General features: G+C 41.0%; 3 protein-coding genes across 4 annotated transcripts; 2 read left to right on the top strand and 1 right to left on the bottom strand.

Moving 5' to 3' along the window:
• Nucleotides 1–106,467: 106,467 nt before the first annotated feature.
• LOC124601623 (protein hairless) lies at nt 106,468–191,424 on the bottom strand. Of its 2 annotated transcripts, none has more exons than XR_006978580.1 (5): nt 190,866–191,424; nt 188,942–189,091; nt 146,560–147,891; nt 124,108–124,192; nt 106,468–107,160 (listed from the first exon to the last, which is right to left on the bottom strand). XR_006978580.1 is itself a non-coding variant. In XM_047136258.1 (5 exons), exons 2-5 carry the CDS (start codon nt 191,065–191,067, stop codon nt 124,158–124,160), a joined length of 1,719 nt encoding a protein of 572 aa, XP_046992214.1. In that variant the 5' UTR covers nt 191,068–191,216; nt 191,300–191,345; the 3' UTR covers nt 122,945–124,157. The 2 variants fall into 2 exon arrangements, 1 of the variants encoding a protein (XP_046992214.1); XM_047136258.1 differs by lacking the exon at nt 106,468–107,160 and having other exon boundaries at nt 122,945–124,192; nt 190,866–191,216; nt 191,300–191,345.
• A 27-nt stretch (nt 191,425–191,451) lies between these two features.
• On the top strand, nt 191,452–243,001 carry LOC124601644 (eukaryotic initiation factor 4A-III). Its single transcript, XM_047136259.1, has 10 exons — nt 191,452–191,651; nt 197,446–197,648; nt 207,346–207,478; nt 232,218–232,351; nt 232,475–232,563; nt 239,120–239,258; nt 241,311–241,426; nt 241,538–241,645; nt 241,800–241,927; nt 242,164–243,001. Exons 1-10 carry the CDS (start codon nt 191,507–191,509, stop codon nt 242,178–242,180), a joined length of 1,212 nt encoding a protein of 403 aa, XP_046992215.1. The 5' UTR covers nt 191,452–191,506; the 3' UTR covers nt 242,181–243,001.
• Nucleotides 243,002–256,177: 13,176 nt separating this feature from the next.
• On the top strand, nt 256,178–259,013 carry LOC124623053. The gene is made up of 2 exons (XM_047148848.1): nt 256,178–256,283; nt 256,391–259,013. The coding sequence occupies exons 1-2, from the start codon at nt 256,220–256,222 to the stop codon at nt 258,682–258,684; spliced, it is 2,358 nt and encodes a 785-aa protein (XP_047004804.1). The 5' UTR covers nt 256,178–256,219; the 3' UTR covers nt 258,685–259,013.
• The last annotated feature ends 29,345 nt before the right edge of the window (nt 259,014–288,358 follow it).

The following is a 288,358-nucleotide window of genomic DNA, read 5'->3' as shown; positions in this document are numbered from 1 at the left end:
AAATGTCTTACAGTTCAATACCTGATTCCTAAATCTCTGTCTTACCATTATATAATCTATCTGATACCTTCTAGTATTTCCAGGATTCTTCCATATGTACAACCTTCTTTTATGATTCTTGAACCAAGTGTTAGCTATGATTAAGTTAAGTTTTGTGCAACATTCTACCAGACGGCTTCCTCTTTCATATCTTTCCCCCAATCCATATTCACCTACTACGTTTCCTTCTCTCCCTTTTCCTACTCTCGAATTCCAGTCACCCATGACTATTAAATTTTCGTCTCCCTTCACTACCTGAATAATTTCTTTTATTTCATCATACATTTCTTCAATTTCTTCATCATCTGCAGAGCTAGTTGGCATATAAACTTGTACTATTGTAGTAGGTGTGGGCTTCGTGTCTATTTTGGCCACAATAATGCGTTCACTATGCTGTTTGTAGTAGCTTACCCGCACTCCTTTTTTTTTTAATTCATTATTAAACCCACTCCTGCATTACCCGTATTTGATTTTGTATTTATAACCCTGTATTCACCTGACCAAAAGTCTCGTTCCTCCTGCGACCGAACTTCACTAATTCCCACTATATCTAACTTTAACCTATCCATTTCCCTTTTTAAGTTTTCTAACCTACCTGCCCGATTAAGGGATCTGACATTCCACGCTCCGGTCCGCAGAACGCCAGTTTTCTTTCTCCTGATAACGACGTCCTCTTGAGTAGTCCCCACCCGGAGATCCGAATGGGGGACTATTTTACCTCCGGAATATTTTACCCAAGAGGACGCCATCATCATTTAACCATACAGTAAAGCTGCATGCCCTCGGGAAAAATTACGGCTGTAGTTTCCCCTTGCTTTCAGCCGTTCGCAGTACCAGCGCAGCAAGGCCGTTTTGGTTAGGGTTACAAGGCCAGATCAGTCAATCATCCAGACTGTTGCCCCTGCAACTACCGAAAAGGCTGCTGCCCCTCTTCACGAACAACACGTTTGTCTGGCCTCCCAACAGATACCCCTCCGTTGTGGTTGCACCTACGGTACGGCCATCTGTATCGCTGAGGCACGCAAGCCTCCCCACCAACGGCAAGGTCCATGGTTCATGGGAGGAGGTGTCAGTGAATTCGCATACACAGAGTTTGAAAATGCATCTCAAACAAAAAGCCTCAGCGAAAACATTCCATATCGCGTAATTACGGTGTGCTGCGTCCAACGTTCGTGTCTGCACTAACAAGTAAGCCGTAAACTGTAATTGTCGCTGGGCTTTTGTGCTATGCATGTAATTGACCACTGATTTAAAGTGTCCACGTTAATACACGTACAACGGAACAAAGCTTATGGACACGCAACATTCGGGTGAACTGACAGCTGTTGAGCTCTCTAGATGAGCAATTTATTCTCCAGAGTGAACTTTCATCTTTGTCTGAATTTGCATAAAGTCGTGTTATTCCTATGCTATGAACGATGTCCAACAACTTTTTCCAGTTGATAAAATACGATAAAAAGGTGGATAGTTGTATATTATAATCTGATGATGCTACCTATTGTAAAGAAATTGATCTAATATTTATGCATTGTAAATGTATTTCTCTATGTATTTTAATTCTGTATGCACTAAAGAAGTGAATACTTACAAGAAACTAATATCACTATACAAAAGTCCACGTCATGTAGGAAGGTGGCCCAATTTTCAGCCATTCTGCGCATCCCCCTCCATTAACCACTGGCAGCCCATTAAGATTCATTCTCTTGCCGAGCGGCTAGCTGCGAGGTACAACTAGACGATGAAAATCTCCTGCACGCTGTAGTGTTGCCGTACTTCGCGACAACCGAATTATTCATTCAACAGTTGGTGATACTTATTTCTTGTAGCTATATTGCTGAGAATGTGTGTCTGTAAATGTTTTAGTGAGGTTAAAAAATGTCAGGTGAGGGCAATAAACACGAAGTGCTTCACAAGCACGCGAGGGGAATTATTTACCGTATTTATAGCGTTTTCAAACGTCAGTTTTCAAGTGGGCCTCCTACTGTTGACATATGAAGACACAAGAATCGACTACAGAATCATGTGGCGTTGGCAAGAAAACTGTGAAAGGAAATGTAAGCGGAAGTGTTAGAGAGGAACCTATGGAAAAAGTGGTTTTGTGTCGTCTGAAACGTATCGAAATCGCAAGTAACCTGCGACACAAATGGATGGTTTCGTTAAAGAGTCTTAAAGCGCTACATATGAATGGTGAACACCCGACATCTCAAAAACTTGTTACAATTACGCATGGCTCCGAAGATCGCGCTTGTTCGGTGTAAAGGATTTTAAAAGACATTTGTTTCAGGTACATTAACAAGAGAGTTTATAGTTGAAAGAAGGGACATAGTCACAGCACAAACCACATCTCTTATAAAACTGCATGATACAAGAGAAGAAGGTAGTTCAACAATGTATTAACCTGATGAAACACGGGTGAATCAGAATCATTCCAGGTAGACCTGCTGGAAAATGGCTGTTGGGATTGGCGGTTTTAAAGTTCCCATAGGAGTAGGAGTAGTAGAACAAAGTGTGTCCTGAGACAGATAATTTATTTATAATGACGGCTAGGTTCGCCCCACCCCCGCACATAAACCCACCCAAAATGTGGAAAGGACAGGAAATTTCAAATTTTGGCAGGAAATAGATCAGATGGCCTACCTCCACTAACCTAGCTCCCTAATCTCTCTCCCCATTGCTACGACATCATCCACCTTTCTCCACCACCATCCTGGCCCCTGGAAATGACAGGAAATGGCCAACTCAACTGCCAGAGAGTGACGTTAGGTTAGTATACTTTATTTATTTTCTGTATTCTCTACCACCCCTTCCTCCACTTCCTGCCGCCCTTGCACCCACTTTCGATTTTCAGCTGCTTGTTTAGAGACATCATCAGAGAGAAAAAAAATTCAGAGTTATACAGCTACTTTGGTATTCCACACTCTTCTGAAACACTGAGTGGGTTTAGCTTATTTTCACTGCTGTAGTCAGGGATGTTAAGGCACTTGTTTTTTATATTTTTCACTTTCGCAAGTACAATTCTACAAAAAGAAATCCAGCCTGGTGTTGAAGCATTTAAGAGAAAATCTTAACAATTACAGTCTAAAAGTTCACGGTATGTTTCGAAACCCCACTACAAATCGAGAAAAGAAACAGATGAAGCAGATCAGATGTCTAAAAGATTATCCTAGGATTCAAAGTACTGTCCTACAGACGGGAACAAAGGCTGGAAATTTCTGTGAATTTTCGATGTGTTACACCAGTCTGGATGTCTGGAGATGCTCTAAGACCACGGTGGAGAGTAGGGGACAGCATCCCACATGTCTGAACCAGAGGACGCTGATCAGTCTGGACTTCTCTCTGAATATTCGAACAAAGAGTATATCATGTGACTCTGACATAGTGGAACTTTCTGTAGATGCCTAGTTCAGACCCTGACCTTTTTGTACCAGTCTCTATAGACTCCTGTAGCCCCCACAAAGTATGTCTTGTAACCCTCTGATGTCATGGAACTTCCTGTGAATGGAATGTCCCGATGGCTTCTAACTGAATTTACCCACCGAAAAGCTGCTGCTAGTGTGGGAACACTGTCCACTACTTTCTACAGATGGACAAATTATGAGAATTTCAGAGGAAAACTATTATGTACAGATCGAAAAACATGTAGTACCCATATTAAACCATGAAAATGTGGTCTACAGATCATGAAATAAGGGACTATTGCAAAGACACCTAGTCAATTACACTACTCTGCTAGTGTCGAGGAAAGTTTGAATTTTTCGGCATGAAACCGATCTCCAACCAGGCTATATAACCCAAACGATTGTACCACTATACCATATTGTTACATCGCAGTTGTAAGAAAAAAGTCGTATCCTACACAATACAAAATCACCACTTCTGAACCCTGCATATAGCCATACACTCCTACACACACCGCAAAGACACACAGATCTCAAAAACAGAACCACAAGCACCGTATATAGTCGCAGAACTAGATATCCCCCACCAACGAAAGCATTTCAACAGCAAGGTCAGTCGGTCATCTACCACAGCCAACGACTATGAGGCAACTGACCCTGCATGAACTGGCCTAATGGGTGATTGGGATGCCCTGTGCAGATGGTGGTAGTAGTAGGGTAATGGCGTTACCAGTACAGTTTGTTTGTGTGTGTTACATTCATTCAGGGGCAATAAAAGCTTCAGGCGCAAGCCTATTGTTACGGTAATTGACTTACAACCCCCAGGAGATAATCAGTGCTTCTGCAAAACCCCCAATTTCTCCCCCTCCTCCTCCTACTCCTCTTCGTCCCCCTCACCTCTAGGAAATCCCCAACGCTCCACCTCTCCCCCGCACCAATACAAACAATTTTGATATCAAATTAATTGAATAATTAACTAAATTATTCAATTAATTACTGCCTCCTCTCCTGGGAAATTCCCCAGCCCCATCTCCCATCACTTCTCTTGACCTCCCTCCCCACCTCCTTTTGTAAACTGGCGGGTAGTATATGTGGTCTATGCTCAGCAGCTGGAGAGGAAGGACATAGGGTAGTTTATTTTCCTTATTTTGGGAGCGACTCTGTTGTAAACTGGTAAGAAAAGCTTATGCCCTCCCCTGCTTTCCCCTTCCCACCACCTTAACAGCTGCAAAATTGGCGGGAAATGCTCAGGTTGTGTGAGCTGCCAGACTGGGAAGATCAATAGAGTATTTATTTAAACAATTTCATACTGTTTATTTATTTATCTAAACAATTAGGAATGCCACCACCAGAGGGTGTCCCACCCCTCCCAAAAAATGGCGAGAAAAATCGCCCAGTCGGTGTTAGACTGTTGAAATAGGAGGATCTCATGACAGTAGGCTAACATATTTTGTCAATCACATGTCATTAAACAATTTAAGGCATTGGAATATTGTTTAAATAAAATCACAATACAGCTTGATATTGGTGATGTCACACAACTGGTGTTAAAAAAATTCACAGTACCACTCGAAACCAGTAGCAGGCAGACTCAAACTCTATAGAGAGTGCTCTCTTTCACCAACAACTCAAAGTAAATAAATAAATATCTCTGTAACTCTAAATTGGATGCCCACCACTTTTCGAGTTTTAGCTGCTTGTTTGAACGCACTGACAGAGAGAAAAAAATTTCAGAGACCCACAGCTGTTGTAGTGTTAATCACTTTTCTGAAACGCTGACTGGGCTTAGTTTATATTTGCTGTTGCATTTAGAGATGTTAAGGTACTTCTTTTTTACTTTCCCCACTTTTCGAAGCACACTGGCGTTTAAGCACAGACTGGAAAATCAGAACAATTATGTATCTAGATATTCATGACATATTTCGAAACCCACAAGAAATCTGAAAAAAAAAACACAGACACACTGCAGATCGGATGTCTAAAAGATTCTCCTAGAATTCTAAGTATTGTTCTACAGACGAGAAAAATGGCTGGAATTTTCTGTGAATTTTTGATGTCCTACAACTGCTGGTCTGGAAATGTTCTAAAGCTACAATGGTGGATAGCATCCCACCTGTCCGAACCAGAGGAGGCCCGTCTGCCTGCAGCTGTCTCTGAACACTAGAACAAAGAATATATACATGACTCTCCGACATTATGGAATTTTCCGTAGATACTTTGCTCTTCCGCCATTTTGCTTGAAGCAGTCTGTACAGACTCCTACGCCCGCCACAAAGGATGCTTGTGACTCTCTGATGTCATCGAACTTCCTGTGAATGGAGCATTCTACAGACAGACAAACTACAAGAGTTTCAGCAATAAACTATTCTGTACAGATCGAAAAACATGTAGCAGTCATATTGCGCTAACTGTTAAACCGTGTATAAGTGGACTATAGATCGTGAAATGCAGAAACTGTCGCCAAAGACACTTCATCAATTACACTGATGTGCTATTGTCTATAGGTACTGAAAACAGAGAAATTATCCTAGAACGTAAACACACCCCCCTAAGGCTACAGGGTTCTACACAAAACATGCTATAATGCTAGAATTGTGTGGTTTCCGACCCATTAGCTGTGTTGAATGCAGCATTTTTAATGTTCCAATGTATGCAATATATTTCCAGAGTGTGACATACACTCTACCTGCAAGTTTCTCTCTGATAAACTGTGGCCACAAACTGTAAGTTGGTAAAACAACTACCATGCGCATCAAAGAAAAAAAATCAGTTCATTATATGCAAACACTACATAGATTTCCGCAGGTGAATGACATATGCCGCCTATGAAGTTCAAGCCTGATTACAGTCGAAAATTTTATGCCCACAACAGTCATATAATTAAAATGCATGCAAAAAAGAGCGATATGTTATGAGGAAAAGGACACCGTGATACTTAGCCACAGGGCAAGTAACAGTCAGACAAGTTGTTGTCCAATGCTAGATTGTATTGCTCATGTGTGGCATAATATGGTCGTTTCGTCCTGACATCATATCTCTAGAATGTCTCCTGTTTCCAGTAATAAAGTGTGTGTGCGTGTGTGTGTGTGTGTGTGTGTGTGTGTGTGTGTGTAGCATCAGTCTATTCTTCTCCTCCAGAACACCCAATTTTATTGATTTTGGTCAGTACTCATTTCATTGTAATTTTTTCTCTAATTTTATGTATTCTCGGTCAGTTTCCATAATTTTGGTAGGTTTTCGGGATTTTACATATTTCATCGTATTTCCCTCAGTTTTTTGTGTTTCATGTCAAATGTTCGTGATAATAATAGGTTTTCTTCGAATTTTACCGATTTTAAGTAATTTTTCGACGTTTGGTGCTTCGACGACCAATCCACCTGTCATGAAATATGCTATTCAATACCGGCTCAACTGCACGCGAGCTATGTGCCGGATATCCATCATCTTGGAAGTACATCGCCATTCTGTCACGCAGTGAAACATCTTGTAGTAACATCGGTAGAACATTACATAGGAAATCAGCATACATTGCATCATTTAGATTGCCGTCGATAAAATGGGGGCCAATTACCCTTCCTCCCATAATGCCGCACCATACATTAACCCGCCAAGGTTGCTGATGTTCCATCGTGGATTTTCCGTAGCCCAATAGTGCATATTATGCCGGTTTACGTTATCGCTGTTGGTGAATGACATTTCGTCGCTAAATAGAGCGCGTGCAAAAAATCTGTCATCGTCCCATAATTTCCCTGGTGCCCAGTGGCTGAACTGTACACGACGTTCAAAGTCGTCGCCATGCAATTCCTGGTGCGTGGAAATATGGTACGGGTGCAGTCGTTGTTGATGTCCCATTCTCAACACCGACGTTTTAGAGATTCCCGATTCTCGCGCAATTTGTCTGCTACTGATCTGCGGATTAGCCGCGACAGCAGCTAAAACACCTACTTGGGCATCTTCATTTGTTCCAGGTGTTGGTTGACGTTTCACATGTGGTTGAAAACTTCCTGTTTCCTTAAATAACGTAACTATCCGGCGAACGGTCCGGACACTTGGATGATGTTGTCCAGGATACCGAGCAGCATACGTAGCACACGCCCGTTGGGCATTTTGATCACAATAGTCATACATCAACACGGTATGGACCTTTTCCGCGATTGGTAAACGGTCCATTTTAACACGGGTAATGTATCAGGAAGCAAATACCGTCCGCACTGGTGGAATGTTACGTGATATCACGTACTTATTCGTTTGTGACTATTACAGCGCCATCTATCCCAAAGCGAAAAGAGTGGTCCGACTAAAACATTCATATTTCTTTATGTACTACACGAATACGTGATAAAAATGGGGGTTCCTATTAAAAAAAAAAAAAAAAAAAAAAAAAAAAAAAAAAAAAAAAAGCTGTTGATACCCTTTTGACCTATGGCAGCGGCACCTAGCGGACCAACCATAGCTCCATCTGGTTTCCCCCTTCAAGCTAGACAAGTTTCGTTCTTTGTTGTTTTTTCGTTTGATGCTTATTTCGTGAGATATTTGGCCCGGTCACTACCAATGGACCACCCTGTATATGAGGCTCAATGAGTGGCGCAGATGATGGATGCATTAGAAACTCGAAGTCAGAAAAAAATTCCGTGTACCATTCTGCCAATCAGAGAACTTGTCTACAGACCCATGCCGTGCTGCACTTGATGGAAACTTAAAGTTTGGAAACAGTTCTGCATGTTCATTTTACTTCCACTCCATCATGCAGGGATTTGACATGCATGCAGACCTGACTTCTGCTGCTACTCAGGGCATATTGTATATGCTCTTATTGCTTACCAGATGTGCTTTGTTATTTCTGTTTATACCTTCCACCTCTGATACATACTCTCAACCCTGTCAGGACATTTACAAACTGTAACTTTTGGGTATTTTTTTTTTGTTTCGCCAGTAATAAATTATTTGTTAGTCAACTGCAAGTAGAAGCTTGGTCCATAAGAGTTTCCATTCTCTTTCTAGCTACAGAGTGCGTCTCTCCAGCAGCATCATTCATAGATGACCAGTTAACAAGTTGTGTGTCAAAACCACAGCCATCGACCGCTGACAGCTCTACACCCATACACTTAGAGACTGTGCATGCATATTACCAACCGTGAAATCCCGATTTCAACCACTTGTATATTGTTTTCGACTGTGCTACAGCTCTACAAATAGCGAAATACCAATATTTGTAATAAGATTGTCTAGGTTCTCCAGTAACAACAACCATCCAATGTGTCAAGCTCCCCTTATCACACATCCTTCTGTACTCTAAAGATCCATGATGATGGTGCATGACCACCCCAATCACGCTTTTTGTGTGCTAGGTGTCTGTTGGATGGAGGGAGATAGTCCTCCATTAGTATTATTCTTTTGTATGAGATAAAACAGCACATTAGTTGGATGGTATAGTATAGCACTGTACTCGAATGCATCCAACGACATCTTCTACAGTTGCAGTGCATTTGGTCTACTTCCTGTATCTCTGTGTTTGTGCAAGTGTCAAGGATGGCTCTTATAAACCTGACCCAGTCCTCCCAGTGGTGGATCCACTTTTGCACATAGAACACATCTCTGGATGTAACCTGTGGTGAATTCACCTTCAAACCCTACCCATGAAATAATGCATTGTGGATCCACATCTAGACACTGTTCCAGACATAACTCCTGGTGGATCCAGCTTCAAACACTATCCTGAATATATTGTATTGTGGATCTGCCTCTGAACATCGCTCTGCATATAACACACGATGGGTCCACATTCAAACACTAACTGAGGTCGACTGTGGGTCATGGGAGCCATCCACATCACACACACAGGCAAAGATATACACAAAATAGAACAAATGCACTGCAATGGTAGAAGATGTGGTTGGATGCATCTGAGTAGAGTGCTATACCCATCTGACAAATGTGTTGTTCTATCTCGTACATAAGAATGATACTCGCGAAGCACTGTCTCCCTCCATCCAACAGACACCTAGCACAAAAAACAGTGTGATTGGGGTGGTACATGGAATTGTTCCTGACTTCGAGTTTCCAATATATCCATCATCTGCACCACTCGTTGAGCCTCATATAGGTATGAAGCAACGGTTACTAAACTTTTCATGATCGACCTATCCAAAATACATGCATGTTGATCATCAGTAAGAGGAGGTCTTAAGATTTTTTCGTACATTGATGTACAATGCACACAAATATTCTCGTAGAAAATCAAACAATACAGGGTATGTCAGCAATATGACAATATACATATGGAAAACTGTCGAAAAAAATATAAAAATGACATAAAATCGGAAAAATTCGAGAAAAACGTGGTATAATCAGGAAAAATTGATGCGAAATACGTAAAATTTAGGGAAATACTCTGTGACCAAAATGGTACTGAAACAGAGGATGACAGACTAAAGGCCGAAATACTAAATGTCTTTTTCCAAAGCTGTTTCACAGAGGAAGACTGCACTGTAGTTCCTTCTCTAGATTGTCGCACAGATGACAAAATGGTAGATATCGAAATAGACGTCAGAGGAATAAAACAATTAAAATCGCTCAAAAGAGGAAAGGCCGCTGGACCTGATGGGATACCAATTCGATTTTACACAGAGTACGCGAGGGAACTTGCCCCCCTTCTTGCACCGTAGGTCTCTCGAAGAGCGTAGCGTTCCAAAGGATTGGAAAAGGGCACAGGTCATCCCCGTTTTCAAGAAGGGACGTCGAACAGATGTGCAGAACTATAGACCTATATCTCTAACGTCGATCAGTTGTAGAATTTTGGAACACGTATTATGATCGAGTATAATGACTTTTTTGGAGACTAGAAATCTACTCTGTAGCAATCAGCATGGGTTTCGAAAAAGACGGTCGTGTGAAACCCAGCTCGCGCTATTCGTCCACGAGACTCAGAGGGCCATAGACGCGGGTTCACAGGTAGATGCCGTGTTTCTTGACTTCCGCAAGGCGTTCGATACAGTTCCCCACAGTCGTTTAATGAACAAAGTAAGAGCATATGGACTATCAGACCAATTGTGTGATTGGATTGAAGAGTTCCTATATAACAGAACGCCGCATGTCATTCTCAATGGAGAGAAGTCTTCCGAAGTAAGAGTGATGTCATGTGTACCGCAGGGGAGTGTCATAGGACCGTTGCTATTCACAATATACATAAATGACCTTGTGGATGACATCGGAAGTTCACCGAGGCTTTTTGCAGATGATGCTGTGGTGTATCGAGAGGTTGTAACAGTGGAAAATTGTACTGAAATGCAGGAGGATCTGCAGCGAATTGACGCATGGTGCAGGGAATGGCAATTGAATCTCAATGTAGACAAGTGTAATGTGCTGCGAATGCATAGAAAGATTGATCCCTTATCATTTAGCTACAAAATAGCAGGTCAGCAGCTGGAACCAGTTAATTCCATAAATTATCTGGGAATACGCATTAGGAGTGATTTAAAATGGAATGATCATATAAAGTTGATCGTCGATAAGGCAGATGCCAGATTGAGATTCATTGGAAGAATCCTAAGGAAATGCAATCCGAAAACAAAGGAAGTAGGTTACAATACGCTTGTTCGTCCACTGCTTGAATACTGCTCAGCAGTGTGGGATCCGTACCAGATAGGGTTGATAGAAGAGATAGAGAGGATCCAACAGAGAGCAGCGCGCATCGTTGCGGGATCGTTTAGTAATCGCGAAAGCGTTACGGAGATGACAGATAAACTCCAGTGGAAGACTCTGCAGGAGAGACGCTCAGTAGCTCGGTACGGGCTTTTGTTAAAGTTTCGAGAACATACCTTCACCGAAGAGTCAAGCAGTATATTGCTCCCTCTTACGTATATCTCGCGAAGAGACCATGAGGATAAAATCAGAGAGATTAGAGCCCGCACAGAAGCATACCGACAATCCTTCTTTCCACGAACAATACGAGACTGGAATAGAAGGGAGAACCGATAGTGGTACTCAGGGTACCCTCCGCCACACACCGTCAGGTGGCTTGCGGAGTATGGATGTAGATGTAGTTGTAGAAATATGTAAAATCGCGAAAACCTTGCAAAATTACAGAAACTGACTGGGCATGCATAAATTAGAGAAAAAATACAATGAAATGAGTACTGAGCAAAACCAATAAACTTGCGTGTTCTGGAGGAGAAGAATAGACTGATGCTACACACACACACACACACACACACACACACGCGCGCGCGCGCGCGCGCGCGCACGCACACCTTAATACGGGAAACAGGAGACATTCTAGAAATATGCTGTCAAGACGAAACAGCCATATTATCCCACATATGAGCAATACAATCTAGCATTGGACAATGACTTGTCCAGCTGTTACGTGCCCTGTGGCTAAGTATCATGGTGTTTAGTTCCTCATAAGATGTCATTCACTTTTTGTATGCATTTTCTGTTGCTGATGATTATTTAATAGGACTGTTGTGGTCATATAATTTCCGAACTGTAATTGGGCATGAACTTCATAGACAGCAGGTGTCATTCACCGGTAGAAACCTACGTAGTGTTTGTGTTATATAGAACTGATGTTTTCATTGATGTGCAAGGTAGTTGTTTTATCACCTTACAGTTTGTGACTAGTTTACTGGAGAGAAATCTGCAGGGAGAAAGTGTGTGTGTGCTGGAAACATATTTCTTACATTGAAATATTAACAGTATTGCTTTCCACACTGCTAATAGGTTGGAAACTGCGCAGCTCTGGCATCATAGCATGTTGAAGTGTAGAGTCCTGTAACCATAAGGGTGTGTGTTTATGCTCTAGGATAATTTCTCTGTTTTTAGTACCTTCTTGATATAGACTCCTTACACTAGCACAAATTCAGGAATTGATAAGCTAAGTTATTTACATAAAGCGATTCAAACATCATCCATCTGGACTCCCATCATGCATAAACTACACGTTGCTTTTCTTCTGCTCCTCCTTCTTCTTCTTCTTCCGCTACTTCTTAACTGTTAGTTATACCACCACAGCACTGTCAAATATTTTAGGCCTATACACCAAGAGGGACTACTAACCTACTCAGTGATACCGCATCTGGAGCGATCATGTGTACTTGGATGGGTGCTGTGAGTAAGACTGGTACCGAACAATCTTTGCTGAATGGTATTTACGCCACTGGGACAAGAATGCTGATCTGTATCATTGGTGTCAGTCGTTTGCGCCAGTGTGAACACTCATTATGCTCTTTCAGAACCAGGATATGGGAGTGTATTCATTACCTCTTCCAGTTTCCATATGTTGCAGTCTTCCACATTTTGTCAATAAGAAACACTGCCTCTTTCTTTTACAATATTTTCTACCACCCTGTGTGTGTTGGAGCAGCTTATCTTATGCTGTTCAATGTCCAACTGTCTGTGGTAACCAATGGATCCAAGTTCGCCCCCGGACAAGAAACCTCTGTTTCAAATGACAATCTGTCTGATACAGTCTTCTCAATGCAGGCGATGAAACTTTACACAGTTCTGTGGGAGCGACTTTCTCTAATATATCAATACTTCCATATTTAATGGGATCAGAACATATGCTTGATGTCAACATACAGACTATATTTGTTTTCGATACAGTGGAAGAGATAGACACAGAAAAATCTCATCGAGTTCTCTGCCAGGCGACATTAGCAAAGTGCTGTTAAATACATGGTAGGGTGCTTAAAAGTTTGGTTCGTAGTCTTTCTCTGTTGGATGATACAAAATAATGAGGAAAGAGAGTGATATAAATTTTTTGTGAATGCACCCTGAGAGACGCACATCTCCTTTGGACTGCAGTATTTGTATGTAGTTTGGAAATGCATGGCAGTGCAGTAGCAAAATTCTCGTTCTTCTTCCCATATGATGTGAAGTCTTCCTAATTTTCGCTATAAGAAACACTACCGTAACTGCTCATACTGTCTTTTCAACTACCTCGTGTTCCAGGAGAAAGCTTCGTTTGACGCTGGCCTTATACATTGTACTCGGTTGACGGAGCTATGACAACATGTTCCCATTTCCACCGAGTAGCCATTTATCCCAGCTCACCCTGATTCTGCAGAATGTGGCAGATATAGTGCTCTCTGATTTCCACTCACTATCAACTTAAACTGTAACAATCACATGGACAAGCTGCAGGGAGCGTGGGACTAAGACTGAGGGACTGTTATAAGATGGGAGAAAGACGTCTAAAGCTCACTAGGGTTTTGCTGCATGGGGTCCTTATCAGGTAAGTTCGTAAAAGGTGACTCGTTTCGAGACATGAGAGCGCCACAAATACACTCATGTCCAATTAAATCAACAAACAAAAATTTTGCAAGCTTGCGTTTATGGTGCCACAAAATAGTATAAACAGGTGGTAGTAAAGTAGAATCAGTGGGAAAATTACAGAGCATAATCAGTTGCAACTTACATAACGGTAGACTAAAAAGTTCTTCGTTTTTTCCAACTTAACAGATCCGCACACACTGGTTAATGTGCTCAGTATGGCATGTGACCGCCTCTGGCATCAGTACAGGCCTGACAATGACAGCACATGCTGTGAATAATGCCATCAATTTCAAGTCGAGGCAATAACGCCCATTTTTCCTCTTCTGTTTCCCAGATGTTTTTGATTATTCTGTGTATTTTGGGTGTAATGTTTTAATGATCTAATTTTCATATTTCTGCAAATCAGTCCATCTTTTCCTGGTACTCTGTTATTTTTCAATGATTTTATTGTTTTATCTATTTCTTCTTGTGTTGGAGGTTCGGAGTCCTGGTTAGGCTCTGGGTTTGTAAACTGTAATCTTTGTTTTGGCTCATCGCAGTTGAGTAATGTGTCAAAGTATCGAGCTAATATTTCACAGTTTTTCTTCGGATTTATCTCCAGTGTTCCATTTTGTCTTTTGAAGTATAAGCTTGGAGGTTGATATGCTGTCATATTTTCTCGGAATATTCTGTAAAAATTCCGTGTATTGTTTCTGGTGAAGTCCTCTTCTATCTCCGTCAACCTACTGTTTTCGTAACCTCTTTTTTCTCTGCGGATTATTTTTGAAGTTTTTTCCTGTATCCCGTTGAATTCTTCCCATTTTTCTTGTGTTCTATGGCTGTTAAATTTTTTCCAGGCTTGTGTTCTGTCTTCTATGGCTCTGTCGCACGTCATGTTCCACCATCGATGTTTCCTTTTTCTCGGTGGTTGCCCCAGTTTTTTCAGTTATCTTATTTTTTCCGACAGTTTTGTCCAGTTGTTGCTGTTGATTTTCGTAATTTCTTCTATTATTTCTTTCTTGTTTAGTTGCAGGCACTCTAGATCTATTCTGAAAGGTCTGTTGGTTCTCTTGATTTGTCTGTTCGGTATAAATTTTGCTTTGATTTGGAGAAGGTGATGATCAGACTCAAAAACTCCTTTCCTAGTTCTTACGTTCATTATTTCTCTAGCGTGGTCTATCTGAAACTCTCCTAGAGCATTGTTGGGGGATTTCCAAGTTACTAGTTTTCTGTGTGGTTTCTGGAATTGCGTTGACATGATGTTCAGCTCAGAATTCCTGCAGAAATTTATCAAGTTCTCTCCATTTTTGTTTGTTCTCTTGTGGGCCGTGTGTTTCCCTGTCGTGTCTCGGAGTTTTCTTTCCTTGCCTAACTAGGCATTGAAATCCCCTAGTAACACTTTTACGTGATTCTTGTGGATTTTGCTGGCTGTTTCTTCCAGATCTTCGCAGAATTCCTCCATCATCTCTGGGTTCTTCTTGTTGTAATTATTTGTGGGGGCATGTGCACTAATTAGTGTATAGGCTTTGTTACCACACCGTATCGTGAGTGTTGAATTTTTTTCTGAATTTGAGGTGAAATCTATTACATATTCCAGTATCGATTTATGTACTACAAATCCTGTTCCGAAGAGTTTGAGATTACTTCCTGGAATGGTTATGGCTGGTTTCCCCTTATATATTCCATAATTTTCCGAATCAAAGTGGTTCTTATCTGCGAATCGCGTTTCCTGTATTGTCATAATTTTGATGTTGTATTTTATCCATGGTGTTTGTTAATTGTTTCAATTTACCTGGCTTCAGTAGTGTGTTTGTGTTGAGTGTTCCCGTGTAAAATATTCTCTTTGTCTTGAGGGTTTTTGACAAGCTCCGATTCTTCTCTTCATGACATGCCTGATCCCCTGGAAACCAATGATCAGGTCTATTACCCAGTCTTACTGACTGGGGCCCAGGGTAGTGGATTTTTTCCCACTGTTCTGTAATCATTATTGGTTTGTGTTGAGGTTTTGGTGGTGAAATCCCCAAGGATCTCACATAATTTCGATTGGAGTTTTGAGTTCCAGAGGATTCAGCCAAGCTCACAGAGCCGACAGACGCCGACCAGAATACCAGTGGCTATCACACAGACGTGTGATGGATTTTGGAGCTTGCATGTTATGCATATACATTTGCCATTTGAAGCGGTTGATTCTGTTGGCTTGCGTGTCCAACGGCAGCCGACGCGCCGGAATTTGGTTGGCTACCCTGCGTATTTTGCATGGCGCTGGTGTAATGTGTGTATCAACCATGGGTGTAATCATTGTAGCTATTGTTTTGACGTACGGAGCGCTGATCCTCGTAAAGCACATCGACAGAATCGAGCACTGTGGGAAAGTACTCTGCGTCGTTGTCTGGGATGTGCAGAAGTTTTTCTTTGATATTAAACGGCAGTCTTGCCTTCAATGCGCGGAGGATGTCGCGCGTTGCAACCGGCTCGTCAAGGAAATGTGTAATATTTAAATATTTCTCGAAATACCGGCCCAAATTGCCGTGCTTGGGATTGAATGGTTTAGGATCCACAATCTGCCTACGAAGTCGTTCCTGTACAGATTGTGACCAAAATTTAGATAGAAAGGCTCTCTCAGATTGTTCGTGCGTGACGCATCTGTCGGCTTCATTATACGCCCGTACAGCTGCGTCGCCTTGGATATAACCAACACTCCACGTACGAGTAAATGCATTTCTGAAGGCTTTAAGAAAGCCTGCTGGATAAGATTTAATCTCAGTAACTACAGACTCGCAATTTTTTACTTAGATTGTTCACTTGTGCTTGCATGTCTGTCACATCTTTATTTGTGTTTTCTTGTTGTAATGAAAGCTCTGAAAATTTCGCATTGAGGGCGGACACTTGTCCAGTCAGTCTGTTACTTATCTCCTCGACACAGTTACACGTGTCGTTTGACGTTTTAAGTGCAGCTAAATCCGATTTAATTTCATCATGTCGTGCTTTCCTGTCATCATGAGCTGTTTTCAAAGTGGCGCGTACATACGTCATCTGTTGGTCATGTTGTGTCATTTTTTTCATAATAGCATCGAACATTCTGGCAATACTAGTGATGTGCAACTGTTCCGCCTCCACCACATCGTTAGACATGACGTCAGACACCAAAATGGGTTTGGAACTAGATTTAGGCATATTATTGGTAGACACGGGCGCCGCCTCCATGCGGCCTGAGGGGGCGCGAGCCCCTCAACAATTCGTTTGGGGCGGCGGACCTCCCCCGATAATTAAAGAAAATTATTAGTTGTATTATACTTTGTAAAATAACAAAATTATGTTGGAATTTTTTATTTTCCTTGTTTAACGATAGTTATCTTTTAAAATACATTCAGTAATGAGTTAAAACAAATAATTATTATGGTAGTAACCATGTTAACTGAAAACGAGTGGTGTGAATCAAAAAAATGGCTCTGAGCACTATGGGACTCAACTGCTGAGGTCATTAGTCCCCTAGAACTTAGAACTAGTTAAACCTAACTAACCTAAGGACATCACAAACATCCATGCCCGAGGCAGGATTCGAACCTGGGACCGTAGCGGTCTTGCGGTTCCAGACTGCAGCGCCTTTAACCGCACGGCCACTTCGGCCGGCAGTGTGAATCATGATAGTGTTACGGTGCTGTGGGCACACTTAGAATTTGTCCCGGTGCGCGAACATTCAGGTAAAGTCTGCGTCAGAGACCTGCGTCAAAAGGAGTGGAGCAGATGCGCCTCGAACCCTCCGCCTCGCGTCGCCTTGACACTTCCAGACATTACGACGCTGCGGCTATATAAAGCCCACCCTCCTGTTGCAGTCATTCAGTGTGGATAGTTTCGTTCAGTGCATGCTGCAGACGTGTTTAGCATTCCGACTTTGGTGTCTAGTGGACTATTTTATATGACTGTGTTTTATTCGTTTACTTTAGTCTCTTAGTGTATTGTTAATTAAGTTTGCAATGGATACATTTGTTACCAAAAACGCGCGCTTGGAAGTTGATGATACTGCAAGTCAGCCTCCAACAGTTATTGTGTCCTCAATTGCTTCGTCGTCTTCAGGCGAGAACCGTTCACAGTCGAAATCTGGACAATCCAGTAAGGGAAGAGCATTTCAGAAGTCTTGTTTGATCAAATGTACATGACTAGAATATGAAGCATCTACCGAAAAAGTTTTTTGCAAAACCTACAAAGAGGCAGGTGCTAAAAATCTATTACAATTTTCTTCAAAAAAAGAAAAAGAAGAAGATTCATTTACTTCCATAGGGTTTTCTAACTGGAAAAAAGCTTTGAAAAAGTTCTGTCTTCATGAAAATATGTTTACACATAAAGAAGGTGTACTGAAACGAAATTCTATCACTAACCGAAGTGTGGCCTCCCAATTGAATGAACAGTTAGATAGTGATATGAAGAAAGGTTGTTTAGCTCTTGAGACAATTTTTACTACCGTGCAATTTCTATGCCGACAAGGACTGGCAATTAGAGGGCACGAAGATTTAAACTCAAATTTTTTTCAATTGTTGGAACTCCGAAAGAATGACATACCTGAGTTTAACGATTGTTAGAGCATCTGGGTATAAGTGGACATCCCACCGATGTTCGAAACGAGATCACTGATCTACTAGGAAAGTCTGTGTTGAGAAAGGTATTGGCTTCAGTCAAGAAGACTGAACGTTTTTCTATTTTGATTGACGAAACAAGTGATTCTTCGATTCATGAACGAGTGTCATTTTGTACTCATACTGTCGATGATTCCTTAATCATCAACGATGACTTTATTGGCTTGTACGAGACCCCCAACACTGAATCACAAACTCTGTTTAGAATTTTAAAAGATTTTTTTGCTCGTCTTGATCTGTCAATGGACAACTTAAGAGGTCAGTGCTATGATGGTGCCTCGAATATGAGAGGTAAGTTCAAAGGACAAAAAAAGTTAGTTTTGGATATACAACCAAAAGCACGTTATGTGCGCTACACTGCTAACAGTTTAGACTTGGCAGTTGTAGACTGTCTCCGCCGCCTTACGTCTATGAAGGATTTAGCCAAGGACTTGATAAACACCATAAGAGATCCAACAAAAAGATGGGACTTTTCAGAAGCATACGCTGTAATAGCGCCAACGACCAAGCTGGTCTACGACCCCTTTGCCCGACTCGATGGACTATGCGACTTCTAGTATCTTGAGACTACTGAAAAACTTTGAAAAACTTCTAGAGTTTTTTGAAACATTTTCTGCAGAGGACAAAACAGAAGCAAGTTACAAATGTGCAGGCTACCTTGAGTCAATGTTACAATTCAAGACTTATTTCTTTTTACATCTTTATTGCCATGCAATGAACCCAGTAGAGGACGTCAATGAAAAATGCAATGCCCTCATCTAAGTGTTGCTGATCTGGAAAAAATGGGCTTGATTTGTGTATTGAATGGAAGGCGTGATAGTTTTGAACACTTTTGGGAATTGTGTTTAAAAGAAAAATCTTAACAAGTTGATGATCCTTCACTTCCTCGGAATCGAAGTATACCAAAGCAATATGAAAACAACGAAGCCAGCTCACCGCACACTTTCAAAACCCCAAAAGAATACTACAAAGCTATTTACAATGAAGTTGGTGAAACGGTGCACTCATGTATTACTGAGCAGTTTGCTTCAACTGGACTCAAACAGGTCATTGCAGTTGAAAAAGAGTGGATGCTTTTAGTAAACAGAGGTGAAACAAATTTGGAAAAATAAACTGAGTTTTTCAAAGATGACCTAGACATTGAGAGACTGCACTTACACTTGAATATGTTAGCCGATATCGCTAATAAAAAACAGCTGTCTTAAAAAACATGCTTGATGTAAGAAAGTACATTACACAAGAGCTTGCAGTTGGAGAAATGTTATGTGAAGTAGTGAAGTGCATTAAGCTTCTCCAAGTAGTACCAATTACGACGGCAACAGCAGAACGGTCATTTAGCGCCCTTAGACGTCTGAAGTCATATCTCCGATGAACAATGGAACAAAAGCGATTGAACAACTTGGCTGTTCTTCACGTCCACCGAGATGCTTTGCATGAATTGGATATCCGACCAGCCATCAACGACTTCAATTCAGTAATCCATTTAGACGGTGGACATTTGCATCTTTCTAAAGACACTCTAGCCCTAATATTGGTATTTAGTGCAATATTAAAAACCTTTATAAAATAGAGAATTAAATACATACATAATGTTAAATTTTAAGTTTCGAAATATTAGTACTAGTTTAGCACTGTGTTATTATATTGCTATAGTACTCTATTAGTTATTTTCAAATACTTAAATATTTTTATGGGGTAGCACCCAATTAAAAGCCGCTATTTACATACTTTTTGCCTAAAAGTGTTAGGCATACTGTATTAACTTTATTTTCTGTATTAAAGTATTAACTTTGAGATATTGTTTCTATTTAAAGAACCCGGAGCCTTATTCAAAGTAAGCTTAAATGAGCTATTAATCTTATTAATCAAAGTGCTATTACTGTGTGACAGCAATATTTTGCGTTTTATTTTTTTAATAATAGTTTAGGATTTATTTAAATATAATTTCAGTCTTTTCAGAGCTATATATTCACTGCTCTGTTATAGTCTATAAGCATGATTATAACTGTAAATTAAATTAACATTTTACGAAAATACCGTGCGTGTTTATGTTTTGGTTCTTTTTTTTCAGTCCGCCTCTGTAGCGTAAGGGTAGCGTTACCGTCAACCACGCAGGGAGCCCGGGTTCGATTCCCGACTAGGGACTGGGTGTTGTGTGTACATCATCATCATTGATTCGCAAGTCGCCGAAGTGGCGTCAACTTCCAATACGGCGGTCGAACTCCCGCAAATGGGGCCTCCCGGCCAACAATGCCATACGATCATTTCATTTTTTTTTTTCATTTCTTTTTTCAATGTCAAAAAATGTGTCAGGCTTGTCGAGTTTTGCAGAGTGTCGAGCTAGCGAGAGTCCAGATTTCGGGGTTATAATGTTGATCATATGACTCTAAAATCGTTTAAAAAACTTAAAAACGCACTATTTTTCATCTAAAATTTAGAAAATTTACCGGGGCGAGACCCCCAGTATGTTCCCCTCTCACCAAATACTTTTTATAAGTCGGCGCTCCTGCTGGTAGACGGTCTATTTTCTAAATTTGCGTCACCAGAATAGTCAGTAATATGTCGCTCGTTACTATTCGAGTCAACCGTAATGTCACTTTTATTATTTAGTGGCATGTCAGCGTCGTATTTCTAGGTCTCCCAACTCTTCTCCCCATGTAGTACTCCCCTCATCTCTGCACAAGTAGGCTAAGATGGTATGGGCATGTGCAGAGAAGAGGGGACTACTACGTTGGGAGCAGAGTAGAAGACTTAGCAATCGAAGGATTAAGGAGAAGAGAAGACCGAAACTGAGGTGGAAAGACAAAGTAGCAGGGGACCCACGGGAGAAAGGATGGCTCCGAGATGAAGCACTGCCGGCCGATGTGGCCGAGCGGTTCTAGGCGCTTCAGTCCGGAACCGCGCTGCTCCTACGGTCGCAGGTTCGAATCCTGCCTCGGGCATGGATGTGTGAGATGTCCTTAGGTTAGTTAGGTTTAAGTAGTTCTAAGTCTAGGGGCTGATGACCTGTCCGCAGCTCGTGGTCGTGCGGTAGCGTGCTCGCTTCCCGCGCCCGAGTTCCCGGGTTCGATTCCCGGCGGGGTCAGGCATTTTCTCTGCCTCGTGATGACTGGGTGTTGTGTGATGTCCTTAGGTTAGTTAGGTTTAAGTAGTTCTAAGTTCTAGGGGACTGATGACCATAGATGTTAAGTCCCATAGTGCTCAGAGCCATTTGAACCATTTGAACCATTGACTGATGACCTCACATGTTAAGTCCCATAGTGCTTAGAGCCATTTTTAGAAGAAGCACTGGATAGACATTTATGGAAGAGAAGGATCCAGCAAAGCAACGCCGACCCCACATAACGCGGGAAAAGGCTGAGACGATAATGACGATGATGATGATGATGTCAGAGTCGGATTGCGTCTGTGTTTGCAGTCTCTGGTTCTCTGTCTTCGCTAATTGTTTTCTGGTCAGTACCATGCCACACGTAATGTACGACACAATAAAATTTTAAACTCATATGTGTAGTCAGAATAAACGTAAAAATTAATCTTGCGATGCGACAATGTGTGAACAAGAAAATTAATTGTCGAAAGTAATGGTGGAATTTTGAATACTAATGGCTGCACGCCATATTACGTTGCACAGAACTGAAGTCGGCCATATTGTGAACTGATAAAATTCTATTCTTGCACTGTATGAATAATGAAAATAATTTTGGAAACCGCGAAGTAGCGTAAAATCACTGCTATGGAAACGGAAAATTGTGATGGATCTATCAAGCAAGCTACGATAATACAAAGTGCTTGGGCAAGATTGCTGATGTAAAGATGCGGTGCCTTGCCTTGTATCCGCAATTGAAACGTAATTTCAGGTGTCGACATAGAATCCAGTAATTAGTCTTACTTCAATGTATTCCGGTCTCGTATCCCGTATGTCGTTTGCAATAAACATGTAACAAAAGGAAGACAATATAGTACGTATAACAATTCGTCCAGAGACGAAGTCACCAATTAATTAATTTTTTTGTTTTTGCTCATTCGTAACTGGATCGAGACCACACAATGAATTATAGTAATTAATATTAAATATTTATTTATTACTATAATTAATATTAAATACCCGTGTGGAGTTGCTAGTCTCCCATCGGGCGCCTCCCCAGGTGGCGGATAGGGAATGCCCAACAGATATGGAGGGTACCGGGGAAATAAAATACACGGGGTGGACCAAAACTAGCAACTACTGCCTTGTAGTTTAGGTATTGGATTACCAAAGGCTAAAGGAAGAAAACCTTGAGCAAAAATTACCTGGTCCTCCAGGTTGGGGGTTAATGCGATGGGCCAACTCCCCATTCATTGGAAAAACCTCACTGGTTAAAAAGCCTATAAGATTACACCAGGACGGATATAATAGGAGACGAAAAAGGCTAAGAAAACGGACTGTCTTAATTGGTGTATGGAATATACAAGGATTACATAATAAAGTAGGAGAAGTGATTAAAGAAATGGAGGCTAGAAATCAAGATATTATTATACTCCCAGAAACTAAGAAAAAAGGATGAGGTATTGAACGAATAGGATCATATACACATTTCTATAGTGGTGTCCCAAAAAATCAAAGAGCAAAACGGGGGATATCGATATTGATGAAAAACAAATTCAAAAGAATGGTCACAAACTGGGAACCTATTGATGAAAATCTGATTAAAATTGATATTGATATTCATGGATACAAAATTACTATTATAGGAGTATATGGAGTAAGCGAAGATGAACCAATTTGTAAAAAGGATGATTTCTATAATAATTTAAATGGAATCATAGAGGATATCGGGAAAACCAGGGAGATTGTTATTGCAGGGGATTTTAACAGTAGAACTGGAAGTAAAATTGGAAATAAAATTATAGGACCATTTGGAGAAAATGTTATAAATGATAATGGTAACAGACTTATTGATATCTGTGAACAAAATTCATTGAAAATATTAAATGGCTTTTATCAACATAAAGAAATACATAAATACACATGGCATAAAGATACATTGAATCAAAAATCAATAATAGACTATATTATAATTAAACAGCAAATGAGGATAAAAATACATGACATAAGAGCATATAGAGGGGTAACTCTTAGCGATCATTATTTGGTAAATTCCAAATTTTCATTCCCCTTCAGAGGAAAAAGCACTGAAGAAAATCGAAATTGTCCTATAGAAAATATACAAACAGAAATCAAAATTCCTAAATATAATTTGAATAGTTTTGAGAATGAAAGCGCAATATGTTTATATCAAAAGAGATTAGATGAAAAACTGGTAGAAACAGAGTTTGATAATACAGAAGATCAATACCATTATATTGTAAATAAACTACATGAAGCCACCAAGGAAGCTTTAGGAGAAACAGAAGAAACACGTACAAACCATCCATTATACTACTGGAATGAAGAAATTAAAAAGGAAGTGAAATTAAAGAAAGAAAAATATTTAAAATGGTTAAATACCAGAAATCTTCAAGATAAAATAGAGCTTAATGTGCAACAAGCGAAAATCCGGAAAAAGGTTGCAGAAGCAAAAAACAAAGTTTGGGAACAGTCATGTCAAAAAATTGAATCCTATATTCGTGGTAAAAGAAACACAGAAGCTTGGAAAACTATAAAAAATTTAAGAAGGAATTCCAAAGAAACAACACATATTAAATATATTACTCATGACTCTTGGGAAAAACTTTTTTAAAAGTTTATTAACAGAAAACAGGGAAGAATACTTGGGAAACCCTGAATATAATGAAATGATAGATCTACAAGCAGAAAATTACATCCGTTTGGAAATAGAGACAGTAAAAACTGCAATAAAATCTTTGAAGAATGGAAGGACTACAGGCATTGGAGGTATTCCTGCAGAATTATTAAAATTAGGAACAAAGAAATTAATGGAATTGTTAAGAAACCTTTTCGAAAGATGTTTAAATGGGGAAGATGTCCCAAATGATTTGAAAGTAGGATATATTTCAGTGATACATAAAAAAGGACCGAAAGATGAGTGTAAAAATTATAGGGGAATAACAGTGACCAATACCTTCAGTAGATTATATGGAAGAATTATTAAATATTTGTTAGAACAAGAATACAAAGAAAAGGAGGCTGAAGAACAAGCAGGTTTTAGAGCTGGAAGATCAACAATTGAACATATCTTTTGCCTACAACAAATTATTGAAAAAAAAATGGTTCGGGCACAATCTATACATTTAGTATTCATAGATATAGAAAAAGCCTATGATAGTTTGCCTTTATCCAGTTTATGGAAAGCTTTAATATCAATAGGAATAAATCCAAGAATAATTAAAGCAATTCAAAATTTATATAAAAATTCTATTTCAAAAATAAAAATTGGTAAATATCTATCACATGGATTCCAAGTCACAAAAGGATTACATCAAGGATGTAGCATCTCACCTACATTGTATAAAATATATACAGAAGTAACTTTACAGAATTGGAAGAAAAAATGTCATGCTATGGGAATACCAATAAATGATAGAACAATATACTCGTTACAATTTGCAGATGACCAACTGATTATAGCCCAAGACTATGAGGACATAGAGTATATGACCAGAAAATTGATTCAAGAATATAAAAAATCAGGTCTAAATGTAAACATGAATAAAACAAAGTACATGGTAATTGGTGGAGTGAATGGAGACTTAATATTAGAAGAAGGGATGGGAACAATAACAGCTACTGAGGAATATAAATATTTAGGTGTGAAAATTACAAATGATGGGAAACAGGACAAAGAAATTAGATCAAGAATAAATTCTGGAAAGACGACAATCTCTTTATTGAATGGAATTCTCTGGGACAAACACATAACAACTGACAACAAAATAAAGATTTTTAAAACAATAGTTAGGAGCATTATTACATATGGTTCAGAAGTGTGGACAACAAAATGGCAACTGAAATCAAAATTATTAGCCACAGAAATGGATTTCTGGAGACGTTCAGCAAGAATATCAAGACGAGAAAGAATAAGAAATGAAGTAATCAGAGACAAGATGAAATGTAAAAATTCAATTATGGATTTCATTGATCACAAACAACTTAAATGGTATGGACACATCAGACAAATGGAACAGGAAAGGCTACCAAAATGCATAATCGACTGGGTACCAATTGGAAGAAGAAAAAGGGGACGACCACCTGATACATGGATACAGGGAGTTCAGTCAGCAATGAGGAAGAACAAAATTTCTGAAGATTTATGGACAAATAGAGAAGAGTGGAGAACAATAATTAGTGACTTACTGTAATCTAGAATAGGTGCTGGAAAAATGTACTCACATTGTAAATCCAGAATAATAATAATAATATTATTAAATAGAGATCAATTAAGTTTACAGTTTGGTAGTATATGTTTCATGCAGACTCTTGTCACTTGAGCATGGCTTTTTCTGTTAAAGGTCCGTTCATGTATTTTTAACCGTGTTTCTTTTCTCTGTTATTTCTCTAATATCGGACTTCGTTATCAAACAGCACCGGAAGACGACGGTGGATCGAGCTGGACGACTTTTTGCTTTAAAAGTACGGAACATTTTCCATGCCAAGTCACCCAACAATCTTACAATGACTAAAGATATGAAATAAAACATATATAGGGTACTAATAACTATATTCTGAAATAAAAACACAATTTAAAATTACTACACTTACATTGTGACTTGAATTATGCAATTACGAGTGCCGTTTGGTTGTAACTTGTGAATAAAATAATGAAATAACATAGTATTAATGGCGGTCTGGCCAAATACGTCCGATCTGAACAAGACCTAGAAAACAAAAGGTGATTCTTCCTCTTTCGCCAATAATATGACGATCAAAAGTCTTCAAATGTTTCCAGCGGCTGCATACAATATTTATACAGCCGTGGACTATATCTATGGCTTAAATTATTTCTTTTTTTTTTTTTCTTACAATTACGTTTTCCGCTAATGAAAGTTCAGCATGTTAATGTGCCTTTAACAGGCACAGTGGAAAACAGTTAGATGAGTGCAGATCAACTTGCCTCCATTACTCTTGTAACATTATGCAAGAAGTCACATGTGATAATAGAGCTTTCCAACCTAGGCTGTCAAAAGGCAAATCTACTGGCCAATTTGGGAGTGGTTTTGTGAGAATTTCCATATTCATCTAGTCATATACTGGTTCTGGGCTACAGTTTACCTATATAACCTACAGTTTACCTATACGGTTTACCTATATAACCTATGTACCTTTCAAAACACATTTTGTTCAGCATTTTTTGTGCCAGTCAGCATTAAAACATGGAAAGCATGAAAGTGCTTCCATTAAAATAATCAAATGATTAGTCTTGTAAGCAGAGATCATGCCTCATGGTCCGTTACGATTTAGAGATTTTGCGTGCTGCATAATGAATCCTCACAGGACTGCAGGCACCTCTCTCTCTCTCTCTCTGTTATGGTATACTTCTGGGCCCATTTAGAGCCTTGCTTGCGAATGCAATGGTTTTTATGTCGTCAGGATCAGGCTCATCTATTTCATACAATGCACATCCAATCCAAACTCCAAAATGTCACGGGCCAAGGAAAACTCCTTCGTCAAGTTTAGACATAAATGTAACTACGGAATGCACATATGTCACTAAATCTCTTCAAATGTCTCTTAGTATTCTTCAGTTCATTGCCATAGCATCTTGTTATTTAGTAAGTTCCACAGATGTGGTTGTTAAGTGGTCGACCTCTAATGAACTAATTCGCGACACATGCACAGACTTAGACATTTAGAAAACAGAGCAAACGCAACTGTGGGATCTGTGGTTGGTGATGACTGGATGCATCTGAATACAGTGCTATACTATACCGTCCGTCCAGAAAAATAGTGCCTCTGCGCTAGGTGTTGGCAACTGTACTGCATTTACAAGCAATTTTAGAATATGGAACGATTGCATGGGTAGAAATGACATAAAATCGCTAAAATTAGGAGAATTGACGTAAAATATGTATAAAATTGAAGGATAATACGGTGAAATGATGGGATATTGAGAGGGTACTTGCATGTCTTTTACAGGACAATTCTTGTACATGGGAACGTGCATGCGACAGCAAGAGCAATACCAGAAAACGTTGACACGGAAGCGCTGGGAACCAGGAAAACAGTCATTCTTCGTCGACAGCGATAAAACGGTTGGAATAGAATGCTTAACGTGGATGACCGCCAAATGTAGAGTAATAAATTTAAATATGTCGGATCACAAGCCCAGATGTGACCCCAAAGCTATCGGCTATCGCCTTATAAGTTTTTATAAAGTGTCCTTAGCTAAAGAGCGTCGTATTACCGGCTGGGGTGACTGCTGTATACAGCTACAGAAAGTATCGCCTGTTTGACCCTGTGCAGGATTATTTAGGTGTTTTAAACCCTAACAAACAGTAATACAATGTGCTTCTCTGTACTCTCCGCCAATCACAACCTTGCGGCGTCGGCTAACAAACGGTTTGCTGCATGGCAACATTCTACTGTATGTCTATTGAGGTAATAGTGGTACATGCAAGTCGACTGTTGTCTTTGATGTGTTCCTGGAAAAGAGAGCCATCTGCCTCTAAACTTACATGGATCTGCGTTAAAGGACGATAGAATGTAGAGGGAGTGACCGGTTGAGAGGGAGGAGTTTCTGCAGCCATTTATCGTGCTTTTAAACATTTTTTTTCCGTTATTCTCCCGGCGTGCATCAGTTTTCGTGGTATAACCTGCGACCGACACTTATACAACTGTGTGTTCTTGTGCGACTTAGAGCACTATCTACCCGCGGTCGTTAACAGCAAACATTTCCAAACCACAGTCATCAAAGGACTTCTAACTCATGTGTGACGAAACACGTCCATCGATGAAAAATCTGTTTCGGTACCGTCCTCTAGACGAACGAAGATGTATGCAAAGTAGCCCATTTCTCTGCCACATCTTGGTCATAAATCGAGTCTACAATGCCATATAGTTACGAAACGACTGTTACTATACTTTCCATGTTCGTCCCATCCGAAATGCAGGCAAATGAGTCATCGAGGAGAGGACAAGTCATACACCTCTGGTAACCTATGTAGCGTATGTGTTACAAAGAATCGATGTTTTCTTTGGTGTGCTAGGTTGTAGTTTTATCACTTTAGAGTTTGTCATCATAGTTTACCGTAGAGAAACTCGCATGGAGAATGTATGCCATGCGCTTGGGATATATTTCTGATACTGAAGTGTTAACAGCGCTGCATTCTGCAGGGCTAATAGGCTAGAAGTCGCAGTGCTCTAGTGTTATAGCGTGTTTTAAGTCAGAACCGTGTAGCCGTAGAAACGCTCGTGTTTATGTTCTCTCTTACTAATAGCTTCTTGGTACTGATCTCAGGCACTAGAACAATACTTCTGAATTGAAAGCGTAGTAGATTTACGGAAAATGCTTCAAACCATGTCCGTCTCGAGCTCCATCAACTGCATAAACCACACGTTTTTTCTTCATAACTGTCTGTTATATCATCACAACACTTTCATATCTACTATACACCGATAAGGGCCACTAACCTACTCGACATGCGCGCATCTGGGAAGATCTTGTGCACTTGGGTGGGTGCCGTGCGCAAGATTGGTGTGGAGCAGCAGTTGCGGACTCAGCCCGCTCTGCTCCTCCACGAAACGGGGAGTGTAGCGGTTGTGACGTATAATTTTATATATATATATATATATATTCGGTGCCTACAGTGTCACGTCTTTCAGTGTCACACAAATTTTTATTTTTAAAGGGGATCACTTAAGACTATTTCCATGGGTTCGCCCCTCAAATTTCTCCCTCATATCACAAAATTGTCGTCTGATGTAGTACAAACTGAAAAAATAAATTCCTTTTAAAGCACAGTTGCGTTTATAATTTATATTCAAAACCTTACACCTGTGTCACAGAACAAATCCTACATCGAGAACACTTTACACAAGTTTAAGGGAAGAAATGCTTCCGATAATTACTACAGTATTTAAAGAACATCAAAATAGGAACAGGCTGAAATGAACAAACAGTACATGAGACTATGTTAATCAATTCAACTGTAAAAAGCTAAGGAGCATACTATTAGCAAAATGAGAAATATGCAAAAGTGGAATGCCAAAATGAGCACTTCTCAATTGGGAATAAATCAAAACAATCAGAATGGCTGAAAGAGATCACAATAACATGAGCCATAAACGAATAAGAGCTAAGCAACTAAGCAAATAAGAGAATAGACAAAAATGAGATGCTAAACAAAATGAGAGCTGGCCGAACTCCGTCGGCACTTATATACGGTTGCGCTCGTGGCGGCGCCTGGCGGCCCGTACGCAACACGCGCGCCTGCGATAGCAATGCACTCTTAAAACGCTCGCGGCGGCGTCTAGCGGCCCGTACGCAAGTTGTGCGATTGCTGTCGCAGATCGACCCTTAATCTATGATATTACACGGTCTATTTCTGGACAGCCGCAAATTAAATCGGCGGATATCCTCAGTATGCGAGAATGCTCTGAGACTCCCATCCGCATAGGGAAAGATTGTAAACTATACCCATTGATCGGGGTGCTAGGAATAAACTATGTGATCAAAAGTATCCGGACACCTGGCTGAAAATAACTTACAAGTTCGTGGCGCCCTCCATCGGTAATGCTGGAATTCAATATGGTGTTGGCCCACCCTTAGCCTTGATGACAGCTTCCACTCTCGCAGGCATACGTTCAATCAGGTGCTGGAAGGTTTCTTGGGGAATGGCAGCCCATTCTTCACGGAGTGCTGCACTGAAGAGAGGTATCGATGTCGGTCGGTGACGCCTGGCATGAAGTCGGCGTTGTAAGACATCCCAAAGGTGTTCTACAGGATTCAGGTCAGGACTCTGTGCAGACTAGTCCATTACAGGGATGTTATAGTCATGTAACCACTCCGCCACAGGCCATGCATTATGAACAGGTGCTCGATCTTGTTGAAAGATGCAATCGCCATTCCCGAACTGCTCTTCAACAGTGGGAAGCAAGAAGATGCTTAAAACATCAATGTAAGCCTGTCCTGTGATAGTGCCACGCAAAACAACAATGGGTGCAAGTCCCTTCCATGAAAAACGCGACTCCATCATAACACCACCGCCGCCGAGTTTTACTGTTGGCACTACACACGCTGGCAGATGACATTCATCGGGTATTCGCCACACCCACACCCTGCCATGGGGTCGCCACATTGTGTACCGTGATTCGTCACTCCACACAACGTTTTTCAACTGTTCAATCATCCAATGTTGACGCTCTTTCCACCAAGCGAGGCGTCTTTTGGCATTTACCGTCGTGATGTGTGGCTTATGAGCAGCCGCTCGACCATGAAATCCAAGTTTTCTTAACTCCTGCCTAACTGTCACAGTAATTGCAGTGGATCCTGATGCAGCTTGGAATTCCTGTGTGATGGTCTGGATAGATGTCTGCCTATTACACATTATGACCCTCTTCAAATGTGGGCGGTCTGTGTCAGTCAACAGACGAGGTCGCCTTGTACGGTTTTGTGCTGCAAGTGTCCCTTTGCGTTTCCACTTCACTGTCACATCGGAAACAGTGGACCTAGGGGTGTTTAGGAGTGTGGAAATCTCACGTACAGACGCGTGATGCAAGTGACACCAAATCACCTGACTACGTTCGAAGTCTGTGAGTTCTGCAGAGCGCCCCATTCGCTGCCTTTCCCGCAATTAGCGGAAACTTCTTCTCTGCCCTGCAACTGGTCTGCATTTACTGTACACTAGCGAGAGTTGACTTCCATTGTTTCCAGCTTGCACGTTTTCTAGATGTCTTCTTCCTTCCTCCCATCGGGACTGAAAATTCTTTCTTGCTCGAAAGAACAACAGCGCTATTGCTTCACTGTAGTGAGAACTGCGGAGTGTAAGCACAACTTCATTGTGAGAGAGTATGGCTGACTGCTTATGAGCTGGCGCCGTGCTTTTCTCTCTTTCTTAACTGTTGCTCTGTTCGCAGTTGGCGCCCAGGTGTGCGAGCCCATCCAGCATTTCCCCTCACGCCAAACCATGACTCAGTGTAAGGTTTGCGCCCAGAATACCGTATTGACGGGATCTTCGATGTTGCTCCACCTGCAACTAAAGTCGATTCATTGTGGGATATCTCCTTCCTGTTCTTAATCAGATTAAGTGCAGACTCCGAGGCCTTGCTAAGAATATGGCCACTATCACGAACGACCAGCAGTTCCCTTACGCGACTCTCGATAAATTCTTTAATGGCACAGACCCAGATGTTGGACGTCTGCGTCAGAACCTTAGCATAGTCATAATGCATTCCGCTTCGTTCCGAAAAGCAATGTTCCGTGACTGTCGACTTGTTAGTCTGGTGTGCCATTGGTGTTCTCGGTAACGATCTTCAACAGAATCCACTGTCTGACCTTCACAGGGTGTGGCAGCCAAGACAGGCCACCCTAAATTATCCAGAATTAATAAATATGCCACTGTCAGAAGAAGAAGTTCCACAAACTTCTGTCCTATTACACCAAACGTAAGCAAGCACATAACTCAGGTTCGTGTTTTTATCATCACAGCTATCATACCAAGTGCTCAAAGTATTAACCTTGATCATTGCATACGCTATAAAGTGATTCTAGGGAACAATACTCCTTATTGAATTTCGTGAGGAGTTAACGGTAGCACAGGCCCCTGTTATAAGGCATCTCATGTCTTCGGGAGTCGCCCGTGTTTCTTAATAGACCTTTTGTTTCGGTTTTCGTCTCAGATAAAAGTACAGAAGTGTTAAATTTGGTGAGTATGCAGACAATCTGCATTTTCTGGACGATTTTTCCACTGCCCTCCAAATGTTCTCTGAAGAGGGTCTGTCATTACATGTACAGAATGGGAAGGACATCTGTCATGTTGGTCCCACAATGATAGCCCAATGTCCAGTAGGATGTCTTCCAATAACTGCAGCAGCAGTGTATCTTAGGAACTCGAGATACTTGAAAGTATTTAGAGTCCTATCAGTAAAAGGGATCAGTGATGCGGATCTTGAAAAACACACACCAATCATTGATAGACCAAGAGCGTCGTTTTTATCCTTTTCTTTGAGTCAGCATGGAATTTCAACCGACGATTAGCGAATATTGCGAATATTGACATGCCCCTGATTTTTAAACGATGCTTCTTCCCTAAACGAAATTTTGCATGGACATGATGCATCACTTTGCACTTTTAGGAGGTGGAAATTAGTGTTTAACGTTCTTTCGACAATAATGTTGTAACCTCCCCACCGAAATTTTGAAAGACACAAAAAATAATAAATGGGAGCCAAGCGTAACCTCCCTAGCAATTAAATTTAATGACAATAAGAATGAGAATCGCAATCTGACTCAAGGTGTAAGCTCTCACGAAAATAATGAAAGATATTCAATGCTAACGAAACTTCAGTCACAATGTAAACTCAATTAGACCGAAATGTCGGTCTTTGGCCCTGTGCAAAAAATCAGAATTAATTTCTTACCTCATTGAAACTGCATGTCAAATTTCTGCTCTTATTTTTGGCCATGGCTTGGAGGAAATGCGTCGCAAGTAATATTTTTTTTTTTTTTTGAAATTTAACTGAAACTTTTCTTTAAAGGAAATGGAAACAAATCGTTCGTTCAATTAAATAGTTCTTTTGTTAAAAAAATTGCTTTGAAATCAAAATTATTATTGGGGCAGTTGTTGAAAATTAATTACAATGAATAAACTTTACATTATATGATGTGCGCAATGCAGCTTGGTTACCTTAATTAACAATATACCTCATTCAGCATCTTGACCAGAGAGAGCCATGTCGACGCCTGCGACTGCATCCCGCTCGCGACTCTCGCGCGGTCAAGAGCAGACTAGGAACGACAAATAGCTCTCTGGTCAGAGACTCTGCAATGCCTCGCCATCGCCGCCACACAACATACGTGTTTCATAACCCTCCACTGGGGGGGGGGGGGGGGGGGGGGGGGGCAAAAATTTGGCAGCGATGGTGAGTTATTTGGACTTGCCATCGCAAGAAATTTTTTTTTTTTAACTAATTAACTTTACAGTTACAGCATATATACAGATATAGTACATGAATTAAATGTGGTGCACATGCAGCGAGTACAAAACATTAGACAATGACAAAAAATGTATACAATGAGTACAGAGCGTATCAGCAAATCAGAAAATGTATATACAATATAAAAGACAAGAGTGCACATATACTGTACTTCAGAACAAATCGAAAAATGTCTTTAGCATTTTCACAACAAATAAACATAATGGCAAAAAAAATCATGTCGACAAGTGACATAAGTGCACATGCACTGCAGTTCAGAACATATCAGCAAATGAGGAAATGTATATACAATAAGTAACAAATGACATAAGTGCATACACACGGAAGTATTGAACATATCAGGAAATCTCAAAATGTATACAGAATGAGTACAAATCATATTGAAAAATGAGAAAAGTGCACAGGCACTGAAGTTCAGTAGAAAGCATATTAACACATGACATAAGTGCACATGTACTGTAGTTTAGAACATATCATCAAATCAAAACAAATGTATAGGTCCTGAATATAAATGATGTTAGCAAAAAATGATCTTCACTATGTGACAAGAATTAGGATAGGAAAGGGAAGGATTGCATCATGGTTGTAGCACTTTAGATTGCACATAGCTGCTCTGAAAGTCCATATCTTTGCACAGAAGTACAACACCAAGTGACACAATTTGAAGTTCTTTTTCCATTAGTATTTATCAGCGTAGCCAAGACACTGAAATGTCGTAGTAATCTTCCATGTTATCGTTTTGGCGGTACCTCAGGTACACCAAACAGTGGGACCATAATAACGTCTCCATCGCTCACGGTGGTGGACAGCATGTCGTGTCAACATCACGCTCTTACAAGGCACAACAACGTAGAATTAGTGCAAAAACCAAATATAGTGCTCCATGCAACGTAGAATTAGTGCAAAAACCAAATATAGTGCTCCATGATCATGAGGATGGACAAGACAAACGGATATTACAGTAATTCCAGGTAGTTAGGTCAGAAGGTGAAGGACATTAAGTCACAGACTAGTCTTGATTAGTAATTACATTAGTAGTTTGCGGCATTCATAGCCCAGTTATTGAACATTTCTGTACCATGTATTTAGTATTACAGAATAATGTTCATAAAATTAAATTATTGGCATCATGGGTAATCGTATTACAATAAACAGCGGCAGTCTTTGGCCAGTTACAAAGCATATTTAGTATGACAGAATAATGTTCATCAGAAGTCTTCATTGAAAAGAGAGAGAAAAAAAAAGTCAATTATTGGCCTAGCATTAACATAATACATTGAGTTATACAAATTATTGGCACTCATTGGCCAGTTACCATGAAAAGTCATCATTGAAAACAAGAGCTGATTCATTTAGTTAGATTAATTATTGGCACTCAGTGGCCAGTTACAGTACATAAAAGCTCACAATTCATTTAGTTAGATTAATTATTGGCACTCAGTGGCCAGCAAGTATTGAATAGTATAAAACATTGTTCATCATTCACTATTATTCAGATCATTAAGAAGTCATTATTAAAAATCAGTTAATTACAATCATAGCATTAATAATCATGGGCATTATAAGTAGTTTCATTACAATAAACAGTGGCAGTTATTAGCCAGGTACAAAGCATTATATATATATATATATATATATATATATATATATATATATATATATATATATATATTTGTATCATTAAGAAGTCATTACTGAAGTGACATACTATTCAGAGCTGATCAGTATTATTCAGAATTCTCTTAAACTAGTAACATTATTTGGGACTGGTAATACATTTTTTTTTGTTTCTGTGCTAGATAGTTAGCAATGCATTGCTTTGGGTAATTATAAGGGAAAGGAAGAAGAAAAAAAAGAAAAAAAATTGCTTCTAGGTTGTTCCTGTAAATGAAAAATGTGTAACATCATTCGTCATGAGTCAGCTGTAGCAAGGTTGTGACACAAGGCAGTATATGTGATCACATTTGTAAATTATAGACACAAATGGGTAAAAAATAAAATTGCAAGTACTAGAACAGGTATAATAAGTAACAAGTTTAGTAAGTATCATGAAAAGCTTCTCCTGAAAAAAATACGAAATGGATTATTGAGCTGAAAGAAGAAACGCATACTATGCTGAAAAGTAGTGAACTTCGAATTAACAGGTAGTGAAATGTGTATAAAAAATGTGTTCCATAGCTGTCCTTTCCAAAACCTTCAGTCATTATACTATGCAATATAACACCTGCTGCCAAAACGAACTGCAACAAATACTTAAATAACTACATAGCGTAAACATAACTTCAACATTATCCTCATCTGCAAAGAAAACTTCATTATCCATATCATCATAACTCCATTATCACCATCACCTGTAAAGAAAAACTTCATTATTCATAGTAGCATATTCTTCATCATTACTCTTCATCAGTATTCATTATCATCTGCAAAAAAAAAAAAATCACTTCATTACTCATTATACAACTATTCCTTATTTCTAGCATATTTCATCACTAAAACTAAGATGTGTAGTTCTGTCTGACAGACTGCATCAATCACCTTGTATTCTGAAAGAAAAAATTAGTTAAGACTGCTATTCTACGATGTGTATAGTATATTCTTGTTAATGCTTGTTAATTCTGATCCATTTACTCTTCCTCATAAGGTATTTGTATCTTCTTTTGTCTATTCCGTAGTTGAAATTCCCATTTCTGTTTAATTTATTTCCTTTACGCATCATGTCCTTCTGAAATTGATGAACAAAGATTAATGCCTTGCATTTAAATCATATACCCACTAAATAATGACTGGTTAATGATGGCACAATTAAGCATACAGCATAACATGACAGAAAACGTAATATGTCAAAAGCATAGACAGTGTTCAAACGCAAAAATGTACAGAGAATATCACAATGCAGCAGCAAAAAATGTAAAACAGTCACGATCTTGAGATGTCATAAGGCAAAAAATGTCGAAGTCGACTGGTGTTTGCTATGTCTTCACCATTTCATAATGCATACGAACAAAACATGAAATAATCGTATATATATAAGAAAGAAAAAATGTGACGTTCGTTGTGTTCAGCTTGTATGTAGTGTAGTTAATAGAGGCGAGAATTAAAGACTTTAATGGAGAGAGAATTTGATAAAATTAATACGTCACTACATAGAATTGCATAATTATTCATAAAATACGTAAGTTTGTCTGGAAAAATATGCACGGTCTGATGTGTAACGACAAGAAGACCGACCTGCTAACCTTACCTTGGCGGGCACTTGCCAAGAAAAAATGCGATAATCATCAGTAATTAGTCATGTGAATATAATTGCATAAGTGGTCATAAAGATTAGTAAATGGCATCATAGCATGTTACATCATAAAGTGGTTTCATTCAATAAACGGTTTAATGTTTGAGATATGGTGATTGCCTTTCGATTTTCTGGTTCTCAAAGTTTCGACGTGTACGACATTGGGGTGAGGGATGCTGTGAATCCGATATGGACCTGCGTATAGAAGTTCAAATTTACTGCACTTACCTTTTATTCTGCTGGATAAATAGTGTGTACGTACTAATATCTTCTGTCCAACGTGAAAGTCTCGGTGCGTACAAACCTGTTTTTGTTGTCTTCTCCGGCGCTCTGCGGCACGTTTGATGTTGTTCAGTGCAATGTTAATTATTTCATGGTGTCGTAGGCGACGACTTGTAGGGAAGTTTACAAATTCTGTGATTTTGTTAGGTGGTTCAACATTTTTCAGTATCACAGACGGGGATAGCATAGTGGACTCATTCGGAATCGAATTAATTACATCTTGGAATGAAAATATGTGTGTGTCCCAATCAATATGTTTTTTGTGGCAGTATATTCTACACAGTTTACTAATTTCTTTCATTAATCTTTCACAGTGGTTCGAAGAAGCGTGGTACTTGGATATATAGATCGGAGAAATGTTTCTAGCTCGTAACATACGTGTCCATATAGCAGAACGAAATTGTGATCCATTGTCAGAAATTACTTTCAACACATGCCCTACATGAGGTAGAAAATGTTTTACAAATGCTTTCGAAACAGTTTTAGCTGTAGCTTTGCGTAACGGAGTGAAAGTAACAAATTTTGAAGTGAGCTCAACAGCGACAAATATGTAGCAAAAACCTCTGTTAGTTCTCGGAATCGGACCAAAGATGTCTACAGCGGCCATATGTTTTAATTAAACAGGTACAATGGGATATAAAGGAGGAATATGTGAAGTGGTGTCTGACTTTGCTTTCTGGCAAATTTTACATGACGCTAAAACTCGTCGTATACGTTTTTCCATGTTGGTAAAATAACAGTTCTGTCTCAGTATAAGAAAACATTTTCTTGCTCCGTAATGTGCGTAACTTAAATGAGTGTACCAAATTAATTTGTTAATCAGTTCGTCAGGAATGCATAATAACCAATAGTTGCTGTCAGGATGAGAGCGGCGAAACAAAATGTCATTGCGTACAGTGTAATGGTTTCTAATCGTAACATTATTCTTATCTTGCCAGAGGTGTTTAATTTCTTTCCACACGTTGTCTTTATTTTGCTCTTGTGCTATGTCCTGTAATGACGACGAAATAAAATTTTCAAATGCTACTTGTTGGATGTATATAACGCTGAAATTTGCTTTGCAGAAGTTGGTTGCGACGTCTTGCTGATTGTTGCTGAGAGAACGAGATAGTGCGTCTGCTACAACATTTTGTGTGCCGGGAATGTGAACAATCGTAAAATTAAATTCCTGTAAATATAGCTTCCATCTACTTAATCTATAGTGTGTGAATTTAGCCGAAAGTAAAAATTGTATCGCTCTGTGATCTGTGTAAACGGTGGTGTGTCTGCCATAAAGAAAGTGCCGAAATCTCGTAAAAGCCCAAACAACACACAACGTTTCCAGTTCTGTAACAGAATAATTTCGTTCAGCAGGTGACAGAATGCGGCTTGCAAATGTGATGTTTTAATTACTGTAGAGCCATCTTCTTCAATTTCCTGAAAAATGTGTACGCCTAAAGCGGTGTTAGAACAGTCGGTGGCAACGGAAAAATTTCTGGTAAGGTCTGGGTGCGATAAAAGTGGAGCATTCAACAGAGCATGTTTCAGGTTCATGAATTCAGAGTGTGCTTGCTTATCCCAAGACCAAATACTGGTTTTACCTGTTAATTGGCATAACCTAGGCGTATCTAAAGCGGAGTGATGAATAAATTTACGAAAAAAGTTAATTAAGCCCAAAAAACTGCGTAATTGTTTCTTCGTCGTAGGAACAGTAATGTCACGTAGAGCTTGAAGTTTTTCTGAATCAGGCGCAATGCCTTCTGCTGAAATTACGTGTCCAAGAAGTTTTATAGAAGTTTTGCCAAAATGCGATTTACTGAGATTAACTGTGAGTCCTTGTGTATGGAAAGTTTGTAACAGACGTTCAAAAATCATATTGTGTTCACACCAGTTAGCTTCTGCGATAAGAATGTCATCTACGTACGTCGTAATTCTGTCCTTAAGTTCTGTCGGAAGTATAGTGTTCAAACCGCGAATAAAAGCTGCAGAAGAAATAGTTAAGCCGAACGGTGATTTACAAAATTGATAACAGTCCCCAAAACAGAGAAAAGCTGTATATTTTCTGCAATTCGGATGAAACTGAATTTGCCAAAATCCCGATTTCAAATCTAATGTGGAATAAATAGCTGTACCGTGAAATTTCTGCAGTAGTTCTTCTAATGTCTGTGGTCGATCTGTTTCATTAATAATTATGTCATTGATGTGACGTGAATCAAGTACGAGGCGAAGTGAGCCATCTTTTTTCTTAACAATATGTAGCGGGTTTATGTACGGACTAACTGCCGGTTCTATAATTCCTTGGTCAAGCATATCCTGCAATTCTTTTGTAACTTGTTCTCTATGAATATATGGAATAGGATAATGCTTAGCTTTAAATGTGTCGTGCTGTTTGACTTGAAATTCATACATAAAGCCGGACATAGTACCAGGAATGTTGTCGAAAACTGGAGCTTGCTGTAAAAGAATTTTGCGTAATTGCGTGCGTTCGTCGTCTGTATTTGCACTGCTTTGTTTAACCTTATCGGAAATCATCTGCATTACGTCGTAGTCAGTTTCGTCTGGAGTATTATAGTTATGTACGTACGTATCTGTGAACAATGTGGAATTACAGTCTATGTTACGTGATACAGAAATGACCTCTGTGCGATTAATTGTTTGTTCTTCCGCAGATAGTGAGTGTTGAAATTCTATAGCAAATTGTATATTTTCATCCTTCAACATTAAATAGGAATTCTGAAAATCGATAACTGCGTCGTGTTGTACCAGAAAATTCGTACCTAAAATAACGTCTGTTGTCAATAAAGGAACAATCCAAAAATTTGAGTGAAAAGTATGACCTGCAATACAAAATGATAAATGCGTCTGTAATTTAACGTCTACTCCTTTACTCGATACTGCTCCTTTTACTTTCGTTTTGCCTAGTGGTAATGTGGGATAGGTATTCTCTTTGTTGCACTCGTTAAAAGTCACCTCATTTATAACTGACATAGGTGATCCGGAATCGATTACTGCTGAAAATTCCGATGAACCAATTTCAATTTCAATGATAGGGTGTGAAATAGTTTTCTGAACAACTGGTCTTTCCTGTAAAAGAGTGTCTCGGATGTCGTCGAAAGTAATTACATTTTCGTGAACAACATTTTGCGTGTCTAAAGTAGTGCTTGTGTTACTGGAAGATGCGATCTGTACAGTATCTAGTCAGATTCTATCTGACGTGTTACTATTATCAGGAGGATGTTGTGGCATTTCTACTATTTGAACTGTTCTATTACTTCCTCCAGACGTATTACGTTCTGGATGGTACCTACTGTCGGGTTCATTCATGAGAATATGTTCTTGCATATGATTTTGCTGTTGGTGAGACCGACTGTTATTATATGTACGCTGATAATTATGCTCATCGTTTTTACGTCTGTCGTGATAGTCATTCCTATACGGTGCATTGCGATAGGAACTGAAATACTGTGTTTTCCGTACGTAGTTGTTCCTTTGCTGCCGTGCGTTACTATTTGTTGGATCTGGGACTATACGTGCACGCGGCGGAACATCAGAGCTTGGTTGACCTTGTGCATTCCATTGTTGGTTAGGTATACTAACCGGCTGGTTTTGTTGCTGTTGTTGTGAAAAACCTCTATTGTTACTAAAATATGGTTCCTGCTGCTGATGATTTTGACGGAATTGATAGTTGGAATTTTGTCTGTTATTAAAGCTTTGGGAGTTGTCATTCCTAAAGCGTCTGTTACTTTAACTATTAAAATTGCGTGACTGATCGTAGTTACTGTAAGTTGGATGGCCCTGGTTATTATATGAAAAATTTTTGTTCACAAAAGAATAATCAGATTGCTGTACTTCCAAGAGCTGTAAAAGATCTCTGAATGCTGAAATGTTTTCTTTTTGCTGGCCCGTTAGAAGTGACACTCGTAATGACCGTGGTAATTTGGAGATACATAATTGAATGAGTGCAGATTCACTATATGGTTCACTTAGGTATTGGTTTTGTTGCACCATGCGTTCAATAATTTGCGTGACACTGGGAAAATTTGAGTTCTCGTAATTCGGCAAACTAATTAACTGATCTTTAATTCCGCGCTGTGTCGTCTTCGACCAATACGCTGACAGAAATGCATTCTGGCATTCTTCTACCGAGTAACATTGTCTCGCGATCGGTCTCATACGAGTTGCCGGTTCGCCTTCCAAAAAACTGCAAATAAATTCTAGTTTGTGTGTAACGGGCCAAGTCGGTGGAAAAGCAAAGCTAAATTGCTGTATCCAATCCAGTGGGTGAATCTGTGTTCTGTCATTCCTAAACACTTTAAATTTCCTTACTGATAGAAAATGTTTGTAATCGAAATTATCATCTCTGTATGACGGAACAGGTTCATGATTGTAAGAGAATCTGTTGAACTGTGGTTGCTCGGAATCTAAGTCCCGTACTCTGTGAAGATTACCCAAGTTATACGCGCTGCGTGAGTCTGACAAATGTTCACTAAGTGACGTCTGCTGTGATGTGTTATTAACTGAAATATTTTTTATCTCTGTTACCTCTTGCTGTAAACTTGACAATTTTCTACGCAACGTGTTGTTAGATGAATCTATCTCATTAATTGTCTGTTGTAGGTTTTGAAATTCGGGTGTTTGATTAAATGAAACCGGTGAGGTATCGTCTGATTTACTGTCATTACCACTCTCAATAACATCAATACGACTGGCCAATTCATCATATTTTTCAGTCAGTATTTTTACCTGCTCATCAGTTTTAGAGTCAGAGGCATCAATCTGCTTTTGCAATTTACGTGCAGCTTCGTTCAGTTTTTTAACGTCAGCTTTGACGACATCTGAATCCTGTGCTAGTTCTAATTGTTCGAGTCTGTCAGTCACTGTTTGAAAATCGGTTGTGTATGTGTCTGTTTTTGATTTAAGGTCAGAAATCTCGTCGCGTAATTCTGTGTTCGACTGTTTGATGGAATTAATTTCGTCGGACACTGTAGCAATATTGTTGTCTACATATGTCTTTGCCTTCGCAAACATTTTACGTTTATCTTCTTGTCTCTGTGCTGTGATTGTTTCCATTACTTGTCGTTTGACTTTATTTTGATCCTGAATAAATTTGCGGAAACGCGTGTCACTGTTTTGTATGTGAAGACTAAGACGTTCGTTAATTTGAGAGTTCTGTTGCTCGAATTTCGCGTCTATCTTTTCATCCATTGTGCGCGAAAGTTCTGCTGTCATTGTTTTAAACTCGTCGCGTAATTGTGTAGCTTTTTCAGAGCATTGTTTAGCGACTGTACTAATTTCCGCTCTAAGTGTTTCTGTTGCGGCTGTTTGCATTTCCCTTAATTCTTGCGCAACAGACTTAATTTCTTCGCTACTTTTTCTTGAACAAGCCTCAATTTCCTCGCGTAACTGTTCCTTAGTGTCATGACACTGCGCGGCAACGGCTCTTATTTGTTCACTAAGCTGCCTGGAACTGTTGTCTAATTTTTCATTTAACTGTCTGTTCTGTTCACTAAGTTGTTTGAAATTTTCATCATAGTTGTCTAGTTTTTTATTAATTTCATTGTTGTTTGTTCTGTTCACTAAGTTGTTGTTTGAGATTCTCACTTTGTTGTTGTAGCAATCTTGCCGTAATTTGTTCAAAGCCAAAGTTAGCGTTTATACTCTCTGTGCTGTTTAGTGGTGGATCTGGAATTCTCTCGCTTACTGTAACCATTTGGTTATTCTGAGATTTACAAAAAGGTTCGCCAGTCAAATATACACTGTCAGTCACTGTTTCGGAATTAAATAAATCCGTCGTACTTTCACTACACTGACCATTTTCATTCGAAAAATTTGTCTGTATGTTACTTGAATTTTCCAAACCGATTGTGTTAGGCTCGGCAGCGCTCATTACAATAGACCGCTCCGCGTCATCAACTGTCGTCAAATTAACAGAAGAGACAATTGAGTTCGTTTGTTCATTATTAAGGTAAAAGACATCATTATTGGTTGGAATGCACTGATTGTCAGTGATCGCAGGATTGTCATCATTGCATTGCGTGTCTCAAGTCCTATCGGTGAAGTTGTTTAAGTCGGTAATTTCATTCATAATACCTCGCGATACACTATTCACAGTCTTTCGCGGCATTTTTGCAATAGTCACAATTATTCACAAAACAAATAAGCACAGTGCAAAAACAACACACAAATACAACAGAGCAACGAATTGCCGTTGACCTATAGAAAGAAAGTCACAATATTAGTAAAAGCGTTGCGCCAAATCCTAATTATATCTAAGCAAATAAGAGCAGATATCTGACTGTTTTTCAAAAGATTCTCAACGAAATACGATCCTGGACTGGGTGTCGCCAAGTGTAACCTCCCCACCGAAATTTGTAAGACTTAATAAATAATAAATGGGAGCCAGAGCCAAGTGTAACCTCCCTAGCAATGAATTCTACTGACAATGACAATAAAAGTGTGAAAATCGCAATCTGACCCAGGTGTAAGCTCTCACAAAAATAATGAAAGATAATTCAATGCTAATGAAACTTCTGTGACAATGAAAACTCAGTTAGACCGAAATGTCGGTCTTTGGCCCTGTGCAAAAAAATCAGAATTAATTTCTTACCTCATTGAAACTGCATGTCAAATTTCTGCTCTTATTGTTGGCCACGGCTTGGAGGAAATGCGTCGCAAGTAATATTTTTTTTTTTTTTGAAATTTAACTGAAACTTTTCTTTAAAGGAAATGGAAGGAAATCGTTCGTTCAATTAAATAGTTCTTTTGTTAAAAAAATTGCTTTGAAATCAAAATTATTATTGGGGCAGTTGTTGAAAATTAATTACAATGAATAAACTTTACATTATATGATGTGCGCAATGCAGCTTGGTTACCTTAATTAACAATATACCTCATTCAGCATCTTGACCAGAGAGAGCCATGTCGACGCCTGCGACTGCATCCCGCTCGCGACTCTCGCGCGGTCAAGCGCAGACTAGGAACGACAAATAGCTCTCTGGTCAGAGACTCTGCAATGCCTCGCCATCGCCGCCACACAACATACGTGTTTCAATGTCTTTAGAGGACGAGCAGAAGCTCGGGTTAGGGAAGGATGGAGAAAAAAATAGGCCCTGTCATTTCAAAGGATTCATTCCAGTATTTTCCTTAAACGATTTAGGGAAATCACGGAAAGCCTATATCAGGATTGCCGGACGCGGGTTTGAACCGTCATCCCCCCCCCCCTCCACCCCCCAATGAGTTTGCAGTTTTCGTAGATACTATCTGAGCAACTGTAACACATTTTGGAAGTTATTGCATAAAGCTGTAGATGCAGCGAAGTGCGAAGAGGATGAAATGTGATTGCATGTATTATTCGCAGAACACTTATTTGGTTGATCCCTTTCGTATTCCGACATACATCTCAGTGACATTTGGACTCTGCGTTACTGCTGCTAAAATGTTAGTTTCATTTCTTTTATCAGTTGCTCTTGTTTTACCTTAGCGTATTTTATTCTCCATGCTTGCTGCTTCAAGAACTTTTTTATAATGTTCGCAAAGACACGATCTGGGTACTCTTCAGTGGACAGCCGTGCTTCTGCTCCAGTACTTTGGCGACATTCACCATAAACGACATTCACTTTTTCGACTACTGTAATACAGTGAACGACTCAGTAGCTTTACGAGCAAGTTATCTAATTGCTACAACAGCAGAACGCAGCTGATGAGCTTCAGCTCTACAGGTAAACACAAGAACCGTCCCTGAGTTAAGTGCTTGCTTACGTTTGGTATAATACGGAAGTCATTTATGATACTCCTTCTACTGAAGGTGGTACAGTTCTCTGCAGCGCATTTATCTCGAAGCTTTTTGATCAAGTCCCATACGTGATATGTCGTTGAAGTTCTCTTAGAAGCTTGTTTCAAATGACGCAAGAAAAAGTGTATAGTTCCTTTAGAACACAGCGAAGTCTCTCTCGCAATTCGGCGACTATAAACGATAAAAACTACTTGCCAACGTCAGAACATTCGTCATATTTTCCGCTATAGCTTGACAAAAACCGCTCCTTGCTATATTATTCATTCCGCATATATTTCAGGTGACCTGTCTTAGCTGCCTCACCATGTATGTCTCACGCCACATTTCATGGTACATCAAATGGTTCAAATGCCTCTAACCACTATGGGACTTAACATCTGCAGTCATCAGCCCCCTAGACTTAGAACTACTTAAACCTAACTAACCTTAGGACATCACACACATCCATGCCCGAGGCAGGATTCGAACCTGCTACCGTAGCAGCAGCGCGGTTCCAGACTGAAGCGCCTAGAACCGCTCGGTCACATCGGCCGGCCATGGTATATCATAGAAGCCAGATTTACATAGTCTGAGGCCATGCTTGACACTACCAAGCAGTGTTAGTTTTTTTAGTTAGTGTGTGGAAGACCGTGTTCCATTGATATCTCCAGAAAGTAAGCCCTGTCTTTCTGGATAATGCGCCGTTAGAAGGAATAAACATAATGGCTGCATCCTTTTGAGGTTTCTCTTCTGTTTCTGTTGTATTCTCTTTAGACGCTTTTATGTTGTCTTGTTGTCTCTGTAGAACTGTTCCATGGGAAGCAAAGAGAGACTGTTGGTTGGCGGCTGGCATCCTCGTTCTATAACACAAACTGCACGCAATTAATAACTGGGTTCATTATTAATAAACAAAGAGCTACTCAACTTAGGTTTCCATGTACTATGGTACAAGCTCTCTTCTGCATAGTCCACGTAGCCTCAATGCTGTTCAAGAAGAGGTCCTCTATGTTCACTATAAGGTTGCTATGTGCTGCCTGTCTCTGTGCTAGAGTTTAAGTCTGCAAATCCATCACGGTGACACGCCGGGACTCACATGATGTATAGACTCAAACTAGCGTGTGTAACAGGCTCGAACTAACTGGCTAAACTGAGCTAACTGTCCCTCCAGTCCGTGGCGGCGATCCTAAATACTGGCGGCTGAAAGGGCATTGGCGGCGTGTTTCCAGCGAGTCTTGTCGTTGGCCTCTTTCGATACTCTCATAACCCCCCCCCCCCCCCCCCAGATACTGCACCGTTGTCGTGTATTGAGGTTGCAAACGACAATGGGGAGGGAGGCAGGATGCTGGATGTCATGTTGGGCCAGGAGACATGACTGCGGAGGACAGTGAACTCCTGACCATACCCCGCCATCTGGCTTGCGAGGCAACAGAAACATCCTCCAGAAAAGTGCTGCCAGGGCACACGTCCAGGCCTGGGGGCGTGTGCTGGGGCGATGACGGCGACGGCGATGGTGATTGCGATGGCGGGTCCCGGTCCATGATGTTGGCGAGCAGGAACGGCGGAGGAGAGGGCGCATCGTCCGTCCGCTCCCCCTGGGGTGCCCTGATGGCACCAGCGGGCGGCTGCAAAGGCCGCACGTTCCCGTCAAGCCGTGAATCTGGGGGAAGAAAAGCAGCAGAATCACAGGGAGAATGACGTGCGCGAATTTGGTTCTGGTGGCGGCGCTGCAAACCATCGGGACATGGAATTAAGTACATGTAAGAGCCAATGAGTTCCTGGATTACGTCTCTGTCCCAGCGTCCACGGTTACCATAAACCCTGAAAAGAACAAGATCGTGTGGCACAAAGCGATACTTGCGGACCATTGGCGGCGCCAGATGCTGCAGTGGGTGGAGCATGTGTAGCATCATCAGACGGCGGCGGCCACGCAGAAGTTCCGCTGGTGATGGTCCGTCTCGTGGGTGGGAGCTATAGGGGGCGAGAAAGAGTTGCAGCACCAGTTCCCGTGTGTGTGTGGCGCAAAGCTTGGTCATCTGTTGCTTGAAGCGTTCTGCTTCTCCGCTGGACTGCGTGTGAAACGGAGCACTTGTTAGATGGCGAATGCTGTTGCGTACACAAAACTGTGCAAAGCCGTGTGAAGTGAACTGCGGTCCATTGTCTGACACAAGTACTTCTGGCAAACTTTTGATGCAAAATATTGAGGACGACGCTTGAATGGTGCTATGTGATGTGGTAGAAGCAACAGGCACCGCAAATAGGAACATTCTAAAAGAGTCAACCACTATGAGCCAACGAGTGTCCCAAAATGGTACTGCAAAATCGGTGTGCACTCGTCGTCATGGCGATTGAGCCTTAGGTTAAGCTGAGAATGTCTGTAGCGCAGAGGATTGGTGTTCCGCGCGTGCGTGATACTGACATGTCATCTGTTCAATGTGGGCCTCCATGACCTGCCAAGTACAGTGCCAGTACGCTGACTGTTTAGTGCGAACAATTCCCCAAAGTCCTTGGTGGGGCAACCACAACACATTCTTTTGCAGCACTTTGGGACTAAGCACACGGGATTGTCCACTGTCATTTTGTACTAGAATTGAAACCTCCCCTTAGAAAAATTTATGAATGATTGTGCTGATAAACCCCTTACGTTATTTGATTTTCAAACAGCTGAGCAAAACTGAACGTGCACAGACATTTCTCTCTTTACTTATTCAGATCATCAATAAACTGACACACAATATTTTTAGCACAACGCAGTCTGACTTTCAATAATCCCTACGAAAGAATGGCCCTGACTAACAATAACCTATACCTTTCGTGAATCACTTACCTCACAAAAATCTTCGCTACTCGAACTACTGCAATACAGCGAGCGCCACTACTGCCAGGTAAATAAAAGATTCAAACTACTGAAGGCACTAACTACTGATAGGCATACTTAGCAAATGAAAGATTTTGATAGAGAACAAACAATGTATTTACCTTAATAGTGTTCAAAAGTCATAATATATATCAGTTCATGACATCCAGTCTTACAAATTTACTGTCTCTGATGGACACACGTCCAGATCATCCGCTCTCAAAACTCCGCCATCTCTCTCCCCACATCCAACACTGCTGGCGGCTCACCTCCAACTGCGCAACGCTACGCGCTGTTTACGTCCAACTGCCCAACACTACAATAGCGACTATTCAAACAATGCCAACCAGCCACAGACTTCACACAGCACAGTCAGTGATTTTCATATAGTGCGCTACGTGGCGTTACCAACATAAAAACCTAAACAGCCTACTTACAGAATCACACCTTGTTGAACTGAAAGGCTATGCTGAGTTGCAAAATATAGACGCACAACTGAGTTCTGGATACTGTTCAATGAACGAGGCCAAGACTTGCGAATATAATGCAACAAAATATTGAGATCTGGTCTGCTTCCGTAGCCTGTGCAATTTTTCCTGTAGTTCCAGAGAAAAGATTCCAGCAGTTCAGAGTCCTATGCATAGATCCGACAACAAGATGTGGCAGATGCATCAAAATCAGAGTCTGGGCCACTCGGAAGGCGAGATAGGGCATCTGCATTGCCATGCTTTGTTGTAGGTCTGCACACAATTTCATATTGACACTGCGAAAGCATCATTGCAATATTTGAGCAGTGCGTGTAGGAGCCAGCTTTGTTGGGTGAAACAAGGGCTGCAAAGGCTTGTGATCTGTCACTAAGTAGGACTTGCTACCATACATATAGTGATGAAATTTTGCTGCAGCGTACACAATAGCAAGAGCTTCTTTTTCTATTTGAGAATATGTGCACTGAGTTTGAGTGATCAATTTTGAAGCAAAAGCAATAGGTATGTCTCCTGCACCAATTCTGTGCGAAAGCACAGCGCCGATTCCTTAGGAAGAACCATCGATTTGCAAAACTACCGGCTGGACAGTGTCAAAATGCACTAAACATCAGCTACTAAGCACAGCGTTTTTGAGTTTCTGAAACGCGTCTTAACAGTCTTTAGACCACACAAATGGTACATCTCTGCGACATAAGCTGTGTAATGGAGCCGCGATCTGAGCGGCAATCGGTATGAACCAAATGTACACTACTGGCCATTAAAATTGCTACACCACGAAGATGACTTGCTACAGACGCGAAATTTAACCGACAGGAAGAAGATGCTGTGATATGCAAATGAGTAGCTTTTCAGAGCATTCACACAAGGTTGGCGCCGGTGGCGACACCTACAACGTGCTGGCATGACGAAAGTTTCCGACCGATTTCTCATACACAAGCAGCGGTTGACCGACGTTGCCTGGTGAAACGTTGTTGTGATGCCTCGTGTAAGGAGGTGAAATGCGTACCATCACGTTTCCGACTTTGATAAAGGTCGGATTGTAGCCTATCGCGATTGCGGTTTATCGTATCGCGATATTGCTGCTCGCGTTGATCGAGATCCAATGACTGCTAGCAGAATATGGAATCGGTGGGTTCAGGAGGGTAATACGGAACGCCGTGCTGGATCCCAACGGCCTCGTATCACTAGCAGTCGAGATGACAGGCATCTTATCCGCATGGCTGTGACGGATCGTGCAGCCACGTCTCAATCCCCGAGTCAACAGATGGGGACGTTTGCAAGACAACAACCATCTACACAAAAGAGTTCGATGACGTTTGCAGCAGCATGGACTATCAGCTCGGAGACCATGACTGCGGTTACCCTTGACGGTGCATCACAGACAGGAGCGCCTGCGATGGTGTACTCAACGACGAACCTGGGTGCACAAATGGCAAAACGTCATTTTTTCGCATGAATCCAGGTTCTGTTTACAGCATCATGATGGTCGTATCCGTGTTTGGCGACATCTCAGTGAACGCACATTGGAAGCGTGTATTCGTCATCTCCATACTGGCGTATCACCCGGCGTGATGGTATGGGGTGCCATTGGTTACACGTCTCGGTCACCTCTTGTTCGCATTGACGGCACTTTGAACAGTGGACGTTACATTTCAGATGTGTTACGACCCGTGGCTCTACCCTTCATTCGATCCCTGCGAAACCCTACATTTCAGCAAGATAATGCACGACCGCATTTTGCAGGTCCTGTACGGGCCTTTCTGGATACAGAAAATGTTCGACTGCTGCCCTGGCCAGCACATTCGCCAGATCTCTCGCCAATTGAAAACGTCTGGTCAATGGTGGCCGAGCAACCGGCTCGTCACTATACGCCTGTCACTACTCTTGATGAACTGTGGTATCGTGTTGAAGCTGCGTGGACAGCTGTACCTGTACACGCCATGCAAGCTCTGTTTGACTTAATGCCCAGGCGCATCAAGGCCGTTATTGCGGCCAGAGGTGGTTGTTCTGGGTACTGATTTCACAGGATCTATGCACCCAAATTGCGTGAAAACGTAATCACATGTCAGTTCTAGTATAATATATTTGTCCAATGAATACCCGTTTATCATCTGCATTTCTCCTTGGTGTAGCAATTTTAATGGCCAGTAGTGTAATACGTCATCTTGCCTAGTAGTGACTGCAGTTCAGACACATTGTGAGGAACAGACAGGTCACGGACTGCAAGCAAATGGGATTGGAGGGGGTGCACACCCTGACTGTCTATCGCATGACCTAACTACTGTAGTTCAGTTTGAAAAAAATTCACTCTTTTCGAGACGACACTCGAGTCCTACCTCTGACAACACTCGAAAAAGAGCACGTAAATTGGCAATGTGTTCCTTTGGCGTACGACCTGAGACGACAATATCGTCAAGGTAGTTTGAACAAAATGACACTTTTGCAGTCAGCTGTTCCAAGCAACATTGAAAAATGGTGGGTGCGGAAGCACTACCGAGGGGCAAACACAAATACTTGAACAGTCCTAAATGTGTGTTTACAACAAACACTGTCCGTGATTCTTCATCCAATGGAATTTGCAAATAGGCATCACGCAAACCTGTCTTAGAAAATTAACGTCCTGCACCAAGCCCATCCATGAGTTCCTCAGGGTGAGGTAACGTATAAGTGTCAACTACTGTCTGTGGGTTGACTGTAGGCTTGAAGACATCACAAATGCGAATGCGACCATAAGGCTTAGGCAACAAAACCAGCAGACTTGCCCATTAACTAGCTTGAATGGAAGCAGTGACACCATTATCTTGCCATTCTTTCGATTCACTAGGTGCTTTGTCTCGTAAAACAATTGGAATGGGGTGGTCCCAAAAAAACTTAGTCTGTGCATTGTCTTTCAATGTAACATGCGCTAAAAAGTTATTAGTTTCTCCCACTGCTTTGGAAAACAGTTCAGGGAATTCTTTAAGCAAGCTAGCTACATTGGCTTTCAAATCAAAAGACAATGGAAAGTACATTGTCTTGGATGCTGAGGCCAAACAAATCAAAGGCATCTAAACCGAAGATGTTCACACTGTCTCTTGATTTCAACACCACAAAATTCACTTTCCTGGTGTAAGATGTGTACATGGCAGGCAAACTACACTGTCCAAGCACTGGAATTTCCTGTATGTTGTAAGCAGTGAGGTGCTTACTAGATTTTTAAAGGCGTGGTGAGCCTAACTGTTCATACGTGGCACGATTAAGCAAGGTTATGGAGGCACCTGTGTCTAACTGAAAGTTCACACGACGGCCAGCAATACGTAATGAGGCAAACAGTTTGTTAGAACGTCGTTGCTCAGCACTAGGACGAGAACGAGGCACAATCTGAATCTTACGTTTGCCAAAACCTGTTGTAGGTTTGGAAAACACAACGTTCACTGCATGTGCATGAGCCTGTTTTTTCTGAGAGTGCGCAAAATTGGCGCTTCTGTGCCGTTGCAAACAAACTGCTTGGACATGGCCTTTCTTTCCACACGTGTAACACGTAGCGTTACGTGATGGGCAATTTTATCTTTTATGGCAAGCAAAACATCTAGGGCTGGACTTCACTAAGTTCACAGGTCTGTTTACATGTTTACTTTGCTGTCCACGTGGCTGTGTACGCCCTCACTTTTGTCGCTGCTTGAAGCGGTCGCGAGCAAGAGGCGACTTGACGACAAATCAGGGCTTGGTCAAACATAACGGACTCTATGGCACCTGAATCATATTGCTGTAAGATTTGCAGCACTTGAGGAAGTGAAGAATCAGAGTACTTTAGGATCTGTTCCCGTATGCTGCTATTGGTGACAGTGAATGTTATAGCGTCTCGAATCATGTGGTCACTGTAATAGTTGCCACAACTACACTTAAATTTGCACTTCCCAGTAATGCCCATCAATTCTGTGTACCACTGACAGTATGTCTGGGCGCTACAGTCTGGAACCGCGAGACCGCTACGGTCGCAGGTTCGAATCCCGCCTCGGGCATGGATGTGTGTGATGTCCTTAGGTTAATTATGTTTAAGTAGTTCTAAGGTCTAGGGGACTGACGACCTCAGAAGTTAAGTCCCTTAGTGCTCAGAGCCATTTGAACCATTTTTGAACAGTATGTCTGTTCTGGCTTTTTCTGCAAACGAAAAAACTGAAACCTGGTTGCAGCTCCTTCTTGAACTTGTTGCTCATAGTACTTTGTTAATGTAGCGATTACTTCGTCATAACTTAGTTCGTTAGGAGATGCAGTTGGGAATAGTTTTTGTATTAACCTGAACACCGGGGATCCCGCAATCGAAAGAAAGTATAAGAGCTTCACAGTACCTTGACGCGATGGACTGCACAATGAGCTTGGAGCTGTGTCCGGTATTTGTGCCATATCTCTTCTGTGTCGTTAAATTGCCAGAACATAGGTATTCTGGGCTGCGGCACTTGTTGGGCGTGTCTCTACTGTCGTCAGCAAGGCAGCAATTTGTTGGTTCTGAAAAGTTTATGTTAGATCCAGTACAATGGCCGTCAGCGGCTGAGGCACGCGGGCAGGGGGTGGAGGGGGCAAATACTTATAGCAAAATACAAGCAAAGCTTAGAAACCCCTGCAATCTGAAACAAGAGAAGCAAGCAAATTTTTCTTCACTGAAGTTTTCTCGTCGCCATTGTTGTATTCTCTTTAGCCATTTTTATGTCACCTCATTGTCTCTGTAGAGCTGTACCATGGGCAGCAAGGAGAGGATGTTGGTTGGCAGCCGGTATACTCATTCTATAACACAAACTGCACGCAGTTAATAAGTGGATTCTCTATTCATAAACAGGATGCGAGCCCTATTTACCACCGGTTTGAATACCCCTTTCCTCTGCGCTATGAGGTGCAGTTGTCTGCGAGTATGTATAGGTCAGTATGTGTCTTCTTACAGTAAATGCTGTGGTACAGCGTAACGTCCGCTTTTCTTTTTACCAGAACTTTCAGAGGACACTCCATCCACTTCAACTTCATGTTAAACTTGATGGTCTGATATATCGAACTGAGATGTATGAAGAAATCATTTGGTTTGCGTCTGCCATGTTGCCATTTGAACGAAGGTATTGTCAAAATACCGGAAATTACGAGTACTGGTAAGTTTCCACTGGGCTGGTTCCAGGGCTTCCTCCTCGAAATGTTCCATATTCATGTTGGCGATAACTGATGAAAGTGAACTCCCTCCATGGCTGCTCGTTCCCTCTGATCATAGTAACCACTGTCGAAAAGAACGTATGTCAATGTCAAGAGATGATTAAAAAGGTCGGTCGGCCTTATGTCAAGTTTCTGGCCAATAATTTCTAAGAATTCTTGTAAAGACAGTCTGATGTAAAAGAGAGACAGCGCCAAAGCTCACAAAGATGTCAGTATCCTTAAGCTGAAAGTTGTTAAGACATCCAACAAAATCTGCAGTGTTGTGAGCACGATGTGGACGAATATGATAAAACGGCTGAGCATATCCTCCAGGTATCTAGCGACTGAGTACGTCACGTCTAACAGTGCGGTATAAAAGCGTTCCATCTTTGTGAACTTTCAGAAGTCCATTAACCCTCGAGTGGGTGCGTTGGCGCACGGAGTGCGCCACTCTTTAAAAAATCTCTATGAAGTATAATCAGTTGGTACCACTGTGTTCTTCTCTCGTGTAGTCCTTCATTGTTGTCTTGACTTCTGCTGTGAACAATCGTTTCTGTCTGTGATTGTTACAAGTGGAGTTACTTCACATTTCTTCCGCCTGTGTGTAGTTGGCGCACAAGTGCGCCGCGCGTCTGCTGGTGTCCCGATACCAGTAAGTATTTTTGTTTCGTTTTACGTGCTGTACGAAACCTTGTCGTTATAGTGCTTAATTGTTTTACATATTTTTTAATTATTATTGTTTTCATAGGACTAAAAGATGCCTTAATGACGCCGAGGTTGAGTGGCTACTCAATGAGGATCTAGATTTTCTCGTATCAAATTTCGAGTTCGATGACTGTGAAGATGAGGACGAAGAAGAAGTGATCACACAGAGTGACCGTGATTCAACAAGTGAGCAAGAATGTGCCTCTGAACCCGAAGAAAGTGATGTCGAAACTGTTTCAAATGACAAGTATTATATGGGAAGGGATAAAACGTGTAAGTGGAAGAAATCTTGCAGTAGAGCTGCAACAAACACAAAAAGTAAGAACATTGTGAAGATACTTCCTGAACCGAAAGCCATAGCCAGGATGATATAAGTGTGTTCACTGAAGTAATCAGCACTGACATGTTCGATGAGTCTGTCAAATTATAAACATGTAAATTCAACATAAAAAGACTAGTGTAACTTATGTGAAAGAAAACTATGCCAGAGACACGACGAGAGATGAAATAATGGCGTTGTTTGGACTGATCTACATCTTAGGAACGAAGAAGGCTAACCATACAACTGTGAATGAACTTTGGACTACTGATGGATCAGGCATGCAGATACTTAGAGCTGTGATAAGCTCCAAGCGTTTTCTGTTCCTTTTACGGCGTCTTGGATTTGTTGATAAAAGAACACGACAAGCGAGACAAGAAACGGACAAGTTAGCCGCTACTAGAACAATTCTTGACGAGTTTATTGGAAACTGCAAAAACAGTTACAGCGTGAGCGAATTCGTAACTGTGGATGAAAAGTTACAAGCATTTAGAGGACACAGTAACTTCATTCAGTATATCCCAAAGAAACCATCGAAATATGGAATAAAAATGTTTACTCTCTGCGATGTGAAAACTTTTTACACCAGTAACTTGGAGACCTATTGTGGCAAGCAACCTCAATGGCCATATGCTGTTTCAAATTCTCCTTCAGATATGGTCAGCAGGCTTACCAGTCATACTGAAGGAAGCAATAGGAATGTGACTATGGATAATTGGTATACCAGTTACGCACTAGCACTCTCCTTACTGCCCATGAAACTCACATGCATTGGAACAACGAGGAAAAATAAACGTGGGATTCCGCCAGAATTTCTGCCAAAGAAACACAGAGTACAAAATTCGTCTTTATTTGAGTACTTAAAAAATAAATAAATAAATAAATAAATAAATATTTCTTTGGTGTCCTACGTACCTAAAAAGAAAAAAGCTGTGATTCTCCTATCTACGATGCACGATACTGGAGCTATCAGTAAGCGAATTAACAAGCCTGAAATCATTATGGGCTATAATGCCACAAAAGGAGGAGTTGACACTGTTGATCAAATGTGTGCCTCCTATTCTGTAGCAAGAATTACGAGAACATGGCCTTGGGCAATATTTTTTGCGCTCATGGACATTGCAGGTATCAGTGCCCAAATAATCTAACATGCAAACTTTAAGCATCCTAAAATCCCAAGAAGAATATTACTGAAAGGCTTGTCATATAGCCTAATGAAACAACATCTGCTACTGAGAGCTAAGATTCCATCTCTACCATCTGACCTTTCAGCTTTCCGTCAAAATTACAAAAAAGCAGAAGTAGCAAAAGTTTTCTTGAAAGAAACGTGGACAATGTGTAAACTGCAGACGTGCTAAAAACATAAACACTACAATCAAATGTGATTGTTGCCGTAATTTCGTCTGCAAACGGCATGTGACTATCAGATACACATGTGAAAACTGTAAACATGTCGACTCAGAATAAGACGTTACAAAGAAATGTGTGTGCATTGTTCACTTTCATAATAATGTAAAGTTTTATAGTTGATTATTACGATAAAGAAATAACATTGCACTGTCTCTATGTAATATTTACGTAAGACATGGAATAGAATCTTCTGCTAACCCAAATCTATGTGTTCTTTTTTTTATCATTCATAAATCCATGTAAATAGCAATAAAAATACAAATGAGACCTAAGAAACAGAAAAAAGTGCCCGTTCACGTATTTAATGGAAGTGCGCCCGCTCGTGGGTAAAGCCTTGGTGGGATCCATACTCTCTGTCATAGCTTCTTGACACCTTAGTCAGGCAAGCAGGGTTCTTTGAGAAGTGCCATAGTCTTTCTCTCCACCCTCTTGGTAGGATCAGTGTTGTTCTTTCATTATGCACTATATTCTAGCAGGGCCCACCTTCTCTGAATGTAAACCTGGTGGGATAGGACTACAGTTGCATTGTCTTTGGCGACTTGATCTTCTCTTAGTTCCCATATGGCTATCTCTCCCTGCTAGTGATAATCGGTTCCATAGAGTTTTTTTTTTCACGTAAGAGCAAGACAGGTTTCGTGATATACTTCTTAGCTGCCTCAGATGGAAGCTCTGCAGCTGCCTTTCCATTGTGCTGATGATGTCCACGGTAGTAGCGGATTTAGGAGTGGGTGCAAAATTGAGTACTTTCTTAAGAACTGAGGCCACGTTCTCCTCTAGTTACTTGGCTGTGAGACTGATAATAGTTTTGAAGAGCACATCAGAAGGCTGTCAGACATACGCTAGAGTTACGTTTGATGTCCAGCGACCTTCCTTTGTACAAAGTCCGCTGTGGTCCTTGTGATGTCATCAGTCCATTCCTATGTGTAGGAAAACAAATCTAGTCTGTCAATTCAACTAAATACCTAGGAATTACAACTACGAACAACTTAAATTGGAATAGTCACATAGATACTGCTGCAGAGAAGGAAAATCAAAGACTACATTTTACTGGCAGATCACTTCGAAGGTGCACCAGGTCTGCTGAAGAGACTGCCCACACTACATCTGTCTGTCTGCTAGAGCAGTCCTGTGCGCTATGGTATCCTTACCAGATAGGACTCATGGAGGAAACTGGAAAGAAGTCCAAAGAAGGGCTGCTCGTTTTGTATTATCGCGAAATAGGGCGAGAGCGTCAAGGATGTGTTGAGCGAGTTGGGGTGGCAATCATTGAAACAATAATAATCAAATGAGGTATAATAATAAAATAAGGGGTACTGAAGCTCATATGGAAATATTTAAGTGTTCATTTTTCCCATGCACTGTTCCAGAGTGAAACAGTAGTGACATAGTCTGAAGGTTGTTCAATGAACCCTCTGCCAGACGCTTTTGTAAATTGCACAGTATTTATGTAGATGTAGATGTAGAAGGCTGGCCAGCTGTAGATATCGTAGTTCTTTGTTAGTCAAGGCCAGGCACCAGCAAGTAAAGTACTCTTTTCCTACCATGGCTGGGCTGGTACATTTGTTGATTCTTCTTCCTCCCACGTTACCTTAGTGAAATTTGGCACCACACATTCCTCGCGGTATCATAAGGAAAGCAAAGGCACTCAGCAAACAGTTCCTCCAGTGGTGCAGCTTATCATCTCTTTTCATGCTGTATGAGGCGTGATTATTTAGCTTCTCCCAGCGTAATGATGAAACCCTTCATGGGTGAACGGCTGAATGACAGTGTCCAATGAGAACAATATTTCAGGAAGCGATCACATTGCCATCATCAGATGCGTTGATGAACTGACAGCTTTGGAGCTGGCCCGACACTTTTATATCTTTCTTCCCTCCGTCTGACAATGGAAATCTATATTCTATCAGTTACCCTGCCAATGAGACAAGACATATGTAGGTGAGTCAATGTATATTGTTAAATATTGTTGCCGAGACCACCAACGGCACAAGAGACTGCAGCAGCCTAACAAGTCAGCAGTCAAGGAACGTTAGCTTTCGGAGACATGTGGAATGGATTACGACCACACAAAGGTTCTGACACACAAATCCAACTTCTGGAACTGAGTCATTAAAGAATGTATCGAGATTTGTGTATGTGGCACTATTCATCAGTCTTAATATTGGCTACATCCTCAGTAAAGCCTGACAATCCACACTTAGTCTGATCAAGAAGAGGAAGGAGATATCCCACGATGAACTGACTTCGAGGGTAGATGGAGCAGCAACAGAGATATAGCCAGCTTCCATCCCTGGGTGCGGTGCATGGTCAGAATAACATGCCTGCAGCCACATAATACTCTGGAACTCGTCTCCACCTCTGGGCATAGGCCATAGGCAGAGCAACAGCTCCAAGGGAAACGGGAAAATGTGCCACGCTAGCTTCTAAACAGTCAATTCATCACCACAGCTGATGGCGGCAAAGTAGCCACTTGCCAAAATATGATCCCAATTGGACACTAGCATGTAGTTGTTCACATGTGAACTATTTCAGCACATACAGGGTGTTTCAAAAATGACCGGTATATTTGAAACGGCAATAAAAACTAAACGAGCAGCGATAGAAATACACCGTTTGTTGCAATATGCTTGGGACAACAGTACATTTTCAGGCGGACAAACTTTCGAAATTACAGTAGTTACAATTTTCAACAACAGATGGCGCTGCAAGTGATGTGAAAGATATAGAAGACAACGCAGTCTGTGGGTGCGCCATTCTGTACGTCGTCTTTCTGCTGTAAGCGTGTGCTGTTCACAACGTGCAAGTGTGCTGTAGACAACATGGTTTATTCCTTAGAACAGAGTATTTTTCTGGTGTTGGAATTCCACCACCTGGAACATAGTGTTGTTGCAACAAGACGAAGTTTTCAATGGAGGTTTAATGTAACCAAAGGACCGAAAAGCGATACAATAAAGGATCTGTTTGAAAAATTTCAACGGACTGGGAACGTGATGGATGAACGTGCTGGAAAGGTAGGGCGACCACATACGGCAACCACAGAGGGCAACGCGCAGCTAGTGCAGCAGGTGATCCAACAGCGGCCTCGGGTTTCCGTTCGCTGTGTTGCAGCTGCGGTCCAAATGACGCCAACGTCCACGTATCGTCTCATGCGCCAGAGTTTACACCTCTATCCATACAAAATTCAAACGCGGCAACCCCTCAGCGCCGCTACCATTGCTGCACGAGAGACATTCGCTAACGATATAGTGCACAGGATTGATGTCGGCGATATGCATGTGGGCAGCATTTGGTTTACTGACGAAGCTTATTTTTACCTGGACGGCTTTGTCAATAAACAGAACTGGCGCATATGGGGAACCGAAAAGCCCCATGTTGCAGTCCCATCGTCCCTGCATCCTCAAAAAGTACTGGTCTGGGCCGCCATTTCTTCCAAAGGAATCGTTGGCCCATTTTTCAGATCCGAAACGATTACTGCATCACGCTATCTGGACATTCTTCGTGAATTTGTGGCGGTACAAACTGCCTTAGACGACACTGCGAACACCTCGTGGTTTATGCAAGATGGTGCCCGGCCACATCGCACGGCCGACGTCTTTAATTTCCTGAATGAATATTTCGATGATCGTGTGATTGCTTTGGGCTATCCGAAACATACAGGAGGCGGCGTGGATTGGCCTCCCTATTCGCCAGACATGAACCCCTGTGACTTCTTTCTGTGGGGACACTTGAAAGACCAGGTGTACCGCCAGAATCCAGAAACAATTGAACAGCTGAAGCAGTACATCTCATCTCCATGTGAAGCCATTCCGCCAGACACGTTGTCAAAGGTTTCGGGTAATTTCATTCAGAGACTACGCCATATTATTGCTACGCATGGTGGATATGTGGAAAATATCGTACTATAGAGTTTCCCAGACCGCAGCGCCATCTGTTGTTGAAAATTGTAACTACTGTAATTTCGAAAGTTTGTCTGCCTGAAAATGTACTGTTGTCCCAAGCATATTGCAACAAACGGTGTATTTCTATCGCTGCTCGTTTAGTTTTTATTGGCGTTTCAAATATACCGGTCATTTTTGAAACACCCTGTAGATAGTACTTCAGTGATGATCTTTGTAACTGGAAGGTCAATTTCCTGGTTTTTATTGGAGTGCTACCAGGTTTGCATGCAGGTTTCTTTCCCCTTTTTTTGGATTTCCATACAGATTCTTGCGACTTCACAGTAGATGTGTATAGTTATATTAACCACATGCTTTATAATGGTGTGCAGTTAATATCCTACAGTGTTTTGGCTGCAAATACACTAATTAATGAAAGTATGTATGCGTCTCATTCTGCATGTGAAAGAGGCTTTTCTGGCACCCATTGAGAGAACTAGGTGCAGCGTACTCAAGCCTGTTGACACACATTGCGACTTCCAACGCTTGCCATCTAGGCCCTAAGGTCGTTCTTGTTGTTGAAACAGAGACTGCAAAAGTTCTGTGACAAGCTAAGCTGAGACTTCCTAGTCCTGCACAATATGGTTGAGAACTGTAGAGTCCCCCTAAATGGGTCAAGTGCGCACTACAAATAACTTGCTCCTACCCACATAACTGACTGTGTGTGGTGTGTACATAAGTATTTTTTTAACTCAAACAATCCTGTTGGAAGAACATCCGAAACTGAGCTTTATACCAGAGGTTGAAAATAGCGCTTACGTTGTAAATTTCTTTTACTATCACGACCGGTTCCGGGCTCTCATAAGCCCATCCTCAGGTGTCGCAACTGTGCTGTGGCCGCCGAGCGCCGCACCCATCGCACAGCACAGCACAGTTGCGACACCTGAGGATGGGCTTATGAGAGCTCGAAACAGGTAGTGATAATAAAAGAAATTTACAACTTAAGCAGTATTTTCAACTTCTGGTATTTTTTTTTAAGTTTAAGTGACACTCCTTCCACTTCAGATAACGATAGCCATAGGAGAACAACATGTGTTTGATTCAAAGACTTAAAATCCTACTGGTTAACTGGCGAAACATTCGCAACAAAATGCCAGAAATTGAACCGCACCTGTAGGCAAGCAGGCTCACATAATAATAGGTACAGAAAGCTCGTTAAAACCCAAAACAAACTACAGTGAGATTTTTGGGGAAAATTTAAACATATAGCAAAAGGGTAGGCTAATGGGATATTGAGGTGGTATATTTGTTATAACAGACCAGAAACTCAAATCCACAGAGACAGAAATTGAAACTGCAGGCATGATTGTTTGGGTAAGACTCAGTATCAGGGATGGGCATAACTTATAACCCGATCCTTCTATCGACCACCAGACCCCCCCCCCCCCCAATCCCCCTGGTCTAACTGAAAACTTTAGAGGAAATCTCAGTTCACTAGTATGTAAATTCCCCAGTCAAACTATCATCATTGGAGGAGGCTTTAGGCATCCAACAATAAAATGGGGCAGTTATAGTTTTGTTAGTGATATTCGTTACAAGATATCCTGAGAAACATTATTAAATATCTTCTCTGAAACTGTCTAGAACAGATAATTGTAAACCTCTCTCATGGAGGAAACGTTATGGATTTAATGGCAACAGACCTGATTTCTTTGAGAATGTCCACATTAACGTGATTGTAGATGCAGATTGAAAGTGGTATCAGTGACCATGAGGCAGTCATAGCAACAAAGATTAACAAAATACAAATGGCAACTAAAAGAAGTAGACTCATTCGTATGATCAACGAACTAGATGAAAATACGGTAGTATCATATCTCAATGAGGAATCAGAAACATTTAGCTTAGGACGAGAACATGGCTGAAGTTTAAAAGACTAGTTGACGTTGCACTGGACAGATATGTACATAGGAGAGCGGAAGTCATAATGATAGCGACCCTCCATGGTATAAGTCATTGTTACGCTTCCAAATAAAGGGACTACTATATAAAAGGTGTAAAACTAAGCATTGGGCTATAGATAGAGAGTTGCTGAATGAAACGACTTTTCCTGCCAAGAGAGTAATGCATGGAGTTTTCAATGACTACCATGGCAGAATATTATCGAAAGATCTCTCACAAAACTCAAAGAAATTTTGGCCCTATGTAAAGGCTATTAATGTAATCAAAGTAAATGTCCAGACTCTCACGGACGAGACAGTAACTAGAATTGAGGATAGAAAAGCAAAAGCAGAAATGCTTAACTCCATTTACAAATTTCCTTTACAATGGAAATTTTAGGAGTATTACCACAATTTAATTCTGATACCGCTGCAGATTTGAATGAAGTACACTGCCTGACAAAAAAAAGTGAAGCACCCACAAGACATGTTTGGATACCAATGTAACTTTGCACACATACTCACCATTGGCGGGCATGCAAATGAGCTGCAATTCTGTGTGGCAGGCAGAGTGGCCAAAAGAGTACATTAGTGTTGTTCATGTTTAATGCTGTTATCATGCGTGGTAAGGTATTTAAGGGACTGAACAGAGTCAGGTGCTAAATGATCACTGTGAAGGACATGGAGATGTTGCATACTTGATTGAGACAGTATTATCAGCTCAGAACAGAGTTTTAAAGAGACCTTACTGCGGGGCCCCAGTTCTCCAGATTTGTGGGGGATTCAGATGTGGCAGTGGCCTGATGACTGACTGCATGGGATCGTGAGGGCAGACATACCCATTGTCAAAGCTCCAGGCGACCATGTCTGACTACCACAAGCGAAGGTCGCTGTGCTGTTCACCAAGAACATTGCAAACCCTTCAAATCTATGTCTGCCAGCCAAGAACAAGTTATGTACAAGCAACAACAGGCTCCCTGCAACATTCTGTGCCTCCTGCACCACCGGTTGGTCATTAGCAGCAGATGAACTAGGAAATTAAAACCCTATGTATAGGCTGCTGTTAACACCACAACACAAATGGCTGCGTTTGGAATGGTGCCATGACCAGGAAACACTGCATTCTGTTCAGCAATGAATCATGGTTCTCTCTATCCCAGATGTCTGTGTTTGGTGAGTTTGGTCGTGACATGGTAAAAGATTCCATTCTTACCATGTTTTGAAGTGGCACAGTTGTGTTATTCCTGGCATCGTGGTGTGAGCGGCCAGTATTTCTTCAGGTCTCAGCTGATAGTCATTGAGGAAAATCTGATGGCACAACAGTACATCTTGGACATCCTGCGTTTTCATTTTACACCTCATGCAACAGTACTCTGATGACAGTTTTCAATAGGACAATGCTCGTGCTGTGCCTCTATGAATTTTCTGTGTGATAATTAGATACTCTTTTGGTCAAAAGCTGTCCACATCTGTCACTGATAGAACGGGTGTAGAACAAGCTCAGTTGTGAACTCTATGCCAGTGTCAATATCAAGGTGTCAAGGACCTCTGGAGAGGATACAATGGCTTTGTGACACCTTTCTCAGCAATACAAGTGCAGCATCCATGCCAGAGGAGTACAACATCATATTGATAAGTAGGTTCTTAGAGCCAAGTTCTTTGTAAATTTTATCTGATTTTGTAATCGCTGAAATAACATCGCATACCCTCTGACAACTAAAATTTCATTTAGTTTCCTCCTCCACTTGTGTGTGCTTCACTTTTTTGTCAGTGTAGTTATCAATGTCAATGGTGTTGAGAAACACCTGAAATCGTTAAAATTGGACAAAAACTCTACTGCTTAATGTATCCGTATCAGATTCTACTCTGAATTTGTGGCTGAGTTAGCCCTTCTGTAACCATTATATTCTGTAGATCTCTTGAACAGAAACTGTGCTCAGTGGGTGGAATTAAACAAAGGTCACACTTCTCTACAAGAAGGACAGCAGAAGTGGTCCACAAAATTACTGTCCAATATTCTTGACACAGATTTGTTGTAGAATCCAAGAACATATTGTGAGCTGAAATTTAATTAGGTATCTCGAACAGAAAGACTTCCTCCATGGCAACCAGCACAAATCCCAAAAACGTCGATTATGTGAAATCCAATCATGTGTTTCTCACATGATATCCTGAATGCCATGGATTAAAGCATTCAGGTAGATGATGTATTTCTTGCTTTCTGAAAGGCATTTAACTCAGGACCACACATACGCTTATTACTGAAAGAACAACCATCCAGGGTATCCAGCAAGATTTGCAACTTGATTGAAGATGTCATGGTGGGGAGGATGTAGCATGCATTATTGAAGGATAAGTGATCAACAGATGTAAAAGTAAGTTCAAATGTGATTTGTTTTGAGGAGTTGAAACACTTTCACTCTCGTAATCCTCCTGGCCCCGATTTCCATTTACCCCATACATTCTACCCGACAGTTTTCCCTTCCTCTGCTCTGTCAGCCCCATCCCAATTGACACCTCCATGTCATTGTCATCATGTGCTCCGTGAACTCACTGGTTCTGGTGTCCATGAGTCGCTTCCTGGCTTGTGCACCTGCTGTCTCTCTCTCCCACATTCATCTCACACACCCTCCACCTCTCTCACGCCCCCACCCAACCCTCCTTCTTGCTCTTTATCCCTCTCTCTTCATCCCTCACCCGATACAGCTCCCAAGCAAAGTCCACCTGCTGAACTGCATTCCTGGCATTGACTGCTCAGCCAGTACAGTGACTGAGAAAGAGAGAGAGAGAGAGAGAGATTTTCTCTCTCTCTCTCTCTCTCTCTCTCTCTCTCTCTCTCTCTCTCTCTGTGTGTGTGTGTGTGTGTGTGTGTGTGTATGTGTGTGTGTGTGTGTGTGTGTGTGTGCAGACACACGTGTGCGTGAGTGCTCTTGTCTGTTAGAAAATTCGTCTCACAGCAAAGTTTTCATTATTTTTTGTGTTCATATGCATGTCGAGAACCCAACATTTCTAATGCTCGGTGAGTGGTCTCCTTCATTCCTAAATTATTTATTTTCTGCCAGAACATTCCTAAGCACATTTATGAAGGTTTTAATTTTTTACCTTAGGATGTAATTTGATTGATTACTGAACACTGGGTAATTGAGTTTTTTAATAGTCTACTTTCATCACTTATTTCTACATTTTCATTGTATATTTTAATTGTTGTATATTATATTGCATGTGTGGGTTTTAGATCAACATTACATAAAACCTTGATGGTTTGTGATATTTCAGCCAAATTAATTTAGCAGTTACTTTTCTAGCAGTAAAATCAGTGATTCTGAGACGCTAATATTGACAAATGCGTAATTCTTGTGGTTTTTCAAATGAATTTTAATCACAATGATGTATTTTGCACTTTAATACTTGTCACTGTATATCAGTAGGAGGACAAGGCAAGCACGGTGGAGTTTTGTTAGTGTGGATTGCCTACAACAGAGGCAAATATGCACTCATGGGCAAACCTGTTGTTTTCTTTTGATTGACAGGTTATGACCTCCTGGGGTAGTCCATCCTTTTCATTGACCGGACCTTAACATATTATTCTCCCGCCCCTCTCTCTCGCCTCCTACTCCTAACACCTCAGGAAACTTCCAACCCTCCCCTCTCCCCCTCGCTGATACAGGTACACTTTTCAGGCCTGAGTTATTCGAATAGCGAACTCTCATTATTATCGATTTAACTGACTGTTTAATTAAATTTATCAATTAATTAACTCCCCCTCTGGTAACCCCCCCCCCCCCCAACCTTCCCCACCGCCTGTCACCCTCCCTTACCTGGAAATTGCCGCCTCTGTGGTGGAGAGGAAGGATCCCATGACAAGAAATTCAATTACTTATCAGAGGGTATATTGTTTATTTAAACAAAATTCAGTTTGCAGGGGTTGGATTAATCTTGCTCATCATTCTCGCGTGTTTGGGAAGCCGCAAGTCTTGTAACGAACGATTACATCAATTGCTCATTTTTTATTCTGATCGCAAAAGGAATTACGTCAAGAAACACGTATCACATATTAGTTAGTTACTTAGTTATTTGGTTGCGTGTTCTATTGATCAATCCCACAGTACGGTAGCCATTATGATGTGGAGCGTGTCAAGTTCACAAGAAATGCACATATAAAAAAATTTATTAATATATTACATTACAGAATTAAAGATTAATATTTCTATTATTTACCCTATTCCCTTAAATGGCACAAAATGCATATACTATATTTATATATTTATTTATTCCTATTCAAGAATTCATCTATGGTATAGAAGGAGTTGTCAAGCAGATATGATTTCGATTTATTTTTGAAGTTATTACCGTTGTCTGTCAGACATTTTATTTCATCTGGTAATTTGTCGAAAATTTTTATAGCAGCATATTTTATCCCTTTCTGTGCCACAGATAGGCTGAGCAAAGGATAGTGTAAGTCTTTCTTTTTTCTGGTATTGTAATCATGAATGTCACTGTTGTTTTTAAACTGGTCCATGTTGTTGAGAACAAATTTCATTAGTGAGTAGATGTATTGTGAGGCTGTTGTAAGAATTCCCAATCTTTTAAAAAGATGCCTACAAGATGTGCGACTATGAACCCCACACATTATTCTAACCACTTTCTTTTCAGCAGTGAATACTTTTTGTCTAAATGTTGAGTTACCCCAAAATGTTATTCTGTATGACATCAGAGACCTTATTTGTATCATTTTCAATTGGACTTTCTTTTACTGGATTAATAATGATGCTTGTATCATCAGCAAACAGTGTCAGTTCAGCTTCCTGTTTCAGATAGGAAGGGAGGTCGCTCACATATATCAAGAACGTAAGGGGACCTATGATTGAACCCTGTGGAACACCTAATGTAATTTCACCCCAGTTAGATGACGTGGTAAACTTCTTTAAATCATTTGACCCATATAAGGAAACTTTTTGCTTCCTGTTCTGTAGGTATGACTTAACCACTCATATGCTATTTCATTTATACCATAGAATTATAATTTCTGTAACATAATGTCATGGTTCACACATTCAAATGCTTTGGACAAGTCACAGAAAATTCCTATTGGTGACATTTTCCTATTTAAAGACTCTATTATGTGGACAGTGAAATTGTATATTGCCGTCTCAGTGGAACAGCATTTTTTAATCCGAGCTGTGATTTACTAAGTATACCATTACTGTTGAAATGGCTAACATGTAATTACCCTGTTAAAAATCGTTCGATCGCGAAGAACGCAGCGTCCGTCTTCCTCTGTCCACTGGACCACGCCAGTGCCAGGCCACGCCATCACACGCGCAGCTCACTCGGGTTGTGCAAAGCGACGTGCCAAACGCCTGTCCAGGAGTGACCGCTAGGACCCTGTGACTGACAGACCGGATGTCACGCTTATCCTCGAACGAAGTGTCCGAGAAATTCCTGTCGAAACAGGTGCTCTCTCTGTTTCTCCTCGTGTCCTGCCAGTCCTGACACTACGTCGGTCGCGGCCGCACTGAACCGCAAACAAAGCAGTGTTTACCCGGTAAACCCGAGCAGAATACCGATGCACGCCAAACGCCTTCCTCCCAAGGCAAATTCCTGACTGAGAATTGACTCCGCTATAGGCTCTAAGTTGCTTTCAATGCTGCAGAGAAAGGAAGTCACGAAATGAAATTAAATTATGTGACATAGAATATACTGTTTATTTATAAAATTTCAATTTCCAGGGGCTGGTTCTCACTTTTATTTGGTGGAAAAGCACATATGAAGCAACTATATGTTCTAATTACGTAATTAGAGTGCGGCAATTTGAAGGTGTCGTCTTATTAGAAAATTTTCCTGTGTGAACTCACCTTGCCATGCAGGGATGGACTGAACTAGTGGACAGTGCCATCAACAGAGGACGTTCCAGCACCTCTACCCCTCGCCCCTCCCTCCCCACCCGCCCAGAAAATATTGGTCAGAAAAAGACTCACGCTGTGCTGGAGAATAAGGAGCTCACGTCACGAAATTTAAATCAAAGTCAATAAACTAATTATACATATTCTTTATTTAATCAGTTTGCGAGAGACGGGATTTCCCCACTTAAGTAGACATCATTACTGAACCCCGCCAACCTTGCTCCCGACGACACAATAACTGTAATTACAAGAGAATGAAATGAAGTGCGATATGGTAGTCACCGTCTAGGGTCTGCCACGTGTGTTTCGATCATCAGGACGCAATTTTGGACACAATACAACTATTGGAAACAATAAATTGATCCATTGGGAATTTGACGTCCCGATTGGGTTTTCAAAAGTACTATAGACTTTCTAAGTTGGTTCTCTATGCTGCATTTGGAAGGAGGAAGGAAGGTTCTCTTCATGACAGAATAGACGCAACAGCAGATACCACGGCAAGACAGAGTTCATAGCGATAGCAATAAGACGTTAGGGCTAAATGTCGGAAACAGCTGAAAACACTCCCGTGTCGCCGTGAGCCTGTCCCGAGGCACACACGCGGCGCCTCATCCCACATGTACACCGCTAGCGCCGACGTAAAGAGGACACTGAAAATTTCCGCCGCAGTCGGGGATGAGAGTGTATGCCAGAGTGCTCCACCCCCGTCCATGGAGAGCATCAGGAGTTGTAGGAATTCGGATGTTATCAATATGTACAGCAGTAACGTCCATCATTTTGAATCTTCTCTCACGTAACACACATGCGTCCGCTTCTGTCGCGTTCACCCAGCACACTGGTCACTTCGCCAGCCCTCGGTGCCGCGGGCAAGAACAGACAGGCAGCCGCAGTCTTTGTACACGTCAAAGGCTGAGCTAATACGTTACTACTGGTTGCCAAATCCTCGTGACCCCCGCTTCAGCCAGTCGCAGTGTACCGCCAAACAAGCAGCTGCAACTTGGACATATACAGTAGTTCTAAACAATCCACCCCGACATAGACCCACCAGTGTAAGAAAAACGACTTTACCCAATCAGAAGCAACGATGTTGTTACAATACACCTCGAATTTGTCACGAGCAATGTATATTCGTCACGTTTCAACGAGTTAATTTCAAAGATAGAAGAAATCGGACAATACACGAGTTTTCACTTCGATAAAGTATTGTTACCTACTGTGAAAATGCCGTACAGGACTATGGCATGGACTATATTCCCTCTAAGTTTTCATTCAACAAGCAGAAAAATATCATTCCTTATCTGTCACGTCATGCATCTCAGTACTAGAATATTAAACTCTTTTTTTTCTCAGGACGGTGTGCTAAGATTTACCACTGTCACAGGACGCCCACTCACTTTCGAACTATCTCTTAAGGTAACCAAATGTCACGCCACATAAGGATTCTTTTAAGGTAACAGCACAGAGAAGCTGTAAATATAAGTTTTATACTACATATCACTCTATAAATACGGTATTACATCTGATTTTATTATGATTTTTGTGTCCCCTGTGTAACTGGACATTGAAAAATCGTTAAAAGATATCGCTGCAACAAAGAAAACACCAAGGGAAGAATTATATCCGTGGTGTCCTAGCCATCACCTACAAGCGGCAGGCGGCATGTTATTGATATCGAATTGATTGGCTAATTAATTGAACTGATCATGAGAGTCACCTTGCACGGCGAGTCGGATTACACTCACCAGATAGTTCAAATGGGAATCCCTGGAGGGAGGACGACGTTCTTTTCGAGCAACACTATTGAGAACCGACATTTGAAGCTGACCACAGAAGGAGTCTACTGCCGGCCAACTACACTACACGCAAGGACCGTGCTACTAAAAACGCGATCACCAAGGCTATGTTACCGTCACTCTGAATAAAAAGCTGTCTTGTTTCTACAGGTAGACACAAGAGTCGGTAATAGTGTTACGCTTTCTGGTAGAAATGTTGTAGGCGATTTGGAAACAAGTTTTTCCATTCAACCACATACCCGCGTTGGATCCTATAGACATTTCTTTTAATGATTACAGCCACTAGTGAATCATAATAGTGCCACTCTCAAAAATCGAAATAGGGTCACCTTTGTCGAACCTATCTGCTACAGTAAAACTCCAACGTGGCTTTGGACAGTCCCTATGCATCTTGTAACTGATCCTCGGTCTCCCCTTCCCACCCCTGCAGCTTTGCAGGGGACAGCAAAAGTCGGAGAGCACTATATGAAGGGCTTATTTCAGTAGTGGTACAAGTCCATTTTTGTTCATTCTGAGATACAGAGTCCTAAAGTTAAAAGAGCGCTGAAAAATCTGCAGAATGAACAAAATTGGAGTTATACCACTATTGAAATAAGCCTTTCATATCTACCACCTTCTGCAACCCGCACAGAGACAGGTAAGCTGAGTTAATGCGAAAGGACATGTTCTGACCACTCGATGGAAATGGAAGCATGTTGTCGTAGCTCTGCCAACAGTGTACGATGTGTAAGGTAAGCACCAAAACGAAGCTTTCTCCTGCACCACAAGGTAGTGTAAATGACAGTACGAACAGTTACGGTGGTGTTTCTTATCAGGAAAATTAGGAAAACTCCATATCACACAGGAACTGGAAAAAGGACGAGGATTTAGCTACTACATTGCGATGCGTTTTCCAACTACATACAGGTACTACAGTCCGAATGAGATCTGCGTCCCTTATGGTACGTCCACGTCTATCACCCAGACATTCTATCATATTTTATTTTGTACCATCCAACACAGAAAAACTACAAACTACACAAGCTCCGCTAATTACATCCAACAGACAACTCAATAAGATTTTACTGCATCCTTCTTTTCCGATACATCGAAAACAAATACCGTCTGCATGCCAGCATCGAGCACATGCTCCGACCCCTATTAAATATACAGGTTTTGATCCACTCAGTGATCGAAGCTGCCTGCACAGACCAGTGCAAAGTTGCATCGCCTGTAACGTAGGAGGAGTAGACCCGAGTTAGCCTTCGAGTGTGGATTCGCCGTGCAGTATATCTGAAGCGATGTTAAGATACAGATCCACATCCATGATAGCATTTGAAGGTGCATCTGCCGCGCTATAAAATTATAGCAAGTGCGATGTTCAGGGACAGATGTACAACACGTCACATCTAGGACAGGGCTCGAAGGTGGACCAACCACGCGTTACGTCTGGAGATGTGTTCTATTTTTGAAGTTGGATCCAGCAGCGGGGGTGCGGGGGACTGGGTCATGAGATCCATTCATGACACACATATCCAGAAAACAGAGCAAACTCACTGCAACTGTAGAATATATGGTGGAGGTGACACAATGCATTTGAGCACACTGCTATACTATGCCGCCTGACCAGGAAAATAGTGCCTTTACGCTAGGTGGTGACGACTGTGCTACATTTACAAGCTATTTTAGAATGAGGAACGAGAAGTGATGCTTTGATCTCATAGGTATAAGTGACAGAAAGTCGACAAAATTACGAAAAATGGCGAAAATTCCTGAAAATTGGTGGTGGGGGGGGGGGGGGGGGGGGGGGGGAATACCTCGAAATGCGGTGAAATTGAGGGAGTACTTGCGTGTCTTCTGACTCGTGCATAACAATTCGTGTACATGGGACGAATAAGCAAGAGGAACATGAGAAATCGTTGACATAAAAGCTCCCGGATCCAGGGAAACACTGTTTGTCTACTAAGGTAATCGTGAAAAACGCAAGTTGACTGCTGTCTTTGATGCTTTCCTCGAAAAAAGAGAACCATCTGCCTCTACACTTACTTGCATCTGCATTAAAGGATGACCGAGAGTGGATGGAGTGATGGGTCGTGATGGAGTTGTAACTAGGTATGATTTAATGGTAGACTGATGATGCATTGTAGAGAGAAGGGAGATATTGCTGCAGGTCGTTTCCCATTATTTCCCCTTGTTCTCTCAGGATGCATCAGTTGTGTGACATACCCTGCGGTCGACTCGTATACAACTGCGCGTACTGTATTTGACTTAGAGCATTGCAGCAAACCTCTCAGTCACCAGAGGACTTCCATCTCATGTGTAATGAAACACGCCCATCTTGTTTCGACACATTCCTCTAGACGAACGAAGATTTATGCCACGTACTCCATGCCCCTACCGCATGTTGGGCATAAAATCGAGTCTTCAGTTTCATAGCTACGGTGATTCTAAGTTAAGGACAAGTGTTTGTGACGTACTGCGGTCCCTGTTTATGTCTGACAGATGTCCTGGTGGCATGACATGTAATTTCAAATGTCAAACACTGCTGCTATATGATTGTCTCTTTCTTTGTAAGAGGCATTCTCCATTACTAACGATCATTTTATATAGGACTGATGAGAGAATGGTATAATTTCTGAACCGTGATCGGATGTCAACAGTGGGCGCTATACACCTCTGGAAAGCTACATTGTGCATGTATCACAAAGAATCGATGTTTTGAGGAAGTTTTTTTTTTTCGTTTTACAGTTTGTCGCCATAGTTTATCGTAGAGAAACTTGCAAGCAGAATGTGTGTCATGTGCAGGAAATATATTTCTTACATTGGGGCAGTAACAGCGTTGCATTCCACACGACTAATACACTGGAAACCTCAACGATCTAACATTACAGCTTGTTTTAAGTGCCGAACCGTGTAGCCTTAGGAGTGCAATGTGTTTACGTCCTCTCTTATCAATACCTTTCTGGTACTAACCCCAGACTCTAGAACAATACTTTAGAACTGATAGCACAGTTGATTTACATCGAATGCTTCAAACTGCGTCCGCCTGGAGCTCCATCATGCATAAAAAGCACCCATTTCTTGTTCTTAATCCTCTGTTATATCATCACAACACTTTCATATCTACTATACGCCGATAAGGGGTGCTAACTTGCTGGACATTCCCGTATCTGGAGAAATCTTTCGCTCTTGGATGGATGCAGGGCAGTAGTTACAGACTTGATTCACTCTGGTCCTTCACGAAATGCGGAATGTAGCAGTCTGCTTCTGGTCAGCTGCATATTAAATCGGTGACAGTGTTGCAGGGAGCGTTGGTCAAAGACAATGTGATGAGATCTTTCGGGCTCTAACTTTATCCTAAGATGCAAGGATGCTCTGCGATTCACATCCGCACAGGGAAAGATCCAAAATTATGCACTATGATCGAGGTGCTAGAAACATGTAGGTCGTTGTCTGGTGTTCTTCGGTGTATATTTTCGAGAATTAACAATGAATGTAGGTAGTGCACAGTCATCTATCTATATTCTTGATGGTACTCGTAGAGTAGAGAAAGGGCGGTTTAGCGATACAGAAATTGGGAAGCATGCTGCCGTGTCACTGGTCAAAGTTCTAAAAAACTAGTATAATTGCTAAAATTGATAACACTATCAACTTTGACGTTCATTATTACAGAACATCGGTGGTGTCTTTTAAATCCCATCCATCCACTGGTATGCTGGTGATTACCACATAATGATTGACTGACATTGAGATAGAGAAATACTCTTGGTGGAAGCGTAACAAAATGGTTCAAATGGCTCTGAGCACTATGGGACTTAACATCTGAGGTCATCAGTCCCGTAGACTTTGAACTACTTAAACCTAACTAACCTAAGGACATCACACACATCCATGCCCGAGGCAGAATTCGACCCTGCGACTGTAGCAGCAGCGTGGTTCCGGACTGAAGCGCCTAGAAGCACTCGGCCACAATGGCTGGCGAAGCGTAACACCTTACAGGGATGGCTAGCACCGAAACAGTGATTGTGTACATGACTGCAATATGAGGAATCAATCCAAACGGAATACTGAGCCATCAGCTGTCCCATTACTGTGAAAGATGAGTTTCAATGTAGCGACCGCCAATCACCTTCGGACAGCAGTCTGGGAATGCTTCACAATGCCGCAGAACTCTTCCTGTTTCCTATTGTTGTGAATGTCTTTTGTTTCAATCATGCAGTGTATGTGTTGTGGGAGCACCAGCAACACGATTTATACCGTGCGATGTCTAATTTTCTATGAGAGCCAATGGATCGAAACGTGTTACTGTCAGTTTAGGACCTGACACATGCTTCGAAGTCGTGCCGAAAAAAACGGAATGTATGGTGGTGTACAAAGCATGTTAGAGCAGTAAAAAGCAATGTATCAGACAACAAAACAGGGACCTTCTCTTGCGACTCATAGTCTGTGGGATATGGTCTTCATCCTACAATACAGGCGATGAAACTTTACACTGGTCTGTGCAGGCAGCTTCGATCACTGAGTGGAGCAACACCTGTATATTTACAAAGGGGTCGGCGCATGTGCTCGATGTTGGCATGCAGACGGTATTTGTTTTCGAAATATCGGAAGAGAGAGACGCAGTAAAAACCTTATCGAGTTCTTTGTTGGATGAAATTAGCGGAGCTTTTGAAGTTCGTAGTTTTTCTGTAGTGGATGGTACAAAATAACGACGATAGAATGTTTGGGTGTCAGATGTGGATGCACCCTGAGGGATGCAGATCTTCAGACTGCAATGCCTGTATGTAGTTGGGAAACACATCGCAATGCAGTAGCAAAATCCTCGTCCTTCCAGTTCCTGTATGATGTGGAGTCTTCCTAATTTTCCTGATAAGAAACGAGACCGTAACTGTTCGTACTGTCATTTACACTACCTCGTGTTGCAGAAGAAAGCTTCGTTTTGGCGCTTACCTTACACATCGTACACTGTTGACGAAGCTACGACATGTTCCCATTTCCATCGAGTGGTTAGAACATGTCCTGACGCATTAACTCAGCTTACCTGTTTCTGTACGGGTTGCAGAAGGTGGCATATATAGCGCTCTCCGACTTCTGTTCAGTTCTGACTTAAACTGGAACGATCACAGGCGCAAAGAAGCAGGGGTCGCAGGGGGAGACTGAGGAGCAGCTACAAGATGCATAGGGACTGCGTAAGGCCACGTTGGAGTTTTACTGTAGCAGATAGGCTCGAAAAAGGTGGCTCGTGTCGAGATATGAGAGTGGCATGATTATAATTCACTAGTGGCTGTAATCATTAAAAGACATCTTCATAGAATCGAAAGCGGGTATGTGGCTGAATGGAAAGACTTGATCCCAAATCGCATACAGCATTTCTACCAGAAAGCGTAATATTATTAGCGACTCTTGTGTGCACCTGTAGAACCAAGACCGCGTTTTATTCAGGGTGACGGTAACATAGTCGTTGTTCAAATGGTTCAAATGGCTCTGAGCACTATGGGACTTAACATCTGAGGTCATCAGTCTCCTAGGACTTAGAACTACTTAAACCTAACTAACCTAAGGACATCAGACACAACCATGCTCGAGGCAGGATTCGAACCTGCGACCGTAGCGGTCGTGCGGTTCCAGACTGAATCGCCTAGAACCGCTCGGCCACATTGGTCGGCATAGTCGTGATAGCGTTTTTAATAGCGCGGTCCTAATGTGTAATGTATGTTGCTGGCGGTAGAATCCTACCGTGTTCATCTTTGTTGGCATGTTCCCATTTAAAACAAGTGGCGAAATGACGGTCCTGTTGCCTTAACTCCGCTCAACCTGTTTCCACACGGGATGCTGAGGGTGGTGGATATAGCACTCTCCGACTTCTGTTCAGTTCCGACTTAAATTTCCACGATCACAAGGACGAAGCCACAGGGAGGTGGGAGCAGATACTGAGCAACAGTTATAAGATACAGCGGAGTTGTCTAAAACCACGTGGGAGTTTTGCTGTAGCAGATGGGTTCGAAAAAGGTGACTCATTTCGAGGTATGAGAGTAGCACGAATATTATTAGCCAGTGTCTGTAATCATTAAATGACGTCTCCATAGAATCAAACGCAAGTACGTACCTGAATGAAGAGACTTAATTCCAAATCGCCTACAACATTTCTACCAGAAAGCGTAACACTATTACCGACTCTTGTGTCTACCTGTAGAAACAAGACAGCTTTTTATTCAGAGTGACGGTAACATAGCCTTGGTGATCGCGTTTTTAATAGCACGGTCCTTGCGTGTAGTGTAGTTGGCCGGCAGTAGACTCCTTCTGTGGTCAGCTTCAAATGTCGGTTCTCAATAGTGTTGCTCGAAAAGAACGTCGTCTTCCCTCCAGGGATTCCCATTTGAACTATCTGGTGAGTGTAATCCGACTCGCCGTGCAAGGTGACTCTCATGATCAGTTCAATTAATTAGCCAATCAATTCGATATCAATAACATGCCGCCTGCCGCTTGTAGGTGATGGCTAGGGCACCACGGATATAATTCTTCCCTTGGTGTTTTCTTTGTTGCAGCGATATCTTTTAACGATTTTTCAATGTCCAGCTACACAAGGGAGATAAAAATCATAATAAAATCAGATGTGATACCGTATTTATAGAGTGATATGTAGTTTAAAACTTATATTTGCAGCTTCTCTCTGCTGTTACCTAAAGAGAATCCTTACGTGGCGAGACATTTGGTTACCTTAAGAGATAGTTCGAAAGTGAGTGGGCGTCCTGTGACAGTGGTAAATCTTAGCACACCGTCCTGAGAAAAAAAAGAGTTTAATATTCTAGTACTGAGATGCATGACGTGACAGATAAGGAATGATATTTTTCTGCTTGTTGAATGAAAACTTAGAGGGAATATAGTCCATGCCATAGTCCTGTACGGCATTTTCACAGTAGGTAACAATACTTTATCGAAGTGAAAACTCGTGTATTGTCCGATTTCTTCTATCTTTGAAATTAACTCGTTGAAACGTGACGAATATACATTGCTCGTGACAAATTCGAGGTGTATTGTAACAACATCGTTGCTTCTGATTGGGTAAAGTCGTTTTTCTTACACTGGTGGGTCTATGTCGGGGTGGATTGTTTAGAACTACTGTATATGTCCAAGTTGCAGCTGCTTGTTTGGCGGTACACTGCGACTGGCTGAAGCGGGGGTCACGAGGATTTGGCAACCAGTAGTAACGTATTAGCTCAGCCTTTGACGTGTACAAAGACTGCGGCTGCCTGTCTGTTCTTGCCCGCGGCACCGAGGGCTGGCGAAGTGACCAGTGTGCTGGGTGAACGCGACAGAAGCGGACGCATGTGTGTTACGTGAGAGAAGATTCAAAATGATGGACGTTACTGCTGTACATATTGATAACATCCGAATTCCTACAACTCCAGTCATTACTGATGCTCTTCATGGACGGGGATGGAGCACTCTGGCATACACTCGCGTCCACGGCTGCGAATGCGGTAGCGGCGGAAATTTTCAGTGAGCTCTTTACGTCGGCGCTGGCGGTGTACGAGTGGGATGGGGCGCCGCGTGTGGACCTCCCGACAGGCTCCCGGTGATGTGCTAGTGTTTTCAGCTGTCTCCGACATTTAGCCCCAACGGCTTATTGCTATGAATTGGATCGTGGTTTACGTGTGTCGTCTTTAGTGCTTCTCAATAGATCGCTATGGACTCTGTCTTCCAGTGCGATTTGCTATTGCGTCTATTCTGCCATGCAGTAGAACCTTCCTCCCTCCTTCCGAATGTAGCGGAGAGAACCAATGTAGGAAGTCTATAGTACTTTTAGAAACCCAATCGCGACGTCAAATTCCGGACTAAGCAATTTATTGTTTCCGACAGTTGTACTCCGTACGCAAGATTTCGGTGCGGGCGGGCGAGGCCGATGCAGACGGGGGGTGCAGTCGGCCGACGGCGCGTGTCTTGCGACCGAGGGTTTGTGTGATCGTCAGATATTTTTTTTTTTCTTCACCAGATGTGTTTAGTGGAAACATTATGGTGGAGGAGAGCATGTACAAGACCTCGGATGTTTTTACCACTACGATCTATTTGTGACGGAAATTTCATTCCTTGAGATGCATAATGTTTGTGCGTGATACTTACAGATCAGGGTTGAGTGTGATATCGGTCATCGAACATATTTCTAAAAATGTAGACGACGTAACAGCCGCGATATTCCGAAATAAAATAAAGAAGTGAACAATGTGAGTTAAGTCATTAAATTTACGAATGTCGTTTTCTACGTTTTTCCACCCGAAACTAAAAAACTCAAATTAAGCAAGCAGCCCAGTTGTGAGACTTCTCGACAAACAAGAGTGAATACTCCAACTCTAATAAAAAATCAGGTTCGTGAGTCAATTAGTTTTTTAATTTATGAGATCACCCGTTAATAAGTATGATGTTTGGTTGGTTAGTTAGCTAGTCAGATGATTTGTTTGATAATTAAAAGTTGTGTGGCCTTATGACCACGAAACAAATAAAACTTATCCGTATCTGCGGAAAAAAATAATATTTGAGTCAACATTTGTAAAACTCTAATTCCTCTCTCTCAAACCCTACCCTATGGGGAGAGAGGGAGAGTTTTAGTTTTAGCGAATCAAAATTTACGAAGTAAATTAGTATTTTTTATTCATCCATAACCGTTTTCTACGCAACAATGAGAACATGGATCTTCTTGAGTTACAGCGCGAACCACCAAGAATCAAAACAAATGTTTAAGACAAAATGTACGTAGTTTTTTTTTATGTAGAATCTGATTCTGCAATAAAAAATGGGATTTCCCATTTGAAATTTTAAAGTTGCCTCCCGCCCCACCCCCAGGCGGTTGGGGTGGTGGGCTAATTTTAGCACCAGCAGATGCCCCCTCGAAAATAATCAGCTTTGGATTCTGCACATATTTTCGCGTGAAGCTTATTTTTCGAGTTATTCTGGTTTGTCAACTTGAAATTTACACCCTGTATATATATATATATTATTGACTTTGATCTGGATTTCGTTTCGTGAGATCCTTCTTCTCCAGCAGAGAGTGAGTCTTTTTCTGACCAATATTTTCTGGGAGGGATGGGAAGTGAGAGGCGAGGGATAGGGGTGATGGAACGTCCTGTGGTGGTGGCATTGTGCAGTAACTCAGTCTATCCATGCATGTAACAGGAAAATTTTCCAATAAAACGACATCTTCAATCTGCCGCACTGTATAATTAGGACATATAGTTGCTGGATATGTGCTTTTCCACCAAATAAAAGTGAGATCCAGCCCCTGGAAATTGAAATTTTATAAATAAACAGTATATCCTATGTCACATAATTGAATTTCATTTCGTGACTTCCTTTCTCTGCAGCATTGAAAGCAACTTAGAGCCTATGGCGGAGTCAATTCTCAGTCAGGAATTTGCCTTGGAAGGAAGGCGTTTGGCGTGCATCGGTATTCTGCTCGGGTTTACCGGGTAAACACTGCTTTGTTTGCGGTTCAGTGCGGCCGCGACCGACGTAGTGTCAGGACTGGCAGGACACGAGGAGAAACAGAGAAAGAGCACCTGTTTCGACAGGAATTTCTCGGACACTTCGTTCGAGGATAAGCGTGACATCCGGTCTGTCAGTCACAGGGTCCTAGCGGTCACTCCTGGACAGGCGCTTGGCACGTCGCTTTGCACAACCCGAGTGAGCTGCGCGTGTGATGGCGTGACCTGGCACTGGCGTGGTCCAGTGGGCAGAGGAAGACGGACGCTGCGTTCTTCGCGATCGAACGATTTTTAACAGCGTAATTACATGTGATACGTGTTTCTTGACGTTATTCCTTGAATAAAAAAAGCGATCGATGTAATCGTTCTTTACAAGACTTGCAGCTTCCCAAACAGCCGAGAATGATGAGCAAGAGAAATCCAACCCCTGCGAACAGCTTTTTTTTTTTTTTTTTTTTTTTTTTTTTTTTTTTTTTTTTTTAATAAGCAACATACCATCTGGTATGTAATTGAATTTCCTGTCATGAGATCCTTTCTCTCCACTACAGAGTCGCCAGTTTCCAGGTTCCAGGTAGGGTAGGGGAAGAGGAGAGGGGAGGACTGGGGGTTTACCAGGTGGGGGGAGTTAATTAATTGATAATTTTAATTAAGTAGTCAATCAAATCGATAAAAGTGAGAGTTCGCTGTTCGAATAACTCAGGCCCTAAAATGTACCTGTATCAGCTAGGGAGAGGGGGGAAGGTTGGAGGTTTCCTGATGGGTTGGGAGGAGGAAGGGGAGAGACAGGGGTGAGGGAACAATAGGTTTAGGACCCGTCAGTAAAAAGGATGGATTATAACTGGGACTCCTAATCTGTCAATCAAAAGGGAACAACAGGTTTGTCCTTGAGCGCATACTTGCCCATGATGTTGGCAATCTGCACCAACAAAACTCCACCGTGCTGGCCTTGTCCCCCTGCTCATATCTTGCATGAGTATTGGCACATCACTAACGTTGTCTTTCATTTGTCCAAGTTTTTTTTTTGCTGATGGTGGCAGCTGCCAAGTTCTTATTCTCTTCTGCAAAGTACCGGTAATTTAAAAAACTGGCAGTTCTGGATAAAATTCGTTGGGTACTTATTATACCACTTTCAATAGCCTTAAATTCTTCACAAGTCCATCGATGGTTCTCAAAATTGAATGATCTGTCTAAGTTTCTATGAAATGTGGGCTGCTCAATATCTGGTCAATTTATCATAGACATTCTCCATAGAATTAATACAACAATGACGTATTTTTTACATGTCTACGCGATAAGTGTTAGCGGGTACTGTAGACCATTAGTGATGTCCGCAAAGTGAAAACATCTGGGTGGCAACTATTGGGTGCAATGCCTAGAAGAGAAGCAGAGATGATCGTTTGCCAAGAATTTTGATGTAAAAATATTTTTGGTCAGAAGTGCTATTGTCGGCGCGTCAAAAAGTGAAAGCTTTATTATGCTACTGCACTTTCAGCACACAAACGAGTTGAAGTATAAAGAAAGAGTCCTGGGTAAGAGGCTGAAACCAGTGGATGAATCTGTTTATATTCCATACCCCTTACCACTACCCGCTACAACATGCAGTAACGAACAACTTAAGTGGTACAGAACTTCCTCTTCAAACTACCACAGCCTACACTGTTAGGAGCTTGTGCAGAAAGCCTTGCTAGGAATTCTGATGAAGTCGTGTTTAGTGTCACATTGTGGCAGACAAATCTTTCAATCAAAATCCGTGCTGTTAATTTCCCAGAATAGATGCAGCCTTGTTCTGGATAGCAGAGTGCCACTTCTAGTGGCATACCCTAAACTCAGTTGGATTCTTCTGCCATAAACCCACTTACGTTGGACCACTCTGATGAAGCACTCTTGTCTTCTGGAAAACATACGAAGAATAGTTATTGATGGTCCTATAAATCTTCATGTTAGTCCCATGCTGCTGTTTACAAATAATAACAAAGAAAGGAAACATATCTGCAATGAAATAGCACAGGAAACTATCGAATTTACTTGAGTATAACATGACCCTGAATAAAATGACCCCCCCCCCCATTTTTTTTTTTGAGGCTCCTTGGGAAGAAATTACGTTTTAACATATTCTGACTAATCAAAATTACAAACTTTTATTGACGTAAGGTACTTAACTCAAAAGCTACCATTACACTCAGCCCCGGATTACGATATTTTTGAACCGGGGCAAAAACTTAATAGTGCCCCCCCACCCCTCCCTTTCCCCTCGTGCGTTTGAGATGAGATGTCACAATTTAAAAAAAAAAAATCGATTTTTCAAAAATATGTTCCTTTTATAGTGCACATCTTACTGAAGAGTTTGATATAAACATCTATGTTCAAGGAAGTGTGAGTCATGTGATTCGGCCTCAAGTGTGCCAAGGTGCAGTACCACGCCTCTTCACACAGCATTCTTCTATCGCACCTCATAACGTGTATATTTTGTAATGGAAACCATCAAACCTATATTCAGGACAGTGGAAATTGAAATGTCCTGTGATGCCTCTCCTGCTCCCAGTCACCTGGTTTGACATTCTACTCCTTTTTCTTTTTTTCAAGAACCTCACAATTAATATTGGGTGGGATTATTTGCGACCGGTATAATAAGAACTCTTCAGAAAATTTGCACTCTTTATTTCCTATTAGCGAATGACTTTCTCTTTTGGTGCGGCATAAAATTAAATATAGGAAACATAAAAACCAGTAAAGACAAGAGACAAGCAAGACAGTACACATTTCTTCAATCCTTAGGTCCCAGCATTTTTTTCTCTCTAATCTGGCTACAGATTTACACGGTGTGCTTCCCTTTCGCAAAACGTTTTGCCACAATAAAAATCAAAATGAAGTTGTCTAACACTGAAAAAGCTGTTAGTACGAGTAATACTGAAGACTGGTGTCATTTCTCGGTTTGATTACATCTACTTTGTCACTGTCTGCTAGATAAAACGAAATAGAACTTTCTAATATTGCAGCAATTGTAACACACGCCAAATAAACGAGACTGTTTTGGCACAAATGATCATTTTTATCTATCTCATCTACATAAATAACACGACAGAATATAATTCACCAATATCAAATGCCTGTTAGGCCCTCGACGAGCGAAAAGTTTTATGTTAGGAAACAGTTTCACATTTCATTCATATGTTGCTGTTTGTCAAGCACGAGATCGAAAAGCAGTAGTATCAGTAAGAAGTTTTTACACAAATTTGGAATCGTCATATTCTTCCATATAATTTGTGTAACGTCCCTTTTCTTCTCCTTCCACGTTCTAACAAACAATCTCATCAGAACTAATTCTGTGGCTATTCCTGTCATTCTCAAAACTTATTCTCCAGTTAACTTCACTAACCTTGCTAGAATCTCCAGTTTAGTTATCCCGTGTTTATTCTTCGATTAGGCGTAATTACGCGTTTGTACAACGCGTTTTCCCTGCTGTATCAGGAACAGAACTTACGCTGCTGCTACCGGACACCGAGAAGGTAATATTTAATCTTTCGTACCTATTATTCCTGTTAGTCGTTTATTTCCCCTCTGGTAGTTCGAATCTATGGATTTTTCTAATAATTTTAACAACGCTTACCGTTCGCACACCGAATCTCACCACATAAAAATCAGCGTTTGGTATTCGCCCGTTCGTATTCATTTGGCTCAGCCTCGTCCCCTTTTGTCTGCGGGAAATTTTTATTTTTATTTAAGATGCGACAGGGATTCCCCTAGCAGAGACACCACGTACACTATGCACTCATCCAAAAATCAACTTATGATTCGTTCAGGAATCAACTTAGCATGTGTTCAAAAACCAACACGGATGCGTTTCAAAACCATACGAATAATCGATACACCAATGGGAGCTGGATACTATGCGCTTTGTGAAACAAGGTTTTTTCTTCAACAATATGAATTTGGCGACCCTTAAATTGCCGCCCGGGGCACATACCCCTGTTTGCCGCCCCCTCCCCTCCCCTCTAGATGTGGGCCTCATTACACCTACTCTAAACTCATGCCATTTATTATTTGTCTACATTTTGATAATAAAAGGAGAAATAAAATAAACAAAACAAAATTGTTCACATCAATTTTTATTTTCACTGCCTCTTTTGCTTAGCTTGTCGTCTGTGGTACCCCTATTTTTAATCATAATCGTCATCATACTAACAGGGCTGCTGTAAAAAACTTATACAGTACCTTCGTTGTCGCAAATATTTGGCTGTTTCTTCCGAAAATTTGCGATCTTTATTTCTACTGTACTGACGTAAGAATGTTACAATCACCTCCTTTACATGTACTGTTTGCCAGGTGTAATATTTAACTGGGCTAGCAAATCCGCTTCAGACCTTAACATGTAAACACGACAGCGAAAAACGGTTCCCGGAATTGATTTTCGTCTTTCGGAAGATGTGTCGCATGTAAACGCTGTGAGTCCTTCGCTAAAAAAAACATACGGTATCGTCTGCCCGCCGCTCTCTCATTGGCCGTGTAGAAACAGCAGCAGACACACGCGCAATCGTGTATCATCACGGTGAGCGTCGGCAACATTGCTACACGAAACACGGTAAGAACGCCACTGACGCGTCTAGACTTCTAGCATCTCCTGAAGAAATGTATGCTGTTGTTGACTATCTGTCCAATTTTAAAGTCAGGTCTATTCCGACTACAAATGGATTCAGGGAAACTGCAGTTTACACATGGTGGACGTTCACAAACAGCCTCAGTTTGCGGTATGGATTCCCATGCTTGGCAGTAAGACGAAATTTGCTGCTCGCTCACCACTCACTTCCCCACATTCATCATAGTTCTCAGCTAAGCTCGGGATACAGTTAGTACTTCAAGCCTTCCGCAGCGCTGAGTTTCAGCAAAGTGAAAAACGGACGGCTGTTTCTTCTAGAGTGGAGGTCATATGTAACTGCAGCAACTAATACATGAATAAAAGATCGCAATCACGATTCAATCCAAGTCGAACTTTCACTCGTCCCGCGATCTAGTGCCGTCTGTTGGTACTATCTCCATAGCAGGTGTTTCCGCTATAATTTATCCTTGCGGTAACAGCTGCAGTCAGTTTAATGTGATTTGTTTCGTTTGTTAGGCATTTGACTCTGAATAAGTATTCTTTCTCAATTCATCTGAATATTACCATAGTGTTCAAAAGCTGATTAAAAGCTGGGAACGTTTTCCAATGGTATTTTAATACGTGAACAGTTACCGAATTTTCATTTGCAACGGACTTGGTAAGTCATTAGCTTTTCATAAACAAATAAAATACTACGATTCTTCAGTTTTTTCTCGGCGTATTTGTTGCTCGAACAGTCCACGGGTATACTGCCGGTTCAAAGTGTCCAACGGGCACAATATTTCGGCGATCAGACATGTCGCCATCGTCAGGTGAGCTGACGAACTGAGCTCCTGAAGACGGGCTCAGCAAGAAGTACGAACTGGCGACCAGGGCGGACGTAGCAAGCACATCGACGTTACGACAGATTCCGACGCCCACGTCTTCGCGACCGCCGGCGCGCGGGCGCGGACGGCGAAGAGAGCGGCCCGCGGGGGGAGGGGATTTAAATCGGCCGCCCGCCCTCAGGAGCTCAGTTCGGGCGCACTTCCAGCAGCACCTGGCGGAGACGGTCGCAGCCACACCTGATCCTGACGAGGAGGGCGTGGATGCAGCACTAGCAGCATTCACCCACTACACACTTGCGGCGGCAGATGCAGCAGCGCCGCGAGGACCGCGGAAGCCGAAGGACAACTCCAAACAGCTTCCGCCGGACATCCTGGCGTTGATCAGGGAGAAGAACCGGGTTTTTCGTGAGTGGCAGATCACGAGAAACCCCGCCACCAAGCGGCTGCTAAACCGCTTGCGCCGGGAGATTTCGGCGGCCGTCGGCCACCACCGTAATCGGGACTGGGCTGGCAAAATAGCCACGCTCAGGATCGATGACGGAAGCGCCTGGGCCATGACCAGGAGCTTTCTGCGCAAGGGGCAGCGCATCCCGCCGCTTCAAGTTGGCCGCGACGTCGCCGCAGAGCCGGACATGAAGGCCAGCGTGCTCGCGGATACCTTCGCCGAGAACTTCTCCACTGTGGACGATGTGGTCGACGAAGAGACCATCCAGGAGGTGCAAGAGCGTCTTCCGCTGTACCTGACCCATCAGGAGGCGGACGACGTCATCGAGCCAACCACTGCAGAGGAAGTGCAACACCACCTCGACTTCCTACAGCCCAGGAAGGCGGGGGGTTGCGACAAGATCGACAACGCACTGCTGAAGAAGCTGCCACCGGAAGCAGTGCGTATCGTCACAGTGATCTTCAACGCCATCCTCCGCACCGGCACCTACCCCGACGCGTGGAAACACGCAGAGGTGGTCGCCATTCCGAAGGCTGGCAAGGACCCCAGGCTGGCGCAGAACTATCGCCCGATAAGCCTACTGCCTTCCCTCTCGAAGACCTTCGAGAGGATTCTCGCCAAACGGCTACAGCGCCACGTCAGAGAAGAAGGCCTGCTTCCTGACGAGCAGTTTGGCTTTCGCAGTGGGCATTCGACGCAGCACCAACTACTGCGACTGGTGGAGCAGGCGATGGGGGCCCTGGAGCGACGCGAGTACCTTGGGGCGGTACTCCTCGACGTCTCCAAGGCCTTTGATAGCGTGTGGCACGACGGCCTCCTGTATAAGCTGCTGGTACAGGGGGTACCCGTGTCGTACGTCCGCCTTCTCCAGTCCTACCTGCGAGGGCGCACGTTCCATGTGCGTGCAGACGGCGGCATGTCAACGGCGCGCCACATACGTGCCGGAGTGCCGCAGGGGTCCGTCCTTGGCCCCCTGCTGTACTCCCTCTTCACCGCCGACGTCCCGAAGACGACGCCGAGGGTTCATCTGGCGCTCTACGCCGATGACACCGCGCTGTACACGCGCAGCATGAGCGCGCAGCTGATGCGCCGCCGCCTGCAGCTCGCCTGCAATGAGATTGGAGCCTGGGCCACCAAATGGCGGCTCAAGTTCAACGCAGGGAAGAGCCAGGCGGTGGTGTTTACTCGCCGCCGCATACCCGACGCGCTGCCGCCAGTGCGGATCATGGGAGGCCCCATCCCGTGGTTGCGTACTGGAAAGTACCTCGGCGTCACTTTGAATCGACGCCTGACCTGGGGCCCACACATCAGGGAGCTGAGGGGCAGGGCGCTTGGACGGATGCGCTCGCTCTACCCCCTCCTCAACCCCACGACGACACTGCCCCCCCACTGCGGCCTCACGCTCTACCTAGCACTAATCAGGCCAGTGCTGGAGTACGCGGCCGTGGTGTGGGGAAATGCCGCCGACACACACGTCCAGACGCTGCAACGGGTGCAGAACAAAGCCCTTCGGCTGGCGCTCCACCTGCCAAGGGACTACGACACCCGTATGCTTCACGACATCGCGGGAGTTCCGATGCTGAAGCGCCGCTTCCGCGCGCTCGCACGGAACTTCTACGAGTCGGCGAGGACATCCAGGAACCCGCTGGTCAGTGGACTGGGAAACCAACTCCATTGGCGTCCAGCGACTAGATGGCCAGACCGGCTGCTGGAATAATTCCAAGCAGCCATAGAGGACGACCAACGTTTGTGAATACGTGAAGACCTACAACAAAGTGAGGACCACATCTATCTGGAGATTTCAAGACGCAGGAACAGCAGTTGACCTGCTTAAACTGCTTTAAATCGTGCAGGGAATTGCACGTGAGTCACACGGTTCGGTTCAGGAGCTCAGTTCGTCAGCGCACCTGACGATGGCGACATGTCTGATCGCCGGAATATTGTGCCCGTTGGACACTATGAACCGGCAGTATACCCGTGGACTGTTCGAGCAAAATAAAATACTGACTTGGTTCGGAAACGTGAATGGTTCTCGAAGGACAAGATTTTCGCCTTTTAATGTCAGCTTTATTTAAAAAGCAGCATAGATGTATGTACGCGGTTTCATACGTCTGAAAACTTGTATTGTGAACCTATTCAGATACAGCAAAATTATGCGAGTTGATAGAATTTTAATGCTATTCCCTCCAGTGTTTTGCAAAATTGTCGCTGTTTTAAGCAGAGCATCAGATTGTAGTAGTGCCTAGTTCATTGTTTCTCACGTAACTATCCGTTGTAGTAGCGCCGCGAGTCAAATGTCACATGATTGATCGAGCAGGATCGATACTGCATCCAGCGCTTCTGCGATCGGGAAAATGCGAGCCCATTCGGACTGGAAGTAGTGCATGCTAAGTTGTATACTTCATAACTCTTCAAAATAAATTTGTACGAAATGTAAATAGCCAAAGCTTCATCAGCAAATGTAAGACGACCCCTATATTAATCTGTTAAATACTGTACAGTTTAATCTGGGAATATCAGACGATCCCGTATTTTTCGAATGACGAATTTGGGAAAAAACCTCGTCCTTGTAATCGGGTAAAAACGGTATTTCAATTGGCTGCTTAATTTCCTTGTACTGAAGTAGAGCATCACTGTGGAGTACACTTATAACACAGATGTTATCCTTATGTGGTAGCAGTATTCTGCTGCGCTGACTGACAGTTCAACCGAGTAAGTTAGGTCTGCAAGTGTAATAATAGCAAATGACAATACATGATTCCATGTCAGATACTTCAACTTCACTCTGAGTCTAACCACTTCATTGTTGAGGAATCTCTCACTATCTATCTATTGCTTGTGCCTTGCCCCGCAATTACGCAGGGTCGGCCATGGTTAACCAGATTTGGCATGTTAATTTTAAAGGGTGGCCGGATGCCATTCCTGCCGCCACCCCGTACCCCCCAGGATGGAATCAGTGTACCCCAGCTGTCTGCGTCTAGTGTAAATCGTGAAATAGTGTGAATGTGTTTCAAATACCTGTAAGTCGTGTAACTGAGGCGGGACGTGGGGACCAGCCTGGTATTCACTTACAAGGGAACCTCCCCATCGCACCCCCCTCAGATTTAGTTATGAGTTGGCATAGTGGATAGGCCTTGAAAAACTGAACACAGAGCAATCGAGAAAACAAGAAGAAGTTGTATGGAACTATGAAAAAAGTAAGCAAAATATATAAACTGAGTAGTCCATGTCTACGATAGGCAACATCAAAGACAATTTGAGTTTAGGAGCGCCGTGGCTAGCGTGAGTCGCTGCGGAACACGAGGTCCTTGGTTCAAGTCTTCGCTCGAGTGAAAATTTTACGTTCTTTATTTTCGCAAAGTTATGATTTGGCCATTCGTTCACTGACGTCTCTGTTCACTGTAATATGTTTAGTGCCTGCGTTTTGCGACCGCACCGCAAAACCGTGCGATTGTTACTGAAGTCGCGAGCTATATTTGCTGGATTCATATTGCCCACGGAATACATCTCACGCATTTAATGCACTCTCGTCCAAAGTAGTGAACAGTAAACTGCCAGCCAGGGAGCCTCGTTTGCAGGAATACTCTCTCTTCCGTGCGCTGTAGTCGACTGACGTGTGTTTCGATGTTTGTTTAGGTGTGGCGTCCCCATACTACGGCGCAGTTACCTCGCATCGGACGGACAGATAATAATTGTCTGAAAACAAAAAATTAAAATTTCAGTCGATCGACGACTTGAACCAAGGACCTCTCGTTTCGCAGCCGCCCAGTGCGATTGTTATTGAAGTCGCGAGCTATATTTGCTGGATTCATATTGCCCACGGAATACATCTCACGTATTTAATGCACTCTCGTCCAAAGTAGTGAACAGTAAACTGCCAGCCAGGGAGCCTCGTTAGTAGGAATACTGTCTCTTCCGTGCGCTGTAGTCGACTGACGTGTGTTTCGATGTTTGTTTAGGCGTAGCGTCCCCATACTACGCCGCAGTTACCTCGCATCGGACGGACGGACGGACAGATAATAATTGTCTGAAAACAAAAAATTAAAATTTCAGTCGATCGACGACTTGAACCAAGGACCTCTCGTTCCGCAGCCGGTCACGCTAACCTCGAGACCACGGCGCTCTAGAGCTAATATTGTCCTCGATGTTGCCTATGTTCCGCATTGACCACTCAGTTTGTATATTTTGCTTATTTTTTCATAGTTCCATTTCAAGGCCTATCCACTGTGCCAACTTATAACTAAATCTGAGGGGGGTGCAATGGGGAGGTTCCCTTGTTAGTAGGATGTGAAATACCGCCTAAAAACCACATCCAGGTTGGCCGGCACACCGGCCATCGTCGTGAATCCGTCGGGCAGATTCGATCCGGGGCCGGCGCGCCTACCGGAGTCCAGGATGCAGCGCGTTAGCGCTCTCGGCTATCCTGGCGGGTTGTGGAATCCCTCACTATCAACAGGTTATTCACAGCTGCATTGTTACTCTTTTGAGGACGGGAGTTTGATGGCATAAGAGGGGTGGTATAATATGGTATTCCTGAGTGCACTGCATGCTGATGCAGAAGGAGATTTCAGCAGGAATGTAAGAACTAGACACTGGAATGTTACAATACTGGACGATGAACTTGTCAAAATGTCATGGAAAATTCATTTGCAAATGCAATGCCGTTGTAATGTATTATTGCGTTTCTCTGATTGTTGGGCTTTGACCTCTGGAGACAGTACCTCAAAGCAAACATGTAGTCACCAAGTTAAAACTATGATGAACATTGATTCTACATGATTAGGGTGTACTGAAACACTGTGATATTTTCCAATGATTTAATATCTTCCTCAGTGAACAATGACCTAGTACATAAGCCGTTTTTACTCAAACTAGATCGAAAAGTTATCTTGCAGTGGTCATGTGTCTGTGGCAGTTTCGAGCTGGATGTGTTCCTTTTGACTTGGAGTGTTTCACAGAATAGGTGATCAACTAAATGCAGTCCCATATTATGAGTAATGTTATGATCCCATTACTGAGACAATAGTACTTTGAGGGCTTAATCTATTTTGAGCAGGATCAGTCCTTAATTAGCATGTCAGTCATGATGTAGCAGAGGTTTGAAGAATAGAGTGAGATTCCCCATCTTGACGAGCCTCCTTCTGCATCAGACTTCAGTTCTATTGAAAACGTATGGGCAGGCCAATGGATCATTTGAGAAAACTGACTCGACTCTGCGCCACGAACCAATAACGACCTTTGGAATGATGCCTCACCTGCCAGGGAGAAGGCAGCACAAAATGAGAGGTATGTTACTTACCTCTTATAAAACCTTTCTCACAGAATGCAGAGGATCATTTAAGTCAGAGGCCTTTTGATGAAGTATTCAGTGGTAGAGAAATCAGATGTCGTGCTCTTTTGAGTGACAAAAATATGTTATCAAGAATGGTGAACTGTCTGTTCCGTTAACTTTTTTTCTTTCTTTCTAGAGATTAAATACATTGACACCTTATTACAATGGGCAGAGACAAATGGATTATAAGAAACACCTGGTCTGGCTGTGTCCCAAGAATCCATGATGATCTTCGGTATGTCACCTAATGTGCCTGGGAAGAGGTGGCAGCAAATTATGGATTTGTTACTCACCTCACTGAATGCAAATGGTCACTAAAATTGGAGGCCTTTCTTTGAGGTGTTAAGTAGTAAAGAAACCACTTGTGGTGTTCTTCTGAGGATTGAAAATAAGATATCAAGAATGATGAATTGGCCATTCTGCTATTTACTTTTCCTACATTTTAAACAAATTACCACAATAACACAAAGAAATTTACCATAAGTGAGATTTGAAACTTACCCGACATCACAAGACAGCTTTCAAACCTGTTGATAGAGCCATCAAGCTACAAAAACATGTTAGACCAACCACTGCAACATTGAGCTGTTTCTCGATGCTGTTCTGATCTCATAATTTTAACAGCATTTTGTAAGTCTGGAATTTTATGAATGACGTGGGATAGTTTCCTTGTGCATTTTGAGAGGTGCTTTTCTGTGCACCTGACTAAGCAAACTTTAACTGAAATCCACGCTGTGGTTAAGCCAGCAGTGTGCAGTGGTAGGCTAAAGGCTGGGTGCAGTGTCAAAATCTGGTGTAGCTTTAAAATCTTTTGAATGTTCATTGTCTATCAAAATGGTGAATGTTTTTTGCCTTGATATGTGTTCATATGTATGAGAGAAGCCTGTCTTCTTTTTTCTTTGGTTTCTGTAAAATGACTCTTTTTGGCTAACAGCTATTTATGCCGATGGGAATAACGCTCAGTTTTTACTACTGCTAAGGAAAACATCCTTGTGCTAGTGTGCGGTGGTAGCCTAAAGGTTGGGTGCAGCGTCAAAATCTGGTGTAGCTTTAAAATCTTTTGAATGTTCATTGTCTATCAAAATGGTGAATGTTTATTGCCTTGATATGTGTTCATATGTATGAGAGGAGCCTGTCTTCTTTTTTCTTTGGTTTCTGCAAAATGACTCTTTTTGGCTAACAGCTGTTTATGCTGATGGGAATAATGCTCGGTTTTTACTACTGCTAAGGAAAACATCCTTGTGCTTGTCGTAAACTTTTGATACTTAACTTTCAACTGTGCACTGTAATATTAGCTGTAATAAAAAATGTGATTTTTGAAGCTTAACAAAAATATGTTTGTGCAGGAAACTGTAATGAACTGTAATGTAGATATGCAAAGAGAGATGAAGCTGTACTCCACCTCAGACAGATTTTTCACGTGTTTTTAACAACTATGACATTCTAAGTAACCATGGCAGGGAGTTGACTTTAAGAAATGTTGCTGTAATAGTGATTTGAAACAACATTTTGGGTAAAAAAAGTAATCATATAGAATTGGTGGGTGGGAGACCATGAGGGGCAGATTCAGCTTCCTAAGGTTTCCATCTGAAGATAAATTTTGGATTAACATAAGGTACTACTTCTTGTGTGGAACACCCTGTTGGTGCCAGAGGAGGTGGAGATCAGCCACTAAACTAGAGATTCCAAGTACAGCTGCTCAGTTGTCCTTTGTTTTGTCTTAGTTGCTGTTGGTGCATGATTCTTGCTTTCACTAGAAGATGGGGAACAAGCAAATTTAAAAAAAAAAAAGTCCTAGTTTCTGATCACTTCTGATGACAGTTTTGAAATAATTCACATTCTTGGATGTTGTCTTTCCCCTTAGCTAAAACAAGAAGCTGAGTAAAGCCATTCAAAACAGTTTTACTTCTACTGATACATTTCAGAACTACTGAGGAAGATTTGCAACTATAGATTAAATAAAAGAAAATTTACAGATGTCACTTCATGCAATCCAGTGAGAGGCATTCCACGACTGCTTCTGGAGGCGGAAATGGTGTTGGAGTGGTGTGTCAATTTTGGAGGAGAGTATTTTGAAGGAGACCATGCACAATAAGTAATAGGTAAGCGCAGAAGTAGCTGACTTCATAAGTAGCTGATAAGCTTCCTCTTAAGCCACATTACCTAGCAATTATTTGTGTGAAGAGGCCTCACTGTGCTGCAACAACTTACAAAATTAAACCGTTTCGGTACAGGAACAGCAAATGGCAGACACTAACACTTCTGTGATACAAAGTGTAGAAACGTGAAGGGCTACAGAAATAAGCATACACAGTAGGAACGAAAAATAAAAAAAAACTGAACTGACTTATTCAGGTGAACTGACGAATAACTTGGAAAGAAACCAACGAGATATGACTATGAATGCTGTATTACAGTTAAGGTTTCAGTCTCCATAATCTTGTAACTAATGGGGAAAGGCTGAATGTACACAATTTCTGTGTGAAGCTGCATGACTTAATAAACATATGTATGCACGGTGATTCAAAAAAATCTTTAGAAACTGACATGGCACATAGAGCATCCAACAAGAATCAGTAATCACTTAGGAATCAGGGGTCGTGAAGGCCACCTGGGACTACTAAATGGCATTGCAGTTATTTAGGCATGTCCATTATGATTATCCGGGCTGTTATGCCGTGATCGGTTGATGAATTTTGTCTCAATTCCCAACGTTTCGTCCCCGTCTGCGGGAGACATCTTCAAGGGAGTCTGGAGCTCAATGGAAGGTCCAACACAACCGCTGGCTCGTTACTGACTGCCGCTAAATTCCGTGTCCGCGCGCTCCTGCATTAGCGGACAGAGCTAGAAATATTTGTGAACCTGAGTTGCTCGACGCGGAGATGGAACATCTCCACATTGCACTAATGAAGAACGGATATTTGTTCACTGAAATAAAACGTGCGTTGAGACAGCCACGCAGAAATCATAGTGACGTACAGGCTACTGTAAAATCTAAGGTTTTCCTGCCGTTTGTTAAAAATGTAACGGAAAGAATAGGGAGGATCTTGACGAAGCGGAATATTACCGTAATTTACAAGCCCACCAGGAAGATACAGGAATACCTTAAGCCTGCCAAGGACGCTCGCAAACCATTGGAAAAAGCTGGAGTGTATAGGATCCCATGCAGCTGTGGAGATGTTTGTGTGGGTACCACTAAAAGAACTGTTTCAAAACGTTTGGAAGAACACAAGGGCAATTGTAGAAGAGGAGAAACGGAACGATCAGCTGTTGTGGAGCATGCTTTCCAGCCAGGGAACCACCATATTCATTTCGAGGATACGCAAGTACTAGCTGCCACAAGCGGATATTACGAAAGGCTCTACAGGGAGGGAATCGAAATCGCCAAACACCCTAATAATTTCAATCAAAAGGAGGAGGGCGTGAAAGTAAACGGTATATGGATGCCGGTGTTAAAGAAGATGTGTACCACCCGTCCACTACTGGGTGATGGCAACGGCGATCGACGGCAGCGGACAGCGGTCAATTGCACTGACGTTTTTAAAACATGCGACGTCACGCCGTGGCGCGGGAGCGCGCGGACACGGAATTTAGCGGTAGTGTTGGACCTTCCAACAACTACAGACCCCCTTGAAGATGTCTCCCGCAGGTGGGGACGAAACGTTGGGAATTGAGACAAAATTCATCAACCGACCATGGCATAACAGCCCAGATAATCATAATGGACATGACATTTCCGGCCGTGAAAGTCTACATTTTAGTTATTTAGGCACTTCCTACAAATGGACGCACACAACAAAAGATGCTCAAAGTTTTGCCCAGATGCACCGAGACACACCTGACATTGATGCTGTATTGAACAGTGCAACCTCTAAAAGATACCTGGTATATCTTGAAGACATCCTGCTGCCACAACAATCCTGCCCAATACGTCCTTCGGTGGTGTAACAGGTGTTTCATACATGACGCCCTTTAGATACTCCCACAGGAAAAAATCAATTGGAGACGGATCGTGTGATCATGCTGGTCATGAATGCCATGACCAATCCAGTGGATGGGAAAGGATGTATGAAGATATGCCCTCACTTGTCTGCTGAAGTGCGCAGGGGCTCTGTTGCACTGAAATTGAATATGGCGATGAATAGGAATGGGGTCATCATTCAGCACATCTGGCAGAAGCTCTCACAGGAATACGAGATAAGTGTGGCCAATCAATTCAGTCCGGGAGACTGTACAGCTCAATTTAACAGTGTCCAACAATGCCAGCGCACATGTAAAATATAAATTTGCATTGTGAGGCATGCATACATGTAGCATGTGGATTCACATCTGCCCATGTATGCAGATTGTGAACATTCATCACACCCTTGAGTGAGAACATAGTCTCATCGAAGAGGACACTCGCTGTGAAGCTTTGGTCTGTAGTGGATTCCTATAGAAACCACCATGCAAATCCCATCTGCTTATTGTAGTCTCCCGGTCGCATTGCCTGGACACGTCGGCAATGAAATGGATGCAGTCCTTCAGTGTAGCAGATTGGAGGATATGAGCTGTGCAAGAAAATCTTGCTGATTAATTGTATTATGTTGATGGTGTACGCTGCACCATTTTGATAATGCTTTCTTCCGTCGCAACTGCCCTTGTTGCTCATTGGCCACCAGTGTGTGGCTTGTGCACATGGAATGATCTGGTTTTGCACAAACAGTGATACAGGGTGGCGAATAATGTGTGGCATGGCAACTTTCTATTGAGGTATTTTGCACAATACCCTCGTATGGCTTCTCGTCCATTGCAGTTGGCCATTCCATAAATCAGATGCATCTCAGCTATTTTGTAGTATGTATAGCTACCCATCATACTCCCAGTGCTTCCACAGCATGAATGATGACGGTCTTCGTGAGCTCCTCCCATGTTTGTATGACAATGCCCTCTTGCGGCTGTAGCGCCCTTTTGTGGCATTTGTGACCCACAGTTCCTATGTGATTACTGATCTTTGTTGTATGCCTGATGAGCCATTTCAGTTTGTAAACATTTGTTTTGAATCATCCTGTATATCAGATTGGAGGATATGAGCTGAGCAATAAAATCTTGCTGATTAACTGTAAAATGGTTCAAATGGCTCTGAGCACTATGGGACTTAACTGCTGTGGTCATCAGTCCCCTAGAACTTAGAAGTACTTAAACCTAACTAACCTAAGGACATCACACACATCCATGCCCGGGGCAGGATTCGAACCTGCGACCATAGCGGTTGCGCGGTTCCAGACTGCAGCGCCTAGAACCGCTCAGCCACTCTGGCCGGCAATTAATTGTATTATGTACCTATATTGTATGAACTTTCTCTGTTTGAGCAATAGTAGTTTGACATATGGTAGCAAAGACATTAAGTCTTATCATATCAATGGCAAGTTAAATGTGTCTGCATGTGGGAGGGGGAGTGAAAGATGCATTAAGGATCACTAAGTTTAAAATAATAACATGCATATTGCTGGGTGTCCTAACATTCTTGTGTGTGTGTGTGTGTGTGTGTGTGTGTGTGTGTGTGGGATAAATGATCAATCAATCAAGTTTTATATATGAAACTTCCTAGCAGATTAAAATTGTGTGCCCGACCGAGACTCGAACTCGAGACCTTTGCCTTTTGCGGGCAAGTGCTCTACCATCTGAGCTACCGAAGCACGACTCACGCCCGGTCCTCACAGCTTTACTTCTGCCAGTATCTCGTCTCCTACCTTCCAAACTTTACAGAAGCTCTCCTGTGAACCATGCAGAACCAGCACTCCTGAAAGAAAGGATACTGCGGAGACATGGCTTAGCCACAGCCTGGTAAGTTTTATATATGTTCTGTGAAAGTGTTGGTTGCACTGCATAGTTTCTAAAAGTTTAGGTGTCGAACACACCTTTCATTAGGGAGCCATGTTGGCGCAGACAGACATACAGACAGACTTAGGGGTCGAATATATAGCACAGTTCCATTTTGCATTCTTGTTGCTCACCCATTGTCACATCCACTGGTGCTACACAACCGGTCAATTATAGTGATGTGATTTAACACATATGGACTATTTTAAATCTCCAGTGCTGACTTACTCTGCTGTGATAATAATAATAATAATAATAATTATTATTATTATTATTATAAACATTCCTTGGAAGGCGTCGGAATGCCATTCTGACGAAATTTAGCCCTGGTTGGTTGTTCTCTGTCTAATTTATTGTTCACTTCATTTTAAATTCCTAGTGAGAATCTCTATAAAAAGTAATTATCATAATATGAGGCCATTAATTTCTCCTGCATAATTGGTTACCCTGATACAAGAGTAGTTCCATTGTGGGCAAGTATTTTCCATGTTCCGTGTAACACAATTTTGTCATTGATTACAAGCATAATCTGTTACACGCCACTAGCAGTGACATCTAAACACCTCCAGCAAGAGAGTGAGGTTTTGGAGCTCTCGTCATCTGTACAACAATCAATGACTGTAGTGCCATGAATAAATCTGACTTCAGATCAAATTCTGTCATCTATGCTGGGTGTCCCCACTTTGCCAGGAAGTGACATCAAACCAGACATAAAAAAGGTTACCAGTTCCAGTGCTCTCATCTGCAACGCGATAACACATGTTACAGACTTTCTGCCTGCCGGCTCATGTGGCTCAATTTTGGGAGAATGTCATTTGCACATCAGCAGGTCACTGAAAACATGAGCAGTTTACATTGGCAAACAGCAACCATGAGCAATGAGTGACTACTTTAGTTTTGGACATTATTTTGCGCCCACCACACCAAGTCTATCTTGCTCTTAAAACAGCTTTAACTGCTTGTGAAAAGCTTAGACAAGTGCTGTCCCATGAAAAAGTGGTGACAGAAACCCATTGGAGTTATGGGGGTATTTACATGCTAAGATTGACACTAGCTATGTTCACAGGTGCTGTTACCTTTCATAGTGCACAGAGGCAATCTCTACATAAGCTACTGAAAGTTACAGACAGGGTGCATGCAATGCTAGATTTGACTGCTGTGGCTGCCAATTTTTCAGCTGAGTACAACCATAACCGGCAAGCTCATCTGAAGACATGATACCTCACTGTACAAATACCTCATACTGACCTTCACTGAACATAGCTGAAGAACTCCAAAGTGTATGTGCAATGGTTGTAATGATGGCCAACAAGTTTCAGGCATTACAGTTATGGACTATCTGTAATAAAAAGTCGTATTCACAATGTGCTTCTGTCCCTCACACTCAAGGCTGCAGCCACTTTCAAGCTAGTTCTCTTAACATCTGCTGGTATCATAGACATTTTGGATCTCAAGCTGCAAATTGCACAAAGCTGTGTGACTGCCTAAATAGGATGGGTGTCTGGATTATATGCAACAGATTGCAACACCTACAAACAGCACCACCAACAAAAGGAGTGTCAACTCACAACTATTCACAGATGGAAACACAGTAGCAAATATTCCATCACAGCAGTACAGCACCTGCTCAAATGAGTCAATCACTACTACCTCTGGCACATACTATAGTCGTTACATATATCTGACAAAATTTCTGGTTTGGTTTTCTTGATTGACACCAGCTCAGAGGCAACATGCTCCTTGCCTCATGCACACTGATGTAAAGTCTGCTGAGCTTTTACATTTAATGGCTGAAAACAGCTCTATTATCTGCACTCAGGGCTGCAAAAATCTGACCATTGATATAGGTTTTGCTTACCATTTCAAATGGCCACTGACATCATTCAGCCTATTTGCTTACCATTTCAAATGGTCACTGACATCATTCAGCCTATCTTAGGTGCTTATTTTCTTTCACATCTTGCAGCTTGCTATGTTCTTGATGAACACAAGTCTAATAAACATGGTCAACAGTCACACAGTGATTGGCACCAAAGGTCATTCTGCTGTTGGCAGGATAAGAAGATTCAATGATATAAATAAACAGTTCTTTCCGAATGCTAGCATTGTGCATACCAAAGAATTTGTGTCAGTGCATCCCAGGCCCAGCTGCTTCACAATGTGTCCACGGGATCGCATCAGAGCACCTAATACAGATGATATATTGTTCTGACAGTCTGTGGGAATCTTCTCTACACCTGACCCATAAGAAGTATGGTTCATGGCATCCCTACATTGATTACCATGAACTGAATGCTACAACTGTCCTCGATAGATACCCCCATACCTGATATCCAAGAATTCACGTGCTTTGGCATGTGCAAATGTTTTCACTGTTCTGCATTGCTTCAATCAGATTCCAGTTGCACCTAATGATAGATCAAAACCAGCGGTGATCCACTTTTCAATCTTTTTGAATTCAAAGTGAAGTAACCTTCCTCTGCCATAGGGTCTTGATTAATGGTGTCAGCCAATTACCAAAGAAGTTATCTGTTTTATGTTACCTTCAGCCACCCAATTACCAACATCTGAGACTTTTCTGGGCATGGTGAATGTCTATTCCTGTCATTTTCTGGCAACATCTTCCATTCAAGCACCTCTAATGAGTGCACTTTCTGGTTACAACACCAAGTACAAATGAGTACTCAAGTGGACTCAAGAAATGGACAATGCCTTGTGTTATCTACAGGCAAGCTTCATGGAGGCAGTGCAGCTCGCCCACTCTGTACCACCTTTGTCACTGGCTATTGTAGACACCAGCCAAAGTGTAATTAGTGTCACTCTCCACCAAAAAGTCAACAACAATTGGCAGCCATTAAGCTTTTTTTCCAAAAAAAAATTACAGCCAGGGCAAAGGAAATGGAAGCTTATGATAGAGAGCTGTTGGTGATATACATGAGCGAGATGCATTCTCAAATTGAAGCCCGGCTACTGACAATCCAGACAGACCACAAACCAATAGCGCCAGCCTTTCAAGACATCAGTGAACAATTTTTCCCCTTGACAATTCACGCACACTGAATTTACCAGTGTCAAACCAATCGTGCCTGCCTTTCAATACTTCAGTGAAAAGTGTTCCCCCACAACAATTCACGCATACTGAGTTTATCATCAATTTACCATGGACATACATCATACTAAATGCGCAGAAAATACAGTTGCTGCTCAAAGCGATTTCAGGATTGCAACCGGCCGTCGTACACTTCATTTCACAATATTTCAACTGGACAGCTACCAGTCATCTTCAGGTGAGCCATCAAAGACTTACTCAAGTGGACTCAGTCCTCGATGGCTCTCCTGAAGATAATTGACAGGTATCCAGTTGAAATATCATGGAATAAAGTTTACGATGACTGACTGCAGTTGCTGACTATTTTTCTCACATTTGCGATTTGGAAGATGCTTTAAACTACAATAATCTCACCATGGCTCAAGTGACAGATCAACAACAGAAAATTTTACGAAACACTCCTTCCATGGGACTGAGACTAATGCGCGTTGAGGGGCCAGGTAGCAGTTCTAAAACATGGAGTGATGTCTCATGCTGCTCTACATTTTGCCACAGTTTTGAAAACTGGCATACAACAGTATCTACGACCTGGCACATCCAGAGGCAAATGCCAGGATTAATTATCAACTGACCATTTCGAGTGGCCATCAATAATAGAATGTTCGGGCCTGGCCACACACGTGTCTTCAACGCCAGCACTGTTTGTAGGTATCGGACATTTCCCTGTGTTTCCAGCAATGTTTGGCCACACGTACAGATTGACCTCACTTGTCCTCTGCCTCCTTCAGGTTACAAGTCCTACTCTCAGCAATTATCAATAGCATGAGATGGGCAGAAGCTGTACAAGTCACAGACAATCCCACCAAGACAAAAACAAAAATGTGCATCTTCATTTCTTCATGGCATATGGGTTAGTACACTTTGGCCATTCTCTCCACATTATAAAAGACCATGGCCAGCAGCTTGAACCAAATTTTTTTAGCGAATTTCCTAAACTCTGTATGAAACTTCCTGGCAGATTAAAACTGTGTGCCGGACCGAGACTCGAACTCAGGACCTTTGCCTTTCGCAGACAAGTGCTCTACCAACTGAGCTACCCAAGCACTACTCACGCCCCATCCTCAAAGCTTTACTTCGAGTCTTGGTCCGGCATACAGTTTTAATCTGCCAGGAAGTTTCATATCCGCGCACACTCCGCTGCAGAGTGAATATCTCATTCTGTCTAAACTGTGTAGTTTCCAATTTAAGTCTGCATGCAGACTCTAAGCCATAGTAGTGTGTGTGGAGGAGGATATCATGCACTACTACTAGTGATTTCCTTTCCTGTTCCACTCACAAATAGAGCTAGAGAAAAACAACTGTCTGTATGCCTCCATCTGAGCTCTAATTTCTCATATCGTATCTTTGTGGTCCTTCAGCAAAATATATGTTGGTGGCAGCCGAATAATTCTGCAATAAGCTTCACTTCAAATTCCAGCTCTCTAAATTGTTTCAATTGTGTTCTTTGAAAAGAACACCCCCTTCCCTCCAGGGATTTCCATTTGAGTTCCTGAAGCATCTCCGCAATACTTGCATGTTGTTTGAACCTACCGGTAGCAAATCTAGCAGTCCAACCCAGAAATGCTTCGATGATTTCCTTTAATCTGACCTGGTGCAGGTCTCAAATACTTCAGCAGTACTTACGGATAAGTTGCACCAGCATCCTATATGCAGTCTCTTTGCAGTGACTGTCAAGCAGGACACTACTAACGCTGTATCCAAACATACTGGGTGATATAACTTCGGACTCTTCAAGTCACTCACATATCTAGGAACCTATTCCATGTGCTTGTACCTTCGTTAGTAATCTGCAGTGGGGCACCATGTCAGATGTTTTTTGGAAATCTAAAAATATGGAATCTGACTGTTGCCCTACATCCGCAGTTCACAGTATATCATGTGAGGAAAGGGCAGTTGAGTTTCAGACTAGAGACGCTTTCTAAAACTGTGCTCATTTGCGGACATAAGCTTCTCAGTCTAAAGAAAATTTATTGTATTCAAACTCAGAATATGTTCAAGAATTCTGCAGCAAACCAATGTTAAGAATATGGTCTGTAATTTAGTGGGTCCATTTTACTTCTAAAATACAGAGTCATCTCCGCTTTTCTCCAGTCACTTGGGACTCTGCGCTGGACAAGAGATTTGCGATATATGCTAGCTAAATAAGGAGCCAGAGACATAGAGTACCCTTTCTTAAACTGAATTGCAGTTCCATCGGGATCTAGTGACTTATTTGTTTTCATCTCCTTCAGTTGTTTCTATACACCAGAGATGCTTATTACACTGGTGTCCAAAAGTCAAGCAAAAAACGAAAATTTTGCAAGGTTGCATTTATTTTGCCACAAAACATATAAACAGGTGATAGTAAAGTAGAAACAATGTGAAGAGTACAGAATGTAAGGAACTGCAACATGTGTAATGGTGGACAAAAATATTCTTTGTTTTTTTCCAAGTTAACCTATTGGTACATACATTCTGACAACTGATTAATGTGCTTAGTATGGGGTGTAACCATCAGTGGCAGCAACATAGGCCTGTCAATGACATGACATGCAGTGAATGATGTCATCAATCTCATGTTGAGGCAGTAACACCCATTCTTCCTGCAGAGCTTCTAGCAAGTCTTGGGGAGTGGTTGGTGGATGTTGACATGATGCAACCTGTCTCCGCAGTACATCCCAGACATGCTGTATGGGATTCAAATCATAAGAGCAAGCAGGCCATGCCTTGGGTGTAATATCTTCCACTTCCAAGAAAACATCAACCACCCATGCTCTGTGAGATTGAGCATTGTTGTCCATCATTACAGAGTCTGGACCCACAGCACATCGAACAACCACACATGAGGCCCCAAGACCTTGACACGATACTTGACAGCACTTAAATCTTACCGATTCACTTGTACAGTTTCAAGAAGAAGGATCCTTCTCGATATCGGTCTCTTTCCACAAAGTTTGGGACCTGAAATTGTGTTCCACATTCCCTCCAGATGCAAATCCATCAAGAATCACTCTCCAGACCACATCTTCCTCATCTGTGAAAATATTGGTCCACTGTTCGACCATCCATGTGGCATGTTAAAAACCCCATTCTAGATGTCCCCCTCTGATAAGATGCGTCAGATGTACACATACAGCAGGTCTCCGACAATAAAGGCCACTCTGCCAAAGCCTTCTGTACACCATTTGCCTCAATGCAACATGCCCAGTGGACGCTGCGAGGTCAGGCATCCATTGCCATGCAGTCCTAAGGCAATACTGTCATGCCATTACAGTCAAATAACGATCCTCTCTTTCTGATGTCTCTCACAGCTGGCCATATCCTGGTTTTGGGATACAGTTTCAGTCTGTACAGTCACCACGTCTGGGAAACAGCAGAACGATTCTCATTAAACCATCAGGTCACATCAGTTTGCAACTATACTGCTTCCATTCTTACTATGGCTCTCCACTGCAGAATGTCTGGTAGGCATCTTCTCTATGCCATACTGCGCAGTCTGTGATTGTGTACACAGCAACTGTGGATGTGAGACTAACCAACAAATACTACCCCATCTGTTGGGTGCCCCGACCACATTGCTGGCATGGTTGTCCTTTGACCGGAATGCCATCTCCATTGCAGAACACGATCATTAGGACATCTGTTGACAGCTGGTACTATTACGCCATCACTTAAACACAGGGCAGGGATACAGCAGTTTGTTGCTTTTTATTTTGGACACCAGTGTACTATGTCACCCATATGGGAGACTGTTTGATGGTCAAATGATGATGTATTTCTACAAATCTCCCATGTGAACGATTTCGTAATGCCATCACACTACAAGTTATCATCCTGCCAGAAATGGAATTTTTGAAAGGTGGCATAAAACATTAAAGACCACTTTCATGTGTCACCAAGAAAAGTGGACAGAGGCACATCCTTTAGTCCTTTTAGGACTATGGACAGTTTATAAATCCAACACAAGTGCATCATTCGCTGAAATGAAATACTAGCAGCCACCGAAGATCCTCAGACTTGCATCAGACCTGGAGAACTACCACTAGCGTTACAGCAAATTCAGAAACACGTTGCAAAGATCCGACAGCCACCTGCTCCATGTCACAGCAACCAACCAATTTTTGTACGTAAAGAATTAGCGCACTGCTCCCAGGTCCTGCTCCACACCGATTTAGTTCGAGCCCCACTCCAGTCCCCATACACTAGACCTTTTCAAGTGTAGCAATATCGGGACCACATGTTAGACATTTTCCAAAATGGTGATTGGGGCTAGGTATCTATTGAGAGAGAGAAACCAGCATAGCAGTTTTGGGCAGCACACCTACAGACAGCCACGGTTAGACCCTGACATGGCAGATGCATGCAGATCTCAGCTACACGGTCAAGGCCCAACTGCCCAACACCTCCATGCTTTCAACCACACCTATGTCTGCACCCGTGCTACGACCAACCATCCATTAAAGAGCCAGATGACAAGTTAGGTTTAAGTACACCTACATTCCTGATGCTTCGCATTTTAGGGGGAAAGGGGGACTGTGTCAGAATAAATGATCAGTTAAGTTTTATAGATATGTTCTGTGACAGTGTTGGTTGTTCTCTATCTGACTTATTGTTCGCCTTGTTTTACATTCCTAGTGAGTTTTTCAGTATAGAGTGATTACCATTACAAACAGACTCAACACTATAAACAATACACTTCATGTTTTGGCATTATTTCTCCTGAATCACAATGGTTCGCCAAATATTAATCTCCCAACACCATACTGAAAATAAGTCACATCATGTAGTACCATAGAAAGCACAACACTGCAACAGGTAGAACTGTCAAAATACTTTTACTTTTTTTCTAAGTAAAGCTGTCATAAACTTGAAGGTTGATTTGAACTCCACATTGCTTTGCTAACCATAGCCCTGTAAGAGGTGGTATGCTGCTGTGTTTTTCTGACATCTGAACTGTGTTCACCCAGCCAGTAATAAGGGAACATACAGTTTAACATGGTTTCCAAACTGCACTGCAATGTGGCAGTTTCCGCACTAAAAAAAAAAAGTCTGCTAGGTGTGAAAGAAGCAAAAAGATAAATGTCCTATGACTGACTGGGACTTGAAGCCAAGACTTTTGGATCCGTAGTCTGGCACATTACCATGGATCTGTAGTCTTGCACATTACCACTAAGCCACACTAACTGTTAGTCCCAATACACTTCCCTGGGGCAAGCCTGGCATTACTTCCACCTGTTGGGGCTCTCCATCCTAGATAACATGCTGCATTCTCAAAGTAGTAACAAATTTTATTTGATGCCCCATACAATCACACGTTTCTTAAGTGCTGGTGTAGTACTGAGTCAAATGCCTGTTGGAACTCAAGAAATACTGCATCGACCTGACTGCCTTGATCCATGACTTCCAGAGTGTAGTGTCGGAAAAGAATGAATAGGGCTCCATTTGACCAATGTCTTCACAATCCATAGTTGCTATAGAGGAGATCAGTCTTTTGGAGATACCTCTATGTTTGAGCTCAAAATATGTTCTAAGATTCTACAACAGATGCATGCCAGTGAAACTAGTTGGTAGTTTTGTGGCCCATTTCTACTACCCTTCTTGTAGAATGGTGTGACCTGTACATTGTTTCAAAAACTCTAAGTGTAGAATGTTGATAGGTTTGAGATGCGGGTGGTGTAATGGTAACTGTTGCCTCTGGGACAACCCCTGCATTATTGTTTTCAGGAGTTCCATTTGAAAGATTCTGATGTACTGTTCTTAGAAGTTATAGCATCCACATAAAATATGACACCACGGGGGAATGAAATAGCTATCTTTGTACACGATGCATGCTAATGCCTCTTCTCCCCCTCACCACTGATCTTCAAACACTTGCTTTCTATAGTGCATTTTCTGCATAGTATTACTTTATGTTCCTTCCACCAAATGGGAAAAAAGAAGGCCCTCTAAAATTTTACCCAAGAAGCTTCACCCTCATCCCCTCAAATTTTGGCGACTTTAATGCACAAAACACATTATAGGGTGTTGCAGACATGTAAACTAAGGTGAAGCTGCTGAGGTAGTCAAAACTGTGGAATAATTATGTCTTGTGAACAGATGTTGGAGAATCTGCTTCAGCACTACTATGGGTTTGCTTTCCTCCAATGATCTATTGTTTGGTGACCAGCCCACGCAATCACTCTTCAATGAAAAATTGTCAAGGATATGCGTTTCAAAAGCCACTTGCCAATTTTGGTGCATCTGTCAGACAAAGCAGTGCTTTATAAGATGAACTGGATGCTGTAGCCCATGTCTGAAAATTGAGACAGTGTCCAAAATTGGATAGCTCTCATTATAGGATCATAAATGCATCCATTACACATTCTCCAGGCTAAGTTTGGAACCAAACTGTTCATTAGTTGATTGAAGAGTAACACTCTGCAGTTGGAGGGGCAAGCACCTGTCAAGATGTAGGTCAACTATAAATGATGCCAATGATTCTTTTTGGGAGGTAATACATAATATTGGAGAGCTATAGTGCAAAATAGAAGTCTTCAGATGAAGCAGGCGTATTCCAGACAATAGCAGATTTTACTTATGATATGTGTTACAGAACTGTATTATCAGCACCCCAGCATTCTCTTGACAGGATTCACTACAGCATGTGTCACTAAACATGGATAGCCAAACACAGTCCACAGTATTTTCTGTGGCTATGTCTCTTTGTAACTTTCGCATTTCTGTAATGTGGAAAAGCAGTGTATACTTCACTGAAGAGAGAAAATTCATTCCAGCTCATGTGGTATATATAGATAAGACACATCTGAACTGTAAATTATCAGTATATTGTTATTCTGCTGGGGCACATGATACTGCAGCCACTGGAACATGTGCATAAACAGATGAAAATACGCAATTAGTAACACAGATAATGAAATAACATTGCTAAAACAGAGCAACAGAAACCAAAACGTACATTAAAATGATAAAAAAGTGAAATGTACTTAAATCATGGTTCAAAAATGCAAAGAGCTTCAAAGTAAGAAACATTTCAAGCTTGATTAGTTACAACTATCCTTTGATAAAACTAAATATCCTTTATCGGTACCAACTAAGCATGAAATGAGAAATTAGGCAAAATGCTGTTCTGTTGGGGCACATCAGTCGTGCGTGAGAGCTGCGTTTGTGCGCGCGCTCTTGTGCATGTGTATGGGCCGTCTATTTTTGATGAAGACCTTACGCCAAAAGCTTTATTTATTTGTGACAGTCTTTTTGTTGTGCCTATCTGCGACTCAGCATCTCTGCTGTATGGTGAGCAGCAACTTTCCTTTTCATAATATTGTTCATTCCATCCTAGATTTCCATTGTTAGATTAGGGAAAAATTTAGATACCCCTTGTTACTTGCTCAAAGTGCAATACTGTGAACATCTATTCCTCCAAAAAGCATCTAACAAAAGATTTCGTACTTGTAAGGCAATATATTTTGGATAAATGGCAGCACTGGTCATAAAGACTGAACTTATTTATTTTACAGATTGATTTCGGTCACTGTGTGACCACCTTCAGTGCAGACTATTCAAATCTTGTAGGTCCATATCATTATAACACAACGTCTTCTCTAAGATGTAACATGTAGTGTGATAATTACTTCCAACAGATATCTTCACTTATACTTAATGCAATAGTTTTGAAATTACAGAAGAACCTATCTTGTGACTTTCGTAGTTGCTGATCCAACATCCTGATAAGTGCACACCACATTCACCACGTACCATAGGCTGTACAGGATCACACAAAAGCATTATAGTATTGAAGTGAACATTCTTTGTCTGCTCCTCATGACCTGTTAATAACACACTGACTGCCACGAGGCCAATGCTGGCCACAGCAGAGCCTCATGCCTGATGACACTGCCTGGGCCGGCCTGGTGGTGAAACCCCCATCGTTATATGTGAGGCAGTCAACATGTTAACTAAGGCCTTTCCAGATACTTGATGTCTTGTCATTGAGTCCTTTAATTTTGTTAACCATGATAGTGTATAATGACAAGTGAGATCCTGAAAGTTCATAGGATCTTTAAAACTCTTAACAGTGTGTGTCATACATTAAAAGTGTGCAATCAGTTTTCTCATTAACATCTCAAACTGGTATCACTCCCTCATGGTTGGAAAATTATTCACAAATATGAAGCACTTCACCAGACTTATAACAAAGAATGCCACACTATTAACAGCAATGTCAAAACAGTATCATTTAAGGACCATGATTCCCTATATAAAACAGCATTTCAAGAGGAAGATATCCCTTGATGACTCATTTATGGAGCTGTCTGAGGGTATTGTTCTTCCAAGTAATATTGTAGAGATTTTCAGGATGAAAGTAGGAACCATCTTGCATAAGGAGTCCTGCAACCAGAAGAGTTAGGGTATTTATGGTGAAATATGTTGTGAATGCAAATTGAAAGCAAGTAAGAGGCTGCATAGATACAAAAAATTAAATAAGATGGCAGCTCACCAGACACACAAAATTATTTGAAGCTTTCAGGGAGAGTAGTAACATATATGTCTTCATGATTCAGGGAAGTTTCTTGTTCCCAGGTTAAATTAAGAAAGGCAAGAATGTGTGTAAAATGCAACATTTATTAAAGTAGATATCTTCATACATACTGAGATATTTCAGCCTATTTACAAGTCATTCTTACATTCATAAACTGTATCACAATAAATACTTGAAGAAGAAGCAGTTATCAAAATAGGTCATAAATGGCACAGTTTCTCACATGGCAGTTCAGTTACAACTCTGCAATCGCTCATGACTATTACGAAATTCTGTTCATTACTTGCTGCCCATTCTAAAAGTGACAGCTTGGTTTTAACAACTGATAATATGTACATAATCTGCCACGTAATATTAGAAGTATACACACATTTTAAAGAAAAAGGTTTTAAAAATAGTCCTGAAGAACTTTCGGAAAATGTTATGATAGTATAACAGTAATGCCTCTCACATCAACAATTTAGTCCATTTAAAATCAATGAGATGATATAAGGCCACAGTTAAACAGGAAAATCTGAAGGAAATATGTTCCTATTGTATGAGACAGGAATACTTTTAAATATTAATTTTTCACACCACATAAGTATTGCAACATCTATACTATGAAAAACTAAGTGTCTATGAAATTAAGGCAGTATGACACACTGAAATCTCATGGTGACTGTGATTCTGAGCTCCTATTAGTACTGATTTTTCAAATAAAACAGGAAGACATTAATAGTGGTACATGCCAGTGACTACAATGTCAGCTGGACCAAGGCTCTTATTCCTGGATGAAGTTATTCTCAGTCAAATATATCAACCTTAACTGAATATTAAATATATTCACAAAAATAACATACAATTTTTAAAAAATCAAGCAACATCCAAAAGACACGTAATGCAGCATTCACAGTAATAAATAAAAATATATAATTTTGAATTTTCATAGTAGATTGTTGGATAATGATAAAGTAACATCTTGATATAAGAATTCAGTATACAGCATGAAAACTCCTAAGTCATCACCATCATCTTCACACACTACACAAGTTTCTTTACTTTCCATTCTGTAAGTATAGTAATTCCTGGAATATGATTTTGGTTTGCAAGTTAATTTTAGCATGTTCATGGGCGATTCCCACAACAATTGGTATTAACACAGTCTTGTCATCACTATTGTATAAGATAGCAAATGTATTTGCAGTAACAAACTTACTTCTTTCCTCTTAAACAAAATCACAGAAATAGTAATAAGTAATGGAATTTTTCAGTATGCTACCCAACTGTCAAAATTGATGTACATCATTACAAAAGAAGTAATATTAAGGAATTCTTTACAGTTTTCCACAATACCAGGACCTCCAAGAACATTCTTAGACCATTAGCAAACGATTAAACTTAAGTCATTATTAAAAAGAGGCAATTTTGCAGTTCAGTTTTTTTCAGTCCTAATAATACAGCTGCAAGATATCATTACTCAGCTCACTTTTAAAGAACATGCAGAAAATTTCAAGAATCTCTGCAGAATAAAATCATACTAACAATATTGTGTTTACTCATGTGGTACGTTAATAATAAATAACCAAACAACAACAAAATCATCTGTGGTAACGCAGCACTAAAAATAGGGATCAGGAATAAGCAGACAACCTACAGCAGTCTTCACTTTCCTGTAGGAGAGTGCTAGTGGAATGATGAGCAATTACAGTATATTTCATTAAATACACTTATTTCTCTTTTTTAATGTAGCATGACATTCATGCTTGTAAATCTGTAATTTGAAAAAGTGACACTAACACTGACTGCTAATTTGACAGGGTGAATTACACACAACTATTTCTCAGTTCTGTCTTACCCACCTCTGTAGCTGAGGTTCCTAACACACACTTGTGTGGTGGTGTGACTCAGAGGTAAGCAGCTTAGAATCCTGGTGGTGGATGAAATTTACACTACTACTATTTGGCCGAAAAGGGGAGGTGGTGGCATGAAGTTCTTGATCACCATGCTTTGCACCAACACCCTCAATTCAGCTCCAAATCTCTCTGCCTTGTATCATGAGGGCATGTGACACTGTTGATGGGGATCTGTCTGTCAGACAGGTATGTTAAGCTCGGTTGCCCCCTTAGTGCACTTTGAAAGTTTTAGGCTGTGCATTGGCACTAGGTTTCACCCACATCATCTACACACACACACACACACACACACACACACACACACCATAACAATCACCTACCCTCAACAGATACACTTACACACAATTCTCATACTTCGTGAACGAAAGGTGCCTGTGGGCATGGCGGATAGAATGAACTTGCCCTTTGAGGCATCCCAGCCATACATGCCCTACTACTTACTTTCCTTTACTTTACTAGTTCTATCATTTATGAAATCCACCCATTTAAGCAGGACTGAATTCTCTGGTACCTAATCTGTGAGTAGCACAGATTACATCAAGACTCATACTGACTACACCACTTTTCTAATAATACTTTTTACACCAGGTGTGAAGGAATATCTAACAACAAATTATTTCTGTTACATGCAGACTAAGATGGAGAAAAATTGACTGACCCATGGATAACAATGAGCTTTCGGCAGCAATGTGAAAATCTTACTCTTCTTTCTATGGAAGGTTCCAGTTCACCATCTTATTTCTCTCACCTGTGAATGACATTTCAGATATTTAAAAGTATAATTTAGATGTCTGACTGTGTCATGTGACAATGAAAATATTGAAAGGCAGTGCTGACACATACCTTTTGCTTAATTTATTAACACACCAAACAAGGCTTTGGAGAGAGGTTTGGAATTTACTTTGGGGACTGAAGTGCAGCTCACGTGATGTGCAACTGTGCACTACTACTTTCTTCATCATAAAAATTCTAAAGGTCACATATCTGCCTACCAGGATTCAAACAATCAGTTGCACTTTATTGCCATGATTTTGTGAAACCAACATAGGTGAACAAAATGTGAAAGATCCTACATTCAAAACAGATATACACCTATTTTGAGCCACAGTGTTTTTGTGTGTGTGTGTGTGTGTGTGTGTGTGTGTGTGTGTGGAGGGGGAGTGGGCAATCATAATGTGCTCTTCATCATTGTTTGTATTACATCCAGGTTGAACTATTATACTAATTTCTCTTATTAGTTGTTAATCACCATCAAAATAACAACATACTGCAGCAGCAGAAATTACAAAATGATCAAAAATTAAATCAGACTGAAGTGTATCTAACTCTATTAGCAAAATATTTAAACATTCATCTGTACACATTGCTCTGAGTGTTTCTTGCTGCTTGTTGTGGTAAATGTTAGAATGTTTCTATAGTTTATTTTCAAAATGACAAACGAAATCAAATTTAGAATAATTCTATCCTTAGAATACATTCCTTTCACATTTTAAGTGATCTCTCAAATGTCTTGCAGCCTCAACTTTTTTGGGGTGGGCGGAAAACAAATAGAATCACTTGTAGAGATTGCACCTAGAGGATAGAAAAAAAATTAAAAATGTTACTATTTGCAAATTAAATATTGCACTGGTCCTGAAGATTGAAATATATATGTAAAAATCTTTTAACCATGTCCCAAGTTAGTTAGAAATTTAAATTAACAATAACGATAATTTTAATCAAATTAAAACCAATTTTTGTTGGACTATTCCTACTATTGATTAGATCAACAAATCCACATCAGTTGTGACATATATTTTACTGCACAACTAGCTGTGGAGACGATTGCTGCATCATCGTATGTCACACATCATGTCATTTTTGTGGCACTCAGTGATGGAACAATAGTCTCCACAACTAGTTGTGCAGTAAAATTTCTTGTTTACAATTGAAGCTGATGCATTAATCAAATCAATACGATCCTCGGATGTAATTGTTCTTAAAATCAGAATTTTATTGCTACTATATAGAAATTAAATTCATGAGCAAGTGGAAAAACTCAAGCTGTAGCCATTTGAGAACTGTAAAAATAATTTACTTACTGAAAATCAACTGACGAGTTTACCTTAATGTATTACTGGCTACATAACTAACAGAATGTTAACTATACAGAAGTGGTAACTGGCCAAACCAACACAGGCTGTTAAATCAATATTCTTTAATCAAAACTAGCCAATGTCTCATTCCATTTCGCAGTAGATTTCCAATTTAGAAATTAAGTGCTACAGATTGTTTCATTTTGTTTACAGAATGTCCTGTCTATTAGATGTGTTCAACAATTAAGGATATTTGTTTCATTACAACAATATGTGACACACTTATTGTAATTTTTATGCAAGACTAAATAACCTGCTGCCCCCCTCCCCCCCCCCTCCCTCCCCTCCAGTTTAATTAGACATTAAACATCTAATTTTGTTGGTCAGACAGTACCTTCACTTCCCTTCCTCTAGAAGATTTATTTTAAAAATAAAATTCTTTTATGACAGGAAATTTGAATAAGTTGTTGCTATAAATACATAAGAGCAAATATTATTAATGTCTAATCCTTATATCAGACAGAAAAAAGCTGAAGTTTGGTTTGGAATAACTTCATTGTATCAAAGGAAGAAAACAGACGACATATTGCACTTTTCCATATAAACGTAATGTAAAGGCACACAAACTTAATACCAAAAAAATGGAAAAATTATAATTTAGATATTAAAGTGAATGAAATATATTTTAACTTATGATTTATAAGATCTAAAACACAAGCAAATCCAGCTTTTGAGTTATAAATCTTTAGAAACAGTAAAATTTTCCATGGACATTACACTGTGTTCCACAGTGTCTTTTTTATTTTAAATTCATAACAATTTGTGATGTTCAAGAGTCATTTTCTTTTACAAAGAACTTGCAGATCACAATTCGCTGTTAAGTTTGGGAGAGACATGTTTAATCTGCAGATAGTACATGAGTGCTCTGCAATGAATATCTCCAACCCACATTCCAACCACTCTCTAGTCTGTTGTCCTAACTATTCAAGAGAGTTCTCAAATGAGAGCGCGCGCGCACGCGCGCGCACACACACACACACACACACACACACACAACACACACACACACACAACACACACACACACAGAGTACATATACTTTTGCTGAAATTATGTAGATTCTTTGCGTTAACAACATTTTTGAGATAACATTACGTATATTTACTGACCATCTGTACAGCTACAGCAAGTTTGACACACTTAATGTGTGTGTGTGTGTGTGTGTGTGTGTGTGTGTGTGTGTGTGTGTGTGAGAGAGAGAGGGAGAGAGAGAGAGAGAGAGAGAGAGAGAGAGAGAGAATTATTGTTAACATCCATGTTTCACTTTTGTAATGAACTTAATTTTATTGTTAAACACAGATGAATGACATTTTGTCTGCTTTCATTTTCATCTGTTAATAACAAATTCTATTATTTTTCCTCAACAAATGTACAAAAACCTTTCCTACCAACATTTGTTTGCATAAATGTCAAAAATATTGAGTAGTCATTTCTTCACTAATGTATCTTCTCAAAGTCTCTTTCATGTGAAAACAAGTGTACATGTGCACCAAATACAGGGTAAACATGAAAACAAATCATAGTTTATAAAATAAAACAATGACCTATTACATTTTCTGTATGTGCTAGTCTTCAGGAAAGGTATCAGCTTGGATAACATTATATACCGACAACCCATGTGCACGGATCATATCTACACTGGGCTTCAAACCACATATCCACAGCAAGGAGCTATGTTATAAAATCTGTGAATTAGAGCTGCTCAATGCAGAACTGGCATTTCTCACCAATGCCTTGCTGACGAATGGGTATTCCTTTACTAAAATAAAAATAAAGTTAAAACTGCCACTTCAGGTTTCATAGTGATACACAGGAGTCTGCAAAATTCTTTTCCTGTCCTTCATTAAAGACATTACTGAATGCAAAGGGAAAATCTTGGAAAGGAATACTGATGTACTTTATAAACCCAAGGTCAGCCAAGGAATGTTGCAAACTGCTGGAAAAGCAGGAATTAATAGGATATCATATACTCGTGAAAGGAAGTACCACAAAAGGAACAGTGGATAAAATGATTAGAACAAAATGGCAACTGTAGAAGAGAAGAAACAGTTACGTCAGGTGTTGTGGAACACTGGTTTGCACGCCAGGAGAGTATCATATTCCATTTGAGATGACTCAGGTCTAAGCTGCCTTGAGCAGATACTAGGATAGACAGAAGAGATTATTGAACATGACAATTTTAATCAGAAGGAGGCTGCAAAACTGAACAGTCTCAGAATTCTGATGCTGAAACCCCCAGTCTTCCACAGTGGGATGATAGCAATTGTGGACGACAACAACCAACAACGGCCAATTAACCTCGAATTTTGAAACCGTGATATCATTCCTCTGCACAGAAGCATACAGAAATAAAACTTTTACCTCACCCAAGAGAAGTCCCCCACCCCCACCCTCATTTCCGCCCTTTAAGACGTCCTCTACAGTCAAGGACAAAATGTTGGGACTCTAGAAGAAATTAATTTGACTAGAATGATAGCCTGAAATATTTTAGTAAGTGTAAAATAAAATAATAAAAATTATTATTAGAGTAGTAGTACTAGCAGTAATAATAGTAATAGTAGTAATAACAATAATAAGAATTATAATAGTAGTAGTAGTAATAATAATAATAAACATTAAGCATAGAGGATATTCACATCTGACATGGATTGTCTGGCTTAAATGCATGTAATTGGTAAAATGGTTCTATTAATTAACAAATGATTTTGAGTTATGGGAAGTGTGGTAAGAATGAATACTTGGCTGCCATTAAGGTTCTCTGGAACACACAGATTGCAGTCACTATGCCTCTCAAATGGGCAATGTTTGTGATGTTTTTTTCATTACATGTCTAAATAACTGTTAGGTTATTAGCTCTTCAAACTTTTAGAAATTTCAGAATCAGCACTCTTATATGTATCTAGAGGCTCTATTTCACATTGATGCATTTGATTTTCTCTCACAACTTACGACGCAAAAATGAGAGCAAGTGAAAATAAAAGATTTTTTAAACCTAACCAGTTTCAGTGCAGATTAAAGGAATTTATTAATATCTATTCACTATCCTGTGTAGACTGACAGCTGCTCCTAGTGAGATAACTGGTAATGATGTGGTGTTCAATTAGTGCAAACATTCTCACTTCATTACCTTTACTGGAGAAACACATTCTTCAGATAAACTAAATTACCTTTTTTTTATGAAAAAAGACTGGAGAAAAGATCACAAAAGATTGTACTCCAATTTGTGAAGAATTCACCCTGTTCTGTGAGTTTCTTTGTTATGTTTCCTTTGTAGCCCCCCCCCCCCCCCCACAAACACACACACATTTAGATATGTCACTTTCAAGCAGTTTTTCAAATTAGCTGTTACTTTGAATATCACAACACTTAACTGGGTATTGATCTACTAAAGCAATCATCACATTAAGTGCCAGAGAAATTTGCAGTACTAATTTGACTCAAACCCTAACCATGGAACCTCTGTAGTCTGTCACCCACTGAGTCACCAATCACATAGTACAGGGTGTTTCAAAATGAATATATGGGTTTTAAGGCTTTGTAGCGCATTTTACATTCATCTTACAATTATAGTTTTTCTGACAATTATTCAGTGCGAACACCAATCACACATCGAGTCGATAGGCAAGTTATTCCAAAACCTTGATCAATGTGTCAGGAGTAACTGTTACAATAACATTGTTTCTAAAGTCAGATAGATCGTGTGTGGATGTGGAGGTCATGCATAAAATGCTGTGTCAGCCGGCCCCTTCCACCCAATCAACCGGTCGGATATAACGTCGTTTAACCACTCGCATAGTGAGTTATGCCAGTGAGGCATCTTGCTCTAAAAAAAAAAAAAAAAAAAAAAAAAAAAAAAAAAAAAAAAAAAAAAAAAAAAAAAAAAAGATGTGTTGTTCAGCTTCTTCCCATTGAGGCACAGACCATAGGTGTAGCACATCAAGGTAAGAAACATCAGTTACAGTTGATTCACCGAAAAAGAAAGGACCATAAACTTTCTGCGGGGAATTTTTTGGGGCTAAGAGCGAAAGCCTCACACTCGTTCAACACGTTTTTCAGTCACTCTTTGTCATTCCATACTCTGCCCATTGCGCACAGGTATACAAAGAAAACTGTCCGAGTTGCTCTTTCATTTGGTGTATTATTTATAATTGTAAGCTGAACGTAATAAATCCCACAATGCCTTAAAACTGGTATGTTTATTTTGAAATACCCTGTAGATAACATTGACAGAAAAGAAATGAGACTGCTCATACTACTAAAGAACAGTATGTTATGGTGGACTAGTGCACAACTAATTTTCTATTTTTCAACATAGAGTGTGTTCTTAACTGTGACAAGTTTCATGAAAATCCTTCAATTCCTTAGCACAGACATGTTCTTCTTGCACTCCACTGGAGAATTATAAAAAAGCCAGCACTTGTAAATGTTTTGAGCAGTGGAAGGAACAGATACAGATATATTAACTCAAATGGTTACCACCAGTGACAAAGTATTTAGTAAGTACACAAATTTGCACCTCTGGCTTGTTTTAATTGTCTAAGGCATTGAACATGACAATTTCCGGTGGAATGCAAGGAAACACCTGAAGTAAACTGCTTGCTCAGTGGCAATGAATTGACTGAATTTGATGACACCACTGAAGAATGAAATAGGGCTGCATGACAACATGACTGTAAAACACTTTTTTAGGAATGTTGGCCATATCATTTCTTTTCTGTTACGGTAGTATTTCATATGTGCTGCTTGACAAGAGTTCAACAGTTCCTAGGCAAATAATGCACTTTCTGAAAGTTTTATTTCCACAGTTCGTCCGTGCCGAGAGGAGGGGACTGACTTTTTACCTCAATCTACAATATCAAATTTCTGTGCTGGAACTGGTAATTACATGACCTTTCACATTATCATGGAATAAAGCTAAAACTAATGTTCTGCTCTTTTTCCATAAAAGAAAGTTTACTCTCAATAAATAAACTATCAATATAATATAGTGTATTCTGGAAGAATTGCTTCCACCTCTAAGGCTGAAATATAAACATAACATATTTATATGGATCTTAAACTTTTCAGTCTCCGCATAAAGGCAAAAAGTCTGACATTAATGAAATTTAAAATACAATGGTAACAGATAGAAAATTGTTACCATAAAATATTCTACAGTGGCACTGTTCTCCAATCTTTGTACTTTCACTTAACATGGACATGTAGTTATTGTGCAAGTGTGTGTGTGTGTGTGTGTGTGTGTGTGTGTGTGTGGGCGCGCGCGCGCACACACGGTGTTCACAAGTGCACTTGGGCGCTAGAACCATCCTTTCCTGTCACATAATGCTTTGATACCCAGGAAGGTAATGCCTAATAGAAATATTCATACTGTATACAGGGTTTTTCACCAAGAAAAGTTTCCACATATTGGTAGTGAAATAAGGTTACCAAAAATATGAAAAATATATGTAGCAGACTACATATTTTATTTAATTGGATAAGTAAAAAAATCTACTCACCAAGCGGTGGCAGAACGCACACATGAAATAATGTTATAATTAGGCGAGGCTTCATATTTAGAATCACCAGTATCATTATTCTGAATACTAGAAGAGAAAACTGAAGAAAAATGAAATGTGTAATAACGTGGAAAGGGCAAAAATAATGAATCCCAAACTAAGGATGGAGATTAGAATGCTAGTATTTACGTGATGCAAAAGGCAAATGGCAGCTGGAAATAATAATGTAGGATGTAATAAACTGACATCCAATAATAGGAGACAGGAACAACAGTTACAGGAAAGAACACAGCTAGCTAGAAATATGAGCTCACCAAGATTCTGAAATGGTTAATTTTGCTGAGAGGAGAAAAGCAATGAAGATTATAATTTCAACTTACATTCTTAGCTTAGAATTTCACAATATGAGAAATTATGAGCATGTTCTCGTATGAAGAATCTATGTCCTTAACTCATCTTGTTTTTTCAATATAGTTAGTTGCATGATATTCCTCAATATCCGCATCACGCATTCTTACTGCCTGTAAATTATTTTTCCCCCAATAATGTTTTGTGATATCCCATTCTTCCTTTCTTCTAAGCCTGAATTTTACAGAGGAAGAAAAATAAGAAGTAAAAGAGGGTCACATACTGATGTATTATAAAGAAATCTTAGTACTTTTTGTAACCTTTCATAATTATTTCTTTCAAAACTGAGCCATTTTGTTACTAATAATTATTTTTTTTAACTCTGTCAATTCAATTTATTATTTAGGTTATAGAATTTTCTTTTGAGTCAGATTCAGTGTACAGTTATAATAATAACTGAATTTGAGTCTGCATTTCATGTTCATTGGATGTGCGTGGAACACTTTAGTATAACTTACATCAGTGCTATCTTTTGTGGGCTACAGAAATCTCTGGTGACTCAGTCAAGACTTTTCCCTGGTTCTTAATTATTATGTTTCATATGAAATGAGAGGGGGATATATCTCCATATTCTTTAAAACCTACTTGACCAGTAGCACATAATGATGAAAAATCTCACCTTCACTTTATTTTTAGTACTTGGTTCATTCTAGTTTTGTGTCACTTCTTCAAATTACTGAATTTGGAAAGCAATATGCACCAACCCAAGTGCTGCACTGTTTCTATATGCAGTCTGATAATAGAAGAAAAACTTAATAATGACAATGCTGTTATTCCATATGTAATATTTGGAAATATTCTTAGTGTGCTGGTCGCAATGATGATTAAAAAAAAGTTTGGTCACCATACTATGTATTTCAGTCAACTTTAACAACAGTTCACAAAAACAATACAAAACCAGGAGATTTTGGGTCTGTCAGACTCAGTCTTGTATAATTACACTCTGTGTGTCCAAACAGAAAACAATATCAAATTTTATATGCTAAAATACTTCATACTGAAAAATGTGTTACAGGAAACATTTTATTTTCTCACGAAGTCACAAATGTGTCAAAATAGCCGCCAGGAACAATAGTGGCAGAAGCAGAGTATTGTCAGTAGCACATTCTATTTCGTATTAATGCTTCTACCGAGCTTACTAAAAATATAAAACACTTTTCCTTACAGTGAATAATGAATAATATAAAAACAAAATAATTTGACTGTACATATATCTTCTACAAGATCACATTTAATACATCTTACTTTACTTTTTACAACAGAAGAGGAACAGAAAAAAATAAATGTAAACACATGCAGAAAATATGAAAGAACATAGACAGTCGAAAGGAAACAAAGAAAATACTGAGTCAGCAGGCTAAGTATACAAACATATCCAGAAATAGTAAATTACATTACATGTCAGAAAATATGTGACAAACAAATATATTTCCCCTTGCCTTTTGCTTGAAAGTCACTGTTGTCCCTCAGTTAAGAAAAATATTTACTTTCCAATTTTACACAATATTTCAGCTATTTGCTATTACAATGCAGACATCATTTTATTACGCAATATAAAACTATGATAAAGTTAAATATGCATAACTATGTACACTGAAATTAGGGCAAGAATATCAAATTAAATAAAGATAATTAAGCTGGTTCCCTTGACAGTGAAATAACCAGAAGTAAAACAGAAAATTAGTTTTGTACAAATGTGTTTTTTGAATGTTTAGAACAAAATCCTATCACATAAAATGTATTACATAAACGTAATTGTAGAGAGCACATCATAAAAAAATTATCTTGTTTACAGGAATACTGTACAAGTTCAGTTGACAACAGGCACGCATGCTTGTGCACTCACAAAACACGCATGCACACACACGCGCGCGCCCACACACACACACACACATACACAGAGAGAGAGAGAGAGAGAGAGAGAGAGAGAAACAAACTACTAATAACTATCTTTTAGTTCTTTAAGAACATTCACGCAAATAAACTTATAATCTTCGAGCAAGAAAGGAGCTCCTAATTTAACTTTTCCTTACATTTATCTTACAAAATTAAATATTAAATTAACTGCTTAGATGGTGTGAGGGGTGTTAGCCAAAGATGCTTGAATTTTAACTATTATAAATGAAACAACAAAAACAGAGGGATCAACAAAGTGCCTGTTTCGCAGTAAGGGCGAAATGACGATGTACCATTGGAAGTATATCTATGTTAATCATCACTGTCATTAATGCAGCTGTGTACATCATTTGAAATGGAAAAGAATGTTTCCGCAATATGGTTACACGAAAAAAATATTCAGACCAGCACTCTATACAATTATTCTAAGTTTAACTACTACATCCCCTTTGTTTTTTGAAATTCAACGTCCAAACTTTGTAGCATGCTAGCAGAAAGTGAGAGTAGTGGGAGGAAGAGGTGCAGGTGGTGGTGGTGGTGGTGGTGGTGGTGGTGGTAGTGGTGGTGGTGGAGGAGGAGGAGGAGGAGGTAGTTAGTGACCGGTCACAAACAATTTGCTCCGATATCAGTATGTTGACAACGATTGTTATAAACATCTAAGTACTTAACACACACTGTTCCCCATATGCTGGTGTTGTGTGTGTGTGTGTGTGTGTGGTTATGAAATAGTTATCTTCATAGCGGCATGTGTAATACAACAGTGATGACAAAATAAACTGTGATTAGAAACTTACCACTGTGATGAGAAACTTACCACTGAAAAAAATGTTAAAACTGTGCGAAAAATGCTAAATTGATACAGTGACAAAAATTCCTCACATAGCTCTCAAATTATTTTTCTCCCTGTGTACAGACCTGAATACTTTTATATGAGTTCAATTTTCACTCAGGGACCTAGAATGAATGCTCTCCATACAGCGAGATAACTGATTTTAATTCATTATTTTTGTCACTGATACAGTACACAGTATTAATGTACTACAAGAAATTAATTACTTTTCTGCCTAGTGTTTCAGTCAAATATTTTGTTTTAGCAGCTATTGAATCAGTGTGATGTTTGAATATTCCTTTCTGAACTAACCTACAACAATGAGCCCAAAATCTTAAATGTTACCAATATTTCAGGAAGCCAGTGACACATATAGTCAGTACCATCCAGCACTATAAAGAGTAAATGAAACAAAAAAAATTACAAAAAATATATGTTACATTGTCAATTACAAAAACTTACGCAACAGCACTCGTATAACTATTTAGTAATTTGAAGTGGTAATTTCATTACCAACATACATATTCATTTGTTTCATCATTTTTACAACGTGAATTCGTATGAAAATACTGATTTAAAAATATATAAGAGACTTTACACACACACACACACACACACACACACACACACACACACACACACACACGGAGACAGACAGACAGACAGAGAGAGAGAGAGAGAGTGAGAGAGAGAGAGAGAGAGAGAGAGAGAGAGAGAGAGATTGTTCCCACAATATTTAAAAAGCTTTTTCTATAATTCATAATAGATTAATTAATATTCAAATAATCCATTCACATTGCCTGGTAGGTGGAAATGACTTATGAAACACTGCTTTCTGATAGGCACTTTTTGGTCTCCCATATTTATGGAAAAAATAAAATTAAAAGGCAAGTCCTCACACTTATTTTGTCTTTTTGTTTGTGTTTTTTCATATGGTAATCCACCTGTACTATCCTCACACTGAATCAAATTTTGAAAACATGTAACCATCTCCTACTTTTTATATCAAATGTAACAATAGTCAGAGAACAAAGTATCACATACAGGAAGCATGAACTTATATTGTAAGATTTCTCACATTTAATGCACAGTCCATGCTGCAGGAAGGGAGAATTACATGATGGATTAAAAAAATATAATGTATAAGCCTGTGAATACATTCTGATATATCTGACGGCCATTTAAGAATTAAAACTGTAATATTTGAAGGTAATGATACTGCCATTGATTTAAATTGCAAGTAAATAATTAAATGGAGTACTTAATAGTTATTATTCAGTACTTTTGAGGAACAAGGAATATAGATATCAACCCACGAAAAACTATTTCAGCTGAATATTACCAAGGAAGAAGGCACAGAATGGAAATATCTAAACAACAAATACAGTAATATGATAAATCATATCACAGAAGAAACAAATAAAAGAGGATTGAGAGGAAGGATTTAAGAAATATTGTACGCTGAACTTCAAAAGCCACAAAAATTTATCAGATAAAGAAGGAAACCAAGAAGAGAAATTGGCATAAAACATTACTTAATGAAATAGTAGCTCATTTATTGGCAAAAATCTTGATGACTGCTTAGTATAATTTTACTTTCCAAAATTTTCTCTCTTTCTTCTTTTTTTAAAAGCAGAGTGTTGACAACTTGAAACAGCAAGGATTGGTGTAGAGAGGCCAATAAAAGTTTCAAATAATACAAAATTAAAATGAATTTGGAATTTCAGAAATGCAAATCACTTTTGTTGAGAAAGATGAGGAACGCGTGTCAGGAAAGGAGGTTTATTTGACAGCAAAGATAGAGGACCTCTTGACTTGCTCAAAAATCATCACAAGATACTTTTTATTAGTCATTTCTAACACTAAAGCCAAAATTCCAATTTATTTAGGCGACTTTATGTTCCAGAAAAAAACCACTTGTATTATGAATCATATGAAATTTCTGTACATCAGTCAAAGCACTCAGTAGCTCCGAGATGTGTCAATTTCATAACTCTGTGTTCCTCCTAACTAAAAAAAAAAAAGTGCAAACAATCTGACCACAACACCCAAGAAAATCTTATCAGTCATTTCTCAACAAAGGTCATACACTGTAGGCTAATCAGATATGGACGATGGTCTTAGAATTTTATTATATTGTGCAAATTTGCTCATGGCACACTCAAACAATGTTATGTATAACAAATTCAATCTTTATTAACCAGTGTGCCACTTTTATTCTGAAGCTCAACATTCCTGAGTATGGCACTTACTTAAACTCTCACATGTTGTTCCAGGTGTTTCACTTACAACTTCAAAGTGGCAGAAAAACAGTATGAGCACAGGCCAAAATATACAGGGAAACAACAGGGAGTTTTTAAAAGATCAGAACAGCTGCATGCTTACTAATATGTACTAAAATGCAGCCTTACCATAATCACCGGGACCGATGACATTTGCAGTCTGGTCCCTTCAACCCCCACAAACCAACCAACCATAATCACCCCGAAGCGTATAAGTTGACAAAAGTAACTCTTTTCGTACCGGACTGTTCGCACGTATAACAATAAGAGTATGTGTTTGACACTAGCAATCACAATCATTACCTAAATTCCTGTTATTTTTAAATGTTTTTCACAGAACATGGCAAGCTTTACTGAAAAATCAGTATTAAAATACCACTATGTGAGAAAATGAGCATGACTTCTTTCAAAATCCTCCCTGTTCATCAGAGAAATGTTTTTCACCTGGACAGGAAACCAAGACTAGGAAACATAGTATTTTTACAATTAGAAAACAATGAAGAAACAAGGACTAAAACTGAGATTAAATGATTCACTCATTACCATGATTATTTTCATAATTATCATAGATAACAACCCTAGAGAAACCCAATTAAGTTTTCATTTTTACTGAGTATATGATGGAACTATATTCCTCATCTCACAGCTGTCGCCTTTGGCAGATACTGGAAGAAGAGAGAATGGCTTATATCATTACCTCCAGTCAAGGTATGTTATTTGAAAAATTCAATTACAGAATCATTTTATTACAAGCAAGCAGTTTAAAATCAATCAATTTTCTGTATTTTATAAGTTTAAATACTGTACAAAACAGATGGAGGCATATGAATAACAACATCAGCCCAAAAGCAACAGTTCGTATAAGACTACCAAAACAACTGCACTGCATCCTGTACATTCATTTTGTAGATTTTTTCCTGCAGGTAACAGTTGGTACAAAGTATAACAGAATTCTAATATTAAAGGTGGGATTCCACTTGTTAGCTTTATGTGCAATCAACTGCTTTATAACCACATAAAATGCAAAATAATTATCTGATAGTGATATATATAAAATTTATTAGTCAGTATATCAGCTATGACTTCTGTATTAGTAGTACAAATTTTACCATGAGGCATGAATCACAGTTTTTTAATTCCAATTCCAACCAAAGCAACATGAAATCAAGAATTAAATATGACCAGTCACATATAATTGTGATAACAAAATTTGCAGTATTCTGAGCATTTTGGCCACAACCTTCATAGATCAGTCTTCAGAGGTTGTGTGTACTTATAACTCTACAGTGAACAGACAAATGAGAAAAACAGAAAAATTCTTCTCACCCTTTGTCAGTGCACAACTGTAATATTAAATTACCGGCATGTCAGTAAACAAAAACATCACATTAATTTGAGGAACACTTACATGCTAAAATAAATGACATAACATAGCTCCTCAAAATATTTACCAGTTTTTTATTAGCTTTTAAATATATTTTACTTAAGTGAAACAAAATGCAATTTGCCCCGAGCTTTTATATTTCCATAGCAATACTGGAAGGACATCACAGAAGATAATACAAAAGTCCCAGAGAGAAATACAATGCTTATTAATTAATAGGTACTTTAGCAAGAATTCAGTTAAGAGGCTATTAACCATGTTTCACACATAAAAATTCTGAAAACTTAAAAGAAAAATAACACACTCAGTTTGATTTAACAAATTTCTGTCTGCAAATTCATAAACTATTGTTCAGTGACAGTTTCCCAGATTTTATTTTGTATCTTGCATGCAAAGCTGTTAATCACATGTGGAACACTTAACCATGTTCCACTACTGAATTACTCTGCACCTATTTTGATACACTCACCATATATCCAGCACAGCAGTTTTTCAGCTGTGGGCAACATCAGCCAGTCTTCAGCCAGAATGTTTGGACAAATTCAGAGGAACATCTGAAAAATTGAATATATCACAAATAGCTAACACAACAAGACTGCTGGGACATAAAAGAAACACATTTAGAGATTATAACTGTTTTACAACCTAGTCAGTGACTTTTGATTACACTTTTAGACTTCAAATCTTAATACAAATTACCAAACAAGCATCAGGAATAACATTTTGTAAATACTTGAAACACTTTATGTCAGTGAGATTTGCCATGTAATAACTCTGTAAGCACTAATTACCCAATCCCATTTTTATAAGTTGCCAGTAAAATGAAATGCTCGTATGGCATTATTGGCCAGGAGACCCTGCCTGGGGTGGTTCGGCTGCCTGGTGCAAGTCTATCCAACATCACTTTGACAACTTGTGCATCAATGAAAATGGGATGAAATAATTAGGACAACCTAAACACCCAGTCCAAGAGTAACGTAAATTTCTGAGCTAGCTGGGAGCCTGTGAACTAGAGGCAGCGACACTAACCACTAGGCCACGAGCTGTGGACACTGAAGGCACGAAGGCTGGGGGGTCAAGGGGAGTACGATGGTGAGTTATGGTTTCATTTCTCATCAGAGGTAATGCATATATGACAAACCATGAAAATATTAAAATGAACAAGAATTTTTTAAAAAGGTGCGTTACACTAACCACAGTATTGTGATGTGGGAAGAATTGTGTCTCGCCACTGGCAGTACAAGGGGGAAACTTCCTGGCAGATTAAAACTGTGTGCCAGGCTGAGACTCGAACTCGGGACCTTAGGCAAAGGTCCCAAGTTCGAGTCTCGGCCCGGCACACAGTTTTAATCTGCCAGGAAGTTTCATATTGGCGCACACTCCACTGCAGAGTGGAAATCTCATTCTGGAGACAAGGGGGAAAGATGGTTTGTCCCCTTTTGTGAGTAATATGGTGAAAGTTTCAAGTTATTTTAAATAAATTTCATGCGGTTTTCTGCCTGTCGCAAACATTTCCTTCGGATTCCACTTCGGCGGCTTGCAGGTCAGGGACAGTTATGCTACATATTTTATCAAGCATCTTCTTATTTGGCCTCATAAGGATGAATGTGTCCCATTCCAGATCTTTCTACCACAGAAAAATCTCAATTGGTCACTGTGGATCAAAACTGGGACCTTCATGTCCCTAGCCAATAACACTAACCATTAGACATGAAAGCACACTATACTCTGAACTGTATACAAAATTCATTCAGCTACTTGCAAAATGGGGCATACATATTTCAGCTATGGTGTATTAGTCACATGTAACACCTCCAAAGTTTGTGTCCATTAATAACTGCAGCCCATGATCAGCATAGGCTCACTCACCACAATTTTAAATGATCTCATACATGAAAACTGTTGTGACGCCAACAGTAGTTAATTCTGCACACATGGTAATTTTAAATGAAGATGTCATGATGATACAATTAAAAATGAGATTAGCAATTATAAACACCAGGGATAACAGCAACTTGTGGGAACTTTAGATCACAAATAAATAATACAATATGCTTACTTAAGGAAACAAATATACTCGGACCAATGAGATAAAACTGAATATGGCAGTAAATTTATTTGTATACAGAGAACCATTATCAAAGTGTGGACAGAAGCTATATTAAAGCTTACAAAAACTTAAAGAGACAACATACTAGTATTTCACACTTTGAATTAGCCAATTTACACTTCACCCTTTCTCCATGGGAAGGTTGCATGCTACTGTATGTAAGCTGCCTATGATTTTTTCCAGTACTGCAGATGAATTGTTATTTCTTGTACAGTGGTTATTTGTTCCCAACTATAATGCAAAAATATCTCCATCAGTATAAGTACTCAGACACCAAAGGACTAATATCTTGAGTTCAAAGAAGACTGATGTTAAAGGAAAATAACGCCTCATTAACCTCAATATTTCAAATGTTTCATACCTATTACCTATACAGCAAAGGCTGAGAATCATTATTGCTTTCGTATTGGTCTTGATTAACTAGATGACTTTGATCTGTTATGGTGTACTACAGCTACATCGGTATTCATGAAATTCTACAAATTTCAGAAAATAGTCCTTTAAATGATTCTCACAATTCAGAAAACGGTCTTTTTGGCTTTTAGATACGATAATCTGAATTTATATGAATTTATGTAGCTGCTACCACAGCTGGTTGGGGCCTCTGCCTTCGTAGATAGCATCATCCAAGTGACATGCTCAGATGATTCAGACCTAATTGGACAATATCTCAACTATTTCTCCACTGAAACGAACTTGTAACTTTGAATGAATGCTCATCCTAAAATCAAGACATATTTGGTGGCTGACAGTAGGCACTCCATCAAATAATGTGGCAGTAGCTCATGAGTATCATAGAGAGATCTTTTTCAGAAATGTAGAATCATCTGAGGTAAAACATCTAAGCTGATAAGCCATGTATGTTTGGTGATTCATTGCAAGCTGCATAATAATAATAATAATAATAATAATAATAATGCTGCATAATGATCATTGAAGCACGTACAGAGTTTAGTGTACTGGGGATTAGGAATAGTTCACAAAATATCTCTACCCCTTGGTGAAAACACAGTTTCACATCCTGTTTCTTAAACACTGCCCAAGGCATAAAATCCTTCCTCCTCTCCCCCAGGTAAGCATAACAACTGCTATCTCTGGATACCATTCCTCCTAGCACAATGACCTTCGTGTTTTTAGATTCTGCCCACCACTATCCCTCACGAATCTGTTACTACAGAAACACATATCCATGGTACAGGCATCACAGAACCACACCTCCTCCCTCCACAAGATATTGTTATTATGCAGTCACAACTACATGCACCAAAGCTTCAAAATTGAAACCCTTGACCTCCAACACCTGGAAGAGTATTCCAGATGCTATCTCCTTTCACCATAGAGCACCACACCCATCAACAACTATCCCACGCACAGTGAAACTCCCATCAACTCTTCATAATGCCCACACCCTACCTTGCCGACCTTTTCAATTTGTCACATCGTCTAGAGCTCCTTCCTGAACATCCTCAAAATCCAGAAACCAAAACACTGATGTTAATCTTTCCACCAAACGCTTCAACTCTACAGCAGTTTCAGTCTTATCAGGCATTACCCTCAGCTGCACATCCCAGTTTAACCATAAGTTGGATTTGTCAAAATCCTACTCTCCTTCTGATTTCTACAATGGAAACACTTCTTTGTTTCCAACAGGAATCAACCTTAACCCAACACTGAACCTTACCTCTCCCAGTACATAGCTGCCACCATCCAATCATGCCCTCCTCTTGTCCCACCTAACCAACCCATAGCCACCTTCCAGAAATTCCTTGCCTCCAGCTTGGCCTCAACACCTTTTCTCAGGTCCCTTCCCAAAAACATAAAACTCTCAACAGAAGAATGAACAGCCACTCACAACCTTAAAACAGACCCTCATTTAACCATCTTCCCTGAAATGGCTCCGCTACTGTTGCGATGGACCACAGCGGCTACCCGATACACAGCTTCCGCTAACTGTGCGACTCCTCCCCCTACAAGTCTGAGCGTAGAGAACCAATCCAAGAAGTCTAACACAGCCTCTCATTCCTGCTGAAGTCCTTAGGAACTCCTAGAATCTCTGCACTTCGTCCATCTCCCTCCTCACCCCGAAAACCTCTGCACACCCACATTCTACATGCTTCCCAAAATCCACAAACCCAACAATACTTGATGCCCCATTTTGCTCCCACTAAAATAATCTCTGCTCTTATTGATTAACGTATCCTAAAAGTTCCCCAAAGCCTAGCTGCTCACATCGAATACACAAACCATTTTCTTCACCAATTCTTCCCTATCCCCACCCCTTTGCCACTTAGATACCCACTCATCACTGTTGATGCCACCTTCCTATACATCAACATGCCCAAGCCGATGGCCTGGTCAATACCAAATATTACCTCTTCCAACATCTTCGAACATTACCTCTCCCAACATCTTTCTAGATCCAATCTCGCCACCTCATTTATTGTACACATTACCAATTATATCCTCCCCCTTCTCTCTCTCTTTCTTTCTCCTCCCCCCCCCCCCCCCTCACACACACACACACACACTTGTCCTACTGCAGCCCACCATCTTCTCGGGACATGAAGAAAAAGACATAAATACTTCTTCTTCGAGGACAAGATATACAAACAGATCCATGGCACAGCCATGAATACTCTGATGGTGCCCTCCCATGCTAACCTGTTTATGAGCCATCCTCCCAAAACTGCAAACCCCTTGTCTGGTTCATGCTCACTGATGACATGCGCATTATCTGGATACAGTAAAAAACACCCTTTCTCGATTTTTCTGCAATCTGAACGCCTTCTTTTCCACCTGTTTCACCTGGTCCTCTTCAACCAACCTCCTGGACATAGACTTCCGCATCTCCGATAAGTCCAATAACCACCAACAGTACCTGCATTTCGACAGCTGTCACCACTTCTGCACAACAAAATTGCTACCGTATAGCTTGGCCACCTATAGACACCATACCTGAACGACAAAAGTTCCCTTGCTGAGTACGCTGAAGGTCTCACAAGGACCTTCACACACAGGAACTATCCCCCATACCTAAACTGCACACAGAATTTACATGCCACATCCTCACACCCCCTAATCATCCCATTTCCCTCAAGAATCAGCTGCAAAAGAGCACTCTGCCTTGTTACCCAATATCACCCCCGACTGGAGCAACAGACCTACATCCTTCACTAAGCTTTAATTATCTATCATCATGTCTGGAAATCGGGGCATTCTACCCAAGATTTTCTCCACCTCTTCTAATGAGATATTTCATCGCCCATCCCATCTACGTAACATTCTCGTTCATCCCTATGCCACTCCCACTCCCAACCACTTGCCACATTGGTCATATCTCTATGGAAGTCCCAGGTGTAAGACCTGTCTGATTCACCCACCCGGCACATCCTGCTCCAATCCTGTCACACACTTATCCTATCCTACCTCATCAGAGGCAGGGTCACCTGTGGAAGCAAGCATATCATTTACCAGATCTACTGTAGCTACTGCACAGCACTTCATGTGGACGTGTCCATGGAAATAAACAGTCATTGGCAAACTGTGACCAAGAGCAAAATTTACTACCAAGTGGCACAACACGCTGCTGAGCATAACTTGACTGAATTAAATGGTCACTCCACAACTTGGGCTGTCTTGACCCCCCCCCCCCCCTTCTCTCCCCCCCCCCCCCCCCCCCACAACACCAACTTTTCTGAACTATGTAGATGTGAGTTATCCTTGCAAAACATCCTTCGCTCCCATAATTCTCTTTGCCTCCGTCTCCACTAACCCAATGTCCCATATCCTCTACAGAAGTTTCCCCTTCCTCTGTACTGTCATCCCTCCCAATCCACACTATCTTCATCATGCTTCATGCCTCACCATCTCCAGACTGCATGCACAAATGAATAGCCTGTGAACCTGCCACCACTCCCTCTCACATTCCCAATATGCACAGCTGCTGCCTCCCTCTGAGCCACTAGATACGCATCCCCAACCCCTCCTACTGCTTCCAACATCTAACCTCTTTCTCCCTCTGCCAAAAAAACCTGATACAACCCCATCCAAATTTACCTGCCAAACTGTAATACTGGCATTGCATGTCTAGCAGGCACAATCTACGTAGCGTGTGTGTGTGTGTGTGTGTGTGTGTGTGTGTGTGTGTGTTTGAATTGTCAAGGGATTCCTTATGAAAGCTAGCAAATTTTTCTTTCTCTTTTGTGCGCACCCTTTGATGACTCAACACTTCTGCTATTTAGTGCGTGTTCTCCTTTACTCCTAAATTATTTACATATAACAACATGCTCCACTGTGCTCCACACATAAGCTGTACTCTTGTAATTTCATCCAAAGGGTTATGTGACCGGTTGGTTGATTGGTCCATTCAGATAGTTTGACATCTCAGATAAGTCAGAACGATAAAAGGGAAAAGGCTAAAAAACGTAAAAGTGCAGTCATGTCGTCAATGGTGAAAACAAAATGAGGTAAGTCAGCAAGAGAGTGACCCCAAAGCTATGCTAGAGGCAGGAAATATCCCACCTCTGAAGCAGTAGAGGCAAGACCATCTGCGACTTAAAAGCATTCAACCGCTAGAATGTAGAATTGCGTATGGGAAAAGAAGACTAACAAATTCTAAAAAGTGATGAAAACCAAGTAAAAGGTGAAGGAAACAGGATCTTGGCCAGGGAGGGGAGTCGGGAATCTCCAAACACAGCTTACAGGGGGAGATACCCCAACAATCACCGCCCTGCCCCACACCAGAGTGAGATTAAAAACCTTAAAACTGAGAATAAAAACCACTTTCCCGGAGGAAACTGAGAACCAGTTCGACTATCAGCGAATTGTCAGTCAACATTAAAGGTAAAGTGTGGGGAAGTCTGTTCTTAGTACACAGAGCCAAAAGAAGGGGGCATTCCACCAAAATGTGGGCTACTGACGCAAAATAAAACCATGGGTCAGCCTGGTATGGCTGATGTGGAGATGACACAGTGTGGTTGCGTCCTTTTGGGAGAGGCGAAAGGAAGAACGCCACGGGGCTGGTGTCACCTTAATTGCACGAAGTTTATCAGACAGGGAGGTAGCCTCCCAAGAGTTGACCATGATTGTGTGAAGTTGGATTTGATGTGAAGCCGTAAATCAACTGCAGGAGGGTTTACAGAGAATGGGGATTAAGTGACTGCTCCCCCAGCCAAACTATCAGCAAGCTCATTACCTGGGGTACCCACATGGCCAGGAACCCAAAGGAAGTCAATGGAACAAGCAGTACGGTGAAGATCAGTGAGATGGTCATGGATGGCTGAGACCAAGGGATGGCACGAAAAACACCGGTCAATAGCCAGAAGGCCACTCATTGAGTCTGTACATAAAAAACGCACTTGTGTTGGGGCTGTTTAATAAAGGTAAGGGCCTGGGAAATTGCCATCAATTCCGCAGTAAACACCCCACTTGTAGGTGGCAGCAGATGATTTTCCGTGTCAACAGAGGATGTGAAGGCTTATCCCACACGATCAGCAGATTTAGAGCCATCGGTGTAAAAAACAACAGCATCCCGGAACTCCCATAAAATTCGGCGGAAAAAGGAACGGAACACCATCAGGGAGGATGGAATCTTTTGGACCTTGGCGGAGATCCATCCGAATTCGAGGCTGAGGAACTAAGCAAGGGGGGGTGGAGGGGAGGGAGCGAGGAAGACAGGACAAAGAAGGAAGCTGAAAACCACGGCAAAGAGACGCAAGGCGGAGCCCAACCGGTAAACCCGCCCGTGGGCGGGAGTCGGGTGGCGACGTCCATGGTCTGGGAACAGGACAGAATAGGAAGGATGAGTAGGAGAGGAACGGATAGCGAGTGCATAAAACACCAGAAGCTGGGACCGCCAAACAGAAAGGAGTGGGGGGGTCCCAGCTTCAACCAGGAGACTATCAACAGGGCTAGTTGGGAAGGCACTGGCGGCCAAACGGATACCACGATGGTGGACTGGATCCAGCATGTGCAGTGTGGAAGGAGCAGCCGAACCATAAACTTGACAACCATAGTCCAAGCGAGACAGAACTAAAGCATGATAAAGGCGGAGAAGGATGGAGCGGTCCGCACCCCAAGAGGTGTGGGCAAGGAAGCGAAGAACATTGAGTTTACGGAAACATCCTACCTTCAGAAGTCTGGTATGAGGCAACCAAGTGAACTTGTTGTTGAAAAGAAGACCCAGGAAACGAAACTGTGGGACCACAGGCAATCATTGTGCATCGAGATAGAGCTCCGGATCGGGATGGGTCATAGTACGGCGACAGAAGTGGACCACCCATGATTTTAAAGGAGAGAATTGAAACCCATGCGAGAGGGTCCATGCAGAGTCACGCCATATAGCTCCCTGGAGCTGCCGCTCTGCAAAGGCCATCGAAGAGGAACTAACCCAAATGCAGAAATCGTCTACATACAGAGCAGGGGCGACCAAAGGACTGACAGAGGTCACAAGTCCATCAATAGCAATGAGGAAAAGAAGTACACTCAATACAGAACCCTGTGGGATGACAGTCTCCTGGGTCCGTGGAGAACTAAAAACAGTACCAACCCGAACCCTGAACGACCGATGGAACAGGAACTGGCGGATAAAAATCGCGAGTGGGCTCTGAAGTCCCCACTGATAAAGTGTAAGTAAGACGTGATGGCGCCAAGCCGTGTCGTAGGCCTTGCGAAGGTTGAAAAATACTGCAACCAAATGGCGGTGCTGGGAAAAAGCCTGCCGAACTGCGGATTCTGAGCGAAGTAAATGATCGATCGGAGACCGACCCTCTCGGAAGCCACAATAATAAGGGGACAATAGATCCAGAGATTCAAGGACCTAACTAAGCCGATGGGCTACCATCCGTTCAAGTAACTTGCGAATAACATTTGTTAGACAAATTGGCCGATAGCTTTCAACGAATAGGGGGTTCTTACCAGGCTTAAGCACAGGAACCACAATGCTATCCCTCCACTGAGAAGGGAAGTCACCCTGGAGCCAAATATGGTTAAACACCCGGAGAAGATGTTGCTGTTGTGGAGCACTGAGATGTTGAAGTAGTTGGTTATGAATGGAGTCTGGGCCAGGGGCCGTATCATGAGAAGAAGAAAGTGCGGAAAGAAATTCCCATTCAGTAAAAGGTTCATTGTAAGATTCTGACTGACAAGGGATAAAACATAAGGCGGAAGCTTCGGCCCACTGTGTCTGCTGAAGAAAAGCAGCCGGATAGGAGGCTGATGCTGATGCCGTTGCAAAATGGGTGGCAAGATGCTCCGCAAGAATCAATTGGTTCGTACAAAGGCCATCTGGGAGATGAAGGCGTGGGAGGGTGGACTGTCGATAGCAACAGTGGAGAGAGCAAAGTGTAGCCTATACCAGTGACATAGGGACAGTAGAACTGAGGGAAGAAACAAAACACTCCCAACATATACGTTTGCTCTGTTTGATTAAATAATGGGCTTTAGCGCGAAGGCGTTTAAAGGTAATATAGATGGCAATGGATGCGTGCCTCTTAAGGTTTTGCAAAGCTTGGTGGCAATCACAGATGGCAATGGCAATGGCCGTACTCCATCACGGGACTTGCCGGCGGCGAAATGGTCCAGATGAGCACGGTATAGCAAGGCTAGCAGAGCGGACAATCGTGCCAGGCACGTCATGTAGGACGTCATCAATACAACCTGACAAAGAGGGAGAAAACACGACTTGTGCAGTGCATAGAGGCCAATCGGCACGTTGGAAAGACCAACGAGGTAACCTGTCCATCAGGGAGCGGAAAGGGAGCGAGAGAATCAACTGGAAATGGTCACTATCACAAAGGTCATCATGTGGTGACCAGTGTAATAAGAAAAGGAGGGAGGGAGAAGAAAGAGAAAGATCAATGGCAGAAAAGGTACCATGACCAGCACTGAAAGGAGTAGGGGAGCCATCATTAAGAAGGCACAAGTCGTGGTCTGCAATAAACTGGTCTATGAGAAGACCTCGTCAAGATGGAAATGTACTGCCCCACAAGGGATCATGAGCATTAAAATGCCCGAGAAGGAGTTGCTGAAGAAGGGCAGTTAAGGCAGCATGTGTAAGAGTCCTGTCAGGAGGGAGTTAAAGATTGCAAACTGTGACCTCAGAGTCCAGGTGGACCCTAACAGCAACCGCTCCCAATGTAGTTTGAAGAGGAATCCACGTGCTAGCAACGTCTGTATGGACCAACATACAAACGCCACTAGAGGCCCGCAGGGGGCCAACCCGATTACAACAGAAAACACGGAACCCACAGAGGGTCAGTGAGTGATCATCAGTAAAATGAGATTCCTGTAGAACCACACAAACTGCGGAGTAAGACGAAATAAGGGATTTCAACACCGGAAGGTTACGATAACATCCATTACAATTCTATTGGATAACCAGAGAATGATGATTCTAATGGGGGTTGAACAGGCTAAAGCCAGTCATGCCGCTGCGTCACCACCCGTCACCGACAAGGAGGGGGCGACATCCATGAACAAAAGGTCAGAATCTGGTTGTGAAGCCGGGGATGGGACCTCTGGTGACACCAGAGGCTCCTTGTCTCGGGACATGTTTCCTCTTCTTTTCTGTTTGAGGTCGAGGAGGGCTGTGTGGCATAAAGGAGCCAGCTGCAGCAAGATTGGGAATAGAAAGAGATCGGGTGACCTGGGGGCCGACAGACCGTGGTTCTCGCAGTCATTGCATGGCAGCAGACCTTTGGCCTGGACGGTGCTGGGAAGGGGTATCCCGGGAGGAATGGCCTTGCCTGGCAGACACCCAAGAAGTGGGACACTTCTCCGGCTGGGGAGGGGAAGCAGCGCCCAGAGGAGAAGGTGTGGGAGCCGCAAGGGAGGGGGGGAGGAGAGGGGTCCGGGACTGGGGTAAGGAAGGGGGAGGAAGGGGTGAAGATGTAACTAAAGCATAACTAGATGTCATGGACACAGGGTGAAGACACGCATACTTCTTACGAGCTTCAGTGTAGGTTAAACGATCAAGGGACTTATACTCCTGTATCTTCTTTTCCTTCTTATATACTGGGCAATCTGGTGAATGTGGAGAATGATTGCCATGACAATTAACACTCATTGCCATGACAATTAACACACACAGGAGGGGGAACACAAGAACTCCCCTCACGAAGTGGACAACCACAGTCACCACAGAGAGGGGCCTGTGAACAGCGGGAAGACACATGTCCAAAAAGCAAGCACTTAAAACATCTCATAGGAGGTGGGACGTACGGCTTCACGTCACATCGATATACCATAATTTTTACTTTCTCAGGGAGGGTATCCCCTTCAAAGGCCAGGATAAAGGCACCAGTATCAATGTGATTGTCCTTCGGACCCTTCTGAACACGGTGAACAAAGTGAACACCCCACCATCTGAGATTGCCCAGAAGTTCATCAGTTTGAAGGATGAGGTCCCTATGAAAAATCACACCTTGAACCATATTTAGAGACTGGTGGGGGTAATGGACTCAGGAATTGTGCCAAGATGGTTACAGGCACGAAGGGCCGCAGACTGGGCAGCTGAAGCAGTTTTGATCAACAATGAACCCGATTGCATCTTGCTCAGGGAGTCCACTTCATCAAATTTGTCTTCAATGTGTTCCACAAAGAATAAAGGTTTGGTATTGGTGAAAGTATCCCCATCAGACCTGATGCAAACCATATAGCAGGGGAAAGGTTTCGCCCCTAGCCGACGGGCCTGACCCTCCTCCCAGGGGGTAGCCATGGAAGGGAAGGCCAAAGGGGCAGGAGAAGCAGCACTACAAGAATCAGTTCCACACAGAGGCGGCCGCAGAAGAACGGCCAGAGTTCTGGACCCGTTTATGTTTCATTTGCATAGCGTCCGCCCTGATACCACCCACTCCGATCAGGGGCTCTCCTCATGGACACCACCCAGCCACAGCAAGGGCCATCTGGCACAGCGGCCATTGCTGGGACTTCCGATGCTCCAGTATGACAAGCAACCACTCCTAGGCTTACATGAGGAGGTCACAGCTAAAGTATCAGAAGTGTGATCCCTGTGTGTTCAGGGGGCTCAACCAAAAGGGTACATAGCGACCCCACCACACGGGCTGGCTCCCGTGCTGGCTATGCACCCTAGCATCAGACGACGACGTGAAAGAAAAGGTGGAATGAACTAGGAGGGCACACATCGGAGACACTAGATAAGGTGCTCTTCCCCAAATTGCTCACACTGTGGAATAGAAATTTAATAATGGAGGTCAAACCCCAGAGGGGGACCAGGGAATGCCAAAAGGATGAAGTGATTACGCAACAAAACTAAATTGCAAAACCAACATAATCAGGAGGATAGTGGGACCAACATAAGCAAGGACATCAAGAGAGGGAGAGGAGAGGGCGAAGGGGAAGGAGCAAGAAAAGGAAAGGAGGGGAAGGGCAAGGAAATGCAGCCCTGGAAAGAAGATAGGCTGCAATAGCTCGGTGCCCCGTGCTCGCCACGCACGTACTCACGAAAGAACCGTGCGCCCCCTGGGGGGTTGGTTGGTTGGTTGGCTTGTGAGATCGAAGGGACCAGACTACTAGGGCCATCTGTCCCTTTTTCCACGAACTTGAAACACCCACAAAGAATAAGAACAAATAATGGAGATGACAAGAGACAACACAGGACAAGAAAGACACAGACAGAGACCAGAAAAAAGGAATTAAAAATCACACCAAGTATGACAATGGCTGGCTGACCATAGAAACAAAACATGGAAAGCCAACCACCAAGAAATGCACTAAAAACCCCAGTCTGAAATCTAAGGCCAAAGGCCAGACTCAAGACAAAAAAAAGGACAAACACTTAGATCAAGCGATAAAAACCCCCTGCACAAATAAAACTCAAAACTAAATCTGCCATCGCAGCGTCATCTGATAAAAGTGCAGGAAGCGTATCAGGCAACACAAACGTCTACCTGAGCAGAGTTTAAACTGGGAAGTCCTACAAGATGTGGACCACCATCAAAGCTGACCCACAGCGACATAAAGGTGGGTCCTCGTGGCACAATAAATAGCTGTGTGTTATCCAGGTGTGGTCAATGCGCAGCTGGCAGAGGACATCGGAGTCCTTGCAAGAGACCTGCAAGGAGGAGTGCCACGCACCGGTAGCCTCCTTGATCGTCCGAAGTTTGTTGCATGAAGGAAGGGTGCGCCATTCATCACCCCAGGTGCTAAGTACCTTCTGCCGCAAAACTGACCTGAGGTCACTCTCCGAAAGGCCAATCTCCAAGGCTGGTGCACCGACAGCCTGTTTGGCCAGCGTGTCAACATGTTCATTTCCCAGGATGCCAACATGACCCAGGGTCCACACAAAGACCACAGAGCGGCTGCTACAGGCAAGAGTATGGAGGGACTCCTGGATAGCCATCACCAGACGAGAGCGAGGGAAACATTGGTTGAAAGCTATTACACCGCTTAGAGAGTCACTACAGATAATGAAGGACTCACCTGAGCAGGAGCGGATAGACTCTAGGGCCTCAGGAGGGACTGAGTCCTTCGAGCCCTGTGCCAAATCGAGCTGAAGGCATGGGCGGGGTACACACCATGGGGGTATATGCAGAGGGACCCGGAAAAGAGATGGAAGAGGAAAAACCTCAGGCCCACAGAAAAGAGCTCCGACACGAATCGCGATCGTACACCGTGACCAGGGCCGCCGTTCCAGAAATCAGACGAGCAACTGAGGGAACAGGAGACGATAATTGGGATGCCCGGGCAAGCTACAAAAGTGTGTAGCGTAAGCGGCCAGTAATTGTTGGTGCCAGAACCGCAATGGAGGGACACCTGCCTCCACAAGTATGCTGTAGACAGGGCTTGTCCGGAAAGCTACAGTGGCGAGTCATATCCCGCTGTGAAGGACGGGGTCAAGCAACTGCAATGCGGAAGGTGATGCCGAATTGTAAGCCAGGCTTCCATAATCTAGACGGGACTGAATTAATGCCTGGTACAGCTGTAGAAGGGAAGGCCGATCGGCACCCCAGCTGGTGTGACTCAAGCAATGAAGAGCATTAAGATGCCGCCAGCACGTCTGTTTAAGCTGCCGAATATGAAGGAGCCAAGTCAACCAGGTATCAAAAACCAATCCCACAAACCGATGCGTCTCCACCACAGCAAGAGGTTCGCCATCAATATAATCCATGGCTCAGGGTGAACAGCGCCTCGCCGGCAGAAATGCATAACGCAGGTCTTGGCAGCCGGAAACTGGAAGCCATGCACCACAGCCCAAGACTGCGCCTTGTGGATAGCACCCTGCAGCTGCCGTTCAGCAGCTGCAATGCCAGTGGAGCTAAAGTATAGGCAGAAGTCGTCAGCATACAAAGAAGCTGAGACAGACATTCCCACCACTGCAGTGAGCCCATTAATTGCAATTAAAAAGAGGCAGACAGCTAAGACAGATCCTTGCGGTACCCCAGTCTCCTGAACTCTGGAGGAACTATGGGAGGCCACAACTTACATGTGGAAGGAACGAAGTGACAGAAAATTTTGTATGAAAATCAGGAGCGGACCCGAAAGACCCCAACCATGAAGCGTAGAGAGGATGTGATGTCACGTCGTATCGTATGCCTTCTGCATGACAAAAAAGACAGCGACCAGATGCTGACAGTGCACAAAGGCTGTACGGATGGCAGACTCCAGGCACACCAGATTATCGGTGGGAGAGCGGTCCTTACGGAACCGAGGCAGAAGGCCCCGAGACTCAAGTAGCCAACTCAACCACTGGCTCACCATGCAGTCGAGCAACTGTCAAAGAACGTTGGTGAGGCTAATGGGGTGATAGCTGTCCACCTCCAGTGGGTTCTTGCCAGGTTTCAACACGGGAATTATGATGCTTTCCCACCATTGCGACAGGAACTCACCCTCAACCCAGAAAGGTCTAGGAGGCATCGCTGGCAGTCCACCGAGAGGTGTTTGAACATCTGACAGTGGATGCGATCTGGCCCGAGAGCCGTATCAGGGCAAGCGGCTAGGGCACTTTGGAATTCCCACTCACTGAACGGAGCATTGTATGATTCAGGGTGGCGCATGTGAAATGAAAGACGCCGACGTTCCAACCAGTCTTTCAGGGAGTGGAAGGCCATTGGGTAATTTGCAGAAGCGGAACTCTGAGCTAAATGCTCCGATAAGCAATTTGCAATTGTGTCGGACTCAGTACAGACTGCTCCATCCAGTGAAAGCGCAGGTACACTGACGAGGGTCCGATAGCCATAGAGTCGCCTAATCTTGGCCCAAACCTGTGATGTAGATGTACGGAGGCCTGTGGTGGAGACATACCTTTCCCAGCACTCCTGCTGGGGTTGGCGAATGAGGCAGCGAGCTTGCGCACGGAGCCGTTTAAAGGCAATGACAAGTGCCAATGAGGGATGCCGCTTGTGATGCTGGAGTAACCGCCTGCAATCTTTAATCGCCTCAGCGATCTCGGGTGACCACCAAGGCACAGTCCTCCATCCAGGAGACCTAGAAGAACAGGGAATGGCAGATTCTGCGGCAGTAACGATGCCAGTGGTGACTGAGTGAACCACCGCATCAATGGCATCATTGGAAAGAGACTCAATAGTGGCAATGGAGGTGAACAAGCCCAATCAGACTTATTCATAGCCCAACTGCAGGGGCACCCAGAAGAGTGACGCAGTGGCAGTGACATAAAGATCAGAAAGTGGTTACTATGCACAAGTCGTCATGCACACTCCATTGGACAGATGGTAATAGGCTATGGCGGCAGATCGAAAGGTCAATGGCTGAGAACGTGCCATGAACCACACTGAAATGTGTGAAGGCACCATTATTTAAAAGAGAAAAGTCGAGCTGCGCCAATATTTTGCTCAAGGATGCTGCCTTGACCCGTTGCCACTGATCCACCCCACAGAGGGTTGTGGGCGTTGAAATTGCCCAGTAACAGAAAAGGTGGTGGCAATTGGGCTATCAGCGTAGCTAGGACATGCTGTGGGACATCACCACACGGTGGAAGATAGAAGCTGCAGACAGTAACAGCCTGAGGCGTCCACACCAAACAGCGACAGCCTCTAAAGGTGTTTGTAGAGGGACAGACTCGCTGTAAAGAGAGTGAAGGACGTAGAGGCAGATGCCACCAGATACCCTCTCATAAGCTGCCCGGTTCTTATAATAAACCCAATGGCCATGGAGAGCGGGGGTTTGCATCGCCGGAAACCAAGTTTCCTGAACAGCAATGCAGAAGAAAGGGTGAAGGCTGAAAAGCTGTCAGAGCTCAGCAACATGGTGGAAAAAACCGCTGCAGTTCCACTGGTGTCCATGGCCAAGAAAGGCGTGAAGCAACCGAGGAGGCAGATTACGCCGCTGGGTCAGCTGCTGCCACCGATTGAGTAACTGTGCGAGTGACATCCATTGTGTCTGAGAGTCCGGCGAGATCTAGGTCCTCAGTGGATGCCAGAATCTCTACCTAGCCCTCAGACACAGAGCTTGTAGGTTGTGGTGCAGTGGGTGCCACCACAAATTCCTTCATCTTAGAGGTCTTCTTCTTGGACTTTTCTCACTGCTACTTGGGTTTCACTGGCTGGGAGGGCTTCACCAATTCAGTCTGCGGGGCGGAGGAGGATCTCGAATCCCTATGACAAGCTGCTTGTGGGCACTTATGCCACTGCCAAGTGTCATCCTTCCCACTTGTGGAAACCTGGGAAGGGAGGGACCCAAGGGACCCCTTGCAAGAGAGAGGAGCCGAAGAAGTTGAACCTTTCTCCGGCTTAGAAGCGGGGACAGATGTCCCCGATGGGTGGGGGAGTGTTGCTCCCGAGGGCCAAGATGACGGCGCCAGTAGCAATCTGATTATTCTTCGGATCTGGATGAATGCGCCAGAAGAAATGAACACCTTGACACTCTAAATTGGCACGCAGCTCGTCACCAGACTACAAAAGTAGGTTCCTATGGAAAATAATACCCTGGACCATATTTAAACTCTTATAGGGTGTGATGGTAACTGAAACATCCCCCAACTTGTCACAAGCAAGTAACCTTTGTGACTGGGCAGAGGAGGCCGTTTTTATCAGTACTGACCCAGAGCGCATTTTGGACACGCCCTCCATCTCCCCAAACTTGTCCTCTAAATGCTCTAAGAAGAATTGAGGCTTCGTTGAAATGAAAGACTCCCCATCAGCTCTCGTACCAACTAGGAACCGGGGCGAATAAGTGTCACTGCCATCCTGAGCTTTACACTCCTCCCACAGTGTGGCCAGGGAGGGGAACGATTTGGGATCTTATTTCTGAGTGTTGAATTGTGCCCGAGAATGCTTAGAGACTGCTGGTGGCTGGCCACCAACAAGAGATGACGTACCACGCTTCACTGGGGGTCATCCGCCCTGATGCCACCCACTCCGACCAAGGGCCCTCCCCACGGACGCTACCCAGCTTCAGCAAGGGGCAGCCGGCAGGATGGCCATTGCCGGGAGTTCCGATGCCCCAGGGAGATAAGCATCTACTCATTGGCATACGTGGGGAGTTAATCACACAGGTATCAGCAGAGCGATCCCTGTGTTGTCAGGGGGCTACAACCAACAGGGTACATGGCGGCCCCAACACAACGGACTGGCTACTGTGCTGAATATTAGGTGCAAGGAAGTCCACGGTCGTTGTCTCCGCAAAAAGCAACACTGCACAGTGCATGGTGATACCCAGGAATGTATCCTCGGCCAAGAGATGGAAAATGAGCAGGACTGCAATGCGATGACTAGAAAGCTCTATAAAGATCTCGATGCACGATGGACACAATGCACCGTGTATGGCGCCCTTCCTCAATTGGCTCACTCTTTGGAAGAATTTGGAAATATGGAGGTCAAACCCGAGAGGGGACCATCATAAACAGGCTCCTTTTAGTTGCCTCTTATGACAGGCAGGAATACCGTGGGCCTATTATAATCCCAACACGCAGGTGGGGTGGTTACATGACCTGTACTTGTAGTATGTTTCACAATGTCCATCTCCATTGAATGTGCTTTACTAAACCTCTTCAGCATGGCACCCGCAAAGCTCAGTGTTCTCAGATCACACTGTCCACTGTCATCATGATTACAAGGAAGACTCAGAGGCATCAGTAAAGTGCAGCAGAGGTACTGTGGGGAGGGTGCCTTCATTCTGAAAACTGGCACACAGAGACATAATATGCATCTCTCCTGTTGTTCCCACATCTCACTGTTTTACAATGATACAAGTGAGCTCTGGTAACTTGAAGTCCATTTTTATGAAGTATGACTGAACCTTTCAGCTGTGTTTAAAGGTCCTGCTTTATTTGCTACTTATTTCAGCACTAGAATGCACAATCTGATGGCTCCTTCTAAGATGCACTGCCAGTTAAAGTTAACAGCCACTGTCAATTTCATAAGCTTAATCTTGTTTACTATAAATTCACGGGTTTGTCCCATGCCCAGTAGAGCGTATCCCTATATACACCACATGCGCGAATTACAACTGGCTCTGAAATGTTTATAAGACTGATACATAACTGGCCCTTATTCATGAACAGGAGAACTGCCCACCACAGAAAATGCTGAAAACTGTAATTTAAATACATAAATTGATTGGTGTCACAAGTCTGTGCATGTGTATCTCCTGTATGCTCTGTCCCATGCATTTTGCTGTGTCATTATACTTGCGGGAATGAGAGGAACAGACTTGTTTAGTGATCAGTTGAATGTATCACAAAATGGTGCTTATGATAAAACAGCATGTGTTCATTGTTGAATGTTACGTGAAGCATAATTTGTGGAAAAATTGTACATGACTGTTTGTGTAAGAATTTAAGATTGGAAATATTTTGGCAAAACCTCCATCCAAATCAGCAACACACATTTTAGTGGCGAAATGGTACAAAAAGAGTTCCAACACTAGAAAATGTTGCTCGATGAGTGGCTTGGGCTAGTTTTAAGATTTTGGGTGGTTTGGATTTTCTAAGTATATGGTAGCTTTCCAGAGGTATGTAACATCACATGTTTAAGCACACCTGTTACCCAATAGCTCCTAGATGTATTGCTTCTAGTTCAGATCAAGCAGGTTTGCTGACCGGGGCAGCCACCCGAGTTCATTATCGCACTCTTCATGCCAATGTAACATGATTATGGCCGTGTGACACAGACAGTTATTATGCTGGAAGATACTATCATTGTCAAGGAAGACAGAGGATAATGGAATGCGGGCTGTTCGCAATAATGTTCACCTAGTCCACAGCTGTCATAGTGCCTTCCATGACTACAATGAGTCCAACGGTAGCCCACATAGATTCACTCATAGCATAATACTGCCTTCACCAGCCTGCGTCTGTGGTGCAGTGCACATTTCGTGCAGCTGCTTGCCTGTATGATAGAGTATCTGGAAACGATTATCAGCCTGCTTTAACAAGAAACATGGTTCATCTGGCCAGGTGACAAGTTTCCATTGATCTATGGTCAAATCATTATGGTTCTCTGGCCACTACAATCATAGTTGATGGTGTCATTGGCTCAACATGGAATACTTGAGGGTCATCTGCTGTGGAGCTTATGTTCAACAATGTGCACTGAATGATGTGCTCCAAAACACTTGTGTCTGTACCAGCATTGTATCTGCATCCTATCTGCACATATTACTGCTTATTCTGCTTTGGAAAAAGGGCAAGCCATCTACCTCCATGCTCTATGACACCTTGTCACCTACTTGTGGTTTCACCACCCTTCAACTTTGTTCCACAGATGCTCCCAACAGTAGTATGTGAATAGCCAATCAGCTCTGCAGTTTCCAAGCTGCTCAGCCCCAGGCACTGGGCCATAACCTGGTGCCTTTTGTCAAACTCTCATATCAGAGGATTTCCCCTTTTTTGCCTTCATTATCATTAGAACTAGTCTCGATTTGTCTCTGTTCTACTCATACACCTGAATTACCATGTCACATGCCCACGATGTCACCAGGTACCATTCAATGGTAGTTATTGGTGAAACAACTGGTTTTCGGTTAAACTAATTTTTTTTTTTTTTTATCTCTTTAACCTCACTGTTAAAACTGATCAAAGTAAGCAGTTTCTGAATATAATCAACATTCAGTTTTCTTATTGCCATTATTTCAAGCAATGAACACAGATGTCAAAGAGAGATTGAAAAATTCTTCGATTTTTGAATCATACACGCCGAAATATACAGAATCAAAATATCAAATAAAATAGGTAAACTGTACAAAACAGCCTGTCCACTTTTCGCTCTTTAACTCAAAAAGTAATGACAGCTTGAATGGTACAAAAAAGAAACAGTATTCTTTGAATTTTTACTCAAAAAACATGATGTAATCAAATGTCATATCACTATTTTGGAATTACTAATAGTCAATGCTAAAGAGTGAAAGTTAGGGCTGGAAGACTATTTTTCATGTTAAGTTGTCCATTTCCAAGGACTACAAATAGATAAAGGCATATTATGTAGACACAGGCAGTAGAGCAGATACATTATACTTCTATTGTGATTTATGAATGAATTAGTATGTTTCTAATTTATTATTGTTGCCAGAACTTCCTTTATCTTTTATTATTTTGAATGAAAAGCTCTTCTTTCAGTCAAACAGAGTTTCACTTTTTAATGGGAATTTCAGTCCAATTGATTTTTTATTGACAAAACCAAAAATGCTGCTTCGAAAAATTCAGATAGCTTACAAAATACAGATAATATTATGAAAAGGGTAGTTGCTACTCACTATACAGCAGAGATGCCGAATTGCAGATACGCTATCAAACAAAGCTTTCAGCCAAACTGGGCTTCATCAGAATTAGACAAAACACATGTGTGTGTGTGTGCGCGACCACACGGCCAAAAGCTTCATCAGATTTCGACGAAACACACACACACACACACACACAGTGTGTGTGTGTGTGTGTGTGTGTGTGTGTGTGTGTGTTGGTCTGATGAAGCTTTTGGCCAAAAGCTTTGTTAGTCTTTTTGTTATGCCTATCTTCGACTCAGCATCTCCGCTGTACGGTGAATAGCAACTATCCTTTTCATTATATTGTCATTATTCCATCCTGGATTTTCCACTGTTTGATGCAAAGGGGGCTCTGAGTACTATGCGACTTAACTTCGGAGGTCATCAGTTGCCTAGAACTTAAAACTAATTAAACCTAACTAACCTACGGAAATCACACACATCCATGCCCGAGGCAGGATTTGAACCTGCGACCGTAGCGGTCGCTCGGCTCCAGGCTGCAGCGCCTAGAACTGCACGGCCACTCTGGCTGGCTGTTTGATGCAAAATATAGCAATTACCAGGAACAGTTACATGACAGTAGTTACAGTTTAAATAATGAATTAATCCACTGACCAATATTTATTCTCAAATCTGCTCATAAATACTCATTCTACAATGTGTTGATCTGTAGGTTGACTCATTTCATCAGTATCATTCAAACATGCAGCAATGGCTTGCAGTAGCAGAAATGGAAATAAGTAATCAAAGGTCACATGATATTTCTTGATGTTGAAACAGTTAAACAAAGCTGGGATAATAACACTGATCAGATAATCCGAAGATTCTACATAGCGTGCTCAGAACACTAAGTACCTATGAAGACAAAAAAATAAATTTTTGCATACAGTCACTTCATCTTGTCTCAGAAGCCAAAAAAGAAAATGAAACTATTATTCTGTAAATTCAGGCTATATGAATACTAACTGGTAGCACCAATTAACACAGAAGCTACCTAAATGAATTTAGCAAAAGTAATCTACTTTTCAGTACATTAACTCTTCAATAGTATTTGTACCTAATCCTAGAGATCAACTTGAATAAACTGCACCACACACAACTACAAGATATCAGCACAGTTTGTATACTCATTTAAGGTTCAGATCCGAGTTCTACATGTTATTGCAATAAACTGTCCAGTAAAAGTGCACTTGGCACAGAAAGCAGGAGTTCAGAGATAATACACTGGTAGATATTGTGCTAGCAACAGTCCAGAGAAGATATGAGGACAGAGTGAGAATAATGGTGGATAGAGGAAGAATGAGCATAGAATCCTGCCAATAACAGTTCCAATCCAAATCCTCTGACTGTCCTCCTCTTCCCCAACGTCATCCTCTCCAAGCATTCCATGCATTCCTCACTTCCAGCACTGCCTCGCAATTCTTTCTTAAAAATAATACCAAAACCCCAAACCTCACTCAAGCTGAATTCTAGTCTGTCTATCTGACGTGAAAGCAGACAACTCTATCATCATCCTCCCTACAGACAAAGATTCCACTACTGTAATTGACTTTCATTACTAAAATTAAAACGAACTAGATTTTTAGTTCCTTTATTCCTAACAAGAAACAGTTAAAGTACTCAAAATAAATCAAGTCTCACAGTATTTTGTATGAAATTGTAACATGTTTATGTTAGGTACTTTCTTGTCCCTCTGGTACAAATTATGCTATTGATTTGCTAGAGACTTGAAACTTTCAAGATAGCTCTGAACTGGACGCTAAAACAACATTAACTTGCTTTTTTGTCTGCTGCATGGCAGAAGGTTACTTTGTGTACCCCTGCCATTCCCCTCTCTTCTTGTTCCAGTTGTAAATGATTCGTGGGGAGAGTGGTTTCTGATAAGCTTATGTGTAAGCTCAAATCTCTCCAATTTTTAACTTTCACAAGATATACCAGTACATAGGAGGAAGCAACATACTGGTAGACTCATTTTTCACAGCTATTAAAAATTCACAATCGCAAATTTTCTGGGTTCTCTATATGGGATTAGGAATCTGTATGGGGCTGGGAGAAATTAATTTCTACTGTTCAGAACATCCTCTGTTCACTTTACCACCCTTAAATCAATCTCTTAGAAATTATTATTTCTACGCTTACCTGAACCATTATCTTCTTTCTTCAGCTCTTCCAGTGGTTGTTGCGTTAGTGGGCTGTAATGGCACGGACTAAGAGGTGGTGCATGGCAGGGAGCCACTAGTCCGTAGTGAACTGCCCCCCTTGGAAGACTAGAAAGTGGGTATTGTACCCACAAAGTTGGAACTGGTGATGGAGATCCACGATATGCAGATACAGGTGGAGGGCTGGAATAGTAAGGATGATGACTTAATGTCGGAGGAGGATGAGGTAAAAAGGGAGATGAAAGCTGTGGATATATCAGTGGAGGTGTAAGGAATGGAGAGAGGTGTGCAGAGCTGCCAATGGACGGAACAACTGGATTTCTAAGTCCAGAGCGAAGATTATCTGGTGATGGTGAGAGAGCAGGAGAGCTGAGCCGCGATGGGGACGACAGCTGCTGCTGCTGCTGCTGCTGCTGTGTAGGTGACTGGTTTTGGGAGTGCTGCGTTTGTGGCAGTTGTTGAGGTGACTGCTGCTGCTGCTGTGTGGGTGACGATTTCCTCGATCCAGCAGGCTTTGAAGCCGCTTTGGGTCTGGGAGTCTGTTCGACATTGCTAGTCTGTTGCGCTGAAGACTTCAGGAGAGTACGTAGGAATGATGTGTCTGTATCTTGAGGTCCAGGTGTTGGTACGTCTTCATTTCGACTATTTCCCAGGAGCGAGGTAATACTGTAATTACTCACACTGCCTTTGACACTAGGCTGGGGAGGAGACGGAAGTGCACTGCCAGGTTGGAGAGTTTGGCACGTAACAGTACAATTTCCACTGCTACCATTGTTATTGTTCTGTGGCAAGGCACTACTGGTACGAGCTCGCTGTCGTTTAGAGTTCGACATGTCCTCAAGACTAACTCTCTCCATTTCACGAAGTATTCTCTTCCTAGGGGATATAATGCTAGGATCCAGTCTTGCCGTTGCTACAGTTACTGTCCGCACGTGATTTGGTGGAATAGCCCCACTTGCATTAGAGCAAACAGTGCTTTCATTACTACTACTTGAGCCTTTCACTCTATCTAATAAAGTTTGTACTATATCCAACAATTTTATTCTGTTTCGCTCTTTCTTTCCACCTCTTACGTGTGCACTTATTACACCACTGTGATTCTCCACTGACACTTCTATAGGTACGTAAGGGCATCTACGCTTCTTTTGTATACAGTGAAACACAGAATGAAGACTCCTTAGATGCCTCATGTGTGGAAATGACTGCATCACAAAAGTCATTTCTTTACCAATGCCTTGCCGAGGGTTGGTCTGCTTCCAACAGTGATCTCGCTGCCAAGGTGATGACTGGACAGATGAGTTGTCATCTGACACTGAAATTAATGAAATTATTAGTAACATTCATATTAAAACAGTGGATGTAATATTGTTATTTACTTTATTTGCATTATAACTTTTCAACAAACTATTTCTTATTGATTACACAAAAAGTTAGCAATTTTAGACAGTTTTAATTAATACACATCAATCTAAAGACTGTAAATTATATTGTGCAATTTTTTTCCTTTGTTGTGTTAAAAAGATACAATTCCTCAGGATGGGTACGCTATGCTTGTGGGTTGCTCAGGTTGGTGCATCAGTTCGTAGAATTTTTCCATAAGTTTAATAAACACAACAGATACACATAGCAGAGATTTTAGCCACCAATAATATATTCTCCTTCATTATTTACAACAGCCTGCCAAAGCTGGGGTAACTTTTCATTCAATTCCATGACTGTAGAAATCACATGGTTCTGAGGGGAAGAACTCATCGAATCATGTTTGGAGTGCACTTTTATCTGGAAAAGAAGCTCCTTGAAGGCTTTTCAATAGAGTGTAGTCAAGTTGAAAATCTGAGTGCACAAGATGACGTGAATAGGCGGATGCAGAATAATTTCCTAATCCAACTCCTGTATATAGTTTTTTACCAGTCTAACAGAATGCTGGGGGTTGCGGAGAGAGAGGGGGGGGGGGGGGGGGGGATTACCATGGAGTAGTGTCACATCACACAGTCTTCCTGGTCATTGTTCTTCGAATGTGTCTGCAAGACATCTCAGGTGCTGACAATAAATATCAGCAATCAGCAGTGGTGGCTACACCTCGGGGAAGAAATTTCTGGTACACCACAGTATCGATAATCCACCAGAAGCATTACATTATCTTTTGTGGATGCACACAGATCACTGTACGGAGAGTTGCTGCTTTGTTTGGGCTCAACCATTCCTTTCTTTTCCTTATGTCAGCATAAAGATTCAATTTCTCATCACTAGTAATGATAAAGGATAGGAATGGTCAGTACTGTTATGAGCCAATTTATGACCAGCAAGCAAAGATGCACTTATGGCCACCCACTGGTTTTTGTGATTTTGGCTTAGAGCATGCAATATCCATGCACATGATTTTTTGAATCTTCTGCATTGCATGAAAATGTCAGACAATGGTGGAATGATAACAGTTCATCATATTTGCCAGTACACTGACATGGATCATTGTCGATTATGTGTTTAAATGATCTTCATCAAACCCCAAATGTCTTCCTGAATGTGGAGAGTCACTAATGTCAAAACAATCCTTAAAATGAGAAAACCATTTTCCTTCTGTGCTCTGTCCACCAACGGTATTATCCTCATGCACAGCACAAATGCTTCTGGCTGCCTCCATTGCTGTCGCCTGTCTACTGAACACAAACACAAGAATATGTGTGAAATGCCCCAATTTCTCCACGTGGCACTCCATATTTTAGCAATCACAGCTCCACTCACTATCTCCAAATGACAAAGTGTAAACTCGAATAGCAACAGTAAACTACAAATAAAAAGTGATAATTGATAAATAAATGCATAGCAACCATAATAATGATAATAATAATAACAACAACAGCAGTTCAATTTAATTTCCAAGCAAATGAATTTATGTCAAGTTTCAGGTACATTACAATAAACATGAGATTTGTGACGTAAGGATAATGCTTTCCGAAAATCGTGATCAAACGGCAATCTAAAAACAATGGAAACTCCAGGTAGGAATGTCAACAATGTTGGAAAAGATAGATCGCTTTCCTTAAAGTAAGTAGCAATCTACCTGCAGATCTACATACAGATCGTGAAGTACACACATTGAGTGCCAATGCTGATATTAGGGAATTCAATGCAACCCAGCTATGATTACTAAATTAGTCACCAGAGTACAAGAATGGAAGGAGCTTGAAAATACACGTGCTGACAGCTCACTCATGGTCAACAAAGAGCAATTACGGGAAGACGTAGTGGCTACCTTAGAGGAGAACAGTTCTAAGCTGGCTGTCTCAGTTCCAACCTCTATTCATAATAACGGAATTACTTCAAGCCAAGTAACTAAAGGACTCCATCCCACGGCATTTATGAACTGTTTAGAAGTGTCTTTTGCAAATGTATCCAGAAAGACAAAAGATAGGCTCATAGGCATATTAATTATATGAAAAATGGAGCACATGTGGAATCTATGCAGCTGAAGTTTTTGCACCTTTTGAACTTTGAGGTTGTATTCATTAGCAAATAGTAGTCTCGTGAATAAAAATAAGCAGTAAAATCTAGTTTGCTTCTGCCAAATACATAATGTATGAAACAATGTTACAATCAGATAATTCTTACAAAAATATTGTGATTCACAATTACCTTGTAAAAAAGTTTGAGCTAGTCACAATTCTAATGAGGTATAGAGTGAACTGAAGAGATTGAAGACAATAAATAAAAGTGTAACAACAATTTTCAAGAAAGAAGAAGCCACAATAAGGAGCCACCAAGTCAAGAATATAGCGACTGAGCACATTCATTAAGTTTGCTGTGATAAAGTAACAAAATTGGTTTCGGTACATGAAATGATACTCCTCAGCCACAATATGAGTATTCTAGAAATAACCATAAAAATAGGAGGCACAACTTTGATCACAGGCCAAGGGATTAGTCAAGCAACATCGCAGAGGAAACAAATGCGTAGAAGAGACAAATGCAAGCAAAAGCAGCAGCAACAACAACAACAACAACAACAACCACTGGTTAAATGAATGTAGTATTGCGCATGACCATCCAAAGCAGCTGTGGTAAAAAGAGGACACACGATTAAAATGAATACAATAACTACAGAAAGAGGTTATAAGACAAATATCAATAAAAGTAAATAAAAACAACATAATGTTAATCAGGTAATGTAAAGGGAATAAGATTAGGAAATGTGACACTAAAATTAGTATACAAGTTTTGCTACTTGTGCAGTAAAACAACTGATGATGATAGAAATAGTTTGTGCACAAAATACAGACTGGTAATAGTAAAGTGAGACAAATTTGTTTACATCCAAAATAAATTTAAACATTAGGAAGTCTTTTCTTAAGTTTCTGTCTGGAGCTAGCAAAAGAGAAACATGGCTGACAAAACAATGCACACAAGAAGACAATAGAAACTTCTGAAATGTGATCCTACAGAAGAAGACTATAGATTCAATGAGCACACTGCATAATAAAATTTAGGAGAAAAGAAATTTGTGGCACAACTTGATGAAAAGAAGAGATCAGTTGATGGGATACATGCTGAGGCATTGGTAATAGAGAGAAGTGGGACTGGAGGGAGGTAAAAACTGCTAAGGGAGACTAAGTCTTGACCACAGTAAGCAGGTTCAAATAAGTGTAGGTTGCAGTCACTACACAGCGATGAAGAGGCTTGCATAGAACAAACTATGGAGACCAGTCTTTGGACTGAAGACCACAAAAACAACTTGTGAGATAGGACGTGGGCTGACATATGACTTCTCAATGAAAATGATGAGATGAAGCAGTAAATACTAATTACAGTAACCGGTGTAAGTGTTTGTGGAATAAAGATTGATGCACTGTTGGATTCGCATCTTGAAAATATGTTTGAACAGCTAAACGATCTGTCAAAGTTGTACATGTCACAATAAAGAGTGTAACAATCTGCGTAGGTGGTAACAAGAGTAACACAGACTGTCTGATCAACAGTATCCAGCCATGCCAGTTCATTTCAGGAACATTACTGTCCACAAATCATTGCCTCACAGTTTCTGCGCTATGACAGGTTGCATTGTCATGCCGATACCATCAGTCACCATCTCCAAGTTGCTTCTCTATTGCACACAGTGCATAATGCTGCGAGATGTGTCTGCAATTAGCATTTTATACGTGCAATATGGGGACCACACCCTGACCACGAGAAACATCCTCATACCATACCGTATTTTACGGTTTATAGGTTGCACTTTTTTTTTTTCGAAAAACTGCCTCCACAATTCAGGTGCACCTTATACTTGAAAGTAATATAGAAACGTCCAGTGTCTGATTTAAAATTGCCACATCATAAAAATGACCACATATTCAATGCCAAGGGAAATCTCTCTCTATCTGGTAACATTGGATCAACTGGCGGCAGCAGCAGTGCACTGATGAACGAACACGAGTTGTGGGAATTCACAAGTTTGCTAACACTGTCTCTCTCCCACCCGCCCATCACAAACCCACAACACAGTTTAGCCTATGATGTGTCATTGCAGTCTATGGTGCCAATGAATTTGAATTGAAAGTGTGTGTGTTATCAGTTAACAGTACAATATTTTTGTTAGTAGCTATTTTCATGATGGAAAAAAAGTAAAAGGTATTCATATGATGCAGGCTATAAACTGAAAGTAGTAGCTTATGCAGAACAACATGGAAACAGAGCAGCTGAGCAGCATTTCTGCCCTCCATCAACGGAAAAAACCATTCACGATTGGTGGGCTAGTAAAAAAAAGAGAGGAAGACTAAACGTGAAAATAGAGGACTGAACGCAAAATAGCCAAAACTAGAATACGACGTATTGAAACGGATTCAAGGACACTGTCAAAAAGGCACTGGAATGAATACAAAAATGATTCAAATACATGCTCATAAGTTAGCGCTACAATTGAATTTAACAACGTTAAAGGTTGAGTTGGCTGGTGCGACAGGTTTATGAAGTGTCATGGACTTAGCATCGAAATCTCAGAAAATGCCACAAGAGTATGAAGAGAAAATATCTTTACATCATTTTATTATTCAACACTGAAAGAAAACCAGCACTGAACTAAGCCAAACAGTGAATATGCACAAAACTCCTCTGACATTTGATGTGCCAAGTAACATAACTGTTGCCATGAAAGGTGCAAAAACTGTAACTGTAAAAATAAGTTGCGCTGATGATGATAAACTTAATCCAATGATCATTTTCAGGTGCAAAACAATGTCAAAACCTTCCGAAATACCACCAGGCGTTATTCACATACATGACAAGGATTGGATAGACAAGGCTGGTGTGATATTATGGATTAACAGTGTGCGGGTGAGAGAAAAGATACTTTGTTGAAGAAGATTTTTCGTCTTGTGCTCGGTCAGTTTAGTAGTCATTTGAAAAATGCTGTGAAAGAGAAATTGAACCTGGGAAACAGAGATTGCTGTTACTCCGGGAGAACTTTCTTCACAACTGCGATCTCTTGATGTCTCAATAAATAACCCATTTAAAGTATATATGAGAAAGGAATGGAACAAATGGATGATGGATGAAACCCAACATGAATTCACACTAAAATTCACAGCTTTAAAAAAAGTGTGTCAGTCGATAAAACAGTCATGGTCTAGAGTGAGAGATGACATTGTTGTTAAATTTTTCAAGAAGTGTGGCATAAGTAACACTCTCAATGGCAGCGAAAACTATCTTATCTATGATGAGGACAACATTGAGGGAGGAGGAGGAGGAGGAGGAAGTTCCGATGACAATTTTCAGGGATTTTAAAGGTCAGTCTGGTTTTACAAACTAAGAATTTTTTTTGGTCTGGCTTTGCAATCTAATAGTGAAAATGGTAAAATGTTATTTTTAAAAAACTTCTTAAAAATTAAAGTGTGTCTTATAGTCTGTAACGTCCAAAATTTGAAATTGGATAACCACAGGGTATTGTGCGATTCATCACTCATTTCCAGTCATCCACTGTCCAGTGGTGTCGTTATTTTACACCACCTCAATTTTGTTTAGCACAAACTAGAGAAATGTGGGATTTACGAGGATCTACTTAACCTTTGTACCCAATTCTTTTTAACTCCCTATGCATAGTTGTGCTAGCTGGACTGCTGGTAGCACTTTGGAACCCACAAGCGATTTCTTCTGGTGATTTCATGCGAGTTTTTACATCCGCCCTCTACAATGCTTCATGGTCCTTGTATGTCAGTATGAGTACTGCCTAGCCTTTGTTTAACTGTGGTTGTTCTTTTGCATTCCATTTCACAGTAACATCACCAACAGTCAAGTTGCACAGCTTTAGTAGGTCCGAAGTGCTCTGGTGACAACCAATGACTAGTCTACATTCGAAGTCACTGAGCTCTCCTGATTGACCCAGTCTGCTGTTACTGCTTTTCTACTGACAACACAATACCCTCCGCCTCCTTTCGTACTGGCAGGTCAGCCTCTCGTGACATCTGACAGTCAATTCCTCATTACATAGGGGTGTCCAGATACTTCTGATCAGAGAGTGGATATGTGAGCAGGCATTATTGCCATTCAGAATTTGAGGAAGAGACTGCGTGCAAGGGTGGGGGGCGGGGGGAGGGGGGGGGGCAGGTTTGCGGTCGAATATTTAAGGGTAACAGTATCAACATTATGAAGATTTGTTACAGCGACAATGCTATTTGAATAATCAATAAAAAATAGAAGTATTAGTCATCTTGTAACAACCACAAACAATACCTTTACATGCAACACACCTTTGGAAGCTAAAATCCTAATTTTGGAAACTGTTTTTCGCTGTCGTGTTTACATCTTACGGCCCAAGGTGGTTTTCGTATTAAACCAATCCCAAAATGGCTGTTTCTCTCTGATTAACCAGTATAAAGTTCATTCTTAGTCTAATATTTCTACTTCTGTTACAATGCATAAAGCTATTCCATCCAGTTTAGTTGGAAATTTTTAACAAAACAATGTAACCTGACAACTCGAGTATATTTCAAGAACTGTTGTGCATTTACACCGGAGTGAAAGCAAATCATGGAAGTGAAAAATATAGCTGCTAGAACCATATTTCCAGAACTGGCACTGGGTTGCTTACGTGACTAACCACAAGAAATGTTGGAAAATCTGTTTATGAAATCCAGTATTGAGAGCTCCATGTAAACATAATGAGAAAATTCTATTGAAGTTCTGAGGTGCCACCATGATTTTTTCTTCTGTAAAACAACCAGGACTAACTGTGGTATCGTCCAAAGATTATGGTGCCATAACAAAGTTGGCACCTCACACCAATACCACAGAAGTTAACAACGCCTTGCTGCAGTCCGCAACAATGGATAGCCTCTGATCAAGCAAATATCATTATCCAGTTAGGACCCATACTACTCATATATTAGATTGAATTGTCATTCTGAACTTTGTTATTCACTAGAAGAGTTTAGTAAATGTGTGCATCAAACAATGCTTTAACATTCAAAGACAGTTGCAAACATTCAGCCCATTCCTGTGGCAATGGATTGTAATAAAGTGAACTAATATTTCATATGTTGTAGTTCCACTCTACCATCTCCCTGAGCAATCAAAGAACCCACAGTTATACTGGACAATTGCAGTTTAGTCAGTTCATAACACTAATGAATGGGGTTGCATGAAAATTAAAAATGTAGAAACTTGAACCATTTAGAATCAAGTTGTATCCCATACTACTGAAGAAAGCGATAGCAGATGAAGAGATCAAAAAAATGATTAATAATGACATAATAGAGTGCTACGATAGTTGGTATAGCAATCCAATTCACGCTGCAACAAAGAAAGACAAAGCTACAAAATGCGAGATCAATGTATCGTATTATACTCCCCTAGCAAGACCAGCCAGGAAACCTGGAAGATCTATCACAGATGTTTAGAGGCCAATTAATTAAGTAGTTTGGTCTTGACGATTAGCTACAGGCAATTATCGCTGCATCCTGACAGACAGAAGTACACTGCTTTCCTTTGTAAAAGTATGTGCCATCAATTCATGGAATGCCATTTGGTTTAAATATACCACATGCAGCAATCATGAGAGCCTTAGACGAGATTTTTGGTGAGCAATTGTTATGAAGAGTCACATTTTATAATGACAAGTATTTAGCTGTGAATAATTCATGAGAACGGCATGTAGAAACGCACATCGATGTTCTGCAAGCCTTTAGAAACCCTGGTGTCACAATCAATCTGAAGATGACAGAACTACAAGGAAACAATTTAAATTTCTCAGTCTTTATTTTGCCCTGTGGTATTGAGCCTAGGTCTGAGAAATTAGCTACAGCAATGAATTTTTCAGTCCCAAAATCTAAGAGTTGAAATCATTTGTGATATTCTGTGGTTTCCACTGATGCTTCATAAATAGACATTTAAAAAAATACATCTTGTGGATGTGGGGAGACGCATGGCAGAAAGGTATTGAAGGTATTAAATTCCCATTATTGGAATCACCATTATAATATCATTCAGATTTGGTGGAACCTCTGAACTGATGTGCGAGATTATAAGATTAAATGATGTTGACTGACAAATTATGCACAAAACATTTGCTTTTGAAAGCAGAGAATATTATCAGCATGGAAGTGGAAATAACTAGTGACAAACAAAAGCATTCAGTCATTTGGTGCTTTAAGAAATTTTGATTTTACTTGCTAGGGAGGCATTCAATTGTCATGATTAAAAACAAGGCATTGGCATTCTTGATAAGACGCTGTGTGATGCCCAACTGGGTTACTCACTAGGCATTAGCACTAGAGGAATTTGATTTTAAGATAAGGACATTGTTCCCAAAGCTCTGTGTCAACTGTCAGAAGATTTAGAACTAGAAAACACTGTGCAACCTAAAGTGAAGGAAATCCAAATTGACTGCATGAGGAATATCAATGGAGATGTACAGGGTGATTATAATCAAAATTAAACTTTCAAAACACTGTAGAAATAACACTACTTGTCAGAATGACATCAAATTGCAACAGAATATTATCAGAGAAGGGGGAAAACATATGGCAGAAGAAAAAAAATAGTGTGAAAATTTACCAATAGATGGTGCTGTATGTGTCAGAATATGTAAATGAAAACACCTGTCATGCGCACAACCCACCTGGAAGTTGGTATAAACACGCCGGTACACGGGGTTTTCTTCCTTTCGCGTCTGCGACGTTTGCCATGTCTCAATGCGGGATCGCTGTCTGCTTGTAAAGCTGTATTACAAGAATGATGACTGTGCACATGTCACTCTGCAGAAGTTCAAGACACTGAAGGGTTTGAAAATAGGCATTGGTCCGATGACTGCCATGGGTTTGGAGAACATGATTCGGAAATTCGAAAAGACGGGTTCTTTTGGTGTGCGACCTTGTAGAGGGAGGAAACAAATTGATTTAATGTAAGTGGAAGCAGTGGCCACAGCAATGCAGGAGAAGACGAGTGGTGGTGTGCAAACATGTAGTGCACGGGGAATTGCCCGAATGTTGGACACACCCGCAAGCATGGTGCGCAAAATCCTACGAAACACCCTTCTTTGCTACCCATTCAAAATTACCCATGTGCATGAGTTGCTTCCTGTTGACCTGCCAGGAAGAGAGACCTTCGCTTTAGAATTTCTTGCTCACATGGAAGTGGACAATGATTGCCTGTGGAAGATTTTGTGGACAGACGAAGTCCACTTCCATCTGACAGGAGATGTCACCACACAGAATTGTCTTTTTTTTTTTGTGGTTTTAGGGCGCACAACTACAGTGGTCATTAGCGCCCAGATTAAATTATGATTGCACTGCGAGGCACAGTGTTAAAACAGCAACTAAAAAGGACAACACTATAAAAGGCACATTGGCAGGCAAGGGATTAAAAGAAAACAGCATAATCAAATGTCCTTAGACAGGTTTGTCAAGTGGATAAAACGAAGAACACGAGCAGCTGCACCTGGGTCATCTGCTAAAATTTCATCCAGAGTACATGGCAGGCAAAGATCAATCCGCAGTGTATTAAAATTCGGACAGGACGTTAAAATGTGGAGTACCATCAGCAATTGCCCACATGGGCAGAATGGCGGCAGCACAGCCATCAGCAGATGGCGGTGGCTGAACCGGCAGTGTCCAATCTGTAACCGGGCCAAAACAACCACCTCCCGCCGAGAAGGGCGTGAAGAGGTCGTCCAAGCCATGGGGAGAGGTTTCACGGCCCGAAGCTTGTTGTCAGTGTAAGTGTAGACCAATGGGCATGCCACAGCGATAAAATGCGCTGACAAATGACCCTGCTAAAATCAGATGAAGGCACACAACAAAAAGCTGTCGGAGGCTGGAGGACCACAGCCTTGGCCGCGGCATCTGCAGCTTCGTTCCCAGGGATACCGACATGGCCAGGAACCCAAATAAAGGTAACCAGAGAACCGTCGTCCGCCAGCTGCTGAAGAGAGCATTGGATCCGGTGCACAAAAGGGTGAACCGGATACGGATCACTGAGGCTCTGAATGGCACTCAGGGAATCAGAGCAGATGACGTAAGCAGAATGTCGGTGGCAGCGGATGTAAAGAACAGCCTGATAGAGGCTGTGAAGACTGAACAATGGCCATGGAGCCGGTATTTGAAGCTGAGTGGCCCGACAATAAAAGAGCACCCGACACCGTCACTGGTCTTAGAGCCATCTGTATAAATGAAGATCGTATTAATGAATTTCGAACGAAGTTCGACAAACCGCGAGCAGTATACCGAAGCTGGGGTAACCTCCTTTGGGAGCGAGCTGAGGTCAAGGTGAAGGTGAACACGAACCTGAGCCTGGAGCCAAGGTGGCGTTTGGCTCTCGCCTACGCTAAAGGTTGCAGGGAGTGGAAAATCAAGTTGCTGAAGGAGGCAATGAAAGCGAACTCCAGGGGATAGCAGGGCAGATACATACAACCCGTATTGATAGTCGAGTGAGTCATCAAAAAAGGAATGATAAGACAGGTGGTTGGGCATTGATAATAGCCGACAGGCATACCGACAAAGCAGTATATCGCGGCGGTAGGTTAGTGGCAATTCACTGGCTTCAGCATGAAGACTCTCGACTGGACTAGTATAGAACGCTCCGATCGCAAGACATAACCCCCGATGTTGTATAGAGTTGAGGTGGCGTAAGATGGACGGCCCTGCAGAGGAGTATACAAAGCTCCCATAATCCAGCTTTGAGCGGATGATCGACCGATATAGGTGAAGTAGAACAGTTCGATCCGCTCCCCACAACGTACCGCTGAGAACACAGAGGACATTTATGGAACGGGTACAACGGGCAGCCAAATATGACATATATGGAGACCAGCTAAGTTTCCTGTCAAATGTAAGACCTAAAAATTTTGTTGTCTCCACAAATGGGAGAGTAATGGGACCGAGATGTAAGGACGGTGGGAGAAACTCTTTGTAGCGCCAGAAGTTGATAAAGACCGTCTTCTTGGCAGAAAAATGGAAGCCATTGGCGACACTCCAGGAGTAAAGACCGCCAAGACAACGCTGAACACAGCGCTGAAGGAAACATTAACGCTGCGCGCTGCAGTAGATGGTAAAATCGTCCACAAAAAGGGAACCTGATACATCAGCTGGGAGGCAATCCATTATCGGATTGATCGCTATGGCGAAGAGAGCGACGCTCAAAACTGAGCCCTGTGGCACCCCATTCTCCTGGCGAAAGGTGTCGGACAGGACAGAACCTACACGTACCCTGAACTTGAGTTCCATTAAAAATGCACGAATAAAAAGAGGGAGGCGACCGCGGAGAATGCCCGCCCTCCAACAGGTGTCGTAAGTCTTCTGCAAATCAAAGAACACAGCCACTACACTGTCTGGCGCTTCCGCAAGAAGTTATTCATAATGAAGGTTGATAAGGTAACCAGATGGTCAACAGCAGAGCAGCGCCTACGAAATCCACATTGTACATTGGTAAGTAGGCGTCGAGATTCAAGAAGACAAACCAAATGAGAGTTAACCATTCGTTCCATCACCTTAGAGACACAGGGAAATGGGTCGATAACTGGAAGGCAAGTGCTTGTCCTTCCCTGGCTTAGGAATCGGGACAACAATAGATTCGCGCCAGCATGTGGGAACATGACCCTCAATCCAAATGCGGTTATAAGTACGAAGAAGAAAACCTTTACCCGCAGGAGAAAGGTTCTTCAGCATCTGAATATGAATAGAACCAGGTCCTGGAGCAGAGGACCGTGACCGGGCAAGTGCACTTTCGAGTTCCCGCATGGTGAATGAGGCATCATAACTTTCATGATTTAAGGAGCGGAAGTTAGGTGGCCTTGCCTCCTTTGCCTGTTTTCGGTGGAGGAAGGCAAGGTGGTAATGAGTGGAGCTCGAAACCTCTGCGAAAAATCGGCCGAAGGCATTGGAGGCATCCTCAGGGGCCACAAGGACGTCATTCGCGACCGTCAAACAAGAAACTGGTGATTGGACCTTAGTGCCAGGTAGCCGGCGCAGGCTACTCCAGACAACAGAAGGAGGAGTAAAACTGTTGAAGGAGCTTGTGAAAGCAGCCCAGCTGGCTTTCTTGCTTTATTTGATAACACGATGACACTGCGCACGTAGTCGTTTATAATTAATACAATTTGCCATTGTAGGGTAGCATTTCTAGGTGCGTAAAGCACGTGGGCGAGCACGTATAGCGTCTCTACATGCTGTGGTCCACCAGGGGACCATTACGCGGCATGGAGAAGTAGTATGAGGGATGGAATATTCAGCAGCAGAGAGAATGGCTTCCGTGAGGTGTGCGACCTGACTATTGCAGCTTGCGAAGTTTTGATCCTGAAATGTCGCCCTGGAAGAGAAGGGCCCCAGTCTGCTTTGGAGATGTTCCAACTAGTTGAGCATGGAGATGGGGTATGATGCAGGAGATGGATAACACAAGGGAAATGGTTGCTCGAATACGTATCAGAAAGAGCGTACCACTCAAACCGACGTGCAAGTTGGGTAGTACATATAGAGAGGTCTAAATGGGAATAGGTGTGAGTTGTGTCCGAAAGAAAAGTAGGGGTGCCAGTATTGAGGCAGCCAAGATTGAGGTGGTTGAAAAGGTCTGCTAACAGGGAGCCTCTCGGGCAGGATGCTGGACAGCCCCAAAGGGGATGGTGGGCATTGAAGTCTCCAGTCAGCCGGCCGAAGCGGCCGTGCGGTTAAAGGCGCTGCAGTCTGGAACCGCAACACCGCTACGGTCGCAGGTTCGAATCCTGCCTCGGGCATGGATGTTTGTGATGTCCTTAGGTTAGTTAGGTTTAACTAGTTCTAAGTTCTAGGGGACTAATGACCTCAGCAGTTGAGTCCCATAGTGCTCCGAGCCATTTTTTTGAAGTCTCCAGTCAACAAAAATGGTGCAGGTAGCTGAGCAATAATTTGCTTCATGTCTGCCCAAGTAAAGGCAGACGACGATGGAGTGTAAAGAGTACAAGTGGAAAATGCGAAAGTGGGGAGAGTAATTTGGACGGCAACTGCCTGCAGATTGGTGTGCAATGTGATGGGATCATAGTAGATATTGTCCCGGACCAGCAACATAACCCCTCCATGAGCCGGAATACCTGTCACAAACGGTAGGTCAAAACGCACAGAAGTATAGTGTGCCAAGTCAATACGATCACATGGGCGTATCTTCGTTTCCTGGAGAGCTACTACGAGCAGACAGTGCAAGTGTAGCAGCAACTTTAAGTCCTCTCGGTTGGAGCGAATGCCGTGAATATTCCAATGAAGAAGTGCCATCGTGTGAAGATAAAGAAAAAGGAGAAGCAAGAAGGGGTCAACTCGAAGGCTGCTGAGGGCCCGGCTTCGAGCGAGCACTTCTGCCGCTATCAATAGGTGGAGAGTCATCGTCCATTTTTTACAATAGGTTCGTCGGCCACCATGTTAAGCTGGCCAGGAGGGTGAGCTTCCTCCGCCGGTGAACAGCCAGATGTTCGGCTACCAGCCAGGCGAAATGGATGACGGCAACCGCTGGGTGGCACAGAAGAAGAAACACGCCGAGGCGGAGAAGGAGAACTTTGCTTCCTATGAGCCTTCTTGGAAGGTCGTTTAGTCAAAATACTAATTGATGGCTGGAAGTTCGGGGGACGTAAGAAGTCTTCACGGGACGGTTCCTTCTTGAAGGCCCGTGCATCTGACTTCTGGGTCTTAGTCTTGGCAGAAGCGGATGAAGGTGCTTGTGTCTTAGGAGTGATGGGAGGAAGAGGAGACGTTGACCAGACGATCTTAGCACTGGCCGAACAGACGACCATGGCGTTAAAGGTCAGATCGCGTGTCTGTGTCGATACCTCCCTAGTAGGCCGAGGAAAGGCGAGCTGGGAGCAGCGTGGGCTTCCTACTAGCAAAAAGCTTGCGAGCAGCCGAGGTGGACACTTTCTCTTTGACCCAATTTCCTGTATACAGTGTTCATCCTTGTAGATGGAACAGTCGCAAGACGACACTGCATGGTCACCCTGACAATTCAAGCAATGAGGAGACGGAGGTGGACAGTCACCCTCATGGGCATCCCTGCCACAAGTGACACATTTAGCCGCATTAGAACAAGACTGGCGGGTGTGGTTAAAACGCCGACACTGGTAGCAGTGCGTAGGTGTTGGGACATAGGGGCGAACAGAAATAACCTCATAGCCTGCTTTATTGCGTGACGGCAGCTGAACACTATCAAAGGTCAAGAAAAGTGTCCGGGTCAGTACAAGGTCATTGTCGACCTTTTTCCATGACCCTATGGACAGCCGTCACGCCCTGCTCAGCGAGGAAAGACTAAATCTCCTCGTCAGTCAATCCGTCGAGTGATCTAGTAGATACCACACCACGCGACGAATTCAAAGTGCAGTGAGCCTCCACCCGGACAGGGAACGTGTACAGGAGTGTGGCCCGAAGGAGTTTTTGTGCCTGAAAGGCGTTCTCAGTTTCCAACAAGAAGGTACTGGTGCACATCCTGGTACAAGACTTGACAGGTCCGGCTATGGCATCTACGCCCTTCTGAATAACAAAAGGGTTGACAGATGAAAAATCCTTTCTGTCCTCAGATCTAGAAACTACGAGGAACTTTGGGGCAGGCAGTAGTACTTTTGTTACTGGTGGCTGGTCAAGTTTCCGTTTTTGGGCAGAAGCCGAGAGAGAAGAAGAGAAATCCATTGCGGAGGAATCCCCCACGATTGCCAGCGTCTCCAATGGCGCACACCTTCCTTGTGGGGACCCTCTCACAGGGCGCTCCCGCCTTAGGTGAATGTTTACACCTCAGGTCACACCTCCCGATAAATGGATGGAGGGACCAATCGGCATGGTCGGAAGGTGTCAGCTCGGGCAATCACCCCTCCCCGGGCCTGGCCTTTACCAGGAGGTATGCACGGGCCCTACTTATGTCAGCTCGGGCAATCACCCCTCCCCGGGCCTGGCCTTTACCAGGGGGTATGCACGGGCCCTACTTGTGTGCCCAGGGCGGGGAATTACGCTTTACCTGTCACTGGCTACGCGTGCGAACGCGTGGGTCGGCCTTCAGGCTTGCACAGGGAGGAAGAAGAATAGGAAAAAAAAGGGAGAGAGGGAGAGAAAGGAGAGACTGTCTCAAATGCCGAGGTGGAGACCATAGGGTGGACAAGAAGGCAAAGTAAAAAGTAAGGAAGACAGTGAGAGAGGGAGAGGTACAAAGAAAAGAAACAAACAAAGGAAGGAAGAAACCAGAATATGCGAAAAACCAAAATGACCACAAATGTAAGTCATTGAACCGTCCATCTCCGGATGCAAGCGCAAACGACCCCCTTGAGCGGGAGGGACTCCTTTTAGTCACCTCTTATGATACGCAGGAATACCTCGGGCCTATTTTTACCCCGGACCCACAGGGGGGATTGTCAAATCTGAGCAATGGAAAATGCACACACAAATCAATCAGTACCACTTCACACTGAAAAGGTCACTGTGTAGTGTGGGTTTACAGTATCATTTATCATAGAGCCATATTTTTTCAAAGAGACAGGTGTTTCCGGTCCTGTTATCTGTACCGTCACTGGTAAGTGCTACAAGTGTCTTTAGCTCAACCACATCATTCCAGCTAACCAACAGCATGGATGTGTGGATGGGATCATTTTTATGCAAGATGGTGCAGCTCCGCACACTGCAAATCAAGTTAAGCAGCTGCTGAAGTGCCATTTTGGAAATGCTAGAATTATCAGCCGCCATTTCCCTGCAGCCTGGCTGTCCTAATCATCTGATCTTCATCCGTGTGACTTCTGGCTGTGGGGCTATCTGAAAGATGGTGTGTTCAGTGTTCCAATTGAAAACTTTGCTGCATTGAAGGCACGCATTGCGCAACACATTCTGAATGTGACCCTAGAAACACGGATTAGTTGTGGAACATGCTGTTTCTCAATTTCAACTTATTGCAGAAAACGGTGGTCAGCATATTGAACATGTTTTGCACGTCACACAGAAATTAATAACCCAATTTGATTGATTCATACTTTTTATGCAGTTTTTGGCCTCCGTACAATTTAAAACCAATGTGATTGATGTTTTTTGTGTGGCTTCTGGCCTCAGGACAATTAAAAAATGATTTTTCCCATCCGATGCTATATGACCTTTCCATCATGGATGGGATTATGTAGCTAACAGCATCACACCTGTACACCCATGCACACTGAGTAGTGCAGTTTGTTTAATGTCAAACATACACCTAAGACATTGTTGTATGATTCATTTGTCATTTGTAGTCGAGCACTGTTAAATTATGATGCTTACAGTGCCATCTATTGCTACACTCTGTAACTATTTATTTTTCTTCTTGTCATACGTCTTCCCCCTTCTCCGACAATATTCCATTACAATTTGATGTCATTCTGAGCAGTGGTGTTATTTCTACAGGGGGTTTGAAAGTTTAACTTTAATTGTAATCACCCTGTACATCGAGAGTTTAGTGAAGAATATCAAGACAGAAAAGATACTGACAATGTTTTACATATGATGATGGAAAAGTATGAAGAGCCTGCAAAGATGTGAATTTATGAGTACCATTTAAAACTAACAATATGCTGCATCACAGAATGTACCTGAATACAGATCATTGGTGCATTTGAGTACCCTGTCGTGCTACGGAAGAACTTGTCAAATACAACCACCTTACGTATGGACACTTCGGTTCATGAAAATGCGCGCTCAAGTTATATGGTAAAATTATTTTTGACAACATGACACAATGAGTTCAGTTGTTACTGAAATTGTGTAATGGCTGTCAAAAAAACTAAAATTTCTACCATGCAACATAACAGGTCTATACATTCAGTAATTCCTGAAAGACTAGCTGCAATTGTGACTACAGGTCTCTTTGGCCCACTTCTGAAAACCAAAAGCAAATTTACACAAATCATGATAGTTTTAAATGTTTTCTTTCATAGTGACTGCTACACGCTGATCCTGCAGTCAGTGCATGTAACAGTCTCTCACGCCAATCTCAAGTGATGTTCAGCACAGTTTGTATGCGAGTGCAAAGACAGAAGAATGTCGTCCTGATGCTGAGCATTTTTGTCACTTGGGGCAATACCCCTGCAGCAACGCTGCACCACATTTATTCTTAGAAAAGCAGAGTAATTACCAATTTTTACTCTTTGTTTGAGACTTTCTGTTACCCTTTTTTAAAATACAATGCCTGTTCATAACTTAGTAATGCAGTTTTGAGAGTTAATAAATCTGTTGAAGTTCCATCTCATTTTTTGGTTGAATTGAAGTTTGAGTGCAGGATACTCTCATCCCATCAGTGGTGGCCTGAATAATAATTTTTGCTGTACAGAGTTAACAAACAATGATGGAATCACCAACAGTATCACACCTGGCAGTGCGCCTCCTGCCCGTTTGGCCCTACAATCCCATACTGTGTGGTTTGCTCAGGTGGAGGCAAACTTTCCCTACACTGGAAAAACCACCAATAACACTAAATTTTCTTGGGTCATAAGCCACCTCGACCAATGAAATGCTATGGAGGTCTAAGACATAACAACAGCTTTTCTGATAGAAAACAGCTATGACAGATTAAAGGCAGAGCTCATATATCGTGTAGTGGCTTCACAGGAAAATCGCATTTGCCAGGTATTTACTCAAGAAGAAATGAGTGACAGGAAGCTCTCACAATATCTTCACCATCTTTGCAACAAAGTGGAGATCAGCACTATTCCTGGAAATCTTCTGCACACGATTTGGAGCAACTGTCTGCTGGCCCAGGTGAAAGCTGTCATTGCTATGCAGTTGGACATGTCATTGGACACGGTCACAGAGCTTGCTGACCGCATTCAAAATGCCATCATGCCATGCTCACAGGTCAGTACAGTAACTGTTCCTACCAGTGTTAAGTCCATAACCCCGATGGTGTCGCGTACCGATTATGATGCCCTAGCCGCCAAGGTGGATCTCTTAAGAGCAAAAATGGCAGCTCCGCTGCGGTAATATGAGCTGCTGTAAATGGCGTAGCCAATGATATTCAAGGAGTTGCTCTACTTATCATTCCAGGTCAGAGTCTGGTTCCACAGTTTGCTGCTACCACTGCAGATATGGTGAAAAGGTTAAAAAGTGTACAAGCCCATGCACATTCCCAAATAGGAATGGTGGTCATTAGTAGGCACCACCGACTGCCACAACACCTCTAGGCACCTATTTATAATGAATTGGACTTCAGGAAGGAAATATCTAATACATACAGAATTTGATCTGAGTATTTTACAGAGGAAGTCACTCCATTGCTGCAGGCAATGCATGGAAGCCAACTTGGCAGCTGCTGACAATACTGAAATCCCAACTTATTGTACACGGCATGACAATGTGAATCTAGGCCTCCATAGACAACTTACATGGAATTTCACTGTAGTGGACATGGCTGAGGCAATAGAAGACATCGACTTCTTAGCACATTTCACGCTTTTGCCTGATATATCTAATGCCTGTCTTGTTGCCAGCCTTACAGGTTTGACAACCACCAGATATCATTGTGACACTAGAACCAGTAGTATCGAGCTTCTGCAAGTAGTAGATAAAAGAGTAGCACAAGTTTTTGCAAGATTTTCCAGCCTTACCTAGATCACCAGGAGTGTGACAGCAGGTGTTGCATGACACTGTCCAGCACATTAAAGCTAAGCATGGACCACCCATGTCATGTCACCTATGCAAATCAGTGCCTGGACACCTGACAATAGCAAAAGCAGAGCTTCACCTTACGCTGCAGAAGGGAATTATTCACCTGTCATGCAGTCCATGGCATCAGCATTACACCAAGCCCCTGAAAAAGGTGGCGCCTGGCATCCATGTGGCGATTTCGAGTGCTGAATGCCAGGACTTAACTGTTACCTTGTACCATTATTATGCGACTACAACCACGCCCCTCATGCTCAGGAACATTTAGCATCACTGACTGGAAGAAGACCTGCACACATTTAGCATCACTGACTGGAAGAAGACCTGCACACAGATCCCAGTCACGCCAAAGGACATTCTCAAGATGGTTGCAATTATGCCTTCAGATTGAGTTGAGGTTTATGACATTCTGGTTGCGAAATGCTGCACAGACCTGGCAGCAGTTTGTACATTCCATCTTGCGTGGACTACCTTTCTGCTTTGCATATCTGAATGATGTGTGGTCTATTTAGAAACCAGAGAACAGCATCACAGGCACTTAAGTGAGATTTCTAAACGACTGGAGAAGTACGTTGTGGTTTTGAACACAGCAAAATGCATTTTTGGCTAACCTGAAGTTATCTGGTTCTGCACCACTACCAGAAAAAGTAGAGGCCATATTACAATTGCTAAGGCCTACCACCATAAAAGAGCTACACAGATACCTCAGGATGCTAAATTTTTACCAGTGTCATTTACCATGTACTCCCGAGGCACAAGCACCATTTAATACAGCACTGTCGAGGCACTAAGGGTCAAGGTAATGTCCCTGTGCAATGGAATGAGAGTATGGATGCGGTGTTCAAAGCGTTGAAACACATTCTTGCTCAGGCTACCCTACTCGTTCACCCAAAACTTAACGCTCTGCTCGCCTTAGAGGTTGATGCCAGCCGGTTTGCTATCAGAGTGGCTTTGCAACAAAGGGTAGATGGTGCATGCAGCCATTAGCATATTTTTCACATAAATTTATGCCTTTGCAGCAGTGCTGGAATACGTATGATAGGTAGCTGTTGGCCAGCTACCAATCCATCAAGCAATTCAGGCCACAGGTCGAGGCACTGGATTTCAGAGTTTATACTCATCACAAATGCTGGTATATGCATTCCACAAGAACAGTTACAAGTGCTCACCACGGATGAACTCTCAACTCACGTTTATATACCAATTCACTACAGACTTCCTGCACATTTCTGGATTGACCAACTTGGTGGCTGGCTGCTTATCCACAGTATCTGTTATTTCACAACAACTGAACATGACAGAGCCAGCAGTTGCGCAGCAAGAAGACCTCCCACTACAAGCAATATTAAGTGATGACAAAACTTCGCTAAAATTGCAACTGGTTGACATTCTGGACGAAACCGGCAAGGTCTACTGAGATGTACTGCACAGCAGATCACAACTGTATGTACCAACTCCAATCTGCCGGATAGTGTACAATAACCTGCATAACCTGTGCCGCCCTGGACTGTGCGTGACAGTTAAGCTGGTGTCACAGTGGTTCGCATGCCTGGGCACGGACAGAGATTGCCGTCAACAGACTAGTGTTTGCCCACGCTGCCAGTTATGCAAATCTGCCCGTCACGTGGATGCTCTGATAGGGGACTTCACAGATGTCGGTACGCATTTTGCACGTATTCACCCTCAGATGGCTGTCACTATCTGATGATGATGATGATAATGAAGATGATGACTGACAGGTAAATACACTGGCTGGAAGCAGTACTTACTGACATTTCAGCAGAAACGCTTGCAGCAGCTTTCATGTCAACATGGCTTGCCAGATTTGACTGCCGTCTCCCGATAACAACCGACAAGGGGAGACAGGTTGAGTCTGAATCATTCTCGCCAAGTTCTGCAGATACTTACACCATAAGGCCATGCCCAGCTAGTAATGGCATGCTGGAAAGATAGCATCACACACTGAAGGCAGTACTGTTGCGCCACGAGACCATATGGACGTCCGCACTGCCAGTCATCCTACTTGGTCTGATGACTGCATTTAAACTAGACACCGAGGCTTCAGCATCAGAGCTCGTATAAGGACAGTCACTGCACCTGCCCAGTAAATTCGTAGGCGCAACAAAGGTATGCAATGTTAACGATCAACTGCAATTCCTATATACTCTATTTAAAGCGGTGGACCACATGAAACCAGTGAGCCATTAGGCATGGACAGCACATGACATTTGTGCATAAGGATCTGGACACATGCACTCACGTTATGCTTAGCACCGACGCTGACAAATCACCACTGCAACGACCCTACACTTGAGCACATTGTGTTCTGTGCAGGAGTTTGCATACCGTGGACATCTCATTAATGGCAAACAAGCTACAGTTTCAGTGAACAGGGTTAAGCCAGCCTACAAGAGGCACTGACTACACTGCCAAAGATTTTGAGAAACAAGAAGGGCTACAATCCTACCTCCCGCACCCGCACCACCACCACCACCACCACCACCACCACCACCAACAGCTCAACCACTTCAAGGTGAACCAAAACCCACTCAGGAAGATATGTTCATTTTCCTGTCAGGTGCAGAGAAGCCTTACCATGCTCCGCTATTTCCAATGGGGCTCCTGTAGCAAGTGGTGCACATTGATACTGCAGTTGGTACATCTGATAGTCACTCATGGTATCTCAAATGTCTTTCAGCACAGTTCACACCCGAGTGCTGAGACAGAAGACTGTCATCCTGACAGTGAGTATTTTTGTTGCTTGGGCTTGGTGATAAGCCTGCAGCGATGTGCCACATTTATTCTTAGAATATCAAAACAACTATTACTGGTTTTTACACCTTGTTTTAGACTTTCTGTTACTCTTGTAAAAACAAAAAATATAAAAAATGTCTGTACCGGTCTTAGTAATGTGGTTTTGAGAGTTAGTAAATCTGTTGAGGTTCCATCTTGTTTTTGATTGAACAGAAGTTCAAGCGTGGGATACTGTCATATAGTTATCTGTCCCTTCACCCTAAATATGTCATCCACTCGCCAAGTCAAAAACCAAGATAGTGTAATGGCTGAGATGATGCCACCAGACCATTTCATTAAGATCATATAACCTAAGAGTATTTTCCAGTGTCGGTCACAGTTTTGAAACTCCTTCTTAAAAGGAAATTACATTTAACCAATCTTAATGATCTCTAGTTACTAAAGTGCTTCAAATCTAATCAAACAGTGAGGTGCGAGTTGGGAAGTTTATTCAGAATCTGTTAAGGCAAGACATATAACAACTGGATTGATAAATTATCATATTTTGAATGTTTTATAAACAGTTTATTTCAAATGCCTCCATCTTCAGGTTTCTTTGCCAAGAAGCCAGAAAATATTTTCAAAAAGTATTCAAGACCTATAATCAGAAAACGAGGTGCTAGCCAATAAAAAACTTAAACTGAGCCTAGAAAAGACACAAAATTATGACAAAGGGAGACAAAGAGCACACAACTGGGTAATAAAACATTATTTATACCATTGGAAACGAGATTTTGTTGAAAATGCATATGAAGCTCTTGAAGGAGAAGAGACAAAAAAAATGAAGAAGTAGTTCCATCAAGCACATACTGGGACCTTTGGGATAAAAAGAATAGTGCGTGCACATTGAGTAGAAGTGGAAAACATATGTTCAGGAAAGATTTATGCTCTTCAAGATATAAAGAAATGGTGAGAATTTAGAATCTATGCCTCTCTGGTTGAAGTATCTTTGGTGTTCTATGATTTAACAATGGACACTGACAGTTTGTATGCCATGTAATATCTTCTACAAGAGCTCATGTTATATTTTTACCCTGTTAATGTGTGTGCAGTTCCAGCCAGATACCACCTGTTAATAACTCTGCTAACAGCTTACAAGCCCAGACTGCATATTATACGGCATAACAGTCTAAAAAATATGACATCATTGGATAGCGGAAATTAGCATCACTGAGGGAAATTTGGAATGACATAATCATTGACACTATGTTTTATCCAAATACCAGTTCACTGCCTCCAATTGAAAAACTGATAGTTAAAGAAAACTATATTCGGTGGGAGTTCATTATGCAAACTCATCTAGAACACAAACAACTATGGGATTATGCCAATGGCAAAATAACAGATGAACACAGTACAAGCCAGAATTATACTCTCCATCCATCCATCGACATATATTCATCTGCAAGACATCTCTACAGTTAAAGGGGTTTGGGAAAAGCTAAAGCACGTCTGCAAATAACTAGTATCTCCCGACAAACAGTTACTAAAGACACTGCTGACAACCAGACTTTATAATTGTTCATCACTAGGAGAATGTTTATCAAGGACAGTTTCCACATTGTAAAAATTAAATGGTTAGTGTTTCCAAGTTAAAGAAAACAGATTATGTGTATTCTAATTAGAGGACTACCAGACGAATATAAATCTATGATTATGAGCTTAGAAAATTCATGCTTGTCAATCACAGGAGACACTGCTGAAAACTGATTATGATGATGATGACGACGATGATGACGACGACGACGACGGCGATGCCTGTAATAAACCATCAATTAGTAATACTGTACTGCAGATCAATAAAAAAAGAATGGTATGTTCAGAAAAGGTCCCAGGTGCTACAATTGCAACAAGTAAGGGCATCTGGCAACAAATTTTGCAAGAGCAAAATCAAAAGAAAAATGTCACCAAGACAGCAAGCTACCAGACATTCTTTTCAAATGCAGTAGCAGGACTGAATGGTACAAAGAATCAGGTTTCACCACATACATCCAAATATCCATGAAATGAAAATAATATTAATACAGTGGTAGGATTGCAAGGTTTAATAGCAAATAATGGTAACTTTTTGAAAAAGGAATGGAGGGATCATATGTAGATGTTCTCATGGACAGCAAGAAACGCAAAATTAAAATACAGGATATTTCATACATATCTCGACCAAACACAAATCCACTATATTTCAGTAAAATATATGGAAAAGGCCATTCAATTTTATATGACAGGCAAGGCATTCAGATTTACAACACATCCAAAAACATGGTTACTAGTGCCATTAGTAAATGGAATATACTAACAAGATCAACCATATGACTGGAATTTTGAGGCAAAATCAGTATTGCTGTCAAATTGAGCAGACTTTTAGCATTAAAGGCTGGGTCATCTGCATTCTGAAGAAATGCATGCACAATGCAAAGATCTGGTTAGTCACATTTCATATGAGAAAGCAATTAAAACTCCATGTGCAGCTTGCTTAAAACGCAAATGAGCAGGAGTTCCTTTTTCATTATCTAGCTCTAGACCTGTGTGTTCTTGAGATAGTTCACTCAGATTTGTGTAGGCCAATGCAAACTAAGTCAATTGGAGGGGCCAAAAATACTTCCTTACTTCAATTGACTGCTATTTCGGGAAACTATCTGTTTACACTCTCAAAAATAAAAATCAAGAATCACAGCTAATTTGCAACTAAAAACCACAGTTTAAAGGTAAACTGGAAAAAGGGGTTGCACTCTTTGGACAGGTAGCAAAGAATATGCGAACAATGATATGATAAACTTTTTCAGACAAGAAGGGATCCAATGTCAGACTATAGCAATATCTGTGTCAGAACAAAACTAAGTAGGTGATGTTATCGTTCAATAGCAGAAAAAGCATAATGCCTGCTTTTTGAAGCAAATTTGCCAAATAAGTTCTGGGCAGAAGCAGTCTCCACTGCAGCCTACCCAATGAACAACTCTCCAACTAAAGCATTAAAAAACAAAACTCCAGAAGAAGCTTGGACAAACAAGAAGTTGGAACTTTGACATCAATATTTGGAAGCAAGGCCAACAGGGAGCCAACTGACGAAAATGGGACAAAAAATTATTAAGTATGTCTCAATAGGATACTATGATGAATTAAATGCATACATGTTTTCAAACTGCCACATAATTATAAAACCAGGTATATTACTTTTGACGAAGGTTTTTCTAAACAGTATGAAGAAGAAACTGAGTCACAGGACCCAAGTCAAGAGTTTATCACATTAACGGAATAGAGCAACTTATTTTCGCTTTTACATATCAAGTAGTGACTTAATAACTTCATTATTTTAAGTATTTTTGCTTGGTACTTGTAGTAAATACTTTTACACACTCTATTACTGTTTAAAGTTTGTTTTAGGAATTTTTCACTTTGTATTTTATGTCATCATAGAAATCAAAAGCTACAAGTTTTCACCTGGTCTGGGGGATGTAACATGCTATACTCGGGTGTTGCTTTAGCGTACTACTACTACTACTACTACATTAAATATAATGTGTATAGCAATTATTATTGCTGTGAATACCTGTATCCGCATCTTCTCGGTATCACAGGTCTATGAGACGTTAAAGTGTACTGACAGACTAAGTTCGCTCTGGTGGAAGGAATGAATGAAACTAAGAGAGAGTTTACAGTTGATTAACACACTATTTGTTAACTTGTTCGAGGAAACTAGATCATGTTTCACTGTGTACTGAGGGACAAATTTGTTAATATCCATGAGATTTGCATTAACTTTATTTTTTTTATTAGAGTTAATTGGTGCTGCAGCATTATGATGAGAGTTGGCAGAATCAATTTTTTTACTAGCACATGGCATTTTGTCATTGTGTTAAACTTTAAAAGGCTTGTATAATAAACATGGCGATTTTTTAATCTGTTTCCAAATAATCACATGGTCCATTATCCACCTCCATGTCCACTTCATCAAGAAAACCCACACTGTTAAGTGTCAACATGCAAGAAGGAAACTTGTTTTCATAAATATGGGGGTGTTACAACAGTCAAAAATGTAAGTAAGTTAACAGACTGATTCATTCTTTGTTGCCAATCTAAATGGCATGTTCTTAGCAACGTTTTTCAGTGCAAACTTTATTTCAACATCTTATAATTATATTTTTCCCCGAGACATTTAGTTCTTATCTATGATAATGACTGAAGCAAAAGAAAGGAATTAAAATTTGTGCTGCAGCCGGGGCTCGAAGCCGGGTCTTGTTGCTTGCTAGGGAGAAATGCTAACCACTACAGCACTATGGCTAACATTGCTGCATGAACTTCCCAAGTTGAGTGCTCTCCCCAACACAAATCTCAATTCGTATTTTCTGGTTATTTTCCCTTACATTGTCACTATTGCCAGGGGTCTCCGGCAGTGGAACAGCACCCCAGTGTTGGACATAATGGGAAATTCCTGTACCATAGGTGATCTTGTAGATCTTATAATTATATTTTTCCCTGAGACATTTAAGTATCTTCTTCTTCTGCTTCAGGCATTATCGTAGATAATGAAAATCCTACATTGCTAAGTTCACAGCTCAGGTTTGCTAATGGGTGTAGCCAACCTATCAAAGGTGTTGAATGTGTACTTCCAAACTTTCATTACTGTGAATGGAAGTAAAAAGCAGGAAGATTAGAGTTTAATATTCTGTCAATGTCACTACAAATGTAGAACAGGCTCTAATTGAGGAAGAAAATCAGATAAGCCTTTTTCAAGATAACAACTCCAGCATCTCCCTTAAGCAATGGGATAGCTGGAGGGGAACTAGAACTGGCATCTTCCAAAATCCAAGTCCAATGTCATCCCAGTGCACTACCAACTCAGTGTGAATAGTTATGTATTATACAACAAATGACATAAATATAGTTGCATTCAAAATAATATTGTATTATTACTAAATTTATCAAAACCAAAAGAAATAAAATTATGGAAAGAATATTAACAGATTAAAGTGGCAGCTTGGTCTCCTTACAGTGGATGTTTGGAGAAAAATGTTACACAAATAAGCTGATGAGTGCCTCTGTAGTCTAATGCTTAGCTTCACTACCTTCATTGTGGAAGGACCTGGGTTCAATTCCTGCTCAGATTTTTTTCTGAGGTAGGGAAGTCTGGAATGGTGTTCACTCAGCCTTGTGATGCCCAGTGAGGAGCTGCTTGAATAAAGAAGCAGTAGCATCATCATCTTGATTCATCTACTAGCAATAATAGCTGGAGGAACTGGCTAAAAAGCTGATCACATGTTCCAAAATCATATATGGCTCCTCGTACTGCCTTGTAGGCAGCATTTGGCTAATCAGTACACGTGTAAGGCCTAAACTGTGAGTGTGAGTGGTATTTTAAATATGCTCATCATGGATGATATATTACTTGTTGATTGAGGAGTCCAATAACACAGCAATGCCACACAAATTTACAAGTAAACAGTGGTTCATCTTTCATATACTGGTGAACTAGTATCATGGTCACAACTGACAAAAGTACAAGCCATAATAGTAAGCAAAAGGTGTAATTTACTGCCAACAGGATTGATAACAAAATAAATAACCAGAAGAGTAAAAATTGTCTGGAGTGCTTTTTGGTACACTGAACAGAACTTTGAAGACCAAGCTTCTCATGTACATCAAATGGAAAATTCACAGTCAGAGTGTGTTACCAGTTTTGAGTTATTGCAGTGAGAAATGAATTTTAATGCAAAAATCATTAAAAATTGAGGGTTTCTCAGTAACGGAAAGATATATGTTAGGTACTGCTCGGGGAGACACAAAATCAAACAAATAGATCTCGGTAGCAGACCAGAGTGGAAGGCATAATTATGACCATAATGAAAAAAGTAAATGTTGCTGCACTGGACATTTAGTCAGTAGAACGTATGGTAAATTGAGCAAGGTAATCCTTGGCAGATTCAAAGTGAGAACACACGACCGAGATGACAACATAAAGGTTGGTGGGCACACTATATTAGAAAACAGGGAAAGGTTTTGTCAAAGGCTGTAATGTATGGAAAACTCTACAGGAGACCTGGGTCCAGCAGTGGATGTCAAATGGCTTATAATGGTACTACCAGAGAGATGTAATTTGCAGTAGGGTGGGAAATGCAGATGTCTTGTTTTTATTCTTATATTAACTTCCCGCTCTCTACATTCATTTTTCATGATACTAGATCCTACAGATATAGCATTTTCTGAAATACGAGACAGTGCAGCCACTTGGGCTAGAATTATCACAGGCCTTGTCAAGTAAAAATTTAGTGTATATTTAAGTGAATGAGGTATGAGTGAAAGCAATGTGGGTGAAACCCTATATCTGCACTCCTTGAAAAGACAAAGGCGGACTGCGGAGTCCCGTGCTCGATCCTGCAGATTGATGCCACTAAGAATGTTTCAGAACCTCATATCTTAACAAGCACAAAGGAAGCTTAAAATTTAGCTACGGCCACTGGGACACAAGATAATGAGGAATTGTACACTGCCACCTCTAATCCCTAACCCAACAGTATGCTGATGGTGCGAAATTCTTCGAGTGCTTCCATTCAAACTGACTATATACGGTTCGTTCATAATGTAGTAGATTATAGTGCATCAAATACGTAATGACAGAAAACAGTATTATTCCTTTTTGAAAAGCAACATTTTTTTCCTACACAATCTTTCTTCAGCAATCTCTATGTTACTGCGCAACTATCCTGTAACACGGTAACAGTCACAGTTGCTATCTAACAACTTACAGGATGGAGGAGAGTATTTTTTTTTTTAATTGTTTAAAGTGTCCGTGGTACACAGTTTTATATTATATATAAAAAGTTATACAAGATCAAGGCTGATAAAATGTGTTCACACTCCAGTACAGAAAACCTACTTGAAAAGCTTATTGCCAAAGTGCAAAGCAATTCACCAAGAAACAGAAGCTGTTATCACTTACAGATACTGGAGACCTGGTTAGAAGTGGGGAAAAAGCTGTTTTCTCTGACAAGAAGATAAAATATTGTGTTGTATGCAGCTGTCAGATCCCAAGCAGATGCAAAAAACTGTATTTTACTGCAAGGTTGCTAGACTCGCGCACAAAATCCAGACAGTCATCCAACAGAATGTTTAGAAGTTTATCATATTTTACATATATACAAATAACACACAATCTTATGCAAAATTCTAAGATTCTTTAATTTAAAACTGAAGACGTCTGCAGGCATGTACAAGTGCACATCTGTGGCTGAATTCTAAGATGGAGTTGTAGGTAAAACAAAAAAATTGCAAAGGGTTAATGATGTCTTCACCCTTTAACTGCTCTGGATGTGTTAACGTGCACCACCAGTCCTTCTACTCTACGTGTAGACACGTTCAGAGTACCAGGTAGAAGGACTGGTGGTGCGTGTAAACACGTTCAGAGCACACAGGGACAGTTACAAAGGCACGCGTGTTAACACATCCAGAGCAATTAAAGGGTTAAGCAAATAGCATCTAGAGACTAGCAAGAAACAATTCAGTCACGTACCAATAGCTATCCGCTACTACCTAGGGCCACGCCGTTTAGAAGTGCTTCTCACAGCTTTTTAAGTGGGTGTAAAAGAGGATTCACAAAGTGAAAATGACAGATGAGTTGGTCCCGTAGCTGTTTAGTTGTGTTAAGATCCACACAGTTTGTGGGGAGATGTAATATTCTGTTCACTCACTCTTCCAGTCATACATGAACACTTTCACACTGTGGTGATGTGCGTAGTCTTGATGAAAGATCCAGCCCTCCCTAGAGAGGCTAATTATCACATACAAGTGAATATGATTTCCAAGAACAGGGGGATATCAAAATCAGTTAAGAGCATTTTGCCCATACTTTAATGTTCACAGTGAATGGCACAAAACATATTTCAAACGACAATAAAGTCCTCTGAGCCTTGTCATCTCTCAGCTCCGGTTGAAGAGTGAGTGTTTACCAACATATCTTGCATGACATACGGATCTCCATCAATTCTATGATGCAGAAAATAACAACTAGGAAGGCAGCACACTTGGCAATCAGCAGAAGTCTAGTTTCAGTACTACTGTGAAAACTTAATTTATTCCATCAGTGTACCTATATTACAGGGGATGCAGCCCTTAGACCCCAAATGATAAGAAATTTTATTTATTCTTGTATACAGTCCCACTTTCATTTTGTCACAAGTCTGCTTGTTCTGGCACCAAATACGATCACCAAGCCATCCCCTGACTTTTAGTCATCGAAAGACCTATCTACCTATCTATCTATCTATCTATCTATCTATCTATCTCTCTCTCTCTCTCTCTCTCTCTCTCTCTCTCTCTCTCTCTCTCCCTCTCCCCCCCCCCCCCTCCAACCGCACACTTGTCAAAGATATGTTAGGGCCCACTGCTACACTGTCACAATAGACATAATTTTCTTTGCCACTAATGACTTAATGTTTGGTTACAGAACATACTTCATGAATTTTTATCAATTATGATACAAATATATTGACAAATCGATTGTTTTGTTTCTGTTTCACGCTGAACAAGAAGAGATCAGAGCAAGACAACTTTGTCTACTATGTTGGGAACAGATCATTGCTCCATGAAGCAGAGCATCACACTTAGCCAAAGCCCAGAAACCACAAGAAGATAATGGCTGTTTTATTATAATTTACTGTGATAGTTATTTAAACATTGCAATTTTTAAAAAAAAGAAATAATACTGAAAATGACTTGCACTACGGAAATTAAAGTAACAAAACCAAAAATTAAATGTTGGAAATAGTTGTCTGCGTATTATGGAAATACAAGGTCCAGGCACACTAATGTGATCATCTGTCAAAAATCTGGATAACCATTGTTGTAGCGCGAACAGGTAGGAAAAAGAGTAACAGAGTAAGGAGGGTATTGAGAAGGCTGTGAAGCCATGCCATTTCCAGTGTCATTGTCAGCTGTTCTAGGTTTCCAAGTTTAGGACCCATGGTGTGAACACCTCGATTGAGATGGTTTGATATATTATTGATCGGGTTTAAATCCAGGGAGTATGGTGGCCAGGGGAGTGTGGTAAACTCGGCCAGGTCCTGATGGTAGATGCCTTTGTGCCGAGGAAAAACACATTGTATGAAGGGTGGATATGGTCCCCAAGGTTAGATGCACACTTATGTTGATCCACTGTGCCTTCAGAATGACGAGATCATCCAAGGAATTCCACACAACATTTCCCCGATAATAATGCGCCTTCCAACAATTGTTGCTGGGCCATTCATGACCACGGCCATCTGTCTAATGGACAAACTGGATGTCCAGTTGTGGTATTTGCATGCAAATTCCAGTCTTTGTCACCGATGAACAGTAGTCAGCTTGAGTGCACAAAATAGGCACCTGATGCGAAGGCCCACACACAGCAACATTTACCGTATGGGCATTGAGGAGACACTGTTGGTAGCCTCTTAGTTCATCTGCGTGGCAGCTATCCAACAGTTGCACTTCTATTCAACTGTACACTCCACACCCGTTGTTCACCCCCGTCGTCTATGGCCCATGGTTCACCAGTGGCCTCTGTGCCATTCTGTCTGCAATGTATACTTTCACCACAGCAACATGCGAACAGTTTACAAACTTAGGCATTTCAGAAATGGTTCCACCCTTGGCCCAAAAGCCAATCATCGTGCCCTTTTGGACATCAGGTAAATTGCTCAGCTTCTGCATTTTGACAATGACTGAACTCTATTCCACATCCCCATGACACGCTTTATATACCCTATTATTGCTGCCATCCGTCATCTATGAATGGTTATTGCACGTTAACATCGAACACAGACATTGGTCACATTAACGAGGCAGGACTGTGTATAAGAGGTATTGAACACTGGCAACAATTCAAATATTATACAGCTTATTAAAAAGAAAGAAAAAGTGATATACCAGCACTGAATCTTTTTTATAACAGCTGTCCTAGTCTCTGTATAATTACAACAAAATTTTTCGCCCACAAGAACCTTCAGTAAAACAGTATAATCTGCAAAATATGATGTTTATGTTATGCACATACATGGTCATATAGCTTTATGGCATATCACAGATTTTTTGTGAAAAAGACAGGACAAAATAAGGTATCCAGAGACAAACAACAGGGAACAATAATATCAAAACCACAAGAAGAAGAAAGAAGAAGCACTAACTGAAGAGGGAGATCTGATTAACTTGTACACATGGAGATGTTTGGCGGGAGGTGGAAGAGCAATGGAGTGATTCTGTAGCTATCACCAGAGTGTTTTGAAGTCTGTGGCTTGAATTCACTGACATTTACAACATGCAGGGAATCTGTTCAACAACATGGAAACAGGAGTACAGGCAAGTCAGCACACAGACAGCAGTTGGGGACCATGCAAAACAACGAGATGTTCAACTGAATTTGTGAATGGTGAGTCATGAACAGGGCCTGCTGTTTGTAACTAATCTGAATGGGCTATAAAAACATGAGAATTGGTACTGCAAGGATTAAGTAAATAGCAGTTAACAATAATCAACATGTAATGAGAGTGGAAATAGTTGAAATTAAACTGTTTTAATTCCGCATTTAAATCCAAAGGTGAAGCCAGAAGATATAAGCACTTCACTAAATAAATGTTACAAGTTGCTCTAAATGGTAATAAAAAGACTACAAAAGATAATAATAAAATACTGACAAGGAATATAAAATATTTATTAAAGGCTAACAATGAAAAACTGACAGGAAACCTAATAAAAAGACTAAAGAATTATCAGGAAACTAAGGAAGTTATTGAAATTTTAGAAGATAATGTTGCAGGGTGCACCGAAGACTTAACAGACAAAGCAAATGCTAATAATGTGTGGATGTATCGCACTCACAGTTCAAGACTCACATTTGAGACTCTTAGTGAAACAAAGTATAAATCACATCACTAATGATTTAAATGAAACTCATGTATATAATGATATCACTAAGATTACTGAGGATTTAAAGAAAGAAGGGTGTGGTAATACTGACATAACCTCCCTGGCCTCAACCTTCACCTGTCCCTGTCCTCTACCTGTCTCTATCCTATTACCTGCTCCCACTCCAGTCTCACGCATATCTTCTATCCCCTGTATAGCCCTTTCCATTTCTGCTTCTCTCCTCTCCCTTCCCCAAACATCTCTGCTGATGCTGCACCTAGGAGGGCACTAACCCGTCCCTGCCACATCACTGCAAACTGCCACAGGCAACGATAGAGCATCTTCCCCTGCCCGTACTTTGCTGTTCCTCCCCTTTCCCACACCACAATTCTTCTGTACCCCTACTGCTTTACCAAGCTGAGATCTCTGGTTACCACAGTGCCCAGAGATGATGAGTGCCAAATGTAAAAGGTACTCAGAGTGCTACACAATCCATCCTGTATGTAGTGAGTAGCAATCTATCCTCATTCATATTGCTAAAGGGAGTAAAGATAGACATTTAGAAACAACAGGACGGATGCATAACAGGCATGGAAAACAAAATACAGCTAAGACAGAATGATATGGACTATTAAAAAGCCAAGTGCAAATGCACAATAAAAATCTAAATAATTGAAAACAAGAATATTTTAAAGATTTATTGTGAACTGGCATAGTGGTGATGAAAGATACAGATTTGTCCCATCTTCCTGAAAGTGTTGAAGGACAGCTACATAGGATAAACATAGTGCTGTCTGACCTAAATATAGCAATCTCTGGCTCAGGAATTTTAAATGGATCCACAATGATTTGTGGTGGAAAGTAATCAAGTGAAAACTGAGATAACAGAGAATCTATATTACTAAAATGCTATTCTGGAACCTGGTACCGGTCGCACTATAAAGGTAACAAAAATTCTATTTTCCACATTTTTGCATGATTATTGACTGAATTTAACAATTTAAAATGCTGCCATAATCTAATCATTAAGAAGTATAGTCTGACTTTAAAAGTTCAACACAATAAGACAAGTATATCAATTACAAACTGTAAGTTTGTCTCGAGGTGGCCTGTGTGTAAATACAGGGCTATGAAGGACATTCACATGTCCAATGGCTGTTTGCACAAAAAGCAGTCTAGCAATTTATTGTACCAAGCCTTTAAAAATGAATGATTATGACGGAAAATAGGTATGAGAATTCTTGATACATATTATGCCCTCGCATAAGTGACAGGTACTCCAAATTTGCTATGAAATGACATTACAGTACCATGCAGAAAGAATTTAAAGATTTACTATGCAATGAAAGAACAGAAACTTACAACAATCGACAAATGGGATTTGTTGTCCTGTACATCAAAACCACTTTGCGCTAAATTTGTAGGCATGGAGCACATGAAAAAACTGGTGATATGAATAGCAGTATTTCTGCAGGCACATGCAAGGTGTCAGCTGCAACAGTTTTTAATGGAACCAAACAAAGAGTATGGACACTTTATATATTACTGCAAAGTATGTTGGTTCAGTCAAATGGCATGCCTGCAACAATTTTTCAATTTAAAACTTGCTATTGTTGAATTTATGAATAAAAAAGGAGTGCAGGAATGAAAATTTTAACATCCGGAATTGATTGCAGATGTCACATTTTAAATAGACTTGACTGCACACTGTCCACTGAAAGATACAGCAAGGTGGTTCGCATTGCTTTCCTCGGGTAGTTTCATGTCTCCATAATAAGGTCGCAAAAGTTCTACAATATTTCCAATCAACATTTGTGTGTTAAAGATGTTTTTTCATTTACCAAACTAAATAAGTTGTGATTACATGGTAATCTGAGTGTAAAAATATGTGAAATTATCTGTGATTGTCTGTATGCTGACAGTTTGTACCACATATAAATTACATGTCTTCAGTGCAACAAAAATAATTCACTGAAAATTTCTTTTGTTTTTGATTGATGTTGTTGAGAAATGTGAAATATTAATTCAAGTCATACACACCGCAGCATCATTGCTATTTAAAAGGGGCACAATCACAGTTTTTTCCCTCCTTGCGCTGAGACAGAGTGGTGTGATGTGGTGGTGGGGGAAATGTGCCAACCAGGATGAACGCTAATGGCACTCATGCCAGGGCACAGCCCATGTGCCAAATTCTTCACCACCCCTGCACTACAACCTCACTGAGCAGTGGAACCACTGGTCAATGAGATGCCAGCCAGGCATGATGTTTCTGGGTCTCGAACTAGTAACGTCTGGAGGAGGACACTTCCTGAGTGACATCGCCTGACACTCCGGCCAACAACAATGGTTGGTTGGTTTAAGAGGAGGGTGATGGGGTGGGGTGGGGTGGGGTGGGGTGGGGGGAGGGACCACATTGCTTAGTCATCGGCTAACACCAATGGTCCCAAGTTTGACGCGGTGCATTTACTTGTCCTTGCCTGCCACTGCAGGCCAGCCATAAACTCACAGGCCGCCAAGATTCTCCAACTTTACATCAGAAAGTCCACTCTCACTGCAGACTGTGTTACGCTGCTGCAGTGTCCACAGCCATTGCCTGGTTTTCAGGACATAGACATCGACCTCTTGAATGGAAGATGTGTTTCATAAAGAATGGTGTTATTGAGTGGGCATTTTTGACTCTGCATTTGCCTTGGTATTGGAAGAGAGAGACGTGGTGACCCACAGTCAGGATAGAAAAGAAATTTTTACCAAGTGTTACAGTTGTCGGCAAATGAGTCACATATGGCAGGTATGCTGTGAGCCATAATGTATGAAATGTGGGTGGACAGGACATCTGGAACACAACTACAGGCAAAATCCTAACAGCAGACATGATACGTGGTCATGAGGTGTGAATAGTAACTCACGTTAAATGGCAACAAGGGCTCTAGACCTACAGCATGGCACTACTAGAGTGTGTGCAGTGGTAGAACTTTACTTATGCGGCTTAGTGGATGGGAAGAAACATAAGTTTTTATTGGACATGGGTTTGCTTAGACCCCATGGGGATAAGAGCACTGGGTCCACCATCATGTAGGTTAAATGGTATGTGTGGAAACAATGTGAATTTTTTGGGTTCAGTGGAATTGAGTTCCTGGATTGGTGCAAAAAATTTCAGAGTCTGCATGGAAATTTTGCCTCATATAGGCAATGGTTATTCCACAATCCTAGGATTACAGATTATGTTTCTTGCTTTGACATCACACTGCAATCAATTTAGAACAGCATACAGTAGAGCTAGATGGTACACTGTATGATTTGTGTGCTATAGCTGAGAACACCAAACTGCCACAAGGCATGCCCCAGACGTAGAGTGAGCCACTTAAGCTGCATTTACAATCCTTTGGAATAGACTCACGAGACTGAATTCCACAAGGTGAAGAGGAAATTACTGTTAGTGAGCATAGGAACCAATTTGCTGGTAAATGTATTGTGAGTAGTAGAGACACTAAATGGAGAAGAAGAGTTAGTAATACAGCAAGGTGTTTCTTTCACAGGAGTATTTTATGTATAGGAACTGAATGATGACCAGGTACTGCCTCTCAGAATAGATAACTTTGGACCATGGACATAGATTTGTCCAGGGGGTTAATGGTCACTAATTTGGAGATTTTATATGAATATGATTAGGACAGAGAAAATTCAGAAAGTATGCTTTAGCAAGCGGCTAGTTTAGCTGTGTAACTGGAGATGGTGGCACTCTTGGAAGGCGCAGAGAGGATAGTAATGGAACCGTTATTTTTAGAATGTGTGGATCTATTTAATCCTACGGGACATTACCAGAGACTCCAGTGACACAGCACAGAACCCCAACTGGAATAAACTACCTGTGTATTGTAAACTTTAGAGAATAATACAGCATCTGCAACAAGTAATGGAAGAGTTTATTAACTAACATTATTGAGGCGGGAGCAGTAGTGGTGATCATTCCAAAGAAGAGTATGAATGGGACAAAGGCGTACCGTTTTTGTTGTGATTGTCAATACCTTAATAGCTGTATGGTTATATAAGGCATAACATCCTTAGGCGATAAGCCACTTGCAATGCAACAACAATTTGTCATGCATGACTGAATGTTATGTAGCAAACGAAGTTCTGATGTCAAGCTGCAGTACCTGCTGCATAGACATCATCTGCTAGCAATCCTTGAGGATTATAGAACAACAAAAGAACATCTAGCCAAACAATGTTGGTGGCAAACACGTAAGTAGGGCATGGACTAGTATGTGAAGGACTGTGTACCATTATGCAATGAGCAAAGTAAAGTCATCAGCATACTCTGCTGCAGAGATTATCAGGTAAGTTATTTGAGATGATTGGTTTGGACATCTTAGGTCCTTTTGGGTAACCATCAGTAGTAAATTGTTGTGTGTCAATGATAATAGGCGCCTTTTCACACTACTCAGAAGTGATAGCTCCTCAAAATCAAAACATGGCACTGTGGCATACGAGCAACAGTCAATAATTGGTTATTAAAGTTGGCTGCTACAGGGGGACCTAGGTACTAACTTCATGTGAAATTACTGAAGCAACTCTGTTGTTTGTTATGAATTCGTAAATTAAGAACAATGAATGAAAGGGACAGGTTCACCCAACAATTGGCAAGATCAAGAGTCACTATGCAACAGTCATCAAAATTACTTGCTTACACTGTTACACTATTTGCAGCTTACAATTAAAAGATTCACAAGAGTATTGGCCTGTCACCAAACGATGTAGTGTGTGGAAAAGAAATGGAGAATTTGTGTGGAATTTCACGAAGACTTTATAGATAGTATGGAGCCAAGAGCAGAAATCAAATATGAAGGCTCTGGATTGACAGGAGCGAATGGGGCAACAATATGCCATGTGGGTGGTGGTGGTGAGTATGATGATGATGATGATAAGTCCTTACACCTGAAGGAAAAGACTAAAAAGTTTTATGCTCATTACCACGGTCTGTACCACATGGTCAATTTTCTACTCAAACGACAGCCATCCATTTTGGGCATATTGGACCCTTTCAGGGGTGTGTTGGAGGCTGTACGACTATCACTGGGACTGAACCAAAAAATAGCAGAAGGGCTAAAAAAAGAAAAAATCGTGCAGCACGTGAGCAAAACAGCCCCTCATAATCAGTACATACATATAACAACCTAGACTTGGGCCAAGATAAAGAAGATGGAGAGAAAACTACAAGAATTATTGATAGGAACAATGGAAGCAATCAGTGGGAAACATATTTTGTTATTAGTTACTTAGTGGATAAGACTAAAGTCTGAGATTTTTGCTTTACTTACAGCTGTTCTTTTTTTTACATCTGTAACTAATTCTTTGGAAATTGCAGCATGGACTGGTGAGAAGAATAACACAATTGCACTTAAAGTAGGCGTGATTGGTACAAGGAATATATCTGTCATGGAAAAACTGTAAATCATGGTAATTATGCAGGCTGAAGATTCGAAACACTAGTAGAGAAAGTAACTTACTTGGCATGTAGTGTAGTGTTGGAGAGAACATGGCAGTTGAATGGTTTTGGTTTGCAGTGATTTTTGCATATGTTCCTTTCAGGATAGGGCAGAAAGGAAGCAGTGCTTGGTTATTACACTGACAACAGCTGAACAGCGGCACCAATGCCAGAAGCAGCAGGTTCTTATACACCCAAACTGTCATGGTGACCTGCGAGTTAGCACTATTTTTTGGGGGACAGATGCACAAGGATGTCAATGGGACGTTTAGATTAGATTAGATTTACTTTCATTCCAATTGATTCGTAGTGAGGAGGTCCTCCAGGATGTAGAACATGTCAGAAACACAACAATACATGACAAATATTTAAAACTCAAACAAATAAGCTGATGTACTATTCCACAGGTCCCAAGTGGCATGGTCGTCATTTTTTAATGAAAGCTATATGAAAAACATTTTACAAATACTAATGCACTGAATTTAAAATAAAATTTTTTTTAAATTTATTTATAAGGTAATAAACGTGTACTACAACTGCTACAATACTTACTTACAATGAACTCATTACTGCACTGAACTGGCACAGAAGTTAAGAGTCCTTGTACCTGTACCCATCCATATTTTCAGAAAGTAGGACTGCATTGAGCTGTATGATCTAGTCCGCACATGCGGATGGATATGTGTGTGGGCATGCGAGTGTATACCTGTCCTTTTTTCCCCCTAAGGTAAGTCTTTCTGCTCCCAGGATTGGAATGACTCCTTACCCTCTCCCTTAAAACCCACATCCTTTCGTCTTTCCCTCTTTCCTGATGAAGCAACTGTTTGTTGCGAAAGCTTGAATTTTGTGTGTATGTTTGTGTGTCTATCGACCTGCCAGCACTTTCGTTTGGTAAGTCACATCATCTTTGTTTTTAGGTATATTTTTCCCACGTGGAATGTTTCCCTCTATTATATTCATATGCTTTATATTCAAAATACATATGTACTGTATAATTAATTAACACACACACACACACACACACACACACACACACACACACACACACACACACAGGGGAGGGGATGGGGGCCAGAGGATATGTTTAGCAAAAATCTCGAAAATTTCTTGACCGATTTCATATTAAATGTTTACCTGATTTTCTAATAAACATTCATACGTACAAAATTATACCGCATATAACAAAAATCTTGGGAAGTTCTTGACTGACTAACTTCTAATTTTTACATGGCACTTGGATGGACAAAATCTATATACTTTTTTTTTAAAAAATGTAGAGGTTACTGTTAAAGCTGAATGTGAGGGAAAAAAATGCAGTGCTGTGAAAATGTGCAGTTTAATTTTCTTCCTGACAGCAAATTTTAACCACATTAGAAAGGCATTTAAAACAATAGACAAATTGTTTCTCCCATGTATACTCTTACTCTTTAAATATACATAATTTAAACAAAAAATGTGTATACAACTATGTGTTGTTTTGTTCTCCTCGTCACATTCAGTTTTAAAAGAAAACACGAAAGTCGTATGTATGTCTCACCACCCTATGATTAGAATACTGCTACATAATCTATATCATGTGAAACTTTGTAATACTACTCATTTGGAGATTTAATTATGTGAAATACTGCTACTGAAGCTACTATCCTCACAGATTCAGTATCAGGAGAAATCACTAATACCCTGTATACCAGTGACCCATTTATGTTTTTGTTGGCTATAACAATAAACAAGGCTCGAGGTCGTCAAGAAGGTGTGAAGAGGAGATGGGCAGCAAGGGAGGAGGGCAGGAAATGGACACAGAGAGAAGGAAGGAGGAGTCGGACACAGAAGGGAGGGAAGAGGAGATGGAGAGAGGGAGGGGGGAGAAGGAAATCGGGACATATATCTAATACCCACACATATTTAGCAATCGCGAAACATTTCAGGGTTCACTAGGTTTCAATAATTTAATGTAAAGGCTCAGGAAAATGGGCATGTCTTTAACTGAATGGCAATAATGAAATCTTTGCTATGATACAGTGTCCCAACCTTCCACCCACACTTAGCAGAAGAAATGGAAGGAAAAAATGAACTGTATAATTTTGAATGAGGCTTTAAAGCAGTATTAATATACTGAGTCTCTACTGCAGAAACAGCTGCATAGTTTATTTACAATAACAAAATTGTTCTGCAGTCAATTAGGCTACATGACCTCAGGTTTTCTCATAAGATATTAGTTTGCACATAACCAATCTTATAGTATTTACACAGATATTGTGTATATTTTTAACTCACTAGTTATATTTAAAATGATAAAGCAGATAAAAGAGCTTGATATTTGTCTATAGCTGTTGTCATTTGTGTTATATTATATACTGGAGAGATGTGTAGAAATGCCAACTTGTAGTAATTTAGTAATCATTGTATACGTATAGCTATTCTTCTGAATCAAAAACTTATAATGTTGCCATGTGACTAGTAAATAATAAATATACTTATGAAGCTCATAAGTAATCAATTATCAATGCCCTGAACCATATAAATAGTTGTTGGTGGTGCAGGGACAGAGTGCCAGTTGAGATTTGTTAACAGGCACCTACAAGTTATCCACATGAGAATCAAAGATGCCACTTTTGTCATACAAGCAGAAACAAGAAACGATTTAATCAATAGTTGGTGATACTGTAGTAAAGCTTGTTAATAACAACAGTGTATGCAATACTGTGACAGTATCATAAACTATGCTCCGCACATTCGACCACTTAGTTGCCATTCAACCACTTAGTTGCACACCTAAAGCTCCTCTTGTTGTAAACAGTTCAAAATTGCCTGGTGACTATAAAATCTATACCTCTCTCTATACTTTTAAAATTATTTTTTAAAATCAATTCTTGCTAGTAGGACTAAGTTATGTTTTGGAAATGCAATATTTTCAAACTTCCTATAATATATATGTTATTGGTTGGATGCTACTTAATAAATTAAATTAAGTTTGGAATGTATTTCCAGTACTACACTAAGAAGAGAATTCCAAGAGCAGATGTCTAACAAGTAGTATACTCAACTATGAAACACTACTCTTCCACATTTTAAAATACTTTCTGTAAACATACACAGCTTTTACACAACTAATAACATACCACTAAGTGAGGTTGAGCTTTCCTGGCGTGGAGTACCAGTACTAGTAGCAGTAGTTGCAGGAGGAGGCCAGTATGTTTTTTTGGGCACTGGAACCCATGACGTTCGATCTCCTTCAGTTCGGTGTGATAATTCCAATATGAATTTACCATCTGCAATAAAGTACGAAGTCATTCTAACATTTCTTTATGCACATTGCAATATGAGTCCTACTTCAGTAAGGCTTCTTTACCAAGTCTTGGACTAACCAGTAACATACTCAATTAAAAACAGAATGTACTGTTTGAACCATTACACATTATTCTATGCAAAATTTACCAAGTCTCTGTAATGCACAGAGGACCATGACTGGATCTCAGAATAATACCGATTAAATGTTATATTTGCTGTGTGATAAACATGTTTAAACTGAATTGCAATAAGAAATAAAGGCTAGATGTTTCTCATGAATTTTTGAACTGACAACATCCAGTCTGGATTAGATCCGACCAAGACTAACACTGTAAGTTATAGAAACAAGGATGATTTCAAAACAAGATACATAAAAACTTATCCTAAATGCTGAACTCATAATTAGGATCTAGATCATAACAATTCAAAGTCCTTACTGACTGGAAAAATGAATTGCAAAAGAACAAATCTAGTTTCAACGATTTGACCACAGATCTTGCCAAGCATAATAAGGAGAACAACCACGGGCATGAAAAGACTGGAGCAATATATGACAGAGAGAAGTAGTGACCTGTTTGTAAATAATACACCATTAATAGTAATTTGTTTGTGTGGCATTAATGAAGGGCACTTAACTTTCATTTACCACTACTAGAAAAACATCACACTGACATTTCACTCAACATACTTAGCAACAAAGTTGTTGCTAATCATTTGTTATTAAGCAGCACTAACACTTAGGTCCAAAACATCTCCTTTTTGAATTGTGAATGATGTGAGCAGAAATAAAAAGTGAAAATTGAGAGCGGAGGTACATGATGTTTGCAAAATTTCAAATACAGTTTAAAAAAATTCTACACATTTTTCACACCAATGTTGCCCAACCCATTTGCGAATTAATGTCCTGTGTGGAGATCTTAGATCTAAATAATTACTGGACAACTGTCAGATGATTACTTAGACTGCAACAAGGATAATAATATGTATGGTAAATTGGCAGCCAACATATGTTGCACACCAAACCTTAAATATGCTGTCAGGACAACAACAATATGTTTCTTGCCATGAAGCAAATAAACAGTGTTCAGAAAGTATATAATCGTGCATGGTTGTTTTTTTTTCCTAAAGTGTCAAGTCCTACTTGCAAGGAGGCATAAAAAATAAAACAAATATATCTGAGGAATACCTAACAATACCAACTAATAAAACTGTGTCTTGTATAAGAGCTAAATGTGATGGAAAGGGAAAGCAATGGGTGCATGATGACTGCTGATTACTTATTTTGATAAGCCAGACTCTGGCAATAATATGCTCCTCCGGTGACACTGCTTGGTGAAAAATAACCAGATAAAACACCACAGGGTTATTAACAACGAAACTGTCACAATAGAGAAACATTGCTTCAAAGAAAGCTAACCTGATTTTTTTTTTTTTTAAAAAAAACAGAGAGTATGTTATTTCCCTCACTGACAAAGGCTGACCGTTCATGCAAAAACACCCACGATCAGCGTAAGAAGCAAGTAACGAATCATAGACGTCAAAATGCACAGGATGATGCTGTGCTGGTTACTTGCAGTATCAACTGCGCTGTCACTGTTATGAATGGTGTGTTGTCACAATTGTGTATCAGTACACAGGCTTCAATATTATGTTTCCATATATTTAAAGCATTACTATCATTTATAAACATAAAACTAAAATATCAAACACGGTTTGCCAAATAGTCTGGAGAGAAGCAAAATAATTTTGAATTACCCTTAAAAAATTTCAGTCTACCACCTGCGATACCGCAAGATTTATCAGCTTCGCTGGTTGAAGAATTGGGACTTTGGGTTCCGTCGATATCTCCGGCTGAATATCCTCTTTTGCTGCCACTGGGAATATCTGGACCTCCATTCACGCTTCTTTCCTCGGTCATTTTGGCACATGATGCAAATGAATTTTCTTGCACTCGCATCTCTTTTATTCCACTACATTACGGTAATCACTTCGGCCTTAAATAAACAGAATAATAGCTGCCCCGACGTCGGGCTGCTACGAAGCACAGCTCCATCGTCTGGTATGTAGTAATGTTTCTTCTTTACTCCATGTTCATTCCTCCACCTGCTGCGAATGAATGAAAATCGTTCTGTTTATTGTTTTCGTACCATATCTAAACACGAAATTTGTCGGTATACGAAAGAACTAACTAGGGCACATCATATAAATGTATAACTTTACATCCTTCAACGATAAGGCAAGTAACCTAACGCCGAAGCGCACAAATATTTCACTCACCTCCTCGTCAACACTTTTTGGTTCATTCCACATACCACTGTTCCTTATTTAATTCACGCCCAGCAGCCATACTTGGTCCAGTACCGCTCATTCCTAAGTCAACCCTTTCTACGAGCAAAATGGAGGACCTGCGTATAAGACGTGTTGTGCAGACTGAAGATTTATCAAATGTTGAATTTGAGACTAGCGAAGATGTCGAAGTTATTCCAACGTTTGATAGCATGGGCTTGCGAGAAGAGCTGCTACGCGGTATTTATGCATATGGTAAGTGTTTCATTTTTGTAACGAATGACACACTTTCAACCGTTTGTGCGTTGTTATTTGTTGGGCAACATATCCAAATGTGTGTGTGTGTTTATTAGTAAAGCTGAACGTATGTATTAGCGTTAATCTATTTGAACATGTAATAATTAATAAAAATAAATTTTGTTTTGCAAGGTAGTTCCGCTGTCGAGGTCGCGCAGATTCGACAAATTGATTTCGTAGTGTTTGTTGTTGATTATATAGCCTACAAGGTAAATATATGTTTTGTTGTACCCTTTAAAATTCCAGGCATTTCGTTCTCGTTTCCGTAAAATAATCTTTTCAGCACACCCGAATTTACCAGAAACGATATCGTAAATTATGTTTTCAAACGTTAGCCTTGTAGCCTAGTAACCTTCATGTTACCAACAGCAGGAACGGAATAGTGTTTAAAGTGCTTTATATTAGGAACATAGATTTTCTTTTACAAGACCATACCAGAATCAATTAGGCTACATACAGAAAAGTCACACTTTTATTCCAGATTCGTTATTCATTTTATGATTATTGACAATGATGTAAGTGAGCGTCATTTCTGTTGAAATTTGACCTACCATAACTGTAGATGTCTCCATTGCTCTAATAAACTGACCAAGTGAGGTGCTACAGTCGTTAGCACAATGGACTCATATCCGGGAGGGTAAAACCTGCCTCCGGCCAGTTTGATTTAGGTTTCCAATGATTTCCCTAAATCGCTTCAGGTAAATGCCAAGGATGGTTCCTTTGAAAGAGCACAGCCAATTTTCTTCCTCATTCGTCACCAGTCCAAGCTTGTGGTATAATGCCAGCAAGACATCAAACTCAAATCTCCTCCTCTAATAATCGATGACTGGTGTCAATGTTTGGTTGCATTGAAACCACTTGTTTGGGTAAACCAGTTTCATCATTGTTATAATAGAAATATTTAATTGCGTCCTGTTTAAAGATTGAGGAAATTTCTTGTACTGACTTTTGCAGCTAAAGAGCCTCGTGACAAACTGAAATCAGAGCCGGTCTGTTTCTTGCTGTTCCGAGACATTGTACCTTCTTCTAATAGAAACATAAATCCATTTGTTGACTTCCTGTTGTCTGTGTCTTTTGCCCAATTTGCATTACTGTACATGGTGTTGATGTGGTCCTCTTCCGTAGAAAATTGCAGTTTAAATTCTATAGACTCTTTCAAGTATTGTAATATTCTTTTGATTAAATCCTAATTCTGCAGCCACAGAACAGCAAAAGTTTTGGTGAAAGTTACAGAGTGGATCTCTCTCTCTGTCTCCCCCCCCCCCCCCCCCTCTCTCTCTCTCTCTCTCTCTCTCTCTCTCTCTCTCTCTCTCTCTCTGTCCCTCTCCCTCTCCCCCCTCTCTCCTTTAAATGATGTATGTATATTTTATGCATCATCATACTCTTCAAAGACCTGTCCATTATCTGATGTGTGTTATCTGACTTTACCTCCAGTCTTAATTTTTATGATGAAAAGAGCATTAAATATGTTGCAGATGTAAATGTAGGGCTGTGGTACTGGTACAGGTTAAATGTTACCCCATCTTTATCTGGCTTTCAATTTGTTGGCTTTGCCAACTCACAACCAGATTGTCACCTTTAGACTTAATCTAGAGCTTGATCTACACTACAAGTCAGTTGTCACAACAACCAAGATCTTGGAAGAAGGGGGGGGGGGGCGGCAGTATCATACATTATTACAAAGTTTGATAAGTGATTCAACTGTATATATTTTATAATAAGATTGATTTATATCTCTTCTTCAAACATGAAAAAGTGTGAACAAATGATAGAAAAGGATTTACTGTTGTTTATTGTTTTGTTTATCCCATTGGAGCTCATACCGGACCATGTAGTTCTTAATTCTGGTGAGCTTTGTTGTAAGTCCTGTACTCTCTCATCCTGGTGGTATGGAAGTTTTTTCCATCCATTAGCACAATTACCTCAAATTTTCAGATGCACCTTTACTATTGTTAGTGCCTGGAGAATATCTTGTTCTGATAATCAGTTTGTATTGATATTTGTTGCGAATATTATTGCAGTCAATTTATAATTTCTCATGGTGTTTCCTAACTATTATTCCCCACTTTGCATTAACTGCTTCCTTTTAGAGACAATGCTTGTGTTTCTTCCACAAGTCTCCACTTGACTATCTTGCAACATGACTAAAGGATTAGCCTCCTCTTCCCCCATTACTCTTTTTTTTTATGTGGTCCTGATGTTGATGAAATTCCTTGTTGAGTCTTAATTGTGTATACACCATCTTCTTTGGTGGGGCTCAAGATTTTTCTAAGAGCCTTTCCGTCCTTTATTTCCAGTCTCTTGAGTTGCCCCTACCTGACCATATTCAGGTGTTTTAATGTGTTCTGTACTGTAGATCTCAGTAAAGTGTACTAGTGTCATACTTTCAGTTTGAGGAAATGGGTTTTGATTTGTAAATGTATTTACAGATAGGGTATGTTCTCCCCAGTTTGATGCCCCTATTGTTTGTGTCGAGATCATCAATGGTTTTCAAAATTATTGATTGTTCAGATACTTGAAGTAGTCAGCACCCTATATTCACATCTACATCTATGTGATTACTCTGCTATTCACAGTAAAGTGCCTAGCAGACGTTTCAGTGAACCATGTTCAAGCTGTCCCTCTACCGTTCCACTCTTGAACAGCACACGGGAAAAATGAGCACATAAATTTTTCTGTGTGAGCCCCAATTTATCTTATTTTATCGTGATGATCATGTCTCTCTATGTAGGTGGGTGCCTACAGAATGTTTTTGCAATTGAAGGAGAAAACGGGCGATTGAAATTTCTTGAGAATATCCCATTACAACAAAAAACGCCTTTGTTTTAACGATTGCCACTCCAATTCACGTATCATGTCTGTGGCACTATCGCTGCTGTTTCGCAGTAGTACAAAACGAGCTGTCCTTCTTTGAACGTTGTTGATTTCGTCCGTCAGTCTCATCCAATGCAGATCCCACGCCATACAGCAATACTCCAGAATAGGGCGGACAAGCGTGGTGTAAGCAGTCTCTTTAGTAGACCTATTGCACCTTCTAAGTGTTCTGTCAATGAATCGTAGTCTTTGGTTTGCTGTACCCACAACATATCGATATGACCATTCCAGTTTAGGTTATTTGTAATTGTTATCTGTAAGTATTTAGTTGAACTTACAGTCTTAAGGTTTGTTTGATGTATCACATAATCGAAATTCAGCGGATTTCTTTTAGTACTCATGTGAATAACTTCACACTTCTCTTTATTCAGGGTCAATTGCCACTTTTCACACCATACATATATCTTATATAAATCATTTTGCAATTCGTTTTGGTCATCTGCTGACTTGACGAGACAGTAAATGACAGCATCATCTGCAAACATCTAATAGGGCTACTCAAATTGTCTCCTATGTCATTAATATAAATCGGGAACAATAGAGGGCCTGTAACACTTCCTTAGGGAACAACTGATAGTACTTCTGTTTTACTCGATGACGTTCTGTCTATTACTGTGAACTGTGGCCTTTCTAACAGGAAATCATGAATCCAGTCGCACAACTGTGGTGATATTCCATGAGCACACAGGAGGAACAGTGTCGAAAGCCTCCTGGAAATTTAAAAATATGGAATCAATTTTATATCCCCTGTCGATAGCACTCATTACTTCACAAGTATAAAGAGCTAGTTGTGTTTCACAACAACAATGTTTTTTGAATCCATGCTGACTATGTGTCAATAAATAGTTTTCTTAGAGGTAATTCTTAATATTCGAACATGGTATATGTTCCAAAACCCTACTGCAAATTGACGTTAGTGATATGGGCCTGTAATTCAGTGGATTGCTCCTCTTTCTCTTTTTGGTTATTGGTACAACTTGAGCAATTTTCCAGTGTTAGGTACGGATCTTTCTGTGAGCAAGTGGTTGTATATATTTGCTAAGTATGGAGCTATTGTATCAGCATACTCTTGAAGGAACCTGACTGGTATAAGATCTGGACCAGAGGCCATGTCTTTGTTAAGTGATTTAAGCTGCTGTGCTAGACCGAGGATATTTACTTTTATGTTTCTCATCTTGGCAGTTGTTCTTGATTGGAAGTCAGGAAAATTTACTTCGTCTTCTTTGGTGAAAGAGATTTGGGAAATTGTGTTTAATAACTCTGCTTTAGTGGCACTGTCGTCAGTGACTTCACCGTTGTTATCGCGCAGTGAAGGTATTGATCGCGTCTTGCCACCGGTGTGCTTTGTGTATGACCAAAATCTCTTTGGGTCTTCTGCCAGATTCTGAGACAGTGTTTCATTGTGGAAATTATTAAAAGCATCTCGCATTGAAGTACGTGCTTTATTTCGAACTTCTGCAAAACTTTGCCAATCTTGGGGATTTTGCGTTCTTTTAATCTTTTATCCATTGTGATTGTCTCGTTGGGGCGACACATGTATGTGTTGAACTCTGTCTTGTCAATATAAGAATTAATGATAAAACAGTTTGTTTTTTATGTAATTCTGTGTACTTATTCGGGCCATGTAATTGGCTCAAATTAATTTTATCATGTGAATTTCAGTAATTAAGTCTGCACTCTTTTCAGCAAAATAACTATATCAGTAAATTTAAAGAAATGCTTCTTGCAATCACCAAAGATTTTATAATGTATGTTTAATACAACCAGTATCAGTCAAGTGACATTTTTCAAGATACCTATATATATATATATAAAATATATAATAAACTTCACAAGGCAGAATAGTTATGGTGAAATATTGTATAGAACAGATTAACACTACATAAACTTTTACAAAAATCCCTTGATGTTTCTAGGGCTTGTGCCACTTGGGCCTTAAACAGACTTTTCAAATACCCCTCCAATGTGTACAGGTGCTATACATTTACGTGCTATGCAACAGCTGTATAATATGTTGTCTGTGAAACTATCTAGCTTTGGCGTATCATTTCACTTGGAAGTGCTAGTCTCGCATCACTGTGGAAGAGCATCTGTTACTTGGAGGGGACAGGCAAGAGCGCATAGCAAGTGAAGCTTTTACGCAGCCGATGGGGTGTGCTTGAAATGTATTGGTGGTAGAGCACTGGCCGTAAGGCAGTGGTCTAGGTTCACAGCATGGTCAACAGTTTTACATGTAAGATCAGTATCATTATGAATAGATGCTGTACAGTCATTCTAAAACTGCTGATCTCTGTTTATGGAGTATTTGGTAAATAATCTTTATTTGATTGTGTGGTTTTTTTTACTATTGATCTCGCATACACCACAGTGTTTATTTCTGGCCAAGTATTAATGTGCTATGCAGAAGTAATTTAGGCCTATGTGGCTATTGATGACTTCCAGTTAAGATGACTGACAATAATTTTTCAAATCTACCAAAAAGAAAACTTTTTTTTTATAAATATACAAAGAGAAACATGAACCAGCCAATGCATTAACCAAAAAATGTGAATGACTGCCCAACCAATCCCTGTTCCGTTGTGAAAGAAGCCGCCTCTGATTGCTGAAAGCTGGGAGTAGTGTTTCACAGTGTGGTATGTTTCAATCAGCAGTCACAAATCTTGAAAGTAAGTAGGCCTACTAGTTTACTAAAAGATGAACATAGTCAGTTACATTTCAGTCCTGAAATGCATCACATTGTCTTGTTGCATCATTTGAAATGGCATACAAGATAAAATTAAATAAGGCAGTAACATGAAGTTCGCAGAATATATTGTGATTTTAATTTAAACTTTTTCATTCTTGTCTGTAATATTCTGATGGTGTATGTTGTATACAGGATTTGAAAAACCATCAGCCATTCAGCAGCGTGCTATCAAGCCGATAGTGAAGGGTCGTGATGTAATCGCACAAGCACAGTCTGGTACTGGGAAAACTGCTACATTTTCCATTGCCATACTTCAGTCATTAGATACAGCTGTGCGAGAGAGCCAAGTCCTCTGCCTATCGCCTACACGAGAACTTGCAACACAGATACAAAAGGTAATCTACTGCATCTATCTTGTTGAAGTTGATGGTATGTAGGTGTATTGGTATCTTAGTATGAAGTATTTCATATTGCAAAATATTAATTTTGGTAATATGTCACCTTGGGCAAAGTAGACCAGTGTTTCCCATAGCATTCAGAGCCGTTACTGTGAGAGCATGCAGGTTTACTGTATGATTAAATGATGATGACGTCCTCTTGGGTAAAATATTCCGGAGGTAAAATAGTCCCCCATTCGGATCTCCGGGCGGGGACTACTCAAGAGGATGTCGTTATCAGGAGAAACAAAACTGGCGTTCTACGGATCGAAGTGTGGAATGTCAGATCCCTTAATCGGGCAGGTAGGTTAGAAAATTTAAAAAGGGAAATGGATAGGTTAAAGTTAGATATAGTGGGAATTAGTGAAGTTCGGTGGCAGGAGGAACAAGACTTCTGGTCAGGTGACTACAGGGTTATAAACACAAAATCAAATAGGGGTAAAGCAGGAGTAGGTTTAATAATAAATAGGAAAATAGGAATGCGGGTAAGCTACTACAAACAGCATAGTGAACACATTATTGTGGCCAAGATAGACACAAAGCCCACGCCTACTACAGTAGTACAAGTTTATATGCCAACTAGTTCTGCAGATGATGAAGAAATTGAAGACATGTATGATGAAATAAAAGAAATTATTCAGATAGTGAAGGGTGACGAAAATTTAATAGTCATGGGTGACTGGAATTCGAGTGTAGGAAAAGGGAGAGAAGGAAACGTAGTAGGTGAATATGGATTGGGGCTAAGAAATGAAAGAGGAAGCCGCCTGGTAGAATTTTGCACAGAGCACAACTTAATCATAGCCAACACTTCGTTCAAGAATCATAAAAGAAGGCTGTATACATGGAAGAAGCCTGGAGATACTGACAGGTTTCAGATAGATTATATAATGGTATAATGGTAAGACAGAGATTTAGGAACCAGGTTTTAAATCGTAAGACATTTCCAGGGGCAGATGTGGAGTCTGACCACAATCTATTGGTTATGACCTGTAGATTAAAACTGAAGAAACTGCAAAAAGATGGGAATTTAAGGAGATGGGACCTGGATAAACTGAAAGAACCAGAGGTTGTACAGAGTTTCAGGGAGAGCATATGAGAACAATTGACAGGAATGGGGGAAAGAAATACAGTAGAAGAAGAATGGGTAGCTTTGAGGGATGAAGTAGTGAAGGCAGCAGAGGATCAAGTAGGTAAAAAGACGAGGGCTAGTAGAAATCCTTGGGTAACAGAAGAAATATTGAGTTTAATTGATGAAAGGAGAAAATATAAAAATGCAGTATATGAAGCAGGCAAAAAGGAATACAAACGTCTCAAAAATGAGATCGTCAGGAAGTGCAAAATGGCTAAGCAGGGATGGCTAGAGGACAAATGTAAGGATGTAGAGGCTTATCTCACTAGGGGTAAGATAGATACTGCCTACAGGAAAATTAGAGAGACCTTTGGAGATAAGAGAACCACTTGTATGAATATGAAGAGCTCAGATGGAAACCCAGTTCTAAGCAAAGAAGGGAAAGCAGAAAGGTGGAAGGAGTATATAGAGGGTCTATACAAGGGCGATGTACTTGAGGACAATATTATGGAAATGGAAGAGGATGTAGATGAAGATGAAATGGGAGATACGATACTGCGTGAAGAGTTTGACAGAGCACTAAAAGACCCGAGTCGAAATAAGGCCCCCGGAGTAGACAACATTCCACTAGAACTACTGATAACCTTGGGAGAGCCAGTCCTGACAAAACTCTACCATCTGGTGAGCAAGATGTATGAAACAGGCAAAATACCCTCAGACTTCAAGAAGAATATAATAATTCCAATCCCAAAGAAAGCAAGTGTTGACAGATGTGAAAATTACCGAACTATCAGTTTAATAAGTCACAACTGCAAAATACTAACACGAATTCTTTACAGACGAATGGAAAAACTAGTAGAAGCCAACATCAGGGAAGATCAGTTTGGATTCCGTAGAAACACTGGAACACGTGAGGCAATACTGACCTTACGACTTATCTTAGAAGAAAGATTAAGGAAAGGCAAACGTACGTTTCTAGCATTTGTAGACTTAAAGAAAGCTTTTGACAATGTTGACTGGAATACTCTCTTTCAAATTCTAAAGGTGGCAGGGGTAAAACACAGGGAGCGAAAGGCTATTTACAATTTGTACAGAAACCAGATGGCAGTTATAAGAGTCGAGGGACATGAAAGGGAAGCAGTGGTTGGGAAGGGAGTAAGACAGGGTTGTAGCCTCTCCCCGATGTTATTCAATCTGTATATTGAGCAAGCAATAAAGGAAACAAAAGAAAAATTCAGAGTAGGTATTAAAATCCATGGAGAAGAAATAAAGACTTTGAGGTTCGCCGATGACATTGTAATTCTGTCAGAGACAGCAAAGGACTAGGAAGAGCAGTTGAATGGAATGGACAGTGTCTTGGAAGGAGGATATAAGATGAACATCAACAAAAGCAAAACGAGGATAATGGAATGTAGTCGAATTAAGTCGGATGATGCTGAGGGAATTAGATTAGGAAATGAGACACTTAAAGTAGTAAAGGAGTTTTGCTATTTGGGGAGCAAAATAACTGATGATGGTCGAAGTAGAGAGGATATAAAATGTAGACTGGCAATGGCAAGGGAAGCGTTTCTGAAGAAGAGAAATTTGTTAACATCGAGTATAGATTTAAGTGTCAGGAAGTCGTTTCTGAAAGTATTTGTATGGAGTGTAGCCATGTATGGAAGTGAAACATGGACGATAACCAGTTTGGACAAGAAGAGAATAGAAGCTTTCGAAATGTGGTGCTACAGAAGAATGCTGAAGATTAGATGGGTAGATCACATAACTAATGAGGAAGTATTGAATAGGATTGGGGAGAAGAGAAGTTTGTGGCACAACTTGACCAGAAGAAGGGATCGGTTGGTAGGACATGTTCTGAGGCATCAAGGGATCACCAATTTAGTATTGGAGGGCGGTGTGGAGGGTAAAAATCGTAGAGGGAGACCAAGAGATGAATACACTAAGGAGATTCAGAAGGATGTAGGTTGCAGTAGGTACTGGGAGATGAAGAAGCTTGCACAGGGTAGAGTAGCATGGAGAGCTGCATCAAACCAGTCTCAGGACTGAAGACCACAACTACAACAACAACACTGTGAGACAGAAATATTTGACATCTACTATAGCCCTGATGCTCCGTTCTGAAATTTTCTTGTTACTTCAGACGCAGTCTTCAGTTAAAACTGCGCTGGACAAAAAGCCAATAGAATTACCAAATTACAGAAGTGCTGATTGCTGTGTTTCACCCACTGTTTGAAATGATCCCAGACATTTTCTGTGGGATTAAGGGTTGGTTGATTTAAAATGTCAGTCCAGATGTTATAGGGTGCCTGAGAAATTGTTAATGCATCTCTGAGTATGGGGGTTATCATTTTGAAAGGTGGTACTGTCTGCAGCATGCTCCTGCTGGAATTGTAGAAGGAAGGGCAATAATAATGTTGAAATGGACAGCATGGTTAACGTTCTTGGTGACTAGAGTGAGTGGCTCAAGTCGTTTTGCTCCCTACATTGTGTTTTAAATGCTTCATTGGGCCATTGGTGCATTCATTGTGTTGTATTATTTGAAAGCAGGCAAAAGTGTGACACACTGGATCACACTGCATCTCTCCAGTTAGCAGCTGTTGATTTTCTGTGGTATTTGTTCTGTGTGCATTGTTTGTGTTGCTGTGGTAACGGCCTTTGGCAAGATACGAGACTCCAAATGTCTATTGCAAACAGTTTCCTTTGCAATGTTTTCTCAGAAACTGATTGAAATGGACCTGGATCCAGTGACAGCAATGTTTCGTGTCTGTTTTAAAACCAGTTGTCATTGGTAAGAATGACTTGTATCTGGTGCCTGGTGATGAGGATTTCTTAAGACTACTGTCCTTCCACTGTGTTTTGTGGCCACAAGTGGTAAACTGTTCCTTGTGGACAACTTGGACAGTCTGCATTAATATGTGAATGAATTGGGCAGTGTTTTCCGTGGTGTCGTCATGGGCATGTCGAAACACAACGTCTCCTTTCTGCCATTTGTGGTATCTTCATGTCCCCACTGCCACGACTGACATCACCAGTGAATGGTCACATGACGGCCTGGTACTAGTTCCACTCGCATCTGTAGCACTCTGAAGTGACCAGTATGCTCTTTTAAGTGGTTGACAAATGTTTTGCCCCGTGTGCTTATTACCTAATAACAAATCATAACAACACATCTTACAAGGGAACCTCCCCATCACACCTCCCTCATATTTAGTGATAAGATGGCCCATCAAAAATTGAACACAGATGAAGTGTGGAAAAAGGAAGAAGGCATAAGGCATACAAAGAGAGAGAGAGAGAGAGAGAGAGAGAATGGTCAAAGATCAGCAAGTGCAACATTGAGTAATTCATAAGACCAGTGGCTAATAGGTCACGGCATCAGACTGCGAAACGGACAAACTGGGGTCTAAACCTCGCACCATTTATTTTTATTTTCTTTTCTCACATCTTTATGAACTGTCCATCCTGTCATTGAAATGATTATTCTGTTTCTGTAGTCTTGGTAGTTGTCATACTATACATTAGGTGTAGAATATAGGCCATATGGTAAGAATACATTACCATCACAAGTAAATGTGATGAATAGGGAGAGCAGATGAGAAACAACATAGATGTTTCACAGAAATGAAAACAACAAATAAACGGATGTCAACTACGTTACAACAAAGAAATTTAAGAGTCAAACCTTCCAAACTTGAACACAACTTCAAAAATTATATTTTGACAGAGCACAGAGAAACTGTGTGATTGTGAAACTGTTGCATTCATTTTTTGGCAGCGTATTTGATGAACTGTTGTTTTCATCAGTTCCTGTTAGTCATCTTATTCACATTCATACGAACACCTAAATCGGGTACGGAGGCATATCTCACTCACTTACCAGTCATACAAATTAGGTGCATTGATAAAGAGATTCCTATCGTATAACACATGTACTGTCGCTAATGGCGTGTATGACACACCAGACGTGTTTTCCAGTGGAGGATTCCGTTGATTTGTCGCATTGTCATCAAACATTTGCTGTTCCCGTTTGATAGCCGCTTTCTTTTGGCTCCTAACAGAATAATTGTGCAGAATCAACTTTCATTGTAGGTCCCTTCCTTACACCCCACAGTTGCAGATTACAAACAGATGTTACATGATGACACAGACACAAATTTGAATACAGCTCACCCACTTCACAGTCAAACACGGTGACCACTTGACCACAATGCCGTTGCTTTTCTCCTTTGCTCAGTGTTGCAGCGGTTATACTTGGGTTGTTCAATGTTTCTCTCTCTCTCTCTCTCTCTCTCTCTCTCTCTCTCTCTCTCTCTCTAAGGTAAAGCTTCTAAACTGTAAACATTTAGTAATATCCAGGTGTGGTACTGTCACCTAACAGACATTCCTTGGTATGGCGCAGAAGTTCCCCATGGAAATATGTGTTCAATTTTTTTTTCCAGGTTATTATCTGCTAATACGCCCATGTCATTACAATGATGATATAAATGGGAAATTGGTGTTTCAATTTGCTCAGGCTACCACTTGCATAATAATAATTCTGTAAACAGTACCTTCTGTGGTAGAGCAAGTTGCAGATTATACACTGGTGTACAAAACTTAAGGACAGAGGTAACTTTCAGATGCTGTGTCACTGTCAAGTAATGTGGCTCGATGAAACTTTTACAAGCTTGGAAACAGCTGCTACATTATGCTACCTAAGGTAACTGAATGAAATATTCAGTGAGACAATCGGGAAGTCTGTTTCTGCACTATTCTGCATTCCTACAGAGGCAATCGTAAAATGCGTTTTAGACAGGTATGTGCCGAGTAAAACTGTGAGGGACGGGAAATACCCACCGTGGTTCAACAACAAAGTTAGGAAACTACTGCAAAAGCAAAGAGAGCTTCACTCCAAGTGTAAACACAGCCAAAACCTCTCAGACAAACAGAAGCTAAACGATGTCAAAGTTGGCGTAAGGAGGGCTATGCGTGAAGTGTTCAGTGAATTCGAAAGTAAAATTCTATGTACCGACTTGACAGAAAATCCTAGGAAGTTCTGGTCTTACATTAAATCAGTAAGTGGCTCGAAACAGCATATCCAGACACTTCGGGATGATGATGGCATTGAAACAGAGGATGACATGTGTAAAGCTGAAATACTTAACACCTTTTTCCAAAGCTGTTTCACAGAGGAAGACTGCACTGCAGTTCCTTCTATAAATCCTCGCACAAATGAAAAAATGGCTGACATCGAAATAAGTGTCCATGGAATAGAAAATCAACTGGAATCACTCAACAGAGGAAAGTCCACCGGGCCTGACGGGATACCAATTCAATTCTACATAGAGTACGCGAAAGAACTTGCCCCCCCCCCCCCCCTTCTATCAGCTGTGTACCGCAAGTCTCTAGAGGAACGGAAGGTTCCAAATGATTGGAAAAGAGCACAGGTAGTCCCAGTCTTCAAGAAGGGTCGTCGAGCAGACGCGCAAAACTATAGACCTATATCTCTGACGTTAACCTGTTGTAGAATTTTAGAACATGCTTTTTGCTCACGTATCATGTCGTTTTTGGAAACCCAGAATTTACTCTGTAGGAATCAACATGGATTCCAGAAACAGCGATCGTGTGAGACCCAACTCGCTTTATTTGCTCATGAGACCCAGAAAATATTAGATACAGGCTCCCAGGTAGATGCTATTTTCCTTGACTTCCGGAAAGCGTTAGATACAGTTCCGCACTGTCGCCTGATAAACAAAGTAAGAGCCTACGAAATATCAGACCAGTTGTGTGGCTGGATTGAAGAGTTTTTAGCAAACAGAACACAGCATGTTGTTATCAATGGAGAGACGTCTACAGACATTAAAGCAACCTCTGGCGTGCCACAGGGGAGTGTTATGGGACCATTGCTTTTCACAATATATATAAATGACCTAGTAGATAGTGTCGGAAGTTCCATGCGGCTTTTCGCAGATCATGCTATAGTATACAGAGAAGTTGCAGCATTAGAAAATTGTAGCGAAATGCAGGAAGATCTGCAGCGGATAGGCACTTGGTGCAGGGAGTGGCAACTGACCCTTAACATAGACAAATGTAATGTATTGCGAATGCATAGAAAGAAGGATCCTTTATTGTATGATTACATGATAGCGGAACAAACACTGGTAGCAGTTACTTCTGTAAAATATCTGGGAGTATGCGTGCGGAACGATTTGAAGTGGAATGATCATATAGAATTGATTGTTGGTGAGGCGGGTACCGGATTGAGATTCATTGGGAGAGTCCTTAGAAAATGTAGTCCATCAACAAAGGAGGTGGCTTACAAAACACTCGTTCGACCTATACTTGAGTATTGCTCATCAGTGTGGGATCCGTACCGGATCGGGTTGACAGAGGAGATAGAGAAGATCCAAAGAAGAGCGGCGCGTTTTGTCACAGGGTTATTTGGTAACCGTGATAGCGTTACGGAGATGTTTAGCAAACTCAAGTGGCAGACTCCGCAAGAGAGGCGCTCTGCATCGCGGTGTAGCTTGCTCGCCAGGTTTCGAGAGGGTGCATTTCTGGATGTGGTATCGAATATATTGCTTCCTCCTACTCATACCTCCCGAGGAGATCACGAATGTAAAATTAGAGAGATTCGAGCACGCATGTAGGCTTTCAGACAGTCGTTCTTCCTACGAACCATACGCAACCGGAACAGAAAAGGGAGGTAATGACAGTGGCACGTAAAGTGCCCTCTGCCACACACCATTGGGGTGGCTTGCGGAGTATAAATGTAGATGTAGATGTAGGAATCAGTTGCTTATTCTATACATTCACTGGAAAATAAGCAAATTCATCAAATCTCTAAGCAACAGTCCATATCAAGAAGGAAACAGACAGGGTCTCTTTCCAAGTTAGACAATTTATCAAAGTTCATTGAATTTATTATATTCTCAAAATGCAACAGCACACTGCAAGTCACATATATGGTCTAGAGAGGTATTGATCGATGCACAACTGATCAGTCCTCAATCATCCTAGTCCGAACTTCATCAAAGAATTTTAAAGTCCAACACTGTCTGCATAAAATAAGTCTCTACGAAATCAAATGATTATAAGCCTCGCACAATGGCGTCCAACAGCATGGCCGTTACAATGCTCATCTCTTGAACACCTCCTTGACCCATACCATGCTGTTGCTGGCTAGCAAATGTGTATCTGCGCCACTCACTAGCAGAGGATGCTCTCAACCCTCTTTCGCCAGTTATTTGGTCGCATTGACCACATTTATAAGGTGCTGAAACCATATTTTGCATTACCATTTGAAAGTTTTTCAGTTTATATATGAGTTGTACGTATCGAATGACACATCTTCCCAGCACATGTACTGCTGTGTGTTTATAAATTTTCTGCAGTTATTGCTTCTGCCGCAATCTATAAATACAATAATTATTCTTAGGAGCATAAATACACTCTGACGAAATACAGACACACCATAGAGGAATTAACTGAATGGGGTGGAAATCAGGATATGTGATGTGCATGTACAGACAAACAAATGATTACAATTTCAAAAAAAACTGAATGATTTATTGAAGAGCAAGAGCTTCACAAACTGAGCAAGTCAGTAACACATTGGTCCGCCTCTGGTGCTTATGCAAGCAATTGTTTGGCTTGGCATTAATTGATAAAGAGTTGTTGGGTGTCCTCCAGAAGAATATTGTGCCAAACTTGATTGAATCGGCACATTGGATCATCAAAATCCTGAGCTGGTTGGGGGGGGGGGGGGGGGGGGGGGGAGGGGGGAGGAGAACATTATCTTGTCGAAATGTAAGGCCAGGATGCCTTGTCACGAAGAACAATGAGACAGGACATGGAATATCATTGATGTACCTCTGTGCTGCAAGGGTGCCACAGATAACAACCAAAGGGGTCCTGCTATGAAAAGAAATAACACCTGCAGACGATCACTCCAAATTGCCTGGCCATGTGGCAGAAGAGTCATTTTGGTAAGCCACTGCTGTTCGAGACGTCTCAGACCCGTCTCTGCTGGTCTTTGGAGCTCAATTTGAAGTGGGACTGGTCACTGAAGACAATTCTACTCCAGTCAATGACATTCCAGATTTAAATATCATCAGTTTTTCATATTATATTAACATTCTACACTGTATTAGCAATCTTTTGAGCTGTCACTCAAATTTGTGGAGTTATACAATAAAAAGTTATTATTTTTCTAAATTTGCCATAAGATGTACATTTTCGCTCTGTGGCTAAAACTTTTATGCCACAAAGTGTGTGCTCATTGTTGTGTTGTTGAAAAGAGCTTTAATTTTTGTGAAGCATATTGAGGATAACAATGTTAAAATGTTTTTTAGTGTAATGCAAATTAGGGAATGAATGAGCATAACTAATTATCTAGGTAGACATTTAAAAAGGTAAATTGTGAAAAATATTGAAGGCAACAAAGAAGGAAAAGAAAGTATTTGTGTAGTCTGCCACTTGTGTTTATGTATTTTTATTTTATGTGGATACAACTTTATAACATTATTAATGCTTAGTTATGTTCCAAACTATTGTGTTGAGTGACTTGCATTGAAAAAATAGTCTTATGTTGTTTAATATTTGCAGGTTATTTTGGCGTTGGGTGACTTCATGAATGTCCAGTGTCATGCATGCATTGGTGGTACTAATTTAGGTGAGGACATAAGAAAGTTGGATTATGGTCAACATGTTGTTTCCGGCACACCAGGACGAGTATTTGGTAAGTTGATAACCGCTTGTTTCAGCTGTTGAGAAGTGTTTCTTGAGTGTACAAATGATGCATAGCAAAATAGTGAACAATTATTTAATTGTGTTGTCATGCCCCCCCCCCACCCCCGCCCATCCTATTTAGGTGGGTTGAGACAGACAGATGGGCCGGCTGGTGTGGACGAGCGGTTCTAAGCGCTACAGTCTGGAACCACGCTACCGCTACGGTCGCAGGTTCGAATCCTGCCTCGGGCATGGATGTGTGTGATGTCATTAGGTTAGTTAGGTTTAAGTAGTTCTAAGTTCTAGGGCAGGGGCGGGCAAACGTTGCACGCGGCTCGTGAGCGCGCAGCGCTGCACGTGTGCTGCTCGCGTGCAATCGTCGAATGGGGCAGTGGCGACAGCCGGCAGGTTGCGGCAGTGTAGTACAAGGCTAAGCCGCGGACGTTGATGCGAAGCGACCTCTACGTAGTGAACGTTGTATTTCAAGGACCGGAAAATGCAGAGTGAATCGAGGAAACGGAGACGTGGATATTTGCTGTCTTTTAAAAAGTAATGAGAGAATCATTTTTTCTTTGTGCAAAAACGTGAAAATTCTAAATGTTTAATATGTGGCAGTATTCTCGCTGGTCAGTGGAAGTTTAGTATTGAAGGCCATTATAATAAATTTCACAAGGACGAGTACAATTTATTGTTGGATTCTGAGCGACCTGACGATATTAGATGCATCTGTCTTAGTTGCCGCTGTCACGAGAGATATGCGACTTTCTCTCGTCATGTCTCTCATCTAACTGATTTAACATTTTACGGAGCACTGTTTTCAATTTTTCAGGATGACAACAATAATAGCCCAGCGGTACGTGCAGGCTATAAAACTGCGCTTAATATAGTGAGAGTTGGAAAACCATTTGCTGAATTAATAAGCCTCGGTTAAGAGCAAACATAAGTGATGATGAAAATTTGCATAACTGTTTGCGTTTGTCTGTATGCAGAAATTTTGTTCCAGATATTAAACGTATTGTAAACTCCACCTGTGATAATTAAATAAAACGTATTGTAGTTAATAGGTACTCTTTCAAACCATGATTTATTTCAAGCACTCCTGCTAACCTTACTTCATCATTCAATAAAGCAAGCTAGAAAAACAAAACTCATTACAGAGGAAGGAGTGGACAGAAGGTATGGTGGGGAGGGGAGGTAAGCGGGTGGCCAGCTTGCCCCTGTGTGCACGCAGAACACCTGTTAACTGCATGCGTGCAAGTGCACTGCACACATGCAGGATTCCTGCCCGCCCCTGTTCTAGGGGACTGATGACCTCAGAAGTGAAGTCCCATAGTGCTCAGCCATTTGAACCATTTGAACAGACAGATGGCTCCTCAGCAGCAGAGGTGTATCTGTGCAGCTCCAGTTTTATGCTATCAATAGACAGTGAGCAATGCTGAAGTCCTGCGTAGTGCTGGAGTGGGTAGAGAACTAATGGGGACAATTAAAAAAAAAAAGAAAAACATTGTACCTGGGGCACATGAGAGGAAAGAAATATGAACTTTTGCAATTATTTCTAGAAGGCAGAATAGAAGGAAAGCCCCCACCAGGTAGAAGGAAGCAATCATGGTCACAGAATATCAAGACATGGACTGCCATCAACAACTTCGAAGAGCTGTGTCAAGAAGCTAGGGAATGCCACCTGTGACTAGCCGACACACTACAAGTGTATGGCACCAAGAAGAAGGAGGAGGCTGGAATTTGATAGTAGGAAATGGAAGAGAAGGAAAAAATAGTAGGTGTACATGGAATGAGGGAAAAGAATCGAAGAGAGAGCCACCTGGTAGAATTTTGCACCAAGCATAATTTGATCTTCACTAACTCTCAGTTTAAGAATCATGTAGAAGAGACCTGGGAACAATCGAAAGTTTCAGATCAATTTTATAATGGTGAGAGATTTAAGACTGTAAGACATTTCCAGGGGCTGATGTGGACTTTGATCATAAAATATTGTTTATAAACAACATAAAATCATTGTATGAGTCGGCAGTCATTATCAGTAGTCAGTGTAATTGATTTTCCATCTTGATCACTATTATAACTTTATTTTTTGTTTTTTTTGTTCTTTCATAATATCTTAACATGTTTCAGCCACAGCCATTATCAGAATCTTCCAGATTACTAGAACAAATGAGAAGTAATATTTCTGCAACATGACACTGATGAGATACAGTGTATCAAGTTTTTTAAAAATGTTGTGTATCTTAATTTCATTTGCATGCAATGTGTTTGTAATTATTTTAGAAATATTATTTCTCACTCTTTCTGTTTCTGACATTCTAATGATGGCTGCGGCCAAAACATGTTAAGGTGTATTTTTAAAAAAAAAAAAAATTTATAGTGATTTAAACTAACAATTTCATTGACCATAATTTATTGGTTATGAGCTGCAGATTAAAACTGAGGAAATTAAGGGGATCGGATCTGGGTAAATTAAAGAAACCAGAGGATGATGAGAGTTAAGAGAGATCATTGGACAAAGTAGGACTGAAACAGTGGAAAGCAATACAGCAGATGAGGAATGGATAGCTTTAAGAGATGAAATAGTGAAGGCAACAGAGCATCACATAGTTTGAAGGATAAGGCCTGCTAGAAATCCCTGAATAGCTCAGAAGATATTGAACCTATTTGACAAAAGGAGGAAGTATAAAAATGTAGCAAATGAATCAAAAGAAAGGAAATAGAGCCTCTGAAAGGTGGAAGGAATATATAGAAGATCTAAGGGAAGCAAACAGTATTATACAAGAAGAAGAGGCAGATATGAGGGGGAAGTTATATAAGAAAAAAATTGACAGAACCAAGTAAGACCAATTTGAAAAGAAAGTCCCTGAGGTTTGAGGTGCAGAGGATGTAAAATGCAGACTGACAACAGTAACAGTGTTTCTGATAAAGATGAATTTGTTAACATTTAATATCCATTTAAGTGTTACGAAGTCTTTTCTGAGGGTATTTGTGTGGAGTATAGCATAGTATGGAAGTAAAATGACAAGCAGTTAAGACAAGAAGAGAATAGGTTTTGAAATGTGGTGTTGTAGAAGAGAGCTGAACGTTGGGTTGGTAGATAAAATAACAAATGAGATGGTACTAAATCAAATAGGAAAAAAGAGAGATTTATGCCACAAGTTGACCAAAAGAAAGGCTTTGCTCCTGAGAAGTCAAGGCATTGCCAGTTTTTGTTGGAAGGAAGTGAGAAGGTAAAAACTGTAGAGGGAGACAAAGACTTGAATATGGTCAGCATGTCCAAATGAATTAGGTTGTGGTAGTTTTGCAAAGATGAAGAGGCTTGCAAAGGATAATCTACCATGGAGAGCTGCATCAAACCAGTCATTGGACTGAAGACCACAACAGCAGTGTTTCTCCCAGGGGACTCCCAACTCTATTGTGAGTGTGTGACCCCAAGTTTCCGCAGTACTTCTTCCTTCGGTGGGCTGCAGTTAATACTCTGATTTTATTTTTTCTCAGACTTATTGTCTAGGACAGATGCACTGCTGACAATCTCGCTTGTTCATAGGGCATTGATTATGGCTTTCTCCATTTTGTTTGTGTTATTTTAACCACATATTGTGATTAATTTATATTTTGTCACCAAATATGCATATGATCTCCTCCTCCTCAGTATTATTTTGCAGAATGTGCAGGTCATGAGGGGAAGGTCACCCAATACACAGCATGGTAACCAGTCCATATGGTGGGTTGTCAGGTACTGTCGTGATGGTGGTAGTGCCCTGGCCACGCAGGGATTGCACTATTGTTGCCTGAGCTGGCACCTCCCTGCATATGCCAGGAACTAGGTGCCTGTCCATTTGGGGAGCACCAGAGGTCAGGACACTGGCCATCACAGCAATTACCCTTTGTTCTGGCTGCATGGCGCATGTGAGGAGGGCCTTCACTTGGAGTAGGTGGCGTCTTGGTGGATATTGACATCGTGATACAACCAAAATTCCCAGCCAGTGGCTGTGAGGCATGGGCATACTCTTCATAAAGACTGCAATCCTGTGATGATCATTACTACCCTAGGAAATTTCCCTCCTCTGTCACCCAGCAACTTGAAAACAGTTACTCCCTTCAGTTTCTAGTTACATCCGAAAATGTGAGGGTCCTTACTCTCTACCCAACCTAGGTTCTTTGTGGAGAACATAGAAAACATATTTGGCAAACTCGCTTCCCTTGGCAAATTATGAAGTGATTCCATCTCAGTTAAGACAGAAAATCCTATGCAGCCCTTTCAGTTACATCCTGGTAAACAACTTGGTGATGTGCCTATTAGCACATCCAATAAGGACCTCAACATGGTACAGAGATTAATTTTTCACTGAAACCTAACACAGCAGGAGGACAAGAACTATGCAGACACTTTGAAAGGCAAGAGATTCATTTCATACACCATGTACACTGATGCAACAAGATAGACTGTGGCGCATTCATCCTCACTTTTAATTCCATTCTAAGATTTCCATAAAGCGTTTGTTACGGCACCACACTGCCAACTGTTTATGAATGTACAAGCATTCAGAATATGTTCCCAGACATGTGAGTGGCTTAAAGATTTTTTAAGTAACAGAACCCAATATTTTATCCTCGACGGCAAGTATTCATCAGAGACAAGGGCATCATCAGGAGTGCCCCAGGGAATTGTGATAGGACCACTGTATTTTCTGTATACATAAATGATGATGGACAGGGTAAGCAGCAGTCTGTTACTGTTTGCTGGTGATGCTGTGGTGTATGGAAAGGTGTCGTTGAGTGACTGTAGGAGTGTACAAGAGGCTTAGACAAAATTTCTAATTGGTGTATTGAATGGCAGCTGTCTCTAAATGTAGAAAACTAAGTTAATGCAGATGAGTAGGAAAAACAAACCCATAATGTTCAAGTACAGCATTAGTAGTGTGCTGCTTGACACAGTAATGTTGATAAAACATCTAGGCATAACACTGCAAAACAGTATGAAATGGAATGAGCATATAAAGATTATAGGAGGGAAGGCGAATGGTTGACTCTTAATTTATTGGCAGAATTTTAGGAAAGTTTAGTTCATCTGTAAAAGAGACTGCATATAGGACACCAGTGTGAGATGTTGAGTACTGTTCTAATGTTTGGGATCCACATCAGGTCGGATTAAAGGAAGACATCAAAATTATAAATAGGGTGGTTTGCTAGATTTGTTACTGGTATGTTTGAACAACACACAATTACCAGGAAATGCTTCAGGAACTCAAATGGGGATCACTGGAAGGAAAGCAACTTTCTTTTCGAGGAGCACTACTGTTGAGGAAATTTAGGAAATCGGCATTTGAGGCTGCCTGCAGCATGATGCTACTGCCTCCCAACATACATTTCTTGTAAGTACCACAAAGATACGATTAGAGACATTGGGGCTCATACAGAGGCACTCATTTTTCCCTCACTGTATTTGTTAGTAGAACAGAAAAGGAAATGACTTGCAGTGATACAGGGTACCCTCCACCACGCACCATGCTGTGGCTTATGGAGTATGTATGTAGAAGTAGATGTAAGGGAATTTCACTTCCAGAAAAGGTCAAAATCATATGTTTCTCAGTGTGTATACATCCCAGGAAATCCAGGAATTTTTTCATCTGGGAGAAAACTGGGAAAAACGCAGGAATTTTTCCTTGTTTTAGTTTTCAGTTAAGTTTTTGTAATTTTGACTGGTAAAAACTGATACTTTAACTAAGAATATTACTGTATCCCTGTGCTGCAAAATAACACTGCAACAATAAAACATAAACAAGAGTGGAGTGGGGAAAAAAAAAAGCCGGCCACTGTGGCCGAGTGGTTCTAGGTGCTTCAGTCTGGGACCGCGCTGCTGCTACGGTCGCAGATTCGAATCCTGCCTCGGGCATGGACGTGTGTGATGTTCTTAGGTTAGTTAGGTTTAAGTAGTTCTAAGGCTAGGTGACTGATGACCTGAGATGTTAAGTTCCATAGTGCTTAGAGCCATTTGAACCATTTTGAGAGGAAAAAAAAACAAAACTTTAGTTTGCAAAGGAGACGCGCCCTTTACAACAACAATACAGCGTATACACACAAGCATCTGCCAACAGCAAAATGCGTCAAAGGCCTGAGGACGAAGACTATGCAATACTTCATGACAACAAACTGCTTCTGATGAGCGTGATGTCACAACTGTGTACATTAGGTTCGTTTGAGTAATTGCCAGTGGGCTCATGCGCATGCGCAGTTCAGTCGCACATTAGTTTGTTTTTGATTTTATTTTATTTCCAGGTTTTTGGCAGTCAAGCAATAATTGCCTTGCAGAACAATGACGTTATTTTTGTCGGTTTGCTAAAAAATTGGATTTTATTAATATTTTCCGCTGAGGCAGTCAATTTATTTAAAACAAAGCATTTCATTCCACAGTATAGGCTAGTTTCAACTGTTCACTGAATTTCAAGGGCACGTTCTCATCTTCTGGCACATATGGCATTTTGACGTAATAAAGAATCAAATGTGAGATAATACGGTTTTGGTACTTCAAGAAGTTTACATCCCAAAAACCACACTGAAAAGCATGATATGAGATTGGGCCTACTTAATTGTACCCCCACAACGACCCCATTAAGTTTTATTTACATTCCCTCCGCAAACATGCCTTCGCCCTAGCCAGATTACGCTCCCATATTTTATTTTCTCAGGCTTGTCTGACATTTGGCATTACCCCCAAAGGCCTCACACTTAAAGTTCCCATCTCTGTCTGCAACCCTTCTTTCCATCAGTCCCTATACCAGTTCCAAACTGAACAATCCATTGCCCTCACCCACCTAATCCTTCACCTACCCATTAACTCAGCCAATGAACACACCCGTCACCTCCTATCCTTAATAAAAGTTCTTAATCTTTCCTCTCCCACATCCACACCAGCTGTTCAGAGCATCCTCCTACAGGCCAACCGCAAATTAGAACAGCATGCCACCCTCCACCTCAAAAAACTATCCAATCTCCTGGTTTCCCACCTCCGGAAAGGCAACTCACTCACGCTTCACAATGTTTCCAGCAAACCTCAACCTCCTCTCATTGCACACAAACCCAGTCTCTCCCATCTACTCAGTCTCCCACTTCCAGCTCCACTCCCTCCAAAACCTCAAAATTCCAATCAACACAATCTGGAACCACAACACCCTAATTCAGTAGTTAACCTTTCCTCCAAACCTCTCTCCCAATCCGAAACCTCTGTCCTATCCAAAGGCCTCACCTTCAGCCCCACTCCCAGATTCAACCAAACAGCCTTCGTCAAAGATTTACTGTCCTACTCTCGTACTCTCTGCTGGAAATATCACTTTGCCACGAAGAAAAATGATCCTAATCGTACTCCTAATGATCCTAATCGTACTCCTAATGATCCAACTTCCCAAGGCACTATCCAAATTGAACCCTGCCTGGAACAGTTCCGTCCTCTGTCACAGCGGGACCCACGTCCTCTTCCTCAAAATCACCCTCTCCAAACCTTCCAAGAATTTCTGACTTCCAGCCTTGCCTCTCAATCCTTCTTAAAAAACCTTAATCCTACTCCCAACATCACCACTGCTGAAGCCCAGGCTATCCGTGATCTGAAGGCTGACCGATCCATCGTCATTCTTCCGGCGGACAAGGGTTCCACTACCGTGGTACTTGATCGTCGGGAGTATGTGGCTGAGGGACTGCGTCAGCTTTCAGACAATACCACATACAAAGTTTGCCAAGGTAATACCATTCCTGATGTCCAGGCGGAGCTTCAAGGAATCCTCAGAACCTTAGGCCCCCTACAAAACCTTTCACCTGACTCCATCAACCTCCTGACCCCACCGACACTCCGCACCCCTACCTTCTACCTTCTTCCAAAAATTCACAAACCCAGTCATCCCAGCTGCCCCATTGTAGCTGGTTACCAAGCCTCCACGGAACGTATCTCTGCCTACGTAGATAAACACCTTCAACCCATTACATGCAGTCTCCCATCCTTCATCAAAGACACCAACCACTTTCTCAAACGCCGGGAATCCTTACCCAATCTGTTACCCCCGGAAACCATCCTTGTAACCATTGATGCCACTTCCTTATACACAAATATTCCTCACATTCAGGGCCTCGCTGTGATGGAGCACTTCCTTTCACGCCGATCACCTGCCGCCCTACCTAAAACCTCTTTCCTCATTACCTTAGCCAGCTTGATCCTGACCCACAACTTCTTCACTTTTGAAGGCCAAACATACCAACAATTAAAGGGAACAGCCATGGGTACCAGGATGGCCCCCTCGTATGCCAACCTATTCATGGGTCGCTTAGAGGAAGCCTTCTTGGTTACCCAGGCCTGCCAACCCAAAGTTTGGTACAGATTTATTGATGATATCTTCATGGTCTGGACTCACAGTGAAGAAGAACTCCAGAATTTCCTCTCCAACCTCAACTCCTTTGGTTCCATCAGATTCACCTGGTCCCACTCCAAATCCCATGTCACTTTCCTTGATGTTGACCTCCATCTGTCCAATGGCCAGCTTCACACGTCCGTCCACATCAAACCCACCAACAAGCAACAGTACCTCCATTATGACAGCTGCCACCCATTCCACATAAAACGGTCCCTTCCCTACAGCCTAGGTCTTCGTGGCAAACGAATCTGCTCCAGTCCGGAATCCCTGAACCATTACACCAACAACCTGAAAACAGCTTTCGCATCCCACAACTACCCTCCCGACCTGGTACAGAAGCAAATAACCAGAGGCACTTCCTCATCCCCTCAAACCCAGAACCTCACACAGAAGAACCCCAAAAGTGCCCCCACTTGTGACAGGATACTTTCCGGGACTGGATCAGACTCTGACTGTGGCTCTCCAGCAGGGATACAACTTCCTCAAATCCTGCCCTGAAATGAGATCCATCCTTCATGAAATCCTCCCCACTCCTCCAAGAATGTCTTTCCGCCGTCCACCTAACCTTTGTAACCTTTTAGTTCATCCCTATGAAATCCCCAAACCACCTTCCCTACCCTCTGGCTCCTACCCTTGTAACCACCCCCGGTGTAAAACCTGTCCCATGCACCCTCCCACCACCACCTACTCCAGTCCTGTAACCCGGAAGGTGTACACGATCAAAGGCAGAGCCATGTGTGAAAGCACCCATGTGATTTACCAACTGACCTGCCTACACTGTGACGCATTCTATGTGGAAATGACCAGCAACAAACTGTCCATTCGCATGAATGGACACAGGCAGACAGTGTTTGTTGGTAATGAGGATAACCCTGTGGCTAAACATGTCTTGGTGCACGGCCAGCACATCTTGGCACAGTGTTACACCACCCGGGTTATCTGGATACTTCCCACTAACACCAACCTATCCGAACTCCGGAGATGGGAACTTGCCCTTCAATATATCCTCTCTTCCCGTTATTCACCAGGCCTCAATCTCCGCTAATTTCAAGTTGCCGCCACTCATACCTCACCTGTCTTTCAACAACATCTTTGCCTCTGCACATCCGCCTCGACTGACATCTCTGCCCAAACTCTTTGTCTTCAAATATGTCTGCTTGTGTCTGTACATGTGTGGATGGATATGTGTGTGTGCGCGAGTGTATACCCGTCCTTTTTTCCCCCTAAGGTGAGTCTTTCCACTCCCGGGATTGCAATGACTCCTTACCCTCTCCCTCAAAACCCACATCCTTTCCTCTTTCCCTCTCCTGCCCTCTTTCCTGATGAAGCAACCGTTGGTTGCGAAAGCTTGAATTTTGTGTGTATGTTTGTGTTTGTTTGTGTGTCTATCGACATGCCAGCGCTTTCTTTTGGAAAGTCACATCCTCTTTGTTTTTAGATATATTTTTCCCACGTGGAATGTTTCCCTCTATTATATTCATATCATTAATTGTAAATTTGAACGTACGAACATGCACCTTAAGCCGAATTATGCGTTTTAGTTTGGTTTACGAAATTCCGATGCTCTTGGAGCATCCTCTGATGCCCTGTTTCTTTTGCAACGTAATGTAAGATCTCTTGATGCTTTATGTGTGCAAAAATACGGGCTTTCTATGCTATCATAGCTGCACACGCACAGTAACACTTGTTTTCTGGTGCCATCTGGCAACTACTGAAACGAACCTATTTCCAACCGGTCGGAATATATTACAAATGGCGATTTACTTTCAAAGTAAATTTCGTTTTATGGACGATGAATTATGTTACGTGCGAGAATGTGTAATGAATTTCTTAACTCACAGTGTTTGATTCCCCTTTAAAACATAACACTTTGAGGACCAGCTACTTAGAAGAATTTCAAGCCCAGAAGATCAGACATTTATGTCATTATTTTAAATTTTAGTGGCACATTTGAGTGATGTATCTTAAAAGTGTAACATGCGCAAAAGAAGACCAATATTACATGTAAAAACTTAGCTTCACTTGTAGCTTATTAATCTTAGAGATCAATATTATATGGAAAGCTTAGCTTTTCTTGTAGCTGTGCTGTGTATATTAATTTAAACCATTAACTTTTGCTATTTGTGTGTTCGCTCTACGTAAGTGATATTGCTATTGGCTGACATCATCATGTGTCCTATGTCCTATCGGCTGGCAAGATCATGTGACATGAGCTATAATTGGTTTACAAAAGGGCATTGGGCATTGCAATCTCAATTTAGTTGCTTTGGTTCGTAATTATGAAAATATGCAGATTACATGCTGCTGCACATAAGAGATTTTGCCAGGACACTTCCCCAAAGTGGCAGTGAGAAGATCTATTCTGGTGTATGAAACATTGATCATTCAAAGGATTGATGAGTTTATGAGTTCTGTGAGAAAGTGTACTGTCACTTAACATGGAAAAAATGTATTTTCACCCAGGAAAAGTGTATTTTTTTAACTGGGAAACCCAGGAAAAATCCGGGATTTTTTCCCCCGGACATATGTCTGTCCGGGGTAGCTGACTTGTGAACACTGATGTCGGGCACGTCACGAAAATTCGCAATGGGCTGTACCACCTGTCTGTGTCAGTTACGTCAGCAGTCATGTCCCTGATTCTTCAAGTGTGTCAAATTGCTCACAAAATGCAAAATCCAGGGACTGAACATCACAGATCATCACTCATATTTTGAAACACGGAAAAAATATGACCATTTGTATGCAGATTCCTTGATGTATCTGGTATATTTACTCCCTTAACGTTGACATCCAGTAGTTGCGCAATAAACTTGATCAATGTGGCGACAGGGGCTCCTTTCTCACAGCTCCTGATGCACAGTTCTTGGGAACCACTCCCCACATCTGCCCAGGGAAGCAATATTCTCCTCCAGTATATACTGGTGGCACGGTTCCTGAGAGGAAAGCCTCTCTGTGGATGGCCACAGATCAGAGGCATGACATGAGCTGAAGGCTCGTGGGTGCCAGGGCTGCCCACTCTTCTGCGCACGCGCGCGCCCACACACACACACACACACACACACACACACACACACACACACACAATGATAATCCCTGACAATAACCTTGACTACCAAAAAGCAGTCAAAGAGAAGGAGAAGGTATCCCAGAGGAATGTAACTCCATCCAGATCGCTCCCTGCCATTGGACTTCAGACAAGCGTTCATTGATAGCGATCAACCCCACTGATGACACAGGGATCCTGGGGTGTGACATGCCTTTCTGGCCTCTTTATGTATAACCAGGTCGCCCTCAACATGATGATCCAATAGAACTGCGAGAGTTATACTGCCACTTGCCGGAACTACAATAACTAATTTCCTCCTGATCTGCAATCTGTATTGCTTTTCAAGAAAAATTCTTCACTGCTCGCCATTCTTCAACTCTTCGAGCTTATGATGCATTGTGGTGGATCTTTTCTGGCCTTGAGAGAATATCTGTGATGATCTGCACATTGGTTCGCAAAGGTGTCATCAGTGAATGGATTCACCAATAGCCGCGAGGGCGTAATGGTACCGGTTAACAGTACATGTAATGCTTATTGATCTTCATGCTGCGCACTTACCTAGAGATGACCATTTTAATCCATCAGCTGTCTCGCCTTCCCCCCTCCCCCTCCCCTCACTTTTTCTCCTACTTGCTACCTGGAGATTTCAATGTGTACCACCAACCTCCCCCACTCCACCCCACCCCCTTCCCCGCTGGTGGGGAAGTATCATTTCATCTGGTAGATGGCCTCCTGATTGATAAGCTTCTTTCCAATCTTGATTTGTGTCTTCTCAATGATGGTACTTCTGCCAACTTTAGTGCCACACATGACGTGCACTTTTTTGGCTGTTAGCCATAAGACCACCTCCTTCCATCTCGTGGTTTTGCTAGAATGGTCGCTGCTTTATGATCTTCCTAAGAGAGATCGCGTTCCGGTGATCCTGTCACTTTCCAGGGGACGAATTATCATATAGGGCTCTTAGAAGAGCCAACTGGCATTTATGAACCTCTGTTACCGCCTGTGCCCCATCTCTGTAAGATTGCATCAATGAGGTTGTGGGAAATGTCTCCGAGATAAATACATTGCAACAGCTATTCAGGATCATCAAAGGGCCTGCAGCATCTCAAGTGACACCCACCACAGACCACCCTCTTCTCTTTCAAGTGGCTTCGCACTAAGGCTTGCTATTTAATTAAAGGCATTAAAAAGGAATGCAAAGACTCGATCTGCTCAGGATCTTCAACCATGTATGTTTGGAAAATGTTTTCCTTTCAAAATGGTGAGATACTATCACTATCCCTATCCTCAAACTGGATAAAAAACCCATGTCCATTGATAGCTACCAACAAGTTGGGCTGACAAACATGCTCAACAAACTGCTTGAAAGTATGGCAGTCCAATGATTATTGAGTCATTCCATGTCAAATCAGTACAGTTATCTACCTGACTCTCCTTGATTTTCGTAAAATTTGGTGTGTTTACTGCACAGTACAAGAATGAAAAATACCAAATTGCAGAATTTTAGTGCAAGTAAGACAAGAGTGACAGTTCTAAAGTCATTCAAAGAAAGTCAACGGTCAGTAGTGCATCAATACCCAGATCGTGCAACACTGGTTGGAGGCGACTTTTAACCTGCCACGTATGGACTGTGATGTCTGTGGATTCATTGTGGGGGTACAGACAGGCAGTAATGAAAAATACTTTTGAAAAAGTTTTCTGAAAATTGTCTTGAGCAGCTAGCTTGGCAGCCCACACGCAATGGATATATCTTAGACCTTGTAGCTACAAATAGACCAGACCTTATTGACAAAGTCAGTATAGAAATGGGGATTAGTGATCGTGATGTCATTATGGCAACTATGATTATGAAAGTTAATAAATCAGTCAAGAAGGCTAGGAGAGTGTTTGTGCTAGATAGAGCAGATAAACAGTTGTTAACATCTCACTTCGACAGTGAATTGGCATCACTGAGTTCCAGTACAGTGGCAAAGTTTAAGCAGATTGTAAATCGTTGTCTTGAGAGTTATGTGCCTAACAAGTGGATAAAGGATGGAAAAGCCCCGCCATGGTTTAGTGATGAAATTCTGCAGATGCTTAGGAAGCATGGACAGTTGCACTCTTGGTTCAAAAGGGAACGCACAAATGACGACGAGCAAAGGTTAGTATAGATTCGTGAATCTGTGAAAAGCTTTACACGCAAAGCACACAACTACTACCACCGTCACACCTTAGCAATAGATCTGGCAGACATCCTGAGAAAACTCTGGTCATATGTAAAATTGCTATGCAGGTCCAAGGCTTCCATTCAGTCCCTTGTTCACCAGTCTGGTGTGGCAGTTGAAGATAGCAAAAAGAAAGCCGACAATTTAAATTTCATGTTCAAGAAATCGTTCCCACAGGAGAGTTGTACAATATACTGTCATTTAACTATTGGACCGGCCTCGTATGGACAACATAGTAATAAGCATACCTGGCTTAGAGAAACAACTGAAATATTTGAAAGCAAATAAATCACCAGGTCCAGATGAATCCCAGTTGAATTTTACAAAGATTACTCTATGGTGTTCGCCCCGTACCTATCTTGCATTTATTGGGAATCTCTCACCCAGCACAATGTCCCAAGTGACTGGAAAAAAAGTGCAGGTGACTCCAGTATATAAGTAAGGTAAAAGAACGGACCCGCAAAATTACAGTCCAATATCCCTAACTTCTGTTTGCTGTAGAATCCGTGAGCATATTCTCAATTCCAATATAATAAACTTCCTTGAGACTGGAAGCTTACATGCATGAATCAGCATGGTTTTAGAAAGTATCACTTGTGCTAAACTCGGCTTGCCCTTTTCTCACACGGTGTACTGAGAACTATGGATGAAGTGCAATAGGCAGATTTGGTAGACAGGGTGGGCAGCAGTCTGCGATTGTTTGCTGATGATTCCGTGGTGTATGGGGAGGTCTCGAAGTTTAGTGTCTGTAGGAAGGTACAAGATGACTTAGACAAAATTTCCAATTGGTGTGATGAATGGCAGCTAGGCCTAAATGTGGAAAAATTTAAGTTAATGTGGGTAAGTAGGAAGATCAAACCTGTAATGTTCAGATGCATTATTACTAATGCCCTGCTTGACACAGTCAAGTCATTTAAATATTTGGGTGTAACATTATAAAGCAATGAGATGGAACACGTGTGAGAACAGTGGTAGGGAAGTGAATGGTCGACTTCGGTTTATTGGGAGAATTTTAGGAAAGAGTGGTTCACCTGTAAAGGAACCCACATTTAGGATAGTGATGCAACGTATTCTTAAGTGCTGCTTGAGTGTTTGGGGTCCGTATCAGATCGAATTGAAGGAATACATCTAAGCAGTTCAGAGGCAGGCTGCTAGATTTGTTACCGGTAGGTTCGAACAGCACATAAGTGTTACGGAGATGCTTCGGGAACTCAAATTAGAATCCTTGGAGGAAAGGAAACGTTCTTTTCAAGAAACACTATTGAGGAAGTTTAGAGAAGTGGCATTTGGATCTGACAGCTGAACGATTCTACTGCCGTCAACACATATCGTTCATAAAGACCGTGAAGATAAGATATGAGAAATTAAGGCTTATACGGAGGTGTGCAGACAGTCGTTTTTCCCTCGCTCTATTTGTGAGTGGAACAGGGAAGGAAATGACAAGTAGTGGTATGATGGCTAGCGGAGTATTGATGTAGATGTAATGGCCGCTCAGAGCTCTAAAAATGTGTGAAAAATTTGAAAAATAGGGTTGACAAAAAGAGTGTAAATTCTAATCTAATAGAGATAGAATAATGAACCAGGTAATTTTGAAAAGATCTTGAAACAAGCTTTTCAGTGATATACAATTTTGTCGTATTTAAAGAATGTATACAATAAAGGCCAGTGACCTTTACCTTTGATCCTGAATATCTCAAAACGTCACCCTCGAAATTGACAAAAAATGAGATTTGCTTCTTTGTATTACCCTACACAACATAGTAAAAAATCAAATTGGGATGACAATGGGATTCGGAGATATTAATTTGTATGTACAGTGACTGTGTTGCATTAATGCCAAATAAATTGTTTTCAGACTTCAACAATGTGACACAGAGCACTGAAAAACATGTTAAAAAAATAATGTTATATTGTAGCACAGTAAGTTAGTACAGTCGACAGGCCAAGCATTAATAATATGCAAGGTCACACACTATGACATCTGGCCTTCAGTGATGCAAACCATGATACAGCCATCCCAGCTGAACACATGCTTGGAAGGCATGGTAAACACGTTCAGATTTAGAGAAATGAATATGAGCCTCAATACTGGGAAGCAACATATAACAGTGTTTGTGTTTCTTTTGGTGAATGGAAATATGTTCACTCTGTTGCTGTTCTCACATCAACCATTGTAAGGAAGTCCGTCTTGTCCACAGTTAAGATATCAGGTTCCTGAAGGGATACATATGAAGTGGAAAGCCCATGAGGATGTAGGAAGCTGATTGAAACCTCATTGATATTTTCATTAACATTCAAAATACATCCAAGCCTACAGTGACCATTGTACATGCATGTAACAAACCCTGTGATATCACTGAGGTACGAGTCTCCTTGGGTCCTAGTTAGAGATTCATTTCTGATTTCTTGTGAATTGGACAAAATTTTCATTTGGACATTGTAATGGCCTGCAGGAATAACACAGTGTAACTTGTGGATACCTGCAATTGTGTGAATTTGAGCAAACCACTCTTGACGGTGAGATTCTTCTTCGTCATACTCACTGTTGTATAATGAAAGTGACACACTGCAGTGTTCTTGGAGCACCATTTAAACAACTGTTTGGGTGTCATTATCTGAGAATTGTAGATGTCCTGCAGACTGGCATGAACATCAAGTCTGTAGATGATACCAGCAATGCCATTACATGGTCCTCTGCAATATGATGAGGCAAAAAAATGCCGTTCGGCAGAGACATTGAAATCGGTCTGATGAAAAGTTACTTAGGCAAAATTCTTGTGATTCTGGGCTGCAGCACCATCTGAGAAGTAGTACATATACTTGGTGTTCTTCTTCCGAATGTGCCAGCTAAGGACCACGATATTCAACTTTACAGCCTGGAGAGGGACTTGATGTTTGCCCAGTTATCCCGCATTCTCTGGCTATGTTTTTCCTTTCTCTCCTTTGACCAAAGGACGCTGGTCTTTTTACAGGATGATCTGTCCTGAAACATCTTTTCTTCTAGTATCCTTCTGAGAAGTGCTCAGTTTCTAATGTCACTTTCAGTAATGTTCAGTTCCTGGGTGTCTTTGTCGATTTCTATCAGCCATGGTGTCTCGGTCTTCCTGCTCTTCCAGTTGTTGAGAAGTCAGTTGGTCAGTCTTGTTTCGTCCATCCTTGTGATATGTCCGTAGAAAGCGAGATGTCTCTTCCCAGATACGTCTGTAATTTTCTCAGTATGATTGTATAGCTCCTGGTTTGATTGTCTTCTGTACTCACCATATCTTTTGATCAGTCCCAGAATTTTTCTCAGGATCTTTCTCTTCTGAATCTCTAGTTTATATGTCAACCCTTTCCTGTTTACATTTCAAGCATTCTGAGGCATATAAGGCTACATTTCAAGCATTCTGAGGCATATAGGGCTTCAGCGCAGATAACTGTTTGGTAGTGTTTTAGTTTGGAATTGCGAGATAGGCATTTCTTATTATAGATGTTCTTGGTTAGTCGATATGCTAATTGTAACTAACTAATCAGAGTTGTTAGTGCTGTTCCTTCTGATAGATTAGGTTCCAACCATTCTCCTAGATACTTGAATCTGTCAACTTTCTCAATTTGACGTTGCTCCAGCTGTAGTTCACTGGGAGTATCACTGATGTTGGTTAAGTATTTTCTCTTTTCTAGTGTCAGTTGAAGTCCTACCTTGGCAGCCTGGAGTTTGAGCATATTGAGCTGCTTTACTGCTACTTCCACTGAGCTTGCTCTAAGTGCCAGACCATCTGCAAAAGCTAAACAGTCTACTACTAGTCCCTTCTGTTTGTGTCCCAGGTAAATACCACTCGGTATATTTTGTACTTCCATTTCTTTCCGCCACTCTCTGATCACCTTGTACAGTGCACAGTTGAAGAGATGAGGTGAAAGTCCATCTCCCTGTCAACTCCTGTCTGTATCTCAAAGCTTTCTGAAAGTGTTCCACTGAACTTTACTTGGAGTCTAGTGTTACTCAGGGTCTTTTGGATAAGGCTGTGGGTTTTCTGGTCCAGGCTCATTTCTTGCAAAATTCTCATAAGAGTATGTCTGTCGATTGAATCATATGCTTTCTTGAAGTCAAGGAAAGTAACTACATACTGTTTATTTGCTAGTTTAATTTGACTTAATACTGACTTCAAGTTAAGGATCTGTTCAGCACAAGAACATCCTTTTCCAAAACCACCCTGGTAATCTCCAAGTTTTGGGTCCAAATGAGGTTCAGCTGTATTCAGCAATGCCTTAGATAATATATTATAGGCGACTGGTATCAATGAAACCCCTCTACAATTGTTGATGTCAGTTAAATCACCCTTCTTGTGCAAGTGGTGGATCAGAGCAAGTGTCAAGTCATCTGGTAACTTCTCAGTACCCCAAATGTTCCATAGAATCTCATTCAACTTGCTGATTGCTTTGTCTCCAGCCTGCTTCCACAGCTCTGCAACTATAGCGTCTTCTCCTGGTGCTTTGTTATTCTTCTGGGACTGAATGATGTTTTTCACTTCTTCTGTTGGAGAGTGGGATTTTGGTGTCTGGGACTGTCTTGATAGATAAGGAGGTTTTAGGGGACTCATAGTTGAGGAGATTCTCAAAATATTTGGCCAATATTCGGCAGTTGTCTTCGTCATTATAGGCTATATTTCCATCTGGTCCTCAGCTGGGTGGGACATAACTTCTAAGGTTTCGCTTGAAAGTTTGGTAAAAGTTTCTAGTGTTATTCTTCTTGAAGTCTTCATCTAATTGAGTCAATTGGTCCTGAGTGTGCTGATGTTTAACCTGCTGGATGGTTTTGGCAATTATCCGGCTCTGCACTACGAACTTCTCCTTATCTGTTTCGGACTTCTTTGAGCTCCATCTTAGACAAGCTGTTTGTCTCTTTGCGATCACTTGGTCGTAGGTACTTGTCCACCACTCATGTTTCTTCTGTTTCCTGAGTGGGGCAGCTTCTGTTGCGGCTTTTACTAATTTGTCCCTTAATTGGTCCCAGTTGTTGCATTAATGATCTAGTGTTTGCATTCTCTCTGTAAGCATATTGCAGGTTTTCAGTTTTTTCCAATTCAGACTTGGTAAGTTTGGGAGTTTGAGACTTTCTCGTATTCCTAGGTAGAAATTGGAACTTTATTTTTGAGAGGTAGTGGTCTGAATCCTAGTTTGCCCCTTTTAACAATCTCACATTCATGACTTCTCTACAGGACTTTCTTGAAATGGCCACATGATCTATTTGAAACTCTCCTAGGAGTTTATTGGGTGAAGTCCATGTCTTCTGTTTTCTTGGTAGATGCTTAAAGGCCTTTTGATTTCATTACTAGGTTAAATGCTTTACAGAGTCCCACAAGTAATTCTCCATTCTTGTTAGTGCCCATGTGAGCTGGGTATTCCCCCACTATAAATTTATACTTCTGCTCTTTCCCTAACTGGACATTAAAATCACCCAATAATATGACTGTATTCCACTCTGGGATCTTGCTGATAGTGTCCCCGAGTTCTTCCCAAAATTGGTCTGTGCCTTTAGGGTTTTTCTTGTCTTGGTTAATAGGTGCATGTACATTCACAATGGTGTAGACCTTATTGGAGCATCGAAATGTTAATAGAAAAACTTGACTGTTAGGAGAATGGAGGTTGATAACTGAATCAAGTATTTTGTTACTGACAATGAATCCAGTTCCTAGGTGAGAGACGTTCTTCATCTTCCTATGCCCCACTTTCCCCTTGAAGATTCGATAACCCTGAGATTCAAAGGCATGTTCATCTGTATACCTAGTCTCTTGTACCGCTGTGATAAGAATCTTGTGTTTTGTCAGAGCGTCTATCAGATGCTTCAACTTGCCCATAGAGTGCTATCAGCCAGGCGAGCTGAACCACAGTTTCTTTAACGAGGTGTTACTCCTCCCACTCCTCCTTCCTCATCACTTGTAAGATGAGGCCCCGGGCTTGCGACTGGTATAGCGGTGTGTTCTGTTGTAAATAGGATCCTGTGAAAGTAACCAAGTGATGCTGAAAGAGATGAAGACTCAATGTCATGTGTAAGGCATTCTGATATTACAACAAAGGAAATGTGATCAGTTGTACATTGTGTATAATCAACAAATGTATGAATGGTGGCCTGTGCGTTGTTCCAATAAAACCCCTGCACCTCATCTTGCATCCTGCTGGACAAATGCATAATTTTCTGCAAAATCCCAAATTGCAATGCATTCATTGTCACCAAGTGTCTCTTTCAGAAGTAGAAATACGTTGTCTTTGAAAGAATGCAACAGAAACTTTTTTGTAATTTGTCTGCTAGATTATTCGAGAAGTCTTCCACAGATGATACACATGGCTGGAGAGTTGTGCACAGCGTATATGTTATTTCATCAATTCCATTTTCCCCAAACAACTCTTGCAGGTGTGTCATGATAGCTGGACAGTTTTCACACGTGGACAATTATCATTTTGGCTGTTCAGGATTACAATTGATCTGAGCAAGACATTGTTTGTATGTGCTAAGTTGACAGTCTATATCATTGTCAACTCTTTTGATCTGGAACCTACATGAACTTCAAATTTCTGTGAATCCTGTGAACACACACACTATGGGTACTGTTGCACCAGCCAAAACATAGTTATTGGGTCACAACTGGCAGAATTTTTATAATCCTATTTTCAGTCCTGAATGTTCAGCTTTGCACATGTGACGCAGTTCATGGGGGTTTCCCAGCAATAGTTGTTTTTGTTTATGAATCCTGGAACCATTTTCCTTGAAAGAAACAAAATTCTTCTTCCCAAACAAGTAGCAGCTTCTATCATGCCTGTTGTAGAATTCTACAACACTATTCACAGTTTGTTCACTCGAGACATGTTTGTCTTGGATTGGGAGTTGCTAAGATACCACAGTCTTTGACTAATTGTTTTTCTTTTCTCACTAAATAAGTAGAGACTCCAAATTCATTTTCAATACTTCAAATGCTCAAACTTTTCAGAAGATGAGTCAGAATTAGGATCTTCTGCTGCTGCTGCATTTCTTTTTCAGTTGCATTATCATTTCAGGTTCAACATTTGTTTCATAATGTGCATTTTCTTCCACACTAAGTATGTATTTACTTTGGAATATCTCAGACTCCTGTTAAAACTTTTTCTGTTCATTTGTTTTGTCTTACGGTCTCCTCTTTTCCACTGGGGACTCGCTTATAGATAACAATCTATCGTTTATTGCGTCTAAAACAATTTTTGGGGATACAGATGTGCCCGATTCATCTGAGGAGAGCTACGCAGGTTTGTGGTTTCCACTTCATTGTTACCTTACTGAGCATTGTTATAACACTTCCTTTTTAACACTGATCATGTTTTTTAGTGCTTTGTATCATATTGTTGGAGTCTGAATATGATTTACTTTACATTAATGCAGCGCATTGCTGTACAAGCTAATTTATAACTTCTAATCACATTGTCATCCAAACTTGATTTGATTTTTTATTATGTTGTATAGTGTAACATGAAGAAGCAAATATATAGTTTTTCTGTCAATTTTTAAAGTGGGTGTTTTGAGATACTCAAGGCCAAAAGTCATGTGCAATAAACACGCCAAATTTTGTGAAAATTGAAGACAGTCAGGTTGAAAATTATACTTTTCTATCTTAATTTGACATGGAATGACTCAACAGCAGGTTGGCACATTGTGGGGCATTTTGTCTCCCCATCAGCAATTTCTGGAAGGCGTGATCTACAATTGACCATTGGGCTAGGTTGGAATCAGCAACCTGACAAGCTTCTTCTAAATGACAGTACCTCAGTACAGCCTTTTTTTACCCGCATAAGGCATAAGACAGCACATGACACCATCACTTTTAACTTGCTCTTCATGACTGAGGTTTTCAAGTGTTCCTATTGGTTTTTATGTGCGGTTTACAGTTTATACATCCAACAGTTCCTCACTGGTTCAAGAGGACAGCATTTTTCAAGGCTCTGTACCAAGAGTTACACTCTTCCTCATAGCCCTCAATGGGCTAGTGACATCGGTCATATCACTGGTCATACCCGAGATGTATGTCAACAACTTTTGCACTTGATATAGCTCACAGTCTCTAACCATGACTGAACGCCAGCTCCAAGATGCCATCTCCCGAGCTTCTGCTTTGGCTCTTTCTCGTGGGTACCAGTTGCCCCCCACAAAAACGTGAGTCGTGCATTTCTATCGTCATACTACAGTCCATACTGACCCTGAACTGTTCTTGGGTACTTGCTTGAATATTGTTGCACATTCCCGATTTTTGGGACTTCTCTGTGATAAAAAGCCGAAAAGCTGACAAGGCTGCCTGATATTCATCAACTAAGAACTGGCTGCATGCAAAAGCTTAAGGCTCTCTGCTTTCTGGCCCATACCTCTTGGGCTGCAGATCGTGCTGCTCCTCACCATATTTGTCATGCCCTGGTCTCATCCCAGTTGGGCTTTGGCTACCAGATTTATGGCTCAGCAACACTTTCAGCTTTGATATTATTGCACCAGGTCTATCATCAAGCAGTAAAGCAATGTATACATGTGAAGGTTTTTCACACTCTCAGACTTTTTACGTGTAATACGTATTGTGTAAACAGTGCCAGGGGTTAGCTCACTGGCAGTGTCAGAGAGTGGAGGAAGATCTCAGATAGTTGTGCTTTGCAAGTTTGGACTTTTCTTGTTGACAGTAATCTCCATCTCCTAAGAGCTGCTTGCTGTAGCTCTCTCACAAGAAAAACTATACCGGCATTGTCAGGTGAGCTAGAGTACTTGGAGAGTGCTGAGTGGCCATATTGCGTCCCAATTTGTATTATGTCCAAAATTTGTGCTGTATTTCACAATTTGTACACTACTACATCCTGGTAATATATTTTGCCGTATTTGTGCATATGTTAAATAAAACTGAGCGAAGAAATTGCCTATTTTATTTCCTAAATGAACAGCATGAACATTTAGCCTATTTCGAAAGTTCTAAACTTAAATAGTGCTATACAACAAATAATATATAAAAAATCATGGACACATTATGTAGATTAATTAATGACACAACTTGTTTTCCATTGTAGGGGTAGCACTCTTCTGAATAGTGGGTGCTTTTCCCCCTCTTTAACAATGTACTTGCATGTGGGGCAGTTATTGGAGGGATGTCACAGGGGGCACTTACTGGCCCCACACACCTTCTAAAATGATTATTTCTGTAAATCACTGCTGTCACCTGCATCGGGGCATCGCGTGGTATCAGCGGCGATGAATGAAAATGTGTACCGGACCAGGGTTTGAACGTGGGATCTCCTCCAGAATGAGATTTCCACTCTGCAGCAGAGTGTGCGCCGATATACGCAGGAGAGCTTCTGTAAAGTTTGGAAGGTAGGAGGCGAGGTACTGGCAGAAGTAAAGCTGTGAGGACGGGGGCGTCAGTCGTGCTTGGGTAGCTCAGTTGGTAGAGCACTTGCCCGCGAAGGACAAAGGTCCCGAGTTCGAGTCTCGGTCCGGCACACAGTTTTAATCTGCCACGAAGTTTCATATCTGGGATCTCCTGCTTACTAGGCAGGTGCATTAACCACTGATCATTTCTCCCACATTATTTTATTGTATACTTATACGGATATGGTGTCTGTTCTTCCGGACATGTCCGAAAGAATAGACACCATTGATGACCTGCAGCCGTCTAGAACGAAATTAGAACTGTATTAATACCTTCAGCTGCTAACAGGCGTTGATATATAAACGGGGACAAGTTTAAAATATGTGCCCCGACCAGGACTCGAACCCGGGATCTACTGCTTACGTGGCAGACACACTATCCATCTGAGCCACCAAGGGCACTAATTTCATTCTAGACAGCTGCAGGTCATCAATGGTGTCTGTTCTTTCGGACATGTCCAAAAGAACAGACACCGTATCCCTATAAGTATATAGTTCTGGCAATGCCAGCCATGACCTTCTTCTTCTGTGTGGATGCACACATATTCCCCGAACTCTTATGGGACTTACGACTAATGAGTGTGTTGGGGTGGGACACTACGAATGTAGTGTGTAGACATACAGGGTGAGAATGTGGGTCTCGCAGGAGGTGTGAGTTGCGTTATGCTCCGTGCCCTTGGTGGCTCAGATGGATAGAGCGTTTGCCATGTAAGCAGGAGATCCCGAGTTGAAGTCCCGGTCGGGGCACACATTTTTACCTGTCCCCGTTGATGTATATCAACGCCCGTTAGCAGCTGAAGGTATTAATATAATTCTAATTTATTTTATTGTTGTCAGTTCAACTTATGTCCGTTACACGGTTAGCCTTTACACTATTACTATTGCTGATCTCCTGACAAAAAGACAATCCTTACTTTGGTCTTTGCCCTTATTCAGGTTGGTGAGGGGTAGGATGTAGATGAGGTTTTTCTCACCACAGATGAGTAATGGGAGACCACTTGTCTGCTCTGACATATGTACCAGCCTAACTTATATGTTTTTACTTCTCCTTAAATTAATGAGTCATTCCTCTAGTCTGTACCCTGACCTATTTGTTTGTTTTTTCCTGTTCTTAATGGCAATTATCAAAACTAAATCACTCTGTTAATTGCTTAGCAGACCTCACTTTTTGTATGGTTCTCACACTAAATGTCCATATTTCACACTTGGTAAACAAACTAGTAATATGCTGATTATAAGGTTGACCCATCAGAATCTTCGTTCAGAAAACTGTTTTCCATAAGTACTCAGGCCATTACTATTACTACCAGTACCACTATTGTTATTATTATTATTATTATTATTATTGTTGTTGTTACTTTTACAAAAAGGGCACTGCTCGTTATAGAGAAACTGGCTGTTGTTTTTGGGAATATGAAAAATCCAACAAGTCTAGCAACATACCACTTCATCTTGGAAATGATGATGACTTCACTAGGACATTAAAATTTATATTGAATCACACTGAAATTCATTCTTCTCTCGTAAAATTCACAGGTGGGACAGGATAGTGGAGAAATGATTGTGGTACATGAAGTATCCTCTGCCCGCACTATAAGGTTGCTTGTGTAGTATGCATGTGTAACTTTCTGTTAAATGGTAAGTCTAATAATGTTTTTGAATGATTATTACTGAACAAAAGATTTCCTATGTTACAGATATGATACGACGAAGAGTTCTGCGAACCCGATCAATAAAAATGCTGGTTTTAGATGAAGCTGATGAAATGTTAAACAAAGGTTTCAAAGAACAGATATATGATGTATATCGATACCTTCCACCAGCTACTCAGGTATTTGACCATTCTGAAGGAATGTTTTTTTGTAATAGTTTTGTAAATTGTGTTGGAATGGGTTCTGATGGTTCTAAAGCTAGTTCAAAAATGTTGCTTGGTACTAAATGTTTTATTTTTCAGGTGGTGCTTATTTCTGCGACACTTCCTCATGAAATTTTGGAAATGACAAGTAAATTCATGACAGATCCAATAAGGATTTTAGTAAAACGGTAAGAATAAAGTCGCACTTAAAGTAAATCAAACGCTTTTATCTGAATGTTTTCTAAGATGCATACACGTGCAATTTTAAGCCTGGTTTACACCAGAGCAAATGGAAGTGAACACAAGTGAGCGAACATTCGTACCGAGCGAGGTGGCACAGTGGTTAGCACACTGGACTTGCATTCGGGAGGATGACAGTTCAATCCCGCGTCTGGCCATCCTGGTTTAGGTTTTCTGTGATTTCCCTAAATCGCTCCAGGCAAATGCCGGGATGGTTCCTTTGAAAGGGCACGGCCGACTTTCTTCCCCATCCTCCCCAAATCCGATGAGGCCGATGACCTCGCTGTTTGGTCTCTTCCCCCAAACTCTCCCCCCCCCCCCCCCCCCTCCAACCATACAGCGAACATTCACAGACAATTCACAAATGCTCACTACCATTCAGTGAACAAGTGTTTACACTAGAGGAAACAGAAGAGAACATGAGGTAATAAGCAAACCCTAAGAAAGTTGCATTGTTGTGTTTTGGCACAAATAATCAGCATAAATTTTGAGGAAAAAAATTAGTGCACCCTTTTCAAGGTTTCCAGTACACTCGAAATTTAATGTTGCAACAGTGCATATGGAGTACACAAAATGATTACATTTACAGATCAATAGGAAAAGCAGTTCCAAGGTTCCAGGTATTGACCCATGCTGCAACATCCATGTTGGCATGTGTTGTAGCCTCCACGGGCGGCAATACAGGTGCTGATTGTGGCATCCAGTTGATAGTACATATAGCGAATACTCTATTGGGATATGTTATGCCACACCTGCTTGACCTGTTCACATAGTTCTGTAAGAGTTGTTGGTTGATGAGTCGCACAAGTCACTTCCTGTCCCTTCGTATCCCACATGTGCTCAAGGGGAGACAAATCTGGAATTTGTGCTGACCAGGAAAGTTGCTCCATGTCTTGCAGGACACTTTGTTTTCATGGGCAGAGTGTGAGCGAATGCTATCATGTTGGAACAACACATCACCTTGTTGTGAGAACAACAAAAGAATGGGTCGAACACCATTCCGCATGTACCAAGTGCTGGTTAGCATCCCCTCCAGAAGCACCAGAGATGTAAGAGAATTGTAGGGTATTGCACTCCAAATGGTTCAAATGGCTCTGAGCAGGATGGGACTTAACATCTGAGGTCATCAGTCCCCTAGAACTTACAACTACTTAAACCTAACTAACCTAAGGACATCACACACATCCATGCCCGAGGCAGGATTCGAACCTGCGACCGTAGCGGTCACGCGGTTCCAGACTGTAGCTCATAGAACCGCTCGGCCACTATTGGACTCCAGACCATAAGACCTGAGATGGGGCCAGTGTTTCTTGGATGTATGAACTCTACTAGACAGCACTCACGAGGTCTACATTGTGCAGATGACCATAACTTCCATGTAGGCTGACTCTGCTTTCATCACTGAAGAGCACTGTGCGCCATTTCATCTTCCAGGTCATCCTCTGTCAACACCAGTTGAGCAATACATGTCAATGTTGTGGAAGACAGGCTACAGTTTCACATGCCCATAGTCCCACTGCTAATAACTGCTTTGCAACAGTTCGCATTGAAAGACATTACAGGCGAACTGCACAAGAAGCTTGCTGGAGGATTATCGAGAGAAAAGATAACACATTGCTGAAAGAAAATGGAATGGACTAAGGCTGAAATAGAATGTATGGAACTGTCCAAGAAGAAGAATGAAACAAGAAAGTTCTTTATAAAAGTGAACAATGCTAGAAGACGATATGCTCCAACAACCAGCTTGATTAGAGGTGAAAGAGGAAACATAATAACTGAGAGTTAACAGACTCTGGAAAGATGGCAATGATACCTTTATGATCTGCTGAATCGAGACGTAAAGCAAGCGGAGGATATCTATAATGATTGTGAGCAAGGATTGGATGATGAACAGCCACTGGATGGCCTAGGGTTAGAGGACGTTAAAAAAGCTTTAAGGAAGCTGAAGAATAACAAGGCTCCCGGCGGATAGCATTCCTGCAGAATTGCTAAATTGTGGAGGAGCAACGTTAGAGCAGCTTCTGTCACTCTCATATGGGTACAGGAAAGGATACTAGATGAATGGAATGAAGGAATATTATGTCCCATATATAAAAAGGGCAACCAAATGGAGTGTAGAAACCACCGTGGGATCACCCTCCTGAACTTGGGGAACAAGGTTTTTTTTTTTGTGTTATTTTTGATCGGCTACTCTCATAGGTGGTTAAAGAAATTGGAATATACCAAAGCGGATTTCAATGAGGAAGGTCAACAATAGACCAGATTTTCAACCTGTGCCAAATTTTGGAGAAAACTGTTGAATATAGAATTGGAATACATCATCTCTTTATTGACTTTAAGGTTGCATACTGCAGCATCAATAGAAACCAGTTGTTTCATGGTCTACAGGAGATGGGGATACATGGAAAGCTCCTGAGAATGGTTAAAATGATACTGTCTGATGTAAGAAGCTGCATTCGAGTTCGAGGAAGTTACTCAGACCCCCTGGAAATAAAAATTGGCTGCATCAAGGAGATGCATTAGCATGCTTATTATTTAATGTAGCACTCGAGAAGGTGATTAGGGAAGCAGGCCTACAGACAAAGGACACCATCTTCTACAAGTCGGTGCAGATTTTAGCATATGCATATGACGTAGACATCATAGCATGGACAGCACCAGCACTGAAAGAAGCTTTTACAGCCCTAAGTCAAGCAAGTAAGAAGATGGGGCTTATGATAAACTAAGATGAAACTAAATACATGGCCTGTGGGAAAGCACATCAACCCAGTATGCAATCATCTTTCAATGTGAATAGATACATATTTGAAAGAGTTGATAGCTTCAAGTGTCTTAGTTCCACTGTCGCTGGCTTTAATGACATCTCATCTGAAATTAAGATTAGGCTGATATCAGCAAATAAGGCATATTTTACCTTGAGTAATTTATTCCGGTCAAGGCTCCTCAGCTGCCCAACAAAATTCACTATGTATAAAACCCTTGTTAGACCAGTTCTGCTTTGGAAACATTGTCCTTGACAGAAACCGATGCAATGCCGCTTGACAGATTTAAGAGGAAAGTTTTGAGCAGAATAATTGGCCCTGTGTATGACAGAAAACAATTGAAGAAAAGGTACAATGCTGAATTGTATACCATATATGCCAATGCTCCTGCAACAAAAATCATACGATCAGGAAGGATAAGATGGTCAGGTCATGTGGCTAGGATGGAAAGGCGTCTAAGGTGATGAAGAAGATTCTCTTTGGTAATCCAGGAGGACAAAGAAGGTGAGGTTGACCTCGAGCAAGATGGTGGGATGGAGTGGAAGAAAACCTTTGGAAGTTCGGATGCAGAAAATGGAGGAGGGTAGCATGTGATTGTGAGGGTTGGCAGAAGCTAGTTGGGAAGGCCAGGGTTCATCTGGACTGTAGCGCCACAGAGCAAGACTGTCCAGTGGTATCTGCTTGATCTGCCTCTGGTGCATTTATGATGATCTTGGCGGAAGTCCATGCTGTGTGGAGGTCCAGAACCTTGTTTATGAGTGAGAATCTTCATGTGATCACTGATACTGTCATCTTTTCACAGCTGTCGCAGTACATCCAACTTGTGTGGCAATTCTCCAAAAGGATCAGCCCACCAGTCAGAAGGCCACAATTCGGCACCTTTTGAATTCGCTCAGTTGGCTGTAGGAAGCACAAGTGCATCTCCATGGTGTGGTTGCCTGCTTGCTTCACATGTTTGCACCACACTGAGCTTTTTGATTGTGGGCATTCCGTATTTATGGGTAGACACTGACAGTGCTCTGGTAGCTATGCCATAATGCTGTTTGTTGGTGGACAGTGTTTAAATCATTATCAGTACATCTACTATTTCCCACATGGCATATGCTGTCATGGGATCAAAATCTAAGTCGTCTTCCCAGGTGTACTAATTTTTTTCCAGCAGTGTAGTTAGGTCTGCAGTACAAAATTTTTATATTCAGAGAGGATTATTTTGCATGGCAAGCACTTTTTTCTTTCCTCTTTTTTTTTATGAAGTAAGAAAATTGATGCAGAAAAATAAGTAGTTAATATCTAAGGTGTACAGAAGTGTGAAATGCCTGGAAGTAGTGCACTTAGCACTGAACTACAGGTCCAGCTTTCCTCAGCATTATTCCTAAACTTAGCGAATACATCAGCTGACACTTTTTGCTGGTTTCTCATTGCAATTAAAGAGGAATTTGCAAAGCAGAACAGTAATCACTGATGACCATCATAATGTGAAGAAATGTTGGCATCAACACAGTAATTATTTGCAGCTGGAGAGATTTAAGTTAGTGGTCGTTTTGCATTTCAGTAGCTGCTATTTCTCAGATAGTTTTCAATGTCTGCATTGAAGTAAGCAAAACGTTTGAAGGGCTTTATTAAAGTACATATAAGGAAGATAATGTCAATAAAATGTGATCATTGAAATACACATATGACCTGCCACATAGGTTAGTTGGTAAAATTTACTTTATCATCATCAAAGATCCCTAACATAACAGTGATGCATCAACCATGCAATTGTGGCTACTGTGGACATAAACACCAGAATGATGAGGTCTTTTGTACACTTTATTATAATAAGTGTAGGACATAGATTTTCTAACCTACAAAGACATTTAAGGTGGGTTTCTTTCGTAACAAAAGAAAATACAAAGCTTGAGCGTATTTATTCCATTCCCAACTGGCACAAGCATCAGACCACTCTATCACTCATGCATCTTGTGTCAGCAACCCAAAGTTTGGTACAGATTTATTGATGACATCTTCATGATCTGGACTCACAGTGAAGAAGAACTCCAGAATTTCCTCTCCAACCTCAACTCCTTTGGTTCCATCAGATTCACCTGGTCCTACTCCAAATCCCACGCCACTTTCCTTGACGTTGACCTCCATCTGTCCAATGGCCAGCTTCACACGTCCGTCCACATCAAACCCACCAACAAGCAACAGTACCTCCATTATGACAGCTGCCACCCATTCCACATAAAACGGTCCCTCCCCTACAGCCTAGATCTTCGTGGCAAACGAATCTGCTCCAGTCCGGAATCCCTGAACCATTACACCAACAACCTGACAACAGCTTTCGCATCCTATAACTACCCTCCCGACCTGGTGCAGAAGCAAATAACCAGAGCCACTTCCTCATCCCCTCACCATCCCCTCAAACCCAGAACCTCCTACAGAAGAACCACAAAAGTGCCCCATTTGTGACAGGATACTTTCCGGGACTGGACCAGACTCTGACTGTGGCTCTCCAGCAGGGATACGACTTCCTCAAATCCTGCCCTGAAATGAGATCCACCCTTCATGAAATCCTCCCCACTCCACCAAGAGTGTCTTTCCGCCGTCCACCTAACCTTCGTGACCTGTTAGTTCATCCCTATGAAATCCCCAAACCACCTTCCCTACCCTCTGGCTCCTATCCTTGTAACCGCCCCCGGTGTAAAACCTGTCCCATGCACCCTCTCACCACCATGTACTCCAGTCCTGTAACCCGGAAGGTGTACACGATCAAAGGCAGAGCCACGTGTGAAAGCACCCGCGTGATTTACCAACTGACCTGCCTACACTGTGATGCATTCTATGTGGAAATGACCAGCAACAAACTGTCCATTCGCATGAATGAACACAGGCAGACAGTGTTTGTTGGTAATGAGGATCACCCTGTGGCTAAACATGCCTTGGTGCACGGCCAGCACATCTTGGCACAGTGTTACACCATCCGGGTTATCTGTATACTTCCCACCAACACAAACCTATCCGAACTCCGGAGATGGGAACTTGCTCTTCAATATATCCTCTCTTCCCGTTACCCACCAGGCCTCAATCTCAGCTAATTTCAAGTTGCCGCCACTCATACCTCACCTGTCATTCAGCAACATCTTTGCCTCTGCACATCCACCTCAACTGACATCTCTTCCCAAACTCTTTGCCTTTGAATATGTCTGCTTGTGTCTGTACATGTGTGGATGGATATGTGTGTGTGTGTGTGTGTGTGTGTGTGTGTGTGTGTGAGTGTATACCCGTCCTTTTTTCCCCCTAAGGTAAGTCTTTCCGCTCCTGGTATTGGAATGACTCCTTACCCTCTCCCCTAAAACCCAAATCCTTTCGTCTTTCCCTCTCCTTCCCTCTTTCCTGATGAAGCAACCGTTTGTTGCGAAAGCTAGAATTTTGTGTGTATGTTTGTGTTTGTTTGTGTGTCTATCGACGTGCCAGCGCTTTCGTTTGGTAAGTCACATCATCTTATATATATATATGTGTCTATCGACCTGCCAGCGCTTTTGTTTGGTAAGTTTCATCATCTTTCTTTAGATATATATATATATATATATATATATATATATATATATATATATATATATATTGTTTAATTAATTGAGTATCAGAAGTATGACATACTTCCCATTAACACCTGTATACTGCCTTTCTTAAATACAATGAGCTGCACTTTGATATTAAAATAATTTTGCAAGAATAAAAATGTATTTTATGCCAACAGTGATGAGCTGACTCTGGAAGGAATAAAACAGTTCTTTGTAGCTGTAGAAAGAGAAGAATGGAAGTTTGATACTTTGTGTGACCTTTATGATACTTTAACTATAACACAAGCTGTTATATTTTGCAACACAAAAAGGAAGGTAATGAAATTTTTTAATATATTTATTCACTTTCATTGAATGTAATGTTGCAGATCTGAATACCAATGGTTCAGTAGTAAGATGCCACATAATTTTTCATTTTGTCTTTATCATATAAGGTTCATTATTAATGACGTATGAGTAAAGGAAACAACTCACTGAATACCAATGGTTCAATAGTAAGATGCCACATAATTTTTCATTTTGTCTTTATCATATAAGGTTCATTATTAATGATTTAGGAGTAAAGGAAACAACTCACTGAATGTTGGAAGTGTTGAGTTTGTTGACATATCAAAGGGCTCGCATAAAAGAATGAAACTTCGCCCACTGTTAGATGAATTCTTTTCAAGCTACAATAAGTGTCCCCCCCCTCCCCCCTACACAAGCGATCAGACAGAGAGGGGGGGGGGGGAGAGAGAGAGAGAGAGAGAGAGAGAGAGAGAGAGAGAGAGAGAGAGAGAGAGAAAAGGGAACCACTTGGTGATATAAATAAGAGTCAGTCACATTCACACTGCACTCTCAAACTGTGGACATGGGAAACGTTGCTGGCTGCACTAGAGTTAATTACGTGCATCATAGAAAGAGCCCTGACCCTCATTGTGGTCAGAAGATGTTGATCTAATACTGCTGTCTGATACATTGTCCAAGATTCCCATTTTGGAAATTAAGATGTGAACCACGCACTTGTAACTTTGAATACTTTCAGTTGTCGAATGATTTCCTGTGTGTTTATTACAGGCTTAACAGAAGATACTGTTGACTTCACTATGTAGCCGCAGATCTTGAAATGCCTGTACGTGATCTTTGTGTTAAGAAGCATAGTTATAACTTTCCAGTTTATGTGGTGCCCGTGCTCACTCTAAGCTGTGACCTCTAACTGATGCTGCGGCCAGAGTTTTTATAGTACCAAAATTATGATGGTAGGAGTATTTGAGTTACCTTTTCCATATCACTGAGCCAAGCGATTTAGGTAAAGTAGTTTCAGAGAATCTGCCACAGAAATCTTGAAATGTTAAAATTGGCTTTTATGGGTGATGCAATGGGGTAAACTTAAGTGGGTAAACGGTTTCCCATTTCAAAAGTCGTGAAATGTCGATTGATGACAAATCCCACTCAGGTTTTCCTACTCTATGGAAATATTGGAAAAAATTGTGTAATCATCCTGCAAGATTGACGAAGAAGAAGTTGAGCTGGCTGGAGTGAACCTGTGGTTCAATTCAGTGTATTTTAATGGAAGGTTTGGGGATGAAAATGATGACTGCCAAATAGGTGCCTCAACTGCTGACTGGTAAATAAAAACAACGTCACAGGAAAGTGTGGTATACTTTGAAAGATGAGTTCCGAAATGATAGACTTTTTTCCATGGTCATCACAGGTGAGAAATCATAGTGTCATTATTACTACCCTCAAATGAAGCCAGTGGGAGACATGCAAGTTTGCCTTGCCCAAAAAAAGATCATCAAGTGAAGTAAAGTGTCAAAACAATGCCAATCACTTTTTTCGTTGTGAAAGGAGTCATCAGTTCAGTGTTTGTTCCACAGGATCAGACAGTTGACTAGGCTTTGTACCTGGACATGTTAAAATGTATATATATCACACAACAATTACCAGTGGAAGAGGCCTGATTTGTGGCAGTTGGACAACCTGTTTTACCACAACAATAATGCCCCGGCTCACACAGTGCAGTGTGTGCATGTGCGCGCCATTTTTTACTAAAAATGGAACATCCCTGTGCTTCAGTCACCCAAATTTACCCCTTAGAAAAAGAATGGAAGCACTAGCGGGCATTGCAGAAGAGGAATTAAAAAAGAAAAACGGAAGTTTCTAACAGTGTAATGAAAGGTTAAACATGTTTTACTGCTAGTGGAGAGCACTTTGAAGGAGGTTAAAGATTGTGGTTTAAAAACTAGATAATTCAATTTTAAAAAAGTAAATTTGGTTTCTTGTAATCGGGTATGTTTGTGGAATACCCTCATACAATACTTATTTTTGTTTTGTAATTTGGCTAATTAAGATTTATTTTCTTTTTTTTTTTTAATTTTCTAATAGGTAGACTGGTTAACAGAAAAAATGCGAGAGGCAAATTTTACTGTTAGCTCAATGCATGGAGACATGCCCCAAAAGGAGCGTGATGCTATTATGAAGGAATTCCGATCAGGGCAGAGGTAAGGGTCGTTGCATCTGCTTTTGTGTAGTAACAGAGCATGTATGTACATGTGCGTGAATGCCTAATTTTGATTGATTTAATTCAATGGAAAACATTTCCTTGTTTTCAGTCGTGTTCTTATTACAACAGATGTGTGGGCTAGAGGTATTGATGTTCAGCAAGTATCTCTTGTAATAAATTATGATTTGCCGAACAACAGAGAACTGTACATCCACAGGTAGGCAGTAAAATTGTTTATTTTTCCAGTTTTATCACTTCTCTACCTCTGTCTGAAATCATGTGTTTGTGTCAGTAATAGTTAGAGAAACTTTTATTTTTTCATGGCCTCAAAACCAACAAAAACATTTTTCATGTGAACAACCTATTTGCAGGATTGGTCGTTCTGGCCGATTTGGGAGAAAAGGTGTTGCCATCAATTTTGTCAAAACTGATGATATAAGAATTTTGAGAGACATTGAACAATATTATTCAACTCAGATTGACGAAATGCCTATGAATGGTAAGTATCTAATATGTAGTTTGGAGAAGGTCCATTGTGGTTCTTATGGGTTCTTGTACAAAATGAACAGCATTATTTCATTAAGCTTCTGTATAATGCATCTAAGTTTGTGACTTTCTACTGTAGACTTTTTAAGATTTGTTACACTAATGAAGGAATTGGTTTATTTGATATTGCTTATATGTAACTGAAATTAAGTTTTCTTTGTATGTAATGTACTCTAATTTTTATTACAGTTGCTGATTTGATATGAACAGTCTGGAGCCTAAGATGCATTTCTGCATTGATGAGAACTGGTGACCACGTGTTTTATCTGACAGAGGAAGATTTTTTTGTTTTGTATCAGATGTTTTAGTTCATATTCATTATTCTCAGTGTTATGCATTTATGTTATATCTTATCAGTTAAGTAAATAGTATTTCTTTATAATTTATTAGAGAGAGAGAGAGAGAGAGAGAGAGAGAGAGAGAGGATTATTGGTTTCTGCTTGGAACTGAGGTAGATAAATGTTTTCACATTAACTGGTTGATTGATATACTTGATGTAAATACTTGTAATTTAAAAACTTCACCTTAGCTTTATACACCTAAAAATATGCTGCAAATTACAGTTTGATGCCTTTCCTGTTCTTGTTGGTTTGCCTTCTGGTTGTCATGTAGTTATTTTACATTGATTTCTTACTACAGTGGTGGGTGATTACCCAGAAAGTAGTGGTTTTTTTATATTAAAAAAAAGAGAGAGAGAGAGAGAGAAAGGATTACACGCTCTGACCAGGCAGCAGTTACAATGACTGGCTTTTACACCCTTCTGCCCCTAACATACGTTTAGCAGTGCTTGTTGCACTCATGGTTTGTCACAGTACTGCAGATTTATGCCCCCCTTTTCCCTCTCTTCCTCTTTATGTATCTTAAAAGCATATCTGGAGTACCTTAATTTTTAGTTATTTATGTCAAATTATTGTGAGAAAGATATCCGCATAACATTAACATTGTATCTTCTAAGTTTCTTTTTCATATTCTTGTACAAGACAATCCACAAGATTTTTAGAAATGTAAATATATGTCCTAAAAAGAGCATTTGTGTTTACTGAGTAACAGCAGTCATGATGTGATGGAGGTCAGTCAGTGGCATTTCACAGCAGAATGTCTTGTTATCATAATTTTTTGTTAGTAAGTAAACAAAGTTTTGGTCAATTTCATTTCATACCAAAAAAAAAAAAAAAAAAAAAAAAAAGTTGCAAGCACATGTGAAGCATTTGATTTTTCCAGTTTTAAATTGCTACTAGTAGGGGGGAGCAGCTAAATAGGTGTCTCATAAAATTTATGTACAAGGAACAGTTTTGCTCTCACTTGTTTGTTTAATATTTGTTATTCTCCTACTGTCCTACAAAGACAATCTACAATCACGAAATACACAAACACAAAAATAGACACCAAAGAGCATGTGAAGTAGAATTGATAGAATAATGCTATAGGCTGGCACATAGTTTCCACAAATTTTCCATATGCCTTTTTATATGCTTACCTATTTTAACACATATGTGACTGAAAATGATAACTGTTAGGTATTTTTTAGCCAGTTGAACAGGATTCATGCAACATTTAGTCCTATCAGCAATGGTGAAGGAGCAGATTTGCAATGGGTATTTTACTCTGAATCCTTCTTCAAACATATAAGAATCCCTCCTTGGTATAGTAGTTTGGCTCCTAACACAAAGGATCCACATTCCATTAGTGGTATCCACATAGTACTTTTTGTGGGCTGGGATTCACTCTAGAGATCAGAAATGAGCTCTGTATACTCACTTTAAATTTGCCAGCAGGTACTTCGATGTCATCTTCAAACTCACCACCTCTGTACACTCGGAGATTTGACTCCTGAGTCTCCGCTGCTACTCATTTAACTGAAAACTCTTCAAATAAGCCTGTAGTCAGGTACATGCAGACTACATCAGTGTAGAAAGGAGAAAGAGTGAAATAGTTTGCAAGTATAACCGTGGACTTGCAGCATTGTGGCTACATATGCAATCCCTGGGCATTACAGTTATTATAATTCAGTACAATGAATTATCGGTTAGCAGTGAATATTGTTTATATACAGGGTGTCTGTTCTAGGAGTCATCGGGCACATTTTCTCTGGTGTTTTAGCATGTATTTACACTTTTGTTTTTGAAATGCATAGCTGGTGTCAGCCCAAACAAATACTGCTCATCACGTCTTTCATGCGATGCCCAATGTTGACAGAGAGCATCTGTTTGTTTCTCATTACAAACAAAATTATTTTTAAGCAGAAACTTGTGTGGCCATTCAAAAGAGTGGTCCCAAATTAGGCTAATGCTTTTATTTGTTTTATCCATATGTATTAACAGGGATAGTAAAACACGAAGAATAACCAGTACCTCAGCAGCTGTAGTGTAACGCTTCTGGTCGGAAGTGTTATGTAGAATAATTTGCCTTTTCAGTAAATCAGTTCAAACCTGCTTAGATTTCAGTTACCAACTTATCAGCCACAGCCGAACTTTTGAAATATTTCCTTGTTACACTTGTAGCTCAGTGTCATCAGGAAGAGACTAGATTTGAAAATGAACTGCATTCCCTTGTTTGTGTAAAATTGCTAATTTTTACAGTAATCATTCAAGGATGTTATATATCACTGAAATGCAAACCAAACGTGTTTATCTCAGACTTTCATGAACCATAATGCAAAATTCTGGCGCTAATTCTCTCAAATTATACATGCATAGCGTATGAACTGGCCTTAATTATTATTATTATTATTATTGTTTTAACTGAAATTGTTTTTTCCACTGTGAGAGTAAGTACACAGTGAAATTAAATTTCAACTTGGAGCACATTTATTCCATTGTAGAACATAAGAGGGAGACCAAGAGATCAATACACTAAGCAGATTCAGAAGGATGTAGGTTGCAGTAGGTACTGGGAGATGAAGAAGCTTGCACAGGATAGAGTAGCATGGAGAGCTGCATCAAACCAGTCTCAGGACTGAAGACCACAACAACAACAACAACAGGACATAAGACAATATGCATTATTTGACTGACAGATGGACTAACTACACGATTACATTTCCATTAGTCATATAGATTTTTAACTACAGTTGTATCAGTTAATATTCAATGGAAACCAGACACTGGCCATTGCTTCAGGCGTGGCACTGGGCAGATGCAACACCTCTGTCCACTTAAACGAAGATTTGACCATTGGCACATTGCATTGCTCTCGATCATGATGTGCAAAAAAAAAAGAAATATTTGTGTAATAAATAACTCCAATAAGAGAAGAAACTGGGTGAACACTCTTAAATTGGCAGGCCTAAACATGCCTTAATTGTAATTTCTTCAGCTTTTCTCCTGTATTCAAAAGTTTCTAATAGTATGATAGACAAAAATAATTAAAATCACATGTACAAAGACTCCAAATGAAAAAAGAATGAGGGGAAGGAAAAAATGAAAGCAGATTAAGTCAATACAGTGAAGGATGAGAAATGAAAAAAATACATTTAAACTAATTACTTGAATTAATGATCAGTCATTTCACGTTACCTGACGGGATTTGAACCCACAACCATTTGCACGTTAGGAGGGCATCTTATCCACTGCACTAATCCACCCTTTGCATGATACTAATACCTTTAACGCTCTAGAGGATCATGTGAAATTCCAAAACATTTTTTTCACTTATTTCTCACAAACAAGGGCCTTCTCTGATGAGTGGCTGTAGAGTGTGATAGCTGGCACTGTAACCTACAGCATCGTATAGATAGTTCCAAAAAATCTCCTGGGAACCTCCCGTGTAAGTCAAGATGAGGACCACCCCAGCACACTCAAGAGAGAATGAGTCAGCGACAAGGAAGCAATCGCAGACCCACCTTTCTTGGACTCGTCAAACTACAGAACAGCAGTGGGAAGGAAGAAAGCCAGTACAGCACAGAAGTGAAACTGTCGCCTTGATTTATAATGTATGCAGCCCTTAACATTAGACTTCCACTTGTTCTGTTTCTTATCTGTGGTTCTCTCAGTCTCATACTGTGATATGAGATCTTGAATGTATAAGCTCAAGCAGTGGCATTGATGCCATTTTGGTGGGTTGCAAGTCAAAGCTGTGTTGCTTGAATCTTTCTGTGCACCACAAAATGTATTTGCTGAAGCTTGGTGGTTCGGTGGGCAAGCATGTTCAGCAACTGACATTTGAAATAAAGCGAGCTGAAACATTACTATTTTTGCTAAGTCACCTTACCTTTGCTACAGATGGTAATGATTAGACAAAAGCATAGTAGGATTTTACTTTTCTGCGTAAAGTTTAATATAAAGGAAATTGATGGTAAGGTGTATTTATTAAAATACAGCATTTGTTCAGCATTAGTAAAATTTATTGAAGTGCAACAGTGGCTATGATTTGCTGGTGGCTGTATTGTTTGTTTAGTTCAGGGGTGCATGACTATATTGAGGCGGCAGTTTATAGGCATGTCTGTCATGCTTCACTCTACGAGGGGGGATCAGAAGTTTCTTGCCTAACAGAGGAGGACAGAAATTTCATAATACCAATTTATTTTTCAATATCATACCCATGTCGTCATCGTCCGCTCCCCCTCCCCCATGAACCAAGGACCTTGCCGTTGGTGGGGAGGCTTGCATGCCTCAACGATACAGATAGCCGTACCGTAGGTATCTGTTGAGAGGCCAGACAAACGTGTGGTTCCTGAAGAGGGTCAGCAGCCTTTTCAGTAACTACAGGGGCAACAGTCTGGATGATAGAGTGATCAGGCCATGTAACACTAACCAAAATGGCCTTGCTGTGCTGGTACTGCAAATGGCTGAAAGCAAGGGGAAACTACAGCCATAATTTTTCCCAAGGGCATGCAGCTTTACTGTATGGTTAAATGATGATGATGGCGTCCTCTTCGGTAAAATATTCCGGAGATAAAATAGTCCCCCATTCGGATCTCCAGGCGGGGACTACTCAGGAGGACGTTGTTATCAGGAGAAAGAAAACTGGCGTTCTACGGGTCGGAGTGTGGAATGTCAGATCCATTAATCGAGCAGGTAGGTTAGAAAATTTAAAAAGGGAAAAGGATAGTTTAAAGGTAGATATAATGGGAATTAGTGAAGTTCTGTGGCAGGAGGAACAAGACTTCTGGTCAGGTGAATACAGGCTTATAAATACAAAATCAAATAGGGGTAATGCAGGAGTAGGTTTAATAATGAATAGGAATGCAGGTAAGCTACTACAAACAGCATAGTGAACGCATTATTGTGGCCAAGGTAGACCCAAAGCCCAAGCCTACTACAGTAGTACAAGTTTATATGCCAACTAGCTCTGCAGATGACGAAATGTATGATGAGATAAATGAAATTATTCAGACAGTGAAGGGAGACGAAAATTTAATAGTCATGGGTGACTGGAATTAGATAGTAGGAAAAGGAAGAGAAGGAAACGTAGTAGGTGTATATGGAATGGGGGTAGGGAATGAAAGAGGAAGCTGCCTGGTAGAATTTTGCACAGAGCATAACGTAATCATAGCTAACACTTGGATCAAGAATCATAAAAGAAGGTTGTATACATGGAAGAGGCCTGGAAATACTGGAAGATCTCAGATAGATTATATAATGGTAATACAGAAGTTTAGGAACCAGGTTTTAAATTGTAAGACATTTCCAGGGGCTGATGTGGACTCTGACCACAATCTATTGGTTATGAACTGTAGATTAAAACTAAAGAAACTGCTAAAAGGTGGGAATTTAAGGAGATGGGATCTGGATAATCTGACAGAACCAGAGGTTGTAGAGTGTTTCGGGGAGAGCATTAGGGAACGATTGACAAGAATGGGGGAAAGAAATACATTAGAAGAAGAATGGGTAGCTTTGAGAGATGAAATAGTGAAGGCAGCAGAGGATAAAGTAGGTAAAAAGACGAGGGCTAATAGAAATCTTTGGGTAACAGAAGAGATACTGAATTTAATTGATGAAAGGAGAAAATACAAAATTGCAGTAAATGAAGCAGGCATAAAGGAATACAAATGTCTCAAAAATGAGATCTACAGGAAGTGCAAAATGGCTAAGCAGGGATGGCTAGAGGATAAATGTAAGGATGTAGAGGCTTATCTGACTAGGGGTAAGATAGATACTGCCTATAGGAAAATTAAAGAAACCTTTGGAGAAAAGAGAACCACTTGTATGAATATTAAGAGCTCAGATGGAAACCCAGTTCTAAGCAAAGAAGGGAAAGCAGAAAGGTGGAAGGAGTATATAGAGGGTCTATACAAGGGCGATGTTCTTGAGGACAATATTATGGAAATGGAAGAGGATGTAGATGAAGATGAATTGGCAGATACGATACTGCGTGAAGAGTTTCACAGAGTACTGAAAGACCTAAGTCGAAACAAGGCCCCGGCAGTAGACAACATTCCATTAGCACTACTGGTAGCCTTGGGAGAGCCAACAATTTAAAAACTCTACCATCTGGTGAGCAAGATTTATGAGAGAGGCGAAATACCCTCAGACTTCAAGAAGAATATAATAATTCCAATCCCAAAGAAAGCAGGGGTTGACAGATGTGAAAATTACCGAACTATCAGTTTAATAAGTCACAGCTGCAAAATACTAACGCGAATTCTGTACAGACGAATAAAAAAACTGGTAGAAGCGGACCTCAGGGAAGATCAGTTCGGATTCTGTAGAAATATTGGAACAGTGAGGCAATACTGACACTACAACTTCTCTTAGAGAATAGATTAAGGAAAGGCAAACCTACGTTTCTAGCATTTGTAGACTTAGAGAAAGCTTTTGACAATGTTGACTAGAATACCCTCTTTCAAATTCTGAAGGTGGCAGGGGTAAAATACAGGGAGCGAAAGGCTATTTACAATTTGTACAGAGACCAGATGGCAGTTATAAGAGTCGAGGGGCATGAAAGGGAATCAGTGGTTGGGAAGGGAGTGAGACAGGGTTGTAGCCTCTCCCCGATGTTATTCTATCTGTATATTGAGCAAGCAGTAAAGGAACAAAAGCACAATTCGGAATAGGAATTAATATCCATGGAGAAGAAATTAAAACTCAGGTTCGCCGATGACATTTTATTTCTGTCAGGGACAGCAAAGGACTTGGGAGAGCAGCTGAACAGAATAGACGGTGTCTTGAAAGGAGGATATAAGATGAACATCAACAAAAGCTAAACAAGGATAATGGAATGTAGTCGAATTAAATCAGATGATGCTGAGGGTATTAGATTAGGAAATGAGACACTTAAAGTAGTAAATGTATCTTGCTATTTGGGGAGCAAAATAACTGATGGTCGAAGTAGAGAGGTATAAAATGCAGACTGGCAATGGCAAGGAAATCGTTTCTGAAGAAGAGAAATTTGTTAACATCGAGTATAGATTTTAAGTGTCAGGAAGTCGTTTCTGAAAGTATTTGTATGGAGTGTAGCCATGTATGGAAGTGAAACATGGACGATAACCAGTTTGGACAAGAAGAGAATAGAAGCTTTCGAAATGTGGTGCTACAGAAGAATGCTGAAGATTAGATAGGTGGATCACATAACTAATGAGGAGGTATTGAATAGGATTGGGGAGAAGAGGAGTTTGTGGCACAACTTGACTAGAAGAAGGGATCGATTGGTAGGACATGTTCTGAGGCATCAAGGGATCACCAATTTGGTATTGGATTGCAGCGTGGAGGGTAAAAATCGTAGAAGGAGACCAAGAGATGAATACACTAAACAGATTCAAAAGGATGTAGGTTGCAGTAGGTACTGGGAGATGACGCAGATTGCACAGGATAGAGTAGCATGGAGAGCTGCATCAAACCAGTCTCTGGGCTGAAGACCACAACAATACCCATGTATACTAATACGCTTGTAGGCACACGCAGACAAGTTCTGCAAACCATTCAGATAGAAGGTCTTTGATTTCGAGTCCAACCAAGCGTTCACTGCGTCATCGTCAAATCGTCATCTTTTGGGAAAAGAAAAAAGTTTGATGGAGCCAAAACTGGAGAATATGGCGGATGACGTAACAATTTGAAATCTGAGTCACGCAGTTTCCGATGTTGCGTGGGCTTTGTGCCCTGGTGTGTTGTCATGATGCAAAAGAACACTGCACACCAATTTTTCGCGCCGTTTTTGCTTTATCACTTCTCAAAAAGTGCAGGAGGGTGCAATAATGTGATGCATTGATAGCTACAGCCTTTTGCAAGTAATCCATCATAATTACCCCTTTAACATCCCAGAAGAGCCACACTATCACCTTACTGGCTGATTTTTGCACCCAGAATTTTTTTGGGTCCTGGGATGAAGGATGTTTCCAGTGTTATGACTGTTGTTCTGTCTCAGGATCAAAGTGGTGAACCTATGTTTCATCCTTTGTAACATACCTTGCAAGAAAGCCAACTTCATATGCTTCAGATTGGTGGATGAATTCTTCACAACACTGCATATGCTACTGTCTCTGGTCTGCATTCAAGTCTTTCCAGACCCACCAAGGTGAAGCTTTCTGCATTCTCAAAATATCCACAGCAATGTCATGAGGATGTCCATGGGAGATTCCAAACGTGGTTTCAATGTGCTGCAATGTTTTTCGATGATCCTGCAAAATCGTATCGTGAATTCATCAGTTGCAACTGTGACAGTTCTTCCTCTCCTTGGCACATCTACCACGTTTGAAGATGGACACCCAGTTTTTAACTGTTGCATAAGATGGAGCACTGTCCTCAAGTGTATTCCACATGTCCTCCGCAATTTCCTTGGGCATCACACCTTTCAAATGAAGATATTCAATCACAGCAAGGTTCTTGATTCTCTTGATATTTGCCATTTTGCTTACACTATGGTATAGAACAAATCCCCACCCCAAAACTAATGGAGCTGGAGCTGTGATATTTGACTTGCATACCCACAAAGGGAGCGGCAGGCTATTTACAATTTGTACAGAAACCAGATGGCAGTTATAAGAGTCGAGGGACATGAAAGGGAAGCTGTGGTTGGGAAGGGAGTAAGACACGGTTGTTGTCTCTCCCCGATGTTATTCAATCTGTATATTGAGCAAGCAGTAAAGGAAACAAAAGAAAAATTCGGAGTAGGTATTAAAATCCATGGAGAAGAAATAAAAACTTTGAGGTTCGCCGATGACATTGTAATTCTGTCAGAGACAGCAAAGGACTTGGAAGAGCAGTTGAATGGAATGGACAGTGTCTTGAAAGGAGGATATAAGATGAACATCAACAAAAGCAAAACGAGGATAATGGAATGTAGTCGAATTAAGTCGGGTGATGCTGAGGGCATTAGATTAGGAAATGAGACACTTAAAGTAGTAAAGGAGTTTTGCTATTTGGGGAGCAAAATAACTGATGATGGTCGAAGTAGAGAGGATATAAAATGTAGACTGGCAATGGTAAGGAAAGCGTTTCTGAAGAAGAGAAATTTGTTAACATCGAGTATAGATTTAAGTGTCAGGAAGTCATTTCTGAAAGTATTTGTATGGAGGGTAGCCATGTATGGAAGTGAAACATGGACGATAAATAGTTTGGACAATATACAGATTGAATAACATCGGGGAGAGACTACAACCCTGTCTTACTCCCTTCCCAACCACAGCTTCCCTTTCATGTCCCTCGACTCTTATAACTGCCATCTGGTTTCTGTACAAATTGTAAATAGCCTGCCGCTCCCTTTGTGGGTATGCAAGTCAAATATCACAGCTCCAGCTCCATTAGTTTTGCGGTGGGGATTTGTTCTATACCATGGTAGGACATGTTCTGAGGCATCAAGGGATCACCAATTTAGTATTGGAGGGCAGCGTGGAGGGTAAAAATCGTAGAGGGAGACCAAGAGATGAATACACTAAGCAGATTCAGAAGGATGTAGGTTGCAGTAGGTACTGGGAGATGAAGAGGCTTGCACAGGATTGAGTAGCATGGAGAGCTGCATCAAACCAGTCTCAGGACTGAAGACCACAGCAACAACAACCCACAAAGGGTCACCATAAAAGTAGATGGTGTTGTTTGTGCAAGGCATTATGGTAACTATCTCGGGCTAGAAACTTTTCGACTGCCCCTCGTATTTGTTACCTCCATCACAGCCCTTGTGAGTAGTTTCTCTGCTCCTTGCACCATGCGGTATTGTAGTTGTACACAACTAGTATGTATGATGATTTTAAAGTAACAATATTGTGAAAAGGAAAGTTGCTACTCACCATATAGCGGAGACATTGAGTTGCAGATACACAACCAAAAGACTGTGACAAATAAAAGCCTTCGGCTAGTAAAGCCTTCATCAGAATTAGATGGCAAACAAACACACACACACACACACACACACACACACACGACTCTGCAGTCTCAGGCAACTGAGGCCACATTGCGAGCAGTGGCACAGGTGCATGATGGAAGTGGCGACTGGGTGGCGGTAAGGAGGAGGCTGGGGCGGGGAGGGAAACGGATAGTAGGGTTGGAGTGGCAGAGAGTGACGTACCGTTGAGTAGCACGGAGGGACAAGGTGGAAAGAGGGTAGGGCAGCTATGTGCAGTTGGGAGGTTATATGGTGTGAGCGAAGAGGGTGGGGGGGGGGGGAGGGTGAGGTAGCAGAAAAGTAGAGAAGTAAAAAGACAGCACACGATGGAGGAATGAGGGCTGTGTAGTGCTGGAATGGGAACAGGGAAGGGGCTGGATGGGAGAGGACAATGACTAACGAAGGTTGACGCCAGGAGGGTTATGGGAACGTAGGATATATTTCAGGGAAAGTTCCCACCTGCACAATTGAGAAAGGCTGATGTTGGTGGGCTACCTGCGAAACTAGTCATGATCTAAAAGCTAACTGCAACCAGTATACTGCATTCTAAGTGGGCATGACAAATGATAAACAACAAACTGTCTGTCTGCATGAATGGCCACTGACAAACTGTGGCCAAGAAGCAAGTGAACCACCCTATTGCTGAGCCAAAGGTGACATCCTTCATTTCGATGCCTGCTTCACAGCCTATGCCATGTGGATCCTTCCCACCAACACCAGCTTTTCTGAATTGCACAGGTGGGAACTTTCGCTGCAGTATACCATACATTCCAGTAACCCTCCTGGCCTCGACCTCTGTTAGTCATTGTCCACTCCCACCCAGCCCGTTCTCTGTTCCCATTCCAGCACTACACAGTCCTCGTTCCTCCATTACACGCTGTCTTTTTACTTCTCTCCTTTTCCGCTATCCTCCCTACCTCTCCGCTACCTCCGTTTAACTCCCGAGTCCCGACTGCACATAGCTGCCGTACCCTCTTTCCACCTCGTCCCACCACTCACCCCAACTGCACGTCACTTTCCGCCACGCCACACTACTATCCCTCCCCCTCTCTGCCCCAGCCTCCGCCATACTCCCACCCAGTCACTACTCCCATCATGCACTGGTGCTGCTTCTCACAATGTGGACTCAGTTGCCTGAGACTGCAGTCGTGCGTGTGTGTGTGTGTGTGTGTGTGTGTGTGTGCCATCTAATTCTGACAAATGCCTTTCTAGCTTAAAGCTATTATTTGTGACAGTCTTTTTGTTGTGCGTCTCTGCAACTCGGCATCTCCGCTATTCGATAAGTAGCAACTTTCATCAACACAATATTGTTACATTCCATCCTTGATTTTCCATTGTTTGTGGTTGAAGTAATTTTATTTAACACTTGACTGCCATGTGCTCGACCCTCAAGCGAGCATGCTGCATACTTTGTACACGTGAAGAATAGCTGTCTTTATGTTACCAAGTTGAGCATGTATAAGCAGTATCACAGTGTAATATTAGTTTAATTGTTGTTGTTGTTGTTGTGGTCTTCAGTCCTGAGACTGGTTTGATGCAGCTTTACATGCCAATCTATCCTGTGCAAGCTCCTTCATCTCCCAGTACCTACTGCAACCTACATCCTTCTGAATCTGCTTAGTGTATTCATTTTTTGGTCTCCCTCTACGATTTTTACCCTCCATGCTGCTCTCCAATGCTAAATTTGTGATCCCTTGATGCCTCAGGACATGCCCTACCAACCGATCCCTTCTTCTAGTCAAGTTGTGCCACAGACTTCTCCCCAATCCTATTCAATACCTCCTCATTAGTTACGTGATCTACCCACCTAATCTTCAACATTCTTCTGTAGCACCACATTTCGAAAGCTTCTATTCTCTTCTCGTCCAAACTATTTATTGTTCATGTTTCACTTCCGTACATGGCTACACCCCATACAAATACTTTCAGAAACGACTTCCTGACACTTAAATCTATTTGAGTTATTAAATTCTGAACAACTCATAAAAAAAAGGAAAAACAATAGATATCTATCTCGATATTTAAGTGAGTTGTCACAGGTTGAATATTTGTGACATAAAAGAGGTTTTTTGGGATAATGCATTTTAAAGTTTCACTTAATTACAGCTGTTTAACCCTTTCGTCCCACCAACTTCTGACACGACCGCAGTGCTGCCATCTTCTGGCAGCCCTTCTAAACTCGGAAAAAAATAGGCACTGGAATTCTCCTTGTATAGGAGGCTGTGACTGTTTAAATGGGCTGCGCCAATGCTGCCAATTTAGTTGTTTTCCAACTAGATCTAGTTTTTTTGAAAGGCCATCTGGTTGGAAAATGCAAGATATGGTTGCTAGCACGAGATTGTCTTTTTAAAATATTATCTGGTTGATTTCTAGTCTTTTTGTTCGTTCCAGTTCATTTAAGTATGCTAAACAGGCTATGGAAGAAATTACTTTCTTGCGACTGCTTATACTATAAAATCTGTTATGAAACGTAAAATGTTCGTTCGAAAGGCTGCTTTCTGGCTACCGCGCATGTGCAAAGCGGAAGTCGCGTTCTAAGCGCGTCTGGTTCCAAATCTTTCTACTTCAATTGAGGCGCCAGCTGTTTGAAGAGCGACTAGCAAGTAGCCAGAAAATTTTCTGGTGATTTCAAGCTGCCACTTTCGCGCATGCGCAGAGTTAAGTGGCTTGAAGTGAGGGTACGCAGCCGCGTTTCTCTATTCTCTTTCAATAGCCGATCACACAAGTTCACTGTTTGTGGATCTTCAATAATTGTAAGGTAAGCACTTCATTAGTTCTTACCTTTTATTTTTATTTATTCTTTGTAGAAGTTCAGGTGTTCGCCACTCGGTGACAGTCGCTTGTTAAAATGTGTTTGAAGTACCCAGACACCAAGCACGGGTTCTTGGCGTCAACGTTGACGCGCTAATGCAGTAGCGCCTGTTTGCTGGTTCTCCAAGTAGCTTCCTGGCAGCTCTTCGAATGTAGCTAAGCTTCATTGCTACTGGTACTCAACAATGTAAATTACGAGTGCAAGAAGTACTTAAGTACAGAACTCTTACTTTATTTTGTAAAATTATTTTAAATGTAAGAAAAATTGAAATTGTAATTTAACTGACTTCAATAATGCATGATACAGTATAATATTTCTATTGTATATTCGTATTGTCGAGGGCCGAATAGCTGAATGAAACACAAAGTGCCTGTTATTATTCAGTTATTGTCGAGTTGGTGTCAGAGGTGGCTGTGATTAGTGCTTGTTCTTCTCATTATAGTTCTGTTAAAATGGGTAAAGTTAAACCTCAATACACCCAAAAGTTTAGGGAAGAATGTTTTAAAAAATCCAAAATTTGTACAATGGTTATCACAGGCTGTAGGAGATAACACAAAGATAGGTAATTTCCAAGAATGATTGCCTATCGACGTCGCGGGGTGCAAACGATACATATCGAATGTGCGATCCTAAATCGATCACGCGACTCTGGTGGTGCAACGCCACCTAGGAACAAGGCCTCACATCGTGAGTCTAAGGAACCTGTGACGTCACGGGTAGGGGTCTGAGAAGCTAGGAACCGACTACCGACACACATAATTCGTAGCGTTTCCATGTTTTGCTTTGTGCTGTTCGTGAGTGCCTGAGTGGTTATTTGATCTATACTCAGTTACGATGCCCCGAAGGTGTTGTATGCCGAATTGCAGGGGCAATTACGATAATGGACCTAAAGTCAGTGTATTTTATTTTCCATCTGACGAGAATTTAAGACGAAAATGGTTATCCGCTGTTCACAGACAAGACTGGACACTCTGTTGTAAGTATCAGTGTATTTGTTTGGTTAGTGTGTCGTAGTTACTTGAAATGTAGTACAGCTGAACAAAATACAGTAAACAGAAGAACATATTTATAATCTCATACCTCGTTAATTTTCGTTATATGTTTTAAAGAGAACTGTATGCTTGTTTTTAGATATGTGAACTGCATTTCAACAAGGACGACATTTTAAGCAGTACCAGTATGTATGACCCGAAAACTGGTATACTCTTGACAGCACCGTTGGATCGTCGACGCTTGAGAAAAGGTGAGTTACGAAACACGCTCTTAGTAAAGTACAGTGTCATAAGAACTATCTTTATTTCACTTATATGCTGTGAGATCGGTTTCATACTTCGTTATTAATTTTTTCAGATGCTATCCCATCGAAGTTGCCTGGATGCCCATCTTACTTGTCGAGTCATCAAACTGCAGTACGAGAGGACCCAGAAATTCGTAGGGGGCGTTTAGAAAATCGTGCTCTTCAAATTGCTATCCAAGAAAGTGTGGACACACATGCGAAAATGATTGATGCGATATCGTTCGATAGTTTAGAACAAATGAAAACAAAGTTGAGTGAATGTGAAAAGCACAGTGACTGGGTAGTGATAAACAAATCTGACAGTGTGAGACTAGTGTTACTAAAGCATAATCCTTACCCAAGAATTTTTTGCCACGTAGTTATAAGCAGTGGTTTATTACTCAGTGTCTTCAATAATGATATTGAAGTGAAATGTATTGGAAACATGAAATTTCCCATGAAAGTAAACAACATACAGGTGGTAAGTGATGTTCTTAAGAACATTTATCTTCTGTATAATAGTTCTGAGGCTCCTGTAGATAACATTTTGTCTTTAATTGACAAGTTATTGCAAAATTTATTAGAAAAGTTGCCAGGAAACGAAACTAAAATTACATTTTTGAAGGAACAGATTTCATTTTTGAAGTGCAGAAGATCAACTCAATTTAGGTATGATACTAACTCTATGATAATGTGGTCATTAGTACATTCTATAAGCCCACATGCTTACAAATTTTTGAGGAACACTGACAGTTTTTCTATGCCTAGTCCTAACACCCTTTCAAGGCTTTGTAGTAAACTCTCAACAAATCCTGTCATTGAGCAACAGGGTCATCAGTTTATGAGCTACATCACAAATAAAGTAGGTACTTTATCCTCAGATGATAAAACTGTACTCCTGTTGATGGATGAAATTCATCTGAAGTCTCAGCTTGATTACAAAGCTGGAAATGTTGTAGGATGTGCCTTTAACACTGAAAAATTTTTGTGTGCAACCAGCGCCTATGTTTTTATGGTTCAGAGCATGGAATCACCTTACAAGGATGTGGTATCTATTCTGCCAGTTCATACTATTCAGGGTGATGTTCTGTTCTCTTACATTAAAGCAGTCATTGTTAAATTAGAAGCAGTTGGATTTGAGGTGGTTGGTATAGTAGCAGACAATAATGCAATTAATAAGAAAGCAATGTCTAAGTTTTCTACTCCTCCAGATGTGAAAATAAAGTATGATCACCCTGTACAGTCTTCTCCAAATCGCCCATTGTATTATTTTGTGGACACTGTCCATATTTTGAAGTGTATCCGCAATAACTGGTTTAACCAAAAGGAGCAGATCTTGTGTTTTCCTGACTTCAGTGACAGTTTGAAGGGAGGTTTGTCTTCTGTTGGAGCACTGAAAGAATTGCACTTGATAGAAAAAGATGAACTATTGCAGTATGGCAGTTCCTTAACTTTGAAGTCTCTATTTCCTAACTCAATTGAGCGCCAAAATGTCAAGGTAGTGTTGCGTATTTTCAGTGATACGACAGTTGTTGCTTTGGACACATTTGGTTCAAAGAAAGCAATTAGCAACTGGGAAAGTACTGCAACATTCATAAAAATAATAAATCGTTGGTGGGATATTGTAAATGTAAAAACATTACTCAAGGGACAGAGGTTAAGAAATATTTTCCAAGAACCTGTGACTAGTAAATCCCATCACATACAAGAATTCTTACAGTGCTTCATCTCATGGTTATGTTCTTGGGAAGAGTGTAGTGATGAAAGAAAACTTACTCGAGAGACACATAGCGCTTTGAAACACACAACTGCTGCTTTGATAGACTTCAGTGACTACTGGCTTTCTGAGAAAAACAGATCATATTTGCTGTTAGGAAAAGTACAGACAGACAGTTTAGAAGACAGGTTCGGCAAATACCGCCAGCTATGTGGGGGAAATTATCATGTTTCTCTAAGACAAGTTTTTGAAACTGAACAAAAACTAAGGGCACAGTCTATGTTTTCCCTTGTGCTTCGGTCGAAAGTAGTTGGGGATGTTGTTATTAAGACCACTGATATTTTTTCTACTCATACTCAAATTCAGGGATTAAAAGAAACATCAATACCAGAATTTTTAAATGTAGCAGTAGATGAAAATGATGTTGATGGAATAGATGAGAATACTTGGCCACTGTTGCATTACATAGCAGGTTACTGCTCACACCAAGCTATTAAAAAAAACCATTGTGAATATTGTAAGGTATTCCTTACTACAGATGAAATGAAGCAGGGTGGTGATGATTTGATTATGGTAAAAGACAGAGGAGGGTTGACATATCCTGCAGATGATGTAGTAGTGTGTGTGACATATGTCTATTTAACTCTATAGTGTCTATTTAACTCTATAGAAAATTCTGAAAGACCAGGAAATTTTATTTTTAGAACAGGCAAATCAGAGAAATGTACTTGTGAAGGTAGCATCCCACAACATTCCCAGCAATCTTTTTTATGGGTTTCACTGTAAAAATAAACACTCAATTGATTCAGTCATGAATTGCATACTGTTTTGCTGTGCAAATATTTTGCTAAACAATTACACCAAGAGGAGAAATGATGTAACTACTGTTAAAAATGTAACTGTGTACAAAAGATTGAAAAAATGTTAAATTATACTGTTTGGGGCTTGGGAAGATGATGTGAAATAAATGTTTATTTCTATTTTCTGTTTTTATTTAATGCACAGTATCCCATACATCTTGTTGGTAAATGTTATGTATTGGACCCCTTCTGCTCTCTTCGAAATGGTGCAGCCGTAAACATGAGGCTTTGCTACAGATTAATTTGTTACCACAAATTCTCTGTGAAACCCCAATCTCATAGAATTAGGGGAATAGTCTTTTCTGTTCATCAGTAAATATATAATTAATGCTGCTCCTGCTCTGTGGTTGACAAGTTTTTGTATATATTTTTGTCCAATCAGTAAATTAATTATTCTCACTAGGAGAACAATTCATTGCTAGTATTAGCATGCTAGTCTGCCATCATAAGTAAATATTAATCTGCAGAACAGGTCCAGTCTGTCAATACAACCAATATTTCGGGGAGGGGGGAGGACAATACATAACTTAAGCCATTCTTCATTTGAGAGAAATTGATAATGTTTTTGGAGTTTGGAATAGCAGTGCTTTTTTTCCTCTGGGACAACATTAAATAGTGAATAGTAAAAGAATTTAATTGTCATTTAGCTATTGCAGCAATAGACAGTCAAATTACAAGTGTTTAAAAAGTATACAGCATGTATACAAAAATTACTTTACACAAATTAAAAAACAATGTTACAACAGATTTTCCATAAAGTAAAATATTCAAGCTTAAACGATTTGTGTAGTACATCTTAAATTGAAATCATTAAGGAAATTATGGTACACTCACCGAGCAGTTATCACTGTGATATTTACACTTATACATTCAAGTGAGTAGGGAGGATTTACTGATAACCAACTGTACTACTTGTGCTTGAATAAATCAAATAAAGCTTCTACCCATTCTAGAGGCAGTTTGTTGACCAGCTTCATACTCACTACATTGCTGTTCTATGATTTAGATAATCTGCAGTAAGGTATGTGAAGATGCACACTATTTCTAGTTCTGGCATTACTGAAGATTGGGATACCACTCATCTGCTTTCACAAATGGCACTATAGATGACATTTTAAATTTTTACAATGCTGTAATACCCATTGCCAATGATCAGTGTATCAAATGACAAGTATTTTAATTAACACTTTCGCTGCGGCTGACGCTTATAAGCGTCGCAACAAGCCATGAGCCAGTGCAGCTGACGCTTATAAGCGTCCGCGCTCACTATCGGATTACTCAGTCTAGTTGCAGTGTCTAAGCTAGCATCATAGCGTGTAAACTTTTGTTTTCTGTGATCAGTTATCGAATGTATATTGTTCGTAATGGCGGCTAATGAACGTTTGAATGACGCCTGTGTGACCCGTATAGGTGTCAGACAGCAAACAGACTTTAAAACAAGACCACAATACAGTCGAAGCTTATTTGAAGTAATGCATCTAAGGTGTCATCATTAAGTCGGTGTATAACATGACCCTACAGATCTTACAAGGTCTTTACGTCAGCCTGTAACTCAGGTGTGCTTAGGAGCGTCGGTTACGAGCAGTAGCAGCACTTTCGGAGTGTTACCGGCCCGCACTCGCAGGTTGCCGGGCCGCACTGGAGAGTTGCGCGCCTGCACCGATGCCGCAGCGAAAGTGTTAAAAGATGGGGATCAGTATGTGGATGGGTGAATATAAATGGATCAGTTTGTACAGTAAAAAGTAATAATAGGTTCTTAAGATATGTCGTTACATGAAGCCGATGGGTGGTGTCCCATTCTTCAGATAAACCTCAGTTCCATGAGAGTGTAAATCCTGCCTAAGCTGGTATTCTGTTAAGTTAGTCTTTGTATACAGTAGAACAGTGAAAATGTGCAAATTTATAACAATTAATATTTTCAAGCTGATAAACAATGGCTTACAGTGGGCAAGTTTGTCAGAGTTTGTAATGATTCTAATGTGTGATTCCCATGTCAATTTATAATACCTAATAACTTAACACTACCTAGTCTTCTACTGGCAAATCTCTTAAACTAAGTAGTATGTAGAAGGTTCAGTGAAGTTTACACAAGTTTCTGTACGGTAATGTTTTCTTAAGTATAAAACTGTAGATGACTGCCAAATGAGGTATCTGTCATACGAAACTAGAATTTGACATAGATACAAGTCCCAGAGTACCTGCTTCGATAGATTGTCAGTCTTTCCAATTGCGGTACCTCATTTTCAATTAAATTATGCAAGGTGACATACACGGTGAAAATAGTGCTGTCAGAGTTATGGAATTAGAAATTCGCATTTTCAAAACGCGAGTGACGGAAATTAAAAAGTATTTTCACCTTTGGAGCTATAGTTTACGAAATTTGAACAATGTAATTCTCCTGTGAGAATGATTAGCGTTTGTTTACAGATTTGTGTATAAAGCAGTGAGTAGTCTACCAGGAAACTGTTTAATGTTTTCATATACGTGGCGTAGAGCCTAACAAGCCGCTCGGTATTTCGGACCCCTAGTCGTGACGTCACGAGTCGCGCTGTGAGGCCTTGTTCCTAGGTGGCGTTAGGTGGCGTTGGGTGGTGGGCGTTATAATTATGTCTACAGGGGTCGCTGCAGCAATGACAAAAGAAGACCGTTACAAAAATACTTGTAATTACGAGGGAGATGACCTTACCTTACTCGTCATTGGTGTTGTTATCATGTGAAAGGCCATGTGATATATACGCTACGGGAACAATACCCTTTTTGCCATTAACTCCCGAAGGTATGTAACTAAGAGCAACTAAGGGAACGATGGAAAACAGATAAAAATGACGATCACAAATAATTGATCATAGCGCCTGCAACTAGATCGCGTGATCGATGGCGGCTCGTATAGAAGTTTTAGTAAGTGGCTCCGTGAAAAACATGTATACTGCCGATATAAAGTGCATCTTATGCAGTGAAAGACTTTTTAATGGTTTCAGACTATGTTCAGCGAGTCAAAAATGGATTCATTCAAAATGCATCTCGAGTTCTGCCGCGGTAAGCGCAAAATGTGACTGTGGTGTAATTGGCTGTTGTTTGCGATCGATGTGCTTATCAAAACAAGATACTGTGCGAGAAGAAAACGTTGTTTCCACATTAGAACAGGATTTATTGTACGCTAAAGAGTATATACATAATTTGGAAACAGTGATTAGTGATCTCAAACAAAAACAAAAAGTGGAAAACGAGCCTTTTCTTAGGCCTAAAATAAACAGGCGTGTGAAACAAAGTGGAAATCGTTTCGAACTAAAAACAAGGAATAAATATGAGCTGCTAGACACGTATGAAGAGACGAACAACCAGGGACATAAGAGAAATGAATACACGTCTCTAGGGCATACTCTGAAGAGTGAAGAAAACACTAAATTTTCGCAAAATGGTTCACGAAGTGAGAGTAAGGGCGATGTTTACATTTTTTCAGCTAGCCACGGAAGAGGCTTAGCAGGTAAAATGGCCACTATGCAAAATAAACGAAAAGTAAGTGGAACCACCAAGCCTGGGGCTCCTCTACGAGAAGTGCTAAAAAACTGTGAAACATCAGTAACAAAAGGTTCGAAATGTGTCATTATTGGAGGAGGTAACGACGTTTATAGAAACGAAAGTGTCAATGCAACAAGGGCTCTACGTGAAACCTTAGGGAAAATTACACATTCAGATGTATATGTTGTAAGCATTCCACAAAGACACGACTTGATGGAAGCTTCATGCGTAAATAAAGAAATTATTCGAACAAATAGAAAATTTAGAAAGATCTGTAGCAGTTTCGCCAATGTAACATTTATTGATGCAACAAGCTCTCAGAGAGATCATTTTACAAAGCATGGGTTGCACAGAAACAATTTTGGTAAAACAATTCTGTGCAAAGAAATATTAGAAAAAATTGACAAACCACAAGAACAGATACATCCACCCATAACACTGCCAGTGAAGGAAGAGAAGGAAGAGTCACCACTTTGCCCTATAAAGGAAAAATCAGTGTTATTACCAGCAGAAGAACCAGTGTTGTCACCTCCAGAAGAAGAAGTTGTGACACCACCAGCTGAAGAAGAAGCACCACCTTCAGAGATCCTGCAGCCAAGATATGGGAGAGGAGAGAGAAGAAAGAAACAGCTAAAGGACCAGGATTTTGTATACAATGAAGCCAGCAGCAGCCGACCAATTCACAAGAGGCAACCACCTGCGAGAAGTCAGGATTTTTGTTGGCCCCAGATCAGCAACAGCACACCATAACAGACATGGGGATCAACAATCTGACAAGCACACCACTCGTAGGTAATGTAAAAAATATAAACTGTGATTCAAAGTCAAACTGTATCCAGATAAACAAAAAGGGAGATAATATGCTGACATTACTTCAAGTTAATATTTGTTGTATTAGAAATAAGATGTTAGAATTGGAACATTTCTGTAAGATTAAGAATGTTGATGTAATATGTGTATGTGAGCATTGGTTAGTTGCAAATGAGGTAGATATGTTTGCACCTCAAGGATACGTCACTGCAGACATAATGTGCAGAAAGCAGAGGCGAAATGGTGGGGCTGGGATCTTTATCAGAGATAATTTCAACTTTACAAAAATAGATGTATCATCTTACTGTACAGAGTTAGATGCAGAATTTAGTTGTATAAAAATGACTGATGAAAATCTAATAATTGTAAGCCTATACAGATCTCCCAATGGCAACATTGATGCATTTTTTGAAAGGTTTGAACTACTGGTTAGAAAAATACTAATGCATAAAACAAAGATTGCCATATGTGGTGATCTTAATATAGAAATGGTAAACACAAGTAATGAGCCCTCAAGAACTTTTCTTAATTTATTAAGGTCCCTTAATCTGTACTGTACCATCCAGTGTCCAACACGTAAAAATTCATGCATAGACAATATTATTGTGAATTTTCCCCGTGGCAGCTACACTGTTAGCCTTGCAAATGGGTGCTTTGCAGACCACGACCCATTGCTTCTCAATCTCTTTAGTAAGCAACCAAATTCCACTAGTGTGCACAATATGACATGGGTAAGAAGACAAAAAGAAGAATACATTATGTCATTTATTCGTATACTAGAGGATGCAAGTTGGGACTGTGTCTATAAGTGTTCATCTGAGAAGTCTGATGTTGAAACTACCTTTGAAAACTTCCTTAAAAATTATACAGAATTATGGTATTCATGCTCACCACTAATTAAAACCAACTCTTCTGGAACATATAAAAATAAAAAGCTGGAATGGTACACAGACGAACTGGTCCAGATAAGAAAAAACATGCTCGTACTATACACAGCATATAAAAATGCATGTAAACAAAGATCAGAGCAGGAGGGCACCTTTTATGCAGCATACCAAAAAAGTAAAAAATTCTACAAACTTAAGCTGATACAGACAAAAAAGGCTGCTTATGAAGGGTACATAGAAGGTGCAACAAACAAGTGCAAGGCAGCATGGCAGATTGTAGCACAAGAAAATCCCACACGTCACACACATGAAACTCAGCTCACTCCAAGGGAACTAAATGACTACTTCATTAGCTCAATTAAAGAAATTGAAAGTAAGATAGAAAAAACAGATACATCTGCAAGCGATTTACTTAATGCCCTTCCACCAGTAGATCATGTCTTTAACTGGTATAGTATCACACCTGCTCAGATTAAAAGAACAGTCACAAAATTTTCAAATTCTAAAAATATGGACTGCTACTGGCTCTCCAATTACATAGTAAAAAAAACTGTAGACTCGATCGCTAAACCATTGGCATTCATATTTAATAAATGTTTACAGTCAGGAGTGTTTCCCGACTCCCTCAAAATTTCCAAAGTTATTCCAGTGTTTAAAAAGGGTGACAAACATCTTCCTAAAAGTTATCGCCCAATCTCAATTGTGCCAATATTTTCTAAAGTATTTGAGTCGCTTATGTACACTCAATTAAGTAGCTATTTTGAGACACACAACCTTTTGAGCAATAGTCAGTTCGGATTCCGACAGGGCAGAAATACCACTGCGGCCATCCTGGAAATTGTTGACCAGACATTAACAGCCTTTGAAGACCGGAATATGGTGTCACTGGTCTTGTGTGATCTGAGCAAAGCTTTTGACTGCATTCCCTTTGGCACCCTGGTTGCAAAACTAGAATTTTATGGTGTATGTAACCCAGCATTAGCAGTAATAGAGTCATATCTTCATAATAGAAGACAGTTTGTCTCAGTTAAAAATAATTACTCCCCTGTAGCAGCAGTTAGTACTGGTGTACCACAGGGCTCGGTTCTGGGACCCTTCTTCTTCATCATAGCCATCAATGACCTACCTCATCACATAAATAGTACTACCATATGCTATGCAGATGACACAACCCTCCTCACCTCACATCAGAACATCTCAGCTTTGGACAATAACACACAGGAATCACTCAAATCAGCCATCCACTGGTTCACATCCAATAAATTACTGTGTAACTCAGAGAAAACACAACAGCTTCTCTTAGGGTTACCCAAAACCATAGAAAACAAAACTGTAAAACTATTAGGAATGCATATTGATTCCAAACTTAATTGGGAAGAACACGTAAATCAGGTTTGCAAAAAGCTTTCAAGAGTCTCCTATCTCCTTTGGAAACTTAGGGACATGATTAGCATGAACTTTCTGAGAACAATGTACTGTGGACTCTTCCAGTCACATATTACATATGGCCTTCTCATATGGGGGCACAGCTCTCACAGTAACAAAATTTTGTTGATGCAGAAAAGAATGCTGCGCATAATGTGTAAAGTCGGTCCCACGGAGCACTGTCGTCCTCTCTTTATAAGGCTAAGACTGTTGACCATTGTAAACTTGTATATTTATATCTGTGTGTTACACATTAAAAACAATGGTATGGAAGGTGTTGTCAGGGAAGAAATTCATAACTACAACACTAGAAGGAAGGCAGATTATGATATACCAAGACACAGACTAACAAAAAGTAGTAACTCACACAAAGTGAATACCTTAAAAATATTCAACAAACTACCGCAATCTGCTCGGGACATGCCCACAAAAATTCTTAAACAAAATTTGTACAATTGGTTATCTGACAATCCATTTTATTCTATGCAAGAATATTATGATCTGAGTAGCACAGAGATAAACCTGTAATTGCATAATTAACTTAATTGACTACTATATATACTGTTACAAAATATTTCATATCTAATACCTTTGTATTTCAACTGTGTTAGGTAACTACTTTATTTGCCAGTGTTATGATGTGTTACGTAACTATTATGTTTGCTACTACAATGTAACTCATTTTTGGTACCTTTGTATGTATCTGAAACAAGAATATGTATTAAGCATTGTAGTCACCTGCTTAAGGTTTATGTTATTTGTAAGTTACTCATATGCTAATTATATCTATGCCTTATATATAGTGTCTGGAATATTAATATTATTTTATGTACTGACGAAGCCTATTTCATCTTGCATGATCAATGGCTAATAAAGAATCACATTCGATATGTATCGTTTACACCCCGCGATTTCGATAGGCAATCATTCTTGGAAATTACCCAAAGGTAGTCCGTAAAGTGTGTCACTGCACTGAAAGAGCTCGGTTGGCTGATATAGACAATCACACAGAAACCTAAGTATGCAGTTTCTTTCTTTTCCTCCCAAAGGCAGGCAGGCAAAAATTAATTTTAAACCAGTCAGGATTCCATAGGACGTTACGAAGCTGGAGGGCCACTCGCCCTCTTCGTGTCCGCACATTGTGCTATAATATTGTGTGATCACTTAGGAGAAAAGTGTAAAAATAGGTCCAAAGACAGTCTTATTGCAAGCCATATTAAGTTACATTGTACAAAGTGTAGTGCTGTTATCAAGAATGTTCTTGGGTCCTATTTTGCGAACGGTCTGAGAAGTGATGTTGATGATGGTATGTACAGTATTTTAATTGACGAACCAACTGATATTAGTGTCACTAAACTTCTAGCAATTGCGATAATTTATCATAGTAAAACATCTCACAAGATTGTTTCGACATTTCTCACAGTAGTCGAACTTAAAAAATTCAGTGCTGAGACCATTGTACCAGCTTTTAAAAAGGAGTTGAAAGAAGTTACTTTAGATTTAAACAAATCGCAGGAAATAGGAACAGATAATGCTAGTGTGATGGTCTAGGCGTGTGTGTCATTCCATTCAGTTGGCAACCTCTGCAGCAACTGCAGGGGTCGTACGTCCTTGGTCCAACGGCGAGGTAGAAAGAGTATTCAGCCAGTTGAATATCGTCAAAACGAAGATAAGGAATTTAGTGCGTAGAGGTATGCTAAACGCCATATTAGGGATTCGTGCAGATCTTCGCAGAAAGAATCGGTACTGCCATAATTACATATTTCCTGAGTCAGTTCTCACAACAAATGGGACAACTGTTGCATATAAATCGAGACCATCAACTTCTACTGCAACTCCTCTTTCCCATGAGGACGATGACGATGACGATAATGATGAAGACGACATTCTTATCCAGTTTTCGGTAAGCTTAGTAAAAAAAATGTATATATGTAGTCTATATCTCGAGTGAGTGGCGTTTCATTGTCATTTCTATGCTTCTGAACAAAAATTTAGAATATAATTCTTTTAAGGGATTTTTTAGTCTTTTTTACTTTTAAACAACTGGGAGATGCCCCGGAAATTTTTTCATCCGGGAGCAAACCGGGAAAAACCCTAGAGTTTTTTTTAGAATTATGGGAATTTTTCTTTGTTTTAGTTTCCAGTTAAATTTTCGTAATTATTTCCTCTAAGCCAACAAAGGATATTACTGTATCCCACTACTGCACAATGATACTGCAGCAAAAAAATTTCCTTTTACGCAAGAAGAACTATGTGCGAGAATGTACGATGAATTTCTTAAATCAGAGAGCCATTGACTCTGATTTAAAAATCAACTCTTTGAGGACGAGCTATTTTGAAGAATTTCGAGTCCAAAAAGTCAGACATTTATGTCATTATTAAACATTTTACTGGCACAGTTGTATGACGTAACACGCGCAAAAAAGATCAACTTTACATGTGAAAGCTCAGCATCTCTTGCGGCTTATTAATCTGTAGGTAGTGGAGAGCGAGCGTGGTAATTACGACGATAAATACTGACTTCCTATGAATACTTTTATCCTTGCAGCGTATATACAATGCGTGTAGCATAGAGCGCATACCACACTCTAACGTAACAGTCGTGATACTTCGTCCCGATTTTGTTGCCTACCGCGCCAGCAGCGCCCCAAGCGGCCAGTGACTTAAACTGTGAGTTCGGCGCAATCGTGAAAGCGAATAGTATTTATTTATTTACATCCCATAAATGCAATACTGCGAGACATTCCCATGGATGTATGACGTGTCAGAACGATTACAAATAATACAAAAGGAATACATAAAAGTACCTTTTGCAAGAAGATATCTGGTATAAGACAATATACACATTAATAGGTGTAGAAAAAATTACTTTAAAAATGTGGTAGATCTTAATAGCTAAATGAAAGACACAGTAATGTTAAGAGTGATTGTGAGTATCTTAATGACAATAACACATCAAATTAGTAAATGAAAAATCCAATTACATTTAACTCTACTGAACTATTCTTCTACCAAATAGAAGGAATTATCTAATAAATCTACATCTACATGACTACATTTAAGTGCTTGGCAGAGGGTTCATCAACCACAATCATACTATCTCTCTACCATTCCACTCCGGAACAGCGCTTGGGAAAAACAAACACCTAAATACTGTTTGAGCTGTTGTTTAAATTTGGGAAGCTCGTGGATAAGTATTTTCAGTGATAGTGGGAGATCATGGAACACCTTGCAGCTCATGTAATGGACTCCTTTTGTACAATAGTAAGGTTTTTTGATTCATAATGGAGATCCATCTTCCTCCTGGCATTGTGGGTATGGTATGAATCATTGGTTTTGTACGATTATCCTTTTTTACCAATGAAACATAACAGGGAGTAGATATATTGGCATGCAGTTGTCAGTATCCATAATTTTCTGGGAAGGTTCCTACAAGAATGTCTAGACTGGACTCCGCTCTTTATCCTAATAACTCTCTTTTGGGCAATGAATATTTTTTGGAATATTGGCTGAATACCCCATAAAACCCCATACAGCAATAATGCATGCAAATAACTAAAATAAGCAGTTCTTGTGGTGTCTCAGTCACAGACAAACAGCGAATGATGCTGAGCTGAGTTTTTTGTGGAAGTGCAAAAATATGTTCAGGCCATTTTAGACTGTTGTCAATGTGTACACCCAGTAACTCACTATCATTCAATGTAATACTTAATTATTCCTCAACTTTTTTCCTTACTTGGAAATGCACAAACTGGGTCTTATTAACATTTAGTGATAACCCATTATTTACAAACCAAATACGAGGGCGGTTCAGAAAGTAACCTCCGATTGGTCACAGTGCAGGTTGTGGGGGGAGTAGCGACGCCATCTGTGCGTTCACGCACTCAACAGGTCAGTCGGCATCAAGCCGTGGTCGAGTGAACGTCGAACCTGCGCTAGTTTAGTTTTTGTGGCAGTTTGAAATGTGTGCTGCAATAGAAAACGCCGCCAAATGTGAAGTGCGTGCTGTCATAAGGTTTTTTACAGCCAAAGGATATTCTGCAGCAGCTATTCATCGTGAGCTTTGTGCCGTGTTCGGACCAAGAGTTATGAGTGAAGGAGTTGTCCGTGAATGGGTACGTTTATTAAAAAGTGGACGAGAAAACGTTCATGATGAAGAGAGGAGTGGTAGACAATCATTGGTGACTGACGAACTCGTTCAGACAGTTGATGCAAAAGTTCGTGAAAATCGACGTTTCTCAATGTCAGAGTTGTCTACTGGTTTTCCACAGATTTCTAAGACTCTCTTGTACGGGATAGTGACAGCAAGATTGGGTTACCGTAAGTTCTGTGCACGATGGGTGCCCAAAATTCTTACCGACCACCACAAAACTCAAAGAATGGCCTCTGCATTAGACTTTCTGTCACGTTATGAGGACGAAGGAGAACCATTGTTAAACAGAATCGTGACCAGTGACGAAACCTGGATTAAGTACGTGAACCCTGAGACAAAAGAACTATCAAAGATGTGGGCACATTCAAATTCGCCTACCAATCCAAGAAAAGCCTCGCAAGATTTTTCTGCCAGAAAACTGATGGCAACGGTGTTTTGGGATGCCAAAGAGGTGTTGTTGGTTGAATTCACGGAACGTGGTACGACCATTAATCAAGACGTGTACTGTGAAACAATAAAAAAGTTACGACGGGCTATACAGAACAAACGCCGTGGTATGCTGACTTCCGGTATCGTTTTTTTGCACGATAACGCCCGTCCTCACTCTGCTCGCAGAACAACGGCACTTCTTGAGTCCTTCAAGTGGGACGTTATCAACCATCCACCTTATAGCCCAGACCTGGTGCCAAGTGATTATCACCTCTTCATGCATTTGAAAAAAATGGCTCGGGTCACAGCAGTTTGATGACGACGAAGAGCTCAAAGATGCGGTCACAGGCTGGCTCCAGGCACAAGGGGGTGATTTTTATGCAGAAGGAATTTCAAAGCTTGTGAAGAGATACGATAAGTGCCTCAATCGCTATGGAGACTATGTAGAAAAATAGTGCAAAGATGTAGTTGTAAGATGTATATATTAAAATATTTTTATTTAACTTGGTGCATTTTTTTAAATCAACCGGAGGTTACTTTCTGAACGGCCCTCGTACATACTTCACTAAAGACAATATTGGCCGATTCCTCAAGATTGAGGTTGGGAGATTTGTTGATGAGGATGGAGGTGTCATCATAAAAAGAGTAAAGTGAGTTTTAAAGTTAGTATGCAAGGGAAGGTCATTGATAAAGTGGTTGTTTATCCTGATTTCTGCACTGGGTTTTACAAACGGGAGCGTTTGTAGCGCAATAAATTGCAGCAAGAAAAGGAAGAAGACACCACAGCTGCTTTTTTTTTTAGGTTTCCTAAGAATCCTGAGAGCTATATACCATCATGTTACTAAACTGTATCGTCAGGATTCACTTGCAAACTACATGTGAATTAATGATTCATGTTTCGTTTTAAGAGCAGAAAATGGCTAGTTAATAGCAGACGAGAAGACCTTACGAAGAAAGACCAAGTTTACCTACATAATAATATTTGGTTTTATTCGCTACATTTCGAACAAAACCAGTTCATGAACGCAGACTATAATAAACTCGTGTGGAATGTTGTACCCACACTCTTTGACATCCCAAATAAGCCACATCAAGTAACGATGAAGAGGAAACAACCACAAAGATTCGACAATCCATCTAAAGCTGTTAAACAGTCCTATGACACAGAAGCAGCTAGTTCACTTCTCCATGTATCAGTGCCAGATTCGTATGAATCATCAACACAGACCTGCTTTGACGTTGAAGTGGTTAGATTAAGTGCAGATATTCGTGTCTTACAGAAGCGTAATGTTTAGTATGTATTTCATTCACTTCTGTTGTAAGTCACTTAATTTTTCTTGCTTTCGTCGTGTGATGACATTATTTTTTTAGCACCTTGTTCACTGACAGATTGTTTGAAAATTATTCAACTATTTCGTTTTGCGCGAATTGTAATGTAATCAGCTCATTATGTTTTCAACATACACTCCTGGAAATGGAAAAAAGAACACATTGACACTGGTGTGTCAGACCCACCATACTTGCTCCGGACACTGCGAGAGGGCTGTACAAGCAATGATCACACGCACGGCACAGCGGACACACCAGGAACCGCGGTGTTGGCCGTCGAATGGCGCTAGCTGCGCAGCATTTGTGCACCGCCGCCGTCAGTGTCAGCCAGTTTGCCGTGGCATACGGAGCTCCATCGCAGTCTTTAACACTGGTAGCATGCCGCGACAGCGTGGACGTGAACCGTATGTGCAGTTGACGGACTTTGAGCGAGGGCGTATAGTGGGCATGCGGGAGGCCGGGTGGACGTACCGCCGAATTGCTCAACACGTGGGGCGTGAGGTCTCCACAGTACATCGATGTTGTCGCCAGTGGTCGGCGGATGGTGCACATGCCCGTCGACCTGGGACCGGACCGCAGCGACGCACGGATGCACGCCAAGACCGTAGGATCCTACGCAGTGCCGTAGGGGACCGCACCGCCACTTCCCAGCAAATTAGGGACACTGTTGCTCCTGGGGTATCGGCGAGGACCATTCGCAACCGTCTCCATGAAGCTGGGCTACGGTCCCGCACACCGTTAGGCCGTCTTCCGCTCACGCCCCAACATCGTGCAGCCCGCCTCCAGTGGTGTCGCGACAGGCGTGAATGGAGGGACGAATGGAGACGTGTCGTCTTCAGCGATGAGAGTCGCTTCTGCCTTGGTGCCAATGATGGTCGTATGCGTGTTTGGCGCCGTGCAGGTGAGCGCCACAATCAGGACTGCATACGACCGAGGCACACAGGGCCAACACTCGGCATCATGGTGTGGGGAGCGATCTCCTACACTGGCCGTACACCACTGGTGATCGTCGAGGGGACACTGAATAGTGCACGGGACATCCAAACCGTCATCAAACCCATCGTTCTACCATTCCTAGACCGGCAAGGGAACTTGCTGCTCCAACAGGACAATGCACGTGCGCTTGTATCCCGTGCCACCCAGCGTGCTCTAGAAGGTGTAAGTCAACTACCCTGGCCAGCAAGATCTCCGGATCTGTCCCCCAATTGAGCATGTTTGGGACTGGATGAAGTGTCGTCTCACGCGGTCTGCACGTCCAGCATGAACGTTGGTCCAACTGAGGCGCCAGGTGGAAATGGCATGGCAAGCCGTTCCACAGGACTACATCCAGCATCTCTACGATCGTCTCCATGGGAGAATAGCAGCCTGCATTGCTGCGAAAGGTGGATATACACTGTACTAGTGCCGACATTGTGCATGCTCTGTTGCCTGTGTCTATGTGCCTGTGGTTCTGTCAGTGTGATCATGTGATGTATCTGACCCCAGGAATGTGTCAATAAAGTTTCCCCTTCCTGGGACAATGAATTCACGGTGTTCTTATTTCAATTTCCGGGAGTGTATTTCACCCATTATTTGGCAGTTGGTTGACCCACTTAGCATAATATAAAGATGAAGGTCGTACTTGTGGCAACAGGCGACAATGACAAACACAGCAACGACGAACACAGTAGGCTTACCGAACGATAAATGAGCGTCCATCGCTTTTGCATGTAGAGGTACATGTCTGTGCTTTTTAAGTGTGAATCTGTGTGTTTATGTTCTTTTGATATGAACGAGGTAAGCTGCAATTCTATCCAACATCCCAAGTGTTTCTTTACGAATGTGTTGTAGCTTGCCACTCGATTCATGGTTTTGTCCATAATTGCACTTATTTTAGATTCATTTTTAGAAATATATATGCCTTCTGATCCTACACAAACCCTTGGAGGCAAGAAAATAACTCAAATATTTCGTAAATTACGTAGGAAATGGATGCAAAACAAACATCATGCTTACGTCACGTCTGATTTTCACCTTACTCGGCGCTTGGAGAGCTAGTGTCGCTCCATCTGTGAAACGGCAACGACTTTTACAGCAGTGAGTGTTGCGACTGTTATGTTAGACTGTGGCGCATGCCACAGAGAATTGATCTGGCAAAGATACAGTTGTTCTCGATGCGGAAGGGTAGCGGTATTGTTGGGGTGGAGAGGGGGGGGGGGGGGGTTGTGGACTGTTTTACGTCCCCGGTCCCCGCCAATCTTCGATTTGAGACCAATATTATATATGAAAGAAAACCATTGCTTTTCTTGTAGCAACACAATGTATATTAATTTAATCCGTTAATTTTTCCTATTTGTGTGTTCACGCTACTCACCAGTGATGGTTTTATTGGGTGAGTACATCACATGAATATCCCCTTCTTCGGCTGGCAAGATCGCGTGACATGACCTGTGGCTGGCTTACAAAAGCGCACCCCTATCACGGTTTCAATGCTTCGGAAAGTTAAATGTGGTGTTTGATGGAATTCGAATTTATATTTTCGTAATATGAAACTATGCAGCGTATATGTTGGTGCTCTTCAAAGACCTTTCTAAAACGTGTTTTTTTTCCGGAGTTTCGTTTTCTAAAGCGCCGAGAAATTCTATGCGAGTGTATAAAACCATAACCACTCAAACGACTGATAACTTTTACAGCTCTGAGGGAAAGTATACTGTCAATAAATACGGAAAAAGTGTATTTTCACCCGGGAATTTTTAACAGGGAAATCTGGGAAAAATATGGGAATTTTTTTCTTGTCTGTATATATACCCTGTTAAAGTTTTCTTCAGTGTATTTACAATTAGTGGGACGCACATGTCTCAGTTACCATTGTATGGCTCTATGTTCCTTGATAGTGAGTTTATGCTGCCATATAGTAGTACTCATATTTAAATGGAATTTTTCTGTAAATTTGTGTGCTAATAAAAGCACAGCATATGATTTACAACAATTACGGTACCGTAAAGCTGGGTGACTTTGAACAGCAATTTAACGGCTTTTAAAAATAAATGCTGCACTCTAATGTGTAAATATGGCACTGCGGTCAGAGTCGGTAAATATAACTATAATCGATACTTTTAGATGATATAACAGTCGATATGAAGTAATGTTATACCAACGCCAGAAAACAAAATAATTTTCTGTAAATGTAAGTTACTTCACAACCACAAAAACATTTACCTATTATTAGAAGCATTTTTGAGTTTAAAATTTGAAACGAGTTTTTGTGGGCAAGGTTAACACTTGAATGAACATTTACAGAATGCATAAAATGCTACATTTATTCATTATTGACGTAAAAAAAGTAAAATGTGAAGGCTTGTCTTTCAAGGGGTGACTTTGAACAGCGCCTTCCTTATTCTTTGACACATCAGCTCCATGGAAAATCTATTTTAGTGAAGCTTCCTTCAAAGAAAAGTGTAAAATATTGTGTTGGGCAGGGTTATCACTGATGATGAAACTACACTTTTGAGGGAATTGCATTCCAAGGTGGAATCAGATAATTTTTTTGTGTGTGGCCTAATGTTCCGAATGTGTCAGGTTTTGAGAAAGATGACATTTTTCGGATTATACCTGATTCTAAGATAGATAGAAGGGAGAGGTTTTATTTTGAGTTTAAATTTGATATCTCTGAAGTCTTTTAGAGTGGATACCCTTTCCCAGCAGCTTCCTTTCCTGTAGAGTATTTACAGATGTATTTCTTTTTTCAATACTTTTATTGAAGTCATACAGACTGTTTTGAAAAGATCTTTTTTTAAATAATTTTCTTATTTCATAGGTAGCTCAGCACCCAATTCCATTATTAGTAAAATTAAACCATAATCATATGAACAGTTTCAGGTGATTAAAGAAAACTCATAAAAATACTCAAATTTTTCTAAGTAAGTTACTTTCAAAACTATATATATAAAATACCTTGCTGTTTCATATGAAAGTAGTGTCATTAACAGTAATTGACATAACTCCCACAGAATAGGCAAATGTTTACATGTTCAAAGTGACCCCAACCCATGAGGTGAAGTTGAACAGTGAAAGAAAAAAAAACAAGTGTTGGGGGACAGAAAACATATAATGTGCTTTATCATATTCAACAATACATCTTGCAAATTCCCAGAAAGTTTCATGTCAATATCTTGAGAAGTTTCTGTTTAATTTACAAAATGAATTTCAAATATTCAAAGTCACCCCACTTTATGGTACCTATAATTTGCATTAAAGAAGCTGCGAGACATCGAAGTTGTGGTTTTTGTATTTTCATTGGCAAACAACCCAGAAGACTCTGCAATTCAAGTTGATAATGATGATGTTTATGAAGACATTTCATTTTCTGGTCATTTGTCTACTCCAAGCACCTAGAAACGTGTACAGACAGTTTTATAGAACAGATTGTTACCAACGATGTATTACATCCTGATTTCGTTGATAAATGAAAACATTGGTGTTGCTAGTGAAACTGAAGTGAATTATGAACAAATTCATGAAACTGCTGAATCCATAGAGTCAGACTGGGATGATGATGTACATTTTAAAGCACTAAATTTACTGTCAGTGCTTGAACCAAAACCAACAACAAACTTTGCTTTGACAGGCAATGAATTTGTGTATTTTGACAAATTATTTGGTGGTGCAGCAGATATGCTTTCAAACAAATCTGTATTACAAACAGAAGTGTAGTACACAGCAGAAAGAGCTCACAGTTTAGAAACTTAAAGCTTCTCTGTGCTTGATAATAGTAATGGGTATTGGTCAGTTGCTGGAGCTCAAACCAACATCAACTATAAATGCATAGCCAATGTTATTCCATTTGCTTGGTATAAGAAAATAGTAGAGAACCTTCACAGCAATGATAATTTGTTACGCCCAGCAAAAAATGATTCAGGTTATGACAAGTTGTATAAAATCAGACAACTTATATTGGCACTAAAAAAAATGCTTGGAAGTTCATCACCCTTGTACTTCACTGGTTGTTGATGAGTCATTGGTAGCATTCAAAGGTAGAAAAAGTCTTAAGCAGTACATGTCCATGAAATCCATCAAAAGAAATTACAAAACATTGTGCCTAGCCGATGCAGACACAGGTTTGTTTTGAAGTCTACATAGGTAAACCTGACGCCAATGCCAGATGTGTGAAAGAGTTGTGTTGGAATTGGGTAAACCTTTTTTCAATCCAATAGAATTTGTTTTTGATAATTTTGTTTACAACATTAAGACTAATGAATGTATTGAGAAAAAAGGGCTTTATAGTTGTGGTACTGTCGAGAGAAAGAAAAAAAGGCTTCATGAAATTTTGTTGAGTAAATTACATTGTCTAAGCCATGGAGAATTCACATTTGCTATCAAATGTGGTGTTTCTGTGTCAAAGATCTTTGACCACATTCATGGGCTGTATGTGGACTCAGTTGGTGTCATGCTTTCGTATGAATCAGTTGCACAACGACTGGGATTCACGGTATACAGTTTTATGGCGCTATACAGTAAGCTCGTTGACTCGAAAAAAGAGTATGGGGCCTAAAGATGGCTAAATGAATTGCCAAAACTGGTTGAGTTCGAATTAAAATGAAATAATCTGAAGTATACTGCTGTTGGTAAAGTTTATTGAATTGAAAAGTATGTACCAGCTGATGTCCCCTGGCCATATTGGATCGGCAGAGAAATTAGCATTTCATGTCCAGCAATGGTACATGTTTATAATAATACTATGGGTGGAGTAGATCATTTTGACAGCTAAGAGAAACATACATGATTTGCAGTGATCAGTGAAATGGTGACACCGACTGTTTTACTTTTTGTTGACTTACCCACTGTCAACTTTTATATATTATTTAAACTCTCAAGACAAAAAAATACCACGTGCCATTTCAGATGAGATTGACAAGACAGCTGATAAATGGATTTTCACCCAGAGTGAAGAAGGGGTACATCGCCTGCTTTCTGTTCCAGTAAAAGAAGTGTCACTACCATGCCAGAGGAAGTCAGACTTTTTAATGTCAGGCATCATATTCCAAAGGAACTAAAGACCAGGAGGTGATGTGGGATTTGCAGTACAAAAGAGACTGAAAAATGGACAAAATATGTTTGTTTTTCCTTTAATGCTCCATCTGTATTTCACCTTGCTTTTACAAATTTCATGCAAAGTAAATAATGTTCACCAGCTTGTACCTATAATGTGCCACTCTGTATTTGACCTTGGTTTCACAAACTTCATGTAAAGTGACTAATGTTCACTAACTTGAAAAATGTATTTTTATTGGAAGTAATAACGGATTCAACATGTATATGCAATGGCAAAAATGACAAATCTATTACCCTACTGATTAATGTTAACCTGTAACCAGTATGGTGGGGTCCTAGGGGGCCCAACCAGTTTTATTTGATCTATAATTCCCTCAGGGGCCACTATTAGGAGCTCTGGTTCACACTACCCTTCAGGCAGTAACATCTAAGCTGTTGACAGATGTGGTTGTTCTGCGATAAGATTTATGAGTTTTATTAAGTTATTAGTTTTGTTCAATTGATAGTGAAGCATGGGGTCTGTATGACCACATTACACTATTAGTGAAACTTCTTTATTAAAAATAATTGATATTGTTACAGTCAAAAATGCCATATTCACAGCGACAGTCGATGAATGTTAATGATCCTGATTTTCTGGAATGGCTGGAAGGTACTATGAGCAATTGTGGAAGTGACCAGGACTTTGATCCAGATTTGGGAAGTGACCATGATTCGAATTCGGAGTTAGATTATGGGACCATTGACAATCAGGAACATGTAGCTGAATCAGGTATTTCTTCAGAAAATTTAGATCAAGGATGGGGTTTGCATGAAAACGTTGCATCTCAGGGCATGACAGCTCAGAATCATTTTAGAAAAATTAGGTTCAAGTGGTGTTCCACTCCACCTGCCATAAATGTACAAACCCGTTCCCACAGTATAATTGTCCATTTACCAGGAGTTATAGGCGCTGCTGAACTACTTGGAAAAAGTTGCTCTGAGCTAGCTGCTTGGTCTTATATTTTTACAAATGATACTTTAGATGAAGTATTATTATGTTCAAAAAAAATGGAGGTCATAAGAAATAACTTTACAGATAACAAATGCTCGGTAGCAGATATTGATATTGTGGAGTCAATAGCATTCCTTGGCCTTCTCTTTTTCATTTCTATTTTAAAATAAAATGACGATGATTTGAACTCAATATTTTCAGCTGATGAGACTTTTAGAGAGATTTTCAGATGCACTATGTCAGAGAAAAAATTTGCAATAATTTTAGCTGCCCTCTGACGATTCAGTTACTAGATAAGAGCGTACATAAACAGACCTAATTGCAGCAACTTCTCATACATTTAATATATTTCTAAAAAATTGTTCTGTTAGTGAGCAAGCATGCATCGATGAAATGTGTATTGGCATTAGAGCCAGGTGTAAATCTAGAATGTATATTCCAAATAAGTCAAGAAAATTTGGTATACCAATTTTTGCAATAAATGATGCAAAACCCATTATTTTTTGGATAGATACATTTATGCTGGTAAAGAAAGTGATAGTAATACTTTGCCAGAAGAAGAGAAAAAATTGTCAAAACCATGCAGGCTGTCCTTAGGTTGACAAAACCAATCGAAGGAACCAACTGCAATATCATGTCTGACAATTGGTTCTCGTCCATTAAAGTTGTGAGGGAGTTGAGGAAAAGGGGCCTTACGTATGTTGGGACTTTGAAGAAAAATAAATAAGATATCCTAAAGGAATTTATTCCCTCAAAAGTAAGGAAATCAGGAACATCAGTTTTTGGCTTTGAGGAAAATATGACTTTAGTATCTTATGTCCCCAAACCAAGAAAGGCAGTGGGTTTAGTTAACTTGATGCACCACAGCGCTACTGTTAATGACAAAAATGGAAAGCCTAAGATAATACATTATTACAATGCCACAAAAGGAGAAATCGATGCTCTTGACGAGAAGTGCATAGTATACTCTACAAATGGGAGAAGCAGAAGGTGGTCCCTTAGGATGTTTTTATATGCATTGTTGAATATTTCTTCTGTAAATTCATATGTGATTTATTCATCATTGCTGGCAAATAGACAATTATCAAGGTTTGACTTTATTAAAAATTTGGCGAGCCAGCTTGAACTGCAACTTCAGAGGAGGGTCATCAATTTGCACATTCTGTTTGATCTTAGACAGTCAATTGCTAGGTTGGTAAATTACCAAATCCCAAAACTCCCAGCTGCTCCTGGTAAAATAATAAGGTGTGAGTAGTGCCCAAGGATCAGGGATAAAAAAAGCTAAGGTTTACTGTGCTCATTGCTGAACACCAGTATGCATGGACTGTGCCAAGAGTGTCTGTGAAGAATGCCTGTAATAGTGTTTGTGATTTTTATAATACTTTATTTAATTATCCTTTGTCCAATTTTTAATATTCCTTACACAGTAACTACTAAAAATCAATCATAATTTTTATGATTTTTCATGTACTCATGTCTTAATTTTAATGTTTAATATGTTGTAACTTTCATTTTTACCTTTGCAATTTGTTAAATATGTTGTTTGTTGTAGTTGCGGTCTTCAGTCCTGAAACTGGTTTGATACAGCTCTCCATGCTATTCTTTCCTGTTCAAGCTTCTCCATCTCCCAGTACCTACTGCAACCTACATCCTTCTGAATCTGCTTAGTGTATTCATCTCTTGGTCTCCCTCTACGATTTTTACTCTCCATGCTGCAATCCAATACCAAATTGGTGATACCTTGATGCCTCAGAACATGTCCTACCAACCGATCCCTTCTCCAGTCAAGTTGTGCCACAAACGCCTCTTCTCCCCAATCCTATTCAATACCTCCTCAGTAGTTATGTGATCTACCCATCTAATCTTCAGCATTCTTCTGTAGCACCACATTTCGAAAGCTTCTATTCTCTTCTTGTCCAAACTATCTATTGTCCACGTTTCACTTCAATTAAATTTCCGTAATATTGTCCTCAAGTACATCGCCCTTGTATAGACCCTCTATATTCTCCTTCCATCTTTCTGCTTTCCCTTCTTTGCTTAGAACTGGGTTTCCTTCTGAGCTCTTGATATTCATACAAGTGGTTCTCTTTTCTCCAAAGGTCTCTTTAATTTTCCTGTAGGCAGTATCTATCTTACCCCTCATGAGATAAGCCTCTACATCCTTACATTTGTCCTCTAGCCATCCCTGCTTAGCCATTTTGGACTTCCTGTCGATCTCATTTTTGAGACGTCTGTATTCCTTTTTGCCTGCTTCATTTACTGTATTTTTATATTTTCTCCTTTCGTCAATTAAGTTCAATTTTTCTTCTGTTACCCAAGGAGTTCTACTAGCCCTCGTCTTTTTCCCTACTTGATCCTCTGCTGCCTTCACTACTTCACCCCTCAGAGCTACCCATTCTTCTTCCACTATACTTCTTTCCCCCATTCCTGTCAATTGTTCCCTTATGCTCTCCCTGAAACTCTGTACAACCTCTGGTTTAGTCAGTTTATCCAGGCCCATCTCCTTAAATTCCCACCTTTTTACAGTTTCTTCAGTTTTAATCTACAGTTCATAACCAATAGATCGTGGTCAGAGTCCACATCTGCCCCTGGAAATGTCTTACAATTTAAAATCTGGTTCTTAAATCTCTGTCTTACCATTATACAATCTATCTGATACCTTCTAGTATCTCCAGGTTTCTTCCATGTATACAACCTTCTTTCATGATTCTTGCACCAAGTGTTAGCTATGATTAAATTATGCTCTGTGCAAAACTCTACCAGGCAGCTTCCTCTTTCATTTCTTAGCCCCAATCCATATGGATTCATGGTCTGGACATAACGACGCCTCTGTTTTTGTGGAGGACGACAAAAAATCTATAGATGTGATGTGGATTCTGCCTGAAATTACTAGTGCGATTCAACCTGTCAATAAAGATTTTTTTCGACAGTGGAAAGCATTTTTCAAGAAATTATCAGACAGCATAATTTCCGATACATCTCTCTCATTTCAGTTTTGTTAGCGGAACAGTATTTTTAAGCTCGTCATTTGTTCATTACCAGTTTTCTTCGCCACGCTTTACGGATTTGATCAAGTATGCCCGGCATGCAGCGCAATGTACAGAACAACGGCCGGGACCTTTTCTGACTCCATCCCAGTTCTGTCTAAATAAAACTAGCAGTTACTGCAAAGTGCCTGACTGCATTAATTTTTCCTTTGTCCAGTCTTCCTGGTGCAAGAAAAATGTTTGCTTTTCCCATTCAATAGACGCTTCGCATTTTTGTGGTGACTGCAGGGAATAAACAACACTCAAACATTATTGTAAGGAATGAGTTACAGGAATCATAAAATGTAGTACTGCAAGACACATTTCTTTCAAGAAATTACAAGTCCTTCTTGATGAAAGTCATCTGTGACATCAAATACTGCCATGTTTTTATTTTCTCTGTTAGACAGTTTTATCGGAATTTCATGTGCAAGAATTGAACTGTCGATATGAAGTTGTTAAAAAAATGTTTGTGTAGTTTAAGCCAGGTTTCCATGTGAGCAAACAAGCTAACAAGCACAAGCAAAAGAGAATTCTGTCTGGTGTACCCGGTAAGCCTGTTGCAGGTCTTTCAACTGGACGCCACTGCAGCTACTTACATGTCCCTAACATTCCCCAGTTACCTAATTAGAAAATGTAACTTCAACATTTTTTGCAAAATACTTGCAATACCTCTTAACAGCTAAAATTTTGACAGTGAATTTCTTTCATTGTCCTCTTCCCGCGTAAAAAAATTCAGGGTAGGTTTCGACGCGTCTTATTGGACCATTCCCTTGTTAGACATGGAATGAGTGTGCGCGTATGCGCCCCAGGCGACGAGCGTGCGACCTTCTTTGATGTAACTTGAGATCAGCTGATCGCGCTGCAGAATGCGTGATCTACGCCGTCGCCACATACTTTTCAGTAAATGTAAAGATACAGTTTCCTACCAGATCGTCTCTCGTGCACGTCAGATGGGTGAAACCATTTAAGGGTATGATGTATGCTGTACCACAATTAGCTGCAAGCGACCCAGTACGCAAAGGCGGAGTAGGTAGAAAGAAGGTATCTCTAGTGCTTGGAAAGCGCAAGGCACAATGCATGCTTTGGGGTCATATAATTAGTTATGTTGTTAGATTCTTTGCAATGTTATATTGGTGTTAGATTTATTCTTGACGTTTGGGTTATGAGTATGTTAGCATCGTGTTGTGTTTGGGTGAATTTAGGGTTTTGAAGTCATTGCCACGTGTGTTTCTCCTTTATTATTGTAGCGTTGTTGTCAGGGTTTTGTTGCTGTTGTTTCTTGTTTTACATGTGTCGTTAGTTAGTTGTTCCGGAAAGAGGGAGGGGATGATGAACGGTTCCATTCCTCAGGTGGTGACTTCATGAGGACATCCTCACGATCTCAATGGTCTTGGGTTGCCATACTTCATTGGGAGTGGAGCAAAACGGTTAACTTTCGTTCAGCCATTGAAATCAGGTACGTTGTTTTCTAGGGTATCGTATGTCTTCCTTATGAGCTGTTAGTGGACATTGAAATCAACAGTAGAGATCTGGAAAATTAGGAATGAAATCCAGAGTCTGGAAGATGCTTTTTTTTCGTAGTTGTATAAAGAGGCACAGGGAAGTGTCGTTTTTAGGAAGTGCGAGGGGAGTATTATGAGGTACAGTTTATCTATGGAATAATAAGAACACAATTACTCCAGCCGGTGGATTTCGTACCATGGACCATATTTCAGAGGGAAAGAGCTTGGTTAAATGCGGGAGGTAAATTACTAAACATGGTGTTCAGGACAGTGAATGAGGAGGATGTTCTGAAATTAAATTGGATACTTGATAATGTCCAGCAAATGTCGAGTCCTATGAAGAGAGTCGCAGACTGGCAACCAACACTGTTGTCTAGTTTAGAGAAGGGAGTATTAAATAATGTGAGGTTAGTAGAAGTGTTAACTATGGAGCTCACTTGGTATACTAGTGATACAAAGAAAGTATAGAACAACGATCTGTGGAGGATTGAGGGGCAGTTAAGTTCATTGGATGACAAGTTGGCTATAAGGTTACTCCATGCATTGGCAGAGCGGCTGTGTGATTCAAGGAATGAGGTGGCCATATTGCAGAAACCAATGCATCATACAGTAAATGGATAGATCAGTCTGATATTGAGTCCATCCTGGGAGCTTATGTTGGGATTATGCCTAGTGGAGAAGCAGTTCCCAGCAAAATTAAGACACGTAGTGGAAGTGACAGGAAGTAATTAACATTGTTTTTTCATTTGGCTAGGATAAGTGTAAGAACAGATGGAGCAAGGGTATATACAACGATTCACTTACCTGCAGCAGGAGTTGGTTCAAAATTTCAATGTCACACCATTCACCCATATCCTGTGAAATGTGGTGTAACAGGGAAATTGATAGAAATGAGGATCCAGGGGGTATTGTTGATTTCAGATAGTAGGGAAGCTCATGTGGTTATGTCTGAGAGGATTTGGAGAAGTGGACTCGAGGAACTATTGTTGCCTGTCCAGACACACTGACACACACTGATAAGTGGTCGTGTGAGGGACTAAGTTTTTAGAGAGTGTGAATGAGACAAGTTGTGAAAAAGAAATCTCGTCCACATTGTTTTACTTCCAGAAGGTGGGAAGTCATTGGGTACACTTGGTCTTGTAGCCAGAAACTTTGGTGGAAAATTGTTATTAAAAGGGAAAGCTGAGAGGCTGAAAAAATTACAATTGCAGGGAAGCAGAATTATCATCAATAATACAGCTTGTGAGATAGTTGGGAAGGATTTCCACCGTCTAGCTGCACTCACTGGTATGACTGTTGTGATTTCAGTGAAGTAGATGTTGCAACATATGTAAATTTTTAAGAAAATAGTCAGTAAGAGATTACATCGATGAGCGTTTCAGCTACGAGTTGTGGTGTGTTTCTACTAGGTACTTGCATATTTCATTTCTGTAATAAACACAGGCATGTACAGCCTACAGATACACCAATGTATCGGATGCCAGTCAAGTCACTAGTTGGCATAGGCCGAGGGAACATTCGATGAAAGTAAAGCATAAGCATTAGATTAATGATATTTTAGGAAGTTCCTGGAGACTGCTCTTTGAGAGTAATCTCATGTTAGTAATGGATAAAGGAAAAACCCATCTTGTATAGCTCGTGGTTAAAGCTGGGTGATGCCATGAGCTTAGTAAAGAGTTTTCTTGGGTTAACAGTAATTTCAATTAAAGAGCAGTCTTCGAAGATTTGGGCCAGATTATTCGAAAGAGGAGAGGTGTGCTGCACTCCACATGAGAATATTGAATTTTTAAAGTTTTATTCCTACCTCTGCAAAGCAGTAGAGGCCAATCCGGCTGATGTGCTAATACATTAAGCCACTGGATGGTATTATTGGCTCTTTGACAAAACACTTCAGGCAAGTGGAGGTTTGTGACACTAATCAATAGTCGAGTGCATGGAGCAGCTAACACAGCGTGACCAAGTGTGGAGCAATATTTTGTAACTTGGGCATTTGTGTCCTACTGAGGAATCCACATATTGCAAATTTAGCTGGGCCTAGTCAAGTGTCCTCAGGACAGTGCGAGCTAGGAAAAGCTGACAAGACAAGTAATAGGAAGCAAACTTTCCTGGCCCCCCTCCATCAGGTCTGTGTGAGAAATGTTACATAAATAATCGAGCTTAGGGGTTCAAACATTCGGTCACGCCGCCATTCTGTCTCTTCAACCAGCGAGTTCTGGTGAGACGTGCCTATCTGTGGCGTAGCGCCCACAGGACTTGAGAAACTTCACTGATGTGGGGAGCTGGTATGCAGACAGCATCCGCCCTCTGAGGCACTTCTGCCAACAGACTGCAAGCTGTCTGCAATCTGGCTGAGGGAGACAAAGCCTTTTGGCCACCTAGTAGTAGCGTAAAGAGCATCTACTGCGCATGGATTTGTTCGAATTTATGTGCAGATATGAAAAAAAAAAAATGCAGCCACAGGGCAGAAAGCGACGAGGATGTGTAATTTGGACTGGTAATTGAGGGTTCGCTTCAATTTTGCAGTCGTGCTTTATGGGTTTCCAAAGAAGAAAGGGGCCTGATGGCAATGGTCACTAGAAAAATGAATGTTGTTGTATAGACTGTACGCTACACTACCTCGAGTTAGGTGTGCACTTATGGTTTTGGTCAAGCATTGAAGCAACATGTTGAACATGTTGCCAAAAAGCCTTGTTAATTATCAGTTGTTGTGAGTTAAGAATTTGCTTGAATATAGAAGAATTACGGAAACTGTGTTTGTGATGTGAGTTGTTTAAACGTAGAAGCTCTCTTATAGCCCTCACCCTTTGTGCAATCAGAAAAGAAGTCAGTGGTCAAACACGAGGCACTGCATAGCACGATGGGAACTGGGAAATTCGAAAAGAAGATAACCTTTATTACAGGAAACGAGTAAAGACTTGTCATTTCGCAATATGTTGATCTCTTAAAATCAATTCACAACAACAAAAATTTCTCAGAACACTCAACATGGAAACTACAAGTAAGGGTGGGGGTGCATAACTGGCAAAACTCTGGAGGAGCAGGGCAGGGTCCGCAGCTCGTGGTCATGTGGTGGCGTTCTCGCTTCCCGCACCCGGGTTCCCAGGTTCAATTCCCAGCGCGGTCAGGGATTTTCTCTGCCTCGTGATGGCTGGGTGTTGTGTGATGTCATTAGGTCAGTTAGGTTTAAGTAGTTTTAAGTTCTAGGGGACTGATGACCATCGATGTTAAGTCCCATAGTGCTCAGAGCCATTTTTTAGCTGGGTGGGCCATGCTCACTTTTCATTGATGGAGGCACGCATGGTGTCACTTGCTGGTAGACTCCTCAGTATCGTGGTAGCTACAGCCTGTGAACCAGAACCATGAATGTCACCAGTGCATCAGGTGTTCAATACGATTTGCAATTGGTGCATTTGCAAGTACACAGTCCGGCTTGAGCACAGCTGGAGCACTGTATAAAGCTGTCTGAATAAACACTTGTCAATAGTACCACTGTCCGACAGTACGCCTGGCGTAAATTTACCCTCTCCATTACCATTTCTCTCACCAATCCTGATATGTAGTGGCCTGGAATAGGCCAATTCATTATAATAATTATTACTAAATTGGATTGAGGTCGAATGGAGCATTGATGCGATGCAACATGCTTTGTCTTTACGTGGGAGTTGCTTACGTTACGAAAATTCCCCCGGCCGTCGTGGCTGAGCGGTTCTAGGCGCTGCAGTCTGGTACCGCGCGACCGCTACGGTCGCAGGTTCGAATCCTGCCTCGGGCATGGATGTGTGTGATGTCCTTAGGTTAGTTAGGTTTAAGTAGTTCTAGTTCTAGGGGACTGATGACCACAGAAGTTAAGTCCCATAGTGCTCAGAGCACTATTGCCCCAATTTAATCCTCGTACCATGGAAAGATGAATGATATCAGTATTTGTGTCAGTGGTGTCGAGAAAAACATGAAATTGTTAAATTTGAACAGAACTTCAGGGCCTGATTAAATGTCAGATTCTATACTGAAATTGCATTTGAGTTAGCCCCTCTTTTTACTGTAATCTATCGTAGACCCCTGCCTCGAACAAAAATCTGTGCCCATTACTTGCAAGAAAGCAGTGATAACACCCATTTACAAGAACGGTTGTAGAAATGATCCACAAAATGTCGTCCAATATCCTCGACACTGATTTGTTGTAGACTCTCAGAACATATTCTTCGTTCAAACATGATGAGGTATCTTGAACAGAATTACCTCCTCCATACCAGATTCCAAAAACATTGATTATGTGAAACCCACTTTTCTAACATGACATACTGAAAGCTTTGAATCACGGCAATGAGATAGGTGCAGTATTTCTTGATTTCCAAAAGGCATGTGTCTCAGTACCACCACTTATTGTCAGCAGTTCCATCATATGGGGTATCAAGTGAAGTTTGTGACTGGATAGTAGGCTTTTAGGTAGGGAAGACACAACACGTAATTTTAGATGGAACGTCATCGTCAGACGTGGAAGTAATGTCAGGTGTGTCCCAGGAAAATGTTTTGGGACCTTTACTGTTCATCTTTTTATAAATAATAAAAGTCTCAGACTTTTTTTCTGTAACGAATTACTGTGTGAAAGAAGCTGCATACATATTCAGTCAGACCATGATAAGACTTCAAAAGATAACCCAGGAGAATTACCCCAATTTAATTCTCATATCATAGAAAAGATAAGTGATATTAGTATTAGCGTTAGTGTTAAGCATTTCAGCTTTTGCTGTAAATATTCATAAGTGTGAAATTGTGCCCTTCACAAAACGAAGAAAACATAGTATCCTATGACTCTAATACCAATGAGTCACAATTGGAGACGATCAACTCATACAAATACGTAGGTGTAACACTTTGTAAGAATATTAAATGGAATGATCACAAAGGATCGATTGCTTGTAATTCATGTTATTATTACTTCAGCTTATTGGTAAAATACTGAGGAAGTGCAAAACACTCATGTGACCAGTTCTAGAATTCTGCTCAAGTGTATGGGATCCGTTCCAAAGATTGAACATATACAGAGAAGGGCAGAAAGAATGGACACATGTTTGTTTGACCTGTGGGAGAGTGTTGCAGTGATGCTGAAAACACTGAACTGGCAGACTCTTGAAACTAGACGTAAACTATTCCAAGAAAATCTACTAACAAAGATTCAAGAACCAGCTTTAAATGATGACTCTAGGACTATGCTATAATCCCCTACGTATCGCTTACATTAGAGATACTGGGATGAAGATGAGAATAATTACAGCACGCAGATAGGCATTCAAACAATCATTCTTCCCGTGCTCCACACGCGAATGGCACGGGAAGAAACACTAATAACGGTTACAATGG

Source organism: Schistocerca americana, chromosome 1 (genome assembly GCF_021461395.2).
Source record: "Schistocerca americana isolate TAMUIC-IGC-003095 chromosome 1, iqSchAmer2.1, whole genome shotgun sequence".
NCBI lineage: Eukaryota > Metazoa > Arthropoda > Insecta > Orthoptera > Acrididae > Schistocerca > Schistocerca americana.
This window is presented reverse-complemented; position numbering and strand designations above follow the sequence as displayed.

Excerpts from the sequence above, each read along its gene's own strand:
- LOC124601623 (XM_047136258.1), bottom strand. The coding sequence starts at position 191,067 with ATGCGAGTGCAAGAAAATTCATTTGCATCATGTGCCAAAATGACCGAG. Across the intron at positions 189,092-190,865 it reads TAGACTGAAATTTTTTAAGG|ATGGTAAATTCATATTGGAA; the intron begins GTAATTCAAAAT and ends ACTTTATTGCAG. Across the intron at positions 147,892-188,941 it reads AAGCTCAACCTCACTTAGTG|TGTCAGATGACAACTCATCT; the intron begins GTATGTTATTAG and ends CATTAATTTCAG.
- LOC124623053 (XM_047148848.1), top strand. The coding sequence starts at position 256,220 with ATGTATGACCCGAAAACTGGTATACTCTTGACAGCACCGTTGGATCGT. Across the intron at positions 256,284-256,390 it reads TCGTCGACGCTTGAGAAAAG|ATGCTATCCCATCGAAGTTG; the intron begins GTGAGTTACGAA and ends TAATTTTTTCAG.
- LOC124601644 (XM_047136259.1), top strand. The coding sequence starts at position 191,507 with ATGGAGGACCTGCGTATAAGACGTGTTGTGCAGACTGAAGATTTATCA. Across the intron at positions 232,564-239,119 it reads ATAAGGATTTTAGTAAAACG|TGATGAGCTGACTCTGGAAG; the intron begins GTAAGAATAAAG and ends TTATGCCAACAG. Across the intron at positions 239,259-241,310 it reads TTTGCAACACAAAAAGGAAG|GTAGACTGGTTAACAGAAAA; the intron begins GTAATGAAATTT and ends ATTTTCTAATAG.